Consider the following 260698-nt stretch of genomic DNA (forward strand, 5'->3'; position numbering starts at 1 on the left):
TCCTTCTTCACCTTGCTGCCACACTGCTCCTAGCGTTCTACTGGGTAATGGCAGCGACCCGCGGCTTCGGCGCATCTCGCTTTCCTTCCCCCCGTTTATTTTCTCTCCGCTGCCCGGTTCTTGAGCACCGACCGCGCCCTGTGCGCTCCATCCTCTCTCTCTTGTTTTCTTTTCCCGGCGACGCTGCGCGGCCCGTTTTGTAGAGCCGCTCGATCGAGCTTGAGCCCGCCGCAGTCCGGAAGGGTCAGCGCACTACCTGCTACCAGCACAATTTGCTGGAACACCTTAACTGGGGAGCCAAGCACAGCTCTCCACAGCCTCTCCTGCAATTCTCCGAACACCGATGAATCCTTTGGGCAGTTGCCCGCGGTCGACACCCGTTGCTCAGACTACGACCTCCAAGAAACCTCCTCTCAGGGTGAGATCCCCGTGAGATGATGCAACACTGCAGGTGAGTTCGAACTTACTCGTCGCCACTGTAAAGTCCGCGCCTCAATAATACACGGACTTCGGGAGAACAGTTCAACAGGTACTTTACTGAACAGGAGGGCAACGTCAGACTGAAATACAGAAGCCTGCTAGGGCCTTTTATACAGGGGTGGTCACTGCCGGTACTGCAGCCTAAAACCAGTTCTTCCCTTAAAGGTACATACACAACAAAGGGGAACCCCATTGTGGTCCTGGGAGGGAGGGGAAGAGGTGAGAGAAGTAGTGCAGGAAATGGAAAGGTTGAGGAAAAAGACATATCGGAAGCACTGTTGTGGAAGGTGGCATCATCAGAACAGATGCGATGGAGACGGAGAAACTGGGGGAATGGAATAGAGTCCTTACGGGAAGCAGTGTGGGAGGTAGTGGGCTTATAGTGGATATTGGTTGATAGCCTATCCCCAGAAATGGAACAGAGAAGTTGAGGAAGGGAAGGAAAGGGAAGAGTCAGAGATGGACCATGTGAAGGCGAGGGAAGTGTGGAAATTGGAAGCAAAGATATGATGGATTTTGTAAACATTGCTTCCGAAATAAATGGCATCATCGATATGAATGAAACTTATGGGCACTGATTACCCACATTTTTAACATAACCTTCCGACTCGACAACCATTTTCACCCTACTGCCAACCATTTTTAGCCATAATAATCTGCTACATAAACCAATGTTCTTTACTGACCTCTTGTGGTTGTAAATTGGTGAACATCTAAGAATTTCATTAGAGGAAATCTGGCTCAAATTTTAGTTGTAGCTGTGTAAGGTGTGTGTTGGTGAAGGGCACCTGATCAACAAAGGACTGTGAAGTAGCAGCTAAAAATTAATGTATCTGTCTATTACATCACGTTATATAGTAATTCATCACTATGCATTCTAGAGATAGGCATGGATCTGGCCTGAAGATCATAATTCATTCTGAACTTTACCATTAAAAACTTATTTCTAGCTATGCAAAGCCATGCTAAAAACTAAGGGGGAGAAATTCATTATAGCCCCATTTGGGGCGCTAAATTTTAAAAGTTGAGAAAATAGTGTCAGGTGCTAATGTTTCTAAACTTTAAAAAATTGAGTTTCACACCCGAGGAAGGAAGTGAAGCGCTAAATCAAGCACTCTACTTCCTTCTTGGAGCGCAATCAGCAGCAGGCGGGGCGGAGACTCCAGCAGCGCTGCACACTGGGCCGTGCTGCGCTGCCGCGTTCAAAGGCTCCTTCCCTCCCTTAAAGGGAAGGGCCATCGCTGCAGCCTCTGCAATTTAAAAATTACCTACCTGGACCACCAAGGCAGCCGCGATCCCGTGCGATCAGCCCGGCACTCAAGCAGAGTGCCGGGCTGATCAATCGTGGGCAGGAAGCCACGAAGAAAACGGGATCAAGAAAGGTAAGTTTTTTTATACTTACCTCGGCCACCTCACCTGCAATCATCGCCCCCGAAGCGGTAGCCGCCCAATGCACGCCTCCTGCAGCTGTCGGTGTTTTCGACCGGTGCTGCTGCAGGGGGCTACCGGGGCGATGTACATGGCGATGATGTCATGATCTCCGGGTGAAGTAGATCGGGGCACAACTCTGTAGCACCGCCGCAAAACCCCCGCCAAATATGGCGGGAGTTGATGTCAGCGCCGCGCCTGGCCGCAAAGCCATTTGCCCCCCTGGGGGCACTAACAGGAGGCGCAAAGGCACCCAATTTCAACCCCTTAGACTTTTATTGCAAATACAGACATGCTTTGACTTGAATGGATTAATAAGGTTAATAAGATGATACTGAAGTTATTCTGGAAGATAAATGGCACATCAAGAACAGTTGTATCAGGTCATAGAGTCAACCTAGTGGAGAAGTCATTGTTAGTCAGTGCCTAGGACATCTACTGGGAGTAGAGACAGTGAAAGACAGAACTTGGAGCATCAACTGGGATAGAGTCAGCATTGACTAAAAATTACTGTTGGGGAAGAACAAGCACTGTCTGACATTGAGTATCACTCAGTGAAGTAGTTAATGTTGTTAGGCGCCTATTGCAGCATTGTACCAGTGAGTGGTGCAGCCACAATTCTCAATTAAGTGAAGCCTGAGGTGCTGATTTGGAAGACCAGAGCATCCCTTTGTGTAATCATGACAGCTCTTGTGGTCAGCCTACAAGATCTGCCCCAAAGTCTGGAGGAATATAATCTTGCGGCTCTCTCACAGGAAAATCCCCTAGTGAACTTTACGGTCAACAGATCCTTCTGATTACACAACTTTGGTAACATTAACATAAACATTATCACTAACTGAGATATTTCATGGTATTAGAATGTGATGCCACTTCAACTTGCTTGAAATGTTGGACTCCAGAATCTTTTAAAGGTCAGTATTAGTAGATATGGTGAATGCCTGACACTCTGGAGTTCGAAAAACATAGAACTTGGAATGGAAAGATTTAGCCTGCTGAAAAAGTGGCCATTTGCTGATTTTACAAATCAGATGAAATATTGCTTGTAGTCTCCAAAAATATATACAAGAATGACACAGAGTAATTTATAATATGATGATATAAAAGAATTAATTGTACAAAACACAATTATAGATAACAGATCAAAATATATTTTAAAAGTTAATTGGAAATGAGAAGAATTCTAAGCAGAACTTGTTTAATGTAACTATTTATTGACCAGCATGTGGTGCCTCTGGGATATGACAGCCATAACTGATGAAGGATGAGTTTGCACTGTTGAAATGAATAGTGCTTTTTATCATCAAGTTTATCTGTGGGGAAAGTTGACTGAGAGCCAAATAATATCGCCTCGGAATATATCAGTGAACAGATTTCTGAAAAATTATCATGAAGTTACTGACTTTTTTCAGATTACCATCACCAAGCCTTTCAACAGATAAGGAGACACTGCAGTCTGATCTGACTCAGTTTTGCTTTCAATTTTTTTCTCTTCTCTCCTAAATACATTGGCCCAGTAATTCCGGGCACAACACATGAGTATGGACGGGGTACTCACGCGTGTGCCCGGAGGAATTGCCGGTTTTCAGCATGCACAGCGCATACGCTGAAAACCGGCATTTCCTGTCCTCTGACCCAAGGGGTTAAGAGGCAGAACGCGCGCAACTGCACAGGCAGTGCGTGCGCGGTAAAATTCCTTTTTTTTTTCCAGAGTTGCGCACGTGTAAAGGCCTCCGGTCTTTACGCGTGGAAAAACAAGACGTAAGTATTTAGTTTTTCAGGTAAGTGGGCTTTTAGTACAATGTAGAAATTTTTTTCCCACAGGTTTGTTATTTTTAAAGAATTTACAGGATGGTAAGTTTAGTTTTAGACCCTATTTTTTAAAAAGTTATTTTTTTCAAAAAATTGATTAATTGTTTAAAACATTTTTAAAAACTTATTTATAGTTAATATAATCAGTGGGATGTTTTTAAAAAATTTATTTAAAGTTAAAGTAGTGTTTTGGCAGCCCATACTTTTCACGAGTTTGACAGCTCTTGCTGTCAAACTCATGAATGAGTTTCCCCTCCCCTGATTGGCTGCACAGTGCTCACCTGATCCCAGCCGGCACATCGCACTAACTACGCCGCTGGATCAGGTAAGCACATCGCGCCGACAGCTGAACCGGGCCTGTGACAGGAAATGCAAGCAGGCCCGGGCTTCAGATGTCGGCGCGCAGGGTGAGTGCACATCGGGGGCTTGCACCCGCGGCAAGCCCCCGATCCGAATTTCAGGGCCATTGACTTATGCTGCAGTTCGGTTCCATGAGCACCTTGTCCAAATGGCCTATTTTTCATGTGTGTGTGTCAGGAAGCTGTTCCATCATGGAAGTCATTAAATTCGATCCTGTCCTCACCTGATGTCCACACATACAAACATCCCCACAAGGGTCACTAGATAGGAATCACAAGTGAGAATTCGAGCTAATTTTCCCCTTCCAAGTCTAGGACTCTGGGAGTGACATTGGTCTTGGGCGGTAGTGCAAATTGGCCGATAGCAAATCGGCAGCCCATTTTACACCCCGCCCAATTGTCTTTTCCATTGAAGTCACCAAGACCAATTTCACCCCTCTGAGCCCAACTGTAAAACCCCAAACTGCGGCCCCAGTTAACTCATCACAGACCAGCAATCATGAGACATTCTGGCTTAATGCTTTCATCCACTGGGCCACTGTAGCCTTCAATAAAACAACTGTTTGGGTTTTAACTTAACAAACTTACTAAAGAACACTCCTTAAATATTCACTGCACAATGATTGGTGTTGAAAAAGTTAAAAAAATTCTTGTCATTCACAAGTAATTGATTAATAATCTGGTTAATGACCTTCAAGCAGTTCATCCCTTACAGTCTTCTACCAATTTAATATTGTCACCATTTTCTCGATTCAAATGACATATTCCCTTCATTAAGTTGCTCCCCTGACAGAAATAGGACATCAATTTCTATAACTGCGTCCAAAAGCAAATCAGTCAATATGAAGAAATAAAAGATAGTGATCAGCAATTATTTTATTAATTTACTGACTGAATTCAAAATTCATTAATTGTTTAATCAATCTTGTATTTCGAGTATGCAAAAGTAAAATGACACTTTACACAATAGTTGTTAGGAGAGGGTGTAACAGCTTCAAATTGACTGAGCAAACATTCCAAGTTCTACTTTCTCCACAGATAACAACAAAACCCATGTTTATTGACACAGAATTTGCTGTCCTTACCACAACCCAGACCACGATGCACTCCATCAGGACAAAGAAGACAATGATGGTTTCTGCTTGCTGTCAACAACCTCAGTACTGATGTGCTGCTGGAGACATTAGTTCAATATTTGCCAATCCTGAGTGAAACTTCAGCATTAACCCTACAGTATCAACACCTGCTAAATGTTCATTATGAGGTTCTTGGAAACAAACCCTAGGACAAAAATTCAACATTACCTATCAGAAGAAGTAATACAGTTTATTTTTCAGACTGGCATTTCGTTCATATTATAAAAGCATAAGCGCGTACAATTAACTCAATGTAGAAAAAAATGTCCTTTTTGGATTTCCAAATTATACAAGTTTCTAAAATATATGATCCATGTACATTTCTAATGTTAAGTATTCTAAAACAAAACTACAGAAACAGTGGAATGTTCCTTAATCCTTATACCTGAACAATTAAAAACAATTTCAGCCTGTATCCTCTGGGTAAACGTTAGTAAGCTTTGCAATAATAGACTGTTTCATTTTTTCTGGTTCTTGCGTCAGATTTAAGACACATTTTACATCAATATTTTAAATTCAAGGCAATTATTTTAAGAATTACAAGATCCTAGAAGAGTAATTCCTGGGTGGTCTCAAGCTCCCTCGAATTGTTCACGCTGGTTTTTCTTGGACAATTCTAAAATCTATGAATAACCTAAAAATGTGATCTTGCCTTTTTTATTTTGGTGTCAAAATAATGCTATGATCTTCACAGGGTGGAATAGTACTTATTTATGTGTAAAATCATATTCAGACTATTACTGCTCCATAATAGCAACAGAACTAACTGTAACACTACATTTGCATCTTCAGAACTGAAACTCAGAAGCAGCAACTGGTCCTAAGCTATAAAAATTCCTCCTCTTTATAATCAAAAGCGGTTGTTTGAAGAGTTCCTACCCATTGTTGGTTAGGTTATGCTGAATCATCACACAACGTCCCTTTTCATTGGTCAAGGTAGACTGTACTTTAAAATTGTTTCAATAATTGACACATCACAATATTTTTGTGTATCTTTCACATAATTTATATGAAATCTATCAAAAATTAAACCTTTGCAACAAATGATTTAACATTCCTCATTGCCCACAATGTTTTTATGTTGTTTGGAAATAAGTTGATCACTAAATGTCATTTATTTTACCAGTATATATAGACATTCTGAGCACTGATTATTTAGTTTAAAAAAAATGAAGTTTAATCTACATCATATCATGAAGTTATTTTAGTTGAAGCATTGTGCCCAAGGATATTAGCCATTGTGTCTGAATCAGCAAAGAAGCCAGTCTCTCCTTCAAGTAATATCACATGACTTCTTATGATTTGGTTACATACAACACTTCAAACATAAAAGCTATAGTCTGTGCCTCAGCTTAGAATGAGTAGGAATCTGTCATATGTCCTGTTTAAGTAGATCAGGAACTCTGTTGCTACACTTTCATCCTGGTAACCAAACTCTTTGTGTACTGTTTACCCAAAGGATGATCTGTTGAGGCCAAACTCACCTGCTAACCCAAAAGGGTCATGAATATTCTCATAATCCTCTAGCTTGTATCGCATAAACTCTTTCATCAGGAAGCCGCTTCATTGAAGAGTTGTTCGAGTCCCATTCACCCATAGTACTCCTCATCTCCACATGAAGAGAAGCCTCTCCCACAAGCATTCCCTTCATGTTTCTTCCTCACCTCTAATCTATTGACATTTTTTTCTTTAATGGTGGATTACGTGTCCAGTAAAACTCCCATTATTTCTTTCTGGACTCTTGTGTAAAGTAAGGCTGGAGGCTTGTATGTAAAGAATAACTCAAAAAAGAGGCCTGATGCTGAGAAGAAAGCAGATTAAGTTAGAATGATGATTCCTTTACTTTGTTTCTTCTTGGTAGTATATTAAAAAAAATCATTAAACTGCAAGATGCAAACTCCTAGCAAAACCAGGAAGTTCCCAAAGTTATACTTCAATCTTGATTAAACTGAAAACAAATAATAAGTACACTATGTTATTATTGTCTTATGTCTAATTGCATTATCAGAATATTTAGATTAAAAAGTCACACATAATGTATATATTTTCCATTTTGTTGATCAGAACTATTCATTGTTTTTAATTTTTCAGCAATGAAAACAAAAGTTAATCTTTTATTTTTTTGGTAAGTCATTCCTGAATAGTTTTAACTGATACCCTAGGTAGCAGCAAACTCTTCTTTATTTGTGCATCTTATAGCAGTTTGTGACACATATTGAACAGGTGATAGTAAGCAGTAAAAATTAAGTGAAGCCAATGTTGGTTTCCTAGCTAACCTATTTGAATCCGATTGGTTAATCGGCTATTTTATCAACTATCTTTGTTAGAACAATTATTACACTGGATAAATCATAAAGCAGTACCTAGTTCTAGATTTTCCAATATCTGCTATGTATAAGAAACCAGAAAACCAAATGACAAACAATATACTGTATATATATATATATATATATATATTTGTGCAGTTGTTTGTCATTTGGTTTTCTGGTTTCTTATATCTGATTGTTAGTTTTGTGACAAGTTTCCATTACTTGTCAACTCCATGCAAACAGGGACAGACTTTTTTCTGTTGACTAATCCCAATGACTATTTTATAAATTAGTTTTCAAAACTTAACAAATGTCAAAACATTTCCCAATCCTGATGACTAAATAACAAATACACTACCCTCTGCCATAGCATTGCACCGTCCAGTAAATAGCCATTACAAGAAAACCCAAGAATAAAGTAGTTCAGGGGTGGCCAACTGGCATCTCATGAGTTCTATGCTGCTGCGATATGGCTCTCTCCTCTTTGAAACAAATGGCTTGTAGGTTGGAATTTTGTATATTTCCCTCCTTTATTGGTTGACCCAGTATTAATGTGCTGTTGGTTGGGCAACCACAGCAATCACATGCAGTGCTCTGTGAATGCCATCAAACGAGCAGCAGTGATCAGTTGGAAGCATGGTCAAGCAGGCAGCATGACTGAGAGGAGCCGAAGCCAATGCTAATTGAGAGGTGTGGTTAATTGAGAAGCAGTAAATGCATTAACGAGTCAAACACAGTTCCAAGTACTTCTCAACATTTCATCTCTTATTTTTGTGAAAACTTGGTAGATTTATTTGACAGAATTGGAAAATAAGAGCCCAGTGGGTTCATTTGAAACTTTCAAATCATCAACATGGACAAAGGGAATCGCAAACACGGGCCGGATTTTGCTGGAACACTGCATCTCATGGCTATTCCCATTCCTGTTAGTTAGACTTTTTTCTGCACCCTTCAGCTCGAAAAAGTTTTGCGCCATAACTTACTGGAAGTGCGAGATGATAACGGCATGGCGCGGGCAATGGGGCATCTGGGACCAACAGTTTATCTCCTTAACCAATGAAATTTAAGGACTGAGAAACAGTGGAATGACAACGAAGGAGGGTGAATTAGAGTCATATTAGGTGCAGAAAGAGAAATAAGGAGACAGAAAGGAATTGAGAAAGAAAAGCAAGACAGAAAGGAAAAGTAAGAATTTTTAAAAATGTAAATTTGACATTTTAAAAATCTCTAACAATTGACTACATGCAGGAATGTGGTACATAAATTTAAAACAGAAATAGACAGTTTCCTAGAAGTAAAGGGAATTAAGGGTTACGGGGAGCGGGCAGGAATTTGGACATGAGTCTAGGTTCGGATCGGTCATGGCCCTGTGGGTAGCGGAGCGGGCCCAGGGGCCGTGTAGCCTGATCCTGCTCCTATTTCGTGTGTCTAATTCTGTTAGATGCAGGAGATGGTTCTGTGATACTGGATTGGCAGTTAGGATCAGATCAGCCATGATCTTATTGAATGGCGGAGCAGGCTCGAGGGGCCGATTGGCCTACTCCTGCTCCTGCTCCTATTTCTTATGTTCTTATGTTCTTATAATCATTTAAATTGTTCCCTTTCTGGGCCATAGAGGTTGATTGGCATTGTATTATCAATTATCACATCATTAAAAGGGTACTTAGGCTCTTAATTACAAGTGACTGCACTCCAAAAGTACTTCATTGGTTGTAACGCACATTGAGACGTCCGGTGGTCATGATGGGCGCTATATAAATGTAAGTCTTTCCTTCTTTAATTAGCAGACTTAACTTTCTGTGGCAAGTTTAAAGGGCAACTAATCCAGCAAGTTCTTAACAATAACGGGGAGGCTAAGAGCGAGATGCCGTTTGTGCAAAGCAAACGGTGGAGCGTCTTAAATCGACCAGCAAGTTCTGGAGATTTGTAATGCATGCCGTATCTCAATCTCCTAAATTTGCTGGCCGATTTGCACAATAATAATGGTGTGTGTCGTTAAAACACTTATTTTTCCAGCAAAGTCTGGCCTAATATGGCTTTGAGAGGAATATGCAGTGTAATTGGATGCAGAAAATATCAAGAAAACGTTTGAAAACAGGAAATAAATATTGTGTAGTTTGCAGAGTTCAAGGAATGGGCCAGGCGAATATTTAATTGTTGTCGCTGAGCTGAAATCTCCCTAATTAGATCACATAATTGTTTTAAGTATTGATGCTGAGCTGATCTCTCTCTTTAATTGAGTCTGAATCTTAGGACATGGCACATCAGTATACATTTTACTTTAATATACTGCCACTGATTTGGGATGTGTGGTTCACAGAATCACAGAAACCTCACAGTACAGATAGAGGCCATTTCGGCCCATCACGCCTGCACCGACACATATCCCACCCGATCCCCATAACCCCTACACCAACACATATCCCACCCTATCCCCGTAACCCCACGTATTTAATCCCCCTACCACTAAGGGTCAATTTATCATAGCCAATCAACCTAACCTGCACATCTTTGGACTGTGGGAGGAAACCGGAGCACCCGGAGAAAACCCACGCAAACACGGGGAGAATGTGCAAACTCCACACAGACAGTCACCCGAGGCCGGATTCGAACCCGGGTCCCTGGCGCTGTGAGGCAACAGTGCTAACCACTATGCCACCGTTCTTGAACATAAGTGGCCAAACCTCTGTAGAAATGATGCCAGTGGAGACCCACATTGGCATTGGACTCTCAGTACCCAAAGTATGACAAGCTGTATCACCAAAAAGGCTCAAACATTTTCAACTTTGTCAGATAGAGTTTTGTTGGGTCTTTGGTTTTGAAAGGTTGGGCACCCTTGAACTAATTGATGGCATAATTGTTGTCGCACATCTTAAATAGTGCCAATGCATTACTTAATATACAAAACATACAAAATATTTTCTGTGTCCATCACATGTTCACTTTAATGCTGGCATAAATGAAATAAGGAAGCCAAGGGTTATAAATAAGAAATACAAAACATAAATATTAAAATTGCAGTGTGAGCAAAGGACATTACCAACAATACAATTATTAACTAAGGCACAGATGAATATGCATCAACAGAATAAATCTGATCATAATTTAGAAAACAGGAGTGAGGTATGCTCCATTATACTTAGTATGAGCTTTATGTTAAAATATCTCCAGCCCAAAAGTAGTTGGGACATTTTAGGTTATGTATAATAAAATGGAGATGTTACATGTGAATGTTTGTTTCTGGTTTACAAATAGACGATTAATATCATACGTTTTAGCAGTATGACTTATAAAGTTACAACTCAAAGAATTTTTAAAAACTAAGTAAAGATTTAGCATAGCATAGAAACGACTACAATGTGAAGTGCTATTAGGTAATTTTTAAGTTTCAGTGGGTGAACCAAACATTACTGATGCATAACTCAGGTCAGACATTAATCTAAGCACTTTCAGTGGTTTATCAAATGTAGGTGTTAATAACGTGGAAATGTTTTTATTTTTGCTGTCAGCATAAATAACATGGTGACATTAAACCAAGTGATCCCAAACTAGGACATCCTGAGGACATGAAATGTGCTATATAAATATAAATCCTCTACATTGGGGAGACCAAACGCAGATTGAGTTATCGCTATGCTGAACACCTTTGTTCAGTCTGCAAGCGTGACCCTGATGTTGAAATCTCGACTCTGAGTAAGACTCTAAAACATGAGCAGTACCATCAGATTGTTAGTTTATTTTACTTGCACAAGGAAAGCATCCCGCTAAGTCAAAGGCTAGCGGAGACTCTCTACAGAATTACAGATTAACAACATTTTTATACAGTAAACAGGTTATGGTTTCATCATGTGTCTTTCAAGTCAGACAAAGGGACAAAGAGTTCTTCAATCCTTAACTAAGTTTCTACATATTTCTAAAGTCTGGCGTAGAGAAAGACTATTGATAATACAATGGGTAGTTATTTATTCCAGACTATTTAATTAAGACCATCAATATTGTTTGGAATGTAGTTACTTCATACAATATGTTTCTTCTGTTATCTGGTGGCCAAGCCTCTGGCCAGGTGGCCTGCTTAAGGTTCCCTTTACTCATGTAAATGGTCTTTGTTTACAACGCAGATAAGCAATGGTTTACAGTGTTTAGTCAAGGTTAACAAGTTTAAGGAAGGAAACGAGGACATTTCTGCAGAGGCTTCTGGGAGGACCGGGACTCCATTTTGTTTGTCAAAAAGGGGCACATGTAACTATATTCAGTTTTAAAAGGTACATTTCCACATTCCCCCCTTTTGTCCTTCACAAGGACAACTTAATCCATTTTGAAGAAGGGTCAAACCCGAAACGTCAACTCAAATTTCTCTCCACGGATGTTGCCTGACTTGCTGAGTTTTTCCAGCATTTTCTGTTGTTAATCCATTTTAATCCTGCTTAGTCTTTCTATTTCCATTTCCGCGCAGAATCCTTCAGTAGTTGTTGCTACCATAACCTTAGTAGTGGTTGTTGTTGGTAACACTGTTTTTCCCACTCTGACACAGCAGCACTTGATTGATACAAACAGAAGGTATAGGGAAAAGATTATCAGCAGGGATTTTCCCAAGGATCCTAGCCATCCGGATGCCCAACCCCACAAAGTGGTACCGCCTAGGCCAGTACTTTGTTTGTACTCTATTACCTTCTCTCTAATAAGTTCTGCCAGACTGCTGATCTTTTCTGAGTGATCCGGGATGTACGTGCAGCATTCCTCACCAATCAAAGCGCATGTCCCTCCTTCCTTGGCTAGGAGATAATCTAGGGCCATATGATTTTGGAGAGCCACTGTCCGACTGGCTACCATTTCGTCATTTACCCTTTCGAAGGTTTGTGAGGTTGTGTTGGCTACTGATTCCACTAATTTAGCCAGTTCCCGTATTTCCCACTCATTTGACATTGTCCCATAGGGTGGTATCATTACCTTGAACATTCCATTCAACCATGTCAAATCCTGTTTAGGTCGATGGTTTTCATAGGCGTCCCTCAGGGTCTTTGTTGTTCGAATAAAGGGTATCACATATCCTAAGTAACAGGATCCCGTCCATGATTGTGGTAACCAGGGGTAGGCCTTATGACCACAGATAAAATAGGTTCCATTATAAGAAGTGAATTGCAACTTCTTCTTTATCATCATAGGGTTGGAACCGGTCCAGGTACCCCCCACTCATCTTATTCCGGACATTTGTCATGTTAAACTGACCCACATCGCGCCAGTTGTGGGGTCGAGTTTGTAAAGTCTGTGGGTTGTTTAGTTAATTAATACACAGACTCCAAGAGTAACTTAAAACAGGACTTTACTATTCGAAGGTCAGGGCGAATCTGCCCAATAATCCTGACACAGCACTTATATACCGGTGTGGTCACCGTCGGTATTACAGTATACAGAAGCCAACAAAGCAGTGCAACACCTAAAGTAGTTCTCTTAAAGGTGGACGGTTACATACAATAGTTCTCTTAAAGGTAGACGGGTACATACACTACAATCCTCCCTTTTTAGCTTACAACCTACTGATTCCCCATTAAACATACATTATAACATATATACAACTTTATGCAAGACAGTTCACAGATTCAGTCTCTCTGGAGGTTTCCGGACTCTGTCCGGATAACGCCTCGGTGGTGTCGTAACACCCGGTGGGGTAGTAGGTGCTTCTGGCAAGGTCGATTCGGCTTGAAGGACAGTGTCAGGTTCATCTGATTCCAGTATTACCAGATCGGAGGTAGGTGTTCTGGGTATCTCTGTCTCAACATTAACCGTGTAAGGTGGTGGAGTAGGTTGGCCATTTGTGGCTGACCCTATGATCTGGTCAACATGGCGCCTTATTATACTGTCCCCAATGTCCACCGTATACATCAACGGCCCTAGCCTTTTTCCAATAGTTCCAGGCTGCCATTTCTCGGTACGGTAGTCCCGGGCCAAAACTTGTTGACCTATCTGAAAAGATCTAGTTGGCCTTTCATTCATGCCCTGGAATTGTCGGTTCTCTACGTCCCTTCTGACGTTTGGCTTAAGCAAATCCAGCCGGCATCTTAGTCGTCTATTAAAAAACATCATGGCGGGAGTTTGATTTGTGACCGCATGTGTTGCATTCCTGTACGCCAACAAGAAGCTATTCACCTTATGTTGTAAGTTAATGGCTTCATTACCCATAGCCTTTATGGCCTTCTTGAAGGTCTGGACAAAACTTTCAGCCAATCCATTGGAGGCGGGATGGTATGGGGCTGACGTGTAGTGCTTAACCCCATTGCTCTTTAAGAATTTCTTGAATTCTTCGGACACAAATTGCGGTCCATTATCAGAACAGATCTGTTCCGGCAGCCCATTCCTAGCAAACATGGTCCTTAACACTGTGATGGTTTTTTCCGTGGTGGTGGTGGACATCTTTATTACCTCCGGCCACTTGGAGTGTGCATCCACCGCTATTAGAAACATTGAGTCCATAAATGGACCAGCAAAGTCGATGTGTACCCTTTGCCAAGGAGATGAGGGCCACTCCCATGGATGCAGAGGAGCCTGTGGTGGCGCGTTTTGGACCTTCTGGCATCCTAGACAGCTCTTAGTGATTTCTTCGATGTCCCCATCAATGCCTGGCCACCACACAAACGCTCTTGCTAGGTTCTTCATTTTCACTCCACCCAGATGTCCCTCATGCAGCTCCTTTAACACCTTCTGTTGAAGTTTGGGTGGAATCACCACTCTAGATCCACACATCAGGGTTCCTCGACACACTGACAGCTGTTCTTTTCTCTGCGAAAATGCTGGCAGCGTTTGTTCGCCCTGTGCTGGCCATCCCTCCACCGTTAAATCATAGACTCGAGAGAGAGTCGGGTCATTTCTTGTTTCGTTTTCGATCATCGAATTTGTTACTGGTAGACATTCCACTATGGATGAGTGGAACATCTCTACCGGGTCCACTGTAGTCGCTTCTTCTACTATCGGCAATGGCAAGCGCGATAACCCATCAGCATTTCCATGCTGTTTGGACCTTTTGTATTCGATGTCATATCGGTGTGCCCCAAGTAACACGGACCACCTCTGTAACCTTTGCGCTGTCATGGTGGAAACGGCCTTGTGAGGGTTGAATATGGACACCAACGGCTGGTGGTCTGTCAGTAATGTGAACTTCTTGCCCTGTAGGTAATGATTGAATTTCTTTACGCCCCACACAAGGCTGAGGGCCTCCCTATCTATTTGAGCATAATTTCGCTCCGCGGAGGTCAATGATCGGGACGCGAATGCCACTGGCCTTTCCGAGCCATTTGGTAACTTGTGTGAAAGTACTGCTCCAATTCCATAGGGGGAAGCATCACAAGCTAGAGGAAGAGGTAACGTTGGGTTGAAATGAGCCAACACTTCTTCAGAGGTAATCAACGCCTTGCTTCTGCGAAAGGCCTTTTTACATTCCTCACTCCACTTCCATGGTACTTCTTTCCGCAACAGAGCATTCAGCGGATGCAGCACCGTGGATAGATTCGGCAGAAACTTGTGATAATAATTAATCAACCCCAAGAATGATCTTAACTGTGATACGTTTTCCGGAGCGGGGGCCTTCACGACAGCTTCTATCTTGTCAGGTGACTTGTGCAGCCCCTCTCGGTCAATGACATGACCGCAGTACGAGATCCGTTTTTGGAAGAACTCACATTTCTTGCGGTTAACTCGAAGGCCATATTCCTTCAACCTAGTGAGCACCAGTTTCAAATTTGTGAGGTGTTCTTCCTCGTCTTCTCCCGTAATCAGGATATCGTCTAAGTGACACTGCGTGCTTGGAATTCCTTGTAATACCTGCTCCATGGCCCTCTGCCAAATTGCTGGAGCCGAAGCTACCCCAAAAACCAGTCTATTATAACGATACAAGCCTCTGTGTGTGTTGATGGTGAGGTACTGATGCGACTCTTCCTCGACTTCCATTTGCAAGTATGCCTGTGCCAGGTCTATCTTGGTGAAGTGTTTCCCTCCAGCCAACGAAGCAAAGATATCTTCAATCCGCGGAAGCGGGTATTGTACCGTGTGAAGCACCGGATTCACTGTGATCTTGAAGTCTCCGCAGATGCGGACCTTCCCCGGTCCCCCTGGCATGTTACTTGGTGAAGACTTCATGACGGGAACAATGGGCGTGGCCCACTCACTCCAGTCCACTTTTGACAGTACCCCTGATCGTTCAAGTTCTTCCAGTTCTGCCTCCACAGCAGGTCGTATCGCGTAAGGTACCGATCTGGCTTTGAAAAATTTTGGGCTTGCATGTTCTGCAATCTTAACCTTTGCTTTACTTCCTCGCAGTGTTCCCAGTCCTTGCTGGAATACCTCTTTAGCTTCGTCTAATATTCTGGACAACCGTTCAGGTTTGACATCTTCCTTTCCGGAATCTACCGTCATGGTGTTTATTGAATACCAGTCTATCTTTATTTTCCTGATCCACTCCCGTCCCAGAAGTGGTGGACCTCCCTCAGGCAACACATACAGGTCCATCCTTTGGTGCTCTTTGTCCTTGTATCTCACCTTGACTTCTATCTTTCCGATGGGGTATACTTTGTGCCCCGTGTATGTCTTCAATACTAGTTCCGTATCCCGTAGGGGAATATGCTTGAATAACTTTTTATAATCATGCTTATTCATGACCGTCAACGCCGATCCGGTGTCCACTTCCACTTTCACTTGGACTTTTGCAATCTGTAGTGTGATCCAGATAGCTTGTCGGTCAGCTTCATTACTCACATTGTGAATTCTCAGACTATCCAGTTCCTTGCAGTTGGAGTGTGAGTCCGAATTCTGTTCTTCCGGACTCTTCCTAGTCACCTCATGTACCTTTCTGTACCTCTTTTGTGGTGACTCATTATTGTTGGTCTTCTTTCCTGACCGGCATACCTTAGCTATGTGACCGAGCTTGCCACATTTCCTACATTCCTGGTTTTTAAACCAGCATTGGTTCTGGTCGTGTGTTGTCTTCCCACAACGATAGCATTTCGTTGTACCCGAAGTAATTTGCTGCACCCTGAGTGCCGCTGCCTTTAGCTGCATGTCCGCCGTTCCTTTCGCTGCGGCTTCGTTCGATGCAGCAATAAGGACAGCCTTCTCAAGTGTAAGATCGTTCTCTTCGAGCAGTCGTTTTTGTGTTTCTTCCTTCGACATTCCACACACGAATTTGTCTCGCAATGCCTCTGTCAGATTCCCTCCAAACTGGCAGTGTTCCGCTAGTCTATGCAGTTCGACCAAGTATTCTGCGTTGCTTTCATCTTTCCTTTGCGTTCTCGCATAGAATTTGAATCGTTCCGCCAACATCAATGGTGTGGGGTTCAAGTAATCCTTCAGAACAGCCACAATATCATCGAAAGTCTGATCTGCTGGTTTAGCTGGTGATAGCAGATGCTTCAAGAGCCCGTATGTCTTTGCGCCCATCGAGTTTAGCAAGGTTATAGCTTTGTCATCTTCTTCTATTTTATTGGCCTCACAATAGATCTCAATGCGTTCCACATACGTGGCCCAGTCTTCTACCTCGGAATTAAAATCGTTGATGTTACCACGCTTAGGCATCTTCCTCTCTTCCTGATAACACCACGAATTATTTCTTTAAATTTTCTTTTTTTTTCCAAGATGGCGGTTCCCGCGAAAATGGCGGTTTCCCGCGCTTATCTTCTCTCCCCGCCCACTTCAATGGCGGTTTCCCGCTTCTGTCGTCTTCTCCGCCTAATGGCGGCTTCCCGCGTTTCTTCCCCTGGCGGGAGGGGTACACTTTCCCCACGGGCGACGGCCGCTGGCTTTCAGGTTCACAGCCTGCACGTCAGCTTCAGTGCTTTCCCTTTTCTCGGCAGGGCAGCCGGCGCTGGGTACACCCCGTTGACGGCGAACAGTTTCAGCCGCTGGGCTGGCTCTCGCTCAGTTCCCCTTGCTCGGGCTCTGTCTCTCTCCCGCTCGCTCGGCTCTACCGGCGCTGGGTACACCCCGTTGACGGCGAACAGTTTCAGCCGCTGGACTGGCTCTCACTCGGTCTCCCTTGGTCGGCTCTGCCTCTCCCGCTCGCTCGGCTCCCAATCGCGCCTCCCAGCCCTCTCGCAGTCCGGTGCTTCCCTCCCCGGCTGCGGCTGAGTTTTTATATCTTCCCGCGCCTACGTTCCCGGTCGCAGCGCTTCGTGGCTTCGGTCGCTGCCCGGCCTTTTTCGCCGGTCGCGGTCTAGCTGTCTCACGACGCCGTTGCGTCCCCAGCCTGTCTGTACCGCGGCTTCCTTGCTCCACGCTGTCCCAGTCTCAGCGCCTCTGGGCCCGACTTCTGTCCGGCTCCTTTCCCCCTCGACCGTGGTCGAGTGCACCGCCCTTATCCTCCGGTTATTCTTTTTACTTTTCCCTTACTCACAGTCACCGTGGCCGGCTTGCTTCTCGTGCTGATCGGCTCACTCCTCACCGTGGCAGAAGGGACAGTCAGTGCCTGTTGCTGATGGAAGTCTTTGTCTCTGAATTCTTCCTCCTTTCCAGCTCTGTAGACTCGAGTTTTCTCCCAGCAGAATGACGAGGGCGGTTGCCTCTTCTCGACGCTCGTTAACTGCTTCGGAAGTATTGTTGCCGCAGGGTACGATCGGACTCGTCGCCACTGTAAAGTCTGTGGGTTGTTTAGTTAATTAATACACAGACTCCAAGAGTAACTTAAAACAGGACTTTACTATTCGAAGGTCAGGGCGAATCTGCCCAATAATCCTGACACAGCACTTATATACCGGTGTGGTCACCGTTGGTATTACAGTATACAGAAGCCAACAAAGTAGTGCAACACCTAAAGTAGTTCTCTTAAAGGTGGACGGTTACATACAATAGTTCTCTTAAAGGTAGACGGGTACATACACTGCAGAGTTATGGTAAAATTCTGGGCGCATTTGCTTTTACCCACGTTATCGCCCCCTGCTATGTTTCTTACTAAACATATTTTACCCATTGGGGCCCCTACACCTGAGGTATTAGTAAGAACTAGGAATGGGGGCTGCCGAGTCTGATTATATTTGGGTTGGTACCACCCCTGGAAGGCAGAGAGATTATAACCTGCTGATTCCCATTCCGGCCTCCAATCCTCTGTACTAGTAGTGCCCCTATAGGATGTGTGCCTTTTCTGGGAAGTATTACCGCGCATATCATTCTGACTGATTATCCACTCAGCCATGTCTGATTCGTTAAAGGGAATGGGTCTTAGAGGGATGCCTCCTTTCGAGTGAATGGGCACATGTGCACATACCCAACAGTTGGATAAATCTCTTTCTTGTTCATACTCATGACTCAGTGCCATGAATATATTTATATGTAGTTCCCTTTGTTCACGTGTCTGTACCTCTGGTGCTATCAGTAACACAAAGCATAATCCTGTTAAGCACAGTACTGTCCGTCCCCATAGTCTGTGTAAATCTTTTTCTCTCCCTCTGGTTCCTTCTCCCTTTCCTCCGGATTGGGTGCTTTTTTTTTGCAATGGGACACATGGATCCATGTTGGTCTTTCTTTTATCTTGATTGCAGTATTAGTTGTCAGCAAAACCTGGTATGGTCCTTCAAATCTGGGTTGTAGACCGCTTTTTCGTTTAAAAATCTTGATGTAAATGAATTCTCCGGGCTCCAGGTTATGGTACTTCCCTTCTGCTGGTTCGACTTGAGCTTCTTTTACCTGTGAATGAAAGCTGGAAATACATTTGGTTAGTGCAATACAATAATTCAACATATTTTCTTCCATTTTATGGATGTCCATTTGTTTTGCAGTAAACGGTGCTGTAAAAGGTAGCCGTTGGGGACGTCCCATAACTATCTCAATCGGTGACAGGCCTGTTGTTCTGTTAGTTGCAGATCGCATTACCATCAAGGCTAAAGGCAGCAGTTCTACCCATTTTAGTCCAGTGTCATTGCATAGTTTCGCCAGTTTGTTTTTAAGCATTCCATTATATCTCTCAACAAGTCCAGCTGATTGTGGATGATAACTGCAATAGAAATGCTGGTTAATCTGTAAGGCTTTACACATTTCTTTTATAACAGTTCCAGTAAAATGAGACCCATTATCACTTGAAAGTTTAACAGGAATTCCGAAGCGCGGCATGATTTCTTTCAACAAATATTTAGCAACAGTAGTGGCATCGGCCTTTTTACAAGGAAAAGCTTCAATCCATCTAGAAAACACATCTACAATAACTAATACATACTTAAATCCCATACACATAGGTCATTCAATAAAATCCATTTGTAAATGTACAAAAGGTCCCGTTGGGTTTGGGCGGGAGGCAGGTTTTACCTTTTCCGTCTTACCCGGATTCATTGTCTGACAGGTAACACAATTTCCGCAAATTTGTTTTGCAATTGCCGAAATACCTGGTGCATACCAAGTTGCCAAAATATAATCCGCCATCCCCCCTTTGCCCGCATGTGTGAATGTATGAATACATCGGGCAATCCATGGAAGTAAGGATTTGGGTGCCACCATGCGGCCGTCATGGTAAACCCATATTCCTTCTTGAGTTTTACAACATTGATCCCTTGCCCAGGTTAATACCTCATCCGTACTGGCCTGTGACTGAAAGGCCAGCACATCATTAATAGTGGGCAGTTGATCTGTGGAATTATTTTCCCTTACTGGGAATGCTGATACTTGTTCCCCTTTGTCTGACAGAGCTGCTGATTTAGCTGCATTGTCAGCTCTGGCATTTCCAAGTGCTACCTCATCCAAGTGGCCTGTATGTGCTTGGCATTTAATAACGGCAAGTTTTAACAATTGAATCCTTGGCCGAATTGATTTGAATTTTGATTTTGTGGTCCAAATGGATTTTGAACAGAAAATTTAGTTTGAGGTCTAGCATGTACCTGGGCTCGGGTCACATACGGATTGGGTTCTGGAGGTGGAGGAGGTGGCCCGTTACCAGCCTGTTGAGTCCAGTTATAATTTGGTTGCTGCTGTTTTGATGGGCAATTTTTAGCCCAGTGCCCAGTCTGGCCACAATTGTAACAGGCATCGGATTGTCCTCGTCCTACACCTCCACCGCCTCTACCCCGAAAATGTCCGCTTCCCCCACTCCGTCCTCTTCCCCTACCACGTTGTGGGTAATAGGTGGGTGTTGTTGGGGCTGGTGCCGTTGGAGCTGCTCGCTCCATGAACATGGTAACCTTGCTTTTAGTTTCTCTATTTCGATCTTGTATGTCTTTTAACATAGAAACAACCTTGGATAGCGTTTCCTGTCACCATCCGAAACAAACTAATTTAAAGGGATCCCTGAGTTCAGGTCATAGTCCGTTTACAACGGCGCTGAGCATGGGAGAATCTAATTCCTCTGTTTTCATGCCTGAACATTGGCTCATAATTTCTCACACCCTCTCAACATAATCCTCAACATCTTCATCCTTTCTTTGTGTGGTTTCCATAATTTTAGACCAATTTGTTTTCTTTGGGAACACCTTGTGTAAGGCTTCCCAGCACCTTCCCCAGAATTCGTCATTGGGCGGTCTGGTGCCAGGAGCGGCACCGACAGTTTCGCGATGTGTTTTAAAATCTTGGAATTTCGTCTCGAATTCGGCAAATTTGGTGTCTTTTAACCATGCTTTTAGCAGAATTTGGCCATCTAATATGCTGGGCTCATGGCACATGACGATTACTTTTAATTGGTCTATGGCCTTTTCAAGACTGGTTTTGGGGTCTGCCGTAGTGAGTCCAATTCTCATCCCAATCCTCATCCTCATCTTTTTCCCGATCCTTAGGGGCATTTGACGGGTGTCCTTTTGTTTCTTTAGCAACCATCATAAATGGGTTTTTACCATGTCTGGGACAATTTACCTGCTCTGTTCGTTTATTTGCTTGCTTTTTCCCTTTAGTACACTGCTTGCTGACCTGTAGGCTTTTCTCTCGTCGTTTTTCAGCTTCCCTTTTCCAATCCCCAAATGCCGACCAATATACTTTCTTTTTACCTCTTCTACCTGGGTCTCTGTCTATAAGACACTCCTCTAGACATGTTACTCTTTCTAAATTAAAGGAACCATCAGGTGGAAATGGCCTGTTTCCATCCTTAGTCCATTTTGTCCAATTTTGTAAGTGGTCAATTGAAGACTGACCACAATTCTGGAGCATAAAATAGGCTGGCGTGCCCTTTGGTGGTGTTTTACTTGCTCTGGCACCCATTCTGATTGATTGAAAATTTTTACAGTTTCTGATCTCACAATCCTTTTTGGTCAACTGAGTTCTCTACGCCCACTTCTACTGGCCATCACGTGGCCTAAAAAGGCTCTTAATTCGGGCTCAGTCTGGGTGTGCGAGATATATTGCTGAAAACGGATTGACGATCCCCCGATCACTTTTTACTCTCTACCAATTTAAGTGTTCCTAAGACACAACCTCTCCTGTTGAACCCCCTGTTATGTCTTTCCAAGAGCTCACAGACAATAGTAGCACAATAATACAAAGCTAAAAAAAAATTAGAGATGACAAAAATTGCAAAAACCCAGAGGGGTATACAGATCATAATTCTTACACTCTAACTAAACAAATAGTCAATTCTCAGTCTGCGTTGTACGCCCTTACAGACTGAGTCCTTAACAGTAAAACTTATTACTTTAAAATCCTGTCTTTCAAGGATAAGTCCTATCTTTCAAGGACGAGCGTCCCTTTTTACTTTTCCTCTATTTCAAGGATATCTCTCCTTTTCTTTCAAGGGTAATCGTTTCTTTCCTTCAAGAAACAGGGACCTCTACAGACGTCTCTTCTTACCTTCCTTTCAAAAATCTGCCCGGCCTGTTTTCAGGTTTCAGGTTTTCAAAATCTGTCTCCTTTTACTGTCAAGCTGAAAGAGGAAGTGATAACAAAAATTTCAACTCAACCCTGAAATGAGTCTTAACAGATCGCAGTACTCCCGCCGAGACAAACAGACTACACTACTGTACTGTCCAAGGAGGAACCCCTTTGGTGACTAAGCACCACTGATAACTGGCCAGTTAGGGTCCGTTCTTAGAGAGTCATCGTGTTCTTGTCCGTTTACTCACCGGTAGGTAGTAAGCGATCTCGGTGGAACCTCCAAGTTTTACTGTCGAAATCTCGACTCCGAGTAAGACTCTAAAACACAAGCAATACCGTCAGATTGTTAGTTTATTTTACTTGCACAAGGAGAGCATCCCGCTAAGTCAAAGGCTAGCAGAGACTCTCTACAGAATTACAGATTAACAACATTTTTATACAGTAAAGTAAACAGGTTATGGTTTCATCATGTGTCTTTCAAGTCAGACAAAGGGACAAAGAGTTCTTCAATCCTTAACTAAGCTTCTACATATTTCTAAAGTCTGGCGTAGAGAAAGACTATTGATAATACAATGGGTAGTTATTTATTCCAGACTATTTAATTAAGACCATCAGTATTGTTTGGAATGTAGTTACTTCATACAATATGTTTCTTCTGTTATCTGGTGGCCAAGCCTTTGGCCAGGTGGCCTGCTTAAGGTTCCCTTTACTCATGTAAATGGTCTTTGTTTACAACGCAGATAAGGAACGGTTTACAGTGTTTAGTCAAGGTTAACAAGTTTAAGGAAGGAAGGAAACGAGGACATTTCTGCAGAGGCTTCTGGGAGGACCAGGACTCCATTTTGTTTGTCAAAAAGGGGCACATGTAACTATATTCAGTTTTAAAAGGTACATTTCCACACTGAGCTTACAGTCGCTTGCCATTTTAATTCTCCATCCCACTCCCACCTCTATCCTCGGTCTTCTACACTGTTCCAATGAAGCTCAATGGAAGCTCAAAGGAACAGCACCTCATCTTTCAATTAGGCACTTTACAACCTTCCGGACTCAACATAGAGTTCAACAATGTCAGATCATAACCACTGCTCCCATTTTTTCCAGACAGCAGGTACTGGTAATGATTCTGCTATTCATTCAATCACTCACGCCTTCCACCTTATCACAGACCTTTCTGTTTGTTCTTTCCTCTTTTTCCCTGCCTCTGTACTTGCTTAAAAATCAGTTACATCTGTAAGATTTTGCAGTTCTAACGCAAGATCACAGGCCTGAAACATTAACTCCGTTTCTCTCTCCACAGATGCTTCCCGGCCTTCTGAGTATTTCCAGCATTTTCTGTTTATATTTTATAACAAGAACTTGGATAAAGATTCAATAAGTAAAGTAGCAGACAACAAAAACTTAAGAAAAAAGTACACAGGAGTTCACACATTTACCCTAACATAACAATATTAAATGGCAGTGATACAAAAGTTGCATCTCAACTATTACATCAAGCAGTTGAATAGGAAATGTTGGGGGGAGGGAATCACAGGAACACTGTCCCTTTTAAGACATTTTAAGGCCCCTACATGTCATTTAATTGCCCCCTGCATCACTTACGGGATACTCGCTTGTATACAGTCCTGGGTCACCATTGTGTAAGGAAGTTCAATGCATTGGCCTTGTGAATAGTCATACATGGAGAAACCTTGAAACCAGCTGTTATTGTCACTCCTAGAATCCTTAGTTGTTGACTTATTGAGAACCATGTACAAGAAATACGGGGCTCAATTTTAATTAGGAACGGGATTGGTGCATGGGTGTCCGAAGCAAGCGGTGCACCTGGAGGAAGAGAATGGAGCGAGGCCTGGCCAATTTTAACCGACATGCTTTAGTTTAATATTGCACATCTGTCTCCCACCTGAAGCCGGTGGGAATGACGTTAAGGCAGATGGGCGGGAATGGGAATTGTGGCAGGAGCCGAATGCCACCAGGGATCTAAGGGAATGGTGTCTGGTGTAAGTTAGGTGCTGGGGGGGGTGCAGGGGTAGGGTTGCAGAGCCGATACCAGTTGGGAAGGTCAAAGGAATGTTTCCAAAAATTTAAAAAACGTAACTTACCCTGGCCATTCTGCTGTCTCCTGCCAGGTTTCTCTGGTGAGTTTGCAACTAGGCAGGCCTCCCTGTAAGTTCCAGTAAAAACAACATTGTGGTGCTGATGCTATCATCTGGCTGTGATTTTAGCATTTTAATTAGGCCCGATGATAGCATCAGTACAACTCATTCCATGCATTGTTTCAGTGGTGTTGGTTGGCGGTTAAAATTGACCACATCATTTTATAAGGAAGCATCTGGTAGCAGTTAAGAGGTGGGAATACCAATCAGATGTCTGATCCTTTGATCCACCATTCTTGAGTAGGCTTCAGTTGAGATTTACTAAAAAATTGCAGCTTTTGGAATAATGATAGACCTGTTGAACTACTGTCATTAAGGTTTATTGTGCAAGAGCTCAGACGAACCAATCATTTCGGCAAAAGTGAACATTCAATTATCACTCACAATGCAGCAGTTATCTCTGTTACATTGTGATTCTGACAATTGAATGTGATAAAGCCTCTGGGCATTTTCGTTAGTCAATAGGTATATTTTTTCAAAAAGAAAATACTGCAGATGCTGGAAATCTGAAATAAAAACAGAAAATGCTGGAAAAACTCAGGTGGTCAGGCAGCATCTGTGAAGAGAGAAACAGAGTTAACGTTTCAGGTCGATGACCTTTCGTCAGAACTGGAAAAAAGCAGGAAATGGAACAGATTTTTAAGCAAGTGAAGAGGCTGGGAAAGGGGGGAGGGGAGGAAAGAACAAAAGGGAAGGCCTGTGATAGGATGGAAGGTGGAAGAGATTAAGAGACATTAAGAGATATTCAAGGCAAAAGGAGATGGTAATGGAACAGGTTAAGAAACAAAGGATGGCTCTAGATGAAGTGTAAATTGTGCTGGCAGAATGAAAGACAGCTGCCATGTGTGGGAGAAGAAAAAAAGACAGACAAAAAGTGTGGATAAAAAATATATATATATATGTATGATAGGGGCTGAGGTTATGATCTAAAATTGTTGAACTCTATGTTGAGTCTGGAAGGCTGTAAAGTGCCTAATCGAAAGATTACGCTGAGCTTCCGTGGAACAATGCAAGAAGCCGAGGACGGTGAGGTCTGGGTGGGAATGGAGCGGTGAATTAAAATGACAGGCGACCAGAAGCTTGGGGTCCCCCTTACGGACTGAACGGAGGTGTTCCGCAAAGCAGTCACCCAATCTGCATTTGGTCTCCCCAATGTAGAGGAGACCACATCGTGAGCAGCGAATACAGTATACTAAATTGCGAGAAGTACAAGTAAATCGCTGTTTCACCAGGAAGGGGTGTTTGGGGCCCTGGACAGTGGGAAGGGGGGAGGTATAAGGACATGTGTTGCATCTCCTGCGCTTGCACGGGAAGGTGCCGAGGGAAGGGGAAGGGGTGCTGTGGGTGATAGCAGAGTGGACAAGGCTGTCGTGGAGGGAGCGGTCCCTACAGAATGCTGAAAGGGGAGGTGAAGGGAAGATGCGTTTGGTGGTGGGATCACGCTGGAGGTGGTGGAAATGGCGGAGGATGATCCGTTGAATGTGGAGGCTGGTGGGGTGAAAGGTGAGGACAAGGGGAACTCTGTCATGGTTCTGGGAGGGAGGGGCAGGGTTGAGGGCAGAAGTGCGGGTGATAGAACGGACACGGTCAAGGGCCGTGTCAACCATTGTAGAGGGGAATCCTCGGTTGAGGAAAAAGGAAGACATGTCAGAAGCACTGGTATGGAAGTTGGCATCGTCAGAGCAGATGCGGCAGAGACGGAGAAACTGGGAGAATGGAATAGAGTCCGGACTCATTTTTCCTTTGTGGCACTTACATGTTATGATATTGGCCCAGAAATTCGGGTCCCAACGCGTGAGTACGGACGGAGTACTCACGCGTGGACCCGATGGAAGTGCTGGAATCTTGCATGCACTGCGCATGCGCGGGAAACCGGCACTTCCGATCCTCTGAACCAAGGGGTTCAGAGGTCGAACGCGTGCACGCGGGAGTCTGTGCGTGCGCGTTGAACTTCCTTTTTTTTTTTATACAGGTTTTAACGTGTGGGTAAGTCTGTACATTTTAGAAATGTAAAAAGCAGCCGTAAGGACTTCATTTTCAAAAGTAAGTGGTCAATTATTTAAAATTAAAACATTTTTTCCCACAGGTTTTTTACTTTTAAATACTTTAAAGCAAGGTAAGTTTATTTTTAGCCCTGTTTTTTTATAAAATTATTTTTTTCAAAAATTTAAATTTTTGTTTAATAGTTATTTAATGTCATTTATAGTTTATTTACAAAGTGTGATGTTTTTAAAAAATGTATTTGAAGGTAAAGTACAGTTTTACAGCCTCAGCATTCATACGTTTTGACAGGTCTATCTGTCAAGACTTATGAATGGAGCATTCCCTGCTCCGATTGGCTGCCTGTTGCTCACGTGATCCCAGGGGACGCTTCGCACTAACTACGCCCCTGGGACACGCCAGCATAGCGCGCCGGCCTCTGGGACAGGTCTCGGAGAGGAATTCCACGCTGGCCAAGAGGTCAACTGCCGGCGCACTAGGTAAGTGTAGGTCGGGGGCTTGCACCCGCGGGAAGCCCCCGACCCGAATTTCTGGGCCGATATTGAAATAAACATGTTTGTGATCTTTAATGGTCACCCTGGCCGTACTGTTAGAATATCTAACATTATGGTCATTTGTAACTTTGCCCTCTTTGGGAAAGTTCCAGCACGTTGGCATAGTGGTTAGCACTGTTGCCTCACAGTGCCAGGGACCCGGGTTCGAATCCAGCCTCGGGCGACTGTCTGTGTGGAGTTTGCACATTCTCCCCGTGTTTGCGTGGGTTTACTCCGGGTGCTCCGGTTTCCTCCCACAGTCCAAAGATGTGCGGGTTAGGTTGATTGGCTATGATAAATTGACCCTTAGTGTTAGGGAGATTAAATACATGGGGTTACGGGGATAGGGTGGGATATGTGTTGGTGTAGGGGTTACGGGGATCGGGTGGGATATGTGTCGGTGCAGGCTCGATGGGCCGAAATGGCCTCTGTCTGCACTGTGTGGTTTCTGTGATTTCTGTTAGTCCAGGATGTTCTGTAACCTCCCAGACTTTTGGGGACCACATATATAGTCTAATTTCTCTTTTTGCTACTGAGATTGTCAACACTACTCCAAATAGCATTTACTTTTACCATAACTGTCTAAGTTCTCCCAGATTTAGTTTGTTCATTTTTCTTCCAACTTGGGTTAGTTGAGTTAATTTTAAAGCATCTTTGCAAGTCCAGGCAAACCTGACAGGTGCCCATGGGTTGATTTCCTATCTGCAGCAATTTCAGTTAAAGAATGCAGCCATAATTTGAATTATTTTATTGGGGAATTTGAGACTGTTAAACTGGGAAGTCAAGTAGATTAGTCACAGGACAGGATCTCTCTTTTCCTGCCAATTTACTTTCCTCTTTCTCTTGAAGGGATATTGACAATAATTCTTATACAGAAAAAATCTGCATCAACTATCTGTAAAGTTGGCCTTTACTCAATTATTAAATAATATCTGCTTTCAGATAGTATTATTAAACTAGTTTTGGATTTACACCCTTCAATAATAAAAGTTTTCCATAATTCTTTATATATTCTTGGATCGTGCATTTTAGAATTTAGTTCTGTAGTAATCATGAAATTAGACAACCATGAAATTAGACAACTGTGAAATTAGACACACATCTGAGAGATTGCTTGCAGGCAGTTGTCTCAGTCAGGGATCAGGGAGGTGCGTCCAGGTATATAACCTATAAATACAGCATCACTAAAACAGTCTATGCTAGCATATTCTTTCTGTATGGCTACTAAGGTTTGCTCAATGTTTATTTACTGTAACAATAGTATCATGGGTCACAAATTTAAGTTGTACAAGGCCAGATCTAGGTTAGATGTCAGGAGGTGGTTCTTTTCCCAGAGAATAGTGGACCTCCGGAACAGGCTGCTGTCTCGTGCGGTGGAAGCTGATTTGCTGAATTCCTTCAAGCGAGAGCTGGACCTGTTTCTGGCTGGGGTGGAGATCACCTCTTACAGAAGGTAGGTACTACAGGAATTCAGGGCCAGAATGATCTCCTGGACTAGTTTCGATCGCCTAGATAGGTTTGAGAAGAATTTCCCAGATTTTCTTTCCCAAATTGGTAAGATTTTAAAATTAATTTTGCCTCTCCCAGATCACCACATGGTTTCGGGTGGGGTGAAATGTATATATATTTTTTATTCATTCCTGGGATGTGGGCGTCGCTGGCAAAGCCAGCATTTATTGCCCATTCCTAATTGCCCTCGAGAAGGTGGTGGTGAACCGCTGCAGTCTGCGTGGTGAAGGTACTCCCATAATGCTGTTAGGGAGGGAGTTCCAGGATTTTGACCCAACGACGATGAAGGAATGGCGATATATTTCCAAGTCAGGATGGCATGTGACTTGGAGGGGAACTTGAAGGTGATGGTGTTTGATGTGCCTCAATAAATCCGAGACTCGATGTTAGCGAAACAAAACAAGGCTTTTATTGACTTAGAAGGTAACACACAGGAGAGAGATATCTTCCATCCAGAGCTCTGCCGTACTGGATGTGCTGCAGGCTGGGCCAGCTTACATAGGGGCCAGGTATGGGCGGAACCCTACACATAGTACAATACAATGGGCCAGGTATGGGCGGAGCCCTACACATAGTACAATACAATGGTGAGGAAACGGAACAGAGGTAAGGGAAATGAAACTGAAACCAACCACAGTCACAGGCAGTGATGAATGGAATATTTCATCACAGTGTTCCCATGCGACTGCTGCCCTTGTCCTTCTAGGTAGTAGAGGTTGTGGGTTTGGGAGGTGGTGGAGGGAGTGAATGCTTAAGATGGTGGATGGGGTGTCACTCAAGCAGGCTGCTTTGTCCTGGATGGTTTTAAGCTTCTTGAGTGTTGCTGGAGCTGTACTCATCCAGGCAAGTGGAGAGTATTCCATCACACTCCTGACTTGTGCCTTGTAAGTGGTGGAAACACTTTGGGGAGTCAAAAGGTGAGACACTCGCCACAGAATACCCAGCCACTGACCTGCTCTTGTAGTCACAGTATTTATGTGGCTGGTCAAGTTAAGTTTCTGATCAATGGTAACCCCCAGGATGTTGATGTTGGGGGATTCAGCGATGGTAATGCTGTTGAATGTCATGGGGTGGTGGGTAGACGCTCTCTTGTTGGAGATAGTCATTGCCTAGCACTTGTGTGGTGTGAATGTTACTTGCCATTTATCAGCCCAAGCCTGAATGTCGTCCATGTCTTGCTGCATGCGGGCATAGACTGCTTCATTACCTGAGGAGTTGCGAATGGAACTAAACACTGTGCAATCATCAGCAAACATCCCCATTTCTGACCTTATGTTGGAGGGAAGGTCATTGATGAAGCAGCTAAAGATGACTGGGCCTAGGACACTGCCCTGAGGAACTCCTGCAGCAATGTCCTGTGACTGTGATGATTGACTTCCTACAACCACCTTCCTTTGTGCAAGGTATGACTCCAGCCAGTGGAGTCTTTCCCCTGATTCCCATTTATTATGTCCGTGTATAATTGAGACACGGACAGCAGGAGTTGATTATAACAAGTCTTTACTGAATGGAGACAAACGGGAAACTGAAACTACAGAAGGCTGTTAGGGCCTTTTATACAGGGGTGGTCACTGCCGGTACTGCAGGCTAAGACAAGTTATTCCCTTAAAGGTACATACACAACAATTCCTCCCCTTTTAGATAAACAGTACATAACATTCACTTAACAACTAAATAATAACTAATTACAATTACGGTTGCTAGATACATTGGTTGAGGTTAAGCAATTATAAGTTCAGTCTTTGAGGAGGCTTCCTGATTCTGTCTGGATAACGCCTCTTTGGGGTATCAGGTTCTTCTGGCGAGGTTGAGTCGGGATCAATGTCGTTGTTTGGTTCCTCTGCTTCCAATATCACCGATTCTGCGGTAGATGCAATTGGTACTTCGGTTTCATCGCCAGGTGTATCAGATCGTGGTGTGGAGTTGACGTTATCCAGTGACTCCAGAATCTGGTCAGCATGGCATCTTACAATACTCTCTACAATGTCCACGGTATACATTAGAGGTCCTTGCCGTGTACAGATCGTTCCTGGCTGTCATTTCTCTGTGCGGTAGTCCCAGGCCAAAACTGGTTGGCCTATCTTAAAACTCCTGGTCGGCCTTTCATTCATATTCTGAAACTGCCTGTTCTCCACATCTCTTCAGACGTTTGGCTTAACCAAATCCAAGCGGCATCGTAGTCTTCGATTGAAGAACATCATGGCTGGAGTTTGGTTGGTAACCGCATGTGTCGCATTCCGGTAGGCAAACAAGAAGTTATCCACCTTGTGTTGTAGGGGTATATCTTCATTACACATTGAACAAACCTCTCGGCCAATCCATTAGTGGCTGGATGATATGGGGTGGATGTGTAATGCTTAACACCATTGTTCTTTAAGAACCTCCAGAACTCTTCAGACACAAACTGTGGTCCATTGTCAGAGCAAATCTGTTCAGGCAGCCCATTTCTGGCGAATGTGGTTCGTAAGACTGTGATAGTTTTTTCTGTGGTGGTTGAGGACATTTTTATTACCTCTGGCCACTTTGAATGTGCATCCACCGCAATTAAAAACATCGAGTCCATGAAGGGACCAGCAAAATCAATGTGCACCCTTTGCCATGGAGATGAGGGCCACTCCCATGGATGTAGAGGAGCTTGTGGTGGGGCGTTTTGGACCTTCTGGCATCCTGTACAGCTCTTGGCCATCTCTTCAATTTCTCTATCAATTCCCGGCCACCACACAAACGCTCTGGCTAAGTTCTTCATTTTTACCCCACCCAGATGACCCTCATGAAGCTCATTGAGCACTCTATCCGTCAATTTAGGTGGAATTACTACTCTGGATCCACACATCAAGGTCCCCCTGCACACTGACAGCTGTTCTCTTCTCGGCGAGAATGCTGGCAGCAGTGGTTTGCCATGTGCTGGCCATCCCTTCACCGTTAAATCATAGACCCAGGAGAGTGTCGGGTTATTTCGTGTTTCCTTTTCTATGTTTGCATTCGTCACAGGGAGACATTCGACTATAGTCGAGTGGAATAACTCCACTGGATCCACTGCCAGTTCTTCTTCCACCATCAGTAACGGTAGGCGCGACAATCCATCAGCATTCCCATGCTGTTTAGTTCCCTTGTACTCGATGTCATAGTGGTGTGCCCCTAGGAAAAGGGACCACCTCTGCAGCCGTTGTGCCGTCATTATCGGTACGCCCTTCTGAGGGTTGAAAATGGAGACGAGAGGTTGATGATCCGTTAGTAGAGTAAATTTCTGACCGTGCAGGTGGTGATTGAACTTCTTCACCCCCCACACCAGGCTGAGGGCCTCTCTGTCAATCTGAGTGTAGTTACGCTCGGCTGAAGTTAACGAGCGTGACGCAAAAGCTATCGGCCTCTCTGAACCATCAAGGAATTTATGTGACAGTACCGCCCCAATGCCATAGGGAGACGCATCACACGCCAGTGATGGGTTGTAGTGAGCCAATACTTTTCTTGAAGTGATTAGGTCCTTACTCTCCTGAAAGGCTCGCTTACATTCATCGCTCCATTTCCATGCTACTCCCGTTCGTAGTAGGGTGTTCAGTGGATACAGAATTGTGGACAAATTCGGCAAAAACTTATGGTAGTAATTCACCAATCCGAGGAATGACCTCAGTTGTGACACATTTTCAGGCGTCGGAGCCATAACTACCGCTTCAATTTTGTCAGGGGACTTATGCAACCCCTCTTCATCAATCACGTGACCACAATACGATATCTGTTTCTTAAAAAACTCGCACTTGGGGCGATTGGCTCGCAGCCAATGTTCACGTAGTCTAGTGAGCACCTGCTCTAGGTTGGCAAGGTGTTCACTGTTATCTTCACCTGTCACTAGGATGTCATCTAAGTAACACTGAGTCCCCGGAATCCCTTGCAGGACTTGTTCCATCGCTCTTTGCCAGATCGCCGGAGTTGATGCTACTCCTAATACCAGTCGATTATACTGGTAAAGACCTTTGTGAGTGTTTATCGTGAGATACTTCCTAGAGGATTCTTCAACTTCCATCTGCAAATATGCTTGTGCTAGGTCAATTTTTGTAAAACGCTTCCCTCCAGATAGTGAGGCGAAGATATCTTCTATCCTTGGAAGAGGATATTGTACTGTGTGAAGGACTGGGCTCACCGTCACCTTGAAGTCCCCACAGATGCGAACCTTCCTTGGCTCCTCAGACTTATTGCTTAACGTTTTCTTCATGACAGGAACGATGGGTGTCGCCCACTCGCTCCAGTCTACCTTAGATAACATGCCTGCATTCTCCAGATTCTCCAGCTCTGCCTCGACGGCTGGGCGAATTGCATATGGTACGGTCTTGCTTTGAAAAACTTGGGAATTGCATTCTCCTCTATTTTTATCGAGGCGGTTACGCCTTTAAGAGTGCCCAGTTCTTGTTGAAATACATCTTTGGCGTCAGCTAAGATTGTTGACAATCGTCCAGGAGTGACGTCGTCATCCTTTTTACCCGCCACCGTCAGTGCCTGAATGGAGTGCCAGTCTAAACTTATCTTTCTGATCCATTCACATCCCAATAACGGTGGTCCACCATCTTGCAGAATGTAGAGATACAATTTCCGTATTTTCTTGCCGTTGTATTCGACAGGCACCCTTATTTTTCCTCTGGGGTATACTTTTTGCCCCGTATACGTCCTCAAGACAATGAATGTCTCTCTCAAGGGTATGTGTGAGAATAGCCGCTCGTAGTCTCGTTGATTCATGACGGTTAGAGCTGATCCTGTATCCAATTCCATTTTGACTTGGGACCCTGCTATCGTGAGGGTGACCCAAATGGTTCGGTGATCCTCTTTTGCGATTACGTTGTGAAGTTTGAGACAGCTTAGTCTCTTGTTCCCGGATTCACTATCGCTCATCTGGTCTTCGGAACTACTGTCCGTCATCTTTTGTACTTTCCTGTACGGTTCCTTAGTAGCCTTTTTGTTGTCGTTGGTCTTCTTCCCAGACCTGCAAACTCGTGCAATGTGTTCCATCTTTCCGCATTGCCTGCATATTTTGTCCTTGGACCAGCAGTCCTTCTGGTCATGGTTAGTTCTGCCGCAGCAATAACATTTTGCAAATCCCCGTGTCATTTCGTGGGTGCCGTATTCCTGTGGCTTTTGTTGTATTTCCGCAGCTCCCCTGGCTGCTGCTTCGTACGATACTGCCACGCTGAAAGCCTTATCTAGCGTCAGCTCTTTCTCTGAGAGTAACCTCTTCTGGGTTCCTTCACTCAGGAGTCCACAGACAAATTTGTCCCGTAGGGTATCTGCCAGTCCTGCTCTGAACTGGCAGTGCTTTGATAGCTTGCGTAGTTCCGTAAGGTACTCAGCATTGCTCTCATCTTTATGCGGAGTTCTCCTGTGGAATTTAAATCTTTCTGCTATCAGCAGCGGTGCAGGGTTTAGGTGTTCCTGTAGGATAGCAACAATTTCGTTAAAACTCTTCGCCTTCGGTTTGGCTGGAGCAATCAGGTCCCGCAATAGGCCGTATGTTCTTGCGCCCATTAAGTTTAGCAGCACCGATGCCTTTTTCTCATCGGCTATTTCGTTTGCCTCGCAATATACCTCGACTCTTTCCACATACGTGGTCCAGTCCTCTATTGCATTATCAAAGGCAGTGATACAGCCAGTCTTCGGCATCTTGGAAATCTAAAATGGCGCCTCCCACGCTTTGCCTTCTTCCCCGATGGATTAAGATGGCGCCTCCCGCGCTTTGCCTTCTTCCCCGCTGTTGCTAGCGCTGCTTTCTGTGGTTTCCGTTGCAACCTGCAGCTCCTCGCGGCTTTCTGCGCGTTTAATATATATATTTTTTGTTATTTTATTATTTTCCCGTCGTGGAACAACCCTGTGGGACTCTTGCCTCCCTCTTCTCGGGTCTGTACGCTGCCCGGCTTCGTAGCACCGGCCGCGCCCTGTGTGTTCCACCCTCTTTCTCTCTCCTCTTCCCGACAACGCTGCTCGGCCCTGTTGCAAGCCACCCGCTCGAGTTCTAGACCGCCGCAGCCCAGGAAGGATCAGTGTACTACCTGCCACCAGCCCGATTAGCTGAAGCACCGTCGACAGGAACCAAGCCCCGCTCTCGACAGCCTCTCCTGCAATCTTCAACTCCGCTGACTCAGGGGCGGATGCCCACGGTCGATGCCCGTTTCTACTGCTTCTTTCTTCCTTCTGGCCTCGACCTCTGCTCACTTCACTTCAGGAATGGATCCCATGAGGTGGTGCAGACTGTAGGTAAGTTCGTATCTGCTCAAGTTCGTATCTGCTCGTCGCCAATATTATGTCCGTGTATAATTGAGACACGGACAGCAGGAGTTGATAACAAGTCTTTACTGAATGGAGACAAATGGGAAACTGAAACTACAGAAGGCTGTTAGTGCCTTTTATACAGGGGTGGTCACTGCCGGTACTGCAGTCTGAGACCAGTTATTCCCTTAAAAGGTACATACACAACACCATTGACTTCAATTTTACTAGGGCTCCTTGATGCCACACTCGGTCAAATGCTGCCATGATGTCAAGGGCATTCACTCTCACCTCACCTCTGGAATTCAGCTCTTTTGTCCATGTTTGGACCAAGGCTGTAATGAGGTCGGGAGTCGAGTGGTCCTGGCGGAACCCAAACTGGGCATCAGTGAGCAGGTTATTGGTAAGTGCCGCTTGATAGCACTGTTGATGACACCTTCCATCACTTTGCTGATGACTGAGAGTAGACTGATGGGGCGGTAATTGGCCAGATTGGATTTGTTCTGCTTTCTGTGGACAGGACATACCTGGGCAGTCTTCCACATTATCGGATAGATGGCAGTGTTGTAGCTGTACTGGAAGAACTTGGCTAGTTCTGGAGCACAAGTCCTCAGCATGACAGCCAGGATGTTGTCAGAGCTCTCAGCCTTTGCTGTATCCAGTGCGTTCAGCCATTTCTTGATATCACGTGGAGTGGTCACTGCTACCAATACTGTCATGGACAGATGACTCCAAAATAGGTAGATTGGCGAGGATGAGGTCAAGTTGGTTTTTCCCTCGTGTTGGTTCTCTTGCCACCTGCTGCAGGCCCAGTCTGGCAGCTGTGTCCTTCAGGACTCGACCAGCTCGGTCAGTAGTTGTGCTACTCTTGGTGATGAACACTGAAGTCCCCCACCCAGAATACATTCTGTGCCTTTGCTACTCTCGGTGCTTCTTCCAAGTGGTGTTCAACATGGAGGAGTACTGATTCATCAGCTGAGGGAGGGCAGTTGGTGGTAATCAGCAGGATGTTTCCTTGCCTATGCTTGACCTGATTCCATGAGACGCCATGAGTCAATGTTGAGGACTCCCAGGGCCACTCTCTCCTGCCTGTATACCACTGTGCCGCCACCTCTGGTCTGTTCTGCCAGTGGGACAGGACATACCCAGGGATGTTGATGGATGAGTCTGGGACATGGTAGAAAGGTATGATTCTGTTAGTAGGACCATGTCAGGCTGTTGGTTGACTAGTCTGTGGGACAGCTCTCCCAATTTTGGCACAAGTCCCCAGATGTTAGTGAGGAGAATTTTGCAGAGTCGACTGAGCTGGGTTTGCTGCTGTTGTCTCCGAAGCCGGTGCAAAGATATTCTTATTGTTTCTTATAGCGGCTTGCTAGGCTATTTCAGAGGGCAGTTAAGCGTCAACCAGGTAAGGATGGCAGATTTCCTTATTAGGACACCAGATTTTATTTTTAAACGACAATCCGGTTGTTTCATGGTCAACATTACTGATACTAGCTTTTTAATTCCAGATTTATTTAATTAACTGAATTTAAATTCCACAACTGCCGTGGTGGGGTTTGAACTCACGTCTCCGGATTACTAGTCCAGTAAAAAACCACTGTGCTATATGTTGTGCTACACAAAGTAATGCAATTGTGTGGGACAAGCTCTATGGATCAGATGGTCTTTACCTGTCCGTCATTGTTCGTATGTTCACCTGTATTTGACATTGCTCAAATTTAAACTTCAACTCAGGGAAATATCAATGCTGATGTTGTGGATTCTCTTAACACTAAATTTGATTCTCTCAACACTAAATTAAGTACTCTTGAATTACTTAAAAAGGATGCAAATTGCTAAAATAATTATTTCTTGGGTAAATATTGCTAAACTGAATACTATTTAACGGGAACATCCAATTACATAACTGTAAAGATTTCCAGTGATGTTGAGACTGTATATTTTCATCTCTTCTCCCCACCCCCTCCCTTGTATAAACTTCCGAGGTGGTCGGGCATGTCACAGCTTGTAGCAGAAGAATTTCTGCTCTGCTGAGTTCAGACAAGGTCTCCATTAACTCCAAACCTGTGAGGAAATCATTAGAAACAAAACGTTGAAAACTGCCACATCCCTACAACAAGCAGGGAAACAAATGGTACAGGCATGAAGTCAGAATAGAATCATCCGCTCTGTATCACTGAATAAATTTACCTACCTCAGAGATCATTCACTGCCTTTGAGGGATGGGGAGGGCCAAGGAACAGGCCTTCCAAAAAAGCGATGAAGCTTCTGGGCTGTCTACTAGACTGCAAGATGTGACAGGTCTTTACCAGCCCTCAGCTTCTTTGTGTCTTCAACATAATAGGAGTACACAAGTGAGCAACAGTTCTGTAGTCATACTATTAGTCACTGCAGGTCTTTGGAAATGCTAATGTTCTGTTGCATCCTCCCCAGCTCCTGAATGCTGTCAGCTGATAAGATACAAAGAATGGGCACTTCACTTCCCAGAGTGTCACTGGGTAAAAGTTTAGCTTAAAAAGGCTAATCTTTACAAAATCATCTCTAGTTTGCCTCACATCTGTTGAACTAGTCTCCAGAAATGTATCTGCCATCTAACACTAGTTTAATGGTGTTGCCTGACCTGCTGAGTTTTTCCAGCATTTTCTGTTGCTATTTCGGATTTCCAGCATCTGCAGTATTTTGCTATCGTACTATTAAGTTCACCATTAAGCTTTATTTTATCATGTTAGGTAGGTGCCCTCTTTCACTATAGTATATTGATTTTCCACATGTCAATTAAAAGTAAATATTTTATATATCTAAACAAATCAACACCACAAATTCTCATAAGTAACATGCACCTTTCTTAAAATTTCCAACTGATTGTGCTGCTATGGATCCAGTACACTGCTGGATAACGAAGACACACACTGAATATCCAGATGTTACGAACTTTAATTTTACAAAGATATAAAGGAATCTATTGAAATAAATTAGAGTAAAAAGGGTCACATTGAGACAAAATGACTGTTTGCTTCTTGTATTCCACTAACGACAGATATATTGATCAATGCAGCAGTAGTCTGTGCCTGAAGTTGGACTCAACCTCTGCAATAATTTGATTAGCTGAATGCATTTAGGCCTAAATAGCAATGTTAAGACAAATTCAGGTAACAACCTGCCACTAATAAAAATGATTTAAGTTGAATTCTTCAGCACATTCCCTTAGGTTATGAAGGGTAGAAAACGGTCACTTACAAATTGCCTTCCTTGATTCAGCAACAGTGATGTTTAACACAAAAAGTAGTCATTGCTGTTGAAGCAGTTATTATTTACTCTCATGAATGCCCCAAAGGTTTGATTTGTAACAAAGACCAACCTCCACCTGCTTGGAATTTTTCTTTATATAAAGGATTTAAGAATGTTATAAAGTTACTACCTGAAATTCATTAAACATAACCAAAAATCAAACTTGGTTATGGATTCAATAGAAGAAACCGAGTCTGAGGCATACAAGCCTGGATATCATTAGACGTGTTAAAAATATGCCTGTGATACTATATACTGGGACTTGTTTTTAAATTACAGTTTTGCTGCTATTAGCGCTCTCCATGCTCTATAGCGTTTATCAATAGAGACCAATATAACTACAATTACAACAACTTCTTGCATTTATATAGCATAGTAAAACGTCGCAAGGTGCAATTACAGTTCAACCATGAAGCATTACAGGGTTATTATTCAATGGTCAGGATCATCATTTATAAAGCTTTAAGAGTTAAAGACCAACATGCAAGCTATTTTTTTTTGTAAACCTACTGCACAAGTGCTGCAAGTAGATGGAATAACTGCTTTTTGAAAGACTTTTGTTCTGGATTTAAAAGAAACATGCAAGGCACAACAAACACAAAAGAAACAAAAAATCAACAAAAAACTTCATGCGAATTAAGCCTTCAAATACCCAAAGGAACATGAATGTACAGGTAACCTCCATCAGCTGTTAGGAGATCGCATTATTTATTGCCTCCCCACCCCACCATTTAAAGGCTCAAGTCAGGAGTGTGATTGAATACCAGCCACTCACCTGTATGGGTGCATCCACAACACTAAAGAAGCTCGACACCATCCAGGACAGAGCAGTTTACTTAATTGCCACCTCGTCACTGGACTCAATATCCACCCCCGCGCCCCCCTCCATCACTAGTGCACTGTGGATGTATTATGTAAACTCTACAGGATACAGTGCAGAAACTCATCAAGGTTACTTCGACAGCATCTCTCTCCCCTAGAAACTTTACCACCGAGATCGAGAGCAGTGCTACAGGAGCGCCATCACCCTCAAGTCACTCACCATCCTGACTTGGATATATACCTCCATACCATCATTGTTGCTTGGTCAATATCCTGGAATTCCCACCCAAAAACCATTGTGGGAGCACCATCACCACAAGGACTAGAGTAGTTCAAGAAGGCCCACCACCATCTTCTCAGGCCAACTGGGAATGGGCAATAAATGCGGCCTTGTTAGCATTGCCCACATCCCAAAAACAAATCAAAGAAAAATAATTTGAGAAGCGAACAACATTTTCTCTAACTGGGTTATTTTGAAAATTACCTGGATCAAGACAGATTGTGATACCTTCGGGAGAGTACCACAGATGACCTGTTGTATCATGTCAATGATGCTTAACAGGCAACAAGTAGATCACCAAATGAGTGACTCGCATTAATAAATCTTGTACGATCCCTATCAATTCATTTAGTGATCAAACTGTGTTGGCTCAGTGTTAGAGGCGTTTCTATAAATGTGTTTCTGTACCTCAGAACTTGCAGAGCAAGGTCCAAAACTGCAAACCTAACATTTGGGAACCACTTTCAGCAGCCAGCATCATACACCACAAACATTTCACAAGTAAACACTCTTTTGTTTCCAAAATTGTACTCCGTTTTATTTAAATACAACGGCATTCAATAAATACATGACTCCTCACTAATTACATCATGCATGGCCTGGACACTTGCAAAGAAAAAAATCACAAACTATGATAATTTTTTTTCATTTATATAAGCATATGCACAAATTCTGAGGATTCTGCTGCAGAAGTGCAGACCCAATATCGAAAGATTCCAAATGGAAAACACACTGGATATGACTTGTTTTACTCCAGACAAAAATTTCTTACAAGTACTTTAATTTTGCATTATTTCTTTCTTCCAGGGATCAGAAAGATGCAGTCTTTGCTTGTGAATTAAGAAGTGCAACCGAATGCACTTATGAAGTGGGTGAGACAAGTAGATTATGTAATTCCCGATGAATGCAGTTTCAGACAGCCGTTCTTTATTTCTTATTGAGCTGGACATGAGCTAAACAGTTAAAATATTTGCACTGAAAAAGTTATACATTTGGCAAAACAGTTCATCAGCCCTCACTTACACAGCAGCGCTTAGTCTTGTGTTGGACACTTGAGACAATCAACATTTTAATGTGTTTCAGGAGGTTGAATATTACAATAGAAAACGTGATTAGCTGAAGCTTTTGTGCTGAAATTGTCAAGATTATAAAAATGCAAGGAAAACATTGCTCATGAATTCTCAGCTCAAAAAGTAGAATGCAAGGAGAATTTAAATGCTCTTTCAATGTTAATGTACACAATTTGTAAAGTGATGTCTTCTGAGGTGTGTTTAAGCCAGTACTTTTGAGTCTCCCTGCAGCACTTCAGACAATGGTTCCTGATTCAAGTAACATCTCATGACACAAGCTCCAGGTCAAGGGCTGTGTGGTGAACTAATTCATACTAAGAAAAAAAACATTAGCTTTAATTACATCAATTCAAGTTTTAATCGAAAAAAATTGATAATCCCTAAAATGGTTCCAACAGTGCTGGGAAAACAGATGGTTAAATATTTTTTACAAACATTAAAGAAAACCATTTCTTAACAAGTATAGACTGGCTTTAAAACAAACCTTTTTTCTGAAATTATTTTAAATTTATTCATTCAATATGGAAAAGCAATAGAAAATAACTGATCATAATATTCACAATTAAGCTTATAACAGAATAATTAACTACAGAATAATAAAAAAAATATTTTCCAAATCAAATATTCAAGACCTGACCAATAAAAGCAGCAATGTGCCAATAAGATTCAATCGGAGTTTCAGTGTTAACAATGGAACAACGTGGAAGGTATTTATTAAAACCTTTCCTCTTACAATATACAAATTACAACTCCCTTATAGTGCACACATCATGTGTTCTGGAATACTATGTACTATTCCATGGGTATGCTGATAACCAATATCTGGGACATGAGTGCAGGTGAAATGTGCTGATATTAGTCAGAAATCCCTGTCAGCAGGACTATAGTTTATCACATGGGAATAACACTTAATCACATTCCATGAACAAGTATAAAAACATCTTTAGCTTTCCCCCAGTGCCTCAGCTGTTTAAACCAGTGAGTAGGGCCCAGGTTCGATCCCCAGTCTGTTCTGAATTAGCTGATCTTAACTGGGGGAGGGGGTGATAGGGATACCACAATTGATCTCAGAAACCCCGTTTTTGGGAGTAGGAAAATCAGCTGGGTTCATAGTCTTAATCACGATTCAGTGACCCATTCTGAAAGTGTAGATGTTGAGAAAGTAGATGAACAAACTTAGTTGTTCCTCCTGCAATTAAATAGTCTGCCCGCACTCATTGTTTAGGCTCACACAAGAAGAATGATCACTTGTTCAAGGTGCCAGAGGGTGTATGGCATCCATGGAACCATACATCACCAAGAAGTCAATACAGTATTTTATGAAAGGAGGTGAGACAGTTGGTCAAAAACTGGAGGGGGAGGGGTGGAGAAGAAAGAAACATGTTAACCTCAAACCCAAGAATATGTAGCTATAATTAAAATTGTACCAAACTCTTAGCTCACTGTAGCATGTAAATTACAAAGTGCTGATTTGGACTATGGATTTATATATACATGATGATGGTATTCAGAAGTTACTGTTTATCTAAACATGTAAGGAATTAATAAAGTTACAAATCATTTAAATATGGTTGGATTAGGTCCAATACAATGATTTTAATGACTATAAACAGTGCAGATTTAAGTCAAAAGTTTCCTCAACCATTTTTTTTCTTCTTCTTGCTAATGTTGTCTGCCAGTTGTTCTCACTATCCTTCCTTTTCTGGGAATGACGACTCTTTGCTGGGTAGAGTTAAACAGGTGCCAGTTGCCTTTCAGTACCTTACCCGAGTGGCATTATTCATGTGAGAATTTTGACAGCAAATGGAACCTTGTCCTTTGGGGGGGGGGGGGGGAGAAAGAGAGGAAGGAGGGGGAGGAAGAGGGGGAAGGGGAGGGGGGGCACCACAACCAAGCCTGATGCCCACCCACTGAATATTCCTGTGCACTTCCAGCAATGATTGCTGGATAGTGATTAGCAGTGGGAGCTCTGGTCAATATTTTGTCTTAAAAGGATGTTGAGCAGAAATGTAGTGCTTCATCACTCCTGTAGGGATCCAACCTAGGACCTTCTTGGTCAGTGTGGTTCAGCTACTCATTGGGTAAATTTTCCTAAGCCACCAGGGGAGCTCCTAAAATATTTCTACAAGTTTGTGTAAATAACTTTTAGCAAATTTAAGCTAAATGCATTTTAGTCGATGAGAACACATACATACACTAGACACATTGCTATTTTTCTTGATGAAGTGCTTCAATGAATACTTCTAATTTCTCCTGAATCTCACGAACTCTCTCTGAAATATAAAAAAAGGTTTGACAATTACTACAATCTCAATACACATAATTAAACTAAAAGTACCATAAGGATATATATGAATCAACAGTGGAAGACATTTGCCTTATCACAGGCCTGCAATTAAATTTTGAGATACATTATAATCCAACTTAAATTACATTAATATGCTTCAAAGTATATTTTGAATTTAATGTTTGCAACAGTTGACTGCAGGTCAAAGCTTACCTGATTCAAATAAAATTTTCGAACTTTCAACTTATTCCAAATATACAAATGTCCTGATCAAAGCATTAAATGTTTTCCCAATTATCTTCTTTTAAATGCTTATCGGAGTAAAACCGCCTTCATAGCTATCATGTCTTTCATAGGTAGCATGATGATCCAGGACTTGGTCATCTCAAATGGTTGAGCAGCAACCATCTCATAAACCACAAAAGACAGCTAGCATCTTCAAACCTGAACTTACCAAGATTAGACAACCCTGAATCAAGCACAAGATCTTTACCAAGATCCTGAAGCACTGTAGGAGGGAAATGTTTGTAGATAGTGCTCAGAAACATGAAAGAAGCATCCTATGCTGATTCCTATTGAGAGGTTTTTCTAGAAATATATCAAACTCCTGGAAGGCCAAGACAACCTGGAGTGCATCTTCATGTCTTGTGTGGAAATTCTTAAACTAAGATGTAGATTATTCAGTGTTGATGACTAATAGATCTGTGGAATTTGTATCAACAATCTAGTCTTCTGAGTACAGCGCCTTGATGATTTGAGAAACTATGCCAAATTTGAACCCATTGTTCTGCAGGAGCTTGTTAAAATGCATCAGATCTAAGTTGACACTGATGCCTCTCATTTTTTGGAGAACAATTAGCTAGAGTGGATTTTTTTCCCTTTATGTAATATTTAATTATATTTCTTGTAGAACTGTACTCCAGCTATTCTGAATTGATAAATCCCTTAAATTGAGAGGATCCTGCTGTAAATTGGAGGGACTTGGAATTGAGATCACTGCCTAACTGAACAAGCTGGTGTGCTATCTAGTGGCATTTTCTTTCTATTGTCCTATTGCCTTTTCCTCGGATGGCACAATCTGAATAAGTACATATATACATATTTAAGAATTAAAATATATAATAGAGCTTGAAAGGAATGTGCACAGATCTATAATCTATTGATATGCAATAAGATGCAAATATTGCACAGTAACATTAATATGTAAAATTCCCAGCTTTCCTTCATTTGATTAATTCTAATTCCTCACCCCTTTTTAAAATCATCTGTACAGTAAGACCATATGAAGTGATTGTCAACTACAGAAATACCAAAATTCTGTTAAACATAACTGCATCTTGCTAGTACATTATATTAACACCAACCTCTCGTAACCCTCGAGTCAAATACATTTAAATTTCTTAAATATATTGTACATCCAGGCGATTTAAACACTGCTTTACTTAAATCTGGAGTTCAAAATTCATCACAACAAGTGGTTTGATGCACAGTCATAAATAACAATTCTATAAGCCGGCTGATTATGCATGTATCAAGTAGAAAGTTGGTTTCTGCTCATTTTTGTATAATTATCTAAAACACTAATGCATTGAGTGAAAAAGATTCTTCCAATCGTGATTAAGTTTAATTGATCACAGACATTTACTCTTGCTTAGTATTATTTTACTACATGGTTCAGACTAATAACAGGAATGCTTTTGTGTACATTATATAGTTCTAACATGTAAAGATTTTAGCCTGTGTGGGCTGAAAAGGTTGTTATTTACATTCCACCTGAAGTTCTTTGACAAGCTGCATGGTTCTTTGGTCAGACCCTGAAATGTATCTTCTACACTCCGAGCATTAACTCATTCACTGCACATGCCATTGTTGCCACTTGCTATAGCCCACATCCATTCTGCACAGCTGAAATAACAATGCCATCTGGCATCTTCACAGAATTACAAATTAAACTACAGATTATGTCAATTGTTGCCTCTAGTAGTATACAAAATAAAAGGTTTGTACTGGCTCTGATCAAATTGTTTCTAACCAGTTTATAATCAAAAAATATTTTAACCAAAAACGCCTTAATTCTAATGCTTATTCCAGTGAATTAAATTTAATATATTTTCTAAGTTTAAACTGTTTATACAATAAAACAAACTTTACAATCAAATTTTACTTTTCTCTGTATATGACAACAGAGAGCCATTTAGAAATTCAGCTTTCACACATATCTATTGTAGAATAATACAATGCCAATTTTATGTGGGCGACAAATTTCAGCATGGACAGTTTTAAAACACCAGTGACTACCACTCCCTATGCTTTAACTATATATATATTTTGTTAAACCTGACATCAGGCTGATCTGCAACTTGCTTATCCGACCATGATTATTAGCTTCAAATTATATTTTTCTAAAAGCAAAATACGTAAATTTTTATCTCCAAAACGGAGTCCAGTCTTTTTGGTCTGTTATTCGCAAAATCACTTACGATGAATTTAGATCCAACAATGTTATTGGAAATGCAACCTTTGAGAATAAGACAGGCCAAACTGTTGAAAAGTTGCAAAAATCGTGTTCGAGAAAACTTTGAAGCACTTGGAATAAGCCACAACTGAAAGTTCATAACAACCTTCACATGTCCAAACATTAAACTATGATCCATACAAGCCTCTAACTAACCTTTGACCCTCCTTTCTTTAATACTTTTCCGTCAGTCTTTTGAAGTGTGTTTGCTTAAGAGATGAGCTATTCCATGGTTTAATTCATTATTTTTCTGATCTGGCCATGAATATTCTCATAATCCCCTAACCCATATACCAGAATCTCCTTCATGCACATTATGTGGACACGACTGCTTTCAAATATTATTAGAATCCGATTCAGTGCAATTCTCCTCATCTCCACATGAAGAGATACCTCTGCCACTTAATTTTCTCATCTCTAATCTTCTGGTGCAAGGTTTGGTGTGGTTGTAAAGTATCTAATTGGTCTGCAATCAGTTTGGAAATACTTTTGACAGCACAAAGCCTTAACAAATAAAAGAAGCTGATGACTATCCTCAAAAGGAATTGAGGGAGAAAAGGGAAACTGTATGCTCATTCTGGCATAAATGTGCATTCAGACATTAACTCTAAATATGTCTTTAATATAGTCGAATTTATGGCCATGCAAATATCATAATATTAAACAGTGATGGCTAATATCAAAATGATGAAACATTGACAATTATTATTGCAGCACATATTTACCATGCTAGCTCCTCTCCCTATTCTGTTGTCTGCCAGCATGATTCTGACCTCTCTACAGTTACCCACTTCAACTTCCTCTCCCATTTTCATGCCGACATTTTTGTTGCTGGCCTTCTACACTGCTCCAAGCAAACTCAATGAAAATTTCATGGACAGTAGGGGTAATTTTCCGACCATGCTTCCAACGGGAAGCCTTGCCTGCCAGGGGTGTGTATCAGAAATTCGGGTGCACAAGATGGTCAGAATCATACATAGTACATGTAAAAAGTTCCAATACGTGTTCCCAGTAACTAAGGCATGAGTTTAGAAAATTCCCACCCCCCCGCCCCCAAATATCTTTTGTTCATCCTGAGTGTCCTTCAGCTCTCTGGTCTCAACATTCACTTTAACTATCTCCCCATTTTTCTGCCAGTTCCTCTCATTCACATTCTACTGTGTTTCCTTCCATTTTGGTGCCATTTTATTAATGTTCTCTCTTTCTAATGCCTTTCCACAGCTTGACTGAAGACCTTTGTACACTAGCCAGCATTTTCACCTCTTTCCAGTTTTCTTTTAAAGTGTAATGGCTTTTTAAATCCATTAGGTGCCTCTTCAATAATAGTTAACTTTTTTGTACTTGGAGCCTTTACTTGTTCTCAGTCTTACATTTCATTCAGTCTATAATCATATTATTGAACTCTGAAGTTATCTGAAACCAAGTAGGTAAACAGTTGTGGAAGATTTTAAGCTGAGTGTACTCCCTTGTAATAGAACATGCTATTTTACAATAACTTTGTAAAATACACCAATACATGCACCCCCAAAACATTTATTAAGTAGGACAATTAATGTTTAGGATTTTCACTCCTGTTCATGATATTCAGTTCTCTTACAAGAATCAACGTAGTTCTCGTTTAACACAGGCAAATTGCAAAGCCCTTACCTCTATTAGGATGAAGTGTTACAGATATTATATTGTACCAGCAGGAAGTGAGATTCTCTTCTGAAAGTTATGTATACACTGGTTTCCTATTGGTGAACCAGCTCTAAGCTGCAAGCTGCCTTTAACTGCTTGAAGCAGTGTCCAATTGCCGTTTAACTGTTAACATCACAAATTTTATAATTTTGCACTGCACTTCCACAAAAAGCAAAAAACAAAGAATGACTTTTAGTTAGAGGGTCCAAAAATAGATTTTGTTTTGAATGCAATTTGTACTGAAGGAAGTGATGGGGTGAAATCCCGAACTTACCCTTTGTGTAATTAAAGGCACAAATTATATATTGGAGTTTAATTCTTAGATAGTTCAGATTGCTGTATTCCTCCAATATTCCAAGTTCAGCATTTTCTCAACTATCACATAAAAGTCAACAACAAATTTTTGAACCAGGGGACAAGATATTGGGCAGCCTTCATGCTCGTCAATAAGGCTACTATTCTGTCACAATTTAACATTCTGTGGTTTTTACAAACTATTGACAGGATTGTGATTTTGGCAAAGTCAGGAGGTGAAGAATCTAGTCAATGTTGAGTTAGGGTTCTTCTGCATAGTGGGAGCGCCTCCAGAAATTTTAAGTGGCCAAAAAACTTCATTAGCTTCAGGACCAGCAGATTAGCCTAATTCTCAAGTGCTGAGCTCTGTCAGTTTACTTTTGTTTGTAGAGACTATTGTTCCTCTATTTAATTTAAGGAAATTGCAGTGTTAATGCAGGCACTACAGATGTTCCAGCATTTGCAAAAGCAGCTGAGAGAACTCAGTATAGACTCAGAGAGAGCAATGGTCAGTGGTGCTCGCGCTGCCAGATCAGATTGTGAACGAGGAGCTGGAAGAATGAGTCTTCCAATTTTATCTGCAACTGGACAGCTCTGAAAAACTGAACAGCCCTGAAAAACTGAAATGCTATCAAAAATGCAGGATAAATTTGAGATTTTAGCAGGCATCCAATGCATATTGAAACAAGATATCCATTCGTTCTTTCTCAAGCATTTTAGAAATTAATTTTGTATGGGAATGGCCATGACATACGTATATGACTTCAGCTGATGAGCCAAAAAGTACCACCTCATATTAGGGAACATTCCCAATTTCTTCCCTACCCTGAGGTTTACCTTGCGCCAAATGAGAAATGCCCATGTGGCATCCTGTTCATTGTCAGGATCGATCAGAGATCAGTCTTCAAGGCTGACATTTCATTTTGAATGTGTCAAACCCACCGTGTAGTGAAATGGGGCCTACATCATGGTATTATCTGACGTGAATGTCCCTCCTATCCATCACATCCAGTGTCCAGGCAAAAGGCACCTTTGCTATTATTTTACAAATATGGAAGCAATAACTACTACATTATCTGAACTGAATGCATTCCACATTTAAAGATGCTTAAAATGGGAAGTAAAAAATTTGACTTAAAATCAGAGACCATGGCCGGAATTTTCCAGGGGGGTGGGGCAGGGGTGTTCAGCAGGTGGGATTGGTGGCGGGTCGCATGGGAAATTATACCTGCTGTCAAGTCGCCGCAACGCAAACCAATGGCGCAAGTATGATCTCTGATTCGACTCAAAGTCGTTAAACCAATTATTGGGTTGTTGACAGACCCTTAAATATTGCTTTTAACCTCACCGTTTAACTTTAACTGCTCGCCCACGGGGTCCACGCTGCTCAGGAACCACGTCTGTGAACCTGAGGTGGGAGTTGAATAGCCACTGCTCCAGCTGATTACTTGACAGCTTCAAATGTACAGTAAAAGCTCCCACCTGACAGATCATCACTTTCCTCAGCCACAAACTGTTTCTCAGTCCATTTCCAGCACAGATTCTGTAGGCTTTCCACTCTCCATCCACTCTCACCTCTTTGGAAGAACTCTCGCGCCACTGACAGATCGCTTCTGTCATCTGTACTTCACCTGCCATCTATTCCATCAACATGGGCGCCCTTTATACATTCTCACCTTGGTCCTCAGAATCTGACCACCATAAGCCCCAACACCAGCAGCACCAGCATCACCAACCTTCTCCGCAATTACCTGATGCTGCACAGGACAGAGGGCGTCAGCACCCAAGCACATTGCTGCCTGGGGGGGGGGGGGGGGGGGGGGTGGTGGGGGCAGGGATGGCCTCACCATGGCCAGATTTACTTCACTTGACGCTGTACACCCTAGCTGCCATATGATGCACCAGGTTGGCACCACCCCACACCAACACCATAAGGCATCCCTACAATGTCCAAGCCATCCCTTTCACACTCACCACCATTGTGGGGGTTACTGTTATGTCTCACCATTCACTGCAACTCACTAAGCGACTTCCAAAGGTGCACACAAATCTGTCCAAGAACGGAAAGTGTTGAAAATAAAGGTTTTAATGTTTGACAGCACAGTAACAGAAACTTTACATGAACATTGGCTAAAACATTCAAGTGGCTACCCTTGTGTGTTGTTAGTTGGTATGATTGCACTAGGATGCAGGCAAGTGTGAGGGGTGGCTAGTGAGATGGGGATGTGATAATGTAGATAGAGAGGGATGGGTGGAGGTGCAAGGTAAGTTGGTGTGAGTAAGGAGTAGGGTACGGAAGGCAGAGTGATGGGGATGTGAGCCTGCTCCGCCATTCAATAAGATCATGGCTGATCTGATCTTGGCCTCAACTCCACTTTTCTGCCTGTTCCCCATAACCCTCGACTCCCCTGTAGTTCAAAAATCTGTCGATCTCAGCCTTGAATATATTCAATGACTCAGCCTCCACAGCTCTCTGGGGTAGAGAATACCAAAGATTAACAACCCTCTGAGAGAAGAAATTCCTCCTCATCTCCGTCTTAAATGGGCGATCCCTTATTCTGAACTATGCCCCCTAGTTCTAGATTCCCCCACGAGGGAAAACATCCTCTCAGCATCTACCCTGTCAAGCCCCCTCAGAATCTTATATGTTTCAATAAGATCACCTCTCAGGCTTCTAAACTCCAATGAGTATAGGCCCAACCTGCTCAACCTTTCCTCATAAGACAACCCCTTCATCACAGGGATCAACCTAGTGAACTCTCTCTGAACTGCCTCTAATACAAGTATATCCCTCCTTAAATTAGGAGACCAAAACTGTATGCAGTACTCTAGGTGTGGTCTCACTAACGCCCTGTACAGTTGTAGCAAGACTTCCTTATTTTTATACTCTATCCCCTTTGCAATAAAGGCCAACAGGAGGATGAAGGTGAGTGTGGCTTTGTACTAATGTTTCATGATCTAATGAGATCATTGAAAGCTTTGCGCTTCTGCACCCAGGTCCTCCTGACGCCATCCCTGCTTGTGACCTCCTCTGCAATGTGCAACTAGGCTGAGTTGGTCTCCTGGGGAGGTCACTTCTGCCCATGGGAAGGGAAGAGGACCTCCCTGTATGCTGTGACTCCCTCCATAAGCATATGGATTCATGGGAGAACCTGGGTGCAGCCCTGCACCTCTGTGCAGTGATTGTCAGTGTTTGCAGCACATCAATGCTGTAGAACACTGACAGCACAAATGTCAAAGGAAAGTTGGCCATGGTCTGTTTAAGAAAACCGGCTGATGATGCGTCATGAATGACGTCACTAGACCCGCTTCCTCTAATTGGACCAGGAAATATGCTGGGCGGGCGTAACAAGCCCCATCAACATAAGTTCATTTTAGGCAGCAGGATGGAGCCTGCAGCGGGGCCGCGACCCACCACCACCCGCACCGGACCTGCCAAGGTGAGCTAAATCCCGGCCCTTGTTACAATTAGCTAGATTTCTGTGCTTACAATAATCAGGTCTGGTATCAACAGTTCAGTATGTCACCAATGTCCATTTGATCTGTCAAAAACACCCAATTACAGATTTTGTATTTCCAAACTTGAGTTGTGTTTGGAGAGAACTATATAAACTAGCATGCAGTAACAGCAGTAAGAGCAATTTGAGATAATGAAATAGGAGTGGCACACAACATTAAAGCTCAAGTACATTTTTTTCCAGTAGTGTGTTGATGCCAATACACTAAATAAATCTAGTGACAATACTGCAGCTTTTTGACTTAACTTTCAACCTAAGATTTCAGATTCACTGCACAATGAGATGTCAAGCACCAGATCCCAGCACCATAATTGTAGAACATTTGACTTCCTTCAGTTTTTCTTACCTCCTACAATCTTCAGGTTTCAAAACCCAAGCTTGGCATCACCCAATCATTACTTTCTGGTTTATCATACTTTCTCTTTTACTTTTTTCAACCTTGGTGTCCCACACAATGTCCCTGACTCTTCAACTGGTGTCTCAATAAACCAGTTAAGATGGGTGCCATGGGTTAATAAATTATGATCGAGAGAGTCCAAGAGCATAGTGTGTGTAACTTATTACCCTCTGGATGTAATTTCTTACAGGCGTTCATTAACCCCAGCAATGCCACAGAAACCTTATCCTGAGGAGAAAAAATATCATCCGACCTGACAAAGAGAGATCAGGGACTGCATTTTAATTTCTTCTACATCACCAGGAACAGAAATTTGGTACAAATGCTCATCATCAGATATTGTAGCCCCTCCAGCTAGATCTCCTTTTACCCCTCCCTTTCTATGACCTCTAGGATTTCAAAAAGGATGCCCATCTAACCAATACTGCAATACTCCTGCTCTTCTTTCGAGGCACTAAATGACAAAATTACACTAGACACCCAAATCTTGTCTTTGCCCTGGACCTTGTGGGATGGGCTTCCTGGAGTAACATTGTTATCTAATTTCTGGCCAAATGTGGCATCTTTTATGGGGGAGTTTACCTTTTACCTTCTAGGAAACAACTATTCCTAGTGCTAGTTATTTTAGAATCAAACCTAGAAATGGAAGTTTTACTAATCTATGAGCTTATAAAAACAGAAACACAATTACTCCTGCATCTCTGAAAAAAGACACATGAATATTTTAATCTTTTTTCCCTCAGTAATAGAAATTTCTAATGCCTATAAAAGGGTTTAAAGAAAATAAAAACAACATATTTCACAACATCATTCCATTTATCCACTGAATTGTATTTTCTGTCTTTTAAAGCCTTCACTAAAAATTTTACTTAGAAGGCCTCAGCCTCTTACAAAAACCTGGGCTTTAGTTTTATATTTTTTCCCTAGCGTGGTGACTTTGTGAACTGAATGTGGATTGTGTGGCCTGAGCTGGTGCAGTATACCTAATTTTTCAGGAAGTATCAGCACCAGTGAGCTGTATGACAGAATTTTTTTTTTTAACCTTCTAAGCAGTTATTGTTCAGTTGTTTTTCAAAACGATTTGAAGAAAAGCTAGAAAATAAATTTCAAACTCTTTATTCAGATTAAATTTGTATCGTGTTTTTTCAAAAAACAGAAAAACTGTATGTATGCGTGCGTGGAGAAATGTGTACTAATTGTACACATGTTGCAGCTTTTGTTCAGTGTTTTCTAAACTTCAGAAAGTGTATTGTGCGGAGGAGGAAGAGAGAGAAGGAAGGCAGGAGAATCTTTTATGCTCATTTTTAGTTTTCCAAAAAACCTGCTAAATTTTGAAGCCAACTAATTATGCCTTTTGTGTTTTATTGACTGTTAGAAAAGGATAAATGCTAATTGCTTACATCTGTGAGTCAGATTATAACTTTGTCTTTCCTCATTCTAATTTCATAATTTTTTCAAAAAAGAAACATGCAAACTGAGTTTTGACAGAATACAAAGCCTCTGAGGGAATCAGATAGGAAGGGATGGTAGTGGGAAAGAGGAAACCAGGTTGAGGTGAGGAATGCCTCTGGTCCCGTACCACTGACCATGTTGGCTGGGGGGGGGGGGGGGGGGGAAAGAGTGTGGATGGAGGGTTAATGAGGGGAGTGATAGCAGAGCAAAGGGGGTTGAGTGGGTAGTTGAAATGATAAGCAATGGGAATGAGAGGGTGGTAGGAAGGGAAGGAGACAGTGCAAAGAAGAAGGGGACACAATAGGAATGAAAGTGTAGGGGGAAACACAAGTGATTGGGAGAGGGCACGAGAAGGGAGACACTGAGGGCCACATTTTCCCCGCAACCTCTACCCCAAATACAGCCTACAGTGATTGAGGATTCCTTTCTCTGCCACGCCAATCATCTCTCATCTGAAAGTAAAAATGAAAAAGGCAGAGAAGGGAGCAGAAGAGTAGAGAGAGAAACCCCACCAACGGTGACACTGCAGTGCCTCAGTTTTGTGTCTCCCTGCTCCTCAACCTGCCCTAAATCTTGCTATTTAACTATTAATATAAAAACTCAAACTATATTATAAAAATAAAAGATAGAATATGACTTAAAAATAACACCCGAATTACATCTATATGCTCTGGTCGAGTTATATCCTGATCTCTAACCCTGTTTCACCTGAAAACTACATTTGACTTCCACTTCCTGTGTGCCACATTATAGGAGATCAACTAATAAAAAACAAAAACAGATAGCCTAGGAATGTACCCCATCATGTGATCTAAATTTGTATAAACTAAGTAATTTCTACATGAAAGGAACAAACTTATTCCTCGAATATAGAATATAAACTATTGAAGCAATTTCTGTTAAGCTAATACAAACCTACAGCACACCATGCCACTGTTTTGCTGCACATTTTGAATTCTGTCTATAAATCAAAACTAAGAGTTTTCTCCTTTTATTTTTTGTAGCCTATTCTATATCCTTTTACTGCCATGATTTTTTTCCATGCAAGATGATTTTTTTTTAGTTATAAAAGTAATAATATACATATTGTTGCCTAAATATTTATAAAGAGAATGCCAAAGCAATACAATTACAGTTTGCATCACTGCTGAATATTATATATACTGCTTTTATTTGGAATCCATTAAAATTAGAAACGTTTTTCTAAATTTAAAACAATCGGATATGTTAGCCCTATGAAGTGCAAAGTTGATTGGTAACACATCTCAATGCTGAAAATAAAATGTTGAGTAAAAAATTAAGTTTTTTCCCCTTCAACTTATCCGATAATTGCACTGCAACGCGAACAAGGCTATGATTTAGTGGTGTTGACAAAGAGTCCTTTACAAAAGTAAAAGCTTATGCACAACCTCAGAGGTACCCACTGTTTTCGCTCTGCTTCTAACACCTAGTTCATAAGGCAGAGTTTTCAAGTACATGTGGCCCAGAGGAAAACGAGTGAGCTTTTAAAAAGAAAAACCACCCAATGTGCTGCCCTTTAAGATCCAGAACATCATTTATCTCCGGAGAAGAAAGATTTATATCAACCCATTCCTTGTGGGCTGAAAAACAGATGGGAAGTGAATGGACAGTCAGCAGGTCAAGAAAACACAAGGGAGGTGCTATTTATCTCCTGGCTGTACATTCCCAGCATATGAAAGGGGTCAAGACTACAAACACATTGCTGGAAGCTGGAAAAGCCCTTTTTTTTCTCGGCTGTTACAAAAGGGAACGTGGTTCCCATCCTGCTGTCAAATAGCATAAATCTCCATTTGTCAAATCTTTGACTGGAAGTGCAACTCAAAGAAACGCACTGGTGAAACTGTAATAAATCAAAGGTAACAACCACTCTTTGGAGGGAACCAAACACAAACTGTGGCATTGTTTATCAGACTGAACTCCAATATCCTGGACCATTCCACTATTTTAGTGTTTACACTGCACGGCCTTACCAACAGCTCATTTGTAGGAAGGGGGAGGGAAGAGCAAATGAATAGAGGAGGTCTGACTGCAAAAGAGTGTTATAAAGAAGCAAAATTTTAACAAGCCAAAATCGAGTGGTTAAAATTAAAGCAAATTAAAATCTCAGCTGCATCAAAAAGTTAAAAATATTTAATCCTAGGGCAGCAATTACGTTATAGAAATTAAATTAAAAGTATAATTTAAGAAAATCCAGAAGCATGTCAAAGGGAGATGATATAGAGCCTAGAATTCGAGTTACAAATGACAGCCCAGGTTGGCTAACAAAAAATAAGAACATAACAGGGCAGAGAGGTACATTGTTCCACTATCTAGCATTTAAATCAACCACCAAGAGAAATGGTTAAGAAGTTTGGCCTTTTCTGTCTTCAAAGATGCACTGCAAAATTTAGAAAAATAAAGTGAAGACATATAAGCCCTTAACTTTCTTTTTTTTAAAAAAAAGTTAATGTCAAAAGGTAAATCACAGACCTATTCAAAAATACTGCCAATTTTATACAACTGCTTACATCATATACAATTTGAAAAAAAGCACTGATTCATCAGTCTCAAAAGTTTGTTTGTCAAAACTCTTTGAATGGCTGTGGGTAAATACACTAATGTGGCGGGATACTGAACCACCACATAGTTTTGATACCATTTATACTGATGCCACCAAATCAATAAACTGCTCATTTGTCCACTGCTTTTTGCAAAAAGCTGCTGCCACAAAATAGTTGCCTACACAACAGTCGCTGAACTCTAAAAATGAATTAATTGCGTGAAGCACTTTGAGATGTTTGGATGTGATAAGATACTGTATAAATGTAAGTACTTCATTTATTGGGTCTGATTTCCTTTCTAGCTGTTGGATTTCCCATTCTGCTGCTAAGCTGAACTCATTCACCAGTATGAGTTAATCTTCAGTTAAAAGATCCTGCTCGATCACAAGCTACGGCTTTTTAGTTTACATCAAGTCAGGTCACTTGATCACTGCACTGAAATCCTATGCATCTTCTAAAAAGTTACAAGTACTGCATGGGGCCAAAGGCATCAAAGCTTTGGAAGCCAGCAGTCCAGGTTCAGATTAATGGTTAGTAAATAGGCTTTTAGTCATGTAACAATTCATCATTTCTCTCCATCCATGACTTTAAATGATGTGACTGGGTTCTAAAGACTGAGCCTGGCTGTGTGATGTTCTGTTTCTTGCCTGCAATTCCATGTCACACTCATCAATTACCTCAAGGTTTCGGCATAAAATCCTTCATCTTCAGCGACTTGAGCCGAGTAAACCACTATTCACCAGGGAAGCTTAATGTTTTGAAGACTTCAGCTATCCTGAAATACTTTAGGAAATTATTTTTCTTTTATCGACAAAAAATGTCTTCTCAAACTGCAACACAATCAGACATAATTTTTCCCTAAATTACAACAGGGACTACAATTCAAAAGTACTTAATTGCTGTTTCTGTTGAGTTAGCTAGTGGCCAAAGACTGATTTTCATGTTCCTTTTAAAATTTATATTCATGTGGAGATGTTTGTGGGGAGTTTTTAAATTATTGAGATGAAGTCTGAGAGAGGAAGAGAGAAGGTGGGATTTATGCTGGAGTACAGTTGGGTAGAACAGATCATGTTTATGTGATGTGGAATTTGTACACAATGTGCTGAAAGGTCATAAAATAATTGACTTTTGTTGATATCAATCATACACTAGGCCTCGATTCCAGTCATGGCAACTGTTTTCAGTTCATAGTTGCCCTAGAATAAACAGAAGGCTGCCATGTCCAGATGCTCTTTCAGCATGAGACAGATCTCCATCTAAGCTACTGTTAGTTACTTTGTGATTCGCTTGCTCAGAACTATTGTGGACTTCCATACTTTCAAGGGTGTCTTGAATAAGTAACTTGCCTCTACTGCAGTAGTTACATTTAGATCCTAGGAGTTGACTGCATTCCTCAATAACCTGAAAAATGGTGGACTGTCTCTGTGAATCAAGATACTGTTTTGTGCTGATCATGATGATGCTGGATTTAAAATTAATTTGCCATTCTTACAGTATTACTCTTCAGGGGTAGAGCAGTTGTAAGAGAGTAGAAATTCCTGTGGCAGCCTCCTGGAGTGTCGTAAAATTTCATGGCTGAATCTCTGTTCTGAATTTTATAATCTTTTGCCACTTTTAGCACAACTAAGGTCTGTACTTCATCTGGGGACCGGGGGAGGAGACGGGGAGAGGAAATGATGGTCGATGTGGCAGCTCTGTAAGTGGGCCCATTCTTTAAAAAAATCTAATTTCGAATTTGCTGCTTTCCCAATTGCAACCATTTGTGTCAGGATCAGGTTCCAGCACATACTGTACATTGCATTGGGGGAAATGGGCAGAACAGGTATGCACTCCAGCGGACGACGTCATCCTGCCTTTTTCTGTGACGGGGGTGGCCGCATGATGCGCCTGCGCCCGCTTCTAATGGAATTTTCTGTGATCCAAGAAAAGGGCTGAGAACAGGCGTTACTGGACCCGCCTCAAATCTTGCCCCACCTGCCTAGATAACTCAGCTTTGTGCCCTTAGGGTCAAAGAATTACCACATTTAGCAGGAGTCACCCATTGCTGTTATACCTTACATCAATAGATCCACTTGATTAAATTAGCCTTGTTACTCGCTCCACAGTATCCACTACTCAATTTAAAATTCAGGGTTCTAAGTTTGTAATTCAGGCATCACTTCTTACACTTAGCAGCTGAAGTCGATCAATTTGCACACCAGCAAAACATCTTTATGCTTCAACTATTGGAATGGAAGTGTTCATTGCTTAACTTCTGATAACCTTGGAAATATGTAAAATGGCAAGCACTCCATGCATTTTTAAATGTTGCTTACAATAATTAAAATACTCATTCTATGGCTGCAGGGTCCAGCTCTATGCCAATGGAACACTTCTGGCACTCAGTATTAGCACTTTTAAGTAAGATACAGCATGGATTAGATGTAGGAAGTAGTTCCATTTTCTCTATGCCAATAATGTCTTTTAGCCCCAATCTTAGAACAGCGGCACCTGCAACACACGAATGTGGATTTTACCATTTCTTATGAAGAAAGCAAGACTGTTCATAAGTTAGAACAAATCAGCATCAAGTTGGCAGTTATTATTCTATATAAATTTAAAATAATCAATTTAACTTTACAATCTAAACTGTTCACCTGTGGTAGGTTGCACTTCACAGATGGCATTTCTATGATGTTAGCATTTGATCATTTAGGTCTAAAGTTATCCTCATCACCCGTAACCACATTCTAAACTGGATATTTATTCAGTTTCACTTTGTTTGCCAACTGGCTTTACAAAATCACTGAGAAAGTAAAAAAAGACAACATTTTAAGCCAACATTCTTGCCTCTTGTCTATTTTTCGTACATGTTTTATGCATTTCTTTCCGGAATACAAAATCCATCCCACTTAGGAAGAAACTTGTTACGTTATTGGTTTACAATGTGATCAAATTATCATTTTATGGGCTGTTCCACGCTGATTAAAATTATGTTTTTTTTATTTAAAGGCAACCATGTTGCCCCATTGGCCTAGTAGGTAAAGACGTTTGCATAGCGCAGCACTAAATGAAATAGACCAAAAGGTCACATGCAATGTTCGCTTTAAATTTTATTTGGGTGTGCGGCTCCTTCAAAATGCTGCGCATGTGCAGTTTTCCCCATTGTGAAGCTGGCAAGCGGCCTGCGCGGGACCTCCAGAGCACTGTGCAGCCACGCAGCTTAACGGGAACATTGCTCACGTACTTTTGATTCTAGGTCTGTGTTGCGTTAACTGATCTCAGCTGAGCAACAGCTGGGCTATTGCAATTGTAGCTGGGAGAAAAATAATTGTCATGGCTCCCATTCCTAATTGCGAGCCAATCCGATGTATCCTGCTGCAGCATGTGCATGGACACTGGGTGATGCGAGGATGATGTTCTCCACTGCTGATTGGCCTGCCAACACTCACTGCTTAGGCTCAGGCATAAAGAGTGGCCAATTGCATGAGGTATCGTATGGCACCTTCAGGAAAGGAGAGAAAATTGACAAAATCCATATCCATTTTCAAATTAAATGCTTTAAGGTAAACTTGTAGAGGTTCCTCGTTTTAAACGAAAATCATTTACTTTTGACAACGCGAGGATGAATTTAACTTTAAAATATGCTTTTTAACTAATGATTTTTTAAATTAAGTGTGAGATTTTGCAGTCACACTCTATGGAGGAAACTGGTGTTTCCATTTAATTTCTGTAATCAAACTGAATCCTTTAGCAAGTCTATCACATATTACCCATTTACTCCAGTACACTTGTTCATATCGGCCAGGATTTTCCGGTTCTGTACTCACCAGCCTGCAATTTTCTGCTCATTAAAGTGAATGAATAAAAAGTCTCAGACTTGCGAGCATAGAAGTAGAAAACCCCATGCTATTATCTCTAATAATAAACTAAGGGCAATTTCTGTAAGCAAAGTTTCAGAATATTTGCTACTGCCCTTTAGCTAATATTGCAGATCTTTGAATATTTTACTTGTTATCTCTGTCCCTTGCTAGTGCATTAATGTTTCAGGTTTTATACGAAGTTGGAATTCAGCCCTTTATTAATAAGAATTATTTGGATTGCATACGTGAGTTTGGCAGAACAGCTGTTTGTAACCTGCTTTGTGTAGGAGGTTTGCGTGCTAAAGGATACAAAGAAAATTCAGTACTCGGAAAGGTAACTGCCACTACATTACATTCTGGGTTTCCTACATGAGCAGTCTTTCGTTAATAACCATAAACTTCAATCATCAACAAAAGCTGTTGCCAAGAGTCTTTAAAACCTAAACACTTCTAATAGTTTTAACGGAAATGCGATCCAAACAGAATAAGAACAAGTCTGGGCATGTTCTTTAAACTACCAAGTTAGGGAGCACACAGCAAGGAACAGAAAGGAGAGGGGAAAACAATTGCTGCCTGTGTGATGTAATGCAACAAACAGTAAACAGAGGCAGGAGGCCCGACGTGCTGCTCGCCACCTCTCTGATCCTACATCAAAGGATGGGGAAAGCTCAGTTACCACCATGTGCAAGAAATCCACACTGGCAGATCAGTTATTGCAGCCAAGTTGTAAGAAAGGCTTATTTAGCTATACTATTGATATTCATTTGTTTAATTAGAGCAAACTACACTTTAATTTAGTGCAAACCTAGGAATCTAGAATTAAATATGACATTAAGACATGAGCTCAGGACAAGAAGATTTTATTTAACAATATAAGCACAGGTTATATTTACTGTAGTATAGTTTTGTGAAGCTTTTCATTTCAACAGCACTTTATAAAACATGATGTGCTATGGTGAAAATCTTTTTTGTCGAAACAAGAATAATTATGAACCGTCAAAGTCTATGAAAAAGTTTCTCATTTTGATACCTTCCAGGCAGCAATGTTGGGTTCTTAGTTATATCAAGCAGTGCTAACTGGCTATGCTCGATTAGTTATCATGAGCACGTAAACAAAAATAATCCTTTCTTCAAGCTAACTGTTCCTTTTATGATGTGCAGTTGAATGTCTTGTGTATTTTATGTGGGTAGCAACCACTGCCTAGTTATACAACTCCAACCATCACCAAGTCCAGACATGCCAACATTATCAACAACCAAAAAAGACAGTCATTGTAAGCCCAACGCCACATACAGCAGTGCATAAACAATTATTCACCATTTGCTGATAAGATTAGAATACCAACAACGCAGCTGACGTTAAAGTAAGAGTGGTTTCTCCTTTCAAAATCATTACCAAATCAAGTAACATGGAGCTCTTCATTTATTATTTTCTTTGTGGTTGCTTTACAACTTAAGTGAATAAGACTTCCTGCAGCAAAGCTGCCAAGATGCAGTAACATTATCAGTGCAAGAACCACACATGCACAAAGGAACAAGTCGAGACATGCAAACAAACTTGTTAAAATTTCTTAAACGTAGAAAAAGTCCTGCAAGTTGTACGCTTTAAAACGCGCTATGTTCTGGAACAAGAGACTAATTTTCATTTTTTCACCTCACCCACTTCTTTAACCATACCTTACATTTGGTCCTTCCATAAGGTCCCTTCTGTGCCACATTCCATTCCTCAAAAGAGCAGGCAACCCACTTTCAGGCCTCTCCTGTTCTTAAACTCTTTGGTACAGTGAATCAGTGCAGTGACATAATCGCTTTCGAAGCAATCTACCCTGGAATAAATACAGTGCTGAAGTGCAGCACCTTATTGCATCTCTCAAACATTTCAAAGTGCTTCACATACAATGAATTACTTTGAAACGGAGTGACAATTGTTAGGTATCCACGTCCAACAGGCAATTTGTGCACAAAAAGTTCTGCAGACCTGAATTGAGATGAATGACCAGTTAATGTTAGGTGGTGTTGCCTGGGGAAAAACTTTGGCTCGGATTTCAGGAGGACTCCGTGCTCTTCGAAATAACAATATGGGATTTTAACGTCCATCTGAAGCAGATAGTGCCTTAAGTTCAAATAACTCATCCAAGGAATGGCACCTTAAATACTGCACCACTTCCTTCAATACTGCACGGTGTCAGCCAAGATTATGTGCTCAAGTCTTGGGGTAGGACTTGAACTTGCTCACTACTTTGACTCAGTACTTCCATTGTTTCTGGAAAAATGGAAAAAATTTATTTAGCAAGTAATATTTATTGCCCATGACTGGTTAAAAGTTGAAATGTAACCTTTTATAATTAGATAAATGGAATGCAGTGCAATGGATGTAGACATTAAAATAAGCTACACTGCTTTGCTAGTTCTGAATGGGCTTCAGGCAGGTTCAGCTCCTCCAAAAACTAGGATCAGGCAATTCTGTTCTGGCAATTTTGTCTTACATTTCCACTCCTATGTAGATATGCTCTTCTGGGTCTCCACACTGCTCGGTATAAACCTTATGAGCTACAATTATCATCAGTGAGTAGCTCCTAGATAGGGAGTTCGAGTAAGGGGAGGGGCAGGTGGGGTGAGGGGTTAGAGTACTCCATATCACACTGTTTAAAAACAAAACACCACTATAAATATTTTTAGTGAAAGTCACATTGGCACCTTGCTGCAAAACGTGGTGAAACATACCAGATTGACAATATCCCTGTAAATGCTAATATCAGGGCTGATGAAAGACAATTGAAATTTCAATAAACAGTCATGTTCTTTAATGCATGTACAGCTAAAATCTACTTACACTTTTATCAAATGTATAAAGTACCATAACTATATGAAATATTGCTTTAACTTTAGACTGAAGTGTCAGCCTTGGTTCAGTGGTAGCACTCTTGCTTCTGAGTCAGAAGGTCGTGGTTTTAAGGTCCACTCCGGAGACTTGAGCATATAATCCAGGCTAACACTTCAGTGCAGTACTGAGGGAGTGCTGTACTGTTGGAAATACAGTCTTTCAGATGAGACATTAATCCGAGGCCATGTCTGCTCGCTCAGGTGTATGTAAAAGATCCCATGGCACTATTCGAAGAAGAGGAGGGGAGTTCTGGCCAATATTTATCCCTCAACCAACATCATTAAAAGGTTATTTGGTCCTGTACCTCATTGCTGTCTGTGGGACCTTGCTGCATGAAAATTGGCAGCTGCATTTCCCTACATTACAACAATGACTACACTTCAAAAGTACTTCATTGGCTGTAAAGAGCTTTGGGATGTCCTGAGGTTGTGAAAGGCACTTTATAAATGCAAGTCTTTTCCTTTTCTAAATGCTATGAAAACAAATGGGAGAAACAACAAATTATCTTAGGGAAAGTGCCAATCTGTTAGTGAATGAACTACGAATGGTTGCACATTTAGTTTCTGACATTCAGTGTTATATTTTCATTTAAGCCTTTACGAAAGGGGTTTCACATAAGTAGCAATTAAAAAAAATTGAGGCTTGTAGCATAGCCTTGTATAGAAGTGATTACAGTATTCCATAAATGTTTTAAATTAGATTTTTCTAGAAATATTTTCATGAATGAATTTACAACAAAAAATGTTTATATCACAGGCTGTAGGGCTCAATTCATGAGAGAACATTCATTAATTATTTTTTTAAAATTACAATCTTTCTTTCTATAGGCAATAACACACTGAATAGTTAAATACAACAGCTTTACATGCTCTGTAGAAATGTGTGAACAAACCCACCCTATACAAACCCACCCTATATAAACACATCAACAGGAAAAATTACAGCTAACCAATTAACAACAGTGCCTGAAGTCAGTCAAGCTAACAGAATATGTTATTGCGATTTTGAGAAAACATGTCATCTTCCATTACACCAAGGCATCATTATGTTCTGCCTGAACATAAATCGTCAGTAAGTCCATCAGACTTTTATTCCTATTTTGTTACCAAAGCCATAAAATAGTTTCTGTTTAAATCTATGGCATAACGAGATAATACACAAGAGATTCATCGTACTATCTCTATTTAATGATCCATGTTAACAGTAATATCCCAGTCAGTCAATTTGAAGGTTGGTGATGTGATTTATTAGCTACTGAGGGGAACTTCCTGGAGCATTGCATCAGTGTGGAAAAATCCAGCAGTTCACCACCCTGGCCTAAAATTGTGTCCTGCCAACAGCATACACATTACTGGTGCTCTAACTAGCAGAAACTGGCCATGATAATAGAGGGGACAAATGGTTAAAACAGCAATTGGCAGATGCCTAAAGGATTGCTCTTTAATTGCATAATTCAACTATTTCAGTACTAGTAACCAGACACGTTAAAGTACACAGCAAAGCTATAATTGGAGTTTCATAACTACCAATTAAACTTACCCAAGAAATTGGCATATTTCTTAGTAACACAGCCAAAGCATGATTAATTTCATGCCTGGAAAATGCATCCCCAGTACTTTTACATGACTAACTGAATCATTTTAAATATAGTAAATGCTGCCACTTATTGATCAGAGACAGAATTGCAGATTGCTTTCCTCACCCATGAGAGTGTAAAGGCTAGTTGTGAGGATTCTAAATATTATATACCCATCTGTAGCTACTTTGTTATACAACAATGCTAACACTAATGCTGCTCATAGATCAACCAAAATAATACAGAATATAATTTTCATGAGACACCAAACAAGACCCATAATTAAGCAACAAGCATTGAACCACAATTTGCTGTCAAAATAATGGTGAGGCTAATGGCATTCGCCGTTATTTATGCACAAATGCTTCAGTAACTTCAGACGAGGACAGATTTGTGGTTAAACGCAGAAAACCAAAAGTTGCTGTCCAAGATGCTTTGTGAAAATGGCATCTCGCCCTCTAGTTCACCATTGAACGGTGTGAAATTGCTGTACTTGTGCGGTAGATACAAACTAAACTCATCACAGAAAGTTAGAGCTGGTCTGAAGTGACACGAGGAGCCTGTTTTGCAGCTAATTAAGGTCCGTGCATATTTAATTAAGCATGGATTAGTTGTCAGAGATTCTTTTAACGATGTGATAAGTGTTAATTACTGCCAATGAACCAATCTGGCACTGAAAATTAACTTTTACAAGTGTGTAGTCTCATTCCTTCAGGTATTAATTGCTGTTGGAGATTTTAAAAATGTAAAATTTTAAATGAAACATTAAAAAAAAAACTTTTTCTTTGTCTCTTTTCTCTCTCTCTCATTTAATCCAATCTTTTGTTCCCTCTCTATTTCTCTTTCTGTACCTCATTTGACATTGGATTCACCCTCTAACTTACATTTCCTTCTCAGTTTTTGCATGGTTAATTTCACAATCCTTCAATCTGATTGGTTAAGGAGGTACAAAGTTGCTTGCCTTGTTTACTCAGGTCTCAGATGCCCTTTTCTCTCACTGCAACTTTATCAGCTCGCACTTCCAGCAACTTGCGGTGCAAAATATTGTCGAGATGAAATGGGCATGGACAAGACTAACTAACGGTGGATGCTGTTCATTGCCCTGCTACAGCAAATTATGGGTCACTGACTCATAAGAAGCAGACAGTGATGAGCGAATACAAGGACAGCTGCAGAGACAACATTTTATAAGATATATCATTTTGACTATAATAATTAAAATTAAAAAGTTATAGACTTGAATAAATTCTTTCAATTAACAGTCATTTAAAAACAAATAATATGGTTTAATGATTTAACCTAAAAACATTTTGGTAAAAATTCATAACCAAATGATGGCTAACAGCTGCAATTAATTTGTAACAAAATAAGTCAAAATGTAAGTTCATATTACCTTATTTGAAGCTCCTTTCAGGCAATATCTGACTTGATTACTGTTTACACTAAAGGAACCAACTTAATAAATCTGCAGCTGATCTCAGTAAAACAGCTAATATAAACCGGGAGCTAGTTACTCCAATCCAAAGCTCCCACCTCTGCAAGTCAGGTGATTCACATCCTTGTAATGAGCATGCAGGCAAATCAAAACAATATATTTGTAGGAATGTTCATTTACCATGTTAACGAGACCCGAGACAGGTTAGTGAAAATAATTCAGTTTGAGATAAGCTTGAGTTAATGCAATACTGTAGTCACACAGCACATAGCACATGACACTAAATCATTACTCACTGAGGTCCTCTGCTAGTTGAACTCTCCTTCCTGTCAACAGCTGAACTTTTTTACCATTGTCTTCAGCAAAGTCCTCCAACACTTCCTTCACATTCTTTTCAAGGCGTCTCACTGGTATTGATAGAAAACATAACCATTTTGTTTTTAGCTCTTTACGAAAGGGTAGTTATTGTCCATTTACTTGTAACTAAAAGACTTAAATGTGTACTTTGCATCCATTAAGTAGCTGTTGTTGTGATGTTAGTAATGCAGTGGAATTGTTTTGAGTCAGTTTTAGAACACGCTGCTCCCTGCTGCCAGCTAGGTGATAAACAGTATCTAGCTGCAGGTACTTACCTTACCACAGATAGCCGTCAGTTACTGAAGAATGAAATGAACTGTTACCCAGCTTATTATTACATGACAAATAAACTATTATATACCAATTTCACACTTTACAAAAGACTTTTCAGAAAAAAAATCTTTTTCATACTCTACACCCTGCTTTAGATGTTTCCCTTTACATTTTTTAAAAACAGTAAATTCCATATGCACAAAAAAATTCCTTGATCAAAATTAAGATCTGGAGTAAATGTTGTTGAAATCAGTACCCCACAATACTTTTCCTGAATAATCTTTCTTAGCTCCCTCTCATATACCACAGGTGTTTCACATGAAAGCTTTTGTTGAACAATTCATTTTTAAAATAACCCAATTTACAAGGTACCAACACAGAGCCTGCGTCAAGGCACTAACTTGAACACGGGACTATGGAGGCGCTGTATAAATGACAGAATGAAAATTACAAAGAAACCCATGAACAATGGACTAGTCTGAATCTTTCAGTATTATTAACGCAGTTTAAAAAAAAAATTAAATTCTCGACATCTTCCTAATCCCTGCCATGGCATTTACATGGGATATATGGAAATGGCTATATTCCATAAGTCAACCAGCCTGATAATGTTCCAGCTACAAATAAGTGGGCTACAACTCGCACACCTTATTTTTCATCATCTGTTTTTGATTGTACCATTAGTTAATTAAAAATAGATGGAAATTGATGCGTTAAAATGTGTTTAATGCAGAATGGCTCCTGTGACACCTGTCTGAACTTTATTCTCACAATCCTGTCTGATCTCTCATACAATGCTACCGTGACAAAATGCAAAAATAAAATTCATGGAGATAATGGACCTAAAATTGTGGTCGGAGGCTTCCCGTGGGCGAATGCCTCCGATCCACAAGAAATGTACGCAGCTACCTGGTGCCTCTGCATCTTCAGACTATTGCGCTCCTGGGCCTGCAGGTGTACGCCAGCCTAAAGGCCCACGCACCCCAGGGGCGCATGTGGTTCGCGAGCGTCCCTGGGATCACGTGGGCCGGCCCAACCAATCACAAAGGGGGATTCCCATTATGCTTATGGGGATTCCATTTGCGTCCGGAATCCCCATAAGCATATTAGGAATGACATAAAAAAGACTTTCACACAACCTAAATAAAAATAAATCACCGCATGTTTAAAATTAATAAAAATACAATTTAATTATACATTTAAAACAAAAATAAATGTAAACATTTTTTAAAGGGCCAAAAATAACTTAAACTAATCTTAATGGTTTTTGAATGTTTACTAGGCGTAAGGGTTTCGTGGGCATTCACTGGGCAGCCTCTGCCAGTGATGATCCATTTCCTGCGCATGATCGGTCAAGCCGAAACTTGACAGATCGCAAGTTCCGGGTTTTTGCCGGAACTTGCGTGGCACTTACGACCGTGTACACTGTGCGTACGCAGTCATAGGCCCCGTAAAATCCAGGCCATAAGCTTGATCACGCGTAGTACAGATTTCCTTTGGGCAAAGTCAAATAGGTCAGCACTTATCAAAGTATCTGTCAAACTTGTTGGATCGCATTTCGAAGGTGGCATAGAATCCAACACCAATTGGTTTTCTACTACTACATAGAAACATAGAAGATATGAGCAGGAGTAGGCCATTCGGCCCCTCGAGCCTGTTCCGCCATTTAATGAGATCATGGCTGATCATCCAAATTCAGTACCCTGTCCTTGCTTTCTCCCCACATCCCTTTAGCCTCAAGAAATATATCTAACTCCTTCTTGAATATATTTAATGAATTGGCCTCTACTGCCTTCTTTGGCAGAGAATTCCACAGGTTCACCACTCTCTGGGTGAAGAAATTCCTCCTCATCTCTGTCCTAAATGGCTTACCCCTTATCCTTAGACTGTGACTCCTGGTTCTGGACTCCCCCGCCATCGGGAACATCCTTCCTGCATCTAGTCTGTCTAGTCCTATTAGAATTTTACGTGTCTATGAGATCCCCTCTCATTCTTCTAAACTCTAGCGAATATAAGCCTAATCGACCCAATCTCTCCTCATACGTCATTCCTGCCATCCCAGGTATCAGCCTGGTGAATCTTCGCTGCACTCTCTTCATGGCAAGAACATCCTTCCTCAGATAAGGCGACCAAAACTGCACACAATACTCAAGGTGTGGTCTCACCAAGGCCCTGTACAACTGCAGCAAGACATCCTTGCTCCTGTACTCGAATCCTCTCGCTATGAAGGCCAACATACCACTTGCCTTCTTAACCGCCTGCTGCACCTGCATGCTTACCTTCAGCGACTGGTGCACAAGGACACCCAGGTCTCGTTGCACTTCCCCTTTTCCCAATCTATTGCCATTCAGATAATAATCTGCCTTCCTGTTTTTGCCACCAAAGTGGATAACCTCACATTTATCCACATTATACTGCATTTGCCATGCATCTGCCCAATCACCCAACCTGTCCAAATCATACTGGAGTTTCTCTGCATCCTCCTCACAGCACACACGCCCACCCAGCGTTGTGTCGTCTGCAAACTTGGAGATATTACATCTGGTTCCCTCATCTAGATCATTTATAAATAGTGAATAGCTGGGGTCCTAGCACCGATCCTTGCGGTACCCCACGAGTCACTGCCTGCTACTCGGAAAAAGACCCATTTATTCCAACTCTTTGCTTCCTGTCTGCCAACCAGTTCTCTATCCAAGACAGTACCTTACCCCCAATCCCATGTGCTTTAACTTTGCACGCTATTCTCTTATGCGGGACCTTATCGAAAGCCTTCTGAAAGTCCAAATACACCACATCCACTGGTTCCCCCTCATCTATTCTACCAGTTACATCCTCAAAAAATTCCAGTAGATCGGTCAAGCATGATTTACCTTTTGTAAATCCATGTTGACTTTGTCCGATCCTGTCACTGTTTTCCAAGTGCTCTGCTATTACAGCTTTTATAATGGACTCTAGCATTTTCCCCACTACCGATGTCAGGCTTACCGGACTATAATTCCCCGTTTTCTCTCTACCACCCTTCTTAAATAGTGGGTTACATTAGCCACAACTGCCCAACGCATTACCGGCACCCGGCTACCAACCATAGAGAACATCTACCAGAAACGCCGTTTACGGAGGTCACTGACCATCATCAAAGACCCTACCCACCCCAGCCACAGTTTGTTCGCCCCCCTGCCATCTGGGAGACGCTACAGATGCATTCGCACCCGAACGACCAGATTTAGGAACAGCTTCTTTCCCAGGGCTGTCATCCTACTGAACTCTACAAATAAACTCTAAAGCCTGCACATCTGCCAATGCACTTTATTATGTTTATGTTTATGTATTACAAGCCAAATGAATGTTGAATGTTAAATGTCTTAATCAAAATGTACACTCTCGGGAGCCGCAAGCCTACATTTCGTTGTACTGCACTTGTGCACTAACAATGACAATAAAGTTGATTATGAGATCCATGGGAACTGTTCCAGAGTCTATAGAATTTTGGAAGATGACCAGCAATGCATCTACTAGTACCCTAGGCCACTTCCTTAAGTACCTCGGTCCTGGGGATTTATCGGCCTTCAATCCCGTCAATTTCCCTAACCCCATTTCCCTACAAATACTGATTTCATTCAATTCCTCCCTCTCATTAGACCCTATGTTCCCCGACATCTCTGGGAGGTTATTTGTGTCCTCCTTTGTGAAGACAGAACCAAAGTATGTATTTAGTTGGTCAGCCATTTCTTTGCTCCCCATTATAAATTCCCCTGATTCTGACTGCAAGGGACCTATGCTTGACTTCACCAATCTTTTTCTCTTCACATATCTATAGAAGCTTTTACAGTCAGTTTTTATGTTCCCTGCAAGCTTACTCTCAATCTATTTTCCCCCTCTTAATTACTTTCAGAGGATGGAAAACATTGACATTTTCACCCAAGGTTATATGTAATCTAAGTGGGGTCTAATCGTGATAGTAAATTGATGTTACTCAGGTGCAGAACAAATGGTATCTAATTTGAATATTAAACACTATTCAATTATATTATCAAATAAAAATAGGACACACTATGCATAATTTTACTAGAATAACCTCTGCCAATCTACAAGTAGCAACAGCTAACTAATTCACCTTTTTATTTAGGATTATGTGGGGAATGCAAAACAATCTCACTATTTGAATTTGAATTCAAAATGAGTGGTGTTGCTCACAGAGAGCCTCAGATCTGGAGCATAGCCGTGATGTACATTTAAGGCAACTGCTCTAAATGGACAAATCCAGGTATTACTAGCTATTTATAAACTACTGAGGTCAATCAGATAGCATGCAATTACTGGAAAATCGCAGGTTGTCGGTCAATGACTACCTTCCCCTCTTTTTGAAAAAAATAATCAAGATTGTCTTGCATTTGTAAAAAAGTGTGACGTCTCGTGTAGGATGAAGGCGCACTAGTCGCAAGGCTTTTAAAAAAGTTATAGGTCTTGCAGTTCACAAGTACTGATTTGCTGAAATTACTTAAACTCTGGCAAGGTAATGCATAGAAATTAGATTTTCCACGGTGAACCAAAAGATTCAAAGTATTATTTTTAAGTGCCTTCGAAAAGTTAGTACGTGAAGAGTCTTACACTAATATGAAAGTATACTTCACTCACACTTAGCTAGATAGATTTTAAACATTGACATTCAATCACAATAGTGCAGGCAGAGATTTATTTATATTCATATATTAGTTGATTATCTGTAACATTACATTGTGGAGAAAAATACACGCTGGGAATTTCCTTGGGGCTTCTCCCATTCTGCCAGCGCAATGTTAGCAGAAGTTCGGCTGAAACCCATATATAGTACGCATTAGTGAAAGTATATTTAATAGCTTGTAATTTGCGGTCAGCAGCGAAGCAAAGGCGTTCGCCACTGGCCCCGAAGAAAGCTTCCCACAAAGATATCGCGATCTCTGTGGCGAGAAGTTCGCCTTTTTCGACGTGCAATTGAAATCAGCGCAAGTTAATTATAGAATCATAGAATGGTTACAAACACAGGAGGCCGCCATTTGGCCAGTCGAGCCCGTGCCGGCTCTTTGCAAGAGCATTTCAGCTAGTCTCACTCCCCTGCCCTTTCCCCGTAGCCCTGCAAATATTTTTCCTTCAAGTACTTATCAAATTCTCTTTTGTAAGCTACGATTGAGACTGCCTCCACCACCCTTTCAGGCAATGCATCTAAGGTCCTAACCACTCGCTGCGTAAAAAAGTTTTTCCTCATGTCGCCTTTGGTTCTTTTGCCAATCACCTTGAATTTGTGTCCTCTGGTTCGCGACCCTTCTGCCATGGGAACAGTTTCTCCCTCTCTCTACTCTGTCTAGACCCCTCATGATTTTGAATACCTCTATCAAATCTTCTCTCAACCTTCTCTGCTCTGAGAAGAACATAAGAACCTAAGAAATAGGAGGTGTAGGCCATTTGGCCCCTCGAGCCTGCTCCGCCATTCAATAAGATCATGGCTGATCTTCTATCTCAACTCCACTTTCCTGCACTATCTCCATATCCCTTAATATCCAAAAATCTATCAATCTCGGTCTTGAATATACTCAATGACTGAGCATCCACAGCCTTCTGGGGTAGAGAATTCCAAAGATTCACCACCCTCTGAGTGAAGAAATTTCTCCTCATCTCAGTCCTAAATGGCCGACCCCTTATTCTGAGACTGTGACCTCTGATTCTAGACTCCCCAGCCAGGGGAAACATCCTCCCTGCATCTACCCTGTCAAGCCCCTTAAGAATTATGTATGTTTCAATGAGATCACCTTTCATTCTTCTTAACTCCAGAGAATATAGATCTAGTCTACTCAATCTCTCCTCATAGGACAATTCCCCATCCCAGGAATCAGTCTAGTGAACCTTCGTTGCACTCCCTCTATGGCAAGTATATCCTTCCTTAGGTAAGGAGACCAAAACTGTACACAATACTCCAGGTGTGGTCTCACCAGGGCCCTATATAATTGCAATAAGACATCTTTACTCTTATACTCAAATCCTCTTTAATAAAGGCCAACATACCATTTGCTTTCCTAATTACTTGCTGTACCTGCATGTTAACTTTCAGTGATTTGTGTACAAGGACACCCAGGTCCCTCTGATCACCAACATTTCCCAATCTGTCACCATTTAAAAAATACTCTGCGTTTCTATTTTTCCTACCAAAGTGGATAACTTCACATTATATTCCATTTTCCATGTTCCTGCCCACTCACTTAGCCTGTCTATATCCCCTTGAAGCCTCTTGCATCCTCCTCACAACTTACATTCCCACCTAGCTTTGTATCATCAGCAAACTTGGATATATTACATTTGGTTCCCTCATCCAAATCATTGATATAGATTGTGAATAGCTGAGGCCCAAGCACTGATCCTTGCGGTACCCCACTAGTTACAGCCTGCCAACCCGAAAATGACCCGTTTGTTCCTACTCTCTGTTTTCTGTCCGTTAACCAATCCTCAATCCAAGCTAGTATATTACCCCCAATCCCGTGAGCCCTAATTTTGTTTAATAACCTCTTGTGTGGCACCTTATCGAATGCCTTCTGAAAATCCAAATACACCACATCCACTGGTTGCCCCTTATCTATTCTGCTAGTTACAACCTCAAAAAACTCTAAGAGTCATCAAACACGATTTTCCTTTCATAAATCTGTGTTGACTCTGCCCAATCCTATTATTATTTTCTAAGTGCCCTGTTACCACATCCTTAATAATATAGATTGTAGCATTTTCCCTACTACTGATGTCAGGCTAACTGGTCTGTAGTTCCCCGTTTTCTTTCTCCCTCCTTTCTTAAATAGTGGGGTTACATTTGCTACCTTCCAATCTGCGGGAACCGTTCTAGAATTTATGGAATTTTGGAAAATGACAACCAACGCATCCACTATCTCTATAGCCACCTCTTTTAAAACCCTAGGATGTAGGTCAGGGGATTTATCGGCTTTCAGTCCCATTAATTTCTCCAGTACTATTTTTTTTACTAATACTAATTTCTTTCAGTTCCTCATTCTCGCTAGACCCATGGTTCTCCACTACTTCCGGCAAGTTTTTTCGCGTCTTCTTCCGTGAAGACAAACACAAAGTATTTGTTTAATTTCTCTGTCATTTCCTTATTCCCCATTATAATTTCTCCTGTCTCAGCCTGTAACAGACCCACATTTACTTTCGCTAATCTTTTCTTTTTTACATACCTATAGAAGCTTTTACAGTCTGTTTTGATGTCAATCCCAGCTTCTCTAGTCTATCCATGTAACTAAAGTCCCTCATCCCTGGAATCATTCTCGTAAATCCTTTCTACACCCTCTCTGAGGCCTTTACATCCTTCCTAAAGTGCGGTGTCCAGAATTGGACACAACACTCCAGTTGAGGCTGAACCAGTGTTTTATAAAGGTTCATCATCACTTCCTTGCTTTTGTACTCTATGCCTCTATTTATGAAGCCCAGGATCCCGTATGCTTTTTTAACCGCTTTCTCAACCTGCCCTGCCACGTTCAACGATTTGTGCAAATATACTGGAAGCTGGAGTCTGAGCTTCAGACACTGCGACACATCAGGGAGGGGGAGAAGTACCTGGACTCTGTGTTTCAGGAGGTGGTCACACCTATGAAGTTAATTCATTCAGATGTAGCCCATGGTCAGGGACAGGACGGTGTGACTACGAGTGAGGCAGGTACGGGGATCCAGGAGGTAGTGTTGGAGAAGCCGCAGCCCTCGCTCTTGTCCAACAGGTTCGAGGTTCTTACTCCCTGTGGGGACAGGAGCAGGGACTGCAGGGAGGATGAGCAACCTGGCCACAGCACCGTGGAACGGGGGGCCATTCAAGAGGGGGGAGTAAATAGAAATGTTGTAGTGGTAGGGGATAGTATTATTAGGGGGATAGATAAGAGTTCTCTGCAGCCGAGAGCGAGAGTCCCGAAGGCTGTGTTGCCTACCCGGTGCCAGGGTTAAGGACATCTCCTCTGGGCTGGAAAGAAACTTGCAGTGGGAGGGGGTGGATCCAGTTGTCGTAGTCCATGTTGGTACAAACGACGTAGATAGGACTAGGAAGCCGGTTCTGTTAAAGGAGTATGAGCAGCTAGGGGTCAAATTAAAAAACAGAACCTCAAGGGTAATAATCTCTGGATTATTACCTGAGCCACGAGCGAATTTGGCTAGGACAAATAAAATTAGAGAGTTAAATGCGTGGCTCAAAGACTGGTGTGGGAGAAATGGGTTTTGCTTCCTGGGACACTGGCACCAGTACTGGGGCAGGAGGGAGCTGTTCCGTTGGGTCGGGCTTCACTTGGCCAGTGCTGGGACTAGAGTCCTGGCGGATCATATAACTAGGGCTGTAGAGAGGGCTTTAAACTAACTAGTGGGGCGGAGGTTCCTGGAGAGCAAATAATAAAAATGACAACAGAGAAGGTCATAGACTTAGGTAGCAGTGGGGAAATTAAAAACCAGAGCGTGTCAGGAAGGGGCAGAAGGTATGGAGTAAAAGGTAAAGTAATAAAAAGGGCAAAAGCAGGAACTAAGTGTCACAAAACATATTTGAAAGTTGTCTATCTGAATGCACGTAGCATTCGTAACAAAATAGACGAGTTAATGGCACAAATAACTACATATGGGTATGATCTTGTGGCCATTACAGAAACATGGCTGCAGGGTGACAATGCCTGGGAATTAAACATACCAGGTTATTTAACGATCAGGAAGGACAGGCAGGAAGGAAGGGGAGGTGGGGTGGCTATGTTAATAAAGGAAGGAATCACTAATACAGAGAAATGATATTGGGTCAAAAGATCAGGATAATGAAAGAGTTTGGGTGGAGGTAAGGAATAATAAGGGGAAAAAAACACTAGTGGGCGTAGTCTATAGGCCTCCGAACAGTTGCAACTCTGTTGGACGGAGTATCAATCAGGAAATAGTTGAGGCTTGTAATAAGGGAGCATCTATAATTATGGGGGATTTTAACTATCATATTAATTGGACAAATCAAATTGGGCAGGGCTGCCTTGAGGATGAGTTAATTGAGTGTATTAGGGATGGGTTTCTTGAGCAGTATGTAACTGAACCGACCAGGGGGCAAGCAACCTTAGATCTGGTCCTGTGTAACGAGACAGGATTAATTAAAAATGTCCTAGTAAAGGATCCCCTTGGAATGAGTGACCATAACATGGTTGAATTCCATATTCAATTAGAGGGTGAGAAGGTTGGATCTCAAACAAGTGTGCTAAGCTTGAATAAAGGAGACTATGAAGGTATGAGAGCGGAATTGAGTAGAGTGGATTGGGAAAATAGATTAAAGGGTAAGACGATACATGATCAGTGGTGTACATTTAAGGAGTTATTTTACAACTTCCAAAAAATATATATTCCACTGAGAAGAAAAGGGTGTAAAAGAAAAGACAGCCATCCGTGGCTAAGTAAAGAAATTAAGGATAGTATTCGACTAAAAACAAGGGCATATAAGGTAGCCAAATCTAGTGGGAGGATAGAGGATTGGGAAAACTTTAAAAGACAGCAAAAAAATAACAAAAAGATTGATTAAGAAAGGGAAGATAGATTATGAAAGTAAATTAGCAAAAAATATAAAAACAGATAGTAAGAGTTTTTATAGTTATATAAAAAGAAAAAGGGTGGCTAAAGTAAATGTTGGTCCCTTAGAGGATGAGACCGGGAAATTAATGGTGGGAAATATGGAGATGGCAAAAACACTGAATGAATATTTTGTATCAGTCTTTACAGTAGAGGACACTAAGGATATCCCAACACTGGACAAACAGGGGGTTATAGGGGGGGTGGAGCTAAAACACGATCAAAATCACTAAGGAAGTGGTACTCGGTAAAATAATGGGACTCAAGGCGGATAAATCACCTGGACCTGATGGCTTACATCCTAGGGTCTTGAGGGAAGTGGCGGTAGGGATTGTGGATGCATTAGTAATAATTTTCCAAAACTCCCTGGACTCAGCAAAGGTCCCGGCAGACTGGAAAACTGCTAATGTAACACCCTTATTTAAAAAGGGCAGTAGACAGAAGGCTGGAAACTATAGACCGGTTAGCCTAACATTATTAAGGAGACAGTAACAGGACATTTGGATAATCATAATTTAATAGGACAAAGTCAGCATGGTTTTATGAAGGGGAAGTCATGTTTGACAAATTTGCTGGAGTTCTTTGAGGAAGTAACATATAGGGTGGCTAAAGGGGAACCAGTGGACGTAGTGTATTTAGACTTCCAAAAGGCATTTGACAAGGTGCCACACAAAAGATTATTGCTTAAGATAAAAATTCACGGGATTGGGGGTAATATTCTGGCATGGATAGAGGATTGGCTATCTAACAGAAGGCAGGGAGTTGGGATAAATGGTTCATTCTCAGACTGGCAATCAGTAACTAGTGGTGTTCCACAGTGGTCAGTGCTGGGTCCCCAACTCTTTACAATCTATATTAATGATTTGGAGGAGGGGACCGAGTGTAACATATCAAAGTTTGCAGATGATACTAAGATTGGAGGGAAAGTAGTGAGTGAGGAGGACATAAAAAACCTGCAAGGGGACATAGACAGGCTAAGTAAGTGGGCAGAGATTTGGCAGATGGAATACAATACTGGAAAGTGTGAGGTTATGCACTTTGGCAGGAAAAATCGTAGAGCAAGTTATTATCTTAATGGCAAGAAACTGGAAAGTACTGAAGTACAAAGGGATCTGGGGGTCCTGGTGCACGAAACTCAAAAGGTTAGTATGCAGGTGCAGCAAGTGATTAAGAAGGCCAATGGAATGTTGGCTTTCATTGCTAGGGGGATAGAATATAAAAATAGGGAGGTATTGCTTCAGTTGTACAAGGTATTGGTGAGACCGCACCTGGAATACTGCGTACAGTTTTGGTGTCCATACTTAAGAAAGGACATACTTGCTCTCGAGTCAGTACAAAGAAGGTTCACTCGGTTAATCCCGGGGATGAGGGGATGGACATATGAGGAGAGGTTGAGTAGATTGGGACTCTACTCATTGGAGTTCAGAAGAATGAGAGGCGATCTTAATGAAACATATAAGATTGTGAAGGGGTTGGATCGGGTGGATGCGGGGAGGATGTTCCCGATGATGGGTGAAACTAGAACTAGGGGGCATAGTCTTAGAATAAGGGGCTGCTCTTTCAAAACTGAGATGAGGAGGAACTACTTCACTCAGAGGGTGGTAGGTCCATGGAATATGCTGCCCCAAAAAGCTGTAGAAGCTACATTATTACATAAATTTAAAACAGAAATAGACAATTTCCTAGAAGTAAAGGGAATTAAGGGTTACGGGGAGCGGGCAGGAATTTGGACATGAGTCTAGGTTCGGATCGGACATGGCCCTGTGGGTAGCGGAGCGGGCCCAGGGGCCGTGTAGCCTGATCCTGCTCCTATTTCGTGTGTCTAATTCTGTTAGATTCAGGAGATGGTTCTGTGATAGTAGATTGGCGGTTAGGATCAGATCAGCCATGATCTTATTGAATGGCGGAGCAGGCTCGAGGGGCCGATTGGCCTACTCCTGCTCCTATTTCTTATGTTCTTATCCCCCATGTCTCTCTGTTCATGCACCCACTTTAGGATTGTATCCTTTAGTTTATATTGCCTCTCCTCGTTCTTCCTACCAAAATGTATCACTTCGTACTTTTCTGGGAAATCCCTAACGCGAGCTGCTAGGACGTCAACAAGCTTTCTAAGCAGCCAATCACAATGCAGCATTCTCACTGACTGAGAACCAGGAAGTGAGTAAGCTCCTTTGATTCTAACTTCTTAAAAATGTTAGAGAGTAAAATAAAGATTGGGGCTCTCACATGAGGAAAAGGTCAACTTGAAATAAAGTTGAACAAATTAAATTTTTTTTTTTTTTTTTTTTTATAAAGTTCCTTAGAAATTTTTATTTTTATTAAGGTGGATAAATTTGACACTCCACAAAATTTCAATTAGTTTTTCAGGGCATTACGTTTGTTTAGCAGTTAATATGCTGTTAAATTTCCAGACACAATTGCTGCCAACGAAGCGGAAGGCGCGTGTGGCTGCCTGTTCTTCACGGGAGTGGGTTTGTTAAAAAAAAAATTTAAATGCTGGGAGGGAGCGGGCTCTGGGGAAAATTGCCAGGAGGGAGCAGGCTCTGGGGAAAATTGCCGGGAGGGAGCAGGCTGTGAGGAAAATTGCCAGGAGGGAGCGGGCTGTGAGGAAAAATGCCGGGAGGGAACGGGCTGTGAGGAAAAATGCCGGGAGGGAACGGGCTGTGAGGAAAAGTGCCGGGAGGGAGCGGGCTGTGAGGAAAAATGCCGGGAGGGAACGGGCTGTGAGGAAAAGTGCTGGGAGGGAGTGGGCTCTGGGGAAAATTGCTGGGAGGGAGCGGGCTGTGAGGAAAATTGCCGGGATGGAGCGGGCTGTGAAGAAAAATGCCAGGAGGGAGCGGGTGTGAGGAAAATTGCCGGGATGGAGCGGGCTGTGAGGAATAATGCCGGGAGGGAGTGGGCTGTGAGGAATAATGCCAGGAGGGAGCGGGCTGTGAGGAATAATGCCGGGAGGGAGCGGGCTGTGAGGAAAAATGCCGGGAGGGAGCGGGTGTGAGGAAAATTGCCAGGATAGAGCGGGCTGTGAGGAATAATGTCGGGAGGGAGGGGGGCTGTGAAGAATAATGCCGGGAGGGAGTAGGCTGTGAGGAATAATGCCGGGAGGGAGCGGGCTGTGAGGAATAATGCCGGGAGAGAGCGGGCTGTGAGGACAAATGCCAGGAGAGAGCGGGCTGTGAGGACAAATGCCAGGAGAGAGTGGGCTGTGAGGAAAAATGCCGGGAGAGAGCGGGCTTTGAGGAATAATGCTGGGAGAGAGCGGGCTGTGAGGAATAATGCCAGGAGGGAGCGGGCTGTGAGGAATAATGCTGGGAGGGAGCGGGCTGTGAGGAATAATGCCGGGAGAGAGTGGGCTGTGAGGAAAAATGCCGGGAGAGAGCGGGCTTTGAGGAAAATTGCCAGGATGGAGCAGGCTGTGAGGAATAATGCTGGGAGAGAGTGGGCTGCTTCAAAAATGCTCTGTGGAAAAAAAGAGCTTCCAGTTCCAGATTAATGCGCAGTACGCTTCTGCGCAGCTTCCGGTCGTTGGCAGCAGTCACTCTGTAAAATCCCAGTTGCACCTAATCCAAAAGGGTCTAACTTAATTGGGTATTACCGCAGAAGAGCCGAAGTTTTCGTCAGTTTCCCTGATTTGACATATTACAAGGATTGCTGGCTGTGTGGTTTGGGGGGGCAGGGTGGGGGACCACAGCGCAGCCAGTGTCGGAGCAGTGAATGACTGACCACAACTTCAGGATTTCTGCATTAGGATGCACATGCGCTACATCCTGAAGTTACGGTCAGTTTCAAAGCAGTAAATATTGGCCAGGACACCGGAGATGACTCCCCTGCTCTTCTTCGAAATAGTGCCATGGGATCTTTTAGGTCCACCTGAGAGTGCAGACTGGGCCTCGGTTTAACGTCTCATCCGAAAGGCGGCACCTCCGACAGTGCAGCACTCCCTCAGTACTACACTGGAGTGTCAGCCTAGATTTTTGTGTTCAATTGCATAGAGTGTACAGCACAGAAACAGGCCATTTGGCCCAACTGGTCCATGCCAGAGTTTATGTTCCACATCTTCATCTAACCCGATCAGCATAACCTTCTATTCCTTTCTCCCTTGTGCTTATCTAGCTTCCCTTTAAATGCATTTATGCTATTCACCTCAACTACTCCTTGTGATAGAGAGTTCCACATTCTAACCATTCCCTGGGTAAAGTAGTTTCTCCTGAATTCCCTATTGGATTTATTAGTGACTCTCTTATATTTATGGCCCCTAGTTTAGTTCTCCCCCACAAGTGGGAACATCTTCTCTCTTTCGACCCTATCAAATCATTCCATAATCTTAAAGACCGCTATCAAATCACCCCTCAGCCTTCTCTTTTCTGGAGAAAAGAGCCCCACAGCCTGTTCAATCTTTTCTTATAGGTATAACCTCTCAGTTCTGGCATCATTCTTGGAAATCATTTTTGCACCTTCTCCAGTGCCTCTATATCCTTTTTATAATATGGAGACCGGAAATGCTCACAGCACTTCAAGTGTGGTCTAACCAAGTTTCTATACAAGTTTAACATAGCTTCTCTGCTTTTCAATCCTATCCCTCTAAAAATAAAACCCAGTGCTTGGTTTGCCTTTTTTATGGTCTTACTAACCTGTGTGGCTACTTTTAATGATTTGTGTATGAGTCTGCTCAAAGGAGATTTAAAGGATAGAACATCATGTATATAAAACATTTATACATAATCACCCACTGACATCTCCAAGCAATCAACATTAGAAAATACTTTTTACAAGGGGAAAGTTTTGGCGTGGATAGGGAACTGGCTGTCAGATAGAAAACAGAGAGTTGGAATAAACGGCTCATTTTCTGAATGGCAGGCAGTAACAAGTGGGGTACCACAGGGATCTGTCCTGGGCCCCCAGCTGTTCACAATTTACATTAATGACCTGGATCAGGGAGTCGGATGCAGCATTTCCAAATTTGCAGACGACACTAAACTAGGAGGTGGGGTGGGCTCAGAGGAAGAGACCAGGAAGCTCCAGAGCGATTTGGACAGACTGGGCGATTGGGCGGATAAATGGCAGATGCACTATAATGTGGACAAGTGCGAAGTTATCCACCTTGGGTGCAGGAACGGGAGGGCAAATTATTATTTAAATGGCAATAGATTGGGAGAGGGGGAAGTACAGAGAGACCTGGGTGTTCTTGTACACCAGTCACTGAAGGCGAGCATGCAGGTGCAACAGGCGGTCAAGAAGGCAAACGGTATGCTGGCCTTCATAGCAAAAGGGTTAGAATACAGGAACAGGGATACCTTGCTGCAGCTGTACAGGGCACTGGTGAGACCACACCTCGAGTACTGTGTACAGTTTTGGTCGCCTCATCTGAGGAAGGATGTTCTTGCCATGGAGGGGGTGCAGCGGCGATTCACCAGGCTGATACCAGGAATGGCGGGAATGACCTATGAGGAGAGACTATGTAGTTTAGGGATGTACACACTGGAGTTTAGAAGATTGAGAGGGGACCTCATAGAAGTGTATAAAATTCTGACAGGTCTAGACAGACTGGATGCAGAAGGAATGTTTCCCTTGGCGGGTGAGAACAGAACTAGAGGACATAATTTAAGGATAAGGGCTAAACCATTTAGGACAGAGATGAGGGGGAATTTCTTCACTCAGAGAGTGGTGAACCTGTGGAACTCATTGCCACAGAGGGCAGTGTATGCCAGCTCATTAAATATATTTAAGAGGGAATTAGATATATTTCTACGGGCAAAAGGGGTTAAGGGTTACGGAGAGAAGGCGGGGACGGGATACTGAATTAAAGGATCAGCCATGATCTCATTAAATGGCGGAGCAGGCACGAAGGGCCGAATGGCCTACTCCTGCTCCTATCTTCTATGTATCTATGTATCTATGTACAAAAACAGATGCAATGGCAAGCTCCAATAAGTAACACTTACAAAAGCAGGTTTAATCAGAAACAGAACCTTAACCTACCTTCAGTATTTGTTAGCTGTTGTCGGAGTGTGTTCGCTGTAATAGTTAGCATTCGTTGAATACGCCAGAACAGAATAACATTATTGCATTCCAGCTGTGGGGGCGGGGGAAGGGAAGAGGAGAGAGACAATATTTAGACAATCTTTTATTCACATGTGCTTTTATTTGAATTTTTGCGATCACAGTTAGGAATCTTGGTGCTGGGGAATGAAACAGTTTTTCTACTTTTGGCAGTCAGTCCCAGTATCAAGCAGGTTAGGTATAACACTGCCAATTGCTTTCAAAGGTCTCGCTACTCTACCCCAACCTCATAACAAAAATACCTTTTGCACCAGTGTGAAATTTTCCATTTCCCACACAAGCTCCTTGATCAAGATTGCTTTTTCAGTGCCAATTTGTGAGCAGTTTATACTAGATTTCTGCACCTATTGGTAAGTAGGTTAAACCTACACATTGGAGCCTTAAATCTCCCAGAAAGACTGATCTGATCAGTCCAGGACAAATTCAAACACAGGTGCTGAGGCTAAAAAGACAGTATCATTAATAAATTACAGAAAAATGGAATAACGTGCAGAGACATGAGAAGAGTAAACTGAATTCTGCTACGCACACAACTTTCCAACACATTTTATGCATGAATTAAGATTTGTTCTAAAAGGGAGTAAATGAGACTGGCTCTATGGAAATTTAAACTCTGATTTGTGTGTTTGTCTTGGATTGCCTATATCATCGCATAACTAGATACTGGAACATTTCATTATGTTTTAAAGCATGAATGTTATATTTCTGCCTCATTATAGCAGATCCTTCAGTGAAAAACCTTAAATGGATCTCATAAGCATTTGATCAGTTCTGCCTTCTATTGGCATGCTGAGCTATGCTGCAGGTGTAATTATAACAATCTGTCCTGAGAGTATTATACATGTGAGGTATTCAGAAAATCTCTAATTATAAGTGCCTGGAAAGGTCTGTAATGTATGATACAACACAGCTATTGTTAAATATATATATTTGTTAAATCATATAGGTTAGTATTGCCAAGTTTTCATGTTTGCTTTCATGTCTTCTGCTACTGCTGTCACATTTGATGTTTGAGATGGATCTACTGTCATCATAGCTATTTTGACAAACACCATCCGAGAGGCAACATACAACTGGAGGTAGTGAGACTTTAAACAAAAATAAAAACAGCACGTTTTAAGGACATTAAGGGGTAGATTTTCCTGGAGCCGTCAGGCAGGGTTTCAGGCGTGTTGGGGGGGGGGGGGGGGGGGAGAATCCCGAATTCGGGGGTCCCGACACCATCCCACCCAAAACCCACCTCCACGTAAGTTTCACAGGAGGCGGGTACCTGCCCCGCACTGGGACCCGCCGACCCGAGGCGGGAAGGGATTAGTGCCAATTAACTGCCTGTTAACAGGCAGTTTTTAGCCTAATCCCTATTTTGAGGGGTTTCGTGTGGGATTGCTGACGGCTCCAAACCACGCCAGGTTAGAGCAGTCGGGCCGTAGGACTTGGAGGGGGTCGCGATGTCGGTGTTCAGGTGAGTGATGGGTGCATGAGTGCAAAGGTAAGTGTGTTTGGTGTGTCTAAAGTGTGTAAAGAAGTTTAAATTACCTGTACTTACCGTAACAGCCTTTCCTCCTCTAGGTTTCGGGAGTCCATCACTCAGCCAGCACTGAAAGCAAAATGACTGCGAGCTGTCAAAAGTGACAGCCTTCAGCTTTCATTGCCGGTGACAGTTCTAACTGAGTCTGTGTAGAAGGACTCAGGTTAGAAGTCAGACTGTCAGTGTTTGACAGCTTCAAACAGCTGTGAAACGCTGATATTTCATCTGTCAAGAACTCTTGACAGGTGAAATTTCAGTCTGTGACATCACCTGTTGCCGGGTGGCCCTTAATTGGCCTGCTGAGCCCGCTGGGCGGGCTTAACAAGGTCAATCAAGGGAAAATCGCACGGATTGGCCGGACGTCGATGTAGGCGGGACTAAAAACCCGAAAGTTGAAGTCCCGCCTCCTTCCCGACAGTTTTATGAAAATCTACTCCTAAGTATTTTCTTTGTATTATCTATTTTCATACCTCAGAATCTACAAAGTGCCTTTGGTAATAGTGGAAACCTCTTCTGCAAAGATTACAATGGTTCAGTGATTTCTTCAAGAAGTGCTTTCTGTAAACTTGGTGCCAAGTATCTTTAATCTAGAGAGAAAGAAAACTTTTTATGTCAAGATATTTAATAAAGTCAATAATGTTTTGTAACATCATCCTACAACATCTGGCTTACTGAAGAAAGATTTACACACAGGTCTTTTTCACAGTAGAAATAACTTGCATTTATTCAGTATCTTTCAGAAACACAAGACTTGAAGCTAGAGGACATGCCCTTTCAAATTGTCAGTCATTTCAAAAAAAGATACAACCTCAAAATAACTAACAATTATAAAGTGCTACTTAATTAAACAAATAAAGCAGATCAGCACATGCATGTCAAATTAGACACAATATATTATTTAATTTGGAAACTATATTTGTAGATATCAATTTGGTGAATCTCACTTACCAGAATGGTGTCCACATCTACATTTTTAGCCTCCAGGTTTTTACGAACTGTAGTAACTTCATCATTGGCAAGATAAGCTGTGTGCTCCTCGTTGATTTTTAACAGCCGCTCCAATTCATTTCTGGTTTCATTTCGAATGCTCTAGAGGAAAAGAGGCATTCTGTTAATTGTCCGAGAAGTATAGAAATAGATACAAGATTGTCTACTAAGTCATATATATCAATGAAGTTACAGTGTAGTATAGAATGAAATCAGTTTACTTTATATTGTATAATCAAACTGCCAGGTCATTCATCTTTAACAATGAACATTCTGTACAAATACTCAACAACTCTCAAGAAGTCAACTGTAACAAAGCCAAATGTCACACGAATTTGACACTTGTGGTTTTTGGGATCATACTATGTAAATCTAGCCAAACGTATTGTTGGTTTCCAATAGGCAGTCAGCACTCTGTAGAGTGTGGTGATAGCAAGTTGATCACTTCTGTTCTTCATAAATTATCTAGTAGATGTCAACACATTCCCTGAAGAAACTTTGCATGGGTACTGCAATAAAATGATTCATATTAATGACCCAATCTTTGTGTCTTTTGAGTCGCAAATCCAGTTCAACAGCTCATCATATATGCCACAAGAGGACAGTAACTTAATGAAGGCTGGATGGCATTCACTGCTGAAAGTTCTAGAAATGTCAAGAGCCAATGCTGTTACTTTGTCCTGGTCGTGAAGAGATTCACTCAATCTCTGGACATGGAGTGTGCTACCAAGCAAGCCGTCCACTTGGAATCCAAATTGGCAACCTGTTAGCAGGTTCCTGTGACTAAATGTTCCATAGTTTCTTATTCATTCCATAATCTTTTGCTATGATTAACTTAACTCATCTGACACCTGGAATCATCTTGTTTGCTCACTTCTGTACTCAAATCAATGATAATAGCATCTGTCTTATCAAGTGACCAAAACTATAAAGTATTTGAGATGGGACTGACCAAACCTTTATAATGCAGTGTAAGTTATTTTGATTTGCCTTAATAATGCAACTCAGGACCTATCCAGAATGTTATGTATTTGGCCCATCAAATTTGCATTGGTGTTTTTTCCACAAGTCACTTCGTCTAACTCCACTCTCTTGCTTGCCCTCCCTATCCTTTACTATTCCTCTTTTTCAAGCAACTATCTCATTTCTTAAAGACTCCATGCTTCAACAGAAAATTCCACATTCTAACCACCCTCTATGTACAGATTTTTCCTAACCCCTCATTATGAAATTTAGTTTGTGACCGTTGGGTTCAGTGGTGTTAGTCACTTGTTTAAGTGTGCTGGTTGCCTGCTTCTAATGGAAGTTGATTTTCACTGCAGTGGGACCGAGGAATGTAACCATGAAACTCCCTTCGATTCAGGAATGGATCTCCGCGTCTTACACACGAACTCCTTCAACCTCCCCAAAGATGGACCGAGGTAACATTAGGCAAGACAACGTTCAGTTTGATTCGAAAGCTGCTTCATTCCACCATAGCTAAAACCATACAGAATGCCAAGTATGATGAGAAACACTTGATACGATCAGTATAACTTCTGTTCACGTATTTTTACAAAAATAAATAACATACGTCGCTATGTCATTTTGATGGTCCTTTTACTTAACAAAGATAAAGGGCGAAAAATTCAGTATCAACCATTTTGGGGCGCTAACTTTCGTGTCCGGCGGTAATTAGCGGCAGTGACCACGAAATTGAGTTTTAGTGCCCCAAGAGGGAAGTGGAGCGCTAAATCAAGCAATCCACTTCCTTCTTAGGGCGCTAACATTGGAGAGCGGGGCGGAGACTTCAGCAGCGCTGTACACTGGGCCGTGCAACGCTGCTGCGTTCAAAGGCTCCTTTTCTCCCTTAAAGGGAAGGGCCATCGCTGCAGGCTCTGCAATTTAAAAATTACTTACCTGGACCACCAAGGCAGCCGCGATCCCACGCAATCAGTCCGGCACTCATGCAGAGTACCGGGCTGATCGATCGCGGGCAGGAACCCGCAAAAAAAATAGAACAGGAAAGGTAAGTATTCCCCCCCCACTTACCTCGGCCACCTCGCCTTTAATCATCGCCCCGAAGCGGCTAGCTACTCGATTCATACCTCCTGCAGTTGTCTGTGTTTTTAACCGGCGCTGCTGCAGGGGGCAGAAGTCAATTTCGGGTCCGGGGTGCTACCGGGGCGATGATGTCGCGATCTCCAGGCGAAGAAGATCGGGGTGTAATGCCATAGCACCGCCGCAAAACTCCTGCCGAATATGGCGGGAGTCGATGTCAGCGTCGCACCCGGTCGCAAAGCTATTTGCGCCCTGTTAGCACCCTGGGGGCGCAAAGGCACCCAATTTCACTCCCATAAACTTTCCCTGACTGGGGCAGAGGTTCTCGTCAGCCCATAAATTTGTACCCTCTCATTATCATCTCACTGACCAGTGGAAACAATCTAGCATTTACCTCAACAAAGCTATTCATAATCTTAAAGTCCTCTATCAGTTCATCTTTAACTTTCTCTGCTTTAATGGAAAAAGCCCCAACTTCTCAAGTCTCTTTCCATAGCTTAATCCCCCTTATTCATGGTGATATCCTAATTAATCTGCACTGCACCATTTCCAATATTTTTATATCCTTCATATAATGGGGCGCCCAAAACTGCGCACAATACTTGAACTGTGGTCTAAGATTTTGTACAAGTTTAAAATGACCTCTTTGCTCATGTCTGCAATGCCTCCAGATACCAAAACAAGGATCCTGTTTAACTTTTTAGCGGCCCCATCTATTTGTGCTGCCATTCTTAACGACCTCTGTACCTGCACAGAACGGTTTCTTTTCTCCTCCGATTCCATTAAAAATCTTACCACTTGAATATATTTCCTCTCCTGATTCTTACCTCCAAAATTACACCCGTCTCTTATCTACCCATCTTGCTAGCTTAAGTGCTCCTGCATGCTTTTATAATCCTCATCACAATCTGCCATACACCCAATTTTGATATTGTTTCTCTAATGCCTAAATTCAGATAGTCATCAACACAGACCCCTAAGGATCACACTCACCATCTGCTTCTAGTATGAGAAACATCCTTTTACTCCCACCCTTTACTTTCTGATCTCCAACTGTCCCTTTACTCCGCTTAATTCCATGTGCCATTATCTTTGTCATGTCTCCTATATGGTACCGTATCAAATGCTTTTGAAAATCAATATAAATCACACTCACTGCACTTTATTTATCCTCCCTGCCATTTCTTGAAGCAATTTTATAATGTTAGTTGAGCGCAACCTGCCTTTTAAAAATCTGTGCTGACTGGTCCTGTGTAACTCAAGTTTCTCTGCCTGCTTAGTAATTTCATCTTGTATTATAGACTCTAGGGGGGGGAAAAATTGGGTGGCACCTATTTTGGGGGGCTAACGTTTAGCGCCCTTTCGCCATTAATTCAGTAGTAGCACCCCGAGCAGGTGGGGCAATACTGGAAAGCACTCCACCTCCTGCTTTGGACGCTACTACTGAATTTCATGGCGCTACGTGCAACAGCGCCATGCACGGCGGCACATAGAGCCGCATCATTGCAGGCCTCCTCCCCTGATTAAAGGGGAGGGGCCTAGCGCTGCGCACACACCGGGGCCCTGCTGGACCACCGGCAGGTGTAGTGCCGTGAAAACTGCCCGGCACTCAGGAGGAGTGCCAGGCTGAGCGATCGCGGCCTACACAAATAAAAATGGCCGCCCGACACTTGCCCTTTAAGTAGCACCGCCGCTGCTGCAAAAACATATCGTCCTGTTAGAATAAAATTTTGCTGGACAAGATTTTGCTGGAAAAGACACAAACAACAAATTCGCTGACTGGGACTAATTGAATCACTGCACAGTGAGACATGCCACGCTTACGCATGGCTGGAACAAAGTTCATCTCGTGTCCTGACTGGGACTAATTGAATCACTGAGGACTAACATGGTTCACTGGTATCCTATCACCAAACTAATCACTTGTATCCTATTATCGAACTAATCACATTCCGCCAGGGAACAAGAAGGAACGAAGACCTGAAGAGGCAGAATTGGCAACACAAGTGTGTAAACTCCTGACTGGAGGAAAATAACGATATGCGCTAATAAACGAATTGATTGGATGAATGTAAATGATCTAAAACCAACTTCTTGGAATTGTATATAAGCTCGGCACGTACTACAATCGGGGAGAAGGTGCTCTCGCAGACCGCGTGGTTGCAGACGCTTCTCCCAGAGCTCTGTCATTTAATAAAGTTGTCTCTCTTACTCAAAGTCTAGTTTCCGAGGAATCATTTTTCCTACAACAAATTGGCGCTGCGAGCAGGGTGCCACGGAGCTGAACAGTCGTTCGAATCAGTGACCAGGGTGAGTAGTCAGATTTTTGACCGCCCATAAATCAGAGACACTCGACAAGGCGACTGAACGGCGAAGCGGCACCAAAACGAATCTGGGACACAGGCTGAGTGGGTAAGAGACACTACTTGATTTGTATTTGTGTATTTGTATTTGTGTAATAGTAACTAAGAAAAACCTCGGACCAGGAGGACACTTGTCTCAGACACCTAGCCTCAGGCCGGTTGTTAAGAGGGCAAATGCCCCACGCGAAGGCCAGGACCATGAAGTAGGTGCCGAGACTCCAAGGTGTTCTAAAGTCGTGATATAGTCGAGTACAGTTAACATTTTTCTGCATTATATCATGTTGCTAAGTGAACTAGGAGATTATTAGTGTCGGTGTTGTAGGACCCTGATCAGGTAAACAGACACCGGGGAGGGGTAGAAACCCCGTCCAACAAGCAAGCGTTACACGTCCGGGCAGTTTTGAGAGAAAGACAAACCCGGACCTCTGAGAACGCTGGCATAGAGTGCGACAAGAAGCTCAGGTATTCTCGGAAGGAAAGAATAGGGGGGCTCTCTAAGGAACAGATCTCCAGACACGAAGGAACGATCGGTGAAGCAGCGGCGATGTCAGGTGAGGAAGTTAAGAGGGGACCTTCGGGCTCCCTCACATATTCTTATATGACAAACCGACAGTCGTTAATTAAGAAGATGCAGAAAGACGGTTGGGATGTGTCACAGACTTTAGAACTCCAGAGAAGCTGGTTGACTAAACAGACAAAGGCAGAGGCCAGGAAGGCAGTCGTGGACATAGTGAAGGGGCTTGTAGAAAGGGGTATCCTGAGGGAAACCACGTGCACTACTAATTCCCCCACATGGCCAGTAGAGAAACCTGATGGGAGCTATAGGTTGACTATACGGCCCTCAACAGGGTCACTCCTAAATTACACCCCATCGTTGCCAGCCCCTCAACAATTTTGAATGGGCTATCCCCTGAACAGAAGATATTCACCGTTTTAGACATAGCTAACGGATTCTGGGCACTCCCATTAGATCCGGAATCACGAGAGAAATTTGCATTCACAGTAGGGGATAAACAATATACGTGGACCCGATTGCCACAGGGATTCCATAATAGCCCAGCTATTTTTCACCGCGTCATGAGTGATATCCTAAAACAGATAGAAGTACCTAAAGGAAGCACTATTTTGCAGTACGTCGACGACATACTAATAGCCTCGGAAACGAAGGCAGACCATCTGGCAACCCTATATTTAGTACTAAGGGCCCTAGAGATGGCTGGCCTCAAGGTAAGCCCTAAAAAAGCACAGATAGGAAAAACTCAGGTCCTATACCTGGGACATCTAATCTCCCAAGGACTTAAAGAAATGCCACAGGACAGGAAACACGCTGTCCAGGGCATGCCGAGACCCGTAACAGTACGCGGAGTCAGGAAGGTACTGGGGCTCTTTAATTACAGTCGAAATTTTATCCCGGGGTTCGCTAAATTAGCAGAACCTATACAAAGATTAGTGAAAAGGGGTAAACCCGCGTTGGAACCGATAGATTGGGGACCGGAACAAGAGGAAGCTTATACTCAACTAAAGTCTGAGCTAGTATCAGCCCCAGGGCTAGGACTGCCAGATATGAGTAAGGACTTCCACATACATTGCAACAATGAAGAAGGGTTTTACACAGCAGTAGTTACACAGGATCATGGGGATAAAAGAAGGCCCATCGCCTACTATTCCACAGCGGAGGGACCGGTAGTCACAGGGCTCTCCCGGTGCATAGCTGCATTGGATTGTGCGGCTTGGGCAGTAAAGGTTAGTGAACATAAGAAATAGGAGCAGGAGTAGGCCAATCGGCCCCTCGAGCCTGCTCCACCATTCAATAAGATCATGGCTGATCTGATCCTAACCTCAAATCTTCTATCACTCTGCAGCCACCCGAACCCATGTGATCTCCCGGGAGAGGCGAAAAACCAGATAAAGACCCAATGGCCAATTTGGGAGAAAAAAATCTGGGAAATTCCTCTCCGACCCATCTAGGCAATCGAAATTCTTCCAGGAGATCACTCTGTCCCTATATTTTCTACAGTACTTACCTTCTGTAAAGGCGATCTCCACCCCAGCCAGGAACAGGAATAAAACCATCTCCTGAAATCTAACACAGAATTAGAACACAGTAGGTGCAGAACAAGGCTACACGGCCCCTGGGCCCACTCCACTACCCACAGGGCCATGACCATTCCGAACCTAGACTCATGTCCAATTTCCTGCCCGCTCCCCGTAACCCTTAATTCCCTTTACTTCTAGGAAACTATCTATTTCTGTTTTAACTTTATTTAATGATGTAGCTTCCACAGCTTTCTGGGGCAGCAAATTCCACAAACCTACCACCCTCTGAGTGAAGAAGTTTCTCCTCATCTCAGTTTTGAATGAGCAGCCCCTTATTTTAAGATTATGCCCCCTAGTTCTAGTTTCACCCATCATTGGGAACATCCTCACCGCATCCACCCGATCAAGCCCCTTCACAATCTTATATGTTTCAATAAGATCGCCTCTCATTCTTCTGAACTCCAATGAGTAGAGTCCCAATCTACTCAACCTCTCCTCATATGACCACCCCCTCATCCCCGGGATTAACCGAGTGAACCTTCTTTGTACTGACTCGAGAGCAAGTATGTCTTTTCTTAAGTATGGACACCAAAACTGTATGCAGTATTCCAGGTGCGGTCTCACCAATACCTTGTACAACTGCAGCAATACCTCCCTGTTTTTATATTCCATCCCCCTAGCAATAAAAGCCAACATTCCATTGGCCTTCTTAATCACTTGCTGCACCTGCATACTAACTTTTTGAGTTTCGTGCACCAGGACCCCCAGATCCCTTTGTACTACAGTACTTTCCAGTTTCTTGCCATTAAGATAATAACTTGCTCTACGATTTTTCCTGCCAAAGTGCATAACCTCACACTTTCCAGTATTGTATTCCATCTGCCAAATCTCTGCCCACTTACTTAGCCTGTCTATGTCCCTTTGCAGGTTTTTTATGTCCTCCTCACTCACTACTTTCCGTCCCATCTTTGTATCATCTGCAAACTTTGATATGTTACACTCGGTCCCCTCCTCCAAATCGTTAATATAGATTGTAAAGAGTTGGGGACCCAGCACTGACCCCTGCGGAACACCACTAGTTACTGGTTGCCAATCTGAGAACGAACCATTTATCCCAACTCTCTGCTTTCTGTTAGAGAGCCAATCCTCCACCCACGCCAGAATATTACCCCCAATCCCGTGATTTTTTATCTTGAGCAATAATCTTTTGTGTGGCACCTTGTCAAATGCCTTTTGGAAGTCTAAATACACTACGTCCACTGGTTCCCCTTTATCCACCCTGTATGTTACTTCCTCAAAAAACTCAAGCAAATTTGTCAAACATGACTTCCCCTTCAAGTCGGAAGTAATGACAGGAAACATTATATTGCACACTAAACACACTCTGGTAGAGATGCTGAATACCGGGAAATTAAGATCCGTCTCGAACATGAGACGTGCCAAGTGGGAGGCCGTCCTCCTCCCTCCGAGTAAAGCAGTAACCATTGTTAGAGACACAGGGGAGAACCCGGCAGAAGGAATACTGGGAACTGGGGAGCCCCACAACTGTGGGGACGTAGATATGAACCTGGAAGAAGATAGGATAAAAGACACCCCTTTAGCGACAGCGGAAGAGACGTTGTACGTAGATGGTTCACGCAAGTATATAGATGGGCTGCCCCGAACAGGGTGGGCGGTGGTTAATGGCGAATTAAAAACCGTCGAGTCAGGACGGATTGATGGAGGCCTATCGGCCCAAGTGGCAGAGCTAGTGGCTCTCACCAGGGCACTAGAGTTGTCAGAGAATAAAATCGTGAACATTTACACAGATAGTAGGTATGCCTTTGGGGTGGTCCACGATTATATGACTGCATGGGGTAGGAGGGGATTCATTACTACGGGAGGTAATCCTATAAAACACCAGCTGAGGATAGAAGCCCTCCTAGAAGCTAGCGACAAACCCCAACAGGTAGCAGTAATTAAGATTAAGGCGCATCAGAGGGAACCGGACCGGACTAGCCCGGACTGGTTAAATCACCAGGGGAACCAGGCTGCGGACCAAGCAGCACAAAGGGCGCTAGAGCAAGAAAGGATCGAAGAAGTACCAATAGCCGCTGTGAGCAGCTCCGAGGACGAGATAAGTATTGACGAACTCCATGAGGACACCCCCGACGTCGAAAAAGGTACGTGGGAAGAACAAGGCGCAAAGCGGGGAAGCGATAATGTCTGGCGAAAGGACAACAGGGTAATGGTCCCCAAGTGCATTCAAAATACGCTATTAGAACTCCACCATGGGCTTGTACACTCAGGGAGAGAAGCGATGATGGGAAGCCTCAGCAAAGAATGGTGGTGGAAGGGGATGGGAAGCGATATCGCGAGATACTGCCATCGATGTATCACCTGTGCGCAGTATAACCCCGGGCGACCCATAAAAGTCAAAATGGGACATCAACCAAGGCCGCGAGGGCCCTGGGAGCATATACAGATAGACTTCACAGGTCCCCTTCCACCGTCACACGGCAAAACCTACTGCCTCGTGGTCATAGACCAATTCACCCGCTGGGTAGAGGCTTTCCCCATGCGAAATTGCACCGCTTTGACGGTTGCCAGAGTCTTAGCTGAAGAAGTAATCCCCAGGTGGGGAATACCAATTCAAATGGACTCTGATCAAGGTACCCACTTTACCGGGAGTGTCATAAAAACGGTATGCCAATTAATGGGAATTAAACAAAAATTCCACATCCCATACCACCCTCAAAGTTCGGGCATGGTGGAACGAATGAACCGAACCCTTAAAAATGCATTGGCAAAGGCAATGCAGACGTCGGGGAAAACCTGGACTGAAGTATTGCCCATTATCCTAATGAAGCTGCGAGCCACTGAAAACCGAACGACAGGCTTGACCCCTTATGAATTGATGACAGGAAGGGCGATGCAATTGCCAGAAGGCATCATAACAGGTGGAGCCGATGTAGGCCCTTTAAAAGATAGACTAAAACGATACGTTCTGGAACTTAGCACTCAGTTAAAGGAGATGCGAAAGAATGTCCGCGATAATCAGGAGGACAAGGATCGGGCACAAGAGCTCACAATGACGGCTTATGTTCCCTCAGCGGGTAGTAAAGTCATGGTGAAAACTCTGCCCAGCAAACCAGGGTTCGCCCCAAAATGGAGTGGGCCATATGAAATCATAATCAGTGGGGATACCTGTGCCTGTCTAGACATAAGGGGTAAAGGAGTATGGAAGCATTGGACACAATTGAAAGTATATAAAGACAACTGACTGGCTACTTTCTGAATCTGTTTAAAAGGTGATCTGCATACCCTTTGTCATAAAATTCCTGTAAAGACTGGACTGTAGTGATATATTAATCATGTTTAGAGTATTATGGGTAATGGCGTTATTTCATATTGTCACGGGAAGCGCGGTACCCCATTTACGTAAAGAGAGAGGATTGCATGTAAATACCTTTCTGTATATGTCATATGTCTATGCGAAAAAAAATGGGCCAAAGCTCCTGCTGGGTGTGCGCCCATGTGCCCACCCATACGGGGGGAGGAATCCCATTAAGGCCTATCCCCTTTAAGGTAGAGGAGATGGTAGGGTGGTTATTATACTCTAATACCACCTGGAATAAGGAGGATACCATACAAACCCAAAATAGCTTGAATCCAGATCAGCTGGAACATGAGTGGAAACAGGCAGGGTATAACCCACGAACTTTAAAGGATGGTTTCATCCCCAGTACGATAATCGAAGGTATCCAGAAGAGCTATTAGTCAGCACAGGGGGAAAATTAAACAATGCAGAGGGGGAAGTCTGCTTGGTAAACTATGACGAGACAGGGTTAGTGGTTGGATGGAGTAAGTGCAAGTATAATTACACTTTAACCAAAACCAGTACTAAACCACCAGGTGCCCGAGAATGGCCCTACGTGGGAACGTTTAATTTATCCGAAGTGCTAAACCGGACTAGCAATCTACCCTGGAGGGGAATACTTGGGATCATGTACCAACTTTGGAACAAATTTGAGGCCTATAATAATACCTATTTCATTTGCGGATATAAGGCGTATCCATGGCTTCCACGAACCTGGACTGGGTCATGCTATATAGGATACGTAGTACCATACATCCATTATTTATCCTCCCTAACCCACCACTACGGGTACCAGTCGTTATGGCAACCAGCCAAGCGTGTTAAGAGAGCTATTACGGAAACCGAAAGATTCTGGGCTATAGCATTCCCCTGGTACGGAACAGGAAAAATAGCAAGGGAATCCATAAACATGGCAGCAGTGCTCGAACAAATAGCCAACGATACGGCTGAGTCCCTGAGAGAAATGAGTGCCGAAATGGTGGCGATCCGGACCACCGCCTTACAGAATAGGATAGCCCTAGATTATCTGTTGGCGGCGCAAGGAGGCACCTGTGCCCTGATCGGGACAGACTGCTGTACATATGTCCCAGATAGCTCCGAGAATATCACGAGCCTAGCAAATCATATCCAAGAAGAAATAAAGAAGCTCCATCAACCCACAAGCACAGGATGGCTTGATTGGTTGCTAGGGAAAACCGGGTGGGGAGCGTGGATGATGCAAGGAATAATAATAGTTGTAATTTGTATGCTGATGTGTTGTGCGCTGAGCCTTATAAAGTTGTGTTGCCAAACTGCTATGAAAACCGTGATGCCGATCGCCTCGATCGAGGAGGAACACACCAACCTGCTACCAAGGGACGAAGAACACCAATACGACGCTGTCGAAGGAACAACCGAACCCCCGGACATAACCAGTGGCTGTAAGCACCGACGAAAGGGGGACCGAGGATGGTCATCTGGGAGCAAATGAATCGTGCTCCAGGACCAAGAGGAGGGATTGTTAGAATAAAATTTTGCTGGACAAGATTTTGCTGGAAAAGACACAAACAACAAATTCACTAACTGGGACTAATTGAATCACTGCACAGTGAGACATGCCACGCTTACGCATGGCTGGAACAAAGTTCATCTCGTGTCCTGACTGGGACTAATTGAATCACTGAGGACTAACAAGGTTCACTGGTATCCTATCATCGAACTAATCACTTGTATCCTATTATCGAACTAATCACATTCCGCCGGGGAACAAGACGGAATGAAGACCTGAAGAGGCAGAATTGGCAACACGAGTGTGTAAACTCCTGACTGGAGGAAAATAACGATATGCGCTAATAAACGAATTGATTGGATGAATGTAAATGATCTAAAACCAACTTCTTGGAATTGTATATAAGCTCGGCACGTACTACAATCGGGGAGAAGGTGCTCTCGCAGACCGTGTGGTTGCAGACGCTTCTCCCAGAGCTCTGTCATTTAATAAAGTTGTCTCTCTTACTCAAAGTCTAGTTTCCGAGGAATCATTTTTCCTACAACAGTCCGGCGATAGGTCAGGGGGCGCAAGAGAAGTTTGCGGCCAGGGCGCTGCGCACGGTGATGACGCGGCGCTACCGGCTACCACCGCGTTAACTTCCCGCTGAATTTTGCAGGTGTTAGCGGCTCCACGCCCAGATGCTAGGGGATTTGCCCCCCACGGGGACGCGAATAAGAGGCACAAACCAACCCAATTTTTCCCCCTAGCAGTTTAAAAGATGAAGTAAGACTAACTGGTCTATAATTTCCTGGCTTATCCCCGTCCCTTTTCCTCCAGACGGGCGCCACCTCTGCTTCTCTCAAGTTTTCTGGCAATTTACCGTTCCACAGAATTATATTCAGAACCTCTGCTATTTCTTCCTTAGCTTCCTTCAGGATCGTTGGATGCAAACCATCAGATCCCAATTAGCTGTCTGTCTTAAATTCGAGTAAGTTCTTTAGTATCATCTCCTCTGGAATGACAACTTCCCTGAACTGTTCTACACCCACCCTCTGGTGATTCTATGATCTCAATACATATCTCCTGATACAAATTACTTACTCAGTATCTCTGCCATTCACTCACTATCCTCTACATGCTTTCTGACTTCATCTCTTAGCAGCCCGAGTCCTACCTTAACTATCCTTTGATTACTAATGTGCTGATAAAAAGCCTTATTGCCTTTCAAGTTTTTTGTTAATGTTTTCTCATACACACACTTAGGGGTCGATTTTATCTCAGGTGCGGGGAATTGGCGAGTTCCCCGAATTTAGTGATTCCGACATGATTGTAAATGGGTCTGTGACATTGATGCAAATTTAACACAATTGGCCAATTGATTTCCAGCGTGTGGGAAGCCTTGGCAATTGAATATTTCCAGTCAGAAAGTCGCAGAATATGACGTCATCATTGCTGCTGCTTTTAAGCTACACAGCAAGCCTTGTTTCCTCTGCAGGCTTCCAGCCTTCAACATTAAGATGGCACAGGAGCCTGCAGGAGGAACAGCCAGCGGGAGGGCCAGATCTGCGCCCCAATTTGATGAGGCTTCACTACAGCCATTGCTGGATGGTGCTAGGGCCCACAGGTAGTCCTCTTTCCTTCTTCAGGGAAGAAGAGGCCTCCCTGCCAGACCAAGGCTGTGTGGCTACAGGTGGCAGGTCAAGTCAACTGCTTGGAGCTCACACGAAGAACGTGGTTGCAGTGCAGGAAAAGATTCCATGACCTTCTTCGCACTGGAAAAGTAAGTACTGTATGGTGTTTCCATCACCCTCAATCTGATCCCCATTGCCTTTCCTCACCAGCACTCAGCTTTAGCAATCTCTTCCTGCACATCCCACTAGACACTCACATCCATGCACCCTTACCCATTCCCTCTCTCTCTATGCTCACATTCACAGAATTATGCCACCATGCAGCCCTCACACCCCCTCTCACTCTGATGCTTTGAACACAACTGACAGCACACAGGGAGGGCCCTTGGTATTGCAACCTCACTCCATCTGTCTCCTTCTAAGTATCTATGCTATGCAATCTCTGCACGCACTCCTTCATTCTCACTCAACCTCCACTTGTCTCCCTCATTGCAGGAAAAGAGAGCTCACAACAGGAGAGAGCGAGCCAGGACAGGAGGAAGGCCACCCTCATTAGCCCAGCTCACCCCCTGGGAGGAAGGCGTCCTGGAGAGTGCCGGGGCTGACCGAGATGTGGACGTTGGGGAAGGACAGGCAGGAGCATCCCCGCAAGCTGGTGACAGAATAGTTTTCCATCTCTCTCTTTGGCATTGCATGAGTCGCTGATAATGATTCTGAAGCTACATCATATGGACTTATGATCATCTGCAAAATGCAATGTGCATGTAACCTTGGCATCACATCTCTAACTTATTCCTTGACTCCCCCACAGGACCATCGAGAGCCCCCGTCCCCACTGTGCAGGAGGAAGAGCCTGAGCAGCCAGACTCCTCAGAGGAATCTGCAACCTCTGAGGGCGCAGCGTCAGCAGAAATAAGCGCACCCAGCACCAGCATAGACACTCACACCTCGGTGGGACCTTCGGGACATAGAGTAGTCACCTGGTGTATCACAGCTCACAAGTGAGCATCAGCAGATTGTGGAGACAGGGACAGCAGTGGAGAGTCCTCATCGGAGGGCGCAGGACTCTGCCAGCTTGACTCAGCTGCATGCCGACCCTCTGCCTCTGTGTCCATCCGTAAGATCAGAGGTGATGGAACTCCAGGCACAGATGCAGGAGTCTCTGGCAGGTTTTGTCTCTAGGGTCGCTGCGCGTGTGGAGCGAATGGAGGAGTCCATAGCGAACATGAGCAGAGCCTTTGTGGAGTCATTGGCGCATGAACGCATCACCACGGAAAGGATGGCTACCTACGTGGAAATAATTGCTGCCTCCGTGGTAAGGCTGGCTACGGTAGAGGAGAGGAGGGCTACGGCCATGGAGGAGGTTAGTCGCCAGGGTATGGAAAACATGGTGAGTGTTCAGAATAGAATGACATCTATTGAACAGACAAACCAGACCTTCATGGAAGTCCTTCTGAGTAGGACTGCCATTGCAGATACGGGTCCCCATGGCCCCCCTGATGTGCAGCAAGCTGCTCTGAAGCCACCTGCAGGCACTGAGGGGGACCTGATCCATGAGAGGGAGGTTGGTGGCAGACCTCAAGGAAGTGGGGGCTCCTCTCCAAGCGCTCACACTTCCATGCCACTGCAGAGCCCTCGGTCAGAGCCCCACCAGAGTCCACACCCAAGTGAGATAGACGTCTCAACCCCTGCACAGCCGCAGGAGCAGCAGACTGTTGACAAGCCCTCACAGGCTCGCAACCCCAGAGGACGCCTGCCAAAGGTGTCGAGACAGGAGCAGCAGGAAAGTGAGCAAGGGGCCTCCACATCTGCTGAAGCCACAGGGGAACCACTAAGTAGAAGCATGCGTAAGAGGAAAATAAAGCACAAATAGTCACAAGGGTAGTCACTTGGGTGAAATGCTGTGTATTTTGTGGAAATGCCATCAGTTGTGTGTTTCTCATAAAAATTCTGATGGCAACTTCTGCAGTTGTGGCGTGTGTCATTTCGCAAATGGGGCTGGAGGTCCTCTAATGCCAAGAGGGGAAGGAAAAAAAGGCCTCCCATGCTTCTGGTAGGTGCCTCAGTTGAGGAAGCGCTGAGTGAGGGTGGCGAGAGAGGTCTCGCAGGAGGTCACACTGGAGAAGTGTGTGAGGCTCCAACCTTCCACAGGTGTGGTTAGGCCTGGTAAAAGTTGCCCCAGACCTGAGACAACAAAGTCCTGCCACCTGCAAATGATGACTGATCAAATATCCTCTTTAATGTTGGACCTGCAGCTGATAGTCAGCAAGCCAATAGTGTTCACGCCAGGATTCACAGGAGTCATCCCCACCAGGCGCGTTTTACATGGGAAAAGGGTTAAACAGGCAATGGCCTGTTAAAATGGGATTATAAAGGCCAATCAGTGCTGTTTAAGGGCCCTAAAGACCAGTCCCACCTGTTGCAGGGGGGGACTGATTTGGGTCAATCAGACACACCTAGGTTAAAATGGTGTGGAGGCGGGATCCGGGGGGGGGGGTCGCAACCCCCAGCATGCCTAAAAGCCCGCCTCACGGCCCAATGAAAATTGAGGCCTTAGTCTTTCTAATCTCATGTTCTATAGCTTTCCTATATTGTTTACATTTCTGCTGGCTTTTTAAATTACATGACTCGTAAGTGCTAAATGCTTTTTAAAAAAAATATCAAATTTGATTTAATCTCCCTATTCAGCAAATTGTGGTACACGCCCTTGTGGTAAACCACTGTTTGTATTCCACTGTGTACATGCCTGGACATGCCTCGGCTGACTCCTCCCACAAGTCCCAGTATAAAGGTGACTGCTCCCCAGCTCTTTGTATTTCTGGACCGGTCGACCACTCGAGGCAGACATTCATTCTTTTGTTAATAAAAGCCTTTAGTTACTCTCTTAACTCTCAGTCTTTTATGAGTAATTGATAGCGCATCAGCCCTTTCTTCTCATTTAAATATTTCTCACTTCTTTGCTTTTCCGCTCGCCTCTGTCATATTCATTTAAACTTCCTCCCGCAGCTCCCATTAATCTTCCCATGAGGATATCGGTTCTAGCTCTGTTTAGATGTAGGCCATCCTGTTGGTACAGCTCCTGGTCCCAACACTTTAAGAATCCAAACCTTCTCTCTCACACCACAGCCCGGATTTTGCGGTAAGAATAACGGTGAGGCTATCAGCGCTCACCATTATTAAGGAATAAATCGGACAGCAACCTCCGGCATCCGCACATGCCTAGTTAACACGAAATCAGGAAGTTGCTGTCTGATTTGCCTCCACAAGCTTCGCTACACTGGTACCTCACCGAGAGACTCGGCATTCAAGCACACAAAGGGCGTGAAGTTGTGCTACCTAACCACTAGATATCCACTAAACATGCCAGAAAAGGTTAGGGCTTGTCCATTCAAGTGTAAGTGAACTTTCAACGGCATGCTAAGTCTTAATTACTGCCAAACAACCTCTCTGGCACTGAAAATGTATTTTACAAGTGTGCAGTCTCATTCCTTCAGATATTAATCATTGTTGGGTGCTTTTGAAAATTAAATTTTTTTTTTTTTTACTTTTTCTTTTTGTCTCTTATCTTTCACTCTTAATCCCATCTTTCTTTCGTTCTCTTTATTTAGCTTTCTGTACATGATTTGACACTGAATTAAATATTCTAACTCATACTTCCTGGTTTAGACTGCGTGCCTCAGTAAGGATTCTTCAATCTGACTGGTTGAGGAGACACACAGTTGCTTGCCCTATTCACACAGGTCCCAGATCCCCTGTAAAGGGCGCCATGCTGCTTTGACTCTGATAACCACAAATCTCAGTCAAAACGTCCACAGAAGTTCTGCAGGCAAGCATAAGCGTAATAAACGGCAAGCGCCGTTCGTTCGCCGCTGACCGCAAAATCTGGATCTGGGCCCACATCTCTAGTAATGCATTTACACGCATAACCTGGCTGTTCCCGAATTGTCCAGCAGATGGCATTGGTAGTAATCCTGAGATATATTGGGCCTGAATTTGCAGTCGGAGGCGTCCCGCGGGGAAATGCCTCCGATCCGCAAATAAAATTCGCACCCACTTGGTACCTCGGGATCCATGGAGACTCGCACTCCTGGGCCGCTACGCAAAGGCTTGCATGGAGGCCCATGTATCCCAGGGGGGCAGGCGGTTCGCAAGCGCCCCTGGGATCATGTGGGCTGGCCCAACCAATGAAAAAAGGGAATCAACCAATGAAAGAATGGGGATCACATAAAAAAAACACATTTACATACCAAATAAAAAATTTTAAATTACATACTTAAAATTAATTAAAATATAATTGAATAAACATTTAAAACAAAAATGTAATTTTTTGAAAAATGAATGTAAACATTTTAAAGCGGCTAAAAATAACCGTAACTTATTTTATAGGTATTTTAATGTTTAAATAATTGAACAAAAATTATTTTTATATTCCTTTAAACTCTTACGCTGGTAAAAGCAGGCCTTATGCCTGCTTTTACCAGGCGTAAAAATTTCACTGGCATTCACTGGGCAGTAGTTGTGCAAATAACTCTCCACCCACGAATGCCCTTTTCCCAGGGATGGGTACGATCTGTCAATAAGATTCCTCACAGATCGCAAGTTCCGGGTTTTCGCGCATAAGCTTTGCGCGCTAAAACCCAGAATTTGCAGGCCCCTTACGGGTGTGTATGCACACATTGGCCCTGGAAAATACGGGCCAATAATGATCTTTGACACCCTGCTTCTTTAATCTACCTCCTAATTTCTGGAACTCTTTTTGCAGAACCTGAATCCTATTCTTTCCTAAGTCATTTGTTCTGACACGAATCATGACTTCTGGCTGATGCCCCGCCCACTCGAAAAGCATCTGCGCTTGCACCCTTACCCTGGCACCTGGAACTCTCGTTCAGTTACAGAAACTACCAACGACAACACTCACTACCACTGCATTCATCTCTGCTTTTTGGCAACAACTTTTATTTAAGATGCTACGACATTGTTGGGTGGCTACAACCATCCACCCCCACCCCCACACCACCCCCCCCCCCCGCCCCCCAAACCAAGTTGCTGCCCTTGGAACAAGTATTTACATAGAAACATAGAAGATAGGAGCAGGAGTAGGCCATTCGGCCCTTCGAGCCTGCTCCGCCATTCAATGAGATCATGGCTGATCATCCAAATTCAGTACCCTGTCCCTGCCTTCTCCCCATATCCCTTGATCCCTTTAGTCTTAAGAAATATATCCAACTCCTTTTTGAATATATTTAATGTACTGGCCTCCACCGCCCTCTGTGGCAGAGAATTCCACAGGTTCACCACTCTCTGGGTGAAGAAATTCCTCCTCATTTCAGTCCTAAATGGCTTACCCCTTATCCTTAGACTATGACCCCTGGTTCTGGACTCCCCGGCCATCATAAACATCCTTCCTGCATCTAGTCTGCCCAGGCCTGACAGAATTTTATAGGTTTCGATGAGATCCCCTCTCAATCTTCTAAACTCCAGTGAGTATAAGCCCAATCGACACAATCTCTCCTCATACGTCATTCCTGCCATCCCAGGTATCAGCCTGGTGAATCTTCGCTGCACTCCTTCCATGGCAAGAACGTCCTTCCTCAGGTAAGGCGACCAAAACTGCACACAGTACTCAAGGTGCGGTCTCACCAAGGCCCTGTACAACTGTAGCAAGACATCCTTGTTCCTGTACTCGAACCCTCTTGCTACGAAGGCCAACATATCATTTGCCTTCTTAACCGCCTGCTGCACCTGCATGCTTACCTTCAGCGACTGGTGCACAAGAACACCCAGGTCTCTTTGCACTTCCCCTTCTCCCAATCTATTACCATTCAAATAATAATCTGCCTTCCTGTTTTTGCCACCAAAGTGGATAACCTCACATTTATCCACATTATAGTGCATTTGCCATGTTTCTGCCCAATCACCCAATCTGTCCAAATCGTACTGGAGTTTCTCGACATCCTCCTCACAGCTTACCCTCCCACCCAGCTTTGTGTTGTCTGCAAATTTGGAGATATTACATCCAATTCCCTCGTCCAGATCATTAATATATATTGTGAACAGCTGGGGTCCTAGGACCGATCCTTGCGATACCCCACTAGTCACTGCCTGCCACTCGGAAAACGACCCGTTTATTCCAACTCTGCTTTCTGTCCGCCAACCAGTTCTCTATCCAAGTCAATACCTTGCCCCCAATCCCATGTGCCTTAATTTTGCACGCTAATCTCTTATGTGGGACCTTATCGAAAGCCTTCTGAAAGTCCAAATACACCACATCCACTGGTTCTCCCTTATCTATTTTACCAGTTACATCCTCAAAAAATTCCAGTAGATTAGTCAAGCATGATTTACCTTTTGTAAATCCATGTTGACTTTGTCCGATCCTGTCACTGCTTACCAAGTGCTCTGCTATTACATCTTTTACAATAGATTCTAGCATTTTCCCCACTACCGATGTCAGGCTTACCAGTCTATAATTCCCCGCTTTTTCTCTACCACCTTTTTTGAATAGTGGGGTAACATTAGCTACCCTCCAATCCATGGGTACTGTTCCAGAGTCTATCGAGTTCTGGAAGATGACCAGCAATGCATCTACTATTTCTAGGGCCACTTCCTTAAGTACCCTGGGATGTAGATTATGAGGCCCTGGGGATTTATCAGCCTTCAGTCCCATCAATTTTCCTAACACCATTTCCCTACAAATACTGATTTCTTTCAGTTCCACCCTTTCATCAGGCCCTATGTTCCCTGGCATCTCTGGGAGGTTATTTGTGTCCTCCTTTGTGAAGACAGAACCAAAGTATGAATTTAGTTGGTCTGCCATTTCTTTGTTTCCCATTATAAATTCCCCTGATTCTGACTGCAAGGGACCTACGCTTGACTTCATCAATCTTTTTCTCTTTACATATCTATAAAAGCTTTTACAGTCAGTTTTTATGTTCCCTGTCAGCTTACTCTCATATTTTATTTTCCCTTTCTTAATTAATCCCTTTGTCCTCCTTTGTTGTACCTAGGCAATGCCTTCAGAGGACCCCTGCCTTCCTTCCTACTCCTTTTTCCACCTTGATATGAGTAACTGCTTCTAACTTTCTTTCACTTTGTCTGCTTGTGAGATGACCACTTCTTCAAATGCGTGTTCCAAAAACTCTTTCACTCTCGCATGTGATAGAGCATCACATGCGAGAGTGAGTAACAAGGTCAGTAACTTTAAGTTTGAATGAATGCAGCTCGAATGAATCCTGCAAATGTATTTGCCCTGGATGCTCAAACCATCAAAGGACTCCCACATTCAGCGAGATTTGCACAACATGGGTTGCCACTGTCCTGCCGTTGTAATCCTTTTAAACTTTATCTAACTTAAGTTATAATAGATATAAAAATACAAACTTATAGTATACAGTATAAAAGTTTAAACAGCAACCAGCAATATACAATATTATAACTTACCCCAATGGAGAGCGAATTTCCTCTGCAATTTCTCCACACACAGGTTTACTACACTTTCTTGCACATTCAAACAGCATAATTGTACACATCAACTACTGTATAATATACAAGTACTAATTACAGAAAAAATGTCACTCATCAGTCCTAACCCCGTGTGTCCTTTTCATGTATGTAAGTGTAAGAGTCCTTTTCGTGCCAGGTTTTGAATTTGCCAAAGCTCCGTTCATTAAATTAATTTCACCTTTCTCTTTTCTCAAAAATATACCGAGGAGATAAGCAATCCAATAATGGATTGTTGGGGTGTCAGCAAAGAAAAAACAGGTCAATTACTTGTCCTCACCTTTCAAGCTCAGTGACCACTACAAAGTGTAATTGTGCTATGAGAATATTGGGAAGAAATCCCAGTATTCATCTACTTCCAACTCCTATTTAACTCTGTAAATACAATGACAGGGTACTTACCTGCTCTCACTTTCTGCTCAGTTAGTCCTTATGCAAATGAATTGAGTTTTAGGGCAAACGTAGAATTAGCATATGCTGTATATATGTCTTAAATGTCTTTATCTCACCTGCTCTGGAGCTCGTGATTTCCAGTAGAACCATCTTTCTTGCCAATCTGGCCCCACCATATCATGGATTACAGACTCAGCTGTTAAAATAATGAGGAATATATGATCAAAATTATATCTCGTTAGCTATTCTCATTGCATTTTGACCCTCCCTGTGTATGATCTAAACTGTGGTCATTTGTATAGTAAGAAAACACAGAGTCATTCTCATCTGCTCTTGCTTAACTCTGAGCAGTACTAGCAGAAATGTAGGACCAAATTGGTTCTCTTCCTTTTCAAACACAGCTGATACCTGATCCAGAAGATTTTTTATTTCCCATAACATTTATCTCCTCCTTTCCCTTCTCAATAAAAGATGTAACAGCTACTTTATCAGGCAGATTTCATGAAGCTTTAAGATTAATCAATTTTCCCTCATTTTCAGTATTGAAGTTACTGTAATCTCAACAGCTTTCTGCTTTTAGAAGAGACGTCCGTAGGGACTAAAATGTGCAGTGGGCTTTGCACTGCCCTTTCACCAATACAGAACGATGAAAGGTCATCGACCTGAAACGTTAACTCTGTTTCTCTCTCCATGGATGCTGCCCTGGCCTGCTGAGTTTTTCCAGCATTTTCTGTTGTTATTTATGATGAAAATTATGTTATTTTCTGTTTGCTGGCTAGGCTCTAGTCCCAGCCCACATGAAAACAAGAAAATCAGGGTTGCTGAAGGAGGAAAGCATTCACATTCTTGGGGCACTGAAGCTATACCGAAGGAATGGCCATCATCTGAAATGAAACACACCAAAGTTCTTGCCAATAGGGTAAAGAATGCAGTGAGGGAGGATTTAAACCTATATGTCAGGGGAAGAGTCTAGGTTTGAATCTAGACAGTAGAATTAATGAAACTATTGGAATAAATGCAACAGGCTTTGTTGAAATAAAGTCAAAGGGGATATGGAAAAAAAACGGGTTACGACATAGTGAATATTAAAAAATTAAATGAGAGAACCAGGAAAAAGGATAAGGGACAACATTCCAATACAATGGAGTCAGGATTGAATGAAATGTGAAAGCACAAAAAATTCAAAACAAAATGAGAAAGTTAGGAGCATTATGGAGGGATACAATATTGTAGCTATAATAGAAACATGGCTTAAGTTTGGAAAGGACTGGGAACTTAATATTGCTGATTTATAACAATTTCAGAAGAAACAGGGAGTGACAAAAAGGTGTGGGTGTTAATGAAGGATTCTATCATAGCACTAGAATGCACAGATGTCCTACGGATATTGCACTAAGACAGAATCCATATGGATAGAGTTAAGAACGGTACAATATTTGGTGTGCATTATAGGCCACCAAACAATAGAAATGGGACAGAGATGGAGATCTGCAGACAGCAGCTAAACATTAGGAGACAAAAATGGCCGTTAAACATTTTGAAACCCTCTTTTTTACATTTTTGTTCTTGCCCAAACCAGTATTAAATTAGAGGTCCTATTTGCAGAAAACTTTGGTGTAAAGTTGGATGTATGGATAAACAGAAATGCGACCATATGCATTTTCTGACATTAGTATTCATAAAGGATCAGAGAGCCATTTGTACCACAACATTAAAAACCCTTTGAAAAGGCCATGTCCCTCAATATTTTGACAGATTTTAGATCATAAGGCCAATCAAGAAGAGGGGGAAGGTTGGAAATCTATTCTTGTTTTTAAGACTACGAAGTATTCACTAAAGTAAAAAACTAAAACCATGAAGTTTTGGAAACTTACTGTCTCGAAGACGGGATTGCAGCGTTTCTTCCAGGAAATGGATAGCCGCATCCCATTGCTGTTTGTCAGATATAGAACGATCTTCTAAAGCATTGTGCTGGATGACTCGCTACAGAAACACAACGGTAACAATTAAATACGGATAAGGGATAGAGAACAAATCAAATCTTATGCATTTTCAGCATGCTTGTGCTTTCAAGGTATGGCAAATATATCACTGAGTTCAATGCCAATTCTTTCAAGAGTACCAAAGACCTACAGTTTATAAAGTTAACTTAAAAAACAAGATTACAAAAATCAGGTGTTCTGTTTCATTCTGTGAATGTAAAAATCTGATGTCTCTCTCCAAATTAAATGTACTGCTGAGAATTTTAAAGAAATGTGACAGATATATGAAAAAAGGATTACTTTGGATTTTTACACGTCTGGCATATTGAGCCTTTTTGCAAATGAAAATAAAAAGGCAGTTTGCAAAATTTTGTATGTCTTTTCTACTTTCCTCCAGCCAGGAGGACATACTGTCAGCCTGAGACTTCCCCAGTTAGTGATACTGCTCTCTACTGGCGGACAGGAAGCACGTTTTCCTGGGAGGGTTCGGATTCCTGCTATTACCATCTTATGGTATCAGAGTACAGGAAACTTTGTGCTATCCGGAGGTGAGCTATCCGGCAATCTGGAGCCACCGGCAAAAATCAGCAGCCGTTTTTTATTCTTTTTGTTTGTTTTTTTTGCTTTGTTTGAACAGTCAAGCTGTGCCAGGTCTGTAGCTATAGCAACAGCTTCAGCTACAGAGCTTTAGGGCCACACCCGAGTGTTTAGAAGCTGTTGCTAAGCAACAGTGTTTGTTGTCAAATACGGAGAGAAGAATCTCCGTATCTCTCAACATTAACTCTCGAGAGTACGGTAGTTTTGAGGCAACGGCAGCAGCTCGGTCCCGTGGGTGCCGGACAGCACAAAGTTTCCTGTACTCTAATACCATAAGATGCTACCACCAGCAGCTCAACTAAGCATCAACAAAACTCACCAATTGTGGACAATACTTAAATGTTACTCAAAGCTGTGATTGAAAACTAATCCCTTAGCATAGCAGCGCAACTTTCCTACTTAAGATAACGAACCTAAGAAATAAGAGGAATAGTCCATTCGGCCCGACGAGCCTGCCCCACCATTCAATAAGATTATGGCTGATCTTCTACCTCAACTGCACCTTCCTGCCCTATCCCCATATCCATTGATTCCCTTAGTATCCAAAAATCTATCAATCTCTGTCTTCAATATACTCAATGACTGAGCATCCACAGCCCTCTGGGGTAGAGAATTCCAAAGATTCACAACCCTTTGAGGGAAGAAATTTCTCATCTCAGCCCTAAATGGCCGACCCCTTAATCTGAGACTGACACACCTAGTTCTAGACCTCCCCAGCCAGGGGAAACATCCTCCCAGCATCTACCCCGTTAAGCCCCTTAAGAATTTTATATGTTTCAATGAGGTCAGCTCTCATTCTTCTAAACTCTAGGGAATATAGCCCTAGTCTACTCAATCTCTCCTCATAGGACAATCTCCCCATCCCAGGAACCAGTCCAGTGAACCTTTGTTGCACTCCCTCTAAGGCAAGTATATCCTTCCTTAGGTAAGGAAACCAAAACTGTACGCAGTACTCCAGTTGTGGTCTCACCAAAGCCCTATATAATTTCAGCAAGACTTCCTTACTCTTATACTCCAACCCCCTTGCAATAAAGGCCAACATACCATTGGCCTTCCTTGTTGCTTGCTGTACCTGCATGTTAACTTTCAGTGATTTGTGTACAAGGACACTCAAATCTCACTGAATACCAACATTTACTAGTCTCTCAACCTTTCTTCCTATCAAAGTGGATAATTTCATACGACTACACATTATACTCCATCTGCCACCTTCTTGCCCAATCACTTAACCGGTTTATGTCCTTTTGCAGCCTCTTTGCGCCCTCCTCACAGCTTACTTTCCCATTTAGCTTTTTATTATCAACAAACTTGGATATATTACACTCAGTCCCCTTATCTAAGTCATTGATATAGATTCTAATAATTGAGGTCCAAGCACTGATCCTTGCGGCACTCCACTAGTTACACCCTGCTATCCAGAAAATGACCCGTTTATTCTTACTCTCTGTTTTCTGTCCATAAACCAATCCTCAATCCATGCTAATATATTACCCCCAATCCCATGAAGCCCTAATCTTGTGTAACAACCTCTTGTGTGGCACCTTATCGAATGTCTTCTGAAAATCCAAATATACTACATCCAGATTCCCTCTTATCTACTGTGCTACTTATACACTCAAACTCTTAATAGATTTGTCAAACATGAATTCCCTTTCATAAAACAGTGCTGACTCTACCTAATCATATTATGAATATCAAAGGTTTCTTCGTCAGGGTTTGTAGTTTTATATTACTGTAAGAATACTATAGGAACATTATTCATGCAATTATGGAGTAAATGTAAAAAAAAATTAGGCCATATGCAAACCACTAAATTAAACTTATATCATAATAATTAGGAATTCCTTAACTACACTAACAATTTAATTCAGGAGTGTTTGCGGAAGTCACAATAATCATTACAAAATCAGGTGATGCTGTACCAGACTATCTTCAGCCTGCTCATTCCATTTGTGACGTTTTATACTTTCATCTTTGACAGCCTGTTTTAGTTTGTCAAAGATATCATCATGGTCCTTTCCTTTGTGCTCTGACATAAAGCGAGCAAACTCATCCTCCAAGGTTTCCCAAGCAACCTGCAAACGAGAATGTACTGGCATAAATAAAATTACTCAGACTAAAGGTTTAGTAAAATCATTGATCTTGGGGTAGTTACTCAGCAACTTGCATTTATACAGTGCTTCAAAGATACTGCTGTTAATTTACTGCCATTAACAGCGATTGCACACAATATACTAGATGTTAGATCCCTGAGCAGGGGAAAAATTTATGTTTTGTACACATTTCAAATAAAATGCTCAAAATGATAAATGTATGATAAAAATAGCAGTAAGCATTAAAACTGCAGTTTAAAAAAACCTTAAATAAAACACTTGGTGACGTTTTTTTTATTCGTTAGTGGGGTGTGGGCGTCGCTGGCAAGGCCAGCATTTATTGCCCATCCCTAGTTGCCCCCGAGAAGGTGGTGAGCCGCCATCTTGAACCGCTGCAGTCCGTGTGGTGAAGGTAGTTAGAACTGTCCATTGGATGGTCTAATTTAAGTCCCAATCATTTGAGTTTTATTCAGTTCAATTATTAACTTTACAAATCCCAGTTTTCATGACCTTCACTCAGGCAGCCCATCATTGGTCTCAAGTCAATGGACTAGGGAAGCAAACGGCTGTTTAGTGGCAAGATTCCTCAAACTACAGATATTGGTTACTGCCAACCTTTCCAAACATAGGATGCTTAGGGTACCGTTTGCTCCATTGCTAAGCATGGTGATACCAAGTCATACAAACCGAAAAGATTCAATCTGTGCTCTGTTCCAAGTGAGCAGTTTTAACAAGAACACCAGTGGGACGTAACTGGTCTTAGTGCCAGCATAGGCTCCCCTCTCTTGATCAACAACAACTCCTGTTAAAAGGACACGTCTGCTGCCTGGCCTGCTGAGTATTTCCAGCATTTTCTGTTGTTATTACACACTGTACAGTCTCTGGTTGCTTTGTCAAGGTACTAGGGAGTTGCCATCAACTATGAAATCATACTCCTGTTTGATTCAATGCTACCAGGATTGGCAGGAAAAGGGTGTTGGGGAAGAAGGACAAATAGCACAGATACAGGTTGAAATAATGGAAAACAAGACAGACTACAGAAGCAATAGAAGAGCAAGAGTACATAGTCAAAAATAATTCATTGTATATGGCATGCTTTGAGATGTTTGATAGATATGATAAAAGTGTTATATAGATGAAAGTGACTCTTTCAGAGAATGATTGTGCAAAAGAAAAAGGAGTTCTTTGTAAATGTATTTTCTTTCCACTCTCTTAAGATATAGTATTACAGGAAACTCTCGATTTACCTGCACCTCAATAACTGGAAATCTCTGTTAACCGGCAAAATTCAGGAGTAGGTTCAGGTACGTTTTACTTCATATTAGTGGCCATTCCTGGATCTGTGGCTGTGTAACCAGGGTTCCTGCACCTGTTGCTAAGCAACAGGGATGCTTGGATCTTGTGGCCGGGGTTCCTGCTAAGCAACAGGGAAGCCTGGATTTGTTGCTGTGTACGGAGCTCTCGTACCTTTTACTATACCTCTCTGTAATCCAGACTTTTTGATAAATCGGCACCACGCCGGTCCCGTCGGTGCCGGATCAAAAAGAGTTTCCTGTAGTTGTTAAGCTTGAGTTTCATCCCCCAAAACAATCACTAGCTCAAATTAAAATGTAGGTAAACGACATAAGAATGAGCGCACACATGCAAGCTGGTTCAAACCTCTACTGCTTTGTGAGGCAGTTGTTTGTCAGTCCATTGTTTGAGCTTGATGTCTACTGTGGTATTGAATGTGCCTGAATTCACAGACTGAGCAGCAGGAAGGTAAATGTTCTCTATCACATGTGTAGCGACTCTTTCCCACAGCTTCCGTTGTAGAATCTCTTCCCTAGAAACAAGTTAACAAAGAATTCCAATAAGATAAATTAGTTCTTTATTTTACAGTATAGCACATTTGCTCTTAAAGGGTAAGACATGGGTGGATGTATAGAATACATCTATATATAAAAAATCTTGCATAGGGCATGCATTTCCTGTGCATAAACCTTACTTCCTGATGTCACAATATTTTGTCAATACCTTATCAACATATGCAATTTTAAATATCAACATTTCCCATTCAATTTTACTATGTCAACTGTCAAAATATAGTTGTAGGCATTGACCACTGGGTGACCCCATGCAGAGAATTTCTCCTAACTCTGTCGCTATCTTGTATTAAAAAAACGTATTCAACTGGCTATGGAGGCGGCCATGGGCAATTTACTAGTAGTTCACATAGATTTCACACCAGGTCAAAACCTAATGGTGTACTCATATTTCAAGAAAAAGTCAAAAGAAAGAAAATAATTACTAAAAAATGGAACCTGCTTATAACTGACAAGGATTTCCTTGTTTTAGGTGTGGACTCTTAAAGTAGGTTACACAATGAGAGTGGTGTAATCTTCATTCTCAAAATTACCATGCGCAAATTTCAGAAATTTGTTAGTGGGAGTTGCATACAGACCTCCAAACAGTAATGCTGAGGTTGGGGATGGCATTAAACTGGAAATTAGAGACGCGGCAATAAGGGCACGGCAGTTATCATGGGTGACTTTAATCTACATATAGATTGGGCTAACCAAATTAGTAACAATACTGTGGAGGAGGAATTCCTAGAGTGTATACGGGATGGTTTCCTGGACCAATATGTCGAGGAACCAACAGGTCAGGTCATCTTAGACTGGGTATTATGTAATGAGAAAGGATTAATTAGCAATCTTGTTGTGCGAGGTCCCTTGGGGAGGAGCGATCATAATATGATCGAATTCTTCATTAAAATGGAGAGCGAAGTTGCTGACTCAGAGACTAGGGTCCTGAATTTAAATAAAGGAAACTACAATGGTATGAGGCATGAGTTGGCTAGGATGGATTGGGGAACGTTACTTAAAGGGTTGACGGTGGATAGGCAATGGCAAACATTCAAAGATCGCATGGATGAACTACACAATTTGTTCATCCCTGTTTGGCATAAAAATGAAACAAAAAAGATGACACAACCGTGGCTAACAAGGGAAATTAGGGATAGCATAAGATCCAAGGAGAGGACATATAATTTGGCCAGAAAAAAAAATCAGCAAACCTGAGGATTGGGAGCAGTTTAGGATTCAGCAAAGGAGGACAATGGGATTAATTAAGAGGGGAAAAATAGATTATGAGAGTAAGCTTGCAGGGAACATAAAAACTGACTGTAAAAGCTGCTATAGTTATGTGAAGAGAAAAAGATTGGGGAAGTCAAGCGTAGGTCCCTTGCAGTCAGAATCAGGGGAATTTATAATGGGGAACAAAGAAATGGCAGACCAATTAAATACATACTTTGGTTCTGTCTTCACAAAGGAGGACACAAATAACCTCCTAGAGATGTAGGGGAACATAGGGTCTAATGAGGGGGAGGAATTGAATGAAATCAGTATTTGTAGGGAAATGGTGTTAGGGAAATTGATGGGATTGAAGGCCAATAAATCTCCAGGGCCTGATAATCTACATCCAAGGGTACTTAAGGAAGTGGCCCTAGAAGTAGTAGATGCATTGCTGGTCATCTTCCAAAATTCTATAGCTCTGGAACAGTTCCCATGGATTGGAGGAAAGCTAATGTAACCCCACTATTTAAAAAAGGTGGTAGAGAGAAAACGGGGAGTTATAGACCGGTAAGTCTGACATCGGTAGTGGGGAAAATGCTAGAGTCCATTATAAAAGATGTAATAGCAGAGCACTTGGAAAACAGTGACAGGATTGGACAAAGTTAACATGGATTTACAAAAGGTAAATCATACTTGACAATCTACTGGAATTTTTTGAGGATGTAACTGGTAGAACAGATAAGGGAGAACCAGTAGATGTGGTGTATTTGGACTTTCAGAAGGCTTTCGATAAGGTCCCGCATAAGAGATTGGTGTGCAAAGTTAAAGCACATGGGATTGGGGGAAAGGTACTGACTTGGATAGAGAACTGGTTGGCAGACAGGAAGCAAAGAGTTGGAATAAACGGGTCTTTTTCCGAGTGGCAGGCAGTGACTACTGGGGTACCGCAGGGATCGATGCTAGGACCCCAGCTATTCACAATATATATATAAATGATCTAGACGAGGGAACTAGATGTAATATCTCCAAGTTTGCAGACGACACAAAGCTAGGTTGGCGTGTGTGCTGAGAGGAGGATGCAGAGAAAGTCCAGTATGATTTGGACAGGTTGGGTGATTATACTGCATTTGCCATGCATCTGCCCAATGTGGATAAATGTGAGGTTATCCACTTTGGTGGCAAAAACAGGAAGAAAGATTATTACCTGAATGGCACTAGATTGGGAAAAGGGGAAGTGCAACGAGACCTGGGTGTCCTTGTGCACCAGTCGCTGAAGGTAAGCATGCAGGTGCAGCAGGCGGTTAAGAAGGCAAATGGTATGTTGGCCTTCATAGCGAGAGGATTCGAGTACAGGAGCAAGGAAGTCTTGCTGCAGTTGTACAGGGCCTTGGTGAGACCACACCTTGAGTATTATGTGCAATTTTGGTCACCTTATCTGAGGAAGGATGTTCTTGCCATGGAGAGAGTGAGCGAAGATTCACCAGACTGATACCTGGGATGGCAGGAATGACATATGAGGAGAGATTGGGTCGATTAGGCTTATATACGCTAGAGTTTAGAAGAATGAGAGGGGATCTCATTGAAACTTATAAAATTCTAACAGGACTAGACAGACTAGATGCAGGAAGGATGTTCCTGATGGCGGGGGAGTCCAGAACCAGGGGTCACAGTCTAAGGATAAGGGGATAAGCCATTAGGACTGGGATGAGGAGGAATTTCTTCACCCAGAGAGTGGTGAACCTGTGGAATTCTCTACCACACACGGCAGTTGAGACCAATTCATTAAATATATTCAAGGAGGAGTTAGATATATTTCCTAAGGCTACAGGGATCAAGGGATATGGGGAGAAAGCAGGGAGAGGGTACTGAATTTGGATGATCAGCCATGATCTCATTAAATGGCGGAGCAGGCTCGAGGGACCGAATGGCCTACTCCTGCTCCTATCTTCCATGTTTCTATGTTTCTACAAAGATATGTACACAAAAGCTTTAAACGTGCATCTCTGCCCCTATAAAGTTATTAGCGGGACATTTTAAGCAATTGCCATTATCTTCATCATCATTATTTGGAGAGAACATTACTCTGGATTCTTCTGGCAAGATGCAACATCTAGTGATTCATAGCCCTTTCCCTGAAGTGGAAAGATTCCCCATTCAGAATTTGCAGTGGAAGACCAGAGACCATTTTTATGAAATCATACAGGACACCTCTATGCCTACGAGGAGACTCTTGACTAACTTGAGGTTGAGCAAGAGAGCAAAAGGGAGGGTGTGGGAAGGTTCAGGACCAGAGTTTGGATAATCTGTGCTATGATGAATCCTGTTATGACTGGGCAATGCAAGTTTATGAAGGATCAATGGTCCCAGGACATCTCTGCCCCAGTGTCCATGTCACTGCATTCTCCTTGAAAATTGATTTCCTCCACCTAAATGTCCTTTTTCAACTAACCTCAAGGGTTTTACAGGGGCAGCCATAGCCTTAATAGTGGAGGTGTTGCTGTCTGAGTAGAAACCGTCTCATCATTGTTAAAATAAAATATATAATTCACATACATGGGGTTAGTCTTTTAAACAATAAAAAGTGTTCCGCCTCTCCTGAAGGTGCTGACTCTTGCTTGGGTATGGGTCTACGGGCACCAAGCTTCTTATGTTAGACTGCCGAAGTGGCCATTCTTCATGTGTGAGCACAGACAGTGAGTGTTGGCAGGCTAATTGACATGGGGCCCATCACAGCCAAACCTGCTTCTGTTTTCAATCAATGTCTGCACGTTCCAGCAGGGGTCTCCCAGCAGCTGGTTGATTTTACCTCCCTAGCTCAGGCCAATTGTAGCATCCTTACTTTCACCCAGGGTGACACCAGCTAACTCAACACAGACCAGCAATTAAACCTTTGATTCTTTTCTCCGTATCCTCAGTCACACACTGCGTTTACCAATTAAGTTATCGGGGAGGTATACCTACCCTTAGCGATTGCTGCAGACCAAGTGATCCGATATTGTCTCTTGCAAAGCTCAATAATGATGTGTTCATTTAAAAAGTACATCTGGTTATTCACAACTCTCATTTCTAATAAGTCACTAAAATGGGCCCGGTTTGCGATAGAGTCCAGATTCTTTGCTTTTTCTCCAGGGAGACTGGGTTTCACCAAGTTCAACTAGATAGATAACCTTCATTTTTTGCAACAAGTGATCAGTACGTGGCAAGTGATGTGTAAGATGACTAATGTCCAGAACCTGTGCAAGAGGATGACGACCTGATGAAAAAATGTTGCACCATGTTTCAACAAAATCTTCTTTGCAGAGTCGTCAAAAGGATCTGTACACTGAACTTGGAAAGTTAGTGCCTTCGACAAACTGGAGAAAAATATTTCCGCTATCATGTGACATGTATCAGGATTATTTAAATAAGCATATAAGAATGGCCATAACATACTCATGCAACAGGTACATAGGAACAGGAGTAGGACATTTAGCCCTTCGAGCCTGTTCCGCCATTCAATGAGATCATGGCTGATCTGCGACCTAACTCCATATACCTGCCTTTGCCCCATATCCCTTAACAGCCAAAACACGCCCATGTACGATGCTTCAGCTTCTAATGATAAAAGGATAGGACAAAATAAATCTATACTGGGAGAGGGCTACATGCTGCAGCACTCTCTCAAGGTGTTAATAAATTGTAGACATTTCTCAAGCATCATTTTCATGTTTTAGGCGGTCATCAGAATCTTTTAAATGTGTTACAACCCCCACACTTTTTCTTTATTCTGATCTCCCATGGCGTTCCTCACAGCAAGTCAGATGATGCATACGTTCTTTTACAACTGCAATATGTGGGAGCTTGTGGACATTTTTGTCCAGGGTGACCACATCTGCGGTAAGCGTCTGCGGCTCGAGGAACTTCGGCACCGAGTTGAGGAGCTGGAGTCCGAGTTGCAGACATTGCGAGACATCAGGGAGGACCTTTTGCTCCAGGAGGCAGTCACACCCCTTAGATTAAATACCTTAGAATTGACACGTGGTCAGGGACAGGAGGGTGTGACTGCGAGTGAGGTAGGTACGGGGATCAAGGAGGTAGTATTGCAGGAGCCTCAGTCCCTGCACTTATCCAATAGATTCGAGGTTCCTGCGACCCTTGTGAACGAGTGCAGGGACTGCAGGGAGGACGAGCAAACTGACCACGGCACCATGGTACAGGAAGCCATTCAAGTGGGGGGGAGAAAAAAGGAAGGTGGTTGTAGTAGGCGACAGTATAGTTAGGGGGATAGACACTGTTCTCTGCAGCCAGGAGCATGAGTCCCGAAGGCTATGTTGCCTACCTGGTGCCAGGGTAAAGGACATCTCCTCCGGGCTGGAGAAGAACTTGGAGTGGGAGGGGGAGGATCCAGTTGTCGTGGTCCACATAGGTACCAACGACATAGGTAGGACTGAGAAAGAGGTTCTGCTGAGAGAGTTTGAGCAGCTAGGGACTAAATTAAAAAGCAGAACCACAAAGGTAATAATCTCTGGATTATTATCTGAGCCACAAGCAAATTGGCATAGAGTCAATAGGATCAGGGAGATGAATGCATGGATCAAAGATTGGTGTGGGAGAGGTGGGTTTCGATTCGTGGGGCACTGGCATCAGTACTGGGGAAAGAGAGAGCTGTTCCGTTGGGACGGACTACACCTGAACCATGCTGGGGCCAGAGTTCCAGCGAATCGAATAACTAGGGAGGCAGATAGGGCTTTAAACTAAATAAGTGGGGGGGAAAGAGGGTCCCGGTGGAGAGGAATTTAGAATGCTAAAGAGAAAAGACAAGGAAGCAGTGCTGGAAAGTGATTGGGGTAAGGATAATGAGATTGTGTCAGAAAGGGACAGAGCGTACAAACGAACGAGCGCACTAACAAATAGGGTCCGGGTAAGAAAAAGTGGTATGACAAATAGGGCCATAGTACAAAAAAATGTTAAGATGTCTAAAAATGTTAAAAACACAAATCTAAAGGCACTGTATCTGAATGCACGAAGCATTCGTAATAAGGTAGACGAATTAACAGCGCAAATAGATGAAAACGGATACGATATAATTGCGATTACAGAGACATGGCTGCAGGGTGACCAAGGCTGGGAGCTGAATATCCAAGGATATTCGATATTTAGGAAGGACAGGCAAAAAGGAAAAGGAGGTGGGGTGGCGTTGTTTGTAAAGGATTATATCAGAGCAATAGTGAGTAAGGATATTGGCTCAGAAAATCAAGATGTAGAATCAGTCTGGGTGGAGCTAAGAAGCACCATGGGGCAGAAAACATTGGTGGGAGTTGTCTATAGGCCTCCAAACAGTAGTGGTAATGTAGGGGACGGCATCAAACAGGAAATTAGAAATGCATGTAACATGGGTACTACAGTAATCATGGGTGACTTTAATCTACAAAAAGACTGGCCAAACCAAATTAGCAATAATACTGTGGAGGATGAATTCCTGGAGTGTGTACAAGATGGTTTTTTAGACCAGTACATTGAGGGGCCAACTAGAGAACAGGCTATCCTAGATTGGGTATTGTGCAATGAGAAGGGGTTAATTAATAATCTTGTTGTGCGGGGCCCTTTAGGGAAGAGTGACCATAACATGATAGAATTTTTCATTAAGATGGAAAGTGAAGTAGTCCAATCCAAAACTAGGGTCCTAAATCTAAACAAAGGAAACTACGAAGGTATGAGGAAGGAGTTGGCGATGATAGATTGGGGAGCTTCATTAAAAAGCATGACGGTGGCTAGGCAATGGCTAACATTTACGGAACAAATGCATGAATTGCATCAGTTATACATTCCTTTCTGGTGCAAAAACACAAAAGGAAAAGCGGCCCAACCATGGCTAACAAAAGAAATTAAGGATAGTATTAGATCCAAAGAGGAGTCATATAAAGTTGCCAGAAAAAGTAGTAAGCCTGAGGATTGGGAGCAGTTTAGAATTCAGTGAAAAAGGACCAAGAGGTTGTTTAAGAGGGGAAAAAAAAAGAGTATGAGTGTAAACTTGCAAGGGACATAAAAGCAGACTGTAAAAGCTTCTACAAGTATGTAAAAAGAAAAAGATTAGTGAAGACAAATGTAGGTCCCTTACAGTCAGCAACGGGAAAATTCATAATGGGGAACAAGGAAATGGCTGAGGAATTAAACAAATAGTTTGGTTCTACAGTAGAGGACACAAATAACTTCCCAGAAATGCTAAGGAACCAAGGGTCTAGTGAGAAGGAGGAATTAAAGCTAATTAGTTAAAAAAAAAATAATGCTGGAGAAAGTAATGGAACTGAAAGCTGATAAATCCCCAGGGCCTGAAAATCTGTATCCCAGAGTACTAAAAGAGATAGCCATAGAAATAGTGGATGCATTGGTTGTCATCTCCCAAAATTCTATAGATTATGGAACGGTTCCTGCAGATTGGAGGGTGGCAAATGTAACCCCACTATTTAAAAAAGGATCGAGAGAAAACAGAGAACTACAGACCAGTTAGCCTAACATCAGTAGTAGGGAAAATGCTTAAGTGTGATAACAGGACACTTAGAAAATATCAACGGGATTAGAGAAAGTCAACATGGATTTATGAAAGGGAAATCGTGTTTGACAAACCTACTGGAGTTTTTTGAGGATGTAACTGGTAGAATAGATAAGGGAGAACCAGTGGATGTGGTGTATTTGGATTTTCAGAAGGTCTTTGATAAAGTCCCACATAAGAGGTTAGTGTGCAAAATTAAAGCATATGGGATTGGGGGCAATATACTGGCATGGATTGAAAATTGGTTAACAGACAGGAAACAGAGAGTAGGAATAAATGGGTCTTTTTCAGGGTAGCAGGCGGTGACTAGTGGGGTACCGCAGGGATCAGTGCTTGGGCCCCAGTTATTCACAATATATATCAATGATTTGGATGAGGGAACCAAATGTAATTATTTCCAAGTTTGCTGACAACACAAAACCAGGTGGGATTGTGAGTTGTGAGGAGGATGCAAAGAGGCTTCAAGGCGATTTAGACAAGTTGAGTGAGTGGGCAAATACATGGCAGTATAACGTGGATAAATGTGAAGTTATCCACTTCGTTAGGAAAAACAGAAAGGCAGAGTATTATTTAAATGGTGATAGATTGGGAAATGTTGATGTAAAAAGGGACCTGGGTGTCCTTGTACACCAGTCACTGAAAGCAAACATGCAGGTGCTGCAAGCCGTTAGGAATGCAAATGGTATGTTGGCCTTCATTGCAAGAGGATTTGAGTACAGAAGCAAGGATGTCTTACTACAGTTATACAGGGCCTTGGTGAGACCACACCTGGAGTAGTGTGTGCAGTTTTGGTCTCCTTACCTAAGAAAGGATATACTTGCCATAGAGGGAGTGCAGCGAAGGTTCACCAGACTGATTCCTGCGATGGCAGGACTGTCGTATGAGGAGAGATTGGGTCGACTAGGCATGTATTCACTAGAGTTTAGAAGAATGAGAGGGGATCTCTTTGAAACGTATAAAATTCTGACAGGGCTAGACAGACTGGATGCAGGGAGGATGTTTCCCCCTGACTGGGGGGTGGTCTAGAACGAGGGATCACAGTCTCAGGATATGGGCTAGGACATTTAGGACTGAGATGAGGAGAAATTTCTTCACTCAGAGGATGGTGAACCTGTGGAATTCTCTACCACAGAAGACGGTGGAGGCCAAGTCACTGAATATATTTAAGAAGGAGACAGATAGATTTCTAGACGCAAAAGGCGTCAAGGGGTGTGGGGAGAGAGCAGGAATATGGTATTGAGATAGAGGATCAGTCATGATCATATTGAATGGCGGAGCAGGCTCGAAGGGCCGAATGGCCTACTCCAGCTCCTATTTTTTTTCCTATGTTTTTTTTCCTAACTGGAGCATTATACCATGTAACACAAAGTATTTTCTGCTGTTGGTTTGATGCATATTTACGTTCACTGCCCCTTTACAGCTAGAAAGTAAATGCTGTGGATCCTGAAGTTAATCGTTGCTGAAGGAAGTTTGCAGACTGCGAGGCGTTTGTAAATTTCTGGCTCTGGTTCTGGTTAAGAAGAATCTAGCCTGAAATGACTGCCTTTTTCTTTTAATATATTTGGCACTTTAGACTGTGGTTGTTGTGCGCTAAATGTAAGATCTGTACAATAGATATCCCATACCAGCAAGTACAGGAACCTATTCCAGTAGTTTTTAAAGAGACATATACATCGAATTACAGAGGCTACAGCACAGAAACAGGCCAGTCAGCCCTACTGGTCTATGCCAGCGTTTATGCTCCTCACAAGCTTCCTCCTCCCACCCCACTGGATCTAACCCAATCAGCATAGCTTTCTATTCCTTTCTCTCTCATGTGCTTATTTAGCTTCCCCTTAAATGCATTTATGCTATTCATCTCAACTACTCCTTGTGGTAGCAGGTTCCACATTCTAACCATTCTTTGGATAAAGAAGTTTTTCATGAATTCCCTATTGGATTTATTAGTGATTGTCCTATATTTATGGAGCCTAGTTTTGGTTTTCCCCACAAGTGGAAACATTTTCTCTACGTCTACCCTATCAAACCGTTTCATAATCTTAGGGACCTCTGTTAGGTCACCCCTCAGCCTTCACTTTTCTAGAAAAAAGAGGCCCACAGCCTTTTCTGATGCATATAACCTCTAAGTTCTTGTATCATCCATGTAAATATTTTTTGCGCATTCACTAGTGCCTCTATATCCTTTTTATAATATGGAGACCAGAAATGTGCAAGGTATCAAAGTGTGGTCTAACCAAGGTTCTATACAAGTTTAACATAACTTCTCTTCTTTTTAATTCTATCACTCTAGAAATAAACCCCAGTGCTTGAATTGCTTTTTTTATGGTCTTATTAAGCTGCACAGCTACTTTTAGTTATTTGTGTATCTAGATCCCTTTGTTCCTTTACCCCATTTAGACTCTTATCCAAGCAGTATGTATCCTCCTTATTCTTCCTACTGCTTCAGTGATTATCAGTTACAAAGTACATCTTGAAGTTACAAATTAACTAGCAGACCAAGTACATTATGAGAGCATGCTTCTGTACAGTTTTATTGCATTTCTCTTATCAAGTGTTACCCTTCAAGATGACATGTACATTGTATTGAAATTCTACAGTATGCATAGTAAATTGAAACACATAATAAAACACTTAAAAGCGAAACCCCTTTTTAATCATTTTGAAATTGCAGTCTTACACATTTTAAATCAATGCCTCCGGTCGCAAAGTGTAATATTAAATAATGTTCCACATTAAAACATCTTTATAACTTACTTTCCAGTATTTCCCTTTGACCACTGCATACTGTACAGTCATCAGTTGATTCTACACTTGTCTAAACTATTTACACATGCATGCTAAAAGCTGATGTCTACCACCTGTTGCATTCCAACTGCATTGACAGCCCCATATTGATTTTTTTTTACATTTTTAGACCCATGGGTAAAATACTATTGTACCCATGGGTCTAAAAATTCATACCAATATAAAGCAGTTCAGACACTATGGCCAGTTAGTGCATATACCTATACTAACAAGATGCCAAACACAATAGCAAGCACTGCACAATTCATCATCAAATCGATTCAGTAACATTGATCTATTTCCTTCTCGGTCCCTGAAAGTTATTAATCTATCATAGATTCCCTAAACAACCAAGTACTTCCCTAAGGGACAGATTTCAATCCTTTACAAGCCAACCAAAATATTTCACTCTATGCTACTAATCAATAAGACTATTAGGAATTAAGCTGGTGTTTAACCCTTCAACTCTTAATGTGACTTTTTCTTTATTTTATAGACTAGGTTTATAGAAGTAAAGATTAACTACTTTGAAACAGTTTTTGTTTTGAAAACTGTATGCTGGTCTTAACAGTATAGAAAAAAACCCATGCCAGATTACAGAGCCTTTTGAGCCGAATATTTCAAAATTACAAGGGAAAATACAAATAAGAAAGATTGTCAAAAAAACCATAAAATGCAGCCATCTGTCACAGAATAAGGGAACCATTACTAGATAAGGACATGTTTTTCTTTGTACTCTGCCGAAACACTAACCAGATGTATAAAAAGTATGGGAGCGGATCTATTTGTGTTCCATTTAACTTCAGAAGAGTGCCCCTTTTTTTTTGCAACAAGGCATATTTTTCGTGTCACACTTTGAGCTGGCACCGAGATAATATCTACATAATTTATACCCTGAATAAATTAAATGCTAAACTCTATCAGGTATGTTGGTGAAAAAGTGGGTGTTAATATGGAGTATGTCTCCTGATATTCATCATCTTGTGGTACTCAACTGCACAAATAATTAATATCAAAAATATTTTTTGCACAGTCTAACTAGTATGGGCTAAAACGCTTACTTACGGTAAAGTACAATTATATCAAATGCTGTCTACTCCTCTTAATTCAAAGTTGCTTAAATCAAAATAATTCAACCTTTTTTAGAAATAAATTCCCACTTTGGTGCATTACTTATGTTGCTTAATAAAAATATGAATCGCCCGGTAATTCGTAAGTACAAAAAATTATTGAATTTTCAGGAGTAGACTAATTACATAAACTACATTGATTTGAGAGCTCAAACTTGCTGTACCAATTCATTTGTTGGATTCTATATACAGGAAACTTTCGATTTACCGGCACCTAAATAACCGGAAATCTCGGTTAACCGGCAAAATTCAGGAGTAGGTTCAGGTAACTTTTATTACTTGCCTTCCTCCATGTGTTGCTGTGTAAGGGTGTGGCTGCAGCTGTTGCTAAGCTACAGAGACGCTTGCAACTTGTGGCCATTGTTCTGAAGCTGTTGGGTTTGTTGCTTTATACGGAGCTCTCAGCTCCGTATCTTTTACTATAGCTTTCGGTTATCCGGAATTTTTGATGAACCGGCACCACGTCGGTCCCGTCCGTGCTGGATAAAAAAAAGTTTCCTGTACATGCTTACGTGGTTTGGTTGGAAAAAAATTCCTTTCACCTTGAGATTCTGGGTTTAGCTCAGGGTTGCAAATCAAATGAGTTCAGAAATTTCAATCCAGTTCTTAGTGGACATCAATGCACAACCACAAAACTGGCTAGAATTTTGGACTAATTGGTCAGCTTCACTCAGATTATAGACACCACACCAGTACTAAGTTGACACTACAGTGCACCGCTGAGGGAATGCTGCATTATCAGAGATGCCGATCTTTTAGTGAGACATTAAATCTCCCTGCTCGGGTGGGTATTTAGATACTATCACATTATTTGAAGAACAACAAGGAGTTCTCCCAGGTACTGGCCACCGTTCTTCCCTCAAACAATATCACCAAGTAAATTAACTGGTCTTTAATCTCATTGCTATTTACTGGATGTGGCTCATGCTGAACTGCTGCTGCTTTTGCCTAAATAACAGTAAATGGATGCTAAAAAATAATCATTGCATGATGCTCATTGAGACGTTTAATTAAAAAACAAGATAAGGTACCATATAAATGCAAGTAGTATGATTTAGATTTGAAGCGAAACAAGAGAGGCAGTTTTATGATTTTTCTTTCAATGCATGAAATGACAAGATAACTCGCAAAAAGTGCATGCTCAAGCAAATGATTCTTTGTTAATTTATGGGAAAATAATTCTGTAACTTTTTTCAGTGTTTGAACATTGAGCTGGTTGAGAATGTGAAGGATAGTGTTACAGATGTGCTGCTAGATTAAACGTTGAAAGTACAAAAAATTGTTTCAGTTGAAGGTCTAATGAATACGATGACTGGAAATATACTTTTGCAGCACAGGTGGTCTGCAAATGTTAGGGTCAAAGCACATTGTGAGAGTGAAGGGAATCTTTTTCATTGTACATAATCTGCATTTTGTAAGGTGCGGGAGTATTCAAAGCTATTATCGGATGAAAAGAGGAAAACAATGCCTCATTCACCAGTACTCACACGCCTCACCTCAAATTAATATGAAATTAACAAAAGAATTTAAGTCTAGAACAGATAATTTGTACATGAAATTTTGATTTAAATATAAATAATCCTTGACTATAGACTTTTAAATATAGTTTGGATCGCACCATAACATTCAGGTTATGTGCATTTCTTCCAAAAATAAAAGCCTTTAAGAAAACAATTTCCTCTGCTGTGCTTCGTCATACTGATAATGCAGTGATACTGCAAGTTAGGCATTGATGCAAAGTGGTTTCAGGTATGCATTGGTGCAGAAGCTGCAGTATAACTCAGAATTCATGTCTCAATCTGACTCTTCGATTCACTAAAACAAGGTGGTGTTGACACCCCCACCAGGAGACTTTTGAATCCCCCGGGGATATTATAAACTTTGTTTTCAATGTTTTAATGTGTTAGGAGAAAGAAAATGCTCCTGCTCACCTAATATTAAAAATTAGCCACCTGGGAAGTGGAGCTTTGTTGCTGACTTTACTGCAATCCGCAGCAATATTACTCTATTCACCAAGTACCACATTCCACGGATACCAGTCTGATACTGATAGCTGTAAACTAAAATTACTTACATATTTTAAATATTAACATTTCAATCAGATGTCATTTCTTTAATAAAAAGGCAGACATTTTATTGTTCGGATATAAAATAAAATAGCTTTACCAGTGTTTTGGGGTAACCTGGCTTAAGCTGATCACTTCATCCAGAATCTCATTCTTAGCCTTTTCATACAGTTCATTCTAATAAAAAAGATATCAAGTTAGAAAGAATTACTAAATTACAAATGCCACAGTGATTCACTGAGAATTGAATGTTACCCTGTCTAGTTCCCTCAGCCGGGGATAGTTGTTCTTCCATTCAGTTTCAAGGTTGAATCGAGTAGCTAAAATAAAAGAAAGATTTGCGACACTTTAGTTGTAATACATATTCAAATCTTAAGTGAAACATGATGAAATTAACTTGTGCACTAACAATGACAATAAAAGTTGATTTGATTTGATTTGATTTTTTTTTTGAACTGCGAAGTACCCCTCCGTAAACAGTCTAACATTTGCTAGCAAGTATTTACTTCAACATACATGTCTTAATTAAAGCAGAGGCCACAACAGATTAATGCAAGAGAGAAGGTTATTTTCCACTCTGGCAAAAGCCGTGTAAAATCCGAAAACGGCTAAGAGTCCATTGGATCCTCACTTTTGTTGAATTGCATGATTCTTAAAATCCTTTGAATTTGAAGTATTGGTACTGGGAATTTTTCTAAATGACACATGGGAGCCATAATCTGTAACATATTACATTTTCTGACTTTTACCAGAAAAGTTTCCAGATTTTGGAAAGCTAGTTATTTACTGCGGTCCAAAGAGTTAATGGAAAGAATGACCATAACTGAAATCCTACTTTCACACACTATTTTTGTGGCTCTCCTGAAATGTTTATAAACATGAACACTGCTACTGCAGTCATATTACTCTAAAAAGAAATGCTGCATTAACAGCTCTTGGAAAAACAAAAGTCCAATAGTTACAGTAAGTGCTCCTCTCAATAGCATGGCATCAACTTTCTAATTAAAAGACGATCAACAACTCTGGATTATTTTGGTGGAAAAGTAGGTGTTAGTTTGACTCAAACTAATAAAACAAAGCTGGATTATTACAAATAGTGGGCCATTACAGATATTTCAGTTTGGCTCACTTGGAGTTGGAATCGTAGGTTTGAGCTCGCTCCAAGACTTGAGCACATAAACTCGACTGACACTCCAGGGCAGTACTGAAGGTGCACTGCAAAATCGAAGGTGCAGTTAAATCAGTGGCTCAGGTGAACATTAAAGATCCCATCGTGCTATTCAAAGAACAGTAGGCTGTTCTCCCTTGGTCTCAGCTAACATCCCTCCTTTAATCAACATCGCCAAAAACAGATTAACTGGGCATTCATCTCATTACCATTTGTGGAATCTTGCTGTGCATAAAGTGACTATCATATTTGGCTACATAACAACAGTCACCATTTGAAAGTCATTCATAATACGTGAAGCATTTTAAGAAATAAGGCATGAAATAAGTGTAATATTTTTTGGAAAAAGCAGAGTTATGGAAGACATTTTGATGCAAAATGGAGAGTTTCCGGTCAGAAAGATTACATCATTTATTTAACCTTGAACTAAAGCTCATCTCAGTGACTTGACACAGTTTGCTACCCCTGTTTTGCTGACAATAGGTGTAATTAATCATGTACTTCTAAACTCTGTTGGGTAAAGCCTGGATTACACACTTGTGGTGGGAAAATTGATCAGCACATACAATAGGAACATGAGTGCTCTGCCATATTTGGACCATTCCACATTTATTAATCTTAGAAAAAAGTTATACAGCATTTGAATTTTAGAAGTGCCATTTTTAAGAATCTTTTTCAATGCGCTCAATCATAAGCCACCATCAGCAACTGCTTTGTAAGCTCTTTATTCAGCACTTAACTCAACCTTCTAATTTTGTTTTGCACAGACCGGATTATTTACTAAAACCCAATAAAGATATGAATACACAATCGAAGAAACATGATCTTATCCCAACAGAGTCCACCACTTAATTAAGCTTGTTAGACTGTATGGGTTTTCAAGAACAATATTACAGGAACAGACACTGCAAAACAACCCTCATCTTAACACAAAAACTATTGACCACTGAAAAGCAACTCTCTCTGGGATCTGTTAGATCAAAAGTTATTGAATTTGAAGAATGTTTCATTTTTCATTCTGCATAGGCAGTGCATATTTGCTCCTGTACTTGCGTATCTTGCTGAATTTTGACCAAGGTTTGATCGTGACACTAAAACCCCACGTGCAGACCATGACGGACAAATATACGTATCTACAGTTAAAAGATACACGTCCTCTTTCTAGTCCATTTTTCATTAACTTGCTCTACATTACACAGGGCTGATTTTTTTCTGCCTCATACTGTAGGACTATAAATTTATATGGCCGAACTTCATTTTCTGCCAGCTCTAATTTCCCTCAGTTACTTCCCCCAACAGCCGCCAGTTGGTGAAACTGTAAGCAGTTAAAATGAATGGCAGATCCTAATTGGTCCAAACTGCAGTTATTCTCCACATCCCTCAATCATCATCTGCACATTATGTACATAACTGTTATTACATCAATACACACATCCTAGCCATCTCTTTAAAACACATTGGCCTAGAAATTGGGTTGGGGCGCCAAAGTGGTGCAAAAGTCGCCTGAGCGCAGGATTTAACGCAGCGATCGGAGTGATACCGATCGCCAGAAATTCAGTTTCAGTGCCCCTCGAGGGAGACGGGGCGAGGCTCAAGGCGCTCAGCGTCCCTCTTAGGGCGCTGAAACTGATTATCGCAGCGCAACGTGCCGCAGCGCCACATGCTGCGGCACGGCACGCTGCGGTACTGCAGGCCTTCCTCCCACTGTTAAGGGGGAGGTGCCTGCAACAGCGCGATCCCCGCTCGCGAGTGCCGGCAAATGAGCCCGGCACCAAGGAGAAGTGCCGGGCTCTCGGGAAACAGCCGGCAATGCTGCGGGGGGGGGGGGGGGGGTTAGGAGGCTGGGGACGGAGGTGCTGGCAGGCGGCCGCCCCGCACCTCCACCTTGACTTGCGCCGCTGCCGGCACAGTAAGGCCCCGTGAACCGGGCGCGGGTAGCGAGCAGCGCAACTGCGGCGTTCGCTACCAAATATCGCGAACGGGGCACTGCGCACACCGATGACGTCATCGGTGGCGGCGCAGCGCAAATGCCTAACGCCACCATTAGCGCCCCTACTGAATATCGCCGGAGACGCAGCCAGTGGCGCTACAGCCACTGACTGCCTCTTTAGGCGCTAACAGGTGGCGCTACTCACCCAATTTCTCCCCCATTGTTTCCATTGTGACTAATTTTTCTCCACCATACACTACGTGTGACCGCAAGCAGGTACGCTCACTCTCTTTCAGTCTCTCTCAAAAAACACAGGAGGAAAGCAAATCTTTGACAAATATCAAGCAATCCTCATATTAATAGGGACATATTTTACTTAGCAGATATATAAAAAAAACCTTCAGCTAGTTCCTCACACTATGAAAATAACATGGGCCTGACAAGTTAATTCTCCTTCCTGTATTGCAGAGTTCCACTTTTCCTACATGGGATCTCCAGGATCCTCAATACATCTCCAAACCTGACTCCTAGCTCCATCTGTGCCTTAAAATCCACCCCCTCCCACCCACCGGAGGCCAGCTTCAACCACTCATCTGCCTTTCATGCCAGTGCCATTCACTCTTGGACTTGCAATGAAACAGGCTGCACAATGACAACAGGGCTATCCCAGCATTCTACTCGCTTCACTGGAACTCAAAGCCTCAATGATAGCCTAAACACTGGATCAGGGGGATTGGGGCTTCAGTTTAACAGAAGGACAGCACCTTCAACAATGCAGCAATCCTGCAATACTGCACTGGAGTGTCAGCCTAAACTATGTGCTCGTGTCTTGGTTTGGTACTTGAACCTGCAACCTTCTTACTTGGAGGCAAGAGCACTAAAAATTGAGTCAAACTAACGCCTGCCATTCAGAAAGTTTCTTTTGGGGGTAACAGAGGGAAGGAGATGAACGAACGGACAGCAGTTGGGAAAGTAATTATAAGACACCAAAAATAAACTAAGAGGCTATTTGTTTATGGCAGGAATTTATTCAATTACAGTTCAAGTAAAAAGATTAAAGTAATATAATGGAAGTTGCTAATCACCATAGATTGTTTTAACTTTGATGTGTAATTTAAAGCAGAAGTTTACATAGGTAGTTTCTGTTACAAATGCGAACATAGCAATTTATAATGAAAAAAGTTGACAGGAAATGCTTGGAGATGTTAACATGTACAAAAAAGTTTCTTATTCAAATACCAATATTTATTTTCAGAGGGCAGTGTAGTGGCACAGCATGTTTTATTTCAGTCACCTCTATCCATTATTGATATTAATTCCTTTATTCAGCTTCTATCCCTATTTGTTTTCTATTAAACAATGAAGTCAGTGTTCCTCACTCAATACAGCAGAGGGTGCAATAGCATCACCTACACTCTTGGAACAAATCAAGCTCTTCCTGATTCCAAAGTAGACTTCAGCAGACATCATAAAGGCACTTCTGCTTCAAAATTAAATCCCAATTCCCCTTCTTTAAAAGAAGTTATCCGCTCTTCAGTTAGATGCCACTCCCACCCTGACCATGCAAAATTCAACCAGAATACAGGAACTTGCACATTACAGAACTGACTAACATGCTTATTTTAAAACATTTGTTGTGTCACTGGGACAGTTGTTGCTGAATGCACATTTATCAGTTTCTCGTGTACTTTTTTTCCCCCACATAGTAATTCGATTTATTTTTCTATGAACAACTCAATGAATCCAGTCCATACAGGTAAATAAGAAAATAGATTTGGGATAGTCAGAGTGTGAAAGGCTGAGAGGGTGCAGAATTCTTAAAGTGCATCCAGGAGAGCTTTTTGAGCCAGCATGTAGAAAGTCCTACAAGAGAGGGGGCGGTACTGGACCTAATTCTAGGGAATGTAGCTGGGCAAGTGATAGAAGTGTCATCGAAGAGCATTTTGGTGACAGTGACCATTATTCAGTGAGATTTAAGGTAGTCATGGAAAAGGACAAAGATGGACCGGAAATAAAGGTTCTAAATTGGGGGAAGGCCGATTTTAATATGATAAGGCAGGATCTGGCCAAAATGGACTGGGATCAGCTACTTGTAGGAAAATCCACATCAGAGCAGTGAGAGTCATTCAGAAAGGAAATAGAGAGAGTACAGCGCCAACATGTTCCCGTAAAGGTCAAGGGTGGGACCAACAAGTCCAGGGAACCCTTGATGTCAAGGGATATACAAGAATGGATTAGGAAAAAAAGGGAGGCTTTGGCAGATACAAAGGACTAAAAACAGTGGAAGCCCTAGAGGAGTATAGAAAGTGCAGGGGGGTACTTAAAAAAGAAATTAGGAGAGCGAAGAGGGGGCATGAAAAAACACTAGCGGGCAAAATAAAGGAAAATCCCAAGGTGTTTTGTAAGTATATTAAGGGCAAGAGGATAACCAGGGAAAGAGTAGGGCCCATTAGGGACCAAAGTGGCAATCTGTGTGTAGAGCTGGAAGATGTAGGTGAGGTTTTAAATGAATATTTTGCATCTGTATTCACTATGGAGAAGGACGATGTAGGCATAGAAATCAGGCAGGGGGATTGTGATATACTTGAACAAATTAGCATTGAGAGGGAGGAGCTACTAGCGGTTTCAGCAGGCTTAAAAGTGGATAAATCCCCAGGCCCAGGCGAGATGTATCCCAGGCTGCTGTGTGAGGCAAGGGAGGAGATTGCAGGGGCTCTGACACAAATTTTCAGAACCGCTCTAACCACAGGGAAGGTGCCAGATAACTGGAGGACAACTAACATAGGACCATTATTTAAGAAGGGTAGTAAGGATAAACCAGGGAATTACAGGCCAGTGAGCCTAACATCAGTGGTAGGGAAATTATTGGAAACAATTCTGAGGGACAGAATTAGTCTCCACTTGGAGAGGTAAGGATTAATCAAGGATAGTCAGCATGGCCTTGTCAGGGGGAGATCATGTCTAACCAATTTGATTCAATTTTGAGGGAGTGACTAGTTGCGTGGATGAGGGTAGTGCAGTTGATGTAGTCTACATGGACTTCAGTAAGGCTTTTGACAAAGTCCCGCATGGGAGACTGGTCAAGAAGGTAAGAGCCCATGGGATCCAGGACAATTTGGCACATTGGATCCAAAATTGGCTTAGTGGCAGGAGGCAGAGGGTGATGGTCGAAGGTTGTTTTTGTGACTGGAAGCCTGTGTCCAGTGGTGTACCGCAGGGATCGGTGTTGGGTCCCTTGCTGTTTGTAGTGTACATTAATGATTTAGATATGAATGTAGGAGGTATGGGCCCAGAACTTGGTGTCGGGGGCTTGCCGCGCGTGCAAGCCCCCGATGTGCGCTCACCCTGCGCGCCGACATCTGAAACCTGGCCCGCAGTGGATTTCCTTTCAGTGGCCAGGTTCTGATGTCGGCGCGCTGTGCTAACCTGACCCAGCGGTGTAGTTAGTGCGATGTGCCGGCTGGGATCAGGTGAGCACTGTTCAGCCAATCAGGGGAGGGGAAACTTCATTCATAAGTTTGAGAGTAAGAACTGTCAAACTCATGAGAAGTACTGCACCCCAAAACACTACTTAAACTTTAAATAAAAATTTAAAAAACATCCCAATCATTAAATTAAGTATAAATAAGTTAAAAAAAATAATTTAAACAATAATTTTTTTTTGAAAAAAATAAATTTTTAATAAAAAGGGTCTAAAACTAAACTTACCTTATTGTAGATTCTTTAAAATAATAAACATGTGGAAAATTTTTTTTTAAATTGCACTAAAACACCACTTACCTGTAAAAATAAATACTTACGTGTGCTTTTTACAAGCGTAAAGACCGGAGGCCTTTAGACATGCGCAAATCCCCCAAAACAGAGGCAATCCAAGACGCACGCGCTGCCCCCTACAGTGCATGCGCTAGCCTCTTCACCTCTTCGGTTAGAGGAGAGGAAATGCCGGTTTTCAGCGCATGCGCTGTGCATGCTGAAAACCGGCATTTCCTCCGGCCAGACGCGTGAGTACCCCTTCCGTACTCACACGTTTGGGGAGGAATTTCTGCCCCATGATCAGTAAGTTCGCAGATGACACGAAAATTGGTGGAGTGGTAAAAAGCGAGGAGGGAAGCCTCAGGCTACAGGACGATATAGACGGGTTGGTCAAATGGGCAGAACAGTGGCAAATGGAATTTAACCCTGAAAAGTGTGAGGTGATGCATTTTGGGAGGACTAACAAGGCAAGGGAATACACAATGAATGGTAGGACCCTAGGAAGGACAGAGGATCAGAGGGATCTTGGTGTGCATGTACATAGATCCCTGAAGGCAGCAGGACAGGTAGGTAAGGTGGTTAAGAAGGCATATGGGATACTTGCCTTCATTAGCCGAGGCATAGCATATAAGAGCAGAGAGGTTATGATGGAGCTGTATAAAACGCTAGTTAGGCAACAGCTGGAATACTGTGTGCAGTTCTGGTCGCCACACTATAGGAAGGATGTGATTGCATTGGAGAGGGTGCAGAGGAGGTTCACCAGGATGTTACCTAGGCTGGAGCGTTTCAGCTGTGAAGAGAGACTGGACAGGCTGGGGTTGTTTTCCTTGGAGCAGAGAAGGCTGAGGGGGGACCTGACTGAGGTGTACAAAATTATGAGGGGCATAGATAGGGTAGATAGAAAGGAACTTTTCCCCTTAGTAGCGGGGTCAATAACCAGGGGGCATAGTTTCAAGGTAAGGGGCAGGAGGTTTAGAGGGGATTTGAGGAAAAACTTTTTCACCCAGAGGGTGGTTGGAATCTGGAACTCACTGCCTGAAAGGGTGGTAGAGGCAGGAACCCTCACAACATTCAAGCAGCATTTAGATGAGCACTTGAAATGCCATAGCATACAAGGCTATGGACCAAGTGCTGGAAAATGGGATTAGAATAGATAGGGCTTGATGGCCGGCGCAGACACGATGGGCCTCTTTCTGTGCTGTATAACTCTATGGCCTAGAAATTGGCCTGAGGCGCACAAGCGGCGCAAAGTTCGCCTGGGCGCTGGAATTTGGTCCGCGATCGCCGCAAATTCAGTTGAAGTGCCCCTAGAGGGAGACGGGGCGCGGCTCAAGGCGCTCTGCGTCCCTCTTAGGGCGCTGAAAGTGAATTTCGCAGCGCTACGTGCTGCAGCGCCACACGCTGCAGCACGGCACGCTGCGGTACGGCAGGCCTTCCTCCCACTGTTAAGGGGGAGGGGCCTGCAGCAGCGTGAGCCCCGATCGCGAGTGACGGCAAAAGAGCCCGGCACCAAGGAGAAGTGCCGGGCTCTCGGGAAACAGCCAGCAATGCTGCGGGGGGGGGGGGGACCAGGAGGCCGGGGACGGAGGTGCTGGCAGGCGGCCGCCAAAAAAGCGGCCGCCCCGCACCTCCACCTTAACTTGCACCTCTGCCGGCGCAGCAAGGCCCCCGTGAACCGGACGCGGGTAGCGAATGGCGCTACAGCGGCGTTGGCTACCAAATATCGCAATCGGGGCGCTGCGCACACCGATGACGTCATCGGTGGCGGCGCAGCGCAAAAGGCTAACGCCACCATTAGCGCCCCTGCTGAATATCGCGGGAGGCACAGCCAGTGGCGCTACAGCCACTGACTGCCTCTTTAGGCGCTAACAGGTGGCGCTACTCACCCAATTTCTCCCCCCATGACTCTGCATAATATCAAAATTCAAAATATAGGAAAACACACTTCAATAACTCCTCCTCCAGCTTTTTACTACTGGGATTATGCTCAAGTCACAATAATGAAAGGTGTTCATGAATAAATCTGAACCCTCATCTTATTTAACAGAATACAATGACAGGAAATATCACTGTTCCTCATAAACCAAAAAACATAATTTTATTTTTCAGAGTTCCATTTCTATCTCCCAAAAATATCAATGCAAAGAAATTAATGCAACACTTCAATTTCTGGTTATTTGACCTCTTTCACTAGAATTAATCCCAAGTCTTCCAACAAATAGTTTAAACCATGAAAGAACTTCTTAGCTTTCCTTTCATATTGCACCTACAAAGAAGATTTGTCAACTTCTCACGTTATAAAGCAAAACAAGGATATTTTGTGTTTCAAATACTCAGAATAAACAATTCAAATTGTAATCTAGTTATTACATGAATCTGGTTAAAAAAAAACAGAATGCGACATTTATTTACATTTACCTTTAAATGCATCAGCCTGCTGTTCCACAGACTCGCGCACCATTTTCCAGAAACAGTCTGACACTGCTAGGCTCAGGTTCTTAGTTGTCACTTGATGTGCTTTCAGCATTCCAGTCCTTTAATGTAAAGGAACTCAAAATTGGTCTCATATACATATGTAGAAGGCATAATATATAGGTCTAATTGATAAGCAATAAAAGCTTATTTAGTTTATCATTGAGTTGCCTGGTAGTTGCCACTGTTCAATCTTAAAATGGAGAGTGAAGTAGTTGACTCAGAGACTAGGGTCCTGAATTTAAATAAAGGAAACTACGACGATATGAGGCACGAGTTGGCTAGGATGGATTGGGGAACGTTACTTAAAGGGTTGACGGTGAATAGGCAATGGCAAACATTTAAAGGTCACATGGATGAACTACAGAATTTGTTCATCCCTGTTTGGCATAAAAATAAAAATAAAAAGGTGACCCAACATTGGCTAACAAGGGAAATTAGGGATAGCATAAGATCCAAGGAGAGGACATATAAATTGACCAGAAAAAGCAGTAAACCTGAGGATTGGGAGCAGTTTATGATTCAACAAAGGAGGACAAAGGGATTAATTAAGAAGGGGAAAATAGAATATGAGAGTAAGCTTGCAGGGAACATAAAAACTGACTGTAAAAGCTTTTATAGATATGTGAAGAGAAAAAGATTGGTGAAGTCAAGCGTAGGTCCCTTGCAGTCAGAATCAGGGGAATTTATAATGGGGAACAAAGAAATGGCAGACCAATTGAATACATATTTTGGTTCTGTCTTCACAAAGGAGGACACAAATAACCTCCCAGAGATGTCGGGGAACATAGGGTCTAATAAGAGGGAGGAATTGAATGAAATCAGTATTTGTAGGGAAATGGTGTTAGGAAAATTGACAGGATTGAAGGCCGATAAATCCCCAGGGCCTGATAATCTACATCCTAGGGTACTTAAGGAAGTGGCCCTAGAAATAGTAGATACATTCATCTTGGTTGGTCATCTTCCAACATTCTATAGACTCTGGAACAGTTCCCATGGATTGGAGGATAGCTAAAGTAACCCCACTATTTAAGAAGGGTGGTAGAGAGAAAAGGGGGAATTATAGACCGGTAAGCCTGACATCGGTAGTGGGGAAAATGCTAGAGTCCATTATAAAAGATGCAATAGCAGCACACTTGGAAAACAGTGACAGGATCGGACAAAGTCAACATGGATTTACAAAAGGTAAATCATGCTTGACTAATCTACTGGAATTTTTTTGAGGATGTAACTGGTAGAATAGATAAGGGAGAACCAGTGGATGTGGTGTATTTGGACTTTCAGAAGGCTTTCGATAAGGTCCCGCATAAAAGATTAGCGTGTAAAGTTAAAGCATATGGGATTGGGGGTAAGGTACTGTCTTGGATAGAGAACTGGTTGGCAGACAGGAAGCAAAGAGTTGGAATGAACGGGTCTTTTTCCGAGTGGCAGGCAGTGACTAGTGGGGTACCGCAGGGATCGGTGCTAGGGTCCCAGCTATTCACAATATATATAAATGATCTAGACGAGGGAACTAGATATAATATCTCCAAGTTTGCAGACAACACAATGCTGGGTGGGCATGTGTGCTGTGAGGAGGATGCAGAGAAACTCCAGTACGATTTGGACAGGTTGGGTGATTATACTGCATTTGCCATGCATCTGCCCAATGTGGATAAATGCGAGGTTATCCACTTCGGTGGCAAAAACAGGAAGATAGATTATCTGAATGGCAATAGATTGGGAAAAGGGGAAGTGCAACGAGACCCGGGTGTCCTTGTGCACCAGTCGCTGAAGGTAAGCATGCAGGTGCAACAGGCGGTTAAGAAGGCAAATGGTATGTTGGCCATCATAGCGAGAGGATTTGAGTACAGGAGCAAGGAAGTCTTGCTGCAGTTGTACAGGGCCTTGGTGAGACCACACCTTGAGTATTGTGTGCAGTTTTGGTCACCTTATCTGAGGAAGGATGTTCTTGCCATGGAGAGAGTGCAGCGAAGATTCACCAGACTGATACCTGGGATGGCAGGAATGACGTATGAGGAGAGATTGGGTCAATTAGGCTTATATTTGCAAGAGTTTAGAAGAATGAGAGGGGATCTCATTGAAACTTATAAAATTCTAACAGGACTAGACAGACTAGATGCAGGAAGGATGTTCCCGATGGCGGGGGAGTCCAGAACCAGGGGTCACAGTCTAAGGATAAGGGGTAAGCCATTTAGGACAGAGATGAGGAGGAATTTCTTCACCCAGAGAGTGGTGAACCTGTGGAATTCTCTGCCACACAGGGCAGTTGAGGCCAATTCATTCAATAGATTCAAGAAGGATTTGGATATATTTCTTGAGGCTAAAGTGATCAAGGGATATGGGGAGAAAGCAGGGACAGCGTACTGAATTTGGATGATCAGCCAGGATCTCATTAAATGGTGGAGCGGGCTCGAGGGGCCGAATGGCCTACTCCTGCTCCTATCTTCTATGTTTCACTCTGAATCAGAGGTCAGTTTAAGTTCGGATCTCAACTGCAGTTCCAAGCTCCCTGTTCTTACTGGCTGAGTTTTGTCAGTTACCAACCAGGGTAGAATAAAGCAACAGAATGTTTCAGGAAAGAAAACCTGACAGGGTCAGTCCTGCTCTCCCATCAACCAACCACAAAACAGTATTGATAGCTGTCATGAGAAGTGAGTAGCCAAGTCAATCCACTATCCCTACTCAATAGATGAGGACAGTGGCTACACATTACAATGAAAGAACCTAAAGAGGGAGGAAGAGGAAAAGTAAGTTTATATGTAACTTGAGCTGGGCAGAGAATCACCTGTTGCACATATACATATACAAGAGTTATACCTTCACTTACCTGAAGTACCACATGACAATACTGTAACCAAGGTTTCCAAGGACCTCATAAGCCATGAGTTTCCTAACTATTAAAGCATAAACTAAGCAAGCTATGACAGCTGACACACTGACTGGGAGCCATTAACCCACTCTGCGGCATATCATTTTATATCACAAATACTACATCTTTTTAAATGTTCTTATTGTCCACCTGTCCACCTGTTCATATTTGCAGATATATAGTAGCAAAATCTTTAATGAAAGAGAGTAGACTACCCTCCTTGAGGGAGATAAGTGGAGTCTCTTTGGGGGTCAAGGTGGCTCCAAGATGGTACACCCAGTAGCGAAAGTTTAGAGCCTGTAGCAAATTTGTTAATTGAGTACCTGAGTGAGGCAGGTTCACAGAGCTCCAGAGCACTGTTGATGACTGACCAGTCTGGCTAACTAATGCAACACAGAAGTGCACCTGTCACTGGGGGGTGGTGAGGGGTAGGGATTAACTGGCAAGCCAATAGCCTAATGGGCAGGGTGGTCCTGGATGGACAAGTAGCTAGAAGCTCACCACTGCTCTGTGATGGTACACTGAAAAGTTTCAGCTGGCTATACGCCATTAATAGCCATGCCCATACTTGGGGCTCTGTGCCTAAGCTCTCTGGACTTAGATAAGTGGAATGTGTCTCTATGAGAAACGAGGGTGCACTCCACATTGGGCAACAGAAACTCCGCTCATCTAGCTTTCTTAACAACTCATTTGGGAGACTCGAACATACGATGACTTTCCATTCACATCAGTCAACCAGCTGACCAAAAAGCACAAAAATATTGTACGTCATGTGCAAATTTGATGAGACCTTACAAAATAAGGAGCACATTACTGCTGACAATGAACGCTGGGTTTAAAATGAGATGCCATCTCGACAGTACCCAATGCAAAAATGAGCCCTCCAGAGAGTAATACAAATGATATAGAATGAGTACATTTGAGAGCAATAACAATTATACTGGCTGAGAGAACAGACACCAATCTATGGGACAAGCTCGAAAACAACTGTTACCTAACAGTGGTAATAACAGTCATTACAGCCCGCTTCATACTGGAATATGGACCTTGAAGTCATAGAACTAATCAGCCGTGTACTTTAGAACGTTAATCAGCTTTTTGTCCCCATGTTAATTATATAACCATATAAGGATGAAAAGAGTCCTGGCAGATCATATAACTAGGGCTGTAGAGTGGGCTTTAAACTAACTAGTGGGGGGGGGAGGTTCCTAGAGAGCAAATAATAAAAATGACAACAGAGAAGGTCATAGACTTCGGTAGCAGTGGGGAAATTAAAAACCAGAGCGTGTCAGGAAGGAGCAGAAGGTATGGAGTAAAAGGTAAAGTAATAAAAAGGGCAAAAGCAGGAACTAAGTGTCACAAAACATATTTGAAAGTTGTCTATCTGAATGCACGTAGCATTCGTAACAAAATAGACGAGTTAATGGCACAAATAACTACATATGGGTATGATCTTGTGACCATTACAGAAACATGGCTGCAGGGTGACAATGCCTGGGAATTAAACATACCAGGTTATTTAACGATCAGGAAGGACAGGCAGGAAGGAAGGGGAGGTGGGGTGGCTATATTAATAAAGGAAGGAATCACTGTAATACAGAGAAATGATATTGGGTCAAAAGATCAGGATAATGAAAGAGTTTGGGTGGAGGTAAGGAATAATAAGGGGAAAAAAACACAAGTGGGCGTAGTCTATAGGCCTTCGAACAGTTGCAACTCTGTTGGACGGAGTATCAATCAGGAAATAGTTGAGGCTTGTAATAAGGGAGCATCTATAATTATGGGGGATTTTAACTATCATATTAATTGGACAAATCAAATTGGGCAGGGCTGCCTTGAGGATGAGTTAATTGAGTGTATTAAGGATGGGTTTCTTGAGCAGTATGTAACTGAACCGACCAGGGGGCAAGCAACCTTAGATCTGGTCCTGTGTAACGAGACAGGATTAATTAAAAATGTCCTAGTAAAGGATCCCCTTGGAATGAGTGACCATAACATGGTTGAATTCCATATTCAATTAGAGGGTGAGAAGGTTGGATCTCAAACAAGCGTGCTAAGCTTGAATAAAGGAGACTATGAAGGTATGAGAGCGGAATTGAGTAGAGTGGATTGGGAAAATAGATTAAAGGGTAAGACGATACATGATCAGTGGTGTACATTTAAGGAGCTATTTTACAACTTCCAAAAAATATATATTCCACCGAGAAGGGTGTAAAAGAAAAGACAGCCATCCGTGGCTAAGTAAAGAAATTAAGGATAGTAATCGACTAAAAACAAGGGCATATAAGGTAGCCAAATCTAGTGGGAGGATAGAGGATTGGGAAAACTTTAAAAGACAGCAAAAAATAACAAAAAGATTGATTAAGAAAGGGAAGATAGATTATGAAAGTAAATTAGCAAAAAATATAAAAACAGATAGTAAGAGTTTTTATCGTTATATAAAAAGAAAAAGGGTGGTTAAAGTAAATGTTGGTCCCTTAGAGGATGAGACCGGGAAATTAATGGTGGGAAATATGGAGATGGCAAAAACACTGAATGAATATTTTGTATCAGTCTTTACAGTAGAGGACACTAAGAATATCCCAACACTGGACAAACAGGGGGATATGGGGGGGGGGGAGGAGCTAAACACGATCAAAATCACTAAGGAAGTGGTACTCGGTAAAATAATGGGACTCAAGGCGGATAAATCACCTGGACCTGATGGCTTACATCCTAGGGTCTTGAGGGAAGTGGCGGTAGGGATTGTGGATGCATTGGTAATAATTTTCCAAAACTCCCTGGACTCGGCAAAGGTCCCGGCAGACTGGAAAACTGCTAATGTAACACCCTTATTTAAAAAGGGCAGTAGACAGAAGGCTGGAAACTATAGGCCGGTTAGCCTAACATCTGTGGTGGGTAAAATATTGGAGTCCATTATTAAGGAGACAGTAACAGGACATTTGGATAATCATAATTTAATAGGACAAAGTCAGCATGGTTTTATGAAGGGGAAGTCATGTTTGACAAATTTGCTGGAGTTCTTTGAGGAAGTAACGTATAGGGTGGATAAAGGGGAACCAGTGGACGTAGTGTATTTAGACTTCCAAAAGGCATTTGACAAGGTGCCACACAAAAGATTATTGCTTAAGATAAAAAATCACGGGATTGGGGTAATATTCTGGCATGGATAGAGGATTGGCTATCTAACAGAAGGCAGAGAGTTGGGATAAATGGTTCATTCTCGGACTGGCAATCAGTAACTAGTGGTGTTCCACAGGGGTCAGTGCTGGGTCCCCAACTCTTTACAATCTATATTAACGATTTGGAGGAGGGGACCGAGTGTAACATATCAAAGTTTGCAGATGATACTAAGATGGGAGGGAAAGTAGTGAGTGAGGAGGACATAAAAAACCTGCAAGGGGACATAGACAGGCTAAGTAAGTGGGCAGAGATTTGGCAGATGGAATACAATACTGGAAAGTGTGAGGTTATGCACTTTGGCAGGAAAAATCGTAGAGCAAGTTATTATCTTAATGGCAAGAAACTGGAAAGTACTGAAGTACAAAGGGATCTGGGGGTCCTGGTTCACGAAACTCAAAAGGTTAGTATGCAGGTGCAGCAAGTGATTAAGAAGGCCAATGGAATGTTGGCTTTCATTGCTAGGGGGATAGAATATAAAAATAGGGAGATATTGCTTCAGTTGTACAAGGTATTGGTGAGACCGCACCTGGAATACTGCATACAGTTTTGGTGTCCATACTTAAGAAAAGACATACTTGCTCTCGAGTCAGTACAAAGAAGGTTCACTCGGTTAATCCCGGGGATGAGGGGATGGACATATGAGGAGAGGTTGAGTAGATTGGGACTCTACTCATTGGAGTTCAGAAGAATGAGAGGCGATCTTATTGAAACATATTAAGATTGTGAAGGGGTTGGATCGGGTGGATGCGGGGAAGATGTTCCCGATGATGGGTGAAACTAGAACTAGGGGGCATAGTCTTAGAATAAGGGGCTGCTCTTTCAAAACTGAGATGAGGAGGAACTACTTCACTCAGAGGGTGGTAGGTCCATGGAATATGCTGCCCCAAAAAGCTGTAGAAGCTACATCATTACATAAATTTAAAACAGAAATAGACAGTTTCCTAGAAGTAAAGGGAATAAAGGGTTATGGGGAGCGGGCAGGAATTTGGACATGAGTCTAGGTTCGGATCGGTCATGGCCCTGTGGGTAGCGGAGCGGGCCCAGGGGCAGTGTAGCCTGATCCTGCTCCTATTTCATATGTCTAATTCTGTTAGATTCAGGAGATCGTTCTGTGATAGTAGATTGGCGGTTAGGATCAGATCAGCCATGATCTTATTGAATGGCGGAGCAGGCTCGAGGGGCCGATTGGCCTACTCCTGCTCCTATTTCTTATGTTCTTATGTTCTTATTAAAAACTAAGAGTTTGAGTCACAGTTAGCTACCACTATGTCTTTATATAGAATAATCCTGACTGTTTCATTTGATCTTCAAAAATGCAAGGAGTAAGGCAGAGGCACTAGCCCTGAATTTCCACAAGGCTCACCCGATCTTTTGGCAGAAGCCCTGGAGAAACGGATTAAATGGCCTTTTTTTTAAAAACCATTTCTCTTGGGTTTCTGCCAATCTCCCGCGGGTGACTGTCTGTAATTTGGATATGCTTCTTTACTTCAGTCAAAGAACATTCTGCTCCCAATAAGTTATAAAACTATTAATAAACCTTTGACATCAGCTAGAATGTTCAAGTCACTGAAATTAATCAAGCTGTAGTTACTAAATTATGGTATAGCTCCCCCTTGTGTTTAAAATAGGATTAAAAAAATAGTACTTCATGGTGCAGCTTTGAGAAACTCTATAAAAAGCATAGCAGAGACACAAGGTTTTTGATATAATGGGCTGGATTTTGTGAATGGAGGCAGGACTGTTGCTTGTCGTGTCAATGTCCCGCCTCCATCCTCGCCTGACCAATCATAGGGATTTTCTCCTGATTGAGCTTGTTAAGCCCGCCCTGCGGGCTCAGCAGGCCAATTAGGGAGGAAGTCAGACAGATCACGTTAATGTCAGACGTGCTATCTGTCAAGACTTCTTGAAAGAAGAAATTACAGCATTTGACAGCTCTGTGAAGCTGTCAAACACTGCCATTCTCTTTAGTTTGATGAGACTTTGTGGTGTGGACTCATCAAACCTTTCAACTTTGTAAATTTCACATGTCTGTAAAATCGGAGGATCCAACAGCCATTATGTTAACAGGCAGTTAAAAGGATTAAAATGCCTTTCCCGCCTCCAGGAGACGGGACCTGAAGCTGCACATCTTCCCGCCTCCTGGCAAAAGGGCAGAAGCGGGATGGGGGCTGGTTTGCCATCTGCCCCCACTTTCTCTGATTTTACCAGCTGTCCCGCCTCCATGCCAACCTCCACGGGGCTTGGAAAATCCAGCCCAATATCTCTGTTCACAAAGGAGTCATAAGCAACCTGCCTATATAACAGAGGTTGTAATATATTAGAGTGAAGGCCTCATATATCAAAACTATACATCTGAGCACCTCTGGCTGACACATCTATAATCTCAGAAGCTGTTAATGTCAAGTACATGAAGTTTAATTTCCATTTTATCAGTCTATTTTGAAATCCTCCCACTAAGTTAATATGCTCTAAACTCTGGGTTAGAGGATTGTAGAAATTCAAGCTCTGCCTATAAAACAGATACCCTAGTGCACTTGGCAATACTTTATTGGCTACACATCCCTTGCAGGAGAAACTAAATCAAGGTCCCATCTGTCTATCTCTATGATATTGGTCCTCCTGGCTGGCCTCCCACATTCCACCCTATGTAAACATGAGGTCATCCAAAACTCGGCTGCCCGTGTCCTAACCCGCACCAAGTCCCATTCGCCCATCACCCCTGTGCTCGCTGACCTACATTGGCTCCCGGTTAAGCAGCGCCTCGATTTCAAAATTCTCATCCTCGTTTTCAAATCCCTCCATGGCCTCGCCCCTTCCCATCTCTGTAATCTCCTTCAGCCCCACAACACCCCCCCCGCACTGAGATATCTGCGCTCCTCTAATTCTGCCCTCGAACATCCCCGATTATAATCGCTCAACCTTTGGTGGTCGTGCCTTCTGTCGCCTAGGTCCTAAGCTCTGGTGTCAAATTTGTTGTCTTAAAATATTCCTGTGTAGTGCCTTGGGACATTTTACTACGTTAAAGGCGCTATATAAATACAAGTTGTTGTTGCCCCACTGCAGTAATTAGAAAGAGTAAGGTGCAACTCCAATGCCCTGACCAATACTATGAACAAGAAAATTCTCCAAGTAACGGACTAAAACAAAGGCCATATTAAGATTTTTAATCTCACGATTAATGGAATAGAATTATCTTGAGAATTAAGCTTTTTTTTTTTTTTTAAACGATATAATTTAAGCTTCAAATGACAATAACATTAACTTGTGAATTCTTTAACTACAGTATATTAAAATAATCTTATTACAATTATTACATAGCTTTCCAGATTACTTTCGTTCTATTTTTCTTGATAGTGCCATTTATACAAGGCCTTTTAGAGACAATGGGTACCCTTTGACAATTATCACAATAGCAAAATATTGATGAAACACTCATTTAGATATTTTAAAAATGCATAATGCCATACATTTTAGAAGCAAGAGGCAGGGTAGCAGTGCTGTCCCTTTAAGGCCTGCACAACAAATAATCACGTCAGATTAAGTTACTCAAGCTTTTCAAATGTTATTTTTTTAAATGTAGAAATGAAGCAGGGTGGGTATAAGTACTCCAATGTTTTTTTGTTGTTTCTGCATGCTTGAAATAGACAAGGTATTCAAAACATGCATTTCCCATTAATATTGTTAATTTTTCACTACAAGATTGAATCAGAAAATGCGCAGAATTGAAGAAAATTTCTCAACTTATAGTATTCTTAAGATTTTCAGATCTTAAGTCTATAATATTGCAATCACAAGCCAATAATATTGCACTGCAACAATGCTGATTGACTAATCATGCAACACCACAAACTAATGAGATCTGCACAAAAACACAGAAGGTTGTTGATTTTTTTTGGCACATTTCCCCTTTTACCAATGGTTTTTCTCTCCTGCATGAGTAAGACACCCACTCAGCCTCTTTGTTCCTCCCAACCCCTCTGAGGGCAGGGTAACTCATTCTCGCTGCCCTGCACAACCCAACCCCAAACTGGCCTCTGTGCAAATTGCCATCAACCTGACCTGGGGACTTTCAATCTACCCGACTCAAAATGCCAAATACCTGACTACCCTGAAGAAGGAGCAGCGCTCCGAAAGCTTGTGATTTCAAATAAAGCTGTTGGACTATAACCTGGTGTTGTGTGACTTCTTACAACTCTGTCCAATCGCCCTTGTTATTGCCGCCCAGCTGACAGCCTGCAGCCCAACTTTTTAATTCTTGCTATCTGTTCCCAGTCTTTTCAGTGCAGGAGAGCAAGGGTCACTGCAGGGCCAAGTTTCTACTCGAGAATAACCTGCAATGTAGCAGAAAGCCACTCTGTTATCGCTCCCCAGCTGTTTCCCAACAGCATTAACTTCCCACTCCCCAGTTGTTTCCCCGAGAGCTCCACTTCAAAGCTCCCTTCCCCCCTCACCTATTCACTTTCTGTCCTTTGCTCCAGACTACCCATGAGTCACACCAAAGGAGATCCATAAGTTACCAAATAAACTCAAACCTGATTGCATTTGTTACAGAAAGGCAACTGTATTCCGCAAAAATACTGAATGACATTTTTAGGTGCACTGTTTTGACTCCTGAAACTAAAGAGGTCTTTGCCTCCAAGTAGCAGTGTGTATGTTATACCATCAAATGTGCAATACGAAGTCCTCACTTTTACCAGAGAACAAATTTTACTCATGGCATCCCAACCATCAAAACAAGATTTAAAAAGTTTGAAAAGCTTACTTCAACAATTTTGAATTCTGAAAGAAATCTCCTTCATAGTCCTTTATGGAATCAATACCTTCATTAGTGTTGCCTGTTTTTTTAAAACACAAAAAATATACAAGTATTTTAAGTATACATTTGTACTTTAGTACATTACAAATACTGTGATTTTTGAATACTTGTTACTTTTCCTTGGCAAAAAAATGTTTGCTCATATTCTCATTTCAGAAACAATACTTTTCTGACAAAAGATTAATTCTTGGCATAATTGACTTAGGATTAACATTTGAAACCTTTTAAAAAGCTGCAATGGAATCTTACTGTGGCTTGCTTACCTCTGCCGGTAACAACTGCAAAGTAACCCAAAGCCTTCATTGGGAACAACTTGCCTTCCACAATCTGTTGAATCTGTAGATGTGCAATATACAAATTCCAGAGATAATCTGAATATCAAGCTGAATCTTAGAAGAATCAGTTTACATACACTGGATAATAGTTAATGTATTACATATAGCACAATCATAGACTTAAAATAAAAAGTAATCAACTGAAAGAGTGTGCTACTGAGAAAAACATCACTAAGATAGCTACTGCCAAGATAGTAAATGAACATTACAACGTCATGGGATAGGTTTTAAATTTGTGTGTTGTGTGTCAAGTCGTAAGTGTGGCTTACTATAAGAAAATCACTTTCAGACGGGCAGACAAAACTGCTGGTTTTTCACAGATCTCAACTCTTAATAGTTAGGTTCAGAACCATGGCCATGCTTACCCCGCCTGCCTAGTTCAAGAGTATCTAATTTTTAAAGTACCATAGTCTTGTTTCATTCCCTAAGGATTTTCTATGCGGCCCTTTATTACATTCACTTTAGCTGCAACAAATCTTTACCTACCCATAGCAGTATGAGGAACATATCAGTCATGTAATCTGCAACCTAGTTATCCCTACAGTCTCAGTGTGGTTAGGGATATATTCTATAATAAAGGTGTACACGATGTCTAGTTCGCTTAGAGCTAGTGATCCAGTGGAGAGTGCACACAGCAGCTTGTAACAAACGAGAAGCTGTATATTTTCCAGTAAACTAGCTTTGTTCATATGTTATTTTTACCCAATGTGTTTATTTTATTGAATCGTTGTTCATAAGCACAAGGAACAGGAGTAGGCCATTCGGCCCTCCGAGCCTGTTCCGCCATTCAATAAGATCATGGCTATCTTCTACCTCAACTCCACCTTCCCACACTATCCTCATATCCCTTGGTTCATGACTGGATTATTGTAATATAAGCAAACAGAAAAATAGGCTACAAAGGCAACCAGACAATGCCCATTTCACGATGCTTGAAACAAGGAATGAATGATATTCAAGGATAATTATGAATTCATCAGCTCCACATTCAGAAGATACAAAAATGTTAAGATGTTTAACTTTTAAAATACCACAGAAGCTTGCTTCAAACATATTTTTAAAGTATCCAATGTTGTAAAGCCCTTACCCTACTGGGACTAGCCAAGTTTTTCTCTGCTAGATCCACTTTAGTCAACACAAAGATGGTCCTTCTGCCTTGTGGGTCCATCTGGCTGACCAGGTCAGTTACAATACTGCGTTCAGCATCTACTGACCCATCTGAAAGACAGAACAGCACAAAATCCATAGCAACTAGGGTAAATATGTAATTCTTACAAGACAACATGCTGAACTCTCACCTATGGGTCAAAATGCTGTGAGTTTGAGTCCAACACAAAGATGTGAGCATGTAATCTAGGCTCACATTTCAGTGCAGTAATAAGGAAGTGCTGTATTGGCAGAGATACCATCCTTTGGATAGAACAGCAAATAGATCCTGTCTCTTTCGGTGGATCACATAGCACTATTTAAAGAAGAGCATAGAGTTCTCCTCAATCAATATCAGAACACAGATAAACCAAGCATTAATTTTTGCTGGCAGAGAATGCATGCTGCATTTTTCTATATGGCAGTCACAGGATAAGGTATACACAAATGCAAATTTATATTATTTATGTTAACCAATAATCACAATGTGTATAATTCTCAAATGCGTAACTTACATAGGTACTAAAAATTAAAACGGAAAATTGGGTCAATGCCGCTTTGCTTTAATATGTTACATTACAACAAAATACTAATAAAGTGCAAAATGATTTTTAATTATCTATATTAAAAAGAATTACGTGTACTCAGCAGTTATACATCATTCAGTGTAATATTTCCTCACCAGCAAATTTTCTTAGTAAATCAATTTTGAATCCTTACCTTGGATACAAAGGATGATGGCATTAGGGTTCTGCATGTAAGCCTTGCTTATGCTAAAAATTATATCTTTGGTGTCAGCAGCCATTCCTGATGTCACAGTCTTCAACATAGAAAAAAAAGGCCATAAAGTTCAATAATATAACAGAACATGTTTCTGCCACCATCCTGTAAAAGGTTCAACCTATGCATAACAAAGATTTGGTTAATAACACATTTATATAGTTTATTATATCTTCAAGTGAATATTCAAATGATAGATTTACAGTTTTTATGTTAGTGTTTATGTTACAATCAATAATCTTTCTGTGAACAACATGAAGCATATTAGTCAAAGGTAGGGAGAACCATTGTCAACAAAAAGACAAATTCTTTCAATGGCTATAGGCACCACTTCCAAACGATAGCACCTCCTCTTACAACAATGTAAATTCGGAATCACCATGGGCAATGCCACAGGAGATATACTTTGATTTGGTCATTCCCCTGATCTATGTCGTCTCTTTGAGTAGCCTCCTTGTTTCCCATTTAGTTGCACAGTAATGCAATCAAATCAGCAAGTTACCACATGGGGAAAGCTGAAGTGCAAATTCTTGTCAAAGTTTTGATCCAAATGCTTCATTGTTATTTGGCTTTCAGTGTGGTTAGAATCTTTATTCTATAATGATCATGTTGCTAACACAGATGGAATCTAATCAGCTCACAACAGAGAAGTTCTGTTAATCTGACCTTTGATTTATAAGTTTATAATCCTATAAAATATGAAAGCCATAGATGTATCAGTTCTCCTTTATGTTTACAGAATAAAGAACATTTTCTGATACTTACACTGATAACGCCAGGAAGATCTACCAGCACCATTCGCTGCAGACCTGGACCCTTCACACTTAATGAGATGGTCTATGAATCGTACAAATAAAAAGAATACAAGCAATAACCTTACATCAGCAACAAACTGTTAAATTTACAGTAAGACAAACATAAATCCACAGCAACTACTGTAAAGCAGAAGTTGTATGTTGCAGACTAGCTTTATTTATTGCTGTCATATTTTATTCAAAATGTAGACAATACAAATTCCATTTTATGAGTACTGAATGGAACACTATTTATAACATGTAATTATTTCTTACCTCAGCACTGACAGTTTGCCCTTCCTTTACACTACTCCTCATTCTTAGTTCAGTTTCATTGCGCAATGCTGCTAGCTGCATAAACAGAAATAGAAATATACTTCAGCATCCAAACTATAACTCAGAGGTACAAGTCAAATTAAAACTACTCAACTGTATTAGGACAGTTAGATTATGAAGTGTCCCTACAGGCAATTACATAAGCCAAAGTAGAATTTAAAAGTCAGGATTTGTTACTGGAAATCACCTCACACTTGAAACTGATGAGAAGCAAATCTTGGCACTGATGTGCAACAGGTCAGAGCCTGAAATACCAGCTCTTGTCTGACAGATTTCATGATCTGAGATTTCCATGAACCATGTTCTACTTTGTAAGACTGTGGTGATGGCAGTAGCGGCAGCAACATCGACAACAACAACTTGCATTTATATAGTTACTTTAACATAGAAAAATATCTCACGGCACTGGGAGGCATGTGGCAATTGACACAAAAGCTAAGAAGGAGAGATTAGAAAGGGTGGTTAAAGCGTGATCGAAGAGCTGGGTTTCAAAAAGAGGGAGGTGAAGAGACAAAGGGGTTTAAGAAGGGAATTTCAGGGAATGCAACCTAGAAAGCTGGCACGGTTGACAATGGTCGGGCGAAGGGAGGAAGATGCACAAGAGGACGGAGTGAGAGAAAGGGGGGGCTCAGGGGAGGGGGGCTGTAAGAAGGTTACAGAGATAGGGAGGGTCAAAGCCAGTGACAAAAATAAAGACAAGGACAAAAATTTTAAATTAGAAGTTTTGGGGATTCAGAGGCAATGTAGGTCAGTCAGGATAGGGTTGACACATGACGGGACTTGAGCAGCAGAATTTTGGGCAACCTGAAGTTTATGGAAGGTGGAGGATGGGAAGCCAGTAAGGAAAACATTGGAGGGATTGAGTCAGGAGGTATCAAAGTTATATACTGTGGCAGAACCACTGAATGACTCTGGCTAACTGTATATATTTCTCTTTAACGATGTTCTGCCACAATACAAGAGTATCAGCAGCAGATAGAGGTGGATCTGGGTGACTTTATGGAGGTGGAAGCAGACAGACTTTGAAATAGAGAGGAAATTAGGTCAGAAGCTCAGTTCAGGGTCAAGCAGGACCCATAGCTGCAACTGGTACAGCCTGAGACAGTTGCTGGGGAGGGGCACGGAGTCAGTGCAAGAGAGTTTGTGGCAGGGGGGACCAATGTTTAGGTGGATGAAGTTGAGAATGAATATCAGATAAGCAATCTGACAGCAAAAAAAACAACAAAGGGGTCAAGAGACATTATGAAGAGGGAGAGCATACATGTAGAAGCAGATTCCATGTCCAAATTTGATGCTGCCAAGGGGGAATCATGTTGAGATGAGGAATGGGCCAAGGATGGATCTTTGAGGGCAATGTTCCCCCTAAGGTGCGCGGCCGATCGCAAGGTCCCATGCAGGCCACTCACCAGCTGCTGCTGCTGGAAGAGATATGGCGCATGCGTGGCCACAAAGGACCCGCGCAGAGAAAATAAAATTAGAGGGAGCATTGCTTGAGGGACTCCCAAAATGAGAGAGGAAAGGTGGGAAGAGTAGTAATTAAGAAATGCACCGGCTATGATTGAATAGTTAAGAGTTAAGTTAGGACAATCGCATGGAACTAGACAACAAAGAGACATTGGGCGATGATAATGTGGTCAATTGTATCAAAAGCTACAGAGAGCTTGAGGAAGACAAAGAATCATAATAAACCATGGTCACAGCACAGAGAATATTATTTGTGACTGGTTACTGCCGTTTCAGTGCTGTAGGAGGGACAGAAACCAGATTGAAGGCGCTCAAACGGTGAATTACTGGAGAGATAAGCACATAACTGAGAGTTGACAATACGCTCAAGCACCTTGGAGAGGAAAGGGAGATTGTCGATGGAGCAGTAATTAATGAGGACAAAAGTGTCAGGGGAGAGTTTTTGAGGAGAGGGAGCTATTAACAAGTAAGCAATTTGATCATCAGCATCTGAATGATGTTCATGTCAGTCAGGTAGGTTGAATCTGGGCCAATGTTTGTTTAAGGATTAAGTTCATGTGAGAGAGGACTGAGGGCATGCAAGTTGGAATAATGCATGCATAATTCACATGGCTATGCGTGAGAGATCATGCCCGAATAGGTGTTTCGACTGCTTTTTGTAAGAATTGTACAGAAAGCAAGGGTGTGTGTGTACATACACAGGTGCACGTGCATGTGTGCGCGCGCTTGGGAGTGCATGCCACGCAACTGGGGCATGAATGAATAGCAGGTTGGATCTAGTATGCAAGGTATCCAGAGCCAAAAGTACAGTAAATACTGGACTAATTTACTTCCAGTGGCACATTTGTGAAAACCTTGGCCTGGGACTGTTGATAAATGCACTTAGCCAATCAATTAGTCAACAAATTGAAAGAAATTTACAACCACTTTAAAAAGACATACACAAACTATATTCCACTAAACTAATGCCTACCATCTCCACTCATAGCGGAACAAATCTACTAATACCAGGTAACACTTGCAGTCTGACCATTTTATATTCAATTCCTTTGTTCGGCCAATGTTTGTCAATTATTAACTTGGACCATAATTCTTGTTTTCCACTACTAATGAAACACTTTGCAAAATTATGTGTGCCAAAATAATGATCTGGTATACCTTAGATATACATAGGACTGTTCCTGGAAAACTTGGTAGGATTGAAAAGTTAATTCTGACAATGTCCAGTTGAAACACTTATCTCTAACGATGGACTATAGTTCCATAGTTCTTTAAAGTTATTCACTAAGGGTACTGAGATAGGTAGCAAGTCAATTAAAATTAAGAACTTAGCATGAAAGTCTATAAAGTAGATTTGTCATAAATGAAAAACAAGGAACAAATTCCAACCTGCTCGTCATCAAGAAAATGGGTTTAACCAGATGGTTATAAAAGCCTACCGATAATTTTACTTTGTAGAAAGGGAGGTGGGTACTGTACTTTGCTCACTCGTAGCACACACAAGCAAGCATTATAGGTGCGTGCATTTTGAGATTGTACAAAACACACAAGAATAAGCATAATCAAAACAGTTACGTGCCCATGAAGAACATCCTAAATTTGGTCATGGACAATGGAACGACATTTTAGCCATGAAAAGGACAGCAAAATGTCCCTCTAGCTAAACTCTTCAATTTGACAGATTTCATCAATTCTTAGTGCTATCATTAGGCAGAATGATTCATGGTGGACAAACTTAGAAAAATAGGAGCAAGAGTAGGCCATTCGGCCCTTCGAACCTGCTCCGCCATTCAATATGATCATGGCTGATCCTCTATCTCAATACCATATTCCCGCTCTCTCCCCATACCCCTTGATGCCTTTTCTGTCTAGAAATCTATCTATCTCCTTCTTAAATATATTCAGTGACTTGGTCTCCACAGCCCTCTGTGGTAGAGAATTCCACAGGTTCACCACCCTCTGAGTGAAGAAATTTCTCCTCATCTCAGTCCTAAATGTCCTACCCCGTACCCTGCCAGGGGAAACATCCTCCCTGCGTCCAGTCTGTCTAGCCCTGTCAGAATTTTATACGTTTCAATGAGATCCCCTCTCATTCTTCTAGACTCTAGTGAATACAGGCTTAGTCGACCCAATCTCTCCTCATACGACAGTCCTGCCATCCAAGGAATTAGTCTGGTGAAACTTCGCTGCACTCCCTCTATGGCAAGTATATCCTTTCTTAGGTAAGGTGACCAAAACTGCACACAGTACTCCAGGTGTGGTCTCACCAAGGCCCTGTACAACTGCAGTAAGGCATCCTTGCTCCTGTACTCAAATCCTCTTGCAATGAAGGCCAACATACCATTTGCATTCCTAACTGCTTGCTGCACCTGCATGTTTGCTTTCAGTGACTGGTGTACAAGGACACCCAGGTCCCTCTGTACATCAACATTTCCCAATCTATCACTATTTAAATAATATTCTGCCTTTCTGATTTTCCTACCGAAGTGGATAACTTCACATTTATCCACATTATACTGCATCTGCCATGTATTTGCCCACTCACTCAACTTGTCTAAATCGCCTTGAAGCCTCTTTGCATCCTCCTCACAACTCACAATCCCACCTAGTTTTGTGTCATCAGCAAACTTGGAAATATTACAGTTGGTTCCCTCATCCAAATCATTAATATATACAGGAAACTTTGGTTTATCCGGAGGTTATATGTCCGGAATACTCGATCTAACGGCAAAAATCAGGAGCCGTTTTCTATATATTTTTTAAAGTTCTCGTTGCTTTTTTTCCCCCCAGTCAAGCACTGCAAGGTCTGTAGCTATAGCAACAGCTTCAGCTACAGACGCTTGCAGCTGCAGCCGACTGTTTTGAAGCTGTTGCTAAGCAACAGGGTTTGTTGATTCACACGGAGCTTCTCAGTTCCGTATGTTTAAACATTAACTCTGGTATGTCCAGCCCTTTTGATGTTACGGCACCAGCTCGGTCCCGTCAGTGCCGGATATCAGAAAGTTTCCTGTATTGTGAATAGCTGGGGCCCAAGCACTGATCCCTGCGGTACCCCAATAGTCACCGCCTGCCACCCCAAAAAAGACCCATTAATTCCTACTCTCTGTTAACCAATTTTCAATCCATGTCAATATATTACCCCCAATTCCATGTGCTTTAATTTTGCACACGAACCTCTTACTTGGGACTTTATCAAAGCCTTCTTAAAATCCAAATACACTACATCCACTGGTTCTCCCTTATCTATTCTACCAGTTACATCCTCCAGTAGGTTTGTCAAACACAATTTCCCTTTCATAAATCCATGTTGACTTTGTCTAATCCTGTTGATATTTTCTAAGTGTCCTGTTATCACATCCTTTACAATAGACTCTAGCAATTTCCCTACTATTGATGTTAGGCTAGTTCCCTGTTTTCTCTCCCTCCTTTTTTAAATAGTGGGGTTACATTTGTCACCCTCCAATCTGAAGGAACTGTTCCATAATCTATAGAATTTTGGAAGCTGACAACCAATGCATCCACTATTTCCATGGCTACCTCTTTTAGTACTCTGGGATGCAGATTATCAGCCCCTGGGGATTTATCAGCTTTCAGTCCCATTACTTTCTCCAGCACTATTTTTTTTTTTTATTACTAATTTCCTTTAATTCCTCCTTCTCACTAGACACTTGGTTCCCTAGCATTTCTGGGAAGTTATTTGTGTCCTCTTCCGTGAAGACAGAACCAAAGTATTTGTTTGATTGCTCTTCCATTTCCTTGTTCCCCATTATAAATTATCCCGTTTCTGACTGTAAGGGACCTACATTTGTCTTCACTACTCTTTTTCTTTTTACATACTTGTAGAAGCTTTTACAGTCTGGTTTTATGTTCCTTGCAAGTTTACTCTCATACTCTATTTTCCTCTCTTAATCAATCTCTTGGTCATTTTTGGTGAACTCTAAACTGCTCCCAATCCTCAGACTTGCTACTTTTTCTGGCAACTTTATATGACTCCTCTTTGGATCTAATACTATCCTTAATTTCTTTTGTTAGCGATAGTTGGGCCGCTTTTCCTTTTGCGTTTTTGCGCCAGAAAGGAATGAATAACTGTTGCAATTCATGCATTCGTTCCTTAAATGTTAGCCATTGCCTATCCACCGTCATGCCTTTTAATGAAGCTCCCCAATCTATCATAGCCAACTCACTCCTCATACCTTCGTAGTTTCCTTTGTTTAGATTTAGGACCCTAGTTTTGGATTGGACTTCATCACTTTCCATCTTAATGAAGAATTCTATCATATTATGGTCACTCTTCCCTAAAGGACCCCGCACAACAAGATTATTAATTAACCCCTTCTCATTACACAATACCCAATCTAGGATAGCCTGTTCTCTAGTTGGCTCCTCAACGTACTGGTCTAAAAAACCATCTCGTACACACTCCAGGAATTCATCCTCCACAGTATTATTGCTAATTTGGTTTGGCCAGTCTATATGTAGATTAAAGGTCACCCATGATTACTGTTACATGCATTTCTAATTTCCTGTTTGATGCCATCCCCTACATTACCACTACTATTTGAAGGCTATAGACAACTCCCACCAATGTTTTCTGCCCTTTGGTGCTTCTTAGCTCCACCCAGACTGATTCTACATCTTGACTGAACACTCTTTTTACCTTAAACAGAAAATGCTGGAAATACTCAGCAGGTCAGGCAGCATCTGTGGAGAGAGAAACAGAATTCATGTTTCAGGTCTGTGATCTTTTATCAGAACTGTTCTGACGAAAGGTCACAGACCTGAAAGGTTAATTCTGTCTCTCTCTCCACAGATGCTGCCTGACCTGCTGAGTATTTTCAGCATTCTCTGTTTATATTTCAGAGTTCCAGCATCCGTAGTATTTTGCCTTTTGACTCTTTTTACCTGATTGAGCAACAGCAGCACAAAGTCAACGGTGATTACACAGCCTGTTTAGATCCTAACTGATGTTGATCAGGTAAAATAAAGAAAGCCTATCAGAACTTACATCTTCCTCTTTGGTAAGGTCAAATTCTCGTGAGCTGTCTTTAAACATGGCCACATGGTGGGGTCCTTCACTCAATGTCACCTGAATCAAATCAAATTCACAGAAATTATTTAATGAATAGGGCCCATTTTTGCACAAATAAATCAACAACAGTATTACACTACCACCAAACATCAATTTCTTCCTTATTTATTTTATGTTTAATTGTTAAAGGTTTGCCTGCTTGAGGTAGTAATCAAAATATATTTAAAACCAATTTTGATCAATGATATAGCAGATGGTGCAACATTAACTTTGAGATAAATATATGGCTATATATTTCTCTTACATATTATCTCAGAAATCAAAAACATCAAAAATTGAGTAAGATAAACAGTGGAAATTCTAGAAGGACTGTATTATTACTCAACTCAAGGTTACATAGAATTTACAGCACAGAAACAGGCCATTCAGCCCAACTGGTCTATGCTGGCATTTATGCTCCATATGAGCCAAGGTTCTGAATAAAAGTCCTGAATTTGAATGTTTATTCAACAGAACCTCTTAGTAACATAAAGTACTGATGCAGAAATATTTGGAGAAAAAAATTAAAAATGGAAATTAGTTTGACATTTACTTAAGGTTGCTATATTTCTTGGCCCTTGTTATTAAAGGCAACACTTACACTGGAAAGCAAAGAGTTGCTTCACCCCAAAAAACAAAGGTTTATTTATTTAAGTGACTGTGGCATGACAGGGAAACAAACTTACTTATCTGCCTGAAGTAAGTAATAAAAATAGTACTTATTTTTCAGACCTTGCCTCTTCTAAACTTCTTTTCAAATCCTTTCAATGAAGGTGAGAAGACATCCCCCTCCACCACAACTGAACATGTCCCCTTACAATAGTGCAACATCGGACTCATTTTGAGCAATACCATGGGAAATCTGTTACTTCACCGAGTTGTTTCCCTACCAATTTTCTCCATTTCACCTCCTCTACTGAAAGTTTAGACTCCTTGGCATAAGCAGCAGGCACCCACTGGTCTCCCAGCCAACTGCTCATTCTTTGTGTCAGCCTAGATAGTGAGCACTGGTGGGCTATACTACTGTGCAAGGTCTCACAGCCAATCTTAATCCTGCCATCAACCAATACCTTGCAGAGATTGCTAGACAGTGAGCAGGAATGGAAGCGCTGGTCAACTGCCTCCTTACCTGACTTGGACCCTGTAGCCAATTGTAGCACCTATACCGTCGCCCAGGCTGAGATTAGGTAATATAGCACAGACCAGGACCGAACTTTCAACCATTTTGGTTTGTATGACTCAGCTATGTTAACTAGCTGAGTCTCTCTCATTAGGGAACCATATATACCCAATTTTTAAGTATTTATTTTCTGTTTTTAAAAAAGATAAAACACCACTCTTAGCACCAACATCCCTCCCCTTTGATCAGCACAAAAATATAAATCAAAAAGTGTGCTGCTCGGATTTAAAATTTTCTGTATACTAAAGCCTGGAAGTACTTCAACTCAAATGTTTGCTGTAAATTTTTTTAAATGACTACATTGCAAATAACCTTAGCTTCTGTATCGAGCCCTTATGACACTTCTGTTTCATAGTTCTGACATTAAAGACAATAGTCTGCTTTGACTTAGTACATGGCATAGTCCTATGCTTCAACAAATACGAGGAGTATATTACTTCTTTAAGTGGCCCACAAATATTCTTTCCTTTGAAATGGTTCAAATCAAGGCTCTACAAATCACCTTGTAAAAGCAATTGGTACCTATCCAAGGTGAAGTACTCACACTTTCTAGTGCTTACTCCCTTAACAAGTTCTATCTACTCACCTTGACAGGTGCACGAGTCATCATTTCACCAGATCCTCGAGGAAATATTCTAGCTTCTGCAATCATTTCCAGAACACTGGTCTTCCCAGCACTTTGATCTCCAACTACAACTACCTAGAAGAAAATAATTTCTAATTAAAAGCAAAACAGTGCAAGCAGACATGAAAATCATTTGTAAACACGGCTAAGTTTCTCAGCGTCAGACAGTCATAATGGCACTGAAGGAGGCCATTCGGCCCATCGAGTCCATGCCGGCTCTCTGTAGAGCAATCCAGTCAGTCCCATTCCCCCGCTCTATCCCCGTAGCCCTACAAGTTTATTTCCCTCAAGTGCCTATCCAGTCACCCCTTGAAAACATTGAGTGTCTCCCCTTCCATCACTTCCGTCGAAGGAGTGCAGCGAAGATTCACCAGGCTGATACCTGGGATGGCAGAAGTGACGTATGAGGAGAGATTGTGTCGATTGGGCTTATACTCACTGGAGTTTAGAAGATTGAGAGGTGATCTCATCGAAACCTATAAAATTCTGTCAGGCCTGGACAGACTAGATGCAGGAAGGATGTTTCTGATGGCCGGGGAGTCCAGAACCAGGGGTCATAGTCTAAGGATAAGGGGTAAGCCATTTAGGACTGAAATGAGGAGGAATTTCTTCACCCAGAGAGTGGTGAACCTGTGGAATTCTCTGCCACAGAGGGCGGTGGAGGCCAGTTCAGTAAATATATTCAAGAGTTGGATATATTTCTTAAGGCTAAAGGGATCAAGGGATATGGGGAGAAGGCAGGGACAGGGTACTGAATTTGGATGATCAGCCATGATCTCATTGAATGGCGGAGCAGGCTCGAAGGGCCGAATGGCCTACTCCTGCTCCGATCTTCTATGTTTCTATGTTTCTATGACCACTCACTGCGTAAAAAAGTTTTCCCTCACATCCCCCCTGTATCTCTTGCCCAAAACCTTACATCTGTGTCCCCTAGACCTTGTTCCATCAACTAGTGGGAACAGCCTTTCCCCGTCTAGCCTATCCAAACCCGTCCCAATATTGTACACCTCTATCAAATCACCCCTCAACCTCCTTTGCTCCAATGAAAACAAATCCAGCTTCTCCAACCTGTCCTTGTAGCGAAGATCCCCCATCCCCGGAACCATTCTGGTAAATCTCCTCTGCACCCTCTCAAGGGCCTTCACATCCTTCCTAAAGTGTGGTGACCAGAACTGGACACAATACTCCAGTTGTGGCTTAACTAGCACTTTGTAAAGGTTCAGCATAACTTTTCTACTTTTGTACTCAATACCTCTATTTACATGCTGTATTACCAACTCTCATTTGTCTGACCGTATCCTAGAATATTCCTTAAATGAAGAGAAACAATGTGCTGCTCACCCTTGGCAGATGGTCCTGGGTGTTGTAGTTGGAATCATAGTCTGATAGAATGTCCAATACTTCGGAATACAAGTCAATCAAAGACTTCTAGAAAAGGAAGAATTTGTCTATTTAATGTACATAATAACCTAGTACACCACACTACATAACATAATAGAACTTAAGTGAGGCAGTCAGTTAAGTAACTTTTCAACTCGATACTTCCAAAAGCATAGCATTTAACCCTTTAACAATGAGTTAACATAACCAATGGCAAGTACCTTAAAGGTAAATTGATGCTTTCCTCTGAATTCAGCCAAATTTGTGCAACATTCATCAACCCAAACTTACTGAATTAATGATGAGAGGAATTAAAATTATTAACAAATAAATGGTATAGAGTTCTCCTACCCTGTTAGTAAAGGAAATAAAATACCTTATGAGAAACATTTAAAAGCTGGTGTTACTTTTCCCTCTTCTATGAGGACTCATGATTATATCTCTTTACACTCAGCATGGAGCTGCTATGCATCTGATTATCAGCTACAGGAACTAGTGATGACCATTTCCACAGGAGTATGGTAGATCAATATCCTTCTGGTGTAGGTGTTAACCAGAAAGCATCCAAGGTGAGATGCTTCCTGGTTAGCAATTTGATATTAGCCAGGGGAGTGGTGGCTGTGGAACAGGAAGAGCAGCACCTCAGGCTGAGCTAGGAGAAAGCAGGTCCTTAATGGGGATACAGAGGGAACCAAATGAGAATGAACTTTAACTCCCTAATTCTTTTATTTCACTACAACTCTCTCTTCCAATCTGAGTGCACCATGCTGATTCTCTGGCTCTTTTTAAACATAGTCTTAAAAATCCATTGATATGCGACTTGAAGAATTCGAAAATAAAGTCAACACAGAATCAAAGCTTTCCTACGTACAGCCTCCCCTGTTCCAAGAACTGAAAAAGAACGAAGGGAGAGAAACAATACAAAAATATTGGAAATTCAAGCTCATCCCAAATAACACATTCAGAGGCCGAGAGGGACAAATTGTATAGATAAAGAAAGATAAAGACCAAAATCTCCCTTAGTGTCCTTTACTTCAGAGAAAGATTGATCCTCACACTAAGTTTCCATTATATGGCTGCAATGCTGAGCAGCTGCTGGTACCTTCAGCCTCCACATTGTGTCATTTCACAACATTGTGAATGGTCTGTCAGTGCACAGCCTCAGCAGGCGGGTACTGGTTCTTCATTTTATTACTGTTTGTGGGAGCTTACTGAGTGTAAATTGGCGGCTGTATTTCCTACAGTGACTACACTTCAAAAGGACATCATTGGCTGTAAAGTGTTTTGGGATGTCCCGAGGTTGCAAAAGTCTTTCTTTCTTTATAATTAAATAGTATTAATATTTCTACAGCAGCTGATTAAAAGTATGGACACTTTAATCATGAACTGTGAAGAAATTGAATACAAGTCCACCCAGGTTTAGGAATAGTGGTGAAAGTTTTACATTTTCTAAATACTTCTACACCCAGAACTGAAAGAACATCTTCACCTTCATTTTCCGTTGGTGAATGCCTTTGTCATCTTTCTGAAGAACCTGTTTCCGTAGCTCTTTATTTTCTTTCTCTAGACGTTCAAGGATTCGTTGATATTTTAGCTATAAAACAGGAAAAGAGAAAAAAAAGACAAAACAAAATCACTTACGTTATTCATCATAAGTGAACCATAAAGTGCGGTTTCACTTTATGAGCAAATTTTTTTTTTGAAACTACACAAATGTAAATTACTGATTGGTAAATGCATGAAACTGAATATTAGTGTTTCTACTTCAATTTCAATCTTCAACTAAACCAGTGTTGTCCAATACATTAGCCACCAGCCACATGTGGCTAAATGGGAATCCAGATGTGGCTGCTATATTTTTGATTAAATAAAAATTAAGTAATAGACACCGACGTTGAGCATGTGATTTCAGTAATCATTCGCACGGCGAATGCATGTGTACTTTAGCCTTTTTGTGCATTTGTTGGTAGCATGGTAAGACGAAAAGCAGAGTGTTTTTTGATTGTTGTGCATGGTTTACTGCCTTGGTTATTGCAAGTTCACGGCGCCTACCATTATTTGTGAATTAAAAAAATCAATAATTTGTGGCAAAGAAGATACTCCATGACATGAGTTCCGATTTGCCACAAATTGCTGGTTGATTTGTGCCACTCTGTCATTAGACTCGCCAAATCCAAAAGAATTACCATCTCGCCTTGAGCCTCCCCATTGTGTGCCATGAAATTGTAGTTAATACAAATTAATCTCGCCGCAGCCATTTAGGGTTGGTAACTCATGTCGTAAGGACCCTATTAAATGACTTGATATATGGTCCTGACCTGCCACTCAACTTTGGAGGCCCAGAAAGGGAACAATTAAATTGTGGAGTACCCCTCCTGCAGGTAGTTAACCTTTCTGTCTCTTATTTTCTCTCTCTTAATCCACTCTTTCTTTTCCTCTCTTTATTTCTCTTTCTGTATCTTACTTGACACTAATTCACCCTATTTCCTCCTCCGTTGTTCACTCTGTTTCTTTCTCTATCCTTTAGTCTCATTGGTTAAGGAGAGAGACCATTGGACCCGATGTTCATGAGGTCCCAGATGCCCTGTCGTTATCAATTCACATTTCCAGCAATTTGCAGCACAAAATGATGATCTGAAGGAGGTAAAAAATTCCAATTCAAGGCCCTCGCCAGGAGATGCGTCGCTCCAGCCACTGAATGTCTCGAGGACTGTAAATGTAACTTTGCTTGAGGATTGTAAATGTAACTTTTCTAAGGAGCTGGAATGACCATTTCTCAATGATAGTAAAATCTGCTCCGTGTTCTCCCTTTCAGCTTCCACATCACTAGCCTGAAAGTATCGAGCCTTGCGGCATTCTCGTGTTAAGTTTGGAACTTAATCTGATGTGTCCTCAAAATAACAAGAGAAGGCTTACCACCACAAAAAAACAATTTGTAACTCTGATGACCTAACAGCTTTAGATGGTCTTACACTAGCAACTGCCTCCAGGACACAGTATTTGTGCTAGAATTTACTGAGAGCTTTTTCTATCCTTTCTCCCCAAAAGTTCTTGGATCTAAACTCAAGCTGAGTACATAGTAGATTTGAAAGTGGGGCAATTCTCCTGACATTTTAGATAGGTGTGTCAATGTTGTCTCAGGTACAACTAGGATAATATCATACAAAAGCAAAATACTGCAGATGCTGGAAATCTGAAATAAAAACAGAAAATGCTGGAAATACTCAGCAGGTCAGGCAGCATCTGTAGAGAGAGAAACAGAGTTAACATTTCAGGTCGATGACCCTTTGTCAGGATATCATCACTGGCATCACAAAAGATTTGAAGCTGGAGGTAAGTTATTTGCATCACGTATGCATGGTAGGTTTCCCCACACAACGTCCAAAACCTGAAAGCTCACAACACAATTGACATTTACTGAGTATCCACATTCACTACCTGTGTGCGGAGAAGCTCTTCTTGCAGCTGTTCAGCTTTGTCCTTGTCTGATACCTGAAAAAACACAGTGAAGGAAATAAAACACTCAAACAGAAGAAAATTATGTTGACAAAAATTCTTCGGCCTGGTCATTTCGAACTGCACAGAAAAAAACATTTCAACTGACCAGCAGTATTTTTTTTTCCACTTAACATTGTAGCAGCAGATTCAACCACACCACATAACAAACCTACCAAAATTCCACTTGAGACCTCAAAATTACAGTCAAGCTTTATTACAACCACCACATATTTTAAATTCATTTATTTCCTTTGTGAAATATTGCACTACAAATCAGGGGTTCATTATATTAGGACCCAGGTTCCTCTCTGGGCTTCAGCCAGATCCAAGGAAAATGTCCAGTATATTGAGTGTTACATACTGAGTGTTATAATGAAGTTTGTTCATAATAGTAAATTATTTGGATATTGCAAAATTTCAAAGAATATTCAACCGTAATTAGATGCTAAATAGCAAGAAGATAGATTCTCAACTTGCCATCGAGCATTAAACTGGCATTGTGGATCAGCTGCCCGGTATAGAAACCGTCCGATTTTAATTTCAATTGATTTCAATGGTAATGAAGATTGGACAGTTTCTAGTATGGGAATCTGATTCGCCATGCCAGCTTTACGCCTAGGCGGCAAGTTGAAAATCTACTCCCACGTCTTTATGTAGTTAAACTTGTATTTGTATTTTGTCAGACAGATGTTATTATAAACATCCACCCTGATTAATCAGACACAAATTCCACCCTGATTAATCAGACACAAATTCCAAATTAGACAACATCACACGACACGCACATATTTGATACATGATGTTAGAATATGACAACAATGGAAAACTAGTTAAAATACAGGTTGAAATTGTCAGAAGTGCAATCCCTCTCAAAAAATAACAATCAGCCCATAGATGATCTGTCATTAATAGTGTGCAAACATCTGATTGACTGCTAGAGATGCACAGATAGCAATTGTGATGTGCACTTTTACATTTATGCTATCTGTTATTTCAGTAAGCATTGAGAGGACTAGAAACTAGACTGTGCTTTTGTATCGATGGACACTACTGTAGGTCAGGTATGGGACTGGCTAACAGCAATGCAACTCAACCCAGGTCTCAAAAAGAACCCCATGCAGGACTAGAAATTATTTTCACCTGCCAACAAATCAACTTCAGACTGTCTGATATCATGGCTTAACCTGTACTTAAACTGTATTAACACAAGTCTGCAAAATAGCAAAATATATTAATCTCCTTGTTCCATCACCCTTCATAAATATACACATTTTAAAAGATCACTCAAAACTACATAGGCATCATGGAAGTGGTGGAGCATACTACAGTATCTAATATTTCAATTTTACAAGATAAATATTTCAGTACAGGTAGACTATCCTTTATCCGAACTTCTGAAAACCGAAAACCTCTAAAAACCGAAAGTTTTTTCGTTCCGCGTAAGTCGTGCGCACGACATGACCAGAGTGGCGCACGACTTACGCTGAGCAGGGCAGAGGGTCACAGAGTTCCCTCCTGGGTAGGAGATTGCAGGCCGAGCCGGGCAGTGTGAAGGAGGTACCAGGAGAGTGAACCCAACAATACAGCGGCCCGTCCGATATTCTTTTCTCCCCCCCCCCCCCCCCCCACCGACCCGACCCGAACCGCGGCCCATCCGATATTCTTTTCTCCCCCCCCCCGACCCGTCCAATATTCTTTTCTCCACCCCCCACCCGACCCGACCCCCGACCTGATTTGCGGGCCAGCTTAGTAGGAGTCAGCCGATATCCGGCTTTCCAGAGAAGCAGGAAGGGGAATGAGACACGGAACAGTCGCAAGAGGTAGCCTGAACTTTTAAAATTTATATTAAATACAAATTTCCCAGTCTTATAATAATACCTTCTGAAATCTGAAAAATTCCGAAAACTGAAACTCAGCTGGTCCCAAGGCTTTCGGATAAGGGATAGTGTACCTGTACTTCATTATTCAGACCATCCATAAATATGTGGAGATGAAGATAACTATTATATAATGGGTCAGTCTCATGGCAGATTAACTTACATAGCGTCTACAAGCACAGTAACAGGCCTTTCGGTCCAACTGGTCTATGTGGGCGTTTATGCTCCATTTGAGTCACTTCCCACCCCATCACCATATCCTTCTATTCCTTTATATAGATGCAATATAATTTGACTATTGGTCAAGCTATATAGGATAACAAACTATTAAATTGAAATTATCAAAACAGTTAAACAAACCTAAACCATGCTTCTAAATAATGGATTCTTCCACCCCTGCCCCAAAGGAAAGCAGTTTCTACATAAATCACTGTTTGCCATTACAGTAGCAAAAACCTCAACCATTAGCTGCAACTTCTAGGCCATTTCAAACCTAGGAGGATGAGTTAAAACTGCATCCACAAATTCAACATGTATAAATGCCAATTAAAGTATGTTAGGAGTTTATTTAAAAAAATACAATTGAGTGCAGGCAATTTGTGAAAGTAGATCATAAACTTAATGCACACAATCCATGAATAATCACATAATTAGTAGAATTGTTTGCACATATTCATAACAGCTCATTTCCACTGTATATTTAAAAGTCTCAACATTGAATAAGCAGTTGTTCACATGTAGCCATTTCTCAATGATTTTTTAAATAGCATTTCCTTTAATATGCAAGACTATGCATATTAATATGTAATGAGCAATTCAAATATGTACAACATCCTTGAATGAAATCAGTGCCAAGCAATCAAGCTTGGGTTAGCTCAAATGAGGGCTCTATCTATCACCTTTCGTTTCTGTTGAGAGGAGCCAGAGCTTAACTGTTCGGCGACCCTGCGTGCTGCTTCTTCATGCTCCTGGATTTGCTGCTGGATTAGAATGAGTTCCCCAAGCACACCCTGCCATGAGTTTTCAATGGGTAAGGGAGGGAATTAGGGAGGAAAATAACAAAAGAAACACAACATAAAAGACAAATGAACACTTGGACGGAATGGGAAAGTATGCAGTGCTTAATGAATAAAGGACAGCTGCATTTGGCACCCATTAGGGGTAAATGAGCTCAGCAAATCCAGTTTATAATATACTGATACTTAGGTTCAGACAAAAGAACTCACTCGAAGTTACATCATCCAAAGTATTACAACACTTGCATCATACATAATTTAAGTACAGGAAACTTTGAGCTATCCGGAAATTGAATGTCCGGCAACTTTGATCTAACGGCAGAAATCAGCAGCCGTTTTGGTTAGGTTTTTTTTTTTCTCCTAGCATTCTTTTCACAGGCAGGCTCTGGAAAGCGTCTTTGTCGCTTAGCAACAGCTTCAGAGATGCTTCCAAGCTACTGGGCCGAGTGTTTACAAGCTGTTGCTGAGCAACAGTGTTTGGCTCTAGAAAGCGTCTCTGTATCTTAGCAACAGCTTCAGATAAGCTTTCAAGCCACGGGCCGAGTGTTTACAAGCTGTTGCTGAGCAACAGTGTTTGTGGTCAGATACTGCAATGAAAAGCTCCTATATAACATTGACGCTGGTCTATCCGGAGCGTTTAAAAAAACGGCAGTAGCTCGGTCCCATGGGTGCCGGATAGCACAAAGTTTCCTGTAATACCTTTACAGTAAAGACTCCAATAACCTTGGATAACACCATGACTTCTGCAGAAATGTCACATAATGAATACAGAACAATTCTAATAGCGGCAAACAATACAGTAATTATTGAAGTTGTAAATAATTTTGCAGAGGTTCTAGTCCAATCAGCACAAAATCTTGTCAGGTTCTTTGCTCCTATAAAGAACATTTACAATATAACAAAAATTGAATATTTTGAATTTCTTTAGTTTTGCTAAGATTGTAAATTACTTTAGTTTTTCCGTTTTTATGTTAAATAATTAAATTTAAATAACTAACATTTAAGTGCAATTAGACCGTAACTTAATCTATCTATGCAATTAAAAGTTTTGTGTATAGTACACATTACACTTCAAATATGTCTGTAACACAAAAAAACATATGGATAGGTAGGAAAAACTACCAGCAGCCTTACTGTTTCCTGACATATCCTACTATATACTCCTACAAATAAACACACCCATAATTCAAGAATTCTGAAAACAAATATAACATTTCCCAAGACAATTACCCATTACATTTTACCATACCTTCACAAGCTTTTGCCTCCGCAGGTCTCCCCTTACCTCTTTGCATTGTCTGTTCCTGGAGTTCCTATTCTTCTCCTCACCCTTCACTACCACAATAATTCTGTGGCTCTCAATAATACTCTTATGATTTCCCCATCCAAGTCATTTTCCACCCTCTATATTTGGGCCTCACTGTCCATGTAATCTTTTAGACATTGCTGAGCACTGTTGCCAATTCATACAGCCATTTGGAGGTGTCCTACTGTCTCCATTCTCCATGAGCAGCACAACGGGACATCAGCATAGTTTTCCGAAATATATAAATAATACCTATTGTCAGAAAAGCCAGAGAAAAGTACCCATTTCCTTTCTCTGCCTAAGACACAAATTTGATGTGTGCAACATTCACAGGAAAATTTAGTCATATTTCAGTACCTCTCAATCACCTCAAGTGTATCACCTCCTGAGTTTGGTTTGCGCTTCAATTTAATATTTAAATACACGATAATGAAATTATTATTGAAAATTTGACATACTTCACTGTGTAAGCTGGCTGTTTAGGAAGACAGACGTACCCATAAAGAAGCAAAACACAGAATACAATTTACAGTATTTTATTAGATTGTGTGCTAAGCAGGTGAATAAATCTTATCCATCCTGTAAAAATTCATATCTGTAGAATAGAGGAATGTTTCACTGATATGGATAAAGCAACTCACGTTGAGTACGTTTGATCACCAAACACAAGTGCTTTTCAATTATAATAAATGTCAAATTTGACCAAATTTTTTCCTCCATGCTTAACTTCAACCAGTTTGCAACAATTGTTGATTTTACTTTATTTTAATTATTACTGTAAGTTCATTTAAGGTAATCAAAACGTAAGCTCCCATCATTCTACGCCAAGGCAAGTAATTTAAGGAATCAATTAGTTTCTAATTAGAAACTTGCCTTCTTATACGGTTTCCCATTGTTGTCAAACCCTTGAGTATCAGATGCTTTCATAGCAGTAGAATTTTCTGTAGAATCTGCAATAAACCACATAAGAGTGAACTAACTTTTACCACACAATAAACCAATTAGAATGTTGAATGCCCAACACAATCATTAATTACATTTAAAGGAGGAAAACAGCAATTAATAAATGTGCAAACAGCAACATGAAACTTACTAAAATATCGATCCAAAGTAAGGTTTGAAAATTGTATACTACCTGCTTTTAATGGATGAATCACAATGTCACCAGTGTCTCATAAGAGAGTAAGAAATAGGAGCAGGAGTAGGCCATATGGCCCTTCGAGCCTGCTCTGCCATTCAATAAGATCATGGCTGATCTTCTACCTCAACTCCACTTCCCGCCCGAGAGAGGGAGGAAAAAAAGTGGATTCTCAGCCAGAGTTAGCCACAGACCTACTGACCCCGATATTTACGGGGAGGGAGTGGGGGCATCTTTTAGTGGATGGGAAACCCGGAAATACGGGAACGCGGAGGTCCTGCCGAATGTAACGGCATGACCTCGTTTGAAATGCTTTTCTCCGTTTCCCGCCAGGCAGCCAGCCAGATTGAGAGGCCGGCTGACTGTCGGGCGGGAAGGCTTGCGGCAGAATGCTGAATGCAGGGATCAGAGAGAAGGGAGGGAGAGATCGTGGGAGTTGGGGGGTGGAAAAGAGAGAAAAGAGAGCACAGGGGATGGAAGATTACGTTGGGGGGGGACGGGGAGAGGAGGCAGATCACGGCAGTTTAGCTTGGACAGCCGGGAGAAAGCGGTCCTGCTCCTCCTGGCCCACAAGCAGTGCTGGATAAGCACTTACCGTCTGCAGCCGGCTGTTCTCGCCTCCCTTCAGCTGCCGGGTTTCCCAAGCCCTGGGAAATCCTGCCAGCAGCTGTTAAATCCAAATGGCTGCTAAAATCTGAGGCATGCAGCCTAATTAACATAACAAAATACTGACCAGCCTCTCGAGAGCAGATTATTCACCCGCTTCCCCAACCTGCCCCAGTTAAACTGGAAGTAGGTGCATTTGTGTTGGGTTGGGGTCAGATTTCCAATTTTTAAAAATAACCCCCCACCCCCTATCTCTCTTGGGAGGGGGGGCGGGGGGGGGGGAAAAGAGTTAAAATTCCTTCCATTATCGTACTGAAGTACAAAGGGATCTGGGGGTCCTGGTGCACAAAACTCAAAAGGTTAGTATGCAGGTGCAGGTGCAGCAAGTGATTAAGAAGGCCAATGGAATGTTGGCTTTCATTGCTAGGGGGATAGAATATAAAAATAGGGAGGTATTGCTTCAGTTGTACAAGGTATTGGTGAGACCGCACCTGGAATACTGCGTACAGTTTTGGTGTCCATACTTAAGGACATACTTGCTCTTGAGTCAGTACAAAGAAGGTTCACTCGGTTAATCCCGGGGATGAGGGGATGGACATATGAGGAGAGGTTGAGTAGATTGGGACTCTACTCATTGGAGTTCAGAAGAATGAGAGGCGGTCTTATTGAAACATATAAGATTGTGAAGGGGTTGGATCGGGTGGATGCAGGGAAGATGTTCCCGATGATGGGTGAAACTAGAACTAGGGGGCATAGTCTTACAATAAGGGGCTGCTCTTTCAAAACTGAGATGAGGAGGAACTACTTCACTCAGAGGGTGGTAGGTCCATGGAATATGCTGCCCCAAAAAACTGTAGAAGCTACATCATTACATAAATTTAAAACAGAAATAGACAGTTTCCTAGAAGTAAAGGGAATTAAGGGTTACGGGGAGCGGGCAGGAATTTGGACATGAGTCTAGGTTCGGATCGGTCATGGCCCTGTGGGTAGCGGAGCGGGCCCAGGGGCCGTGTAGCCTGATCCTGCTCCTATTTCGTGTGTCTAATTCTGTTAGATGCAGGAGATGGTTCTGTGATAGTGGATTGGCAGTTAGGATCAGATCAGCCATGATCTTATTGAATGGCGGAGCAGGCTCGAGGGGCCGATTGGCCTACTCCTGCTCCTATTTCTTATGTTCTTATATGTATCTCTCACTATACCTGACCTGGAAGCAACATGAATAAAGTGGAGAACAGAAAGTTTGAAATAGCAGTATTACTTAATAATAGTGAATACATTTTGAATGGAATGTAAAGATCATCTATGCAATTAAACATTCTGTATATATGAATATATGAGCCAACATTCCAAATCACTTTGATTGGTCCATACTAACTACATGGCATTTAGTCGAGTGGTCAGCAGGGGCCAATTAGATCAGTGTATGGCATTTCATAACAAACTCAGAAAGCAGCCCATTACATATCAAAAACTGAAAATTTAAGTAAGTTGAGACAACTTCAAGCATTTAAAAATTGTAATGAAATTTCACCTAAGCTGAAATCCTGGGCCTGATCAAGCCCTTGGACAAAGCTGGGACTCAATTTGTGAGCAAGCCCATTCAGAGATGTTAGCCACTGCGCTTGACCAATTTACATTTTTTTTTTTTTAATAAAACGTTCTGTCTGAGCAATGTCATGGGCAATCAACCAGCATATATAAAATATTAGCAAAGAACTTGTTCATGCTGTAATTCATATCTGGGCATTGTGTTGTGAAATCAACTGATCATGCCTACAGAATAAAATAATTCTGTTAGTGTTGTAACTGGGCTTATTTCACAAGGAAGTTAAATATACATGATTCATTCATGCTGCAAACATTGATAAAGTAGGAATTCTTTCCCACAAGTAAATTAAAGCCAAATTATACATCAGTAGTGGGCAAATACTCTATTATACATTTCATATTCTGAAATATTCAACATTTAACATTGTGATATGCTTATCAATTACTCCATAAAAGACGATGAATCAGGAAGGTGATGAAAAGGCTTTTATTAACTAGAGCACAGAGCATGCCTCTCGTGGGTGGCTGGTTCCAAGAAGGAAGTGAGTCGGCGAAACCCCCACCTTTATACCTGGTCATGTGGGCGGAGTCAGCTGAGGCATGCCTTGGTACACAGCGCCACCCAGAGGTAACAATATACAATAACAGTGGTTTACCACATTCACCCCTTGTTTAAAATTAAGTCCGGCGGGGTGAAGGGTACTACAAGTTCGTGTAGTTAAGTCTATCAGGTGGCCTTGTCTGATGTCCTGATCGTCGTGGTGGCGGCGGCGGTGTTGCAGCATCCAACGTCGGATCTGGTGTCTGGGTGGTCAGCGAAGGGTCCTGGGGCTCCGGCATGTCGTCTACAGGGGTTGGATTGGGAGGGGTGGTGGGGGATAACGGTGGTAGTTCAGGGGTACCCGAGGGTGCGAGATCTCGTATGGAGACCGTGTCCTCCCGCCCGTCTGGGTATGTCACCCAGGCATACTGGGGGTTGGCGTGTAGGAGGTGCACCCTCTCGACCAGGGGGTCCGTTTTATGGGTCCTTACGTGCCTCCGCAGTAGGACGGGCCCAGGAGAAGTCAGCCATGCCAGTAGCGAGGTTCCCGATGTGGACTTCCTGGGGAAAACGAACATTTGCTCATGAGGGGTGGCATTAGTGGCAGTACAAAGCAGTGACCGGATGGAGTGGAGCGCCGCAGGGAGGACCTCCTGCCAGCGAGAGGTCGGAAGGCCCTTAGATTTTAAGGCTAAGAGGACGGCCTTCCAAACCGTCGCGTTCTCTCGTTCCACCTGGCCGTTCCCCCGGGGGTTGTAGCTGGTGGTTCTGCTCGTAGCAATACCTCTCGCTAGCAGGTACTGCCGAAGTTCGTCGCTCATGAAAGATGAGCCCCTGTCGCTATGTATATAGCTAGGGAACCCGAACAAGGCGAAGAGGTCATTCAGACATTTGATGACCGTGGTACTGGTCATGTCTGGGCAAGGGATGGCAAATGGGAAACGGGAGTACTCATCAATTATGTTGAGGAAGTACACATTGCGGTCAGAGGAGGGGAGGGGCCCTTTAAAATCGACGCTCAGGCGCTCGAAGGGGCGAGTGGCCTTGATCAGGCTTGCTCTGTCCGGCCTATAAAAGTGCGGTTTGCACTCGGCACAGATTTGGCAGTTCCTGGTCATGGTCCTGACCTCCTCGATGGAGTAGGGCAGGTTACGGGATTTGATGAAATGGAAGAACCTGGTGACCCCCGGGTGGCAGAGGTCATTGTGGAGGGTCTGCAGTCTATCAACCTGCGCGTTGGCGCATGTACCACGTGATAGGGCGTCTGGGGGCTCATTTAGTTTCCCGGGCCGGTACAAGATATCATAATTGTAGGTGGAGAGTTCGATTCTCCACCTCAAGATCTTGTCGTTCTTGATTTTGCCCCTCTGCTTATTATTAAACATAAAAGCTACTGAACGCTGGTCAGTGAGCAGGGTAAACCGTTTTCCGGCCAGGTAATGCCTCCAGTGACGCACCGCTTCCACAATAGCCTGGGCCTCCTTTTCAACAGAGGAGTGTCGGGTCTCGGGGCCCTGGAGGGTCCTTGAGAAAAAGGCCACGGGTCTGCCCGCCTGGTTAAGGGTCGCAGCTAGGGCGAAGTCGGATGCATCGCTCTCCACTTGGAAGGGGATCGACTCATCCACTGCGTGCATTGTGGCCTTCGCGATATCGCTCTTGATAAGGGTGAAGGCTGCACACGCCTCTGGTGTCAGGGGGAAGGAGGTGGATTTGATGAGGGGTCTAGCTTTGTCTGCATAGTGGGGCACCCACTGGGCATAGTGGGAGAAAAACCCCAGGCATCTCTTCAGTGCTTTTTGGCAGTGGGGGAGGGGTAGCTCCATTAGGGGGCGCATTCTGTCGGGGTCGGGCCCGATGACTCCGTTCTCCACCACGCAGCCGAGAATGGCGAGGCGTTTGGTGCGAAACATACATTTCTCTTTATTGTACGTTAGGTTCAGCCGTTGGGCCGTACGGAGGAATTTTTCTAGATTAACGTCATGGTCCTGCTGGTCGTGGCCACAGATGGTGACGTTATCCAGATAGGGAAAGGTGGCCTGCAGCGCGTTCTAGTCAACCATCCGGTCCATCTCCCTTTGGAAGACCGAAACCCCGTTGGTGACGCCGAAGGGAACCCTAAGGAAGTGGTAGAGGCGGCCGTTCGCCTCGAAGGCAGTATACTGGCGGTCCTCATGGCGGATGGGGAGCTGGTGGTATGCTGACTTAAGGTCAATGGTGGAGAATACTTTGTATTGCGCAATCTGGTTGACCATATCAGATATGCGAGGAAGGGGGTATGCGTCCAGCTGAGTGTACCGGTTTATGGTTTGGCTGTAGTCAATGACCAGGCGGCGTTTATCAGTGGTTTTAACGACTACAACCTGGGCTCACCAGGGGCTAGTGCTCCCTTCGATAATGCCCTCCTTCAAGAGCCGCTCCACCTCAGAGCTAATGAAAGCTCTGTCCCCGGCGCTGTACCGCCTGCTCTTGGTAGTGATGGGTTTACAGTCGTGGGTGAGGTTAGCGAACAAGGGAGGGGGGGGGGACTTTTAGTGTGGAAAGGCTGCAGGTGGTTTGCGGCGGGCGATTTAAAAGGTGTTGGTTGCAGACTGTGAGTGGGGGGAGGGGTCCACCGTATGCTAATGTGACACTTTTAAGGTGGCACTGAAAATCCAACCCTAGCAGCACGGCAGCGCAGAGACGGGGCAGGACTAGAAGTTTAAAATTTTTATATTCTGTGCCCCCAACCGAAAGGGTCACCACACAGTAGCCGCCGACGTCCATTGAATGGGACTTGGACGCCATAGAAATCTGATGGCGCGTCGGCAGGACCGTGAGGGAGTGGCTACGTACCGTGTCTGGGTGAATAAAACTCTCTGTGCTCCCGCTGTCGATTAGGCAAGTGGTGGCGCGGCCGTTTACCGTGATATCCATCATGGAGCTGGATAGATGATGAGGGAGGGCTTGATCCAGCGTAACGGAGGCCAGTGTATGGCTTAGTGAGTCGGTATGGTCGTCCGACGAGACGGTGGTCGAGTCCGGAGACGAAGTGGCGGTTGAGTGTGGCGGATAAAATGGTGGCGGCCATGCGGCCGGAGGTGCAAAAAATGGCGGATAAGATGGCTGCCCCCATGGTTCGCACGCGGCGCTGCTGGCGTTCGCTGGTTTCCCCCTGCAGGCATTGGCGTAATGGCCTTTCTTCCCGCAGCCCGAGCAGGTAGCGGTCTTAGCCGGGCAGTGCGCTCTAGGGTGTTTTAACTGGCCACAGAAATAGCATTTTTGGGCCTGGTTACGGGGCATCGCTGCGGTTCTTACCGGAGGCGGCTGTCCCAGTTGATTTCGGGACATCGCTGCAGCAGTTGGTGCCGGGGGTGGCGGTCCCATGTCCCACGGTCACGATGGCCATGGCGCGGCGCCGTTACGTGAGTATGCTTCGAGGTTTCGGTGGGCCGCATCTAGCGAGAGCGCAAGGGCTACGGCCGTCTTCAGGTCGAGCTCCTTGCTTTCGAGCAGTCTCTGCCGGGAGTAGTCGGACTGGAGGCCCCTGACGAAGGCATCACAAGTAAGTCCCTCCGCGTGCCCCGCAGCCGTTACCTCCTTACAGTCGCAGTCTCTGCAGAGTGTCTGTAACGCCCGTAAAAATGCCTCTACCGATTCCCCCGGTTGCTGCCTGCGGGATCCCAAGAGGTGTCTGGCGTAAATCGTGTTCACTCGGCGCGTGTATTGCCCTTTTAGTAGTTCGAGGGCCGCCGTGTACGTAGTAGCGTCCCGGATGAGCGTATATACTTGAGGGCTCACCTGGGCGGTCAAAACTTTTAGTTTGTTCTCCTCCGATGTCACGGCGGAGGCTCCTAGGAAGGATTCAAAGCAACTCAGCCAGTGTGCGAAATTGGTTGATGAACCCGCTGCTTGAGGGTCGAGGTCCAGGCATGCCGGTCTGAGGGCTCGCAGCAACGCCTGCTGTTGTTGCTGTTCAGGTGTCGCCATTTTACTTCTAGTTAATAAAATTGATACGCTTATCAATTACTCCATAAAAGACGATGAATCAGGAAGGTGATGAAAAGGCTTTTATTAACTAGAGAACAGAGCATGCCTCTCGTGGGTGGCTGGTTCCAAGAAGGAAGTGATTCGGCGAAACCCCCACTTTTATACCTGGTCATGTGGGCGGAGTCAGCTGAGGCATGCCTTGGTACACAGCGCCACCCAGAGGTAACAATATACAATAACAGTGGTTTACCACACATTGTAAAGCTTAATCATGGCTCTCACACAAAGGTATCTGGATCTATTCTACTGGTAATTCTTCCTTTTTGCATTATCTGTGTGCAAAGAAATAACGAAGTGACACAGTTATAGTTATCAAGTGGCGTGCAGAGCATGGACCATTGGACTAAAATGCAATGTACGACTGGTTACAGTATTTTATTTTTGAGTTGTGATCATTTGTTGCTTTTCTTTTGTAACAGCTTTTTTATAGTTTGCTTTAGAGGTTTTTTTTGCAGTCAGTCAGTGATTTGTGAGATGAGGAACACTTGGAAGAGGGAATACAAAGAGTTGAAATGTAGTTAATCGCACACTACAGCCTTTATGTTGGCAATGTAGCTCTCAGCATTTCTCAAGGGATGCAAGTGTTATTTTAAAATATACGTAAAATTGGTGACCATGACGACAATATTTACGGATAAGAAACTTATGATAAGCTTCTATTTAGCACACAAGACTAGAATTTGCCCCTCTCCCCCCACCCCCATTACTGCTTTAAATTTATATGTCTGGCTGTACACAATTGATCAGAATCATTCTTTTTCTGTAAAGCAGTCAATTTAACCAGATGTTCTAGAAACAGAAAATGCACCAAAAAACTGCAAAACACACACTTACAAGCAACAAATAATCCCGATATTGTTTGTCCACTGTGTTATACCACTGAAATTGTTGACTAAATTCGAGATTACTAAAGCATCCATTTGAAAAATGTTTCCCTTTAGGTAATTACAAGACACAATTCCATGCAAGGACAAAGTGTCAGTTATCTTTAACTACTAAATGAATTGGACCGGGATACATGGTCAGCGGCGAAGCGACAGTGCTCGCCGCTGACCTCGAACAAAGTTGCCCATAAAGATCTAGCAATCTCTGTGGCGTGAATTTCAGCTCTCCTGACGTTAGTTTGAATCTGGCGCCAAATCAAGCGAATCTCCAGCATCCAGAAACAGTGATGTCATCAAGCAAGCCAAGCAGCCAATCACATTGAAGAAATCTCACAGACAGCAAACCAGGAAGTAAAATGCACAGATTATAATTTACTTTTTATAAATTTGAGAGCAAAATAAAGATTGGGACATACACACAGGATAAAGGTAGAAGCTGAAATATCATAAACTTAAAAAAACATTTTTAAAACCATTCTGGTCATATTAATGGAAAAATTTGACATTCCACAATGGAATTGGGCCAGAATGGTTGTTCAGCAGTCAATATGCCATTAAAAATGCAGTTACACCTCTTTCAACAAGCTTCAACCTTTTTTGGGGGGGGTGGGGTGGGGGGATTAACAGCGATATTCCAGCATCATGGGGAGGTTTTTGTTCTTCAGTGTGATTTGAATTACTTGCTGGCTCCGGGGAGTTCCACAGTGCAATCTGTGGAGGCACAGGGAATGACTGACATCAACTTCTGGATTTCTACATTTATCTGCGCATGCGCTGACTCCATAGTTGCTGTCACTTTCAGAGGAGTAATGATGGCGAACGCTGACAGCTTCGCCGTCATTACCACTGCAAAATCCAGGCCAATATGTATGTTATGGTTCCCTATTATATATGCAACACATTGACCTATTAGAGAGCTGACAATTTGGAGACTTTGCTGCAAGTTTTTGAAACATTCATTAAGATAGACGGAAGTATTTTTTTTACAACAGTATTACTTGGCAATACGCCCCTTCACTTGGTTAAACATTCTACTGTCCACTTACATTCCGATTTATCCGTGACAAACCTACATGCCTACGCTAAAACAAGATGATAACCCCGAAAATATCCTTGCACTGAAAAATCAGATTACATTTAGTTCATAACTGAAATTAATTTGAATATATCGCTGCCTTAGTTTTACATTCAATATTTCACAAAAAATTTATGCAGTCAAAGGAGGTAAATAACTCAGCGGAAAACTTAATCCCTGGCCTTTCAGACAGCTTGAAAATATTTTATGGGCTGGTTTTACGAAGGAATATCTTAACGTAAAACACAGCTTTTCAGAAAATACAAAAATAATCTGCTGTTAAGTGGAACAAAACCAAGTTAATCCTTGTTAAATAGAATTTTACAGTTTTTTTTTTCTCCAATGATGTTTAATTCTAATGGTGCTGTATGCAGAAGATGCAGGCTAAATTCTAGTACTCAAAATGTACCAAGAGCTGACTTTTAATTGTAATTACCTAAAGGGAAACATTTTTCATTATTAGCAAAATAGATGTTTAAGTAATCTCGAATTTAGTCAACAATTTCAATGGTAGAATGCAAACATAAAACAAATGGTTTTAAACAATTTATGATACTGTAGATTAGACAAACAGTATCAGGGTTACTTTTTAAACTGTAAGTAGGTGGGTTAATGACAACAAAAGGGATTTACACACCTAACAACAGAAGATCAGAGACTCCTTTGACTTCATTATACAAACTTTCACCTGTGAAAAAGTCAGCAAAATGAGAAACACAAATATAAATCAAAACTTTAACTAGTCTGCCCCAGTGCACAATTTGACTGAAAACAGTTAAATGAGCACGGAACTCCTAGAGTTAATAACAATCCAACTGATCACCAAAATATTAAATGCTGTATTTCAGAGTCTGCATTTCAGCCATTTTCTACAATTGGTGTGGAACAGAATTTTTCAGTGATGTTTGGTAGAAATGAGATCAGCCTATTCTTCTGCATCTTTCAATGTCAGCATCATCTTAAAAAAAACATCTGCATTTGCCTTTTAATAGCATTTATGATGCTGATAACATTTGATGCATTCTTTACACTCCCATGTTTTCCAGTATCGTACATCAACAAGAATGTCCCTTCACTGCAGCACTACAAAACTGAAGTTAGAGAGTTTGACAATCTACAAGATGTTACTGATGACAGCTCTCTCTGAAAAAACATACACTTAATGGCTCTTTCAACCCATCAGTCAACCCACTCTGGAAATGGAACCATCTGACCAACTGTATGCCAATTAACTTCAGCTATTTTGGGGCAACCCTGGAGCTAATCAAGGAGAAGTCAGACACATTACTACTGACAACGATAGAAGCAGCTTTCTTCTATGATGATGATCTCAGAACACATCCAGTATGAATAGTTTGCTCATCAGTTACACAGCATCTAATCCATGGGAGGGTTTCTTCCCTGTTGCGAGAACGTAACCTACTAATATTGGAGCATTCAATTTTTTTAAATATTATTTTTATCCATTTGTCACTTCCTATATTTTTATTGGGATGATTTCAAAAATCAGGTAGCTAGGCAAAATTTAAGGAGCACAGCACAACTACATTTGCTGATTCACCAATTCAACTGAATCACTAACAAATGCAATTATACAATAACAATTTGCATTAATATAGCACCTTTAATGTAGAAAAACATCCCTTGGCACTGCACAGAAGCATGATCAGACAAAAATAGTTGCCAAGCAAAAAAGAGGTTAGGAAGGGTGACCAGAAGCTTGGCCAAACAGGTAGGTTTTAAGAAGGGTCTTAAAGGAGGAGAGGGCAGTTGCAGAGGTGGAGAGAGTTAGGGAGGGAATTCCAGAGCATGGAGCCTAGGCGGCTGAAAACAATGGTGAGGAAAAGGGAGGGGGTATGCAGAAGAGGACAGACTCAGAGGACTGGTGAGTTCTGAGAGATGGGGTTGTCAGGCAAGGCAATGAAGGGATTTAAACACGAGGATAAGAATTTTAAATTGGAGGTGCTGGGGGACTGGGAGTCAATGTTGGTGAGCAAGGACAAGTGTGATGGGGAGCAGGATTCGGTGCAGGATAGGATAAGGGCAGCAGAGTTTTGGATGAGCTAAAGTTTACAAAGCATGGTGGGTGGAAGGCCAGGCAAGAGAGCATTGGAATAGTCAAGTCTGGAGATGACAAAGGCATTGATGAGAGTTTCAGCAGCAGGTAAACTGAGGCAAGGGAGGAGGATGACAATGTTAGGGAGGTGGAAGTAGTCTTTGTGATGATGGGGATATGGGGTTGAAAGTTTAGCCTGGGATCAAATTGGATGCCGAGGTTGAAAACAATCTGGTTCAACTCGAGACAGTGGAAGGGAGGGGGGATGGAATCGGTGGCAAAGATACAGTTAGTGGTGGGAACCGAAGACGATGGCTTTGATCTTCCCAATGTTTAATGGAAGAAAATTGCAGCTCAGCCAAGACTGGATGTAGCACAAGCAGTTGAACAACACAAGGCAGTGGAGGGGTCGACAGAAGTGGTGGAGAGGGCATACATGTGGTAGCTGACCCCATGTCTTCAAATGAGATCGCATGTAGATGAGGAAGAGGAGGGGGCCAAGGATAGATTCTTGGGGCACGGTGGAGATAACTCTGCAGGGCGGGAACAGAAGCCATATCTGGAGATGCTTTGGCTGCGATTTGATAGGCAAGAGTGAAATCCCTCTTTTTGAGAAAGGGGGTGGTTCTGAAAGGGAGGGGGGACAGTTCCCAAGAAGAGGGAACCATTTACATAGTCAGTGAGCATAAGGGCTAAGAAGGGAAATTGGGTGGTCAGCTGTTTAGTGGGTATGGGATCAAGGAAGCAGGAGGTGGGTGTCTTTGACAAAATGCAGTGCACATTTACGTAAACTAGAATGTATCCACTACTTAAGGGAGGCTTGTGTATGTATTTAATAGCACTGTTCATTTGCTCCTGCATTGTACTCAGCATTTTGTTTAATATTTTGGACAGTGGACTAGATAAACCATAATATCGGGGTTTCACCAAGTCTTAAGTTTTAATCTGAAGTGTTTTTTCCCTCCCATTATGCATCAGGCAGCATGTTCTTTGAAGAGATCAGAACAATGTGAGAACTGTGAATGAGCCAATTACAACCGTGTTTATTTTTGCTTAAAATAAGGCTACTCAGCAAACAAAGTTGAATTTGAATTTTGAATCAATCGGCTCTTGTATTCAGTACAATTTTGAAATGGAATGTCACTTATTTGACCTGCTGTGTGAATAATTACCAGTAGGTGGATGTGGTGGGCTGCACATTCTACTCTATCACATGCTCCTTCGTGATCATTTTCCAGAAACAGAGTTCAAAATCTAAAGGTTTTGTTTTTTATTTGAAAAAGATAAAATGTTCATATTGTTGTTGCTGCTATTTAACATGTTGCATTTTGCAGAGTTTTTGGAATGAAGTTGTATACTCCACGTTTGCTTTTTGGTTACAATTGTTCATATCCTGCAAAGATCAAATATATTCCCTCAATGGTACCTTGCAGCTGCTTTTGCAACATTTTCCAAAGGCCTGAACGTAATACACAGTTGTTTCCTATTAATTTATCAATCTCTAAATAACAACTAGGATTTGCAGCAAATCAACAGGTTCCCTCAACATACAGGAAACTTTTTTTTATCCGGCACCGACGGGACCGACGTGGTGCCGGTTCATCAAAAATTCCGGATAACTGAAAGCTATAGTAAAAGATACGGAGCTGAGAGCTCCATATAAAGCAACAAACCCTGTTGGTTCAGAACAATGGCCACAAGTTCCAAGCGTATCTGTAGCTTAGCAACAGCTGCAGCCACACCCTTGCACAGCAACAGATTGAGGAAGGCAAGTAATAAAACTTACCTGAACCTACTCCTGAATTTTGCCGGTTAACCGAGATTTCCGGTTATTTAGGTACCGGTAAATCGAAAGTTTCCTGTACTGTGCAAGAAATACCACACCAAGTACCATAATGGACATATTACCTTCAATACCTCTTCATATAGCTCTCATATCATATCTCAAACAGATACCAACCTGGTGATAGTAGACTTTTGAGATGATTCAGGCTTTCTCCAACCTTATCAAAATCAGGTAGCAACTTGGCAAGTTCTGCATCATCGAAGATTTTCCTAATTTTTTCTAAAAGAGTTAAAAATAATATATTAATGCCCATATTTTACATTTACATTCACTATTCTGTTCAGCCAGAAGTACAGTTACAACATAAGAACCTAAGAAACAGGAGCAAGTGTGGGCCACCTGGCCCTCGGGTCTGCTCCACCATTCAATAAGATCTTCTACATCAATTCCACTTACCCGCCCTATTCCCATATCGCTCGATTCCCTCAATATCCAAAAAGTTTTCAATCTCAGTCTTGAATATACTCAACGACTGAGCATCCACAGCCCTCTGGGGTAGAGAATTCCAAAGATTCACCACTCTCTGAGTGAAGGAATTTCTCCTCATCTCAGTCCTAAATAGCTGACCCCTTGCCCTGAGACTATGACCCCTAGATCTAGGCTCTCCAGCCAGGGGAAACAACCACTTAGTGTCTCCACCAAGACCACAGGCGGGTGGGATGGAGGCTTAATTTTTGCTGAGAAATTCAGGTAATTTCCATCTACCCAACCCGTGTTAACATATGAAAACAAAATGTTTCCTTTTTAACTTCAAACACACCATTTTAAATGAATAGAAAATAGTCTGTACAGTCTGTCAAGAGAATCAATATTGAACAAAATTGCAAGTTCACATTTCTTCTTTCAAAAAAGCACCATGGTTGCTTTTGATTTCCTAATGAAAAAAACCTAGAAAACATTAAATAATAATGAGCCATGCTATTAAGTTCGAGCTTGAAAAATTGAATCATAAGGTCCAAAACTATTAAGTCATCCTGCTGTTTAATAGTAAACATTTACGTACATGTACTGTTGCGAATATTAAATTATGCTATTCTATCCATGAAGGAAACCGAGCAAGAACTGGTCTTTTAAAGGTAAAGCTACAGCACAGCAATCACAATAATTAAGACACTGTAATATCCATATTTTGAAGTGTAACTCAACAAACATCACAGCTCTGGTACTTTTGAATACAGCTCACCAAAGTCAATATGTTCATCGAGCTTCCAGATAAAATCTGGAATTATCCATTTGTATTCTGTTAGATCTGGTATCATTTCCTTCCATTGGTCATATGTCTAACAAAAGCAAATACGATAAATATTAACATCTTTTGACTGCACTGTAAAAACAATGCAACACCCAAGTCCAACGAAGCAGTAACAGTTTCAGTCTCCATTATACTTCAGTATGTTTGAGTCCTCTAATTGTTGCTTTCAGACTTTTGAATACAAACACACATCAATGAAATAGCAAGCATTATATTGAAATGTATAAGCTAAATAACTTTACAAAAATACCAACTGTTGAAATGAACTATATAATGGCCCGTAATTTGCGGTCAGCGGCGAAGCAAAGGCAATCGCCACTGACCTTGAAGAAAGCTGCGATCTCTGTGGTGAAAACTTGAGGTTGCTCGACATGTAATTGATTGTAGCACCGTCAATAGGGGATTCCTAGTGCGATGCAGCACTGATGTCATCAAGCTCTCTAAACAGCCAATCACATTGAAGAATTCTCACAGATGGCAAACCAGGAAATAAAAGCAGCTTTTATCCACGCTTTTTAAAAATGTTACAGAGAGTGCAATAAAGATTGGGATTTTCACACGGGGATAAGGTAGAAGCTGAAATATCATGAACAAACTTTTTTTAATGTAATTTTTATTGTAATGGAGAAATTTGACATTCCACAAATATAAAAATTAGTTTTTCAGATCCAGAACAGTTGTTTAGCAGTCAATATGCTGTTAAAACCCCAGTTACACTTATTTCAACAAGGTTTAACATTTATCGGGGTATTTAACAGCAATATTAGCATGGAGAAGCTCAAGCTTTTGTCAGTTCCACTGATTCCCGGCTATGACATCAGGTGGGGAGTCCACAGCGCAGCCTGTGTCGGAGCAGTGAATGACTGACCGCAACTTCAAGATTACCGTGTTTAGATGCGCACGTGCTAAATCCTGAAGTTGCGGTCAGTTTCAGAGGGGCAATGACGGCGAATGCTGACAGCTTGCCATCATTAACACCGCAAAATCCGGGCCAGTATATAACAAAAAAAAAACACAAGCCACTCACAGAAATCTCTTTTTAATTAGCTAATAAAAATATAATGGCCCATAATTTGCGGTCAATGGTGATGCAATGGCAATTGCCGCTGACCTTAAAGAAAGCTGCCCGCAAAGATCGCAAGATCTCTATGATGAAGACTTTAGGTTTTTTGACGTGTAATCGATTGTAGCGTTGTCAATAGGGGATTCCTAACGCAATGCAGCAGTGATATCATCAAACTGTCTAAGCAACCAATCACATTGAAGAATTCTCAGACAGCAAACCAGGAAATGAAACGCACTGAATATCTGCACTTTTTAAAAATGCTGGAGATCAAAATAAAGATTGGGACATACACATGTAATTAAGGTAGAAGCTGAAATATCATGAACAAACTTTAAAAAAAAAAAATTTTTAATCTAATAATTCTTATCACAATGGAGAAATTTGACATTCCACAAATATAAAAATTAGTTTTTCAGAGCCAGAATGGTTGTTTAGCAGTCAATACGCTGTTAAAACCCCAGTTACACCTATTCCAACAAGGCTTAGCATTTAATGGGGTATTTAACAGCAATATTACCACGGAAAAGATCAAGTTTTCATCAGTTCCACTGATTCCATCGATTTCACTCATTGCCGGCTATGGGGAGTTCCACAGCACAGCCGGTGTTGGAGCAATAAATGTCTGACCGCAACTTCAGGATTTCCCCGTTTAGATGTGCATGCGCTAAATCCTGAAGTTACGGTCAGTTTCAGAGGGGTAATGATGGTGAACACTGACAGTTTGCCATAATTTCCCACCGCAAAATCCGGGCCATTATCGTCCTTTCCATCAATCCATTTTCATTTTACCCGAATATTGCATACAAAGTGCATAAATTAATATAAGGTTCTGACATACCTTTTTTGCTGTGTAACCACCTCCTACTGCTGATCCCAGTACAAGGTAGCGAATTTTTAGCAGTCGTGTTGCCAATCTAGCTAGAATGAAATTCCTATAGGGATAGTATCCAACTTTCAAAGGAAATGGTTTTGCTGCCCTCAGGGTAAGTCTGTTGAAAGTGGAGTATGGCCAAGCTGCAGAGTTCCAATGTAGCCTGCGAGAATTAATGTGAGACGTATTCAGGTGGTGAACAGTTCGGGACAACGAGTACAGTCTCTGTACAGGGAACTTCATTTTAACACCAATATTGCCTCAGAGTCTGTGCCAGCAAGCTAAGGTAGAACAGAAGAGAGAAAAGTAAGTGTTAGTGCTATATAAATATATTGGGCTCACCATAACAAGGAGAACTTAAAGATTTCACACTGCAGTAAAATATTTTTGGTTAGCACAGGCTGGGGGTCAAGTCTAAGAATGCAGGGGAAAAGTAAGTAATGATGAACAGCACCTCATCTTTCAATTAGCCACTTTACAGCCTTCTGGACTCAATATCAAGTTCAACAAATTCAGATCATAGCCTCAGCCCCCATTACATTTTTACTTATATTTTTTATCCACACCTTTGTTTTGGCCCTCCTCCCCTTCCTTTTTTCTCTCTCCCACATGGCAGCTGTCTCCCATTCTGCCAGCACATTTCACACCTAATCTAGAGCCGTCTTTTGTCTCCACTAGTCCTATCACCATCTCGTCTCGTTTTGAATACCTCTTAATGTCTCTTCACTTCTCTTTTGTTCTCTCCCAGCCCCCAAACTGGCCTTTTAATCTGATCATTTCCTGTGCTTCTTCAGTCTTGACAAAGGGTTTCGACCTGAAACGTTGACTCTATTTCTCTCCACGGATGTTGCCTGGCCTGCTGAGTTTTTCCAGCATTTTCTGTTGTTATTTCGGATTTCCAGCATCTGCAGTATTTTGCTATCGTAAGTAATGATGTTGTTAGGTCAATTACCATCAAGCAGTGATGGGCTACCAAAGTGGGCCACCTCATGAACAAAGGTAAGACAAGGTGATAGAAAGAGAGGATGGAATAGATGGTCCAATAACTTAAGAACCAAAGCACTTGTGCAGAATATTTTCAAGTTTAAGGGCACATTGTGACAGTAACTGCCTACAATGCAATGAAATTGCACAAATGTACATTCTAAAGCATAGTGGGATTGAAATATTAAGAATAGTAGCAATGCTTTCTATTACTAATTCATTTAATTTTTGAGCCAAAATCTGGAAAAAAAACGTAACAACAATCTCACCTTATTCCTAAAAGATGAAATTAAGAGAGATGAGCTTTGAAGTACATTTTCTTATGCTCTTATATTGTAATGGCAATGCACTGTAGGAAGAAGTGTCCTCCACTGTTGACCTTACGTTAAAATAACAAATTGGATTTCATCAGCAACACAGAACAGAACATTCTAATTACTGCTGCAAATGACTTTTTTTTAAATTCTGATATATGGATGTGAGCAATCAGTTGGCTGGAGGAGTGAAAGCTAACTTTAAGAGACACAGAGGCTAGAATCTTTCAAACGTCTATGCCAGAATTTGCAGTCAAAATAACAGTGAGGCTAACGGCGCTCGCCGTTATTTATGCGTAAATGGTACAGCAACTTCAGGCAGATGTTAAATATGAATATCCAAAATTTGCTGCTCGAGATGTGTCGCTCCGCCGTTAACTTCACAAAAGCGGCATCTTGCTGACTGCCTCATGATTGAAAAGCATCGAATGGTGTGAAGCTGTTGTATTTGCACGGTAGATACGAACTAAACTCGCCACAGAAAGTTAAGTCTTGTCATTTCAAATGCAAATACCCATTTAATGACATGATAATTTAATTGCTGCTAATCAATCTCTCTAGCACTGAAAATTGACTATTACAAGTGTGGAGTTTCATTCTTTCAGGTATTCATTATTTTTGGAGATTTTTAAAACGCCAAATAAAAATTTTTTTTGCATTATTTTTTACTTTTCCTTTGCCTCTTTTTTCTCTCTCTCTCTCTCTTAATCCAATCTTTATTTCCCTTTCTTTATTTGATTTGGCATTAAATTCACCCACTCTAACCTCCACTTCCTTCTCCGTCCTTGCGCTGGTTATTTCTCAATTCTTCAATCTGATTGGTTATGGGGATACACGGGTTCACTCAGGTCCCAGATGCCATTTCCCTCACTGCACCGTTATCAGCTCACACTTTCAGCAACTTGCCACGCAAAATATTAAAAAACTAAATGTGCAAGGGCAAGTCTAACTAACGGCAGATCTTGTTAGATGTCCAGCTACAGCAAAATTTGGCCCAACATCTTTTATTTTTATAATAGCATGCAATTAAAATTACTTTTTTTTAAAAATGAAATTGAGTTCCTGTTTCAAATATCGATTGAGAGCAATACGAAGTGCAGTTATCAGTTTGTGCAAGATATCAGGAACCGCGTTAAAGTACAATGGGAATTTTGAACAGGTTGCTCTAAGCTATAATAAGCACTTCCATCTTTTATGAAATGTTCCATTTTTCTTCAAATGAACTGCTATTCCCCAAGGGTGTGGAGATGCCGGAGTTGGACTGGGGTGGACAAATGTAAGAAGTCACACAACACCAGGTTACTCCGAAAACTTGTGATTTCAAATAAAGCTGTTGGACTATAACCTGGTGTTGTGTGACTTCTTACATAATTCCCCAAGGGCTAATCCTCATCAGGACATTACACATCTACTCCAGCACATGGGGAATGAGAAGGATGAAGGAAAAAAAGACCCAAGAAAAAAAATGGCTCCCCTTTCATGCTCATCATTTCCCAAAATATCGTGCAATAAGCTCCATATGTCTTTGTCCTTCCATCCTCGGCACCCGCGAAGCTCCCTCCTCCCTAACCCAAAGAACCTTTCCCCCCCCCCCCCCTCCAGGGACAACATTTAAATCCCATCAAAAAGTTTGTGTGCTGTCCCTGGCATTTAAATCCCATCAAAAAGTTTGTGTGCTGTCCCTGGCACTACCACCAGTTCCCATATACTGTACCATGGTTTCATAACTGCAGCTAGTCCCCTGAGTTTCGTCTTCCTAAGACTTACATTATTGTACTTTGTTTTGATTTTCGTTTACTGTTAATATTAAAGGTTTTAAAATACAACAGCCATCTTTTACAAAGATTCTCTCAATGGGTGTGGCATCAATTGCTTAACTTTCCTAAACACTTGTTATTACAGCACAAAGTCACAATGAAACAACTGGTACAGCAAGATAATTAAGTTTATCACAACAAAAAAGTAGGATAAAAAGTTACGGAAAAATGGTTCATTTGGGGTATAATACTACACAAGCAATCCTATGCAATCTAGAGACAAAAATATGCAATTCCTTCTATCAGCAGTAATAAATGTAATTCACTGCTAAATACTCATTTTAAGTTCTTACCTAAAGCAACAATGGTTAACAAAGTGAACTCATTTCAATTTATCCAGGTCTAGGGCACAAGGTAACATTTCCATTTTTATTTGAAAGTGTAACCTAAGTGCAAATTCTGCCGCAGTAGCAAAATAAAAAAAAATTGGTCATAGTTAAGACAGTTCCCATGAAGAACAGTGGATTTACATTCAAAGATATTAAAGCCCTATTGCCCAAATTAAGACAGCCATCTTGAGGTTTTAGAGATCACGCTTTGTGACGCAAGTCTTCAAAGGACAGAATTCCATGACATCATAAAGCACATATCAATGCAGCACAAACCTGGCCTCCAGCTAAATAACGGTTTACATAACTGATTAACCAGTAATTTACCAAGTGAGAAGATGTAGCATTAGATTTACAAATTTGAATCTTAGAGCAGAGTGCAGTATCAACAAATCAAAAGCAGTCTGTTTCAGTTAATCGGCACCAAAAGATGAACACACAAGCTGCTGAATTTATTTTTTAAGCTACCAATGCTACATTGGCAAGTAGCAAAAAGCTGGCAACTAGCTCAAGTAATGTCTTCCATTTTCCTTCTTCAGTCTCAGGTCAGTGTAGACAGCTAGCAATAACATTTCTAACATATCAAGTTTTGTGAATGAGAGAATGATGCATCATTGGAATTGTATTCTACACCCTGCTCCTGTGGTACTACAATATCCAGAGACTACCACGACAACCCACCTACAAACATACGGAAATGATGGGGAGGAAAAGACCAGTTGGTCCATCAAGCCTGCCCCACATTCATGATGCCTGGAGCACAATGACTAGATACTTCCCATCCCCCAGAAGCTATGCTATTGCCTGTAAGAAGCAAAAAAAAACAGAAAAAGAAACCCAGGGCCAAAAAGGGAAAATAAATCTGGAAAATTCCTCTCCGACCCCTCAGGCGATCGAAACCAGTCCAGGAAACCACACTGACATTACATGGCAACCAGGTATAAAAGGATTAGGGCGGTGGGGGGGATTCTAATTCCTATTAAAAAATTGTGACAGATGCATTATAGGCACTATTTTCACTGCTCCCTTCCCTTGGAACTACAACTCCCAAAGTGAATAGTGACAACCAAACATAACATTTACAAACAATAACTGAGGTTAGAACAGAGCAAAAAGAATTAAACAATGTTTTTTTTTAAGCATTTTATACATTACAATTGTGAACTAATAGTGTTATCTGAACTGAGATTTTTTTTGATGTCTTTGAAGAGGACTGATATTTGCACCAGAGCCAGAGGTGAAGGTCAATGATGCTGACTTCAGGCATGGCAGCTAGTCAGACAAGTCTGGAACATGCTGAATGTCATCTCGTTTGAAACTGTAACTCGACTGTGGCAAAAAAACTCCCTGGTCACTGCTATACTAACCACAGCTTCAGCAGCAATTATTAATCTACCATGGGATGCAAGGGGGAGAAAAAAATCTTCAAAGAAAAAAAAAGATTTGGGGGAAGGAGAAGGGAAGAACAGGCAAATAAAGTACTTGCTTAAGCAAATACTGCAAATCCACTGAGCAACAGATTACTTGCTTTGACGCGCAGGATTGGCACAGGGCTCAAAATCAATCTCCTTATTGAATTCCCAGCCGCCCCAGGCCTGAGGTGGCCAATTATCAGGGGCAATGCCAAGACGACAAAAAATAAACTTATAGGCCTGGAGGTTCCGCTAGGTTGTGCTGGTAGTTCCAAAGAAATTTTCCAAAATCAACCAAACCAGCGCAAAAGATCGAGGAATTTCTAGCACAAATTACATCGATGCAAATCGAATTTCTGCGTACTTCTGCGCTAGTTTAAAAAACCTCGCGCTGGAAGCTGGCCCTGCCCTGATCGAATTAATCACCATGGTGAGTTTTCACTAATTATGTTCGTTTGTGGGCCTTCAAAGAGGCTCCTAAAATTAAACCTTTTTTCGGCGCAAGGCACCTTTTAAAAATATATTTTTAAAATTTACTCAGAAATTGACGACTGTACACTAATAAAACTAGGTAACAACGTCCGTTCCTCTGACACCGAATTACTCATTCTCTTCCGTGTGCGCCACCAGTGGTGGTCATTCTTTCAGTCGCCATGTCCCAACCCTTTGGAACATGCTTCCCAAAATCCTCTGACTCGCTTCCCCCTTCCCTGCTTCATAAGCTTCCTAAAAACCCTTGTTACAACTCTACTTTGGAGCCATCTCTCTCCAATTTCTGTTCTTTTCTCCTCTACTACTCAGTATCTACTTTTCCCCTGCCCTGTAAAGTGCTCTGAGACATCTTACTTTACAAGATTAGTGCTATAACAAAAACTTGCATTTATATAGCACCTTTAACATAGTAAAACGTCCCAAGGTGCTTCACAGGAGTATCATCAGACAAAATTTGACACCGAGCCACGTAGAGATATTAGGACAGGTAACCAAAAGCTTGGTCAAAGAAGTAGGTTTTAAGGGGCGCCTTAAAAGAGGGCATAAAGGTAGAGAGGTGGAGAGGTTTAGGGAGGGAATTACAGAGCTTAGGACCTAAGAGCTGAAGGCATAGCTACCAATGGTAGAGCGAAGAAAATCAGGGATGCGCAAGAGGCCAGAATTGGAGGGTATCTTGGCGGGTTGTAGGGCTGGAGGAGGTTACAGAGATAGGATGGGGCGAGACCATGAAGGGAATTGAAAACAAGCACAAGAATTTTTAAATTGAGGCGTTGCCGGACCGGGGGCTAATGTAGGTGTTATAAAGATGCAAGTTGTTGCTTCAGCTCTCCTGTACTCTTATTGGAGATCAGTTCAGAAAGCAGAGACTGCGAGGGTAATTTTGAAATCGGGTGGGGTGTAAAACAGGAAGACAATCTGATCCTATCAGATTTCTACCAGGGGGGTTAGGTCAAAATTATCCCCTTAGTGTGCACCATTTTACATTGCTCTCGGATTTGCGCATAAAGCCACCTTAAAGGGGGCAGTTTCTATTGGAGAACCACTTCAGTAAGCAGCTCTGCAATATGTTTCTTGTGTTATTTTACCTGAACCCCTTTTGGCTATCCCCTTTGTTCTGCATTTCAAATATTAACTTGGCCTTCACAATTGCTCTGACTGCACCTCATTCCCTTCACAGCTCAATTAGAGGTGTGGTTTCTTTGCTCTTTCTGATAATCCAATCAGTTCCTTTGTTTCCTTTTCATCGCTTGTTCCTTAAAATTTGTAGCCTATCAGCTGTGTAAGCAGATATCTCACCCCCGTTACAGGTGATGTAAAATGCGACTTCACTGATTGGAGCTTTCTTTGTCCTTGCTGTTTTTGTTTTCAAATACTTTCAAAAGTCTTGAACTGTCAAACTTGCTTCATGCTTTTGATTTTGGTTTTGCAACTAATACCGCTTTGTTTTAACAAGCTATGCCGAACAGCAGCCCTGATTTCAAACAGTGTGGTGAACAAGTATTTATTCCATATTTAACTGCAAGCAATGATCAATTTTCCTCAAGTGTATCCACATCATAGGTGCATAGAATTCTGAAGAGACACATCCATGTCCAGAGAGCAATCTCTTGTCCAAAATTGAATTCCATCACCCCAAACACAGAACATTTTCACAAAGGGTCACTCCATTTCCAGCTCTAAAGTTGGAGCTGACACTGACTCTAACTCAGTAAAAGAAATCTGCATTATCTGCACAACCAAAATCAGAACGATGAAGAAATTTCAGCCTGAGAAACAAATTTTTGACAGTGTTTCAAAGCAAAGAAAGCTCCAAATCAATAAACAAAAGCAAAATACTGCAGATATTGGAAATCGGAAATAAAAACAGAAAATGCCAGGAACACTCAGCGGGTCAGGCAGCATCTGTGGAGTGAGAAACAGAGTTAACGCTTCAGGCCAATGACCTCGCAAATGTTAATTCTGTTTCTCTCTCCACACATGCTGCCTGACCTGCTGAGTTTTTCCAGCATTTTCTGTTTTTAATCCAATCAATAAAGTCACATTTTATGTAACCAGTAAGTGCGGTGAGAAATATGCCCATCTTAAGTTGCAGATGCAGTTTCAAGTCATAAGTAAATAATTTTCCCCCCAGGACTGCTCTTTCAAAGAGCCAGCACAGGCATGATGAGCCGAATGGCCTCCTTCTGTGCTGTAAGTTTCTATGATTCTATGACATTCTTTTTCACCTAAACGTAATTATCAATCCATCAGGATCACCATTTTAAAAAAAATCAAGGATATTATTTGCTGCAGAACTTTTCCAATAACCCAGTATCAACATCAAGCACTCCCAAATTAGGTACAGCAAAGCCAGATCAAAGCTTCCCTCTACTCTGTCCCAACAAAATGCCTCAGCAAGGCGTTTTTTCCATAATCGCCATCCTGAGTGAAGCGGCTAATTAGAAATTGAGACTGTCCAAACATTTTTCCCCAGAAGATGCCTGTACCTCTTCAATCTGGACTGGATTTGAATCCAGGTGCCAGAGGTGAAAGGCTACTGTCTAACCACAGCGCCACCCAGTTCTCTAAAGATCACTTATGTAAGAAAATCATATATACACCAATAATAGCACCTTTAATTAAGCCTAGCTGTAAAATGCTGTCAAAACAATTGCAAAGGGCAATACAGCACATCCTCAATATTCTACTGAAATGTCATCTTAGATTATGAGCTCAAACACTGGAGTAGGGGTTGAACTCCAGAACTTGCGTATAGAATTTTAACTGGTCATTTGTTGCTTATGGGACCTTGCTAATGTGCTAATTTGCTGGCACATTTGCCTACATAACAACAGTGACCCCACTCAACAGTATAGCTCATGGAATTCTTTGGTATCAACAGCGTTTATAAGTTATGTAGCCGGTCAATAATTTCTCCATAATTTATTGCTTCCTGACAAACATCCTCTAAGTTTATTTTCCCCTCTGTGAAGTACGTTGAGATGTTTAATTACATTAAAGGCTCTATACAAGTGTAAGCTGGTTTGTATAAAACTTTATATAAATGGATTAAAAAATAAACTATGATGACCTAAGTGCAAAGAGTTATTTTGAGTATAATGTACTTCATTCCTAGAGTTATTTTTGAAACAGTTTTACTGGTTAGTCGAATACAGTGCTAGCATCCCATATTCTTGCCTCCAGGACAGAAAACACCAAGGTGAATTCAACAAAGAAAAAACCTTCATACAATAGCAAAATACTGCGGATGCTGGAAAGAAAAAACCTTTTTGTAAGACAGGTGTACTATTTTAGAGACTGAAAGTTGATGGGTTTATAGAAAGCTTAATTGACAAGGACCTACTCTTACAGGACGAGTTTAAAGAGCTGGTCCATCCAAACTGAAAAGCAGGCTCATGGCAGCAGACATAACAAGAAAACTTCTAATCACTGATATTGGGAGTGAGAAGTGGCAGAGAGCCAGGATGATTTGGAGGTACAAGGTAACACTAGTGAGAAGTGTTACCAGTCTACGCACATCTCCAGAACTTTACACCACAAAAGGATTGGTGTGTGCCTCAAATCCTCACAAAACAGAACAATGTCGAAAGGATAAAGAAAGAGCAAACCTATAATGGAAAGAGAGGTATCTTGTGTTTGTCACGGGTAAACACTTTTCCAAGTAGTGAAAGGAGCAGAGATATTGTAGCAGAAACCTAAAGGGAAAGGCTTTATCAGATACAAAATATCATGAGCAAGAAATGAGATGAGAAGATGTTAAAAATAATAGATGCACTACAAGGGTATGTGGAAACACAAAATTACATAAGGGTTACAGGAAATTAGTGGGCAAAAATTTGATCGGGTTAAAGCAGGTACCAGTTGAGAAGACAAAAGGTATTGACATAACTTGGGGATGACTCGTCAGGTAAATGCACTACAATTGTGTGTAAAACTATTAGTTCCTGTTAGTCATTTCAAACCAACACAAACCATAAGGCCCCAGATGTTTGCTGACTTGGATGACCTCAGGCTGGAGGGATGGTCGAAGAGCGAAAATTGACTGCAGAACCCAGAGAGGTGCAATTCACTGCTCTTTGTTGCTAGCCAGTGGCACCTATTGGAAGGGAAGCTGTGCGGACCTTAAGCAAGGATAGGATTGGACTCGACTGTTTAGTTCCCTTTCCCACGCCTCCTTTAACACAGAAAAGGCCCCAAGGCATTTCACAAGAGGAGAAACCAATGGCGAGCAGGAGGATGAAGGTGGACAAGCTGGACTTATTGCGGCACATAATGTGGGTGACAATGTTTTGGACAGACGGAGTTTGTTTAACATTGAACTTGGGAGAACAGCAATGACCAGTGAAGAGGTCAGGCTCGGGGATCAGGGCTTCAGTGGCTGTTGACATCGGGTGAGGCCAAGGAAGCCTCGGGTAGCAGTCAGCGCACTCACCGGCTAGCCTGACGGGCGGGTCAGGCCAGGGCCGGGCACCGAACGGCGGCCCCGGGAAGGAGGCCAGGGCGAGGTTTCGGTTTGAAGGAAGAAAAGTCGCGCCGCCCGTTAGTTCCTGTGAGGGAATCCCCGGCACGGGATCTGGGAGCCGGGCAGAGCGCCTGCCGATCCCCGGCCCGCCCGCTGAGACGCAGCCGCCCGGTGACCTCTTACCAGCACGGCCCCAGCGAATCTACCCGGAGCCTCATTCACAAGGACCGACCGAACACTTCCGGCACCGGTGCAAGGTCCGGGTTGCAAACCTCAGCCTGAACAGCAGGGCCCACTTGACGCAAGAGTCCTACCCACAGGATGTGGAGAAACTGCCCAAAGCTGAGAGTTCGGACGAAAGGTCATTGAGCTGAAACGTTAACTCTGTTTCTCTCTCCACGGATGTTGCCCTGGCCTGCTGAGTTTTTTCAGCGTTTTCTGTTGTTACTTCGGATTTCCAGCAACCGCAGTGTGTTGCTATCGTGAACAATGTGGTTCTGCGACTGAATACACTTGGCTACAACACACAGGTTTCTGTGTGACTATAACTTATGCTGCAGAGTTTCTGAGAATTATTTTCTAAACAGCACTTGGGCTGTAAGCATTCTAAATTGCCTATAATATATGAGAGAGATTTTGAAATGCAATGTTCCATATTATAGCTGTCAAGATGTGTAACTGTTAAAAGTGAAATTTCTTTTATCAAAAAGAGTGAGATCTATTTAAACATACAGGTCTGTGCTTATTTTTTATTAGTAAGATACATAGTGGTGGGCATACCCTACTTATTGTGGATTACCTGAGAGTGAAAAATCAGTTGGGGGAAAAAAGATTAATTTAACAACTTCACCACTTCAGTTTCTCTCCTCTTCCTCTTCTGTGGTTTTGGTCTCCTGTACGATTCCAATGAAGCGCAACACAAGCTTCAGGAGCAATGTCTCTTTTTCCTGAGCATTCTGCAGCCCTCTAGTCTGAACACTGAACTTTGGATATTAACTACAACCTCTATTTCCATTACAACTGGGCGTAGCAGTGTTTGTCATGCAGAGTGAATTTCAGTGTTTGGGGGAAGGGATGGTTGATTGATGTTTTGGGTGTGCATCTTTACACGGAACCCAGTCAATAGGGGCAGAGATGCAGGACTGGTGGGACCCACTGTCATTTGGCAGGATTTTATTTTGTCCATTTCCCCCTATTTTCTCTCCTTGTTTGTGTTGGCCTTTCCCATGTCTTTTCACCTTCAATGAGTTGCATGTGTTTTGCTGTCTTTTCATTGCCTCACTTTTATATTGCTCATATAATAAAAAAAGGAATAGAATAGAAGTGGGTCAATTAATGGTAACTGAGTGGAGAAATATTTGGGAGTGATCATTGACCAACCCGCTCAAAACTCAAGTGCAATGTCAGGAGGTTACAGCCAAAGCATAAGGTGTGCTGGGATGTACTGTTCAGATTATTCATTACACACTTCGGACATTAATTGCATTTGGTATAATCTCATTTGAAGTATTGTGTCCAGTTTTGTTTCCTGACCTGAGAAAGGACGTTGTTGGGAGTGGTTTATAGACCTCCAAACAGCAAGGCGGAGGTTGGGGATGGCATTAAAAGGGAAATTAAAGAAGCGTGCAATAAGGGCACAGCAGTCATCATGGGTGACTTTAATCTACATACTAATTTGGTTGGCCCAATCTATAACAATACTGTGGAGGAGGAATTCCTGGAGTGTTTACGGGATGGTTTCCTGGACCAATATGTCGAGGAACCAACCAGAGATTAGGCCATCTTAGACTGGGTATTATGTAACGAGAAAGGATTAATTAGCAATCTTGTTGTACGAGGCCTCTTGCGTCGGAGCGATCATAATATGATCGAATTCTTCATTAAGATGGAGAATGAAGTAGTTGACTCGGAGACTAGGGTCCTCAATTTAAATAAAGGAAACTACGATGGTCTGAGGAGCGAGTTGGGTAGGATTGATTGGGGAATGGCACTCAAAGGGTTGACGGTGGATAGGCAATGGCAAACATTCAAAGACCGAATGGATGAACTACAGAATTTGTTCAACCCAGTTTGGCATAAAAATAAAACAAAAAAGGTGACCCAACCGTGGCTAACAAGGGAAATTAGGGATAGCATAAGGTCCAAGGAGAGGGCATATCAATTGGCCAGAAAAAGCAATAATCCTGAGGATTGGGAGCAGTTTAGGATTCAACAAAGGAGGACAAAGGGATTAATTAAGAAAGGGAAAATAGAATGAGAGTAAGCTTGCAGGGAACATAAAAACTGACTGTAAAAGCTTTTATAGATATGTGAAGAGAAAAAGATTGGTGAAGTCAAGCGTAGGTCCCTTGCAGTCAGAATTGGGGGAATTTATAATGGGGAACAAAGAAATGGCAGACCAACTAAATACATATTTTGGTTCTGTCTTCACAAAGGAGGACACAAATAACCTCCCAGAGATGCTGGGGAACATAGGGTCTGATGAAAGGGTGGAACTGAAAGAAATCAGTATTTGTAGGGAAATGGTGTTAGGAAAATTGATGGGACTGAAGGCCGATAAATCCCCAGGGCCTGATAATCTACATCCCAGGGTACTTAAGGAAGTGGCCCTAGAAATAGTAGATGCATTGCTGGTCATCTTCCTGAACTCGATAGACTCTGGAACGGTACCAATGGATTGGCGGGTAGCTAATGTTACCCCACTATTCAAAAAAGGTGGTAGAGAAAAGGAGGGGAATTATAGACCGGTAAGCTTGACATCGGTAGTGGGGAAAATGCTAGAGTCTATTATAAAAGATATAGTAGCAGAGCACTTGGAAAGCAGTGACTGGATCGGACAAAGTCAACATGGATTTACAAAAGGTAAATCATGCTTGACTAATCTACTGGAATTTTTTGAGGATGTAACTGGTAAAATAGATAAGGGAGAACCAATGGATGTGGTGTATTTTGACTTTCAGAAGGCTTTCGATAAGGTCCCGCATAAGAGATTAGCGTGCAAAATTAAGGCACATGGGATTGGGGGCAAGGTATTGACTTGGATAGAGAACTGGTTGGCGGACAGAAAGCAAAGAGTTGGAATAAACGGGTCGTTTTCCGAGTGGCAGGCAGTGACTAGTGGGGTACCGCAAGGATCGGTCCTAGGACCCTAGCTGTTCACAATATATATTAATGATCTGGACGAGGGAATTGGATGTAATGTCTCCAAATTTGCAGATGACACAAAGCTGGGTGGGAGGGTATGCTGTGAGGAGGATGTCGTGAAACTCCAGTACGATTTGGACAGATTGGGTGATTGGGCAGAAACATGGCAAATGCACTATAATGTGGATAAATGTGAGGTTATCCACTTTGGTGGCAAAAACAGGAAGGCAGATTATTATTTGAATGGCAATAGATTGGGAGAAGGGGAAGTGCAAAGAGACCTGGGTGTTCTTGTGCACCAGTCGCTGAAGGTAAGCATGCAGGTGCAGCAGCCGGTTAAGAAGGCAAATGGTATGTTGGCCTTCGTAGCAAGAGGATTCGAGTACAAGAACAAGGATGTCTTGCTGCATTTGTACAGGGCCTTGGTGAGACCACACCTTGAGTATTGTGTGCAGTTTTGGTCGCCTTACCTGAGGAAGGACGTTCTTGCCATGCAAGGAGTGCAGCAAAGATTCACCAGGCTGATACCTGGGATGGCAGGAATGACGTATGAGGAGAGATTGTGTCGATTGGGCTTATACTCACTGGAGTTTAGAAGATTGAGAGGGGATCTCATCGAAACCTATAAAATTCTGTCAGGCCTGGACAGACTAGATGCAGGAAGGATGTTTCTGATGGCCGGGGAGTCCAGAACCAGGGGTCATAGTCTAAGGATAAGGGGTAAGCCATTTAGGACTGAAATGAGGAGGAATTTCTTCACCCAGAGAGTGGTGAACCTGTGGAATTCTCTGCCACAGAGGGCGGTGGAGGCCAGTTCATTAAGTATATTCAAGAAAGAGTTGGATATATTTCTTAAGGCTAAAGGGATCAAGGGATATGGGGAGAAGGCAGGGACAGGGTACTGAATTTGGATGATCAGCCATGATCTCACTGAATGGCGGAGCAGGCTCGAAGGGCCGAATGGCCTACTCCTGCTCCTATCTTCTATGTTTCTATATTGTTACTCTGGGGAAAATGTAGAGATAACAACCAGGATTATCCCACTCCTGAGATGACTGAGTTGTGAGGATAGACTTGGTGCCTTGGGTTTGTATTCACCGGAAACATGGAGGCATGGAGAGAATCTGATCCAGGTATTTAAGATTATGGACATCATGCCAATAGATAGCATGCTTAAGGTGAAGGGGTTGGGTAGAACTAGAAGCCACATGCACAATCTGAAGAAGCTACGGGTGAGGTTTGAGATCCAGATGGCTTACTTTTTCCAGAGGCTGATCAACAGGATTTCGTTGGAGACAATGGAGAATGATTCCTTACAGTTCTTCAGGAAGGCATTAGATGGATTTACATAGGCTTTACAGCACAGAGACAGGCCATTTGGCCCAACCAGTTCATGCCAGCGTTTATGCTGCACTCGAGGCTCCTCCCATCTGTTATGTTCATTAATAACTAGACATTCTTATTATGAACTTCTAGCTAGTCATTTATTCAGTACACGTTCTCTAGGTACAGCATCTGTAGAGAATCAGCATGTGTACTTCTGTGTGCAGGCATCCATCTTAACTACTGCCTTGTGGGTAGCCTAGTGCATCGTGGATAGTGTAGTCTTAAACACATACAACTATATACACAGCAATACAGCTCTACGGCTCCATCTAGTGTACCACTCTAGAATGACATGTTATTGATCATTACATCCCCCTTTGAGGTTAAACAAAATCAATATCAATCAACTTACAAGAAACACGATAAAGAAGATATCAGTAACACTTTTGTTAGTGCTCTATAAACAAACATTTTCACAACAGTCAACACATTTTCAAACCTTTACTTTATACTCAAAGATTAAGTCTATCAGGCTTTTTTACTTCACGTGTGGATCTTCTCAGCACGGGTAAGTCTGATGTGTTTGCATGAGATTGTTCTGGTGGTGATTGCCAAGATTCAGTTGCGGCATTGTCATCAATCTGCTCTTGGATAGTTTCTTGTGTCTTCAGGAGGGAACGGCGGTTCCTCCTGAGAATCTGTCCTTCCTCAGTTCTAACAGTGTATGACCTTGGTCGTACTTCAAGAACTGTAGCTTTCCTGTTCCATGCATCTGGATCCTCAATCCTGACAACATCATCCCTTGTCAATGGTTTTAGAGTTTTGGATGACTTGTCATAGTATGATTTCTGTTTCAGTTTTAACAGTTGAAGTCTCTGTTTTAGTTCCTTACTGTAGGAATGAAAGTTCCTATCCGAATAACGAAGTCCAACGCAGTGAAACGAAATAATCAAGCTTTAATAAACAAATTACTTTAACTAATAAACTACAAGAGCAGATGTCAGCAGGTCTGTGCAGGTCTACAGCCTCTCCAAGACTGCCACTAAATACTGGAAACCGACGTCATGACGTCATCACACTTTCCACGCCAACTGGGGGTCACGTGATCGGCGTCATGACGTCATCACGCAGAAATACAAGAAACTACATACAGCTTAAAGGTGCAGTCCACAACTGCACTAGAGAGTGGTTAAAGGAATGATTACTGATTGTTCAGTGTCTCTTGGTGGCTCCGCCACAGGCGCCCCCCCAGAATTCTCTTTAACAGACAGCGTCAAATGTGCAGGAGGTTTAATGATTCTGCCCGAACGACTACGAACTTCAGACAATGGACCGTTGGAAGATGAGCCAATACTTGGCTGTGTCTGAAGCGGTACATCTGGGGTGGAGGAAACAGTAGCAGAAGGTGCAGACGAGGATGAAGCTGAAGCAGGCAATTTAATAGACTGCTGCTTAATTGGTCTAGTAGCCAACGGTGGTCGTCCACGGCGAGGTGGCTGAGCAACAACCATTGGTTCACTCCGATCCAGATGGGCTGGTTTAAGTCGGTCGATGGAGATGGTATCAGACTTACCTCCCACTTCGACTGTAAAATATTTCTCTCCCGCTGCAATGACACGAAACGGTCCAGCATAAGGTGGTCTGAGTGTATCTCTATGAGCATCCTGCCGAATAAAAACATAATCGGAACTCATAAGTTCTGCCGGAACATGAGGCCTCTGTAGGTTGTGATGCGAGGTTGGAACAGGCAGGAAATTCTTTGCCACCTCTTGATGCTGAAGAAGCTGCTGAGCAGGCGACCACGATTCTGTATGTGGAGGGAGGAAATCCCCTGGTACTCGAAGTGCTTGACCGTAGACTAACTCAGCCGATGAAGCCTGGAGGTCATCTTTAGGGGCTGTACGGAGGCCTAGCATCACCCAAGGGAGTCTATCCACCCAGTTGGAACCACGCAAGCTGGCACGGAGGGACGCCTTTAGAGACCGATGAAACCTTTCACATAAGCCATTTGCTTGCGGATGGTAAGCGGTGGTACGGTGCAGCTTGGTACCCAAGCCCTGTGCAACTGCATTCCACAACTCTGACGTAAATTGTGGACCTCGGTCAGAGGAGATATCAGATGGTACTCCAAACCGGGCCACCCACGACGAAATGAACGCCCTGGATACGTCCGCTGTGGTAGTAGCAACCAAGGGAATCGCCTCTGGCCACCTGGTAGTACGGTCCACTATTGTCAGGAGATGCATAAAACCCCGCGAAATGGGGAGGGGGCCCACTAAGTCCACATGTACATGGTCGAACCGGCGTTCAGGTACTGGAAAGATGGCCATTGGAGCCTTCACGTGACGGTGGACCTTTGATTTTTGACAGTCCACGCAATTGTTTGTCCAGTCCTTAACGTCTAAATGCATTCCCTTCCAAACAAATTTACGGGACATAAGTCATTGTGAAGCTCGCATCCCCGGGTGTGATAAGCCATGTATAACCTGAAAAATCTTCTTCCGCCATTCGACTGGCACAATGGGCCGGGGCACTCCCATGGATATGTCACACGAGCGTGGTTCCTGCTGATTGGAACATAACATCGGCTACCTGCAAGCTAGAAGGCATAGTCCGATACGCCTGAACTTCTGGATCCACCAGCTGTTCTTTCGCCAACCCGACGAAATCGATTCCCAGGTGAATCGTCTGGACTGGGGCACGCGACAGGCAATCAGCCACAAGATTATCTTTGCCAGACACATGTCGTAAATCCAGATATAAATGTAAGGTGGCGCTGTTGCCGGGCTGACCACAGCTCCGCCGTTTTGGCCATTGCAAAAGTGAGCAGTTTTTGGTCCACAAATACAGTAAACGGACGCCCTTCTAGGAGAAAACTAAAATGCCGGATGGCCAAAAACAAGGCCAGCAACTCCCTATCAAAAGTGCTATATTTTCGCTCATTTTTACGCAGTTGGCGGCTAAAAAAGGCCAATGGCTGCCAAGTCCCGTCAACCCATTGGCGTAATCAGAGGCATCAGTAGTAAGGGCGATGGTTGCGCCCGGGAGTGGGTGTGCAAGCATAGTTGCATCTGCCAATGCCGCCTTGGTGTCCAGGAATGCTTGGTCCATCTGTGGTGTCCAAATGATAACATCTTTACCCGACTTCCCTTTAAGTGCTTCGTACAGTGGCTGCATTAATTGGGCTGCCTTGGGGACAAAACGATGATAAAAATTTACCATCCCCAGGAACTCCTGAAGAGATTTAAGTATATGAGGCCGCGGGAATGCCGTAACTGCCTCTACCTTAGTAGCCAGTGGGACGGCGCCTTCTGAGGTGATCCTATGTGTAAGATTTGAAATTTTCAGCAATAATCACGCAAGAAAACAGGATAAAATAAGACAGTTTATTGACCAAAGTAAGCTTGCACAGAAAAACCTTTGATAAAAGGGCATACAAAATGGCCGCCAGGCCTCGTGATCAGTTTCTGGACCATTTGATTTCTGTTACTGCAAGCCAGACAGGCTTGTGGATTGAAAACAGTAAGCCCGCGAAAGCCAGTATCGGGAAACCGAAACTCAGGGAAACAGCATACATATTCAATGGATTCTAAGTACAGGACGGTTTCAGGCAAACAGGATGGGGCCCATCAAGATATGGGCGGACAATGCATGAACATTATACCCATTTAATGTACAAAGGAGAAACCGTTTAACAGCCATCAAGGGAAATCTCCAGACCGATCAATATGCGAACCGAGTCACGGTGACAATGTAAAAGACATTAAAAGACATTATCGGCCAGGAAGGCCAGTTAAGTTATCACCGGCTCCCGTTACAAGACAAAGCGCCCCTGCAGAGATTTCTGCCCGCCAAAATATTACAAAGACTGGACTATGATCTGGCGGGAGATAAGGCTGGCCCAAAAGGGTATAAATATGGATTCTGAAAAGTCCATCAGGCTGGCCTGCCCTGCCCTCTCTTCCACCTCGGTAGCTTCGGAATCGATAAAGACGCTTCAGACGGACAACTTCGGGAAAAAGACAACGTGGTCGGTGTTCAGCCAGACAAGGCTCGGCCACGACGGGAAGACGACGAGGGTGGCCCGGGTGCTGTTGTCGGGAGATCATCGACGACCCAGGCCGAAGGGGAAGACACCCTCGGGAAAAACCGACGATCCAGGTCGGATAAAAAGGACATTCCGAGCCTAGCCAGGCAAGGCCTCGACACGTGCATCCATTTCTTCAATATCACATTGGTGGCAGGGACTGTTCCATGAACCCAAATCCACAACAGACTTGGTGGATTTCAGCCATGACGAGCGCTCATCGAGGCTGTGTCCACTGCCTCATCGCCTGAGAGAGAGAGAAAAACAAGCTGCGCCAGAAGTTTCCAAATCCACGTGACGACGGAAAGCTGTGCCAGAAAGGCTGCGAACCCCTCCTTTTGCGATTCTGATAGTGGTGAGCATGATCCAGAGTTCCTCAAGTCGAAACTTAGTTTAGGTATTTAGGGGAGGGAGTAAGGTTAAATCGTAATGTGTTTCCCCTTTTACGACGTGCCGTGTGTTCCCCATTTCCATAGAGTCAAGTTCATAAATTTGTGCGTGATTGTAGTTACTTTAATCTGTGCCTATGACATGTATTTTGTAATGCTTCAAACTGTTTAAAAATAAAAGCATCCATTTCGTGCTATTCAACCTGGTCTATTGAGTCCTTTCTCTGCACTACAGTTCTCTGCATCTAAGTCCAAGGTCTAGAACCGTAGGGGAGAGTGGGTCGAACCACTCAAGGGTAATTATTGCACAAAGCCTGGCAGGAGACCAGAACGAGGAAGAGAAACCCCCTACAGAAATGGCGACCGCGGCAGGACCTTGGCAGCAGGAAAGTAGTTTGTTAGATCAAGGTCTGAATAAACGAAATGTGATGGATGAAAGAATAGCGGATTATGTTTTTGGAAAAGTCAACCTCACAAAACAATGGATATCTGACCTATTAAGGGATAGGCGCCCGCTAGACGCAGCCATCAAGTGGACAGAGGGTAAAGAGCATAAGAAATCTGTAGAAAAGGCGGTCTGGCTGATGTGCTACAAGAAGCAAGTCCAGCTTTTGGACCAAGTCGTTGCAGCACAAACAGCCCAGATCAAAGGGTTGCTTACAGACGTAGAGGAAAAGGTTGCGGGAGGTCAAAAACTGATTGAATCGCTTAACGCGCTGAATCAGGAACGCCACTCCACAACTCGCTGCCACGAAACCCGGGTAGAGTATTTAAAATGTCAGGTCATTGAAGCCAAGGCCTGTGAAGGTAGAATGAGAGAGAGGTGTTTCCGTCTAGCTAAGCAAATAGAGACCCAAGAGGAAAAACTTCTGGGAGCCAGGGCAGCATATAAGATGGCCATGGAGGATAGATCTGAGAGCACCGACCACAGCGCTTGCCGCCGGGAGCAAGAGGACCTGAGGACGGCCCTAGCCAAGGCAAATGGGTTGGTGTGTCTCATAAACCCACCAGCGAGCCAGCTATTGCTAGCCAAGGAATCCAAAAGACCGATTCCACAAGAGATAGTTCAGGAACCAACCCCCGAACCCTCTGCGCCTCCTGCTTATGATGAGTCTTGGACTCCGGGGAAGGAAACGGAGACGGTAGATGAAGAGATTCTTGAGGTAGAGCAACACCAGATAGTAGAGTCGGGGCCGGCGCCGATGTGTCCAACACGACACCGGAGGCTCGGTCCGAATGAAGACAATGGCGAGGACGGACCCCTTGTGAATCAGATCATAATGCCCCACAGCACACAACAGCTGAGGGCAATGATAAGTCACATCCCAAAACTCTCCGAGTCAGGAGATCCCTCCGTCCATTTTAGGGACGTGGAGCAGACCGCAGCAGTTAATGACTGCGATGGGGCTGAACAGTCGAAGATGCTGCTGTTCTCCCTAGACAGCTTGCTCCTCCAGTGTCTCCCTGACGAGAGCAAGAGAGGGCACAGGGAATATGAGTTGTTACGGGACGAGATCCTGGAGATTATAGGAGAGGGTGACGGAACTCCGTTCCTCCGTTTAGAAAAGACAGTGCAGCTAGAGGGAGAACCCCCACGGGTTTTCGCTGGAAGGTTGTGGCCCGTGTATCGGCGCAGCTGCGGGGGAGGACCGGAACGGAATGCGCTAAATGATGAACAAAGGGCTCATTGGCTCCGGTGCCTGGTAGCAGGTTGCTTGCCAATAGTGAGGGAGCAGGCCAAAGCATGGTTTGACCCCACTAACGCCCGCTCCACGGAGGAACTAGTACTTGATCAGCTCACGATCAGTTACAGGAACAACAAGGGTAGGAAAACGCCTGTTTTAAAAGGAAAGGCACATGAGGCAAGGCCCGCAGCTTCTGCTAAAAAGGAATGGCATCAGGAGGGGAATCGCCCTCCCCAAGCCAACAGCAGTTGTTACGGGTGTGGGAAGGAGGGTCATTGGCGCAAGGACTGTAGAAATCCATGGAAGGATAAGAGAGAGAGAATATTCGCCGCAGCCCAAGCCCGAGCCCAAGCCCAGACCGCTGCCCCAGCACCAGCCCAAAACCCAACCGTAGCCCCTGCCCCAGCAACAGGAGGTGGTGCGTTTGTGGATCCCGCTACGATTGAGTCAATATTAGAGACTATGCGGTCTCTAATGACCTCGCAGGGGAAGGTAGCAGTCGCCAACAGCCCTATCGCTCCCGAGACCCCAACCGAAGCACCTAAATGACTGACGCCTGCGCAGCCCGTCTACTTGTGTCCGCTCCGCTATGACGCCTGGAGAAGACCTGTGGTGGAAATGGAGGTGGAAAGGGAAAAGGGTAGTTACCTGTTGGATACGGGAGCTTCGTGTACCGTGATCCACACAGCTAGACCTTTTGCCTCACCTCTGTCCACCCAGGCTCCATTCTTAGTAGCGGGTTTCACAGGCAGAGAACAGGCTGGCGCGTACTCCATCCCGCTCTCCATTCATTTGGGAGCACTCCACACCACATGGACGTGTATCCTATTGAAGTGGAGTGAGGGGGGTGGAAAAGGCATCCTCGGGGCTGATTTCTTGGTGGAACACGGGATCCTCGTGGACCTGAGAAATCACTGTCTCTGGGGAGCCGAGAGCGGTTTAGGTAAGGTAGTCGTAATCCCAGGGAGGGAAGAAAAGGGGGCCCTGTGCACCATGAAGCCGTCAGGAGGTTACGATCTCGAGCTCATGGTAGCGAACGTCCCAACGGACTTGCAGGCGTGTGTGTCGGAAAATCTGACCGCGTTTGCCACCCACAAGCACGACTGTGGGAGAGTCACTGGGTTCGAAGTCAGCATAGACGGGGACCCCATGATCCGACCCCAAAAGCAGTATAATTTCCCCAAGGAGGCAGAACCCGACATGGAGACCGCAATATCTTCATTGGTGCAGCAGGGCGTATTGAGACCAATAGCCACTCACGTGAACTCCCCCTTATGGCCGGTAAAGAAGCCGCACAATTCGCGGAGAGCCACGGTGGACTACAGAGTCCTCAATAGTAACATCCCAGCCTGCGCGCCCACGGTAGCAGCAGTTGCAGACCTAATAGGGAGTATTCCAGCATCGGCGACCACGTTCACGGTGCTGGACATCTCGAACGGTTTCTGGTCCATTCCGCTGCGGCGGGAGGATCAGTACAAGTTTGCCTTTACTTTCAAAGGGCAACAGTACACTTGGAACTGCTTGCCACAGGGTTTTCACAACAGCCCCAGCATTTTCCATCAATGCATGGTGGGGAGTTTAAAAGAGTTTAGCCAGCCCAACCAGATAGTACAGTATGTGGACGACCTACTCCTGTTCACGGACACAAGGGAGGAGCACGGCCCACTATTGGCCGAATTATTGGAACTGTTAGAAAGGAAGGGTTTCAAAGTAAACCCAAAGAAAGCACAGATCGGCCAGCAGGAAGTCAAATTCCTGGGTCTGGCCATCTGCGCTGGAGAAAGAGCCATAGATAAGGCCAGAAGGGAATCCGTACAAGATCTGCCGATCCCCAACACAGTAACGGGTGTAAGGTCCTTTTTGGGATTGACCGGGTACTGCAGAGATTTCATTGAGGACTATGCTGCCACAGCAGCCCCGCTACTCCGACTCTTACACAAGGGAGTCGAGTGGTCTTGGGATGAGGGGTGCCAGGCAGCATTCGAGAAGTTGAAAAGAGATCTGCAGACCGCGCCAGCCCTAGGGGCCATAGATGGGGGAGAGGAGTTCTTCCTGGAGGTAGCCGCTAGTGGGGACAGCCTGAGCGCCGTGTTGCTCCAGGAGCGGCACGGCAAGCTGAGACCGGTAGTTTATTCCTCCAGGGTGCTCACGGATGTAGAGAGGAGTTTCTCCAATTGCGAACGGCATCTCCTGGCCACGCATTGGGCTGTGAACAGATCAGTGATCTTCACAGGAACCCCTCCCATCACGCTCCTCACCCATCACACCCCCACAAAGATGCTTCTGGATGGAAGGATTAAGGATGGGACCGTAAGCAGCACTCGGATTGCGCGCTGGACCCTCCTCCTTTCCCAGATGGATCTCAAAGTTAAAGGCCTCTGCGAGCCAAAGCTCGCAGCCAACATGGTATATCCCGGAACAGCCCATCGGTGTTCCGTAGAAGGGGTATGGGAGGTCAACATAGGTTTACGGGCCGGGATACACCCCACAGGCCGCGAAATCTACGTAGACGGTTCTAGCACTGTATCTGCTGGCGAACGACTCACAGGGTGTGGAGTTTATGACCCTGCGGCAAACATTGCCCTGGCAATTAAGCTCCCCAGCACTATGAGCGCACAGCAGGCTGAACTGTCCGCGGTGGCGTACGTGGTTACCCACCCCGAGATTTTCCCAACCCCATACACGATTTGCTCAGACAGCATGTTCACATGCAATTCGTGTACGGAGTACCTCGCCATCTGGTCCCGCCGCGGATATACCTCCGCGGACGGGCGGCCTTTAACAGTTAAGCCCTTGCTGGAAAAGATCCTGGCAGCTGTGGGAGAGGAAGGGGAGGTGTTCATCCATAAGGTGAAGGCTCATTCCACCACAGAACCCCGCAGTCAGGGCAACCAGCAGGCGGATGTGCAAGCCAGGGAGGGTGCCCGCAACGGCATTCTCTGGGACCCCTATGGACCCGGACCCGTGGCGGCGATCCAAGGCAGGGAGGGAATTCCAGGGAACACAGGGGTGACACCACCCCCAGACCTAAAGACCGTCCAAACCCTGGATCCCGCCCTAAAAACAGTCCTAAAAGCCATCACAGAAGGCAAGCAGGTAGAGGGTCCATACAGTGCGGCAGCCCTCTCAGTCAAAGAAGGCATGCTGTTCCGAGAGGAGCAGTGGGTTGTGCCGCAGCAGCACCGGAGGGAATTCCTGCAACTGGCCCACGAGGGTCCAGGGGCGGGACACCCCGGGCCTGAAGTTACCTGGCAGCGGGTAGAGCAGGCGGGATGGTGGCCGGGACTTCGGGACGATGTCCGCGAATTCTGCACAAGCTGTCTTGTGTGCGCTGCAAACAACCCAGACCCCCACAAAAGGAAGGTGCCCATGGGGCACATCAGGAGGGTAGAGGGACCATGGCAGTCGATTCAGGTCGACTACATAGGGCCCCTGCCCGCCGCCCAGGGAGGATATAAGTACTGCCTTGTCCTGGTAGATGTGTTCACCAAATGGGTAGAAGCTTTCCCGTGCAGAACAGCTACAGCACTGGGCACTGCTAAGATCTTGATTCGGGAAGTGTTCTCACGGTGGGGACTCCCCCGTTTTGTAGAGTCCGACCAGGGGAGTCAGTTCACCGGTCAAGTAATGCAGAACGCCCTCATGCTCTTGGGCATTGAGGGGAAGTGGCACGTAGCATACAATCCCCAGTCATCCGGGATTGTTGAACGCATGAATCGGACCCTCAAGGAAAAGCTGAGGAAAGAGACAATGGGCTCGCCCCAGAAATGGGCGGAGGTCCTGCCTTTAGTCCTCATGGGGATCCGAGCCAGCCAGTCCAAAAGTACGGGGTATTCCCCGCACGAATTAATGACTGGAAGGATCATGCGAACACCCACCCATGTACTAGCCCCGGTGCTCACTGAGGGCCAGCTCCGAGAGGTGAAGCGAGACAAATTCGTCCAAACCTTTTTGGAGCGCCTGAAACAGATTTATGGGCAGGCGGCTGGGAACATGGGAAGACAGCACCAGGGAAATCGACTGTTACTGGAACCTCGTAAGCAACAAGAGTGGGTAGTTGGAGACCAGGTCATGGTCCGAAACTACGCCAGGATAGGGAGTTTTGAACCATTGGACATGGGGCCTTACAGCATTGTAGACAAGGCCAGCCCCATGGTTTATGCAGTGAAGGTGCCCCGACGTACCAAATGGTTTCACATTAACCAGTGTAAACTGTTTAAATCGGGTGCACAAGGGCCAACAAAAGGGACCAGGTCTGAGAACAAAAATCCTCAGCCTGTAACAGAGTCACAGACCACACAGGCTGGAACAGTAGCCTGCGTGAAGGGAGGGGCCACCCCATCGGAGTGGGAGGTCTCCCCTCTAATTTGGGATTCGGACGAGGAAGAGCCCGAACAGCTCGACCTCGCCTTAGACCCAATCACGGAGGAGGAAGAGTCAGAGGACGACGATCCCGCCCTCAACTCAAGCTTGGGGGAGGTAGGGAATGGGGGCGGAGACTCACTACCTGTAGGGACAGGTGAGGTGGAGTCGGAAGCCACAAATCCCGGCCACGGGGGGGCGGAGCCTGAGGGAGGGGAGCTGGAGCCGGCAGCTGTGGTGGAACCACAGGCTGTGACGGTGACAGTCCCAACCCCCGGTCCATCGGCCCCGGGAGCCTCACCCAAAGCAACCCCTCGTAGGTCGACTCGAGCGCCCCAGCCCAGAAAGTTTTGGCCAGATTCTCCCCATCCTTCCCAACTTCGGTTTAGAGCAGCCCCAGAAAGGCATGGTTCCCGTTCAACAGCGACAGGCTGCGGGGGATCAAAGCCGAAGGCCAGTGCAGCCCTCACAGGAATTCAGTAGGCCGCCCGGCGGTGGGCGGCGCTGTACATAAGTTAGGTAATTATGATGATAGTTTAAGGAATATAAAGTTTACGGTGTTAAGAAATGTTAAGAGTACAATTTTGAAGTCTGCCCGGTATGTGTGCTTGTTTGGGAGCGGGGTCCAGGAACCCGCGCGTCCGTTTAATTAGGCCAGCACCTATTGGGAGCCTGGCTACATCATTTTATTGGTTACAGAAACCTGGGATATGATGAAAAAGATTCTCATCGTGTTTGTGGCGATCGGGTGCGGGTGGGCCTACCGAGGCCGCACCAAGGACGTCATCATCTTCGGGTGTTCCGGGGACACGGCCCCCATCACAACGGATGGGACAGGGGAGCGAGAGGTTGAGGAAACCGCCACCTACTTCCACCAGGGGAGATGGCCAGGTTGGCTGGGGACGAATTCTATGGAATACTCCAGCAATTTCGGTTTTGCCTACCAAGAGACTTCGTTAGCGTGCCCTCGGGTGAGGATCCTTGCACCCAGAGTCAGCGTTACCGTGGGAAAGAGGATCTGTCTGGTGTGTAATGGGAACGTACCACTAAGGCGATGGTGGTGGCTGCGAAAGCTGGGAAAGGACATGAAGAACTCTACGGTCGAGTGGGAGCGACTGGGTAATAATACCCATCGGACTATTACGGGGACTCACGGACAATTACGTGTGTGTTGGGACAAATGGTGGGAACCAGATGAAGGAATATATGTCTGTATGTGGGGTTCAAAACGCGTTTGCCCCAAGGGCGTATCCATCTTCTTCCAGAGGCAGTGGCAGGATGAAGGAAAGGGGATGAGATGGGATGTCAGCACTCGAGCGTGCGGAGCCCCATACTCCCCTATTCCGGTAAACGCCACTGAACTCATCACCCGCCCACACAAGCCCCTGCCCACGCTTCCGGTAGCACTAGCCCAGAAAGAAGGGTGCCCAACCACCACCAAGGGACCCGGGAACGGTTTAGTATTGGTACCCACCGGTCAGGTGCTGTACCAAGGGGTACACTACGCGGTGGCCTCAGTGATTTTAAACCTCACTAAGGTACGATTGCCGGAGTGGTGTCCCAAAGAAACGGAACAATTATACCAGGTCCTGTTAACCCGAATGTTTAGACAGTTTTACGAGTTTGACTTTGCCGACATCGACAAAGACAAATTATACACTACACCACCAGAAGTTTCGGATCGAGTCGGGAGGCAAAGAAGTGGTACAGTAAATGACATATTCACTGCTTTTAATACCGGGACATCTGTCGTCAACGCTCTAGATAACGTGGAGCTGCAGACACAGATCAACGGTTTAAAAGCCCAGTTAAGGAACATACTGACAGACGAAAATAAGGTAGTGTGTTCTGAGTTACATGAAGACCAGGCCATGACACTACACTTTAAGGAAATAATAGCTGAGCTGGAGAAACACGCGAGAACGGTAAATGCGCTCATTAAGGAGGATCGGAATGCGTCCGATCAAGCTGCGCAAAACGAGGCCTGTGTGCTATACGGGGCGTGGTTACTGGGCGAGGGCCGCAGTAATCTTGAGGATTTAAAACAGGGTTTGGTCCCGTCCTGGATCAGCAACAAGCACTTGCAAGCGCTCCACCCTTTTGAGAATGCATTAAGCCCGTGCCAGCTCAGACTAGCTGCAGAAGCGTACCCAGTCCCAGTGGACTGCGGACGTTCGAATCATACTATCATGGGAATAGTGGTAAGAATGCCGGTGTTGGGTCTCGCAGCAAAGCCCGCCCCGGTATACAGGGTGGAGAACATTGGAGTCATTCAGGGGGGCGCGCACATTCGTTACGCAGTGGTCCCGCCTTACGTCATCAGATGGGAGCGTACGATGACAGGCACCGACCTCTCGGGGTGTCGGAGCCGGGGAGCACACATCATCCTGTGTCCCCAGCACTTGAATGCCTTTTTGAAACCACAGTGCGGGTTCAGAACCGCTAGCGCGAAGCCGACAAATTGCACCATGGAGGCAATGGCAGAGGACCATGTGCCCCCGCAGGTAGCATATATCGGGGGTGGAACATACTGCGTCACCACTGCAGCGCCTCACTACCGCTACGGACAACACGAGTGGTGTTCGATCAGTGATAGCAGTTTCTGTTTCAAACCCAGGGCCGAGGTTCAAGTGGCACAACAACGAATTGTCCCCATTCCTGCACCCTCCACTGTTCACCTCACTGTCAAAGAGAATTTAACGGACTTGCAACGATTCGTCGCGCATTTTGGTTATGTCATTCCCCCTCTTCCCGAACACCTCACCAAGATTTTAAAAGCCGTTATAGTTTCACAGAAACATTTTTACACACTGGAGCAGAAGACTTTAGAGATAGGAAAAGACATATTGGACATAGTCATCCCACCATGGTGGGACTTGTTCACTAACATAGAGGTCCCGGCCTGGATTAGAATAGCATCCCACATCCTAGTAGTGTGTCAGGTTTTAATTGTGATATTTTTGCTATTCGTGCATTGCAAAAGAGGCAAACGCCTCCAGAGGCACGAGAACACAGGAGAATGGAGAGAACGCTATGTGTGAATGGGGGAAGAAGACACCCCACTTTAAGTTGCTAGTATTGAAGGTTAGGCGTCCCTCCATTTTTAGATTTTGGCCATTTGCGCGTTTTGTTTTAAGTATATGAATATTGTTATGTTATTTAGTCATTCTTAAGTTTTTGGATTAATAAAAGGTGTATGCAGGTGGTGCAAGAGGGTATCAACCCCTGCACATCTGACAGAAGAATGTGTTATAGTTTAAGAAGTGCTGCCTATGATTGTCCAAATGTGCACAATGTAATTTTCGTTTTTTTCGGAAATGGGAACTGCATGTGTCGTGAGGGTCATAGATAGTTAAGTGCCAGGAATGTTTGGATGTGGGGAATAAGGGAAAATTTGCTCACCAAGGATCATTGATACCTCTAGCAAGCTATCAGTATCACAGGGGGGCCTGTAAGATTTGAAATTTTCAGCAATAATCACGCAAGAAAACAGGATAAAATAAGACAGTTTATTGACCAACGTAAGCTTGCACAGAAAAAACTTTGATAAAAGGGCATACAAAATGGCCGCCAGGCCTCGTGATCAGTTTCTGGACTATTTGATTTCTGTTACTGCAAGCCAGACAGGCTTGTGGATTGAAAACAGTAAGCCCGCGAAAGCCAGTATCGGGAAACCGAAACTCAGGGAAACAGCATACATATTCAATGGATTCTAAGTACAGGACGGTTTCAGGCAAACAGGATGGGGCCCATCAAGATATGGGCGGACAATGCATGAACATTATACCCATTTAATGTACAAAGGAGAAACCGTTTAACAGCCATCAAGGGAAATCTCCAGACCGATCAATATGCGAACCGAGTCACGGTGACAATGTAAAAGACATTAAAAGACATTATCGGCCAGGAAGGCCAGTTAAGTTATCACCGGCTCCCGTTACAAGACAAAGCGCCCCTGCAGAGATTTCTGCCCGCCAAAATATTACAAAGACTGGACTATGATCTGGCGGGAGATAAGGCTGGCCCAAAAGGGTATAAATATGGATTCTGAAAAGTCCATCAGGCTGGCCTGCCCTGCCCTCTCTTCCACCTCGGTAGCTTCGGAATCGATAAAGACGCTTCAGACGGACAACTTCGGGAAAAAGACAACGTGGTCGGTGTTCAGCCAGACAAGGCTCGGCCACGACGGGAAGACGACGAGGGTGGCCCGGGTGCTGTTGTCGGGAGATCATCGACGACCCAGGCCGAAGGGGAAGACACCCTCGGGAAAAACCGACGATCCAGGTCGGATAAAAAGGACATTCCGAGCCTAGCCAGGCAAGGCCTCGACACGTGCATCCATTTCTTCAATATCACATTGGTGGCAGGGACTGTTCCATGAACCCAAATCCACAACAGACTTGGTGGATTTCAGCCATGACGAGCGCTCATCGAGGCTGTGTCCACTGCCTCATCGCCTGAGAGAGAGAGAAAAACAAGCTGCGCCAGAAGTTTCCAAATCCACGTGACGACGGAAAGCTGTGCCAGAAAGGCTGCGAACCCCTCCTTTTGCGATTCTGATAGTGGTGAGCATGATCCCGAGTTCCTCAACTTAGTTTAGGTATTTAGGGGAGGGAGTAAGGTTAAATCGTAATGTGTTTCCCCTTTTACGACGTGCCGTGTGTTCCCCATTTCAATAGAGTCAAGTTCATAAATTTGTGCATGATTGTAGTTACTTTAATCTGTGCCTATGACATGTATTTTGTAATGCTTCAAACTGTTTAAAAATAAAAGCATCCATTTCGTGCTATTCAACCTGGTCTATTGAGTCCTTTCTCTGCACTACAGTTCTCTGCATCTAAGTCCAAGGTCTAGAACCGTAGGGGAGAGTGGGTCGAACCACTCAAGGGTAATTATTGCACAAAGCCTGGCAGGAGACCAGAACGAGCAAGAGAAACCCCCTACATATGCCCCAGAAAGTCAATGCTGGTTAACCCAAGCTGGCATTTGGCTAGATTTATAATGAGGCCATGTTGGCTGAGACGGGCAAAGAGTGTACGTAAATGAGCCATGTGCTCTTCCTTATCTTTACTAGCAATGAGAATATCATCCAAGTAAATGAAAATGAAAGGAAGGTCCCGTAACACAGAGTCCATAAGTCGCTGAAAAGCCTGAGCTGCATTTTTCAATCCAAACGGCATGCGAAGGAACTCAAAAAGGCCAAACGGTGTGATGACCGCCGTTTTGGGGACGTCTTGAGGGTGCACAGGAACTTGCTGATATCCACGAACGAGATCTACTTTGGAAAATATTGAGTTGCCGGCCAAATGAGCCGAAAAATCCTGTATATGCGGTATTGGATACCTATCCGGCATAGTGGCTTCGTTAAGGCGTCTGTAATCCCCACAAGGCCTCCATCCGCCACCTGGTTTAGGTACAATGCGTAATGGGGAAGACCAAGGACTGTCGGAGCGTCGGACAATCCCAAGGCGCTCCATAATCTGAAACTCTGCCTTTGCGGCTATAAGCTTTCCGGGTTCCAATCTTCGTGCCTGAGCGTAAACAGGCGATCCCGTTGTGGTGATATAATGCACCACACCGTGCTTCGCGACTGCTGCCGAGAATGTAGGCCTGGTGAGCCCCGGGAACTCGCCAAGTAGGCGCCTAAACCCTTCCTGCGATGGAACCGCACAGGCAACCGACCAGGAGACAGCAGTACTGCGGTGACAAGGCACCGCATGGAAAGTAGATGCATTAATGAGTCGACAATGTTGGACGTCGACCAGAAAATCATAGGCACAAAAAAAAATCAGCCCCCAGCATGGCCTGTGATACTTTAGCCGTGATGAATTCCCGTACAAAACGTTGACCTCCAAGAGTTAAATTAACTGTCCGTTTACCGAACGTGCGAATGGCCGCACCATTGGCTGCCTCGAGGGAAGGGCCGTGACCGCCAGATTGTAGATCTAGCTTTGAAACTGGCAAAATACTGCACTGAGAACCAGTATCACACAAGAATCGTCGCCCTGTTCTGCAATCAATAATATAGAGGACTTTTCCTGCTGAACCGACTGCCATGGTGAACTGGGTGTGTTTGTCAGCCCCTGTCTTCTTCATCGAAGTTTGTGAGTCTGCTGGAGACTTTTTTTCAACCCAACTGCAGGGTGGACGGCAGCGTCGAGCTTTGGCGCCAAAACGGGCGTGGTACATACACCAGCCTGCTGGAGGAGGGCTGGACTTTGCTCGCGTAGGGGAAAGACGCCTCGTAGCTGCGCAGCTCTGCTGTATGACCATAAAAGTCTTATCTGCCTCTGCAGCCAGCTCGGCACAGTCCGTAATCGTAGAACTGGCCAAGACTGCCTGAACCGGCTCGGGTAGCTGGCAGAGGAAGAGCTCTCGAAATAAAAAACACTGGGGCTCCGAACCCAAAAGCGTGAGCATTTGGCTCATCAATTCTGATGGTTTTGAGTCCCCAAGACCGGGCATTGCGATAAGCTTGCGTGCACGCTCCGACATAGTTAAACCAAACACCTGTAGCAAACGATCTTTTAAAGCTTCATACTTGCCCTGTGCCGGTGGATTCCCCAGGATGCTGACGACCCGTGAAGCCGTGGCGCTGTCCAGAGCGGAAACCACGTAATAATAACGGGTTGAATCCGCTGTAATGTCCCGGATAGCAAACTGGGCTTCTGCTTCGAAAAACCATGCTTCTGGTTGCTGTTCCCAGAACTGCGGCAATTTAAGGGCAACGGCATTCGTGTTCATTGTGAGTGTCTCGAAGAAAGTTGTCCAACGAGCTCGGGGTCACCAATGTAGGAACGGAAGTTCCTATCCGAATAACGAAGTCCAACGCAGTGAAACGAAATAATCAAGCTTTAATAAACAAATTACTTTAACTAATAAACTACAAGAGCAGATGTCAGCAGGTCTGTGCAGGTCTACAGCCTCTCCAAGACTGCCACTAAATACTGGAAACCGACGTCATGACGTCATCACGCTTTCCGCGCCAACTGGGGGTCACGTGATCAGCGTCATGACGTCATCATGCAGAAATACAAGAAACTACATACAGCTTAAAGGTGCAGTCCACAACTGCACTACAGAGTGGTTAAAGGAATGATTACTGATTGCTCAGTGTCTCTTGGTGGCTCCGCCACATTACTTTGCTTTTCATTTGCACAGCAGGGCAGCGTGGTGCGCAACTTGCCACCCATTAGTAGTTCAGCAGGTGAAGAACCAGAGTCTAAAGGTGAGGCTCGGTAGCTCAGCAGGGTGAGATAAGGATCAGACTTGCTTTCTTCCGTAGCTGCTTGAGAACTTGAACACCTTTCTCTGCCTTACCATTTGACTGAGCATACAAAGGACTGGATGTGATGTGCTGAAAGTCATAATGTGCTGTAAACTGTTGCCACTCCTTATAGTTGAAGCACGGACCATTGTCGCTAACGGCAATCCTGGGTATTCCATGTCTGGCGAAGATGGATTTCACATACATTATGACACTGCTTGCTGTGGTGCTTGAGAGCAGCGCCATCTCAGGATAGTTAGAATAGTAGTCAATCACTATTAGATATTCTTTACCATTCAAATGAAAGAGGTCCATAACAACCTTTTGCCATGGTGCTGTTGGTAAGTCAGCTACTATCATTGGTTCCTTTGTTTGTTTGTTTTGGTGTTTCTGACATGTCCTTATTTATGCCAGGCCAATAAACAGTGTCTCTTGCTCTCCTTTTGCATTTTTCAATTCCGAGGTGTCCCTCATGAATCCTTTTGACCATGTCTTGACGTAGAGCCTGTGGAATGACTGTTCTGTTTTAGTAATAGTCCACTTGCGACACTCAATTCTGACCTTATGTGAAAGTATTTTGGACAGGAACCTTTTGGCTAACCATGATGAATGTTCTCTATTACTGTTTGTAACACTGTATCTTTTACTGTTTCTTCTGCTATTTGCTTTGATTTTGTGTCTGACACGGGCAGCGCAGCAGTGACCATACTCAGATGAACATCCACGTCTTCTTCAGTAGAGCTCACTTGACTCATTGTGGGTGCTCGGGATAGTGCATCTGCTAACACTATGTATTTGCCTGGTGTGTAGATCAGTTCAAAGTCATATCTTTGCAGCTTCATCATGAGTCATTGAATCCTTGGAGACATCTCATTCAGATTTTTTTTTATGATGGTCTGTCTCAACTGTGAAGGTGGGAAGTCCATATATGTAGCCATGGAACTTTTCTAATCCAACTACCAAGCCTAGACATTCCTTTTCAATCTGGGCGTATCGACACTCAGTATCAGTCATAGACCTGGAGGCATAGGCAACAGGCTTCCAATCTTCACCCTCTGCTTGTAGCAGGACCGCGCCTAGGCCATCCTTTGATGCATCCGTTGACACTTTGATTCTCTTTGTTGGGTCAAAGAAGGTGAGTACAGGTGTGGTTGTCAGCACTGTTTTCAGATTCATCCGCTCTTGGTCATGCCTTTCTGTCCATGCGAACTCATTTGTTTTATGTAGCAGGTCTCGCAGACAGGTTGTCTTGGCTGACAAGTTAGGAATGAACTTTCCAATGAAGTTTATCATCCCCATGATGCGTAGTACTCCTTTTTTGTCAGTGGGTCGGGGCATGTTGAGTATGGCGTTTATTTTTTCCATATCTGGCTCTATTCCTTTACCAGATAGATTATCTCCTTGGAAAGTGACTTCCTGGACGCCAAACTGACACTTGGCTTTGTTGAGCTTCAGTCCATTCCGGCATATGCTCTGTAGCACTTTAGTCAGTGTCTCATTGTGTTCTTTCAGTGTGGAGCCCCAGATGATGGTGTCATCAACATAGACCCGAACTCCTTCCAGACCTTCAATTATGTGTTCCATGGCTCTATGAAAGATTTCAGATGCAGATATTATCCCGAAAGGCATTCTGAGGAAACAATACCTGCCAAATGGTGTGTTGAAGGTACAGTATTTGGTGCTCTCTTCATCCAGTTTTAGTTGCCAAAATCCTTGTGAGGCATCGAGCTTTGTAAAGTATCTGGCACCTGACATTTCACTGGTGATTTCTTCTTGCTTGGGAATCTGGTAGTGTTCACGTTTTATGTTTGCATTTAAGTCCTTTGGATCCATGCATATTCTTAGATCATTGTTCTTTTTCTTTACACATACCATGGAGTTAACCCAGTCTGTTGGCTCTTCGACTTTCCTGATGACTCCTAGTGTGGTCATTCTGTCCAGTTCTTTCTTGAGCCGGTCATGCAGGGGTGCTGGAACTCTTCGTGGAGCATGTACCACTGGCTGAGCATCCTCCTTTAGCTGGATCTTGTAAGTGAATGGTAGAACTCCAAATCCTTTGAACACACCCTGGAAATTACTCACTACAGAACCAATGAGTCATCTGGTCTGCTTATGGCACAGTTTATACGGTAGACTCTCTTGACCAGTTCTAAGTCTTCACAAGCTTTGTCACCCAGTAGTGAATCAAGTCCTTCAGCCACAACAGAAAACATGAGATGATGCACTTTGTCTTTGACTGTCACTTTAAGTCTGCATGCACCTAAGCTATCTATTTTCTGTCCATTATAGTCCTTCAGTAGTACTGACTTTTTCTGTATTTTGGGCTTTTCTTTCATATTTTTAATGTCACTCATACTGATTAAGTTTGCTTTTGCCCCAGTGTCTAGTTTCAATGTAACTAATGCTCCATTTACCTGCAGTGGGATCATCCATTTGTCCTCTTTTACTGGATTAATTTTATGTTCAGCATTGTCCATATCTGTGGCTGCACATTTTCTGTATCATTTTTGACATTGTCACATGACACCATTCGCACAAAAAATGTCTCCCTTAAATCAGTGTCCTCAATCATATTGACTTGTTGCCCTTTCTTTGTTGTTACTTTTGAAAAGCATTGTTTGGCAAAGTGATTCTTTCCATGACATTTTGTGCACATTTTTCCAAACGCTGGGCATTGTCTTAACTGGTGTTTGTAACCACAGCGTTTACAATTAAAATTTCCTTCCTCCGATTGCTTTTCATTTCTGTTCTGCCCATGTTTCTTCCCCTTGTAGGACATGGCATCGACAGCAGCACTTACTACAATCGCATCATTATTGATTTCACTGAAAGTCCTCGCGTGCTGTCGAGCTAGCTCACTGGCTTGGCATATTTTCACAGCATTTTCCAATGTCAGTTTGGTTTCTCTCAACAGACGTTCCCTGACCTTTTTCTCATGAATACCAAACACAATTTGGTCATGAATCATGGATGCTTTCAGCTCAGAGAAGTTACATGTCTGTGCTTTCAGTTTCAGATCGGTCACAAAGCTATCAAAAGTCTCATTTTGCCACTGTGTCCTTGAACGGAACACGTATCTTTCATAGGTCTCATTCTTTTTGGGAGAACAATGTGTATCAAATTTCTTTAGCACGTCGTCTCAATTTTCTCTGTTCTCTGGATTAAATAGAAATGTATTAAATACCTCTATCGCCTGTGGGCCTGCAACCGTGAGCAGCAACGCTATTTTCCTTGCGTCTGGCTTCGTACCGAACCCGATGGCAGCAATGTAGAGTTCGAATTGTTGTTTGAAAGTCCGCCAATTGTAGTCGACATTTCCCGTGAGATTCAAAAACTCCGGTGGCTTCAAATTCTCCATGTCGCGTTTCACAATTTTGAGCAGATCTTCACCAATCCTGGTACCATGTTATGTTCATTAATAACTAGACATTCTTATTATGAACAGCTAGCTTCTAGCTAGTCATTTATTCAGTACACATTCTCTAGGTACAGCATCTGTAGAGATTCAGCATGTGTACTTCTGTGTGCAGGCATCCATCTTGACTACTGCCTTGTGGGTAGCCTAGTGCATCATGGGTAGTGTAGTCTTAAACACATACAACTATATACACAGCAATACAGCTCTACGGCTCCATCTAGTGTACCACTCTAGAATGACATGTTATTGATCATTACACCATCTTTCCTCATCTAAATCTATCAGCATAACCCTCTATTCACTTTTCCCTCATGTGCTTGTCCAGCCTCCCCTTAAATGCATCTATACTATTCGCTTCAACCACTCCCTCTGGTAGCGAGTTCCACATTCTCACCACTCTTTGGGTAAAGAAGTTTCTTCTGAATTCCCTATTGGATTTCTTGGTGACTATCTTATATTGACGGCCTCTAGTTATGCTCTTCCCCACAAGTGGAAACATTCTCTATTAGGTCACCCCTCAGCCTTTTTTTTAAAGAGAAAAAAGACCCAGCCTGTTCATCTTTTCCTGATATGTATACCCTCACATTTCTGGTATCATCCTCGTAAATCTTCTCTGCACCATCTCCAGTGTCTCTATATCCTTTTTATAATATGGCAACCAGAACTGCACGCAGTACTACCACAGCATGCAGTGTAGTCTAACCAAGGTTCGATACAGGTTTAGCATAACTTCCCTACTTTTCAATTCTATCCCTCTAGAAATAAACCCTAGTGCTTGGTTTGCTTTTTTATGGCCTTGCTAACCTGTGTCGTAACTTTTAACGATTTGTGTATCTGTACTCCGAGATCCCTTTGTTCCTCTACCCCACCTAGACTCGCACCCTCCAAGTGATAAGTTACCTCCCTATTCTTCCTACCAAAATGTCTATTATGGGGTACCTTATCGAAGGCCTTTTGAAAATCCAGATAAATTACATTTACTGCATTACCATTGTCTACTCTCTGTTACCTCTTCAAAGAATTCAATGAGGTTGGTCAAGCAAGACTTTCCCTTTTGAAATCCATTTTGACTATTCATTATTATATTTTTGTTTTCTAGTTGTTATTCTATTTTCTCCTTTAGTAGGGATTCCATTATTTTTCCTACCACCGATGTTAAGCTGACTGGTCTATAATTCCCTGGACATGTTCTGTCCCCCTTCTTAAATATCGGTATTACGTTAGCTATCCACCAGTCCTCTGCACTATACCTTTTTCTAATGAATTATTAAATATGCATAGTAGTGCCTGTGCTATCCCTCCCCTAGATTCTTTTAAAATGCGTGGATGCAATCCATCCGAACCAGGGGTTTTATCTTCTTTGAGTTTTGATTAATTTATTTAATATATCTCCTTTTTTATTTTAAATGCACTTCTCTCATTACTAATCTCATCATCTAATGTCATGTCCACCTTTTCTATCTCCCTGGTAAATACTGAAGCAAAATAATTATTTAATATTTCTGCCATCTCTCTGTTGTTACCTGTGGTATTATCCTGACCATCCCTTAATGGCCCTATTCCCATCCCAACCTTCCTTTTTTATTGATGTGCCTATAAAATATTTTACTAATTTTTTGATAATTTAATTTAATAGTTTCTCTTTGCCTCCTTCATTGATTTTTTGACTTCTCTCTTAATCTTTTCGTATTCTCTCTTATCATGCACTCCCCTGTTGGCTATGTACTTAATGTATGTCTCTTTTGTAGTGTATGTACCCGTCTACCTTTAAGGGAACGATTGAGTGTAACCGTTCACCTTTAAGAGAACTACTTTAGGTGTGGCACTATTTGATTGGCTTCTGTATACGGTAATACCGACAGTGACCACACCAGTATATAAGTGATGTTACAGGATAACTAGGGCAGATTCGCCCTGACCTCTGAATAGTAAAGACCTGTTTGTTTGTACTTCAAAAGTCTGTGTATTTATTTACTGCACAACCCACAGACTTTACAGTGGCGACGAGTCCGATCGTACCCTGCGGTAAGAATAGCAAAGTAACAAAGAGCGTCGAAGAGAGGCAACCGCCCTCGTCGTGCTACCAAAAGAAAACACGAGGCTGCAACAACAGAAAGTGTGGTACTTTACAGAAGCTGGAAGACTAGCAACAAAAGCTTCATCAGCAACAGGCACTGATTACCCTGCTACCACGGTGTGGAGTGAGCCGACCAGCAAGAAACAAGGCGGCCGAAGAGACTGTGAGTAGGGGAAGGGGTAGAAGTATCCGGAGGAGAAGGGCAGAGCACTCGACCTCGGTCGAGGGGGAGCTGTACCGGCCAAAAGTCGGGTCCAACGGCGTCGGGTGACAGCCGGACCGCGATCGGCGGGAAAAATCCAGGCAGCGACCACAGCCACGAAGCGCTGAACCTGCGAGTAGGCACGGGAGGAGAAACCCAGCCGCAGCCGGGGAGGGAAACACCGGTCTGCGAGAGGGCTGGGGAGGCGAACGGGAACCGTGCGGGTGAGAGCCGGGTGCGGAGTGAGAGACTGCGAGGAGCCAGTCCAGCGGCTGAGCTGTTCTCCACCAACGGGGTACTCAGAGCCGGCAAAACCGAACGTGCGGGAGTGGGAGAGCGAACAGGAGCCGAGAACGGGGAGAGAGACTGCGCGAGAGCCAGTCCAGCGGCTGAACTGTTCTCCACCTACGGAGTACCCAGAGCCGGTAGAACCGAACGTGCGGGAGAGGGAGAGACAGAGCCGAGCACGGGGAGAGAGAGACTGCGCGAGAGCCAGTCCAGCGGCTGAACTGTCCTCCATTAACGGGGTGTACCCAGCACCGGTAGAGCCGTGCGGGCGGGAGGAAAAGACAGAGCCGAGTAAGGGGAGCTGTGCGAGAGCCAGCCCAGCGGCTGAACCTGTCCGCTGTGGGGAAAGCGTACCCCTTACACCAGGGAGAAACGCGGAAAGCCGCCATTAGGCGGAGAAGACGACAGAGGCGGGAAACCGCCATTGAAATGGGCGGGGAGAGAAAGGAAGAGCGGGAAACCGCCATTTTTGCGGGAAAAGAACCGCCATCTTAACTGCCATTGAAGTGGGCAGAGAGAGAGAGAGAGAGAGAGAAGGGAAGAGCGGGAAACCGCCATTTTCGCAGGAAAACCGCCATTTTAGAAAAAAAAAGATAATAAATAATACTTAAAGAAATACTGTGCTGCTTCAAAGAAAGAAAGATGCCTAAGCGAGGGAATATTAATGATTTTAATTCTGAAATAGAAGACTGGGCCACATACGTGGAACGCATAGAGATCTATTGCGAAGCCAACAAAATAGAGGAAGACGACAAGGTGATAACCTTGCTAAACTCGATGGGGGCAAAAACATATGGGCTCTTGAAGCATCTAATAGCACCAGCTAAACCAGCGGATCAGACCTTCGAAGAAATTGTGGCTGTGCTGAAGGACCACTTGAACCCCACACCGTTGATGCTGGCTGAGCGATTCAAATTCTACGCAAGAACGCAGAGGAAAGACGAAAGCAATGCGGAATACTTGGTCGAACTGCGTAGGCTAGCGAAATACTGCCAGTTCGGAGGGAATCTGACAGAGGCACTGCGGGACAAGTTCGTATGCGGATTGTCCAAAGAAGGAACGCAGAAGCGACTACTGGAAGAAAACGACCTCACACTGGACAGGGCTGTCCTCATAGCTGCATCACACGAAGCCGCAGCGAAAGGAACGGCCGAAATGCAGCTAAAGGCGGCGGCACTCGGGGTGGACCAAATTACTTCGAGCACAACAAAATGCTACCGTTGTGGGAAGACCACGCACGACCAGAATCACTGCTGGTTTAAGAACCAAGAGTGTCGGAAATGTGGCAAACTGGGTCACATCGCGAAGGTATGCAGGTCCGGGAAAAAGACCAACAATCAACGGAAGCCACCACAAGAAAAGTACAACAAGGTACACAAGGTGGCTGAAAAGAGTTCAGACGAACAGAATTCAGACTCAGACCCAAACAACCAGGAGCTGGGTAGTCTGAAGATCCACAATGTGGGGAAAGAAACTGATCTACAAACGATTTGGGTCGTACTAAAAATAGCTGGAGTCCAAGTACAAATGGAGCTGGACACTGGATCAGCTCTATCAGTCATCAACCGAAGGGACTACCACCGGCTGTTCTCTCACATACCTTTGAGAAATACCAAGTTCGTATTACAGACATACACGGGGCATAATGTATACCCCATGGGGAAAATAAGAGTCAAGGTGAGAGATAGAGGGAAAGAACACCCAAGAATGAATTTGTATGTATTACCTGAGGGAGGACCACCACTTCTAGGACGGGAGTGGATTAAGAAAATAGACATGGAATGGCACTACCTAAAAGCCATAATGAAGGAGGATTCGGTGCAAGCAGAGTGTAACAAGTTGAAGGAACAGTATGAACGGGCCCAGACTACAATCCTGGAAGGGGTTAACTCGGCAACCTCCGAAAAGCTAGTTTTAGTGAAAGCATATGAACAACTAAAGTTTGAACATGAGCGAGAATTACAAAGGCTGCAGGAAATATTTGACGAGCTCCAGGCCAAGACAGACTCATCGGTAGAGATTCCATCCGTAGATGGAAAATTAGAGGTGGAAGACATAGCAGAATGTGAAATTCAAGATGTCCAAGAACTCGTTAAATTATTGAAGGAAACCCAAGACAAATATGAGGCGGCAATGGCAGAGGTCCAACAACTTGAAGAACATATTCAACTAGGAATCCGGGCAGTGGAAGGAAAGGCCAATGGAAGGAACACAGAAACTGTAGGAATGGCCCCTGATCAGGAGTTAGAGTGTCGGTGCAGGCTCGATGGGCTGAAATGGCCTCTATCTGCACTGTGGGGTTTCTGTGATTTCTGTGAACACCAAGGCGCAATTTCTTCGAGCGCTTAAAACCAAAGGACCGGAGGAAAGGAAGGTGAAAACATTGGAGGGAAAGGTGGATGAAATGGAGAAGGCGCTAATCCACAGTGTCCCCGTAGAAGAGTTAACGGCCAGCCAACTCTTATACACGCTGAGGGACAAGACTCCAAAATGGGAACACGAGTTTCAGGTTTCAAAGGGAAAGAATTCGGAGCTTCCAAAAGTCACGGAGAGAGCTGAGGGGGCAACACAGCTTGCACATGGATGTCAAAAGTATGCTGAATTACGTCAAGGGGAACAGAAGAATGCGGAAACAGCTACTTCAGTAGAAGGATTAAATAGCCTGATAACGGAATCCCCGATGGAAGGGAAGGTATTGAACTCACAAATGAGGCCAGGCGTGAAGGAATGGCAGACATCCCAGGAAGAGCGGGATGAATATGAATGCTTGAAGAAGTCTTTTCAAGAAAGATGGTCAGAGAAGGAACCACCGTCGGCTAACGTCCAGTTGGATAAGAAGGAAGTAGAAGGGCCCCTCACTGGCCTAACTCAGGACGACCCCGAATACTATCATGACCTATTGAGTGACACTGAATATTACGAGGATCTGGTCTGCCCAGTTTGTGATGAAAACTCCCAAAGTACAGAAATCCGCATGAAGCACTTAAGGTCTAATGAACATAGAGAGTTGGTGGTGCTACAGATGGCCGCAGAGAAAGGAGCTCCAAGAGTTTCAAAAAGGCAGAAAAGAAAAAGAAGAAGCAGGAGATAATAACTGTCTAAAATACTATCATCTCAGGCGGGACACCATGAAAGGAGCTAAATTAGTTGAAAACCCGAAAATTATCAAGACAGCCAGTTGGTTGTAAAAGTCCACACCGCTGGTTCAACAGGACGGAAGGTCAAGCTGTTACGTTAAGAAAAAGGCTATGGAGGAGTCACGCTAGCCATGTGAACCAGCTACACCAAAGAGATGCTGTTCGGAATGAGTCAAGATCAGAGACTGAATCTATGAACTGTTTCCGCAGAGACTGAACCTGTGAACTGTTTTCACCGAAAGTATATCTGTAAACTGTTTTATATGACGTTGACTCCACCAGAATTATCTCTGTAAATTGTTTGTTCTCCACCGAGAGTATATCTGTAAATTGTTATGTGAAGTTGAAGATATGTATGTTTAATGGGGACCCTGTAAGTAATAAGCTAAAAAGGGAGGATTGTAGTGTATGTACCCGTCTACCTTTAAGGGAACGATTGAGTGTAACCGTTCACCTTTAAGAGAACTACTTTAGGTGTGGCACTATTTGATTGGCTTCTGTATACGGTAATACCGACAGTGACCACACCAGTATATAAGTGATGTTACAGGATAACTAGGGCAGATTCGCCCTGACCTCTGAATAGTAAACACCTGTTTGTTTGCACTTCAAAAGTCTGTGCATTTATTTACTGCACAACCCACAGACTTTACATCTTTCCTTACCCTCAATTGTTCCCTTATGGCTTATTCATCCATGGAGTTTCATTATTGTATAGTTTGTTCTTTCCTTTTAGCGGAATATATTTTTCCTCCACTCTGTTGAACACCATTTTAAATGTTTCCCATTGTCATTCTACATTTATTGTTTGCCAATATTGTTGCCCTTTTTCCCCCTAACTTCTATTCTCAGCCCCTCACAATCAGCTTTTCTCCAATCTATTAACCTGGTTTTCGTCATACTTATGTCCTTCTCAATTATCATCTTAAAGCCTATTATATTATGGTCACTATTGCCTATATGTTCCCCTACCTTTACTTCTCTTATCTGCTCTGGTTCATTCCCCATTACTAGATCCAATAGCAAATCCTCCCTCATTGAGCTTTTTACATATTGGGTTAGAAAGAAGTTCTGAACACATTGTAGGAACTCCATTCCCTTATCCCCTTTACCTACCTCTTCTGTCCAATTAATATCAGGGCAGTTGAAATCCCCCATGATTATTCTATTTTTTTACTCATTTCCCTAATTTGTCTGCATATTTCTTCCTCCACCTCCCTTCCACTATTAGGTGGTCTGTAGATTACGCTTATTAGTGTGATTGATCCTTTATTATCTTTTATCTCTATCCATATGGATTCTATTTTTGTCTTGCTGATATCTGCGTCACTTTTTTCTACTGCCATTATGTTATCCCTAATAAGTAAAGCTGCTCCACCTCCCATTTTCCCTCCCTATCTTTTCTAAATGTGTTATACCCTGCAATGTTTAATTTGCAGTCCTGATTTTTCTGTAGCCATGTCTCAGTAATCCCTACTATGTCTGGTTCCTCGCAATGTATAATTGCCTCCAGCTCCCCTGTGTGCATTGCTGTACAGACAGTTCAACTCATTTTTAATAGGATCCCCTCTCACTTTATGTTTAACCATCTTTTTAGACTTCTGTTCTGTAACTCTATTCCCTTGCCATGAATGTCTTCTCTTACTTTAGTCTTTCCTATGCTCTCTTTTCCTGTTTTGTTTATATTTATTTGTTTGCAGTGTCAAAATTCCCATCACAATGACTAGAGGGATAGATATTTGGATAATAGTTATTTTTAATGCTGGAGGTTTTAAAAGCAAGATGTATTCTCCCTTTTTTTTAAAAAAGGAGACACCTGGACAAAATGTGGTTAACATGATAATCAGTGGTTGCTTCTCCCAGAGACCAATTTGCTAGTTTGTCTTCTGTCACTATTATGTTGGAAAAGCCTTTTATTTCTGGCTATCTGTGAGAGGGATAGGCTTTTTGACACAGAAATCAGAATCAGAGACAAAAAAGCAAACTGGATTTTGGAAATAGGATGCTGCACAGGGAGCAAGGCAGCAACGTGTTGCAATAAAAGTTAAAAAAGCAGGAGACTGCAGGGAGGGGTTTTTTGCTCTGGGTTAAAGAATAGGATTATTGGCCCAGATTTTGTGTTAAGAATAATTGGTGAGGCTATCAGTGTTATATGGGGAACATTGATGATAAGTCTTAATTACTGCAAAACAACATCTCTGGCACTGAAAATTTAATTTTACAAGTGTGGAGTCTCATTCCTTCAGATATTAATTGCTGGGGATTTTTAAAAGATTAAAAATTGAAGTAACTTTTACTTTTTCTTTCTGCCTCTCTCTCTCTTAATCCCACCTTTCTTTCCTTCTCTTTATTTTGCTTTCCTGTACATGATTTTACAATGAATTAAATATTCTAAATTATACTTCCTGGTTTAGTCTCTGCGTGGTTCAGTAAGGATTCTTCAATCTGATTGTTTGAAGAGCCACGTTGTTCATTTCCCTGATCACAAATGCCACAGATCCCCTATAGAGCATGCCATGCTGTATCAGACTCCCGATGACCGTAAGTTGCCGCTCAAAAAGCCTGCGAAAAGTCCATGGGCGTGCCGTTCCTTCGCTGCTGACCACACAATCTGGGCCACTATGTTTAAGTAGGTGACCCATCAAAGTGGGTATAGAGTGTATTTTTATTTTGTATCATTACATGATATCCTTTTTGAACTAAGTAACTCTGATCATACTGATTTGCTTAGTATGTTTCACCTTATCGTGGAATAAAACAGCATATGAGTTGTACCAAACTTTGCCTCATCTATTGTTAACTTGATCCAGCTTCGGTGAGATCGAAGAAACAGGTACACAAGACACGAGTATCCAATCCAGATTGCAAGCTGAGGCTATTGCTACATCCTTGTGTTATGCTATCATACAAATAGATATAAGATAGTGTGAGTCAACTCCCATAAAGGTACGACACTTATAGGAGCAACAGACCCTCAAAAGTATTTACAGAAGACCATAATTTTTAACCATTACTAGTTTATGCTTGTTTAAAACTTCATTTTCTGTATTTATTACATGTATTAAATCATACAATTTTAAGTATTTGTTGTATGTATTCAAATCCAGCATTTTCTATGGGAAGCAACCTACAAAGCATGGAACTGATGATTTTAGCATAGAATTTTGTGTAGGGATGCAAATCTCACTGAAATTCATTTCTGGATTTTAGCAGCTCTGGAACTATATTGCTGAAGTCTCACCCATTCAAGGGGTCAGCCTTGGCTCAGTGGTAGCACTGTTGCCTCTGAGTCAGAAGGCTGTGGGTTGAAGCTCCACTCCACAGATTGAAACACATAATCTAGGTTGACAGCACTGAGGGACTGCTGTCTTTCAGATCAGTTAAATCAAGGCCCTGTCTACCCTCAAGTGGACATAAAAGAGCCCCTGGCACTATTCAAAGAAGAGCAGGGCAGTTTTCCCACACAACATTAAAAAAAAAGAAATGGATTATCTAGTGATTTACCTCATTGCCCCATCACCCCTGTGCTCGCTGACCTACATTGCCCCCCGGTCCAGCAACGCCTCAGCTTTAAAATTCTCATCCTTGTTTTCAAATCCCTCCATAGCCTCACCCCGCCCTATCTCTGTATCCTCCTCCAGCTCTACAAGCCTTCAAGATCTCTGCGCTCCTCCAATTCTGGCCTCTTGCACGTCCCCGATTTTAGTCTCTCCACCATTGGCGGCCGTGCCTTCAGCTGCAAATGCCCTAAGCTCTGCAATTCCCTCCTTAAACACCTCTGCCTCTCCTCCTTTAAGACACTCCTTAAAACTAGCTCTTTGTCCAAGCTTTTGGTCAGCCGTCCTAATATTATGTGGCTCAGTGTCAAATTTTGTTTTGTAACACTCCTGTTAAGCGCCTTGGGACATTTCACTATGTTAAAGGCGCTATATAATTGCAAGTTGTAGTTTTTATTCACTAATTGACTGCTCTGTTTCTCTACCTTACAACAGAGACTACACTTCAAAAGTGCTTCATTGGCTGTTTTTAAAAATTTATTTTGTAGGAATGGCTAGATTCCTAACTAAAGGACTGAGGTCGAGTCAGTCTATCAAACAAACGATGTTTAATACTAATCAACAGAGTTTAAAACGAAAACACAGGAGAACTACATTACAGGTCTGTACTCTTTGCTGGCTCCACGAGGACTGACTAGGGCGGCTCCCCAGCCTGACGTCATGACGTCATCACGTTTTCCCGCCGCTGGAGGATCACGTGATCAACGTGATGATGTCATCGCGTTTGGTCTCATTCTTAAAGGGACCGCGCTATGTACATGCAATAATATGAACAAAAATACAGATTCATTCTGTAGCTAATAATTTGTTAAAGATAATTATGTACATTAGATCAGAGTCCCCCTGGTGACTCCGCCACAATTTATTCTTTGGACTGCCCATCCCTAATTGCCCTTGAGAAGATAGTGGTGAGTCGCCGCCTTGAACCGCTGCAGTCCGTGTGGTGATGGTACTCCCACTGTGCTGTTAGGTAGGGATTTCCAGGATTTTGACCGAGTGACGATGAAGGAACAGTGATATATTTCCAAGTCAGGATGGTGTGTGACTTGGAGGGATACTTGGAGGTGGTGGTGTTCCCATGCGCCTGCTGCCCTTGTCCTTCTAGATGTTAGAGGTCACTGGTTTGGGAGGTGCTATCGAAGAAGCCTTGACGAGTTGCTGCAAGTGCATCTTGTAGATGTTACACACTGCAGCCACGGTGCGCTGGTGGTGGAGGGAGTGAATGCTTAAGGTAATGTTAAGGAAAATTGGTAAAGCTGTGAAGTGCTTTGGAATGTCCTGAGGTCATGCAAGGCACTGCATAAATGAATGTTCTTTCTTTCCATACACATATATCACCATATGCACTCAAATTAAAATATTGAAAATCAATTGAAGCTAATAATAATTAAAAGTGAAATGCAAGTGTGTTTACTGTGTGCTGATATCACTTTCCAATAACTCTTGCTGGAAGTACACATGTGGACTTTGGGAGAGGACAGGATAAGACTTGGCATCTGGGCTACTTAATGGTGACCATGGAATTGTATTGCAGCAGAATTGAATGCCTTCAGCAGAGGAGAGAAAATTGAAGGGGACAAGAAAAACTGATAAAGCCTGATATGACTGCACAAACGGGGGAGTGATTTACATTTTTATTCATATGTTTTACTTTTATTTTTAATTTAAATTCATTTTAATTTTAGCTCTTCAATACTAGGAGCCAGTTTTAAGATAATATAACTTTGAGCTCAACAGTGAGAGTGCTCAAACTTGAACTGTGAAAAGCCAGTGGCGAACGAGAGGCCAGCACACACTTCCAGTAGGAGTTTAGTTGTGAGGTGTAGTTGGAAAGGAGTTTTTTTTTCTATAATTAAGTTCTTTAAGAATTTGGCACTAGTGGGAGTTGACTCATGCAATCTATTATTCTTAGTTAGAAACAAAGGGTTAGCATTGCAAGGAACCCTCATAATGTACGTGGAGTATGATATTCATGCCATTGAGGTTCATTGTATCCAGGGGCAGCATATTTGCACTAAGTGTCTAAAAGTTGAGCCTCAGAAACAGGATCAGCTGTAATACAGTTCATGGTCTTGATGCTTAACCAAGCTCAGTAAACTATTAGCCTTGTGATGTAATCACTGTACATCTACAGAGACAACCTGCTGTTAATTACAGGGTAACTTTATGTTCAACCTTTTCATTTACCAATTTTCTACTTTACCCCTCCCTCTGCTGATGCTGGGGGATAGTTGCTTGTGTGAGCACGGACAGTAAGTGTCTTCACATTGCTTCCTAACAATGATCATCAGATCACAATCAGCAGCAGGTACTGGGGTTGATTATTTTTTTTGTTCTCTCTGTTTCTTAGCCCAGGGACATTGAAGTCAGCTGCAGTTCCCAAACCCTGTCCCAGCTAAGGTCAGCTCGCTCAACACAGACCAGGGATCAAACTTATCTGAGAATGTTCAGTTAATTTTGTACCAAATTTGCCCCAAGACATTGCAAATCCATTATTCTTCATTGTTAAAAGTCACGTTATCTGTGCACTCAACCCAACTCCATATGATACCAGACATTTTAATATGGAAATAGAGGGACACATAGTACTTGGGTACACCCTGTACATTACTATTTTCAGCTTAGTGACAAGTTATTGAGTATATGAAGTTTCTGTTTGGGGTTGTTATCAGCAGCTGTGGCTTTGTTATTTGTATAAATATTGGCCAAAAGCCAAGTCCAAACCAAATGCCTGTTTGTCGTTCATCCCCGATTTAGTTGCTAACCTTCCAGTGAAACCCAAAATGTTTACTATATTCTTCATGGAACATTATTTCTTTGCAAATTTGAAGCTTACTTTCTGGTCCACCATTTTGACAAGCATAACTGCTACATGGGAGTGTTGATGAAGAAAGATTAAAATTTGAATCTCATTTGTGGTCTAAAAAGAAATCTTGTTTAAAAGTATTTCTAACTCCTGTTTAAACATAGGAGCAGGAATAGGCCATTAAACTAATGCCTACCATCTCCACTCATAGCTGAACAAATCTACTAATACCAGGTAACACTTGCAGTCTGACCATTTTATATTCAATTCCTTTGTTCAGCCAATTATTAACTTGGACCAAAATTCTTGTTTTCTACTACCAATGAAACACTTTGCAAAATTATGTGTGCCAAAATAATAATCTGACATACCTTAGACATACATAGGACTATTCCTGGAAAACTTGGTAGGTTTGAAAAGTTAATTTTGGCAATGTCCAGTTGAAACACTTATCTCTAACGATGGACCATTGTTCCATAGTTCTTTAAAGTTATTCACTAAAGGTACTGAGATAGGTAGCAAGTCAATTAAAATTAAGAACTTAGCATGAAAGTCTATAAAGTAGATTTGTCATAAATGGAAAAACAAGGTACAAATCCCAACCTGCTTGCCATCAAGAAAATGGGTTTAACCAGATGGTTATAAAAGCCTACCGATAATTTTACTTTGTAGAAAGGGAGGTGGGTACTTTGCTCACTCGTAGCACACACAAGCAAGCATTATAGGTGCATGCATTTTGAGATTGTACAAAACACACAAGAATAAGCATAATCAAAACAGTTACGTGCCCATGAAGAACATCCTAAATTTGGTCATGGACAATGGAACAACATTTTAGCCATGAAAAGGACAGCAAAATGTCCCTCTAGCTAAACTCTTCAATTTGACAGATTTCATCAATTCTTAGTGCTATCATTAGGCAGAATGATTCATGGTGGAGAAACTTAGAAAAATAGGAGCAGGAGTAGGCCATTCGGCCCTTCGAGCCTGCTCCGCCATTCAATATGATCATGGCTGATCCTCTATCTCAATACCATATTCCCGCTCTCTCCCCCTACCCCTTGATGCCTTTTGTGTCTAGAAATCTATCTATCTCCTTCTTAAATATTTTAGCATGAAATTAAGTGTGTGCTTGGTAGGGTGGAAGTTGTAGAATAGTGTAGGGTTTTCTAGTTGTGGATTCCTTTCAACACAGCTCCCAGCCTCTCTTTAGTGTTGGAACTTTCTATGTTCAAAGTCTCTCCTAAAACATAACTTTTTTTCCTGTAATTACCTTTACCCTTGCAATTCTCAAGATTCCTGTCTTTCTAATCTCAGTGCATCCTTCACCACTACCAGTTTACTCCAACAAAAGTTGGTTTTACCAATTGGAGAGCTTCAACAGTAAGTGCTTTCCTTTCTGAAACCCCCAAAAGGTAAGTACTGAACTCATAGTTACATGCCCATAAATTGACATTCCAGATGTTCAAACCCAATGCCACATACCATAGCAATTGACATCAACTGGTTAAACCAAGTCCTTATGTGAGGGGTTCTGGTGAAGAATTGCGACCATCATGAGGCTGACTCCCCTCGGCTCTTAGCAACCTGTGCCTAAATCCTTTGAGTTTCGGGTGAGTCCCTACAGGGAAAGCCTGTGCACTTTATATCAGGCAAACATAAACTTTAATTATATGGATTACTCAGTTGTTTGGTTTGGAGCATGATGATGAGTGTCCACATCTCAGACAACAAACTGACTCGAAAACAAAGTTACTGTCTTCTCCATCACTTACTTTTTTACCTTCTTTGCAAACAATATTCTCAGACGGTAGCTCTCCACTTATTTAAAATGTTTCTTCGTGTTACCACTCATGCTATTTATTCTATAACTTTCAGATTTATGTTGCCAACAGTATCAGCATCTTATACATGTTTTAAAAAAAGTACTATCTATAAGTTAACTTGAATAATTTGCTGAACATACTGGTGTGACTTCTACCATTCAATCCCACAGTCTAAGAAATAAAACAGTGTGTACCTTGGTGCTCAACTAGAGGCCATAATGACCTTCAAAGTGGACCCATTATTTGAAGTGGCAATCACAGCCAAGACTTGGGAGGAAACTGGCTGGTAATCTATTGTGGTATGCTGCAATTCTACTGAACAGTTGAACGTTAACAATGAAGTTGCCTTTCATTGGGAAAGTAATATATTATGAAGATTAGAGCACTCTAGTTCCCGTGATTAACTTGTAGTACTCCAATGTCCCAGAAAATTGCTATTTATATATGCAACACTTGGAAGTGGTGAAACATGTAGAATATAATATTCAGAACCCAACTCAGACTGACTACAAACTTGGGCCATTTGGTTACAAAATGAGAATCAATACAGTACTAAGCATTTTAAAAAATAAATTTTCCTTCCGTGGCATCACAAACTCAATGTGTTTTTTGCCAATTTTTTTCCCTTCCTTTTCTCCTGAAGGTGCTGACTCATGCTGGGGTTTAGTTCCATGGGCAATAGATGTCTTGATGTGCAAAACCAGACAGCGAGTGTTGGCAAGTTACTTAACTTTGGGTGGCACTACAGCCGAGCCAGGTTTTGTCCTCATCCGACAACCACAAACATGTACTTTCCAGCAGAGGTTAGCAGCTAGAGCTTTGGTTGATTTCCCTTCCCTAGTTTAGGGTGCTGAGTCCTACTACCAGCTGAGTGGAGATTGACCCTGGTCTTCTATGTTTTCTAACATGCTGCCTTCTGGGGAGCTAGAAAGCCATGTTTTTCATTGCTGAATGCCTCCTTACACTTAACTCATACTGGACTGTCATGGCAATCTGAACCCAAAGTTTTTATTGAAACTCTTTGAGACAGTAAGTAAACATTCCCTACAAGAACGTTTATATAGAATTAAAGCCAGAACCTAGTTCATCATACAGATTTATATCTATCCATCTGTCGTCTCTAACTATACATAGATATATTCATTTTAAGGAGCAGACCATTCTTAGTGGATGTTGTATGTGAATACATATTTGTGTTGTTACAACTATAACTGTGTGCGTCCTGATAATGGATTATTGTTTGATGCATTATAATAATATTAGTGAAACAGTCATTACCTCATATATTTTCTAACACCTATTTTGGATTTGAATAAACCATAATGCGAGCAGTGAGAGTCTGTTTTTACCAAATATTCCTGCTCTATTTATAGGGCAGAAATCAGATCCACTGCATCTGATTTGTCATGCTGCTTGTCTGACATCCAGTATTGGATAAGTAGAAATTTCCTCCAATTAAATAGTGGGAAGACCAAAGTCATTATCTTTGGCCCCCGCCACAAACTCTGTTCCCTAGTCACTGATTCCATCCCCCTCCCTAGCCACTGTCTGAGGCTGAACCAGACTGTTTGCAACCTCGCCATCCTATTTCACCCAGAGCTGAGCTTCCGACCCCATATCCTCTCCATCACCAAGACCGCCTACTTCCACCTTCATAATATTACCCGTCTCTGCCCATGCCTCACCCCATCTGCTGCTGAAACCCTCATCCATGCTTTTGTTACCTCCAGACTCGACTATTCCAATGCTTTCCTGGCCAGCCTCATATTTTCCACACTCCATAAACTTGAGCTCATCCAAAACGCTGCTGCCCGTATTCTGACTCGCACCAAGTTCTGTTCACCCATCACCCCATAGGCTCCCGATCCAGCAATGCCTCAAATTTAAAATTCTCATCCTTGTGTTCAAATCACTCCATTTTCTTACAGAACACCATCTGCAGATTCAAAGACAACTTGGGCACTAGTAGAGTAATTGTATGTATGACCCACACCATTCCTCCCAGAGCATATCAGATGAGACCAGTCTTTAGTACCTCCACTTCACTATAGATGCAGTGATCAAGCTATGCCATCTACTGCAGCCTGACTTATAGGCCAGAGCAACAGCTGGGACATTGGCCCAGAACTTCGGGTCTCCACGGATGAGTACGCACGGGGTACTCACCCGTAGGCCCAATGGAAGTGCCAGTTTCCTGCATGCGCGGGAAACCGGCACTTCCGTTCCCCTGAACGAAGGGGTTCAGAGTTCGAACACGTGCGCAGGAGAGGCTGCGCGTGCACATCGAACTTGCATTTTTTTTGCAGGTTTTCCCAGGTAAGTCTCCAGAATTTACACATTTAAAAAGCAGTCGTAAGGCCTGCTTTTTACAAGGTAAGTGGTGAATTAATTAAAATTAAAACATTTTTTCCACAGTTTTATTATTTTTAAATACTTTAAAGAAAGGTAAGTTTATTTTTAGCCCCGTTAGAAAATAAAATTATTTTTTTCAAAAATTTAAATTACTGTTTAAAATAGTTATTTCATGTAATTTATAGTTTATTTTAAAAATGTGATGTTTTTAAAAAATTTATTTGAAGATTTAGTGCTGTTTTGGGGCTCGTAGTATTTCTAAGTTTGACAGCACTTCCTGTCAAACTTATGAATGAAGCATTCCCTGCTCCGATTGGCTCCCCATGGCCCACGTGATCCCAGGGGACGCATCGAACTAACTGCGCCCCTGGGATACGCAAGCACTGCGCGCCGGCAGTTGGAGCAGGCCCAGGATCGGAATTCCACGGGGGCCCACAGCTCAACGGCCGGCGCGCAAGGTAAGTGCAGGTCGGGGGCTTACACCCGCGGGAAGCCCCCGACCCGAATTTCTGGGCCATTATTTTTATGCCACAGGATCCACTGAGGGGACATCTGCCAGATAGGCCAGTTCATTCCTGCATCCAGCAAGTGATTAAAGCCATGTTTGACCTGGGAAACTGTTTCCTAGCGAGGAGGAGACACCAACTGGAAAAGGCTCAAACCTTTTACCCCTGGCAGGCCTCTCAAGAGTCCAGGCAAACCATGTGGCCATCAGGGCTCTGCATTACAACACCAATGCATAAATGGACAGAAAGAATGTCTACTCCATTACTGTGTAGGTGGTTACCTACTGAACAATGGGGGGAAAATTCAGTTGCGACCATTTTGGATTGCTAACATCGCCTGGGTGCTGGCGATCGCTAACTTCAGTTTTAGTGCCCCAAGAGGGAGGTGGAGCGCTAATTCAAGTGCTCCATTTCCTTCTTGGAGCACTAATCCCGAATATCGAGGCGATGTGTTCTGCAGCGCTATGCACTGGGACTCGTAGTGCTGCCACATGGAAGGACTCTTCCCCTCATTAAAGGGGAGGGCCCAAGCCCACAACTCTGCAGGGCCCTACCTGGCCCACCGGGGAGCGGGGTGCTCGGCTTCAGATCATGGCACGGACCCCGCGTTCATAGAAAGAAAGAAAGACTTTCATTTATATAGCGCCTTTCACGAGCGCCTTTCACGACCACCGGACGTCCCAAAGCGCTTTACAGCCAATTAAGTACTTTTGAAGTGTAGTCACTATTGTAATGTAGAAAAGACAGAACGGGCCACGACAAGTTGGACTTTTTTTTTATTCCCTGCCCGCCACTTAGCACCCCGTGAGCCTCCTGCCGCTCCGTTCCCGCCCCCTGAATCTGTCGCTGTCATCGCCTGACGCAGATTCAGGGGGTGCGGGCCAATTATGCAGGTGGGGCACGGTCATCGCCTGCTCAGCGGAGAGGGGCGCTACCGGTTACCGTTGCTGCTAAACCGAATTTCTAGCCCAATGTCTTCCTGCATGTTAATGCCCAATATCTGAGAGGCATCCACATTTTAGCAACACTAAGTACTGATGCAATGATGTTGAGTAAAGAAAGAAATATGCCAATCAGTTTGATCTTTTCTTAAGTTTTATATATTACTTGGCCTTCCCTATAAAAACCCATGCCCTGAACAGATGACTAGTAATGGTAAAGAGCTGCTTCCCCATATTACATGCTGAGAACTATTTATGTCATTTAGTGTGATATCTGAGAGGACCAGACTTATTTATTTGTTTACTTGCAGTAAGAAAACATTACAGGACTAATTATTTAAGACTGCCCTGCTGAGAGGGAGCCATATCTGCCAACTGTGGAGTTTGACAAAACATGTCCACAATTTTCCATCCATTATAGAAACCACTATGGTTGGAAAATTGTGGACAACGTGGCCATAATTTCCCTGTATACATAGCAAATCGACAAGATTCCCTGTGACGTCACAGATTCAGAAAATCACCCCCTATTTATTTTTCAGGAACAAATAAAAAAACACTTCACTGGCTCCAGGAAGATCTCTTTAAAAGTTTTTTGCAAAGGTTTCAGTGGAGATGTGCATCCCTTGTCCACTCCCAGACTCCAATGCCCCCTCTCCCACAACAGTGTAACCTCTGATTCACCATAAGGGATGCCACAGTAGATATGTTAATGCACACACACACACACAAGCATGCACACACCTGCTCTCTGATTGACCTCAGCAGTTTATAAGTGTATTTCACTCTCGGGGTGCTATTAAAAGGATGGATTTTATTCATTTTTGGACCACAGCCAGTAGAAATATTTCAAAGAAATGTCCAAGCTTGCATTTCAGTGTGAATGACTGCTTCTAAAGGATTAAGCAACAACAGTGCCTGATTGTTTTAAAGCACATATGAATCAAAGTTCCAAGAATTTGCTGCTAATGCTTTACCTTTGTTAATAAAAATGTTTTTCTTTGCTTATTTTCAGCTACCTAAGTAAAAAGTCGCAAACAATTGTTATTAAGGGGGTATTGACAATTAACGGCTGTGCACTTATCATTTGCCATTACCTCCTGTCCCATTTTGATAATTCCTGAGTCAATGTGGAAATTAGCTGATGACTACCATTACATTTTACCAGTAAGGGGGCTTGTAATTGTAAAAAGGCCTTTGAACTCATTTCTATATGGCAACTGTCTGAGGCTGAACCAGACTGTTCGCAACCTTCGTGTCATTTTTGCCCCCAGATAAGCTTCCGACCACACATCCACGCTATCATGAAGACCGCCTATTTCTACCTCATTAACATCGCCCGACTTCGCCCTGCCTCAGCACATCTGCTGCTGAAACCTTGCCTTTGTTACCTCTAGACTTGACTAAGAGGAGATTTGATAGAGGAGTTCAAAATCGTGAATGGGTTTGATAGAGTAAATTAAGGAGAAACTGTTTCCAGTGGCAGAAGGGTCGGTAACCAGAGGACGCAGATTGGTAATTGGCAAAAGAACCAAAGGCACCATGAGGAAACAATTTTTTACGCAGTGAGTTGTTGTGATCTAGAATGTACTGCCTGAAAGGGTGGTGGAAGCAGATTCAATAGTAACTTTCAAAAGAGAATTGGATAAATACTTGAAGGGAAAAAAATTACAGGTCTATGGGGAAAGAGCAGGGGAGTGGGATTAATTGGATTGCTCTTTCAAAGAGCTGGCACAGGCACAATGGGCCGAATGGCCTCCTTCTGTGCTGTACCATTCTATGATTCCAGCCCAATCCTGGCTGGCCTCCCACATTCTACCCTATGTAAACTTGAGGTCATCAAAAACTCTGCTGCCCGTGTCCTAATTTGCACCCAGTCCCGTTCACCCATCACCCCTGTGCTCACTGACCTACATTGGTTCCTGATTAAGCAAAGCCTCGATTAAAAAAATTCTCATCCCTGACTTCAAATCCCTCCATCGCCTCACCCTCCCAGATCTGTCATCTCCTCCAGCCCTACAACCCTCTGGGATATCTGCGCTCCTCCAATTCTGGCCTTTTGACTATCCCCGATTTTAATCGCTCCACCATTGGTGGCCGTGCCTTCAGCTGCTGAGACCCTAAGCTCTGGAATTCCCTCCCTAAACCTCTCTGCCTCTTTCCTCATTTAAGACGCTCCTTAAAACCTAGCTCTTTGACCAAGCTTTTGGCCATCTGCCCTAATATCTCCTTATGTGGCTTGGTGTCAAATTTTGTTTCATAACCTGTGAAGTGCCTTGGGACGTTTTACTATGTTAAAGACTATCTAAATGCAAGTTGCTGTTGTTGTTGTAATTTTATTGGTAACACAGAAAGGAATAATTGATGCTTGAACTGTAGAACCTGAATCCATCAATGCATGCTTAACCCAGCTGTCATTGTCCACTTTCTCCTGACTAGCCTATCTACACAGTGTTCACAGAATCACAGAAATCCCACAATGCAGATAGAGGCCATTTCGGCCCATCGAGCCTGCACCGACACATATCCCACCCGATCCCCGTAACCCCTGCACCAACACATATCCCACCTTATCCCCGTAACCCCACGTATTTAATCCCCCCTAACACTAAGGGTCAATTTATCATAGCCAATCAACCTAACCCGCACATCTTTGGACTGTGGGAGGAAACCGGAGCACCCGGAGGAAACCCACGCAAACACGGGGAGAATGTGCAAACTCCACACAGACAGTCACCCGAGGCCGGATTTGAACCCGGGTCCCTGGCGCTGTGAGGCAACAGTGCTAACCACTATGCCACCATGCTCCACATTCTTCTGTGGAGATTATAGCTACCACCTGTTGCTATTGTTATTAACAGCAGCCAAACATAACTAGAAATTCAAATTCCAAAAGCAGAAACTGCAAGAACAAACACGAACAGCATGTTAAAATGACTACAAGTCTGCATTATACTGGTACTGTACTCATAATGTGGACTGGGGGCATTTTCAGCCTGCCTCTGTAACCCTCTGAGGACTTGATGCTTAATGTACCTCTAAGTCTATAATTATAGCTTACCTGGCTATAAAATGTTGCTCTCGAGCAAAAGAAGGAAAGGTAAATGTGATGAGAGGGCAAGGTTTTCCCAGGATTTACAGAGTAAGGGCCTTATTAAAATAGAAAAAAGAACTATTTAATAAAACTTTAGCTGTATTTTTTTCCCTTCTCCCTGTGTATGTTAGTGCTTGGCCTGTACTTGTTAATAGCCCATAGTGGCATGATTGAAATCAGGAACTCATTACGTGGAATATGTAGGTTCAGATCTATGCCCCACCACTCCCTGGAGCAGTGTGCCACAGCATTCTGCAGAGTGACTCAAGCAAAACATTGGCTAGGACTGTAGCACTCAGAAAAACAAATTGTGAGTGTATTTCATAAATTCCAGAAGAAATGGATGATATCTACTAGAGCTTAAGGAATAAAACAAAATATCTTCTACAACCAAAGGTCCAGTTCTGACAAAAGGTCATCAACCTGAAACATTAACTCTGTTCCACAGATGCTGCCTGATCTGAGTATTTCCAGTATTTTCTGTTTTTATTTCAGATTTCCAGCATCCGCAGTACTTTGCTTTTGTATAAGGGTCAATGTTACTATTCTGAGTATGTAACTAACAAGTTTTTAAGTGCTAAATACCTGAACTGCCTTCCTGAAATAATAATAAGTGGGCACCTATGGAAAAAATAATAAACAATGTTATCATTCCATTATTTTAGTTTCCTACGCTCTCCATGTTTCCATTTGCACTCAGCCTCTACTTCTGCCTATTTTTAATTTCTCCTCTTTTTTCACTTCTTCAATTTAACCCCATTCTCACTCCACGCCTATGATATTTACACATGCTTGAAGAATAAGTAAACTTGATTACTCCATTAAGGCAGAAAATGCTGCAAACACTCAGCAGGTCAGGCAGTATCTGTTGAGTGAGGAAAGTAGGGTTAATGTTTCAGGTCTATGACCTTTCGTAGATGACTGTATTGCTGGAGCTATTCTCACTAAATATTTAAATTAGATTTAAAAAGTGATTGAAACAAGTGTTGAATTTTAAGCAGGAATCTGCTGTTGTTTCAGGTGTACAGCTGCAACCTGATGACCCCTCACGCCTCCATTATATACAGTGGCACTCATATCACTGAGTCTTCCCCAATGTGTTGTCACTAAAATAAAGCAAGAAAGATTAAGAGAATGTAGGTGGCACTATCCCAGTACTCAACGGAACTATTCAAGCACAACATGGCTTATATGTTAATAAGGGAGGCGTGGTCAAAAAAGTAGTCCTTTCAATAAATTAATTCCAATGCTTATTTGAAGTCATCTCCTACCGTGTTAGACAGAAAGCAAGTGGACACATAAAACAGGATTGCAGTTAGTTCTAATGGAAGAAGATATTCTGAAAGGTCACCATGCCTTGCTTAATTCAGGAGAGGAGGGTGAACAAGTAAGTACATTTTTGGACTGTCTCCTTTGAAAGGGTATGGAGTTTAATTCCGAGGTAACTTATGCTGATCATAAGTTTTCAGTAACTGTTAGCTTGCTGCACGATGGAACAATCTTACTATAAATATATATAATCCTCTTAAAGGTTGCTGTGGAAATGTGAATATTTTGTTTAGAATTGAGTCTAAAGTTATTAAAGCTTATTTGTCACCTGAGTTGAAGGATAAATACAAATTTTGTAGTCCTAAATTTGAAGGAACAGATGAAACCTAAAAGGTATGGTATCTGTTCTGTACTCTGTGCTGTGTAAGGCAACAGAATTTAATCTGAAATGTCATTTTCCAGATCAATTAATAGACTTTCCTGTTAGGCATAGGCAGAAAGATTAAAAAAAGATAGGGGCAAAAGTAAAAAGAAATGACTAAAGAGAACCAAAGAAAATAAAAATAAAGCAGCTGTCAATTGGCTCACTGGGGGAGAAATTCAGTATCGCCCCATTTGGGGTGCAATTATCGGCCGGGCGCAAAGATTAGCGCCTGGCACTAATTATCGCCTCCGACTGCAAACCTGGCTTTTATCGCCCCTGCAGGTGATTGGAGCGCTAAATCAGGCGCTTCACACCTGTCTTAAGGCGCAAAGGCCGAGGAGCGAGGCGCTACCTCAGAGCGCTGGTGAAGCTCATGTGATGTCAGTCAGCAATGGAACACAGACACAATGGCGCCGGCCAGTTCTTAAAGGGGAGGGTTGATATTGCTCTCCAGCCACATCCTGCTCATTGCAGTCTTGAATCTCGGCCTGGAAAGACCTGTACATCAAATCTGCTGGAAAGAACAATGGAGAGAACCAGGGAAAGAGCTCAGAGTGCAGCCCCCACAGTCTCTTCTAAATCGATACAAGGAAGGGCAAATCAAAATCAACCTGCAAAGTGCTGCTCAGTACCCAAAACTCCTTCACACAGCGTTGAATCTCTCCAGAAGTGTCTCTCTCTCTCTCTCTCTCTCTCTCTCTCTCAGAATGCGTGGTGCAAAAATGTCACCAACAAAAAATGGTAGGAAGCAGTCGCCTTTAAATAGCAGTCCCTTCCTGACTGCAAAATGCTCCCCTCAACCTGTCATTGCTAGCGGCAGGCGGTAAGGCATGGGGCGCCACTCAGTATCCGGTCCGGGGCGCTACCGGGGCGTTGCACACTTGACTGACGTCACAATCTGCCGGCGCAAGAGATTGTGGTGGTAGTGTTTAGCGCCGTCGCAAAATGTCTAGTTAATTTAGTGAGCGGCACAAACATTGCCGCGCACGGGCGTTAGTTGCTTTGTGCCCCATTAGTGCCCTCTTAAGGCACTAACGGAAGGCACAAACCAACTGAATTTTTCCCCCACTGTGTCCCGTGGTACTGAATCATACAGACCAGGACGTTCCCAGTTCAGTATGGTCTGTGCTGTTCGTTGATTTGAGCCAGAACAAGCAGTGAACGCTAGAATTTGCCTCAGAATCCACAGAGTTGAGGAATAAACAATTATTTGGAGACCAGTTCCTGATTGCTGTGCAGTTAGTTTGTTGGAAAGTTCATATGTGCGGATATACAATAAGGACAGGATCAGTCTTCACTGTGGTACATCCCCAACTACCTTCCTATGGCCATATAGCCATCAAACGCCCAGGTCCACACATGAAGAAGAGCCACTTGGGTGAGATGTTAGTTGGCTGCCAGAATCTATGAAAAAATGTCACCTTCAAGAGCAAAGAGGAAAAAATTGAGAGGGAAAACATTTAAAGTAGAGCAAAAAGAGATTATGCAGTCATTAAAATGTTCAAAAATCATTACTGCCAACTAACCAGCAAGTATCAGAATACTGCACCCATTTACTACGGCACCCTTAATAGGTGTATAACCTGCTACAGATATGACAAATCCATTTGGCTGTACTTACATCTGTTCTGCTCCGGCAATAGTCTTAGTCTATTCTGCATTGATGCATGCTTTTCCTGTTACTTTTTAACCCATTTTAAATGTTGATAACTGTTCTTATAGCAAGGATCTTCTATTTTGAATGGATGGCATTTAATGAATAAAATGAAAACACTTACATAGATATTTCAGTGTTGCCTTGAGGTTGTAAGCAACAGTGATAACAACACCAGCAAGTTCTGCCAGCCAGTTATAGCCAGCTCTGAGGCTTGTTCTACAGAACCTATTTCAATATCGAGAAAAGAACAAAATTTAATTAAGTTAAAATCATACAAATTTAGATACCTTGGCATTGTAATTAAAACACTCAAGGGGGAAAAATTCAGTTGGTAGTGCCTCCTGTTAGCGCCTTAAGAGGGCGCTAAGCAGGGCGCAAACCAACTTGCGCCCGGACGCAGCACTGCCCACGCCTCCCGCAAAATTCAGCGGGAGGTTAGTGGTGGCGTTAACCGGTAGCGCCCTGCGGCGCTGCGCTGCTGGCGATGACGTCATTGGTGTGCGCAGCACCCGCTCACGCCCCGGCCACGATCTTCGGGAGCGCCCCCTGATTTACCGCCGGACGCTATGTCCGACGGGGTCAGGGGGGTGTACCTGCGGCCGGGGAGGCGCAATTTAAAGGCGAGGTGCGGGACAGCCATTTTTGTTGCTGGCCGCCTGCCAGCATCTGCCTCTGCTCCCGTTCCAGACCTCCTGAAATGCGCCCCCCCCCCGCCCCGCGGAGTGCCGGCTGTGCTCCAAGAGCCTGGCACTTCTCTTGAGTGCCGGGCTCTTTTGCCTGCACTCCCGATCCCTGGGGGCCCAGCTGGGCTCTAGGTCGCGCTGCACAAGGCCCCTCCCCTTTAAGAAGGGGAGGAAGGCCTGCAATACCGTGGCGCAATGTGCCGCAGCGCTGCAGCATGTAGCACCACGATATTCACTCGCAGCACCCCAAGAGGGAGGCGGGGCGCTTCCAGTAGCGCCCCGCTTCCCTCTTGGGGCGCAACCACTCAATTTCCGGCGTGGGGGCCGCTAATTTTTTCGGGTAGCGCCCCGGTGAAGTTAGCGCCTCAATTGGGGCGCTACTCAATTTTTAGCCCCAAGTGTTTTAAGATCTACAAGGAAGAATCCAATAAAGTGGTGGTGGGAGGTTAATAAACTTACTGCATGATTTAAAAGTTTGCAGCAAGTTAAGATGGCAGCAGATTCTTAGAGGCACAGCGCGTAAGTGGTTTGTGTCTTTTCTCCTTAAGCTTTAATCAGAATACTGAACTGCAGTGATTTCTTACCAAAGGATTCCTTTGTCATTTCTTAACATTTTATCATGGCTTCTACCTCTCACTCTAGTGGCTCACAAAAAATCCACAGTGAAGAAATGGCAGAAGGAGGTAAGCTCACAATTTCTCAGATGCTGACCTACAGATCCTCTGGGCAAGAGGAGAGACTATTTGCTGGGCTTAGATACGGGGAAGGAGGCTACTTAAATCAGTCACCAGAGCCTTGCGGAAGGAGGTGGTAGTGGTGCCGAGTGCCATCTCTCTCCCTGGCCGTGGCAGGAAAGATAAAAGAACTGCACCATCATCTTTTAACTTTGGCACCATGGGACCCTCTTCACTGATCACCCTCAACTAGAATGACAAGTCTTCGTTCACTTGTTCAATTGCTCTCTAACGCTTCCACTTTGAACTAGTGTTTGGATCTCCCCTCACAAGCCTTTCTTGCATGCTGCCCCTTACAACTCTAACCTCTTACGTTACAGTGTCATTTTCGTACCTGGCCTTCTGATTATATCAGCTGCCTAAGCACATAGGGGGCAGGGCAAGGGTACACAGGCAGTCTACTCTACCCAGACTTTACCAGGACTCAGCTGTCATGAGACGAGGACCGCCTTGCCTCAGTCTCAAGAATCTCTTGTACCTGAGCAGTCACTAAACCACCTCTCACAACACTGGCCCTCAGCTGCACAAGATACAACACCAGGATAGGTATTAGAAAATCATATTTAGACATCCAACATAAAGCAGCGCCTCTCCTGATTTGTCAAGGCAGTGAAACCTTGCTTTCATAATCCCCATAACCCTCTCAATGACCACTCTGGTAGATGCATGGGCCTGGTGGCAGCAAAGTTCTTCTGGTGAACTCAACAGTCAAAGTGGGGTCATGAGACATGGAAGCCATTTTTCTCTCTGAAGCCATCCCAACACTGCACTGCCTTCCCTGAATAGAGATGGGAGGTTGGGGTTCCCTTATGATGAATGTATCCAGACGACTCCCTTCAAATTTGGCATTAAGATGCAGGATTCACTATAGCTGATCATAGACAATTTGAACATTGAAGGAGTAGAATTACTTTCTATTCAGGAAATTCAATGACTCTACAGTAGGAGCTGCTGTGGAATGAGAGTGGCATCTGTTGCCCCCTGGGCTTTGGAGTGATATGATAGAATGGAATAGCCCTTTGATGCTGCTGCCGAGGAGCCATCCCAAATGAATTCGCCAGCTTTCCAGAAGATGGTACCTCTGGCCACGTTACCGTGTGGCAGGTCCTGTAGCCACATTCCTCTCTCCCACCTATGGTGGAAGCTTGTCACAGAAGTAAGGCAGCTTAGGATATGGGAACAATCCAAAGGATTTCATAATGCTGGAATGGTAGTACTTTTTCATAAGAGATTTAAAAATTATTTGGGATAAATTTTCATCTTCACCGCCTGGGTGATAATCCAGCAGAGCAGATCATCCATCCCTTGTAGAACCTGCCTGATTTTCAGTCCATTGAATTCAGTGAAAATCGAGTGGGGTTCTATGGCAATCTGCTCAGCTGGATTATTCTCGGGAGGCGGAGACAAAGATTTACCTCTACAACTGCTAACCTAATATTCTGCACGCAATATATAACATTAATATAAAATGATACAGACTGGAGGTCATATCCCGTTCCACTGGTTACCCAGTTGCAGGGGGAAAGAGATGATTTTACATTTTGCAGTACACAATCACTGTGCAGTTGATTACATTACATTACATGCTCTGTCACCTTAGCAAGACTGGACGCATGAAAAGCAATGGGATTCCTGATGCCCTGTATTACTAAGACTGTAATGAAAAGGATATATTGGATAATGTGTTCCTGTCATTTGATTAGCATCTGAATATGGCGTCCACTTGACCCTTTTGGAGAAAATTCCTGGAAGTGGCGGCAGAGGCAGAGGCAGGGGAGCTGGCAGAACAGCTCCTTACTACATACCCCACCCAAAATCTGCAGGAAACAAGAAGAACATCTGGGCAGGATGTCACAGGATATAAGGCTATGGGATTAACTGGATTTAGGATGAACTAGATCAATTGCTAAACTTATATTACAAAATCATTGTTTGGAAAGATGAAGTTACGTTAGATACACTCTCAATTTCAAAATAACAAAAATGAAGAAAGAATGGCTTTAAGGTGTAGTTAGTCTGACAGGATCTTTGTCAAGAGTTTTTGTGGTTTCAGGTCAAAGTGGGCTGCAATTTTATATCCTTTTCAATGAAGAGGTTTGCTTATTTTTGAACAAAGGCATTGTCTTCATCATACATATCCTTTAACTCATAATAGCATCAAGAACCTATCCCATGTTTGGCAGTGACAACACAGCTAGGTTTATTTACCATTTTATGTTAATCCTTTGAACTATTAAACATCATGCAAGCTGTATTTACTGGAACTAAGCTGTCTGCCTTGATCATTTGCATTTAATTGCAGAAATATTTGCAGCCATTAAAAAGAAGGACTTTCAAGCCAATTCCACACATCAATTGGGGTCAGTGCTTATGCAATGCCAGTCTTATCCCTGAACCTATGGTTCAAATGGGCATTAGAGACCCCACGGCATCCTTTGAAGAACAGAAGGTTGTTCTCCCTATGTATTGGCCAAATCCTTCCCTAAATCAACAGTACCAAAACAGATTAACAAGTCATTCATCCCATTGCTGTTTGTGGGATCTTACTCTGCAAAAAATGTCTGCTGCATTTGCCTCCATGACATGTCACTGCACTTCAAAGTAATTTGTTGTAGGTGAAGTGCTTTGAGATGTTCCTGAGATGCACTATATAAATACAAGTCTTGTTTACTTTAATATAAATTCTCCATGGAGAATAAATATTGTCATATGAACAGTTAGAAAGTAGAATTTACAGAACCACAGAACATTTCTTCACAGTATCCTCTAAACCAGTAAAATAACTTCGCAAATGTATAAAGGTAATTTAAAAAAAAATTTTCATGTAATTCCTGATTGCTGATAATTTTACTAAGTAAATAATGCAGCAATTGTTTTCTGCCCAGCGTGACACAATTGCAATTGAAATATTTGTATTTTGGTGGAAAAGTGACCAGTGCATGTAGCGTGCAGGAATTTTTTTTTGTTAAACTAGTCCATCATATGGGATATATCATTCATCATTATAAATATTAAGCAGGGACTTGAGCAACCCCATTTAAACAAAAATCTACTGCTGGGAAAATCACCTTGCCCTTTGTAAAAGTATTACCACACTAATTCCAAAACCAAGTAAAGAATGTACAGCATGTCATTTTTTGGCTTCAGTTACATTCATGAATGTAAACAATGGGACAGTTTTTCAGGATATAACTAGATTTCTGTACAAAATGCAATAACTACTGAAGACAGTTTTTCAGTATATAACTAGATTTTTGAATGAAATGCAATAACTACTGAAATCTTACTAAGTATTGTACTGTTTGCTTTAAATGTCCATGTGGAACAAACTTGAACGAATTCAATAAAATGTGTTTAAATAAGACAGTCTGCTAGATTGGAATCTGAGATTAAACATTTTTTCATGATAATTAAAGATGTAACTTTATCAGATGCCCGGATTTTGCAGTCAGCGGCGAAGTGACGGTGCTTGCCGCTGACATCGAGAAAAGCTGCCCACAAAGATCTAACGATCTCTGTGGCCTTGATTTCACCTTTCCCAATGTTAATTTAGTTCTGTCACCAACACTGGGAGATCTTCAGTGTCCAGCAATAGTAATATCTTCAAGCAGGCTAAGCAGCCAATCACATTGAACAATTCTCACAGATTGCAAACCAGGAAGTAAAAAGCAGTGATTATATTTCACCTTTTAATCATTTTACAGAGAGCAAAATAAAGTTTGGGGCATACACATGGGATTAAGGTGGAAGCTGAAATATCATAAACAAACTTAATTTTTAAAATTATTTTAAAAATCTGTGGAATTTGTACCTTAATGGAGAAATTTGACATTCCAAAAATATAAAATTAGTTTTTCAGGGCCAGAGAGGTTGTTCAGCAGTAATTATGGGCTTGATTTTAATAGCCCTGAGGAGGCAGGTTTGGAGGTGGGTCGGCAGCAAAAATAATTAAAAATGGCTTCAGACTACTAACCCACCTCCATCCTGCCCCCATGCGATTTTCATGTGTGTCGGGTCAGCTGCTTCCAAACTGACCCAACTGGAACCGGTGGGACAGGTAGTTAAGGCAGTTAACAGCCTGTTAACTGCCTTGCTAATCCTATTTTGATAGTGATTTCCCATTTTCATGCTTTTGGCTCCTGTTTCCCATCTTGTCAGAAACAGGCCAGCTGCAAGGAGACGAGTTGCTGGAGGACATGATTTATAGTCATTGGTGCAGCAGTTTAAAAGCGCTCCTGAAACATGGCTGACATTCAAATGCAACAACTTTGTTGTTGGAGGTTTGGTATAAGATTTTGCACATCTACTGACCTTGTGACTGTTCAAACTGACACCCATCTGCAGTGTGACCGGATTGGAATAATTTCAGGCCACTTTGACTGTGCACTTGCAAGCTTCTTTTCTCAAATGAAATCTATAGCAACAGGATGGGAACCATATATATCCTCTCATCCTGGAGGAGCAGCAACTGCGTGGCTCAGTGCAGATCTTACTTGGAAGAAGAGGAGGAGGATGAGGAAGAAGAGGAGGAGGAGGAGGCGTGCCTTGCGGGCCCTGTTGTGACCACTGCTGCCTGTCAAGCAGGGGATGCACACTGCCATGCTACATTCACATAAGCTTACTCCTCAACCATAGGTGGCTACCATATAGCTCACTAATTGTAGGTGACCTTCTTCCAACGTCATACATCATCTCTGCTATAACTGATTCTTTCCTATCACTTTCACCATCAGCATTACAAATACAAGTCGCCCTGAGCCCTCAATGTGCATTTGCCATTTCCCAGAACACAAAGGCCACACTTTCAACTGTTTGCCATCACTTTTCTTTACGACAGTGACAAAAGGATCACAATGCAAGTACAAGCAGAAAAATAATGACATAACACCCACGTGAGTCCCCTTGTGACTATATGTGCTTTATCTTCCTCTTACGCGTGCTTCTACATGGTGCTTCCCCTGCGGCTTCAGCAGATGTAGAGGAACCTTGCTGACGTGGATGCTGCACCTGCTTAGACACCGCTGGCGGGTGTCCTCTGGGTTTGGAAGCCCAGGAGGGCTCTGCAACAGTCCGCTCTTCCTGCAGCTGTGCAGGAGCTGAAACAGCCATCTCAGTTGGCTCTGCAAAGTGGGTCTCTGACCGAGGGTTCCGCAGTGGCATGGTCATATGAGTGCTTGGAGAGGAGCCCACACTTCCTTCTAGCCTGCCACCAACATCCCTCTCATGAGTCAGCCATACCTCAGTGCAGAAGCGGGACCAACATCCTCGCAGGGGGGTTTGCTAGTGCTGTTGGGAAGGATTTAAACTAGTTTGTCAAGGGGGCTGGGAACCTAAGTGTGGGCCCAGAATGGAGAGAAACAAAGCTGGAAGTGCAAGTTGGAAAAGTAGTCAGCAAAACTAGTAGGAAGCAGAAACAAAGGCCAACAGTAAAGAGGGTCAAAGTGCAGAAAAATATTAAACAGGCAAAATTGAAGGCACTTTATCTAAATGCACATAGCATTCGCAACAAGGTGGATGAATTAATGGTACTAATAGAAGTAAATGGGTATGAAGTAATTGCCATTACAGAGACATGGTTGCAGGGTAACCAAAGCTGGGAACTGAATGTTCCAGGGTACTCAACATTTAGGAAGGACAGACAAAAAGGAAAAGGAGGTGGCATAGCGCTGTTAATAAGGGATGAGGTCGGTATGGTAGAGATAAAGATCTTGGCTTGGCAGGTTGTGATGTAGAACTGGAATCAGTTTGGGTGGAGCTAAGAAACAGCAAAGGGTGGAAAACATTGGTGGGAGTTGTGTATAGGCCACCAAACAGTAATGGTAATGTAGGGCACAGTATCAATCAAGACATTAGAAGTGCATGTAACAAGGGCAATATGGTAATCATGGGGGACTTTAATCTACATATTGACTGGGCAAATCAAATGACCATTAATAGTGTGGAGGACGAATTCTTGGAATGCATGCGAGATGGTTTCCTGGATCAGTATGTGGAGGAACCAACCAGGGAACAGGCTATTCTGGATCTGGTACTGTGTAGTGAGAAAGGGCTAATCAATAATCTTGTGGTAAAGGGGTCTTTGGGGACAAGTGACCATAATATGATTGAATTTTACATTAAGTTTGAGAGTGATGTAGTCCAATCTGAAACTAAGGTCTTCAATCTAAAGAGAGGAAACTACAAGGGTATGAGGGACAAGTTGGCCATGGTAGATTGGGAGATTACACTAAAAGGTATGAAGGTGGGCATACAATGACTAACATTCAAGGAAATAATGCATAATTTGCAACAAACATATATTCCTCTAGGACATAAAAACCCAAAAGGAAAAGTGATCCAACCATGGCTAACAAAAGAAATTAAAGCAAGTATTAAGTCAAAGAAGGAAGCTTATAAAGTTGCCAGAAAAAGCGGTCAGCCTGAGGATTGGGATCTTTTTAGAAATCAGCAAAGGGGGAACCAAGAAATTGATAAAGAAAGGGAAAATGGAATATGAGCACAAACTAGCAAAAAATATAACAGCAGATTGTAAAAGCTTCTATAGGTATGTGAAAAGGAAAAGACTGGCAAAGGTAAATGTAGGTCCTTTACAGTCAGAGATGGGAGAATTTATAATGGGGAATGAGGACATGGCAGAGAAATTAAGTAAATACTTTGTTTCTGTCTTCACGGAGGAAGACACAAAAAACCTCCCAGAAATACGAGAAAACCAAGGGTGTGACGAGAATGAGGAACTTAAAGAAGTGTATTATTAGTAAAAAAACAGTACTAGCAAAATTATGGGACTAAAAGTCGATAAATTCCAAGGACCGGATGACCTACATCCGAGGGTTTTGAAAGAGGTGGCCATTGGAATAGTGGATGCATTCGTTGTCATCTTCCAAAATTCTATAGATTCTGGAATGGTTCCTGCAGATTGGAGGATAGCAAATGTAACCCCGCTATTTAAGAAAGGAGGGAGAGAGAAAACGGGGAACTACAGACCTGTTAGCCTCACATCAGTAGTTGGGAAAATGCTGGAATCTATTATAAAGGATGCAATAACTGGGCACTTAGAAACTAATAGTAAGATTGGGCACAGTCAACATGGATTTATGAAAGGGAAATCCTGTTTGACAAACCTATTGGAGTTCTTTGAGGATGTAATTAGTGGAGTAGACAAAGTGGTGTATCTGAATTTTCAGAAGCCCTTCGATAAGGTCCCACACAAGAGATTGGTGAACAAAATGAGGGCACATGGAAATGGGGGTAATATACTAGCATGGATTGAGAATTGGTTAACAGACAGAAAACAAAGAGTGGGGATAAACGGGTCTTTATCAGGATGGCAGGCTGTGATTAGATCAGCCATGATCTTATTGAATGGCGGAGCAGGCTCGAGGGGCCAATTGGCCTACTCCTGCTCCTATTTCTTATGTTCTTATGTTCTTATTAGTGGGGCACCACAAGGATCGGTGCGTGAGCCCCAGCTATTCACAATCTATATCAATGATTTGTATGAGGGGACTAAATGTAACATTTCCAAATTTGCTGATGATACAAAGCTAGGTGGCAGTGTCAGTTGTGAAGAGGATGTGAAGAGGCTTCAAGGGGATCTCGACAGGCTCAGTGAGTGGGCGAGAACATGGCAGATGGAATATAATGTGGATAAATGTGAAGTTATCCACTTTGGTAGAAAAAACTGAAAGGCAGAGTATTTCCTAAAGGGTGAAAGATTGGGGAATGCAGATGCTCAAAGGGACCTGGGTGTTCTTGTACATGAGTCACTGAAAGTGAATGTGTAGGTGCAGCAAGCCATTAGGAAGACAAATGGTATGCTGGCCTTCATTACAAGAGGATTTGAGTACAGGAGTAAAGAAGTCTTACTCCAATTATATAGGGCCTTGGTGAGACCACACCTGGAGTACTGTGTACAATTTTTGTCTCCTTACCTAAGGAAGGATATACTTGCCATAGAGGGAGTGCAACGAAGGTTCACGAGATTGATTCCTGGAATGGCGGGACTGTCATATGAGAAGAGATTGAGTAAACTAGGCCTGTATTCTCTTGAATTCAGAAAAATGAGAGGGGATCTCATTGAAGCATACAAAACTATTACAAGGCTTGATAGGGTGGATGCTGGAAGAATGTTTCCCTTAGCTGGGGAGTCTAGTACCTCTTCACACAGAGGGTGGTGAATCTTTGTAATTCTCTACCCCAGAGGGCTGTTGAGGCGCAGTCATTGGCTATATTCAAAACAGAAGTCGATAGATTTCTGACTAGTAAGGGCATCAAGGAATATGGCGATAGGGCCAGTGAATGGAGTTGAGGCAGAAGATCAGCCATGATCTCATTGAATGGCGGAGCCGGCTCGAAGGGCTGAATGGCCTACTCCTGCTCCTATTTCTTATGTTCTTATGTTCAATGCTGGCAAGTGGCTCGAGGGCACCTTGCTGAACATCAGGGGGGCCATGAGGACCCATATCTGCACTGGCAAGGACGTCCATGAAACTCTGGTCTCTCTGCTCAATAGCTGCCCATCTCTCCTCCAGAGATGACAATCTATTTTGAACACTCACCATGTTTTCATGACTCTGGCGACTTATTTCCTCCATGGCAGTTGCCAGCCTTTTCATGGAGGTTGCCATCCTATCCATGGAGGTGCGTTCATGCGCCATTACCTCCATCAAGGCAGTGCTGATGTTAGAGATGGACTTCTCCATTCTCTGCACACTTGCACTAACCCTGGAGGCAGACCCTTCCAGAGACTCCTGCACTTGTTCCTGTAGTTCCCGAACCGTTCTTTTTTTGGCTGGCCCCAGAGGCACAGCATCTGCATGCAGCTCAGTAGAGCTAAGAGATTCCTCCGACCTCCGACGAGGACTCTCCACTGCTGTCGCTGTCTCCACCATCTGTTGATGCTCACTTGTGAGCTGTGATAGACTAGATGGCAACACTACTCTAAGTCACAAGGGCTCCGCCGAGGTGTGCGTTTTTGCGCTGGTGCTGGGTGCACTGAGTCCTGGTGACGCTGCTCCCTCAGAGGCTTCAGGTTCCTCGGAGGAGTCATCTGGCTGTTCTTCCTGGAGAGTGGGGAGGGGAGCGCTCGATGGTCCTGTGGGAGAGTAAAGGAAGGAGTTAGACATCTGATATTGATGTAGCAGACACATCCTTTTGTGTAGATGATACAAAGTGAATCTCTATGTACATCATATGCCATTGCAGTCAATCACTAAATGTCAATGAGCGGGATGAAACTCTATTCTGTCACCAGCTTCATCTAGTGCGCCCATCTCTCCATTGCCCACTTCCAGATCCTCGCCACCTCCAACAATTTTGTGTGCAGCCTCCTCAGCACTTGTCAACGTTGCAAGGGTTGGTGCGCCTCCTCCAGTCTGTGCTCTCTCCCTCTTATTGTGGGCTATCATTTCCTGCAGGGAGGGACACAAGCGGAGTTTCAACCACCGTGATGGAGTGAGTGTGAAGAATCCCTAACATAGAAGCTCAGACGGAGACCAAGGTGGAGTGAGGTGCCAAGAGGAAGCTAGCTCCCTGTGCGTTGTTAGTTGTTGTCACTGCATGACAGTGAGAGCGAGTCTAAGGAGTGCATAGGCAGGATGGTGAAGTGAATCAGTGCAGAGACAGAGATGGATAGGTAAGGTGGAATGTGGAGGAGCAGGCTTACAAAGCAGAGTGCTGGTGATGAGGAGAGAAGGAAAGCAGATTGAAGGTAAGTGTGATGGGATACTCACTTTTGATGTGTGGAAGATCATAAAACCGTTTCCTGCACTGGACCCAGGAGCGTGAACACACGAACCTTGCGCTGACCTCCTCAGCAATGCGTAGCCAGGCTGCCTTGGTCCGATGAGGAGGCTTCCTCCGGCCATCTGGAGGGAAGAGAATCTCCCTGTGCCCTCTTACAGCCTCAACAAGAGCTTGGAGCTACTCATCATTGAAGCGTGGAGCTGCCTGTTGTGTCGGTACCTTTCTACCTAGACACAATTTAGGACTCAGAACTCAGAGATTCAAACATGAAGTGCTTTATTGGAAGGAAAGGAAGTTCTGGCAAGTTCCGAACAAAGAGTGCTAAACTTAACCGAGAGAATACCCAACCATTTATCTCCTGTGACAGCGCCACCACAGGTGGGAGGAGAACACACAATAGAACACACAATACATAACATTTCCTCCCCTCTTAAATGGAAGGTCCACATTATTCCTCAATAGGTAAGTTACTTTCAATACACTCAACTAACCTAGGGTAGAGGTAGACTGCCTCAAACCCTAACTTTACCCTGGAGTTTATTCTGTCCCAGTCCTGTGGGTAAGTCACTAAGCCTACAGATCCAAGCGTCTTGGAGGCCGCCGCTCTCTGACAGGATACCGGCGGTCATCGCTGGCTTCCACAGCAGTAGGCATTGACACAGGCCTGGATGGAGAAGGTGCCTGTTGATGTGCCTCAATAATTCCGAGACTCGATGTTAGCGAAACAAAACAAGGCTTTTATTAACTTAGAAGGTAACACGCAGTGGAGAGAGGTATCTTCCATCTGGAGGTCTGCAGTACTGGATATGAGGCCAGACTGAGCTTGCTTACATAGGGGCCAGGTATGGGCGGAGCCCTACACACAATACATTACAATATACAATACAATGGTGAGGAGACGGAACTGAGGTAAGGGAACTGAAACCTGAAACCAACCACAGTCACAGGCAGTGATGAATGGAATATTTCATCACATTCACCCCTTCTATAGATTTAGTCTGCTCGGGGGTTTGATAGTCCTCTGCGACCGACGTGGCTGTTGTGGTGTCGCGGGTGTCGGCTGGGTGTCCCCGGTGGCCTCCTGGGTCTCTGCCGGGGGTGCCACCAGGGTTGTTGAAGGGGTAGTTGGTGGGGGTGCCGTTGGTCGATGTTTTTCCAGGGGTGATGAAAGAGTAGTGGGTGGGTAAGAGTTGCTGTGATCGTTGTTGTTGCTATTGCCGTGGTTGTTGTCGTTACCGGCTGGGGCGACGTCTTTTATGGACACGGTGTCCTCCCTTCCGTCGGCGTGCCGGACATACGCGTATTGGGGGTTGGCGTGGAGTAGGTGCACTGGCTCCACGAGAGGGTCCGTCTTGTGGCCCCTCACATGCCTTTGCACGAATACCGGACCTGGGGTGGAGAGCCATGACGGCATGGATACGCCTGAGGTGGATTTCCGGGGAAAGACAAACATTCATTCATGAGGCGTGGCATTAGTGGCAGTACACAATAGCGACCGTATCGAATGGAGCACATCTGAGAGGACTTCCTGCCAGCGGGAGATAGGGAGGCCCTTGGTCCTTAGAGCTAGAGTGACTGCTTTCCATACTGTCCCGTTCTCTCGCTCCACTTGACCGTTACCCCGGGGGTTGTAGCTGGTGGTACGGCTCGTGGCGATCCCCCTGGACAGCATGTACTGGCGTAGCTCTTCACTCATGAAGGACGCCCCCCTATCCGTATGGATGTAGCTCGGCATACCGAACAGGCAGAACAGGCTGTTGAGGCATTTAATGACCGTGGCGCTGGTCATGCCTGGGCAGGGGAAGGCGAATGGGAAACGGGAGTATTCGTCCACAATGTTCAGGAAGTAAACATTGCGGTCGACTGACGGGAGGGGGCCCTTGAAATCTAAGCTGAGCCGCTCAAAGGGCCGTGTAGCTTTGATTAAGTGGGCTCTATCTGGGCGGTAGAACCGAGGCTTGCACTCAGCGCAAGTGCGGCAGTTCCTGGTCAGAGACCGAACTTCCTCAATCGAGTAGGGTAAGTTACGGGACTTTATGAAGTGGAACAGCCGCGTGACCCCTGGGTGGCAGAGGTCGTTGTGGAGGGTCTGTAGCCGATCCCCGGTGGCGCTGGCACACATCCCTCGTGAGAGGGCGTCAGGGGATTCGTTAAGGGCCCCTGGCCGGTAAATGATGTCATACTCGAAGGTGGAGAGCTCGATCCGCCACCTAAGAATCTTATCATTTTTAATCTTCCCCCCTCTGTTTATTATTGAACATAAACGCTACCGACCGCTGGTCGGTAAGTAGGGTGAAACGTTTGCCGGCTAGGTAGTGGCGCCAGTGGCGCACTGCCTCCACGATGGCTTGGGCCGCCTTTTCTACGGAGGAGTGTCTGACCTCGGGCCCTTGGAGGGTCCTCGAGAAGAAAGCTACGGGCCGCCCCGCCTGGTTGAGGGTGGCCGCCAAGGCAAAGTCAGACGCATCACTTTCCACTTGAAATTGAGTGTTCCCGTCCACTGCCTGTAGCGTGGCCCGCTCAATATCCTGCTTAATGCTTTTGAAGGCGGCGTGGGCCTCAGCAGAGAGCGGAAAAGAGGATGCTTTCAAGAGGGGGCGGGCTTTGTCGGAGTAGTTGGGGACCCATTGGGAATAATAAGAAAATAACCCCAGGCACCTTTTCAGGGCTTTGGGAGTGTTGGGCAGGGGCAGCTCCCGTAGGGGGCGCAATCGGTCGGGGTCTGGTCCGATTTCCCCATTCTCCACCACGCTGCCTAGTATGCAGAGACGCGTGGTGTTGAAAATGCACTTGTCCTCGTTGTAGGTGAGGTTGAGTTTTTGTGCGGTTTTCAGGAACCTCTCGAGGTTCGAGTCGTGATCCTGCTGGTTGTGACCGCAGATGGTGACGTTGTCGAGGTAGGGGAAGGTTGCCTGCAAGTGGTGGTCATCGACCATGCGGTCCATCTCCCTCTGGAAGACCGAGACCCCATTCGTCACCCCAAAGGGGACTCTGAGGAATTGGTAGAGGCGTCCGTTCGCCTCGAAGGCGGTGTACGGGCGGTCCTCTGGTCTGATAGGGAGCTGGTGGTATGCTGACTTGAGGTCGATGGTGGAGAACACCCGGTATTGGGCGATTTGGTTCACCATTTCTGATATGCGGGGTAGCGGGTAGGCGTCTAGTTGGGTGTACCTGTTGATCGTTTGGCTATAGTCGATCACCATCCGTTTCTTCTCGCTACCCCTTACCACTACCACTTGGGCGCGCCACGGGCTGTTGCTGCGTTCAATAATGCGCTCTTTCAGGAGCCTGTCTACCTCGGTCGCGATAAACCGCCTGTCCTCCCAGCTGTACCTCCTGCTTTTGGTCGCTATTGGCCGGCAGTTAGGGGTAAGGTTCGCGAATAGCGAAGGCGGCTTTACCTTCAGGGTAGCCAGACCGCACACTGTGAGGGGCGGCTGGGACCCACCGTACTTGAGTGTGATGCTTTGGTGGTTGCACTGGAAATCCAGGCCCAAGATCACGCTCGCACATAGATTCTTCATGATTAATACTTTAAAATTATCGTATACAGTTCCGTTAACGGACAATTGTACCGTGCAGTAACCCAGAATGGTCGATGTCTGGGTTTTATCAGCCATAGAGATGGTACCCTGAGTAGGGACCACCTTTAGGGAGAGTTGTTGTGCCAGTTCAGGGTGGATAAAACTCTCCGTGCTTCCACTGTCAATTAAACATTTAACCCGGCACCCGTTTACCTCGATGTCCACCATTGATTTGGATAGCGGGTGCGGCCTGGTCTGGTCCACTGTGACCGATGCCACTGTAGGGCCCTGATCGAGACAAGATGGCGTCCACGCTGTCTGCTCATGAGATGGCGGACCCCACGAGTTCGGGCAAGATGGCGTCCAAGATGGCCGCTCCCACGGCGCACACGCGGCGGTGGCGGGTTTTCCGGTGGGGTTCCCTCTGCACACCTTCCCGAAGTGTCCCTTCTTACCGCACTTAAAGCAGGTGGTGCTTTTCGCCGGGCACAGGTTTCTGGTGTGCTTTGGCTGCCCGCAGAAGTAGCAGTTGGGTCCCCGACACGTCGCGGCTGTCGTAGGGCTTCTGGGGGGAGAGCGGGGCCCCGACGGTGTCGGGCTGCTGGGCGGGGAAGATGCCTTCCAAGATGGCGGCACCCTTGGTGCACACGTGGCGGCGTGGACGGCGCGGGCTGAAGAGTAGGCGTCCGAGTTTCTCTGGGCCACATCCAGGGATCGCGCGGTGTCCGCAGCCTGTTTCAGGTCCAATCCCGTTTTTTCCAGCAGTCTCTGCCGGATGTAAGTGGAGCTGAGGCCTGTGATAAAGGCATCGCGAACAAGCTCGTCAGTGTACACTGCGGCTTTTACATCTTGGCACTTGCAGTCTTTGCCAAGCATTTTCAGGGTGCCTAGGAACTCCTCCACCGATTCCCCAGGTCGCTGTGCGCGAGTAGCGAGCAGATGCCTAGCATACACCTCATTCGTAGGCTGCTGGTAATGCGCCTTTAAGATGTCGCAGGCGGCCAGGTACGTGTCGGCGTCTTGGATGAGGGGGTAAACCCGGTGGCTTACCCAATTCCGCAGAATTCCGAGTTTCATACTCGCAGCGTCCGTAGCGTCTTTGACGGCTGCGGAATTGTCCAGGAAGAATTCCATACACATAAACCAGTGTCCGAAGTGTGCCGATGCGTCCGAAGCATGCTGGTCCAAATCCAAACGGTCGGGTTTTAGGAGTTGATCCATTGTGTTGAAAAATAAGTTAATAAAATTGATGTGCCTCAATAATTCTGAGACTCGATGTTAGTGAAACAAAACAAGGCTTTTATTAACTTAGAAGGTAACACGCAGTGGAGAGAGGTATCTTCCATCTGGAGGTCTGCAGTACTGGATATGAGGCCAGACTGAGCTTGCTTACATAGGGGCCAGGTATGGGCAGAGCCCTACACCAATACATTACAATATACAATACAATGGTGAGGAGACGGAACTGAGGTAAGGGAACTGAAACCTGAAACCAACCACAGTCACAGGCAGTGATGAATGGAATATTTCATCACACCTGTGTCAGTTGAAAGTCAGGAGTTTGCACAGGTGGAACAGTCTCTTTGACTTCCTGTGTTGGAGAAGAGCACTGTGGCAAAGGATGCTGGTTTGCGGTATCATTCGGAAACAGTTCAGGCCAGCCAGCCGTTGGAGCCTCTGTGGCTGTCTCTGCTCGTAGCAACAGTTGATCTGTGTGTCTTCTCCAGACGACGTCCTCAGCAGTCTCAACCGTGTAAGACACAGGGCCCGTCTGCGCGATCACCGTAGCAGGAACCCATTTCGGTCCGGTGTTGTAGTTTCGAGCTAGGACGTGCTCTCCCGGATGAAACCGTCTCTCCTTGGCTCTTTTCTCTCTCTTTTCAACTTGAGCTTGTTGTTGACGATGGACAACCTGCTCTGCCCTTGGAGGTTTGAGTAAGTCAAAACTTGTCCGCAACTGCCTCTTCATCATGAGCGAAGCGGGGGAAGTTTTGGTTGTGGCATGCGGCTCGTTCCTGTAGGACAACAGGAAGCTGTTCAGACGTTGGTGGATTGAGCCCTGACCTTGCGATGCCTTCAAGGCGTGCTTCAAAGTTTGCACGAACCTTTCTGCCTGGCCGTTAGTAGAGGGATGATAGGGCGCAGACCTGATGTGTTGAACACCATTCACATGCAGGAAGGTTGCAAACTCCTGTGATACAAATTGTGGACCATTGTCACTTACGAGTTGTTCCGGTGAGCCATAATGGCTGAACATCTCACCAAGTTTTTCAATTGTTTTCTCTGCCGTGGTAGACCTCATCACAGCGACCTCCGGCCACTTGCTACGAGTGTCCACAACCACCATAAACATCTTCCCTTCGAAAGGACCGACGGAGTCCACATGTACTCGCTGCCACACTTCTGCAGGCCAATCCCAGGGGTGTAGGGTTGCCAGCTGTGGAACATTCCGGACCCTTTGACATGGGGAACATGTTTTGGCTTTCTCCTCAATATTCCCATCGAGACCTGGCCACCAGAAGTAGCTTCTTGCCATTTCCTTCATCCGAACCATCCCACTGTGGCCTGTATGAAGTTGTTGCAGTATAGGTTCCCTCAGAGGTGGCGGAATGATGACACGGTGTCCCCAAAGAAGACAACCTGCCTGGACGGAGAGCTCATTTCTTTTTGAAACGTAAGGTTTCAAACTAGGAGAATCTCCTATCGCTCTCCCTCGAATGACATTGTCCATTACCTCAGACAGGACTGGATCGTTGCGGGTGTACCTTCGCACCTGAACTGCAGTGACAGGTGCTCCCTCCACTTGTCTAAAGTAGAAGATGTCTATCTGACGAGGCTCTGGGGGAGTAACAGGCAAGGGTAGCCTCGAGAGACCGTCTGCGTTGCCGTGCAAGTCTGATTTGCGATATTTGATGTCGTATGTGTGTTCTGACAACAGTAAAGCCCACCTTTGCATTCTGCTTGCAGCGAGAGACGGAATTCCGGTGTGGGGCCCGAAGATTGAAGTCAATGGACGGTGGTCTGTCAGGAGTGTGAACCTTCTCCCAAACAGGTACTGATGAAATTTTCGAATTCCAAAAACGATTCCCAAGGCCTCGCGCTCGATCTGCGCATAGTTACTCTCGGCCTTGTTCAAGATGCGTGATGCGAAGGCGATAGGTTTCTCTTCACCCGAAGGCATGATGTGGGATATGACTGCTCCCACACCATATGGTGATGCATCACATGCTAGCTGCACGGGTAGCTTTGGGTCGAAGTGTGTCAGGACCTCCGAATTCAGCAATGCTTTCTTTGCTTGGGCGAAAGCTTCGTTGCACAGTTCAGTCCATTTCCATGTTTTGCCTTGACATAGCAACTGATGTAACGGCTTCAGCAATGTTGCTAAGTCTGGAATAAACTTCCCATAGTAGTTAAGTAGCCCCAGAAATGAACGTAACTGGCTCACATTCTGGGGTGCTGGGGCCTCCACGATCGCCTTGACCTTTGGCGGCGCCTTATGCAGGCCAGTAACGTCAATCACATGCCCCAGGTACTCAACTGAAGACTGAAAGAATTCACATTTGTCTTTACGAACTCTGAGTCCGTACTCTTTCTGTCGTTGTAGTGTCGCATCCAAGTTCAGAAGATGATCCTCCTCATTTGTCCCAGTGACAAGGATGTCGTCCAGGTAGCACTGGACTCCTGGCAGTCCACTCAAAATCTGATCCATTGCCCTTTGGAATAGAGCAGGGGCCGACGTAATTCCAAACGGAAGGCGACAGTACCTGTATAGCCCCTTGTGTGTCACAATTGTCAGCAGCTCCTTTGATTTGTCATCGACATGCATTTGTAGATAAGCCTGGCATAAGTCTATTTTGCTGAACTTTTGCCCTCCGGCCAGGCCCGTAAAAAGATCATCAATGAGGGGAAGAGGGTACTGTTCCACCGACAGCACCGGGTTAATAGTCACTTTAAAATCCCCACAGATTCGAACAGATCCATCCTTTTTCAGGACAGGAACAATGGGTGTGGCCCATTTGCTCACG

At 43.2% G+C, this 260698-nt stretch overlaps 3 protein-coding genes across 16 annotated transcripts; all 3 read right to left on the bottom strand.

Moving 5' to 3' along the window:
* Positions 1–10596: 10596 nt before the first annotated feature.
* LOC147115732 (endogenous retrovirus group PABLB member 1 Env polyprotein-like) lies at positions 10597–12721 on the bottom strand. Its single transcript, XM_085990229.1, has one exon. The coding sequence runs from the start codon at positions 12682–12684 to the stop codon at positions 11929–11931; it is 756 nt and encodes a 251-aa protein (XP_085846355.1). The 5' UTR covers positions 12685–12721; the 3' UTR covers positions 10597–11928.
* Positions 12722–18818: 6097 nt separating this feature from the next.
* LOC147115733 (uncharacterized) lies at positions 18819–19569 on the bottom strand. The gene has a single exon (XM_085990230.1). It carries the CDS (start codon positions 19531–19533, stop codon positions 18895–18897), a length of 639 nt encoding a protein of 212 aa, XP_085846356.1. The 5' UTR covers positions 19534–19569; the 3' UTR covers positions 18819–18894.
* Positions 19570–39630: 20061 nt separating this feature from the next.
* Positions 39631–192464, bottom strand: opa1 (OPA1 mitochondrial dynamin like GTPase). Of its 14 annotated transcripts, none has more exons than XM_085990237.1 (32): positions 192358–192463; positions 182332–182645; positions 180359–180455; positions 179290–179394; positions 175911–175961; positions 166329–166405; positions 164033–164143; positions 161197–161250; positions 159248–159352; positions 157720–157806; positions 156340–156453; positions 154511–154591; positions 147982–148056; positions 147677–147748; positions 146852–146951; positions 146073–146203; positions 144914–144986; positions 144597–144669; positions 133726–133841; positions 124712–124776; positions 124557–124633; positions 110551–110716; positions 108721–108873; positions 106094–106202; positions 104336–104415; positions 83388–83528; positions 82910–83026; positions 80831–80924; positions 80146–80292; positions 64927–65037; positions 42385–42462; positions 39631–40503 (listed from the first exon to the last, which is right to left on the bottom strand). In XM_085990237.1, the coding sequence occupies exons 2-31, from the start codon at positions 182605–182607 to the stop codon at positions 42398–42400; spliced, it is 3123 nt and encodes a 1040-aa protein (XP_085846363.1). In that variant the 5' UTR covers positions 182608–182645; positions 192358–192463; the 3' UTR covers positions 39631–40503; positions 42385–42397. The 14 variants fall into 14 exon arrangements, with proteins under 14 accessions (XP_085846363.1, XP_085846364.1, XP_085846370.1 ...); XM_085990238.1 differs by having other exon boundaries at positions 42381–42462; XM_085990231.1 differs by lacking the exon at positions 39631–40503 and adding an exon at positions 57209–57383 and having other exon boundaries at positions 42393–42462; positions 192358–192464.
* Positions 192465–260698: the final 68234 nt, after the last annotated feature.

Source organism: Somniosus microcephalus, chromosome 6, assembly GCF_052327205.1.
Source record: "Somniosus microcephalus isolate GS21.2 chromosome 6, FLI_Smic_1.0, whole genome shotgun sequence".
Lineage (NCBI taxonomy): Eukaryota > Metazoa > Chordata > Chondrichthyes > Squaliformes > Somniosidae > Somniosus > Somniosus microcephalus.

What these genes read in the sequence shown, in the direction of transcription:
- opa1 (XM_085990231.1), bottom strand. Translation starts at nt 182,607, where the DNA reads ATGAAGTTCCCTGTACAGAGACTGTACTCGTTGTCCCGAACTGTTCAC. An exon ending in GTGGTTACACAGCAAAAAAG is followed by an intron (nt 180,456 to 182,331) that starts GTATGTCAGAAC and finishes TGCTTTTGTTAG; the next exon opens with ACATATGACCAATGGAAGGA. An exon ending in ATCTTCCTGGCGTTATCAGT is followed by an intron (nt 146,952 to 147,676) that starts GTAAGTATCAGA and finishes TCTATGTTGAAG; the next exon opens with ACTGTGACATCAGGAATGGC.
- LOC147115733 (XM_085990230.1), bottom strand. Translation starts at nt 19,533, where the DNA reads ATGTGTAAAGCCTTACAGATTAACCAGCATTTCTATTGCAGTTATCAT.
- LOC147115732 (XM_085990229.1), bottom strand. Translation starts at nt 12,684, where the DNA reads ATGATGATAAAGAAGAAGTTGCAATTCACTTCTTATAATGGAACCTAT.